At 41.5% G+C, this 288,358-nt stretch overlaps 1 protein-coding gene across 1 annotated transcript; it reads left to right on the top strand.

Annotated features, from left to right (window-relative positions):
• The first annotated feature begins 74,633 nt into the window (after window positions 1-74,633).
• Window positions 74,634-277,946, top strand: LOC132383503 (runt-related transcription factor 3-like). Its single transcript, XM_059954537.1, has 7 exons — window positions 74,634-74,739; window positions 74,958-75,082; window positions 191,784-192,037; window positions 193,607-193,763; window positions 200,124-200,228; window positions 251,218-251,391; window positions 272,380-277,946. Exons 2-7 carry the CDS (start codon window positions 75,025-75,027, stop codon window positions 272,898-272,900), a joined length of 1,269 nt encoding a protein of 422 aa, XP_059810520.1. The 5' UTR covers window positions 74,634-74,739; window positions 74,958-75,024; the 3' UTR covers window positions 272,901-277,946.
• Window positions 277,947-288,358: the final 10,412 nt, after the last annotated feature.

The raw sequence follows: 288,358 nt of genomic DNA, 5'->3' as shown, positions 1-288,358 counted from the left end.
AGTACAGGTGACTGGGTTTAGTTCACACGGTTGACTGCAAGAAGTTTGTTTGTTCTCCTTTTGGCCGCATTGACTTCCTTTGGGCGCTCCAATTTCCTCCCACGGTCCAAAGACGTACCTGTTGGTAGGTTAATTCATCAGTGTAAGTTGTCTCATGATTAGGCTAGGATTAAATCGGGGGGTTGCTGGGCGGTGTGGCTCGAAAGACCAGAGGAGCCTATTCCGTGCTGTATCTCAATTTTAAAGAATTGATACACATGATACATATTTCATATGTGACTTTAACCAGACCTGTTTGAAGAAAACCCTGCCCAACTATCATTAGCATGTAACCGGTTGCACTACAGGCTCCAACACATTGCCACACTGGGATAAGGAATGCCTATCGTTCCTTCCCGAGAACGCGTTTTGGCAGGTCGAATCATTCGGCTGTACTCCAGCTTCCTGCATACAGACAGAGCCTAAAGAGCAAGTCTCCCGAGGTCAAGACAACCAAGAGGTGGGCACGGGAAGCTTAGGTCACCGTTACAGGATTGTCTTGAATCAGTGCACTTGGACGCTTTCAACAACTCACCTGAGGGCCTGAATGACTGCACCAGGGTCGTTACAGACTTTATTAAAACAGCTGTGGATGAGTGTGTCCCCACAAAATCGTTCGTTGTCTTCCCCAGTCAGAAGCCCTGGATGAACACTGAAATCTGGGACCTGCTGAGAGCCAGACCAGACGTATTCAAGTCTGCAAATCAAGAATCCTGCAAGAAGTATGGGGGTGATCTTCTGATAGCCGTCTTTTGGGCGGAAGTGGAGATTCCAGACTAGACTGGAATCAATGAGGGATGCTCGACGGCCGTGGGCAGGGCTTGAATGCCATAACCTCCTACAAACCGAAAACTTACGATATAGGGGACAGCAGAGCTTTGCTTCCAGATGAGCTCAGTGCTTTCTATGCTCACTTTAATGGCCAGAATAGAGCCAGAGAGGAAGGAATCTGATAAGAGAGGAGAGTGGACCATAGGAGAAAGGGAAAGACGAGGGAACCCAGGGGGAGGTAATCGGCAGGTGAGAAGAGGTAAGAGGCCAGAGTGGGGAATAGAAGAGAGGGGAGAGGGAGGGGAAAATATTGTGATGTGAATTCTTTGACAATACTGGGGAAGTTCATCCTGCCTCGTCAATGGGGAGAGCTTCAAAATAACTTAATTTGCCTTTGCAAGCTTTGCACGACTGCATCAAGCCAGACTTCCTTCAAAGAAAATTTAAAAAAATGCAGGTGGTGGAAATCTGAAATTGAAACGAAAAACGCAAGAAACAATCAGCATCTCAGGCAGCATCGGTGGAAAGTGAAATCAAAGCCCAAAGGTCGAAGCCCCTGGGTTAGTGTGTCTGGAGCTTGGAGGGCTTGATGTCTCTCCGTAGATGAGTTCGGTTGCAGTCCTGATGATGGTGAGTCTGTGAGTCCAGTCCAGGGACTGGAGGTTGGAGGGCTAATGTCAGCAAATCTGAAAGGCTTGGTCCAAGGACTGGAGGTCGGACACTCTCTGTGCAAAAAACCTGCCCCTCACATCTCCTTCGAACTTATCCTTCACGCCATAAATACATGCCCTCTGGTATTAGATATTTCAACCCTGTGATAAATATTCTGTCTGCCTACTCTTTCTATGCCTCTCATAATTTTATAAGCCTCAATTTGATCTCCCCTCAGCCTCTGGTGCAGAGAAAACAACCCACGCTTGCCCAAACTCTTGTTATAGCACATGTCCTCTCATTGGTAGCATCTTGGTAAAACTCTTCTGCATGATTTCCAGAGCCCTGACATTCCTCCCATAATGGGGCAACCAGAACTCTATGCATACCCCAAGTGTGGCCAAACTAGAGCTTTATAAAGTACTACTTCCTGACTTTTGTCCTTAATGCCTGAGCTAATAAAGACAAGCATGCCACACGCCTTCTTAACCACCCTGTCAACCTGTGTATCCACTTTTAGGGAATTATGAACTTGGACTCCAAGACCTCTCTGCTAATGAACATTTTTAAGGGTAGTGCTCTTAACGTTGCATTGCCTTTACATTTCACTTACTAAGATGCAACACTTTCTATCTGGCTGCATTAAACTCTGCCTTTTCTCTGCCCATGTCTGCAACTGATCCACAGCACTGCGCAGAAGTCTTAGGCACATATATGTATGTAGCTAGGGAGTCTGACTTTATTGCTTTGCACTGTACTGTTGCTGTTTCTGCAAAAAAAGCAAGCAAATTCATGACATATGTGAGTGATGATAAACCCGATTCTGATATGGGTCTCTGTTGTGGACTGAGAGTGGGAAGGGGGCAGGGAGAGGGGTATCATGGTTGGGGAAAAGAGGAAGGGAGAGGGGAGGGAGCAGGAAACACCAGAGAGACATTCTGTAATGATCAATAACCCAATTGTTTAGAACCAAATGACCTTGCCTGGTATCTCAGGCCTGGGTGTGCTTGCACCTGTGCCAAACCCTGCCCTGGCACTCCTTCTCTGCCACCTGTCCCGTTCCCCTTATGCAGCACTCCATCCTCACCATTCCCAATATCTTTTGCTCCCAACAGATTCACAAACCTGCTCTCTGCACCGTGTTGACAAATACCTTACCGTGTATTTATTGTGTAGAAGTCTCAGGCTTTTTGTATATTTATATATCCATAATCTATCTGTGTATCTAAGATTTTTGCATAGTACTGTATATCCCGTTGTATTCTTTGCTAGTCTTCTAGACTATCCACAACACCACTAGTCTTCGTATCTTCTGCAAATTTACTAATCCTCCCATCTGCATTTTCATCCATGTTATTTACATAAATCGCAAGCTGCAGAGGTTCTAGTACAGATCCCTGTGGAATACCACTAATCACAGACCTCCAGCGAGAATAAGTTCGTTCGACCACTACTCTCTGTCTTCTGCTGGCAAGCCAGTTCTGAATCGAATGGCCAATTTACTCTAGATCCTAAACATCTTGATCTTCTGATAAGCCTCCCATAAGGGACCTTGTCAATCGGTTTACTAAAATACACATCAACACAGGGCCACTTTCATCAAACATCTTCATCACCTCATCAGAAATCTCAATCAAGCTAGTAAGACACATCTTGCCCTGCACAAAACCATACTGGTTCTCCCTAACTAAACAATGGCTTTCCAAATGCTCATAAATCCTATGGCTAAGAATACTTTCCAGTAACTTCCCTTCCACTGATGTGAGATTCACTCATCTATAGTTTCCAGGATTAACCCTGGTTCCATTATTGAATAATGGAACAACATTAACTACTCGGCAGTCTTCGGGGACCTCACCAGTGGCTAGAGAGGATGCGAAGGTATTGATCAGGGCCCCAGCAATCTCATCTTTTGGGTCCTTCAATAACCTGGACTATATCCTATCAGGCCCTGGAGATTATCCACCTTAATGTTCTTTAAGAGACCCAAAACTACCTCCTCCTTTATCTTGAAATGCCCTGGGGTATTAGTACACAGCATTGATCTCACTATCTTCCATGTCAACACCTAAGCTTCTGAGATTAGGACAAGAAAGAGGTGACCACGGGAGGCTACGTGATTGCTTCAAGTCAGTGGACTGGGCTGTGTTCAGGGACTCATCTATGGGTCTAAGTGAATACACCATGGTTGTAATGGACTTTATAAAAACAGTTGTGGATGAGTGTGTCCTCACAAAATTGGTCAGGGTCTTCCCCATCCAGAAGCCCTGGATGAGCCATGTGATTCACAATCTGCTGAGGGCCAGATCAGAGGCATTCCGGTCTGGTGACCAAGAAAGGTACAAGAGGTCCAGGCAGTTATGATCTCCAGAAAGCCATCTCATGGGCAAAGTGGCAATTCCGAAGGACGCTGGGCAGTAATGCAGGGCTTGGATACTATTACCTCCTATAAAGTCAAACGAAACGACATAGGTGACCATCGGGCTTCACTTCCCGATGAGCTCAATGCCTTCTATGCTTGCTTTGACCAGAAAAACATGGAAGAACCATCACAAATTCCCACAGCCTCCAATGATCCTGTGATTTCAGTCTCTGAGAACAGTCTTCAGAAGGGTGAACCCTCAAAAAGCATCTGGCTCAGATGGGATACCTGGCAAAGTACTAAAGACTTGTGCTGATCGACTGGCTAGAGTGTTCACTGAGATCTTTAACCTCGCACTTTGGCAGTAGGTACCCACCTGCTTCAATTAGGCTTCAATTATATTGATACCCAAGAAGTATGCCTTAAGGTAACCTGCCTTAATGACTATCGTTATTAAGTAACACTTACGTCCACAATGATAAAGAGTTTTGAGAGGTTGGTGGTGAAACACTTGCCACCATCCCCTCAAAACTAATCAGAAGCTTCAAAGCTTTGGTCTCAATACCTCCCTGCACAATTGGATCCTAACTTCCTCACTTGCACACTCCCAATTAGTTCAGATTGGCAACAATATCTCCTCCACAAACTCCACCCATACAGGTGCACTACAAGGCTGTGTGCTTAGGCCCCTGTTCTACTTGCTTGACACCTCGGACTCAGTGGCTAAGCACAGCTCCAAAGCAATATTCAAGTTTGCTGGTGACACCACTGTTGTAGGCTGAATCAAAGCTGGTGATAATTCAGCATATAGGAGGGAGATTCTGGCTGAGTGGTGCCACAACAACACCCTCTCACTCAATGTCAGCAAGACCAAGGAGCTGATTGTAGACTTCAGGAGAAGGAAACCAGAGGTCCATGAGCCAGTCCTCATCAGAGGATCAGAGGTGGAGAGGGTCAGCAACTTTAACTTCCTTGGATTTACCATTTCAGAGGGTATATCCTGGGCCCAGGATATAAGTGCAATTACAAAGAAAGCAGGGCAGCACCTCTACTTTCTTAGGAGTTTGTGAAGTTTCAACGTGACATCTAAAACTTTGACAAAGTTTTCCACTGACTGAAGCATCATGGGAGACTTAATCATTGAGACTTGAGCACCGAGGCAGCAGGCAGCGTGTTTGCTAATCGCTGACTGCTGTCGGGGTAGGCCCCTCTATTCAAACGATCTCTCTCTCTCTCTCTCTCCCCCCCCCCTCCCCAGGGGTCAGGGGTGCCTGGGGAAGCGACACAGAAGATTGCAGCATCAGAACAGTGAGCTGTTGGTCTCCGCTCTCGTTATTGCAGGAGCAGCCTCCCTCTCCCTCGCTGGTGAGTGACAGCCTGTCTGAGATACTGAAGTTTATAGACTGTAGTTTTGTTGGATTCTGGATCAAAGTCCCTTTGGGAGACTTCTGCAGTTGCTTACATGGTAGAGGGGTGTGTGGTGTTTCTGCTGGCGCGAGCATGGAGGGGAAGGGGCGGTCGATGCCTTTGATGCTGCTTGTGGGGGGACGGGAGGGGGCTTTGGGGCTTGCTTGTTTCTATCATTCATTCTAAGAGGATTCTTGTTTCAAGAATGTCTGTGAAGAGTTTGAATTTCAGGTTGTATACTGCTTACATTCTTTGATGTACATATAGTGGAGAGAGTATATTGACTGGCTGCATCACAGCCTCGTATGGAAACACCAATGAACTTCAGCGGAAAATTCTACAAAGAGTAGTGGATATGGCCCAGTCTATCACAGGTAAAATCCTCCCCACCATTGAGCACATCTGCAAGGAGCTTTGTCGGAGGAAAGCAGCATCCATCATCAGTACTGCCACCACACAGGCCATGCTTGCTTCTCACAGACGCCATCAGGAAGAAGATACAGGAACATCAGGACTCACACGATGAGATTCAGGAACAGTTCCTACCCCTCAACTATCAGGCTCTCGAACCAGTGGGGATAACTTCATTCAACTTTACTTGTCCCATCACTGAAACGTTCCTACAACCTACGGACTCACTTTCAAGGACTCTGAATCTTATATTCTCGATAGTATTACTTATTTATTTATCATTATTAGTTCTTCCTTTTTGTATTTGCAGTTTGTTGTCTTTTGCACACTGGTTGAATACCCAAGCTGGTGAGGTCTTTCATTGTTACTATTACGGTTATTAATTCTACTCTGGATTTATTGAGAATGCCTGTAAGAAAATGAATCTTAGGGTTGTATATGATGTCATATATGTACTTTGATAATAAATTTCCTGTAAACTTTGAACTCTTTTGTTAATACAAATGTAAGGTACCCATGAATGACCTGACCCACATCCTGCACATTCAAGAAAATGTTTCTCGCCTTATCTTTGAGCGGCTGCTCCCTTGTTAACATCTCGCTCCTGATGTATTTATAGAATGCCTTGGGATTCTCTTTAATCCTACTTGCCAAGGGCATTTTATGACCCTCCTGGCTTTCCTTTTTCCTTTTTAAATCTTTTTATTAATTTTTAAACAAACATAAATGAAACATGAATACAGAGAGTTTGAGAGTACATAGTTAATAGTTTAAATAAACATTCAAATAGATGATAATCAATATATAATAACCTCCCAAACTCATGGTAATTACGAACAAAAGAAGTTTAAAAAAAACCAAAAGAAAGAGGGAAAAAAACTAACCAACATGGGCCATTGCATTATGTCAAATATATACAGTGGTGCCAATAACTCCGAACCTCCATCCAAATAATTAAGGATAATAAAAGTGAAGTTTAGGAAAAGACAATTTAACTCATATGAAAAAGTTGAATAAATGGTCTCCAAGTTTCTTCAAATTTAACTGAAGGATCAAAGACAACACTTCTAATTTTTTCTAAGCTCAAACAAGAGATAGTTTGAGAAAACCACTGACATATAGTTGGAGGATTAATTTCTTTCCAATTCAATAGAATAGATCTTCTAGCCATTAATGTAACAAATGCAATCATCCGTTGAGCTGAGAGGGATAAATGACTATTATCCGCCATTGGTATTGGCTTTCCTAATTCCCTTCTTCAGTTCTTTTCTGGCTTCTTTATAACCCCCACTTGCACTGGTTCCCATCCCCTTGCCAAACTAGTTCAAGCCTTCCTGAGCAGCCCTAGCGAACCTCCCGGCCAGGATACTGATCTCCCTCCAATACCAGGCGCAACCTGGCCCTCTTCTACAGGTCATCCCAACCTCGACAGAGGTTGCGACAATCCAAGAACCTGAAAGGCTGCCCGCTACACCAGGTCGTCAGCCACTCGTTCAACTGTACCTTCGTCCTACACCCGCCCTGACTAGCACTTGGAACTGGGAATAATCTAGACATCACCACCTTGCAGGTCACATTCTTCAGCCAAATTTTTAATTCCCTAATGCTCACTGCACTGAACCTCTTCCCCTTTTCTGCCTATATCATTGGTGCCAATGTGTACCACGACCTCTGGCTGCTCACCCTCCCCACCCCCCGAGAATATTCTGCAGCCACTAAGACATCCTGGACCTTGATAATGAATTTACTTTGAATCCGAAACTTGAACTATTCCCACTGCCATGTTCAAAGGAGACCACGTAAGTGATGCTTGCTATCAATCAGAGAGCAAGCTGAAGGAAATCCAGAGTAAAGCCCTAAAAAAAGAGTAAACTAGAATAGTCTAGTTTCTTGTAAGATAAGGTTCACCCATAAACAGGAAACTGTATTGACATCAATTATTGTGTAGGTTGTTCTACAAGATATCAATCAGTCTCACATAAATCAAACTGCGAAGCTTCACTGCCACTCTGCCGCAGACTGGGCTGCTTCAGCAATAATCCGATGCAACATGCATATTTTCCTTGTTAATAATGTTGTTTTATAAGAAAGTCATAGGTAAAGTACAATTTAGTGGCTAGCCAGAAAACTTGAGGAAACCACGTGCTTAAACCATGTAGAACAGAGCTGGGATTGAAGCTGTGTCAGACACCTCATCGTGGTTCTGAATATGGTTTTCTGTAATGACAGAGGATTGAGGTTGAAGATTTAGTGGCTTGGACACTGGTACTGAGATATTAGGGTTACAAACCAAATGAAAAGCATATTCCCACAAAAAACACTCACCTCTGCCCATCAAAGGCAGCAAATTATGCAGTCAGGACTTAAATTCTGCAGACTGGTTCATTTCGAGATACTAACTTTAAAGGTAGCAATGAAAGGAAGTCAGTGAAATGTATAGGCAACAAATTTTGTGTTAATTACAGTAATATTACAGGATAAACACAGAAGGTTCTGGAGATGCTGATAATCTAGAGTGGCACACACAAAAAGCTTGAAGAACTCAGCAGGTCAGGCAGCAGCTATGGAGAGGAATAAGCAGTTGACATTTCAAGCCAAGACCCTTCATCAGGATTGGAAAGGAAGGGGGAAGCAGACAGAAGAAGGCGGAGTGATGGAATACGTACAGGCTGGCAGCTGTTCTATAGGATTCCTATATATTTTATAGGAATACTACAGGGTTCCTATATAATAAACATGACAAAATCTGCAGGTGCTGGAATTCCAAAGCAATGCACACAAAATGCTGGAGGAACTCAGCAGGTCAGGCAACATCTATGGAAGTGAATAAACAGTCAAGGTTTCAGGCCGAGATCCTTCCTCTGGACTGAGAAAGAAGGGGGAAGATGCCAGAATTAAAAGATGAGGGGAGGGGGAAGGACGCTTGCTGGAAGATGATAGGTAAAGGTGGTAAAGGTCAAGGGCTGGAGGAGAAAGAATCTGGTAGGAGGAGAGTGGACCAAAGGTAAAAGGGAACAAGGAGAGGACCCATGAGGAAGTAATAGGTTGGTGAGAAGTGGTAAAAGGTCAGAGTGGGAAATAGAGGAAGGATGGGGAATTAGCTTACCAGAAGGAGAAATTGATATTCGTGCCATCCGGTTCCCAGACGGAGAGTGGCCTTATCTGGCACATATATTTTTTGAGCATTTGTTAACATTTAATAAATGGTTAATTTTTAAAATTTAAATTTTTGTTCTCATTTGTCTTACAACAGAAGTATTCCTACCAGCTAATATGCTGACAAATTTCTGCATGGGAGATGTGGGTCAGACTGAAAATTATATCAAAGGACAGCAGTGACATAACAAATTCCATTCTTGTTTTTGATGATCTCCTCCAAGCAGACCCCAACCTTGTAGTAGGGTTTGGAGGCTTGCATACCTCATTGACCCAGAGGGCTATTGTAGGCTGGAGTCAGGGCTTTGTGCTTTGGCTCTTGGTGGGGTCACCCATGCCAAACAGGTCAAAGGGTAGAGGCTAGTTTGAGAGCGGTCGGCTGGTCCTCCAGGGTCTGGGGTTCAGCTCAGGGCGAACAACCCCGACTGGTCAAAAAAAAATTCGTTATGCAAACAGCGCTGCGCTGAAGGCCTGTGGTGTAACAGGCATTAAGTAAGTAAGTTGCAATGATTTCACTGGAGCACTCTTAATAAAGTAAAGGCAGGGTTCTCAATTATTCTTATTTCTTGTGATTTAAAAGCAGCACTGAAGCAGGTTAGACTAAAAGAGCAGTGGGAAAGTGGATATGTGAAGTGAGAGAGCAGAAAGGGTCAGTGAGCTTTTGTTTTGTGCATTGGAAATGATTCAAAGTGCGAGGCGGGAAGATAAGGAACTGGTATTCATTCATTGGACATGGAGATTACTGATAACGGCAGCATTTATTTTCTGTCATTAACTGACTCTGAGCTGAGGTAAGCAAAGTTTAAATTCAGTAATGCTCCAAAGGGCTGTAAATGGGGGTGGGGGTGTCAGAGATAGTAATGGGATGGGGAGTCTGCAAGGGAAAACAGATCAGAAGTGTGCCCCCATTGTGATCACAGGGGTCATGGAGGAAGAAGAAGTCCTAGAGTGGGATGGGAGGGAGTCAGGACATCAGCCAATGAAGATCATGACGTGGTGCGTTAATCCTGTTCAAGTTATATGCGACAGTAAATTATAAGCGCAGGAGATTCTGCAGATGCTGGAAATCCAGAGCAACACACACAAAATGCTGGAGGAGCTCAGCAGGTCGGGCAACAATTATGGAGGGCAATAAAGAGTCGACGTTTTAGGCTGAGCCCCTTCATCTGGGACAGAATCGGTGAGTGGCTGCTGAAGGATGGCGAAGGTTAACCTTCAGATCGCTGGAACACTGGCAGGGAGTGACCTGGAGGTTTGATGACAGAGGAGGAGACGGCAAGCCTCATCACGGGAAGGCGGGGTGCCTGAGGGACGATCATAGTAAGTGGCATGGGTTTTACCTGAAAAAGCCTGACCTGAGATCAGTTCCCCACAATGGATTTCACACGTAGGGATCAGTTCATTCCAATATCCTTGAACTAATGACAAAGTAGGATTCACAGTCAAGAAAGTCATTTTCTGCATGGGTGATCCACAGTGTCCACACAGCTCACCTGAATGGACTCTCTGAGCACATCTGAAGCAATGAGCTTGCCTCTCTCTGCAGCGGTGTGCCTAATGTGCTATGTTTTCCCAGTTCTTTGTATTTTGCTTTCAGTTTTCAACAATCTGCAGAGTTATAATTTTCACATGCACCTTGCCCTCTATTGGATGTGTATGTGTATGCCTGTCTCCTTTCCATATTAGTGAAGGGCAAAGAATCTGAAGGGAAAATCTCTGACTTTGGTTCTAAGTCTATAACTTTCTTTCATCATCGACTCTTTCTTAAGAACAAAATCCACAGTACATAAAAACATTAGGTACCTTACAGTCTTAGAACACACTACAAGGATTTACAGAATTTCAACAAAAACAGCAAAAACCTCAACCTTCCTAACTGCTAGTTGCTGCCAAGGACTGACTGCTGCCTTGTCCCAGTCTTGTACCTGAGACAATGAGTGAGTTTGTCAACAGCCAAAAGATTATACAATATAGACTGTTTGCTCAAGTGCTGTTAATGTTTACATTAGAAAAAACTACTTAACTTCTTTAAATTATTTATTTATTTTTATTCATTTAACAGCTCTGCTGGTTCTGCTCACTGCTCCTCAACGTTTACTCGGCTCTGCACCGAACTGAGGCTGTGGCCTGCTCCAGCTGCTCCGGGTTTTGTGTCTGTGGACTCACTTTTGTTCTCAATGCAACTTGCTTACTTTTATTGTTTCCATGATTTGTTTTTTTTTTCCTCTCTGCACATTGGGTATTTGACTGTCTTTTTTTAAATTATGGATTCTATTCTGTTTCTTTATTTTGTGGCTGTCTGTAAGGAGATGAATCTCAAGACTGTATAACGTATACATACTTTGAACTTTGAACTTTGATATAGTGGGACCACATTGCCCCAGCAACCTCTGACAAACCCAATTAACCCTTACCTAATCACGGGACAATTTATAATGACCAATTAACCTACCCAGTACGTCTTTGGACTGTGGGAGGAAACTGGGAAAATCCACACACTCCATGGGGAGAAATTTCTGAAACTCCTTACGGACAGCGCCAGAATTGAACTCCAAACTCCGCCATCCCAAGCCGTAATGGCACCGTGCTAACCACCACACCACCATGGCGCAAAGGAAGGAAACAGTATTTTTTAAATATTTAGCATATTTTGCATTTTTCAAAGTATTTTGTTTTTTGTCATTTATATTGGCACAATTGCTATAGGTGTAAGAATATGTTTAAAGTTGGAGCCTTCATGATTTCAATGCTTGAGTAAGGACAGATAGACATTAATTAAATTTTCTTCAACTTAGCAAGAACATAAGCTCTGTAATTACAGATGAGCTCTTTTGTTGAACCAAACCCATCATCTTGGTTTGTAGCCATGGTGAGGTGCACTGCTTCTATATGTCTCGGTTGTTCTGGAATAAAATATGTGCCAACAGGTCTTAGCAAACAGTCCTAACTGTTACACAGCCAAACCTGCCTCTGAAAACAGACTCTTTAGGCCCTTACCACTTAACAGTCCGATTCTAGAGCTCTGTCGCTGGTTCCTTGCAAGTCAAATTGGGCTATTGGGGCAGAGATTGGCTCCTTCCACCTCAAAAGTTCAACATGCTTTAATTCCAGGCTCCTGTTGTTTTCAACTGTGTTTTCCCAATCTGGAGTGAATGATTGTTTTAGACCGCTGACCTTATTTTTTTAAACAGGCTGTTCTCTACCTCAGTTCTCGATGAGGAGTTGAAGAAATGGAAGATCGATTTAGGGACGTCAAAGAGATGATTAGAAAGGCATATGGATGATAGGATAAGTGGAGAGCTATGCAGGAGGGAAGGCCTAGGTTGATATAACATGGTGGCCCGTCAGGCCTGTACTGTGCTACAATGTTCCATGTCTTATGAAAAAGCTCCCAATGAATCACTACAAACAGCTTCATTCAATGATGTAGCTTAGGCATCTTCCTTCACCTTGTGTTTCCACATTTTGAAATTTAAGGTTTGCTTTACGGTTTTTCATCACCAGTTGTTCTCTCTGAAGCCCTTACATCTGTAGAATTCCTCACTCACCGTCCTAAGCCTTACTGCAGCTCCTCATCCATGGAGTTTGAATGCCAAACTTGAATCAATCTGCACACTCTTAATAACTTTGTCATCTCTCCTTTTCAATCCAAATGTGGCAGTGCCTTAGCCTTTCATACAAATTTGTGAATATGGGAGTTTACATGGTAGCAAAACTAGAAGTGTAATCTTGATAGACAATGCTAAATTTAAAATTATAAATGAAAATCCAAAAAAATGGACTACATGCTTTCTTTATTTCTCAGTTTTGATGGTTAACTGCTTCTCTTATCTACGTGCAGACCAGCTTGGTGTTTATTTCCACTATTTTTTACTTTTATTTAAAATGTTCAAAAGTTCAAAGTAGTTTGTTATCAAGGTCACCACATACAACCCTGAGATTAATTTTCTTGGAGGTATAGTCGATAAATCCATAGTAAAATAATTATAATCATTATAGAAGCAATGGACGATCACACCAATTTAGATGTTCATCCTGTGTGCAAAAGACAAAAAAATTGTTCAAAGGCAAAAATAAATAAACAATAATAATAATAAATAAGCAATATATATCAAGAACGTAAAAACATAAGAGTTCTTGAAATTAGTCCATAGGTTGTGAGAGTATTCCAATGGTAAGGCGAGTGAAGTTACCCCTTTGGTTCAAGGGCCTGATGGTTAAGAGGTAATAACCGTTCCTAAACCTGGTGGTGCAAGTCCTGAGACTCCTGTACCTTCTTCTAGATGGTCACAGTGAAAGAGAGCATGTCCTGGTTAGGTAGGTGGATGGGTATCCCAGCTGATGGATGTTGCTTTCCTGCAACAATGTTTTGTGTAGATGTACCTATGACAGTATAAAATTGGAATTTTTAAAATGAAGTGACCTGCAAAAAGGGCCATTTTTTAAAAAAATCAATGCAGCATGTGAATAAGAGTGCTGTTCACGGGAATTGTCAACGCTCACCTCAGTAAATGGCACCTCAATATTGACATAGCTCCAGTGAAATCCTATTTGTGTATTAATGAGAGTTAGGGTTGCAAAGGTCAACTAAGCCCCAACAAGAATGTGTTGTTGCACCTCAGTTTAACATCAGAAGTTTCAGTGCCACTGTGAGTTACTATATCAGTAACACTGCAGCACCTGTATATTGTTAACAGTCCACATTACAGATTATCATCTCCAGGAAACGTCAAGAGTGAACATCTTCTTGCTTTAGGGTTAAACAACACTGCTACTTAAATTTACTAAACTCCAACTCACAAAGATTATAGAATCTTTCCTTACAAAAGAAAATGGGTCCCTGTGTAGTTAGTGGAACCTGGGAATGATTGGAAACTAAACGAGGAGATTGAGGCCCAATTCCTGAAGTAAATAGCCAGGTAGGGAATTGCCAGAAGGGACCATGACATTGATTTCATGTGAGACTGGTGGAAACCTTAAGGAGATGTCAGTCAGCAATGGACAATGGTTGGCTTAATGTCAGAGGGGAGCTCAGCTGGAGGACCAAAGCAGGTCTGATATTAACCATTGCATGTCCTTGTCACAATATGTTTTTATGAATATCTAAAACTACCATAACCTTGGCAATGGTGGGTGTTGATAACCTCATTATTGAATTTACCGCAAAATCCATTTTAGCATCTCTCTGTAAATTAGAAGGCTAATTTACAGATCTGAGTTCACTCCTGCCCCTAGTATTGAAGTTACTTTTTATTTAAGTATTGCTCATTTATAGTTACAATTGTTTAAATCAGTGAGAAGCTGGTTCATGCGAAGCGAGTCTCAACTTGCCTTGCCCTTAGCACTACCAAATAAGGGAGAGAAAAATGACTGGAGAAACAGACTCAAACTACTAGGAGAACTCAGCAGGCCAGGCAGCATCTGTGGAGAGAATCGAACAACCCGTGTTTCCGGCCGAAGCTCTTCATCAGGACTGGAAAGGAAGGAGGCAGAGGTCAGACCAACAAGACGGGAGGAGCACAAGCTGGAAAGAAATAGGTGAATCGAGCTGAAGGGGCATGTCGGTGGGTGGGGATGAAAGAGGACGACGTGAGAAGCTCGGTGATGATAGGTGGAGGAGGCAAAGAGCTGAAGAAGAAGAAGAAATCTGATAGGAAAGGACAAAGACAATGAAAGAAAGGAAGGAGGTGGGGAACCTGAAGGAGATGATGAACAGGTTATGAGGGCAAAGAAGGGGAAGAGAAGAGGTAAGGAGGCCAACAGAATGAGGGGAAAATAGGCTAGAATTAATTGGCTGATTACTTACCAGTATCTTCTGGTGGAAGTCAATGTGAAGGAACATTGTGGAGACAGGCTTGTACTTGAAAGAAGGACCCTCAAAATAAGATTTGCTAAGCTTGTCACTTCAAGAGCTGTAAGCGTAAGAAAAGACCTTTCTCCAAAGCATTGAAGTTACTCTATTTACTAGTCAGTGACATTTTGTTTCTCAAATCATTCAACTCAGGTTAGAGAAGTTCATTTCCATTTGGAGACAAAAGAAAATATTGAATGAATAGAATGGAATAGGATGGAATAGACCTTTATTGTCATTGCCCAAGGCAACAAAATTGCAAAAACAGATATTTACAAAGCACCATATGGCCTAATTTAAAACAATAATAATTCCAATATTTAAGTGACCTTTATAGTCAATAACACTAAAAGGCCATTGGCAAGCTGGGGTGTAGCATTATTCAGCTGCACAACAGCCCACCTGCCCTTGGGAAGAAACTTGGTCATTCTTACTGTCTTGGCTAAGAAGTTTCTGTACCTCCTACCAGATGGCAGGAGATTGAACAGTCAGTGTCTGGGAAGGGATGGGTCTTTAATGATGTTACAAGAGCGCCGTAGGCATCGAGAGTTGTAGATTGTCTCCAGGTCCTCTAGTTGAGTCTGAATGATGTGCTGATCCATTCTAATCACCCCCGGAGTGCTTTGTGATCGGTCTTGCTGCAGCTGGAGTCCCACACTGTCATTCCGTATGTCAGTATGCTCTCTAGCGCACATCAGTAAAAGTGCCTTAAATTTTTGAGGCACATTAGCTTTCCTTAGCACATCCAGTTACAGGCATTGTTGTGTCTTCCCTACTATTTGAGAATATGGGCCTGTTAAATTTGTTCCTTTCAAAGTGTTCAATCTGTTTTAACAGGGAGAAAAGAAAATCCTAATATCACACAGCTTTTATCGCAGGGACTGGGAATTGTACCTGCTTCGGGCTTTGGCTCACAGTTAAGTTTACTAGGTTCAATGTTGCTTGTTTGAGGTAGTCAGCCAAATTAAGATTTAGGTCCCCTACATATGCCAGTGATGGGCCTCGTGTTTGCACAATGGAAACCTGTGAATTTGGTTCGGGTAATCTTAAGAGCAGAGAAGATTATCCTGCTCAGAATTCTTTTAATGGTCCCGGTGGTGATAAGAGACACTGCCACCAACAGCTTAGTTTTAAAAACAAAATGACTTTTAATTGTGCTGTGGAACCTTCACCTCACTGAGATAAACTTAATGACTCAGACTTCCTGATTCAGATGCATTATAGCCTTTACATCGAAACTAACCGTGACAAATATCTTCCCCCCCCCCCCCCACTAATTTAACCACCTCTGCAATAGTTCTCACACACCTCTGAAGGCAAACCTAGAAAACCCCAGAACCGTGTTTCAGTTACAATGACAGTACTAATGCTTTGCTTCTTCTTTGAAAATCACAGCCTCGAGGTGCTGGGACAAAGGAACCTTCATATTTAACAGAACATACAGTTATCTTGATCTGTGCTTATCCATAAAACCTAAGGTCCGTACTGAACCAAGCTCTTTTAAAAGGCGATTATCTCTAAGGAATTTAATAAAATGTAATGGATGAAAGAACAGAGACACACAGAACTGACAAATCATCAGCAGCCACCATCTGTTTTGCAATGCCAAGGAAGCACTGGGGCTGAGAATTTAGCCTTTGATTGGATGAAAGAGGCGCAGTCACAACATACAGTGTAAATTATGGACGTGGAATCAATAAAGACATGTTAGGGGGAAATGACAACCCTATGGGAAACTCGTGCGAAAGCAGAGAAGGGGTGTGTTATGCACAGAATTGCCTAAATGTCTTAAACACAAGAGATTCTGCAGATGCTGGAAATCCTGAATAATGTACACAAAATTCTGGATAATCTCAGCAAGTCAGGGATCATCTATGGAGAGAAATAAACAATTGACACTGTGGGTTGAGATCCTGAACGTTGACTGTTTATTCCCCTCCATAGATGCTGCCTGATTTGCTGATTTTCTGCCAGTACTTTGTGTGTGCTGCCCGTGTGGCCAAGGATGACTTGTTTCCATTTTAACCTAGCGTGACTGATGAGATCAGTGTAGGACCTACAGGCAGTGCCGTAGGTGAGGTGAGGGGGTGGGTTTGCTCTCTGACCTTGGTGGGTGGGATGCTGGGTGGTTTGAACGGATAGTTCTCTTATTTGGTGTGTCCATTGGACTTCTGTGCACTCCATGTGCATTGAGTTAAGATTCTCAGTTCCACCCAAAACACCTTCTCCGTTTTTAGTGGTTACAGGTTGGACTTCCCACTAGTCAACTATACTTCATCAAGGATGTTTTGAGAACATCCTTAAATGATTTTCTGTGCCAAACTGGTAATCGCTTTCCATGACAGAGTTAACAATGGAACAACTGTTTCTGGAGCCTTGGGTTGGGCATTTGAACGATGTGGTCCGCTGATTGGAGACAACTGAGAGTGGCTGGAGTCGCAATGCAGGAGACATTGATTTGGGAGAGGATGCTGAAGATGGTTTGTGTACCCTGATAGGGAACTCAAGTGAAACCGCCTGGTTTCCTTGGCTGCAGTCCTGCTAAACCCATGAGCTTGAGATGGCTCTCCCACCCAGACCCTGGTTTGTGTGGATGCTTAGTAATTTGCAACCCTTTTACAACTCCGTGCCAAGAAATAACAGACAACGCACTGCATACAATTAAATGAATTATATTTATGAATCTTACTTAACTATAAAGGTTTAGTAAAAAGAAGAAAAAAAACAAAAAGGGCCCAATTATAGTTAAACAGTCAAATGTGCACAAGTTGGAACTCTTCTTGAACTCCTCTGTCACGTCTGTGATGGGCCCTCAGTTAACACTCGTAATCCACCTTGCACAAACGTGCCTCATACCAGTCGTATCCTACGACCGGTTCTGCCCAGTGTCTTCTCTCTTTATCTCCTGCCAAACCCAGGGCCCAGCTCACACTGGTGTCAGGCACACTACACAAAAGCACACTCTCCTCATTGGACAGATCACATTCCAAAGCATCTGTAATCTCTAACTATAACCCAAACACTGCTTCTATAGAAAGACCATTACGTTAGCAGTGAAATCTTTCCGAGGGTGTTACATAAGAAGCTTGCAGAGACACGTTTTCAGTGTTTTCAAGTGATGGCTGTAAGTGGTCCTTGTTGAACCTCTTGCATGCTTCCAAGGATGAACAGATGATGATTTTGAGCAAGGAGACTGCATCAAAGATACACCATACTGGGTCCTGTAATAGGAGGAGTAGGTTAGGCCTCTGTTTTCATGTTTAGATGAATCAGAGGTGGCCTCTGTAAAACATACAAAACTTTAGGGTATTCTGCAAGGATGTTTTCCTTGACTGAGGAGTATTGAATAAGGAGCACAGTCTCAAAACAGAATGGTAGGCCACAGAACTGAAATGAGGAAAACTTCTTCACTCAGTGATAACGCATTGGAGTTCTCTACGATGAGGTACATGGAAGCTCTACCATCGATTCTGCTCAGATCAGAGATCAATAGATTACTGGATATTGGAGAGGTCAAGAACGTGTGGTTAGGGCAGGAAAAAGGTGTTGGAGATAGAGGTGGATGGAGGGCCCAAGAGACCTACCCCTGTTCCTAGATTTCGTGCTCTTATTTTATGATAGCTTAGCTGATTTAAGACTCAGGCAAATTTGTGCTGCCAAATTTCAGAAGGACGTTCCTATTAATTTACAGATTCAAGAACATTTATAAAATCAAATAAAGGTTCACATGGCAGTTCATGCTGTTGCTGAATTTCTCTTGGGTTGACTTGAGATTCAGATCATGTGCATTATGTCTACAAACTATGATTGCGGGAAGAGCTTTCTGCTCATTGAGATAAAATTCTGGGATGATGACCTACCCATGGTAGATAGCAAGGAGATCACTTTTTAGGCCTCTCTTTCAGATTGGTCTCCTTTCTTGAAGATACCATAAAAATGACAACTCTAATTCACTTGACCTGTCCTCCTCTCCAGACACAGTGTTGAACTTTACATTGAAGTTCCACTCCACTGTTATTTTTCAGTTGATTCATGGCCTTTCCACCATCTTGTTAGTTGGAGGAAGTGAAGAAATTGGATTAGATCATAGAGTCAAGGAAAATGATTTCAAGGATAAGGATCACAGCTGAGGTCTTCAATGTTTTCCTTTCAGTGGTGCTCTCTGCTTTTGATTCTGGTCAAATATGTGGTGGAGATTTTGGTGTTTGAGCGCTATACTAAAGTGGTGAAAAATAAAACATAACATGATTATTTGTGACCTTCTGGACCTTCAGAATTCCTTCCATCATTTTTTAAATCCATGAGCTTCTACTGACTTTGGCCTTCGAGTGTCTGTAGAACTTTGGCCTTTGGGCGTCTGTTGGACTTTGGCATCATTTTATCTGTGAAATAAGGGAGAGTTTTCAGTGAAAGGATGCCTTCTATTTGTGGATAATTACCTCATGGATCTTCTGATATTCCTTATGATGTGTGGTGTAATGGTTAGCGCATTCATTTTACAGCACCAGTGATCATCGATTGGGGTTTGATCCCCGCTACTCTCTGTAACACGTTTGTCTATTTTTCCCATGACCTTGTGGATTGATTCTGGGTGCTCCAGTTTCCTCCTACATTCCAAAGACATACAGTTAGTGTTAGTAAGCTGTGGGCATGCTATGTTGGCAGCAGAAGCATTGCAACACTTGCGGGCTGCCTACAGTGCAATCCTCAGACTATGTTGGTCGTTAATGCGACAATGATACTTCTCACTGTATGCTTCAATGCACTTGTGACAGATCTAATAAAGGTAATCATAGTGTTTGTGATAGAGAAGGCAAGAGTTCTTTTCACAGTTTCTGATGGTGATTATTTCAGGGTGTATGGTGAGGACTCACAACAGCTCCAGTCGTTTGGGGATTGTCGACTTGCTTCCGAGAAGAACTTCCTTAGACTGGCCTTTGAAACTCTCAGCATTGATGGAAAGATATTGTGGTTGCTGAAAACAAGCTGAAATTGTTTCTCAACAAACTAATTGTTCTAGCATTGCCACATGGTAGTCATGAGTCAACACTGGCACCCAAGTGGATCTTGGTGTGATGTGGTTAGTCTGAACAATGCAAATAATTTAAGGATCTTCCTTCAGTTTTCAAACCTAGTGTTTCCAACACGGTCGTCTGAGTAATCCAACGGATGATTTTATTTTATTTGATTCTATAACCTACAGACTTTCAAGGACTTTACAACTCATGTTCTCAATATTCTTTTTATGTACAGTTTTGTTTTGTAAATTTTATTGAACACGTATTTCTTTATGTTCTGTGAATGTCTACAAGAAAATTAATTTCAAAGTAGTATATAGCAACATATACATATGTTGATAATAGATTTTACTTTGCTCTCAATAGAGCTGGGTAGGCATATAAATGCAGAATGATATGGATAATTAAGATGGTCTTAAACTATTAAACTATTAAACCTTAAACTATTTTCTCACATTACACATTGAATTGAGCTGATTTGGTTTATTATTTAATTTTGTGTCACTTTCACAGGTATTAACATGGCTGGAAAATCTTCAATAAGTCAATTGTAGTGTGATAATTATAGCTTTACATACCTTTCTCTCACCTCCCTGAACAGTCCCACCAATTTATAATTTGTTTAACCACAGACGAGACAAATAATTAAGTGAACTATTCATTTGAAATGCTGGCACATCAATGTTATTATTTTGTTTTGACACCCAGTCAAATGACAGATGATGATCTCTTCAGGACATATCATCGCCTCTAAATGCTGCCAAACATTCCAACGACAAAAAGAACTACATACTTGGATATTGCCAAACATGTAAAGTCTACAAATTTTAATCTCTTGCATTTGATAATCAGTACAGATCAGATATCAAATAAGTTTCAAAACCCCCTGTTGCATTCAATACACATCTGCTGTGCCTGTACTCTCACTGGTAAAAATAATATTCACACTTGCAATAAACATATTCCACATTGGTTATGACTTCACATTTCTTCAGAAGCTTTTCGCTACTTTATTTCACAACCTTAGTTCCGGCCAGTTGTTACCACTTTTTTCCCCAGTCTTAACAAATAAAGAAAGAGAACATTGATCAATTGAATCTAGGAAAACAGTCCATCAGTTTTGTTGCCCCTCTCCTCATTTTCCTGTACCCCTTCAATGTATTTACACTCATACCTGTTTGTGAATACGCCCACAAGCTCCCCTCTGGTTAACTTTTGTCATCAGTCTAAGGGCTAGTTTACAGCAGTCAATTGACCTCTAGTTTATTCTAAACAGGGAGAAAATTCAGATATCAGAGGTGCAAAGGGACATGGGAGTGCCCATGAAGGATTCCCTAAAGGTTAACTTGCAGGTTGAGTCGGCGGTGAGGAAGGCAAATTCAACGTTAGCATTCATTTTGACAAGACTGGAATAGAAATACAAGGATGTAATGCTGAGGCTTTGTAAGGCATCGGTCAGACTGTATTTGATGTATAGTCAGCTGTTTTGAGCCCTTAATCTAAGAAAGGAAGTGGTGGCACTGGAGATGATTCAGAGGAGATTCAGAAGAATGATTCTGGAAATGAAAAGGGTTAAGGTATGAGGAGCTCTGGGCCTGTACTGACTGGAGTTTAGAAGAATGAGGAGCGATCTTATTGAAACTATCGGATATGGAAAGGACTAGATAGAATGGATGTGGACAGGATGTTTCCTGTAGTGAGGGAGTCTAGGACCAGAGGGCACAGCTTCAGAATGAAAGCACATCCCTTTCAAACAGAGATGACCAGGAGTATCTTTAACTAGAGGTTGGGGAATCTATGACATTCATTGGCACAGACAGCTGTGGAAGCCAAGCTATTTGGTATATTTAAAGTGGAGATTGATAGGTTCTTGATTAGTAAGGGGGGGGGGTCAAAGGTTATGGGAAGAAGACAGGAGAATGAGCTGAGAGGGATAAAGAAAACCAGAGGACACAGCTTCAGAATAGAGGACACCCCTTTAGAACAGAGATGAGGAGGAATTTCTTTAGCCAGAGAGTGTTGAATCTGTGGAATTCTTTGCCACAGGCAGCTGTGGAGGTCATTGGGTCATTGGGTATATTTAAGGCAGAGGTTGACAGATTGTTGAATAGCTTGGGCATGAAGGAAATTGGGGAGAAGGCAGAAAATTGGGGCTTAGAAGGAAGTTAATCAGACTTGATGAAATGATGGAGCAGACTCAATGGGCCAAATAGTCTAATTCTGCTCATGTAACTTCTGGCCTTATGATCTAAATCTGCCATAATGCCATAGTGAAACAGACAAGATGAACCAATTAGGAATTTTTACATACTTTGCTTCCAAATTATCCCTTCGCTTATCCATCTAATATAATGGATACCCTCTTCCAGGTTAAACCACTCCTAAAAGGATTAATAGCTACAATTTATAAATGGTTATTGAATATACGAATGATATCTAATGATAAAATTAAAGCTGCCTGGGAATTGGAATTACTTTCAGATAATCAACGGAGTAAAATTTTTCATCTGGTAAATACTTCATCTCTGTGCGCCTGTCATTCCTTGATACAGTTCAGGGTAGTGCATCGGGCACATATGTTGAAGGATAAATTAGCCCGTATTTTTCTCAATATTAATCCCATTTGTGATAGACGTAATACGCAGGCGGCCACTTTAACTCACATGTTTTGGTCTTGCATAAAGTTGGAGAACTTTTGGAAAGGTGTTTTTAAAACCTTATCTAAAGTGCTGGATCTGGATTTACAACCAAATTTATTTACAGCTATTTTTGGGATTATTCCATCGGAAGCAGGATTATATTCCTGCTTCCGCTCAGCGGATGATAGCCTTTTCAACCTTATTGGCTAGGAAAGCCATTTTACTTAAATGGGAGGACCCTAACCCTCCTACCGCCTTTTATTGGCTTTATCATGTCCTGTTTCAGTCTAGAGAAAATAAGAAATCAGAAATTGGATACATCCTTTAAATTTGAAGAAATCCGATGACCTTTTATTCAATATTTTCATATGATCTGATTTTTGTACTGATTTTCTTCCAGCTATTTTTTCAAAACCTTGGATTTGATCAGAGAGTCTCCCTTCTCTTGGTTTTCCTCTCAGGATGGACCGCCCAGTCCTTTTATTTTCCTGTATAGAGTGGTGTTTGTTTTTCGCTTTTCTTTTATATAAAAATTTCTTTTTTTTGTAATTTATTTTTTATTGTTCATCATCAAACAAACATTTCCATAAGATGTATTTCATTGTACATATATATCATATAATCAGATATATCACAAATCTCCACAAAGTAATTATCTGAGGTATACACTTATAGAAAAGAGTGGAGAGGAAAAACAATCAAAAGGAAAGAACTATGGACAAGTAGGGAGTGATCTTTTTTTTAACAACAGATTCATTGATTTGTGAGAATAAAATCAGGTCTATGAGGCATTCTGTAATTAAACCATTTTACCCAGTATGAATCAAATTGTTCCAGCTTATGATTAACAGATGCTGTTATCTTCTCCATTTTGTAAATGTCCATTGTAATTTCCATCCATGTATTGAAAGTTGGGCTCTCATGTGATATCCATTTCCTAGTAAGAGTCTTTTTACCAGCCACCAACAGTATATTCATTAAATATTTATCTCTTTTCAACCATTCTTGAGGTATATATCCAAAATATATTTCTAATGGTACTTCCTTTCTTCGTAAATTAATTGGAGGAGAATTATACATTCTATCTCAAATTTATACCAGTACTTTGTAGATCAACATTATGTGTGATTTTGATATTGTTTATGTTATGTACTGCTATTGACATATGTACCAGAGATATTCTCCTCAGGTTTATATACACACTTTTTTAATTAATAAAAAGATTGAAAAAGGAAGACAAGATGAACCAAATGACCTATTTCTGCTATGTCATATGCTCTCATGGTTGTACATTTTTTGGATATGGGAGAAAACTGGAGCACCCAGAAGGGATATCAACCGGGATCCCAGAGGGAATATTCTAACTCTGAGCAGATAACAGTTGAGATCAGGATGAAACTCAGATCCCCTAAAGCCATGAGGCAGCGGCAATATCATCCATACCTTCCCATTTATACTTCGAGTCTGTGGACTTCCTTTCATTCTCAATGCCATTTGCTCACTTATATTGTTTGCATAATTTGTTTTTTTTAATCTGCACATTATGTCTTTTTTTGTGTCCTTCTGGGTTTCTTTGTTTTGCTGCTGCCCGTATGGAGACATATCTCAAGGTTGTACAATGTATGCACACTTTGATAATGAATATACTGTGAACTTCAAAATACACATTCAAGTCAGCTAGAGAATTGCTTAAATGTGTGACATTCACCACATACAGGGGTTAGGACATATGTATATGAATGCATATGTGATAACCACTGGGATTTATGGTTATAATTCTATATAATTTCAAGTAGAAGTTATTACTTGAACTTTCAGTAGTTCATTGATTATATCGAACTTTTGTTTCCTTTATTTCTGTTCATTTTTCAGATATTTTTGGTTAAGCACTCAGTAACATTAAATAAATTGCAGAGATCTACACAATCATAACAAACCTTTTTTTTTAAAGCATGAAATCACAGTCTTAATGTGTTCCCCATAAAATAAACATTTAATTGTAAGCTATGGAACAAATCAGCTCAGGGCCAACAAGCTTGACTAGTCAAACTGTTACGGAAATGGCAATGAAGAATCCTTCTAGATCTACGTGCGACGTTGTGTGCGGGAGACTGAAGACAATGTGATGCTGTACCATAGAGGCAGAAGTGGGGACTCTGAACCACACCTGGGGCATAATAGAGAAGATGGCCGAGGACAGACAGAGACGGAGACCTTTATTGCTGCCGTAAATGCCAGCAGGTGTAACAGGCTGTAAGTAAGTGTGGAACAGATCATTGTGTGATGATCTTTATCTTTTTACTAATAGATGACTCATTTTGCCGACGAACAGTAATGGTTTTCTTATGCTTTACATTTCATTAGAAATTTATCTCCTTTAACGTAGAAAGGTCAGTACACACCCATCGTCCCCCATCCTGCCCCCTCCCGCCAATCCCCCTGGCCTTGCTCAATAATCTAAAAAAGATCATGGTTAACAAGTATAGAAAGAATTGAGAACACAAAGGCAAACAAAAATTGTGAATCTGTGTTTCAGTATTTGTGTGTACGTTTGTCCGTGCGTACAGGTCAGTGTGCGTGTTTTTCACAAGACTTGCTTGATAACGTAAGCAGCCACCATCATGCTAATGATTATATTCCAGATTGCAAGTAGCACAAAACCACAGCCTAGAGCAACTAATACGTAGAGTATTAGAAAAGTACACCACAGAAACAGGCCCTTTCACTCATCTAGTGTATGCCACACCGTTTAAGCTGCTTAGGGCATCACTGCTCAGTACAAGAGGCCGTGGCTTTAATGTAAGGGGTGGGAAGTTCAAGAGGGATATTAGTGGAAAGTTTTTTACTCAGAGAGTGGTTGATGCGTGGAATGCACTGCCTGAGTCAGTGGTGGAGGCAGATGCACTAATGAAATTTAAGAGACTACTAGACAGCTATATGGAGGAATTTAAGGTGGTGGGGGGGGGGTTATATGGGAGGCAGGGTTTAAGGGTCAGCAAAACATTGTAGGCCGAAGGGCCTGTACTGTTCTATGTTCTATGTACTCCCATTGACCTGCACCGGGACCATCGCCCTCCATTCCCCTATCATCCATGTACCAATCCAAACTTCTCTTAAATGTTGAAATCAAGCTTGTATGCACAACCTGTGCTAGCAACTCGTTCCACACTCTCAAGACTCTCTGAGAGAAGTTTCACCTCATGTTCCCCTAAAACTTTTCACTTTTCACCCTTAACCCATGACCTCTAGTTATAGTCCACCCAACCTCAGTGGAAAAAGCCTGCTTGTGTTTACTCTATCTATACCCATCATAACTTTGTGTCTTCTACATTCCAAAGATTAAAGTCCTTAATCTATTCAATCATTCCATGTAACTCAGGTCTTCCAGACCCGGCAACATCCTTGGATATTTTCTCTGTAGCCTTTCTACCTTATTTACATCTTTCCTGAAGGTTGGTGACCAAAACTGCACACAATACTCCAAATTAGGCCTCAAAAATGTCTTAGACAACTTCAACATAACGTCCCATCTTCTTCACTCAATGATTTGATTCATGAAGGCCTTTGTGCCAAAAGCTTTCTTTACGATCCTATCAACCTGTGATGCCACTTTCAATATGGGAGAAGGATTTGAGTAAGACCAGGGGTTCTTATGTGGAAAGCCTTGACCCAAAAGTCTTCTGGTAAGGTGCAGTCTGCTTAACAGTGTACTACAGTGCATTTCCTGGATCTCAGAGAGTGATTGTTTACAACACTAAGTCAAATGTGAACGTACATTTGAACCCGCTGAATTACAGAGAAAATGAGAGATCTAAAGCTAAAATAGAAAGGAGTGTGTGATTTGCTGCTTGTGCTAAGCAAGCAAGAACAACAACTAGGATCAATTTAGCGCAACAAGCTTGAATAGGGCACAATTTTTAAAGGACAGCTTTTTGAGCCAGCATGTAGATGGCTCTATTAGAGAAAGGTCTAATTTTTGGGAATGTTAGGAGTCATAGTTCCCTGAAAATGGCTGCTCAGGTTGAGAAGGCATATGGCATGCTTTCCTTTATTAGTAAATGCATTGAGTTCAAAAGTCATATAAAACTCTATAAAACTATACAACTCCAGTTAGGTCACATCTGAGGCATTACATACAGTTCTGGTTGCCCCATCATAGAGCAGATGTCGAGGCTTTAGAGAGGGGGCAGAAGAGATTTACCAGGATGCTGCCTGGTTTAGAGGGCATGTGCTATAGTGAGAGGCTGGATTCTGTCTGGAGTGGCGGAGCCTGAGGGAAGATCTGAAAGAGGTTCATAAGGTTATGAGAGGCATAGGCAGACCAACAGCATCTTCCCCCCCCCCCCACCTCCCGGTTGAAATGTCTAAAACCAGAGGGCACGCAGTTAAGGTGAGAGGGGGTAACTTCAAATGAGACGTGAGGGGCAAGTGTTTTTATACAGACTGTGGTGGGTTCCTGGAGTGTGGTGTCTAGGGTGGTGGTAGGAGCAGATACATTGGAGACCTTTAAGCAATGTTTAGATAAATGGATGGACATGGTGTAGAAGAGGAGATTAGATTAGTTAGTCATTTGTTTACTAATTCATTTAGTTCAGCACAACATTGTGGGCCGAAGGGCCTGTCTATGTACTGTACTTTTCCAGGTTCTATGTAATTGAGCAAATGAAGAGAGGGCAAAGTGAGAGAATATTTTGGAGGCAATAATAAAGTGTTAAGGTTCTTATGGAGAAGAATGAGGAAAAATGGAAGCTAACATTCTGAACTGGGAGAAAGCCAATTCCAATATAAGAGACAATTTTGCAAAAGTGGTAAGGGAGTAAATACTCACAAGTAGGGTGATGAATTGAGTCAGTCAAAAGTAAAATAGGGTGAGAGAACAAGGTCAGTTTGTTCCTGTCATAGTGAAGATTATTGTCAATAAATCGACAAAACTTGATATCAAGAGACATCAGGTGTTAGATAAAGAATCAAAGACGGTTTACCACAAATTGCAAACAGGTGATGATGGTAGCATATATGGGGGCACAAAACAGCAATGGTGGGCAAAAGGAAGAAAAGCTCCCCAAACTAATTTGTAGGTATCTTAAAGAGGAGGTAGTAAAGAGTGAAAGAAAAGGGCCTTTCAGGGTAACCTTCTTCTGAAATTCAGCTATCTTAAAGCCCTGTTACAAACATTTCGAGGTGCTACTACATTATGCCTTTGGTGCAAAGAACAAAGGACAAATGCATTCAAGTTAATTTCAGCTGATTCCAACTGTAAACAGAATGTGAGGCAGAACAATTAAGGGAAGAAAGCGTGGGAGAACATCTAGTGAATAGTGATCACAATATTTTGATAAATGTCTCCAAGCATCTATAGGCATGGTGCCAAACAAGTTGCAGCAAAGAATGAGTTTCAGCTGCACAGATTATTCCAATAGATCCCCAAAGAACTTCTACTTTCAAAGTCTCTTCGTTTTTCCCCAAACCTATAGATCAAGCTGCACGTTATGATTCTCAAAGTATGGTAGGTGTTAGAAAATCTGAACTGGGTGCCAAAAGCTTTATTAAAATTTATGTTAACAGGTTAATTGGTATTTGGTGGCCTAGTCATGGGAAATTGCAAGGGAACCTGGGAGGGGTAATTTTATGGAGGAACTCAAGCTTCTTTCCAAGCTTTTACCCTGAGAAAAAAATCAACACTATGCAATGCTAATACACCTAAGTGAAAAATAAAATTCACTCCCTATGCCTTGTTTGATAACTTATTTTTCAAGAAACATATATACCCTGCGTATATCACAGCAAGGATTAGTAAATCTATGAATGTGATTGCATTGATTCATTTAAATATTATTGTATTTTAATGTTATTTTAGGAGACACACATTCGTGGCATTTTCAAAATAAGGGTTAGTTTAGAGCATTGGAACATTTTCTTATTTCCTTATTGTAGCGGTTACTTTGAAACAAGCAAAATCGCTCAGTGACTAAGGGTGAGGATCGACTCTATATGACACACTTCTAAAATAACCAAGTTCCAAAGTCGATAAAGGTACATTTGATCCTTTGTTATGGAAGCAGCAAAGACAAATGATCTTTTAGTGAAAAAAACTGACAAAACTAAATTAGTGATATAGCATTCAAATTAGCAAAATAACGAAGTTAGCAGCCAAACTAACATATTCAAGCAATCAGATAATATTCTAATTAATGCCTCTACTAGCAGTCCCAACTAGTGTAGTAAGTGATCAAACTAAATTAGTGGTCAATAAAAAAATATTATCCTGTGGTTTACCCTCTCTCAACTAGACTAAACTAAATGACTAACTAATCACAAGCATGACTATATAACAATGCTCATTTGCTTGTACCATGCCCCAATCTACATGACAGATTACAGTAACAAATGTGCCACAAAATACAATACAGGCTGAACATTGATACATGGCTCCTACACTTATGTTCTTATGACCAAATCTGTTATGTTCTGTATTCCTAAAGAACATTAATAATCCTGCTGCCTCGTATTGTATTTATTAAAGTTTAAGCAAAAATTTGCAGATCAATACAATAAAATAGGGAAAGAACATCTAGACTGGATTATATATGGTCACAGGAGAAGATTGGGGATATCTAATCCTAAGAAAAAGTCAAAAGATGCTGGATACACTGATGAAGTTTGTAAATATCCTTGCGTAGACATCATACTCTGGATGTTGGGAATCTTCTATGAGGAGAGAAACATGGCTAACATATTAGTCAAAAACCTCTCCCTTTTCTTTCCACTGATGCTGCCTGACTTGCAAAATAATGTTGTGTTCTTTATACGTACCGTGGGTTACTCATAAAGTAACTTATTCTGGAAGAACGTAACTAAAACTTTTACTTAACAGTGAACAGCAACCATGTTTAATACTGCAATGCTTCTAGATCATTCTTTCATTTCTGCACATGCTCCGAAATCTGTCCAATCACGCTCTGACATGTGATATCACCACAAGTAATTCCAGCAGCTTCAGTTTTCCGAAAGGTAGAATATTTTTATTCTGAGTACTTATGGTCCTTTGGTTACGATACCTTTCCCAGATGATAGAAAACACATTTTCACTTTATTGTTATAAAGCATATCGTGAACTGCCCAAAACGCCTGTTGTACTTTGCATCAAAGCAAATCAATATGTACATAGAACTTTCAAATGTTCTTAAAAGGCTAGACTACATATAGAAAGACAAACCAGATTCTCATGTACTCTACTCACCTTCTCACCATAAAATTTTTGGTCATGGGTAATTAGTTTGCTGCTACAAATTACTGGGAAAGGTTTCCAGTTCTGGTTTCCTATTTGCTCTCTGTGGGCTGAAACTGTGGGATGCCTTTTCCATAGAGTGGGCAAAAGATTGAGCAGGAAGCTGATTTGGTTAAGCAAAGAGTGTAGCTGGAAGTCCAAGGAAGGTGTCGAGAATTACAACCCATTTCATGAGTTCTTTCTGCATTGCTGATCACAGTTAGTTCCTCTATGGGGATTGAGTAATTTTCAAGATGGCACGACAGCGTAGAAGTTATCACAACCCTTTACAGTACCAGCCACTGTAGGCAAGGAGTTTTTACGTTCTCCCCGTGTCCACATGAATTTCCTCTTCATGCTCCAGTTTCGTCTCACATTCCAAATACGTGCTGGTTAGTAGGTTAAATGCTTCTGGTAAATTGTTCCGTGATTAGGCTGGGATTAAATTAGGGGTTTGCTGGGTGGTGCAACTCAAAGGGGCCATTCTGTACTGTATCTAAACAAACAAATAAATAAATAAGTGGGTGAATGAATGAATATGTATATAAGTAATTAAATAGATAAATGAGAATTATGGAAGGTCTTATGCATATTGGCACTAAAGGACTGAGTTAGACATTCAGTCACTGTTCCATTATTTGATCTGATCATGACTGATGTAAACATTAAGTCAATTTATGACCTGCAGTGCACTACATTTCCACTGCATTTTGTTTTTGTTTTACTCCCTCAATGTACTTATGATCAAAACAAAAGCTTTTTATTGTATCTCAGAAAACATGACAATGACAAAACAACTCTTACAAACACCTGTCAGTCCATCCTTTTGCCGAAAAGGGCAATTGCTTCTCTTATGTTTTATATTGAATTTATTTAGTATAGTGATACATCAATAAGTAATCATTTACAAGAAAATAATTTGCAGTAATGCATCTTCACTAAGCTTAAAGAGATCGGAAAGCTTTAGTTCCTTTGTCAGCTGTTGCAGCAGTTGGCACTGCATGCCTGCCTCTCAGATTTTTAAATGCATTGAGGTGCATTGAGAGGAAGCTGTGTTGGCCGGAGGATCTGTCTTGGATGCTGCTCTCTTCCTTGATTGATGAGAAAGCTCCATTACTAATCGCAGAGGACGTTGAAGGAATGGGTTCATTGGAAACAGTATCCTGTGTAAGGTGGTAGCTAATCAGTGTTGGCATGTGGCCAAGTGGTTAAGGCGTCGGTCTCGTGATCTGAAGGTCGCTAGTTCGAGCGTGTTGTGTCCTTGAGCAAGGCACTTCACCACACATTGCTCTGCGATGACACCGGTGCCAAGCCGTATCGGCCCTTGCCCTTCCCTTGGACAACATCGGTGGCGTGGAGAGGAGAGACTTGCAGCTTGGTCAACTGCCGGTCTCCCATACAACCCTGCCCAGGCCTGCGCCCTGGAAACCTTCCAAGGTGCAAATCCATGGTCTGTCGAGACTAATGGATGCCTATATAATTCTTGATATGTTTTCTGGACCTGGCGGAAACATCCTCCCCCTCGACATCTGAGTGACTTGAGATCAGGTAACCTCAGAGGCAGTAAATGCAAAAAAGCAACAATCAGCACCTTGACAACACCAAAGAATGGCGTTGTCACCTCAACAAGATCCAAGGGGGAGGAGGACACCTTTCCCCGAATCAGAATCACAAGCTCATGGCTTCCTCAACCAAAGGGGAGAGTTACTTCAGAAGGAGGGAGACACGGGGAGTCAGAAAGAGAGACAGAGAGAGGAAAGACAGAGACAGAGTGCCAGAGGCAGAGACAGAGGAATTTTTCCCAGATTCAGGATGTCACTAAGAACATTTGCAAAAAAAAAATGGCCACTGATGTAATATTTGTAACTCAGTCAAGCTGAAAAGAATGAGACTGACAATCAGACCATCTGATGCTACAGGATATTAACAAAAGAAAATATCCGGCACCCACTACTCTGACCCAAAACTTGAGTCATAATAAATAAATCACTAAATCTAAACCCTGTCCCTCAGCCAAGCCTCAACCTGTAACCATCACTCCAAGCCCTAAGCACTAACTCTGTCTCTGTACAGAGGTGTAACTTGGTAAGATGACCCTAATCCCTAAATCTATGTACCATTCCTGCCCCGTTGCTGATCTGTGCAATGAACTCCTCCCCAACATTAAATACTCATACCTCTATTTGTAACACTAAGTCTCAATCACTAACCCAAGCCCAGTCTCCGAACCCAGTGCTCAACTCCCGACCCTGACCCAGTCCATAACCTTACTTGTTTTACTTGGAGTTTTAGAAGGCCTTAGGCAATATACCACCCATGAGGCACCTTGGTAAGAGCCCATGCTATTACAGGAAAGCTCCTCACACGGATGGAAGATTCACTGACTGGCAGGAGGCAAAGAGTAGTAATAAAGTGGGCCTTTTCTGGTTGGCTCCTGGTTACTAATGGTGTTCTACAGGGGTTGATGTTGGGACCACATCTTTTCATGCTATATCACAATGATTTAGATGACAGAATTGATGACTTTGTGGCTAAGCCTGTGGTCGATACAAAGGTAAGTGGAAAAGAAAGTAGTTTTGAGGAAGCAGGGAGACATCAGAGGGATTTAGACAGATTAGGAGAATGGGCTAAAAAGTAGCAGATGGAAAATAGTGTAGGGAAGTATACAGTTTTGCACTTTTGAAGGAGCGTTAAAGGCAATGAATATTTTCTAAATGGGGAGAAGATTCAGAAATCGGAGGTGTAAAAGAATTTGAGAGTCTTGGTGCAGGATTACCTAAAGGTTAACTTGCAGGTTGAGTCAGTAGTGAGGTAGGCAAATAAAATGTTAGCAGTCATTTCGAGAGGACTAGAGTATAAGAACAAATATATAGTGCTGAGGCTTTAGAAGGCATTGGTCAGACTGCACTTGAAATATTGTGAACAGTCTTGGGCCTCTTATTTAAGGAAGATGTGTTGGCATTGGAGAGGGGCCCAGAGGAGGTTCACTAGAATGATTCTGGGAATGAAAGGGTTAGTGTATGAGGATCCTTTGACGGCTCTAAGCCTGTACTTGCTGGAGTTTAGAAAAATGAAGGGGAATCTCACTGAAACCTATAGAATATTGAAAGACCTGGACAGGGTGGACTTGGGAGAGTGGGGAAGTCTAGGATTACGGGGCACAATCTCGGCATAGAGGAGCATCCCTTTGGAACAGAGATGAGGAGGAAATTATTTAGCCAGAGGGTGGTGAATGTGGAATTCGTTACCACATTCAGCTGTGGAAGCAAAGTCATTGGGCATATTTAAAGTGAAAGTTGATAGAAGGCTGTCAAAGGTTACAGGGAGAAGGCAGAAGAATGGTGTTGGGAGGGAGAATAAATTAGTTGCAATGGAATAATGGAGCAGATGCAATGGGCCTAATAGCCTAATTCTACTCCTATGTCTTATATTCTTATGGTCTTAATCTGCCTTTAATCTATTGGGCTTTATGACTTGACCAAACTCAATGTTAGTATTGAAAGCAATACACACAAAATGCTGGCGGAACTCAGCAGGCCAGGTAGCATCCATGGAAAAGATTAAGCAGTCGATGTTTCAGGCCAAGACCCTTCATCAGGACTCAATTAGTATTGAAAATTTATACTGACCACCCATCTCAAGCTTTATGGGAAGAGAGATTTTTACAATCCTTTGTTCCTTCAGTCTGCAAGATCTTAACTTTTCCTTACTTGTGTGTGTGTGGCTTTCCTCTGAGTTTGCAAGATAACACGGAGGAGCATGTAGGAGTTCAGCACATAGGGGCAGGGGCAGTTCTGCAAATACTATTGCTGTTCAGCAATGTATAACTCAATGCTTGACAATAAACCTGTTAACAGTAATACACCAACGAAGAGCGTTGCCACAAGAAAGCAGAATCCATCATTAAGGACCCCCACCATCCAGGCCATGCTATGTTCTTGCTACCAACATCAGGAAGAAGTTACAAAGCCTGAGATCCCACACCACCTGGGGCAGTTATTACCCATCAAGCTCCTAACTGGCATTGATAACTTCAATCGCCTGAAATTTGAACTGATTCCATAACCTACAGACTTCCCTTCAAGGAGTTTACAACTCAGGTTCTCAGTATTATTTTTTTATTTGCATAATTATTCTTTTTTGCATGTTGGTTGTTTGTCAGTCTTTGTGCATAGCTTTACATAAATTCTATTGTATTTCTGTATTTCCCTGTAAATGCCTACAAGGAAAATAAACACAAGGTAGTATATTGTGACATATGTGTACTTTGATAATAAATTTAGTTAGACTTTGACATATATTTTGTTTGTGCTGTGCTTCCTAGCTCTGATGGTATTGGGTTTGCTGACCACATAGTTCTAAACTCAAGCGAAGACCTTAAGCACCATCAGATATAAATAGCCAAGAGTACTCTCACTAAAATGAGATTATACTGTAACTACCTAATCCTCAAAAATAAGTTCACTATCCTGTTTATTTCTCACGGTGAGGTTAGCTGCCATTACACACTATTTAAGCAGTGGGTCTCCTCCCACTACCAAGAAGAAGATACTTCTATCTAACAAAGTAGTTTAAAACAAAGTTCATTTATTTTCAGTGATATACATTTAAATCCAAAAATAACATTCTTAAAACATATTATGACCTTTCAAAAGATTTCTGTCTTAAATATTTCCAAGTTACAACAAACCATTTCTAAAACACAAAGGGCAAAGGGCTTCTGAAACGGAGGTACAATTCCTATCAACAAAAATGATATACCAATGATGCAGACATACAAATCATCAGTTGCAGAATTCAAAGCTAGAGGAACAGATTCTAGTTCACCCCATGATACTTCCATGCTTCTTACCTCATGGCCAATAAACCTGAACTGTTGTCTACATTTATACCTTTATTCTTCCACTTAGGTGACTTCATAAGCATGTGATATTGCCTTGGGTGCCCTTTTTTACATAAATAACCAAAAAGACTTTTGAAGACATAGTTACCAGATACCTCCCATTAATTCTTTAAAGCTAACTTCACTGAGTACATAAAACTCCCAACATTAGTAGATCAGATATGGTATGCCAAATGATATTATCCACGTGGTCTGCAAGCTTCATTCAACTAAGCAATTTAGTCTGTTTTTTCTGTTTTGAAACAAGCCAAATTAAATTACCCATTGTCTTATACAGCACCTTTTGAGCAGCAAACAACAGGCGCAGTGGGCTACATCTTACTTTCTGCAGACAGAGCATCTGCTTTTTGCAGGTCTTGTTTGCAAAACTGTTCTAGAGATAATACCTTTTTAACTTCAAACTGATTACTGCTTGACATTACATTTTAAGAACTGAAGACTGACTTCCATTTACAACCAGAACCTTAACAAAAGAATATTAGTTGAAAGTTTATTACATCTGCTTAGTCATACAAGTGGCAGCTGGAGTGTTTAGAAAGAAAGCTTAGCAAACATTAGACTCACTGGACCAAGAGGCTAATATCCATCATATCGCTTAGGTGATTAAAACATGGCATTATAATTATATGTTTGGGCCACTTCATTTTTCTTCAAAAAGATTGGTGTCAATATTTGTCTCAAAAATAAAGACACCAAGGAATATTTTGAGGAAAAGGGCATATGATTATCTATAGCAGAACCTACAGAAAACTGGAAGAACTCAGCTAGTGCAAAGAGGGGAGAGGCCAGACAGGGGAATAAAAGAATAGGGTAGGAGGAGGGAAAACACTTTTAGTGGAAGGAGAAATTGATATTCATGCCATAAGGTTGGAGGATACCCAGACAGAATATAAAGTTTCGCCCCCCACCATGGCGCAAAAGGAGGCCATGGAATGACATGTCAGAAAGCGAATGGGAATTGGAATTAAAATGCTTAGCCACCGGAAAGTTCTATTTTTGGCGGATGGAGCAGAGATGCTTGATGAAGCAGTTCCCCAATTCGTAATGGGTCTCACGGATGTAGACGAGGCCGCATCGGGAGCACCAGGTGACCCAAGACAATTTGCAGGTGAAGTGTTATCTCACCTGGAAGGACTGTTTGGGGCCCTGAATGGAGGTGAAAAGACATGTGTAGGATTTAGTCCACTTGCAGTGAAAATTTCCAGGAAGGAGATAGGGCTAACATATATGAGTATTTAGAAACCCATGGCCTAATTAGGAAAAGCCTTGCTTTGTGGAGGACAGGTCATGTCTTACCAACTTGATTGAGTTTTTTAACAAGGCAATGAGAGAGATTGATGAGAATAGGGCAGTGGTTGGTGTCTCAATGGATTTTAATAAGGTGTTTGACCAAGTCCCAGAAGATTAAGATGCATGGAGTCTGTAACAAATTGATTGTTTGGATTCAGAAACGTAGGTCAGTGGGTTAGGAAGTTTGCAGATGATACCGAGATTGGTGGAGTTGTGGATAGTGTGTAAGGTTGGCAAGGAATACACTTCAATATAGATCAGTTGCAGATAAGGGCAGACAAATGGCAGATGGAGTTTAACCCAGGTAAGTGTGAACTGTTGCACCTTGGTGGGGCAATTGACAGGAGAAAGTCTTGGAATCCAAGTTCGTAGCTCCTGAAAGTGGTTCCTCAGGTCAATAAGATGGTTAGAAGGCTTATGGAATGTTTGCTTTTATTAGTCACAGCATTAATCTTAGAAGTCTAGAGGTTAGATTGCAACTTTATTAAAACTTTGGTTAGGCCACATCTGGAGTGTACTGTTCTGGTTGTCCCACCATAGGAAGGGTTCTGAGGCTATCAAGAGGGTGCAGAAAATGTTTACCAGGATTCTTCAGGTTTAGATGTGCAGTATTTCCAATCAACCTCATTTTGGAGATGAAACATTGAAAACCGTTTCAGAGTCAGTCATAATATTCTCCTAGCTTAATATGTTAATCACATATGGAAATCGATCAGAATATTCCAGATGCTGCAGCTAAAATGAACACAGCTTTCTGACTGAGGCATGTTAAAAATGTAAATGTTTACCATCATTTTACGTTAGACCTGAAATTGCTGCCAATATCGTAGCTTTGATTCCAAGAAAGGAAATAGTTCATTCAAGTGTAAGTTTGTATGTCAGAGGATAAGAAATCAATTATTTAAAGAGAAATCTTGATGCTATGCAGACATCAAAGTAAAATATCGATGAATGAGAAAGAAAAAACTGAAAACACATTTCCTTTGCCTTTCTAAGCTGAGACTGCATTGTCTGAAACACGTGTCTCCACACTTCCTAAATGATTCCTGACACACTACAATCATGCCATCCTTTGTTTCAGATGGAGACAATAGTGTAAGCAGAATCAGAATCAGGTTTATTATCACCAACATGTGTCATGAAATTTGCTAACTTAGCAGCAGCAGTTCAATGCAATACATAATATAGAAGAAAAAAAATTAATAATAAGTAAACCAATTACAGTATATGTACAGTATATTGGAGAATAGAAATTGTGTGAAAACAGAAGTCGTCAAGTATATAGTATATTTTGAAAAATTGGCATAGTGTTCACAGGTTCAATGTCCATTTAGGAATCTGATGGCAAAGGGGAAGAAGCTGTTCCTGATTCACTGAGTGTGTGTCTTCAGGCTTCTGTACCTCCTACCTGATGGTAGAAATGAGAAAAGGGCATACACTGGGTGATAGGTTCTATAGAAACATAAGAATTAGTCATCACAAGATTCTACAGCTATCAGTAAGATCATAGGTGATTAATCTTCAGCTACAGCCCCACCTCTCCTTTGGATCCCCATGATGCTTGATTCCTCTTCAATCCAAAAAAAAAATTAACGCAACCTCGCCCGGAGTAACTCAGCATTGACAGCTATTTGAAGCAAGGATTCTTAAAATTCACCAGCCTCTCATGGGGGAAAAATTGTTCATTTTAAGACCATAAGATTTAGGAACAGAAGTAGGCCTTTCGGCCCATCGAGTCTGCTCTGCCATTCGATCGTGGGCTGATCCACTTCATCCAGTCATCCCCACTCCCCTGCTTTCACCCCCTACCCTTTGACACCCTGGCTAGTCAAGAACCTATCTATCTCTGCCCTAAAGACACCCAATGACTTGGCCTCCACAGCCGCTCGTGACAACAACTTCCACGGATTTACCACCCTCTGACTGAAGTAATTTCTCCGCACCTCAGTTCTAAAAGGACGTCCTTCCATCCTGAAATCCTGCCCTCTTGTCCTGGAATCCCCTACCATGGGAAATAACTTTGGGGGGACGGTGTTTAAAGGGGGTCAAGCACAGTTTAATTGAAACTTCCATTTTCCTGTGGTGCCCCTGTTGCTTAATGTAATCACTCTATCACGTGTGTTCACAGCCATGGATATACATTCGATGAGAAATGGCACGAGGCTCAAACGAGGTATGAAAGACAAAAGCTGAGCATTTGAAATTGTGTCTTTGGTATTTTGCTGACTGTTGTCCAACTTAAAACGGATGGATAGTTCACCACCTGTGACCAATGGCTGTTTGGCGTTAAAAGGGTGCTGTTGCTGAACTGATATTAACATGGGATCAGAAACAGATGAAAATCTTGGCTCAAAGTCTGTATAATGACATCAGGACAGTCCCTATTCTTGCTTTGACAAAAGAAACTTAGAGATATCAATAGGCCTTCACACAACTTCCAAAGGAGAAGTATACTATTTCACAGGATTAAGGAATTAGTAAAAGAAACATATCTGAATGCCACATGGTTCTTTGTATATTATCATTCCACATTAATCTGAGTGTCCATTTTCAAGGGTACAATTATACTTTGGTATCTGGATTAAAGGAGTTGCCTGATTCAACTTTTTCCAAATTGCATACTTCTTAAAACTTTCATCTGTGCTTGATGGCTACCTGAGTTGAGAAACAGATGGTGCTCTAAAACATCCCAGATCACCCATCCAGTCTTTCATTTGGAATTACCAAATTGAAGAACTTAAATGATACATTACTAATCTAAACAATCCCTGGTCAATGAACCTGCAATACTCATGCATTACTGAGTATGTGATATCATTACTTTTTTATGCGGGTGTGAAGATGAAATTCCTTCGGGAGAGCCTGTTGAAAGCAAATGATAATGTAGAGTTCTGTAGAGAATAATATGAAATGTTTCAGTGACTCCCAGCGGATCACAGATATTTCATAATAATGAATGCTTGATGACTAATGTGAACAATTATTTTAATGCCTATCAATGTTTCATGACTGACACTGCAAACAGCAGTGAAAAAATGGCTAATATGTCCTCGTATCTTGATTATAATGAATGAGTGATGGGGTCAGTTGTTCTCAATTTTAATCTGAAGTAATAATGAATGTTATTACAATTTTAAAAGACTTTTTACAACTTTGCTCAAAAAATGGCACTCAAAAACAGGATAAAGTGTGACGCAAGAGGGCAAGATTAAAGGCACAATGGAGACCCTCTGCTTCATGTACCATCTTTCATGTCACATGCCGGTGATAATAAACTTGATTCTGATTCTGCTCTTGGCTTTGGAATGTATCATCATTACTTCAAAATCCTAAAGCAGCCTTCTTCATAGTACAATTTAAGTGACTCCAACAGACTGAGGGAATTCACAAAGCTGATCTCCAACCACTCTATCCTATTGCTTCAGCCGATTTTAACTATGGCCTCACAGAATCAGAATCAGGTTTAATATTACAAGTATATAACATGTTGTGAAATTTGTTGTTATGCAGAAGCAGTAAATTGCAATACATAATAATAAAAACTGTAAATTACAGTAAGTACATGCTTACTTAACTTTGTTGAATATTCCATGGAGAGCATTCTGATTGGCTGTATCACCGTCTGGTATGTGGAGGGGTGGGGGATCTGCAAAAGATTAAAGTAAGTTGCAGAAACTTGGTAAAATTAGTCAGCATCATCATGGGTGCTAGCCTCTGTAGTATCAGGACATCTTTAAGGCGCACTGCCTTAGGAAGACGACATCCATCATTAAGGATCCCCACCACCCAGAACATGCCCCCTTCTTTTTGTTGCCATCGGAAAGGAGGTACAGGGGCCTGGAGGCACAAACTCATTGATTCAGGAACAGCTTCCCCCCCCCCCCCCAACCCCTGCTGCCATCTGATTTCTAATTGAACATTGAATTCATGAACACTACCTCACTATTTATTTACTTCTCTTTTTTTACTTTTGCACTACTTAATTTAGCTTAATTATTTAATATATATGTGGTGAACTACATTGTACCTGTCTGGACACGCCCCCCCCCGCCCCCACCGCTAACTGCTCCTGTGACTCCTTCCACGGACCCCGGTATAAAGGCGATTGGAGACACAGCCCCGGCCTCAGTCTCCAGGATGTACTGTGGTGGTCAATTGCTGCTAGTTCTTTCTTCCAGCCAATAAAAGCCTATATCTCACCTCACGTCTCTGAGAGTTAATGATGGTGCATCAATATACACACATTGTAATTCATTTTTTCTCTAGTCTATTTGTCACTTGTTTCATTGCATTGTTGCTGTAAAGTTAACAAATTTCATGACATGTGCCAATAATATTAAACCTGATTCTGATTCTGATATATAAAAGTTACATTAAATAAGTAGTGCAAGAAGAAGAGAGTAGTGAGGTAGTGTTCATAGGTTTGATGTGTATTCAGAAATATGATGGCAGAGGGGAAGAAGCTGTTCCTGAATCGCTGAGTGTGTGCCTTCAGGCTCCTATACCTCCTCCCTGATGGCAGAGGGGAAGAAGCTGTTCCTGAATCGCTGAGTGTGTGCCTTCAGGCTCCTGTACCTCCTCCCTGATGGTAGCAATGAGAAGAGGGCATGTCCTGGGTGATGGGGGTTCTTAATGATGAATGCTGCTTTTCTGAGACATTGCTCGAAGATGTCCTAGATGCTGTGGAGGCTAGTGCCCATGATGTTCACAATTTTCTGCAGCTTATTTCAATACTGTTCAGTGCAAATACCATACATACATAAGTACATCCTTCTCCAGATGAGATAACTGGAATAATATGATTCACACTTCTACCAGGAAGAGAGCTTGCAGGAGCTTTTTCAGGAAAGTTTTCGCAATGCTGCCTGTAAATGTCTTTTGACTAAACCTGAATCAAGTATTAAAGAATGTGCAGAAAGATAAAAGCTACATTCCAAGAACTGCTCCATGGAAATAGTCGACTGGACAATTACTCTCCATCACATTTTTTCTGTGCATTTATTAGTCATTAAGGAAGTTAATTGTCAGTTTTCAAAGGTCTTGTAACTGAAGAATTTTACACATCAGTACAATGGCAAGGTGGAGATTGTAGGACCCATGGTTTCATCAACAGATCTACAGGTTGAATGTGATTAACAACAAATGCTTGAAATATTCATTAAAGTCTTTGAAGCAAATGTTATCCTATTTATTTTGAACAGATCAATGTCTTTGCTGAAATACAAGTAGAGTACCCTGGAATATTATGTAAATTCCACCTCATCTTGGGTTTACGAAGAGGGTGTGAAGAAAGATGCAAGGGTTTGTGCATGGTTCATCTTGAGCAGTTTCACAACAGATGACCTTCTGGTCTCTGGACAGTACCTAGGGTCACACACTGAGATGGACATCAAATTCTGCCGGTAGGAAATCAACTCGGTAAAGGACACCCTTTGGCATTTGCCTGAAACTCTTAAGTCTTCCAGAGCAGTGAGATATCTGCTACAGACCGGTCCATTCCAAATTGCAGGAGTGCGTGCTAAGGGACGCCCTGAAGCTCAGTGCAAAGGCTCTGTGAAGATGGACCACAGTATAGGCTCCTTCTGCCACTGTACAGAAAAGGGTGGAGTCGGGCGGAGAATCCACTCAAAAAATGAAATGGTTATCACCTCTGGGAGCCACATGAGGGGCAAGGGTGCTATGTTTGCATTTTTCTTTCAAGTTTACACTACTAAGTGGAACAAACATTAACGTTAAGTTTTGTTTGCACTGCTTCTTCCTTTGTATATATTCTTTATCATGAGTAAAGACCACCATTTGAAAGAAACTTGCAGAAGATGCACAGGTGTGTTTTCTCTAACATACATAAATATTCCCCCTCATTATATCTCATATACGTATATCAAAATTGATGTCTCGGTAAAAGCAATATATCACAGGATCAAACCTAACACATTATAGTGCGATACCGATGCGAATCTCCACAACATCTGGAGATTTTATTCCGGCCTTGGAGGCTGACGCCAGAACACCTTTCAAGAGGGTGAACCCTCCTCACAAGCCCCGATGGTGTACTGAAAACCTGAGCAGTTGCCTAGTGTGTTCTAGGACATCATTAACCCTTTACTGCTGCAGATGGAGATTTTCAACCACATCAAAAGATAATGATATGGAATCATAGAACACAACTGCATGGAAAACAGGCCCTTTGGACAATCTAGTCTGTACCAAACCATTAATCTGCCTCGTCCCATTGACCTGAGCCCAGACCATAGTCCTCCATACCCCTGACATCCACGTACCTATCCAAACTTCTCTTAAATATTGAAATTGAACCTGCATCCACCATATTCACTGGCAGCTTGTTCCACTCTCTCACCACCCTCCAAGTGAGGAAGTTCTTCCCCTTAAACATTTCACCTTTCACCCTTAACCAACGACCTCTAGTTATAGTCTCGCCCAACCTCAGTGGAAAAACTCCTGTCTTCATTTGCCCTATATATACACCCCACATAATTTTGTATATCTCTACCAAATCTCACCTCCGTCTTGTATGTTCTAGGAAATAAAGTCCTAACTTATGCAACTTTTTCCTATTACTCAGGTCCTCAACATCCTTGTAAATTTTCTCTGTAGTCTTTCAGTCTCATTTACATCTTTCCTGTAGGTAGGTGACCAAAACTGGACACAATACTCCAAATTAGGCCTCACCAATGTCTTATTACAATTTCAACATAACATCCCCACTCCTGTACTCAATATATTGATTTATGAAAGCCAATGTGCCAAAAGCTTTCTTTATGACCTTACCTACCGGTGATACTACTTCCAAGGATTAATGGATCTGCATTCCCAGATCCTGCTGTTCTACTGCACTCCTCAGTGCTCTACCACTCACTGTTTAAGTTCTACCCTAGTTGGTCCTTCCAAAATGCCACACTTACCCTTGGCTGCATTAAACTCCAGCTGCCATTTTTAGATCGTTTTTCCAGCTGGTTCAGATCCCACTGCAAGCTTTGATAGACTTCCTCGCTGTCTACTTCATCGCCAATCTTAGTGTCATCTGCAAGTTTGCTGATCCATTTCATAACGTTATCATCCAAATCATTGATGTAGGTGACAAGCAGCAACTGACCCTGCACCGATCCCTGTGGCATACCGATGTTCCGTGTAGCCCATGTCTAATCCGATTTACTTCCTCCTTTAATGCCAAGCGACTGAGCTTTCTTGACCAGTTGTCCTTGCGGGACCTTGCCAAAGGACTTCCCAAGGTCCTTGTAGATAACATCCACTGCCTTGCCTTCATCAGCCTTCCTGGTAACTTCCTCAAAAAACTCTGTAGGATTGGTTAGACATAACTTACCATGCGCACAGCTATGTTTACTCCAGACTTGTTTCCCACAAGGTCCAAGGGAACACATTTTCAGGCCATGGGGATCAATCTGCCATAATTTGCTTCAAGACAGCCAATACCTCCTCCTCTGTAATCTGTATAGTTACCATGACCTCACTGCTGCATCCCATCACATCTATAGACTCTGTATTTGTCTCCTGAGTACAGATGCAAAAAGTCCATTTTAGATCATCCCCACTGCTTTTGGCTCCATGCATAGACTACCATTCTGATCTTCCAGGGGACCAATTTTATCCTTTACCATCCTTTTGGTCTTAATATAGCTGTCAAAACCTCTAGAATTCTCCTTCACCTTGTCTGCCAGAGCAACGTCATGACTTCTTTTAGCCGTCCGGATTTCTTTCTTAAGTGTTCTTTTACTTTTTTTATATTCTTCAAGTAACTCATTTGTTCCTGCTTCTCTGCCTGCTATGCACCTCTTTCTTTTTCTAAACCAGGGCCTCAGTACCTCTTGAAAACCAAGGTTTCCTAAACTTGTTATCCTTGCCTTTTATTCTGACAATAACATACAAACTCTGTACTCTCAAAATTTCACTGTGAAGGTCTCCCACTTACCAAGTTCACCTTTTCCAAAAAGCAATATGTTCCAATCCAGACTTGCGAGACCCTTTCTGATACTATCAAACTCGGCCTTTCCCCAATTTAGAATCTCAACCCAAGGATCAGACCTCTCCTTTTCCATTATTAGCTTGAAACTAATGATCACTAGATGCAGAATATTCCTTTACATGAAGTTTTGTCACATGCCCTGTCCCACTCTCTAACTGAGTATCTTGTGTTGCCCTCTCTTTCTGTTGGGACTTTATGTCCTGATTAAGGAAACATTCCTGAACATATTCAGCCCTTTTATAATAAGAGAGTCCCAGTTGATACACAGGAAATTAAAAATCACCTACTATGACAACCTCAAGGAAATCTGCAGATGCTGGAAATTCAAGCAACCCACACAAAATGCTGGTGGAACGCAGCAGGCCAGGCAGCATCTATCAGTCCTGACGAAGGGTCTCAGCCAGAAACGTTGACAGCGCTTTTCCCTATAGATGCTGCCTGGCCTGCTGCGTTCCACCAGCATTTTGTGTGTGTTACTATGGCAACCTTATGATTCTTGCGACAGTCTGCAATCTCTCTAAAATATTTTGCTCCTCTAAATCCCACAGATTGTTGAGTGATCTATAATATAATCCCATTATTATGGTCATACCTTTCTTATTCCTCAGTTCTACCCATAAAGCCTCATCAGACAAATTCTCCAGTCCGTCCTTACTGAGCACTACTTTGACATTTTCCCTGACTAGTAATACCACTCCTCCCCTTTAATCTGTCCCGCATTATCATGTATAAAACAACAGAATCCTGGAACACTGAGCTGCCAATCCTGCCCCTCTTACAGCCAAGTCTCATTAGTGGCTACGATGTCATAGTTCTATGTGCTGATCTGTGCGCTAAGCTCATCTGCTTTTCCTTCAATACCTTGCATTGAAATATACGCAATCAGAACATTATCCCCACCGTGCTCAACCTTCAGGTGTCTGACTTCGTCTGTAGGCTCAACAGCTTCTTTCTCACAAGCACTCCACTGTCTGTTCTGCTGCTCTGTTTTCCATTTCCCTACCATTCCAGTTTAAACATCACACCTCCACTCCCCCACCCCCGACGTCTGGGCAGCATGAGCAAACCTTCCCACTAAGTATATCAATTTCTCTCCAATTCAAGTGCATCTTCCGAGGAAGAGAGTCCAGTAATCCAGAAATATGAAGCCCTTCCTCCTGCACCAACCCCTTAGCCACATGTTAAACTATATGCTCTTCCTGTTTCTGGCCTATCACATGGCATGGGGAGCAATCCTGAGGTCACAACCCTAGAGGTCCTGTCCTTTAACCTAACACCTAACTCCCTGAACTCACATAGCAGGACCTTGTCCCCCATCCAACCATGTCATTAGTATCAATGTGGAGGATGACCTCCAGATGCTCAACCTTCCATTTGATTGTGGACTTAATCTAATATGTCTCTTGACCTTGCCACCCAGGAGGCAACAAACTATCCGGGGATCTTGTTCCTGTTCACAGATCCTCCTTTTTGTTCCCTTAACCAATGAATCCTCTATCACTCAGCTCATATCTTCTCCCCCTTTCCCTTCTGAGTCACAGAGCCAGACTCAACACCAGAGACCTGACTGCTGTGTCTTTCCACTGCTAGGTCACCCCCTCCCCCCCAAACAGCACCCAAAATAGTATACCTGTTACTGAGGAGAATGGCCACAGGGGTACTCTGCCTATCCCCTTTCCCCCTCCTAATGGTCACCAAGTTATCCATGACCTGTACCTTGGGTGAATCTTCCTTCCTGGATGTCCTGTCCTGTCTATCTTAATATGGTCAACTAGAAGCTGCCGCTGGATGCACTTCTTGCAGGTGCTGTTGTCAGGGACCCCTGGGGGTCTCCTTACTTACCAACATCCTGAAGAGGAGCATTCCAGTACCTTGGCTGGCATCTCCACTGTTCTAATAGTCCAATTAAAAAGAATAAATAATGAAAAGGAAATCTAGCCACGGCCGTGTAGGCCTTGCTAAAGGTCTCCTTGCTAAAGCCTTGATGAGCCAAAGCCTCAACTCCCCACTCCAACACTGGCCCTCTCACACAACGACCGTTCCCACAATAGCTACTCCACTTAAACCTACCTCTTTTTTTAATTGGTCCTTGCCAAGTGTCTGATTTTGCGTAATCTGGTGTCTCTTCAGAAACTGGTGTGCAGAATATGTTGACTGTCCCTGCTCTCTTCTTTTAAACTCTCTGTCTCTCTCTCTCTCTCTTTGTGTCTTGTCAGGACTGTGGTGCCCTAGATCAACAATCATACCAATGCGCAAGACGAACAGAGTGAAATGCCTCAACGACTATTGGCCACTAGCATTCATACCTACTGTGATGGAATGCTTTGGAGGTTGGTCATAGCTAAAATTAACTCCAGCTTGAGCAATGACCTGGGTCCACTGCAGTTTGCCTACCACCATAACAGAGCTACCGTGGATAAAATCTCGCTGGCTCTCCACTAGGCCTTGAACAACATTGATAACAGCAATGTCTATGCCAGGATACTTTTTATTGATTACAGTTCAGCATTCAACACCACTGCCCCCTCAGTACTAATCAAAAAGTATCAATATGTGCCCTCTATACTTCCCTCTGCAAGTGGATCCTTGACTTCTTTATCAGAGACCATATTCAATGCAGATGGGAAATCATATCTGCTTCTCATGGACAATCAGAATAGGTGTCCCTCAAGAATGGATGCTTAGCCCACTGCACTACTCCCTCTCCATTCTTGACTGTGTGTCTTGGCACAACTCGTGCCATCTATAAATTTGCTGATGACACAATTGCAGAATCTCAGATGACGATGAGGAGGCGTAGAGGAGTGAGAGAGATCAGCTGGTTGAGCAGTGTCGCAACCATAGTCTCGCACTAGGAATTGACTGTGGACTTCAGAAAGAGGAAGTCAGAAGATCACACACCAGCCCATATCAAGGACTCAGCAGTGGAAAGGGTGAGCAGCTTCCAAGTCCCTGGGTGTCAACATCTCAGAGGATCTATCCTAGACCCAACATATTGATACAATCATGAAGAAGCCACACCAGTGGCTATACTTCATCAAGAGTTTGAGGACATTTGGTATGTCCCTGAACACACCAGCAAATTTCTACAAATATACAACGGAGAACATTTTGACTGGTTGCATCACCATCTGATACAGAGACTCCAGCGCATAGGATCAAAAAAACTATGGAAGAGTACAGCCAGCCCCAACATGGGCACTAACCTCCTCACCATTAAGGACATAAAGTACATGCAAGGCACTGCCTCAAGTATCCATCATTATGGACCGCCACTATCCACAATATCCCCTCTTCTCATTATTACCATTAGGGAGGAACTACGGGAGCCTAAAGACACACACTCAAAATTTTAAGAACAACTTCTTCCACTCTGCCTTCGGATTTCTGAATGGTCGATATGAATACTACCTGACTGTCCTACTGAAGGGTTTCGGCCCGAAACATTGGCTGTATGCTTTTCCTGGCCCGCTGAATTCCTCCAGCATTATATGTGTATTGCTCAGACGTCCACCCTCTGCAGATATTCTCTTGTTTGTCACTAGTTTGATCTCTTTTTGTACTAATTGTTTGTTTGCTTACTTGTTTATTTATTATTTATTTATATTTCTTATTATGTCTGCAAGGTGGAAATGCATCTCTACCAAAGGAGGTGTAAGGCGCTTCTTCCCTCTGTTAGTCTGCAGGTCACCCTTGGGCAAGGTGTAGCCCCTGTTTAGCCTCCCAATTGGGGTCACATGAAGCCAAGGGAGCAGGTGGTGGATGGTCGTACGAGCAGCTGGTGCACATCACAAGTCCTGGTCATGTGACCACTGAAGTCAAGCAGACAATCTCTGAAGAGTATTGATAATGGCTGGAGTCACCCGTCTTGTAAAGATACTGCCCCAAAGAAGGCAATTTCAAACTGCTTTTGTAAAAAATTTGCCAAGAACAATCATGGTCACAGACCATGATCGCCTACGTCATATAACACGGCACATAATGATGACAATGATGATAGTATTTTTTATTGTAACCTATAGTAATTTTGATACATTGTACTGTACTGCTGCTGCAAATCAACAAACCTCACCACACACATCATGAGAATAAACCTGATTTTGATTCTGATTTTGAAATTATGAACATAATGTTTCAGGCTGAAATTTTGTAATCTTTGAAATTAAGGAGAAGAAAACCTAAAGATCAATGACATTTTCATGTGTTTGAGTTTGAAATGTACCAGATACTAAAGGGAGGTTCCAAATTCATTCTGAAAAAAAAGTTGAGAGTTTCATGTATTCCCCTGTGATCTGCATGCCCGGAAGCAAAGGGCTTACGCATGGTTGGGTTGAGTTGTTCTCTGATTTTGGCAATTGATTTGCAACCGTTTCAACACCACAAGAGGAGACATTGTCAGTGTGCTGTTGATTGTGGTATGTCCTCCAAATGCTTGGTCTTTTCAATCAGCTGATTGGTGGTCATTTTGGAAACTCAATTATGATGTGGGGAGGAAAAAGCAGAAAGCCCTGCAGAGAACTGACAACACGGATAAGGTAGGAAATAACTCTGCACGGATCCAGTAGACCATTATTAAGTACAGAACTAAAAGTCCTCATGAGAGGTCTCAATTTACTTTGAATGGGTTTGAGTAAATTTAAGATGAAGACAAAGAACAATACAGCACAGTACAGGCCATTCGGCCCACAATGTTGTGCTGACCCTGCCTCCCATATAACCCTCCACCTTAAATTCCTCCATGTACCTGTCTAGTAGTCTCTTAAACTTCACTAGTGTATCTGCCTCCACCACTGACTCAGGGAGTGCATTCCACGCACCAACCACTCTCTGAGTGAAAAACTTTCCTCTAATATCCCCCTTGAACTTTCCTCCCCTTTTACAGGGGAAGTTATTTACAGGCAGATGTTGAACAGAAAGTAAGGATCAATTATAATCTGATGGAACAATAAGAAAGATGGATGAAGCAGGAATGTGTTTAGGAAACAAAAGGGAGCGTTTGATGAAAATCTTTTTGTTAGCTTTCAGATTTTCAGATGAAAGGGAACGTTATTCATCCCTTCAAATCTCTGCTAGCTCAGAAGTCTCCCAGCAGACGAATTCTCCCACTTACTCCCCTGCAATCCTTTCTCTTTCGCATTCCTGCCAACTCTGCTGCTTCTCCTGCTGACAGTAGCCAATTAGCTTTCTTTGGGATGTGGGAGGAAATCAGAGCCGCTGGGGGAAGCCAACGGTCACAGGGAAAAAGTGCAAACTCCACGTGATCAGCAACCAAAGTTAGGATGAAACCTGAGTTCCCAGAGCTGGGCAATCACAGAAGTTCCATCTTTGCCACAGTGCTGCCAATGCAAATCCAGTTCCTCATAACAAGCCAAATTACCATTTTGCAATGATGTAATCATTGCTCCTTGGTAAACAGCGGATAAACAACAGTAATGAGAAAACAAAGGAAATGTTTCACAATGCACTTTGCTGGTATGTGCAAGGCAAAGTTTCAATGCTCGGTTTGTAGCAAAGATCCAGCTGCAGTCTGATAATCGTGCAATCAATTTAGTCAGTTTCTAATTTAATCCCACAATTGATGAGATGGTGGGTGGAAGATGTGTTCATTTTTGTGTCGCTAATGTAGAATGATATTGTTGGAGGTGAGCATTCCGACCCAGGCCAATTATCCAAAATCATTTACATACATCCCGGCCTGTTGAGATTTTAAGAATTCAGTTCCTTCATGTCAACATGTTTTCCTGTTTAGAAGCATCGCTGAAGAAACTTAAAGTGAGCACACCCTTTGCGCATATACTCAGTGGCCATTTTATTAGGTACCTCCTGTCCCTAATAAAGCAGCCACTAAGTGCATGTTCATGGTCTTCTGCTGCTGTAGCTCATCCACTCAAGGTTCAATGTTCAGAGATGCTCTTCTGCACACTACTTTTGCAATGTGAGGTTATTTGAGTTATTGCCGCCTTCTTGTCAGCATGAACCAGTCTGGCTGCTTTCCTCTGAACTCTCTCATTAACAAGATATTTCCTCCCACAGAATTTCTGCCCACTGGATGATTTTTGTTTCTCGCACCAACCTCTGTAAACTCTAGAGACTGCAGTGTGTGGAAGTCCCAGGGGATCGGTAGTTCCTGAGATACTCAAATCACCCCATCTGGCACCAACATTTTTTCCACGGTTAAAGTGTCTTAAATCACATTTCTTCCCCATTTTCATGTTTGGGCTGAGCAACACCTGAACTTCTTGACCATGTCTATGCATTGCATTGCAGCCACAAGATTGTCTGATTAAATATTTGCATTATTGTGCAGGTGTACTTAATAAAGTGGCCACTGAGTGAACTGCTTAAAGTTTCGAAGATAGCATCCATTAAATATTCTTTCATGTTGCAGTTCTGTTGCCTTTACTGTGCAAAGATTGGTGAAGCGGTATGCTTGGGAAAAATCTTCATTTTCATTTTTCAGATAGAAAATCAATGAAAATATTCACAAATAAAATGCTATGGGCTCTTCTGTTAAAGCTCTGCATGGTAACAGCAGTCAGGGTTATCTAACACTAACCTCAGGAGACCAGGCATGCAGTTTGGGATCTTAGCGTCTTGTTCAATAATCAACTGAACTGTTGATGTCTCGTTCACTTCGCTATGGGTACAAATACAAATTTAGTTTTCTGTGTAAATGAGAAAGGCAATTTGTGCATCCCAGAATTCTTTTAAGTATGGGGATCGGACCTCAGTTGCATCGTTTGGGCCCCTCTGCCACCATGGGTCTACTCTAAGAAGTCACTGTGCCTCCATACCAGGTCAGAAGAAAGGGAAGTTGGATGTAAACGTGAACCTGACCCAGAACTAGAAGGGTCTTGTAACATCAATTATTTTTTACTATTGTTTTGGTTATTGTTATGCTGAGCTCAGGGAAAATCTAGACCAATAGATCCCATTCATAATGAAATCAAATCTTCCTAAATATTATGATGTATAAGGAAACACATATTTAACCTTTAGATTGCTGCCAGACCCAGGGAAATTATTATACAGTGAGGTATTTGCTTACTCACTCTTCCAGTGGGCAGTCTGATGGTTAAATTACATAGATGAGCCTCCTGGGTAGAAGTCTGCTTGGAAATAAAGTTGAAAGCCTAATCTAATCCAACCCAGGCACAGCCATTCTACATCCCAAGGATTTAACGACTTTTTTTCCCCTAACTTCTCTCATCCAGTTCCACATGGCGTTCATATTAAATGTAACAAACTCAAACATGACTTAGTGGTGCTTGCAAATGGAACACCACATACTGATCAACCGCAAAGGACAATTCCCAATTGCTATAGCTTGGGCAAAGTACTGAGACCGGATGCCATGTATAACGTAATCTTGAATCAAAGCCAGAATCTGAACCCGAGTGAATTTAAATCTAAGGTCCGGCTGCCGGGACGTGGACGTTTGGACAATTGATGCATAGGCATGAGTCAAAATCCCACCGGAGCAAATGGGAAATTTCAGTGCAAGCAATGATTTGGTAGAAAGAGCTCTCGTGGTATAGTGGGTGACTGGGTGGAGGTACATTTCTATCAAAAGAGGTGTAAGGTGCTTGTGCAACATGGCACACAATGAATGAGTGGTAATCGTGGAATTACCAAATCCATCTGGTTCACGGATCTCCTGTGAAGGAATCCTACTGTCCCGGTATGCTCTGGTATATGCTTGACTCAATACAGTTACTGCCAAATAGCCTAATGCCACTTAGTTTAGTGGCAATAAGGAGGGGTATAATTGCTAGACTCGGCAGTGAATTCCACAACACACAAAATCATTACAAAGCAATGATATTGAAACACCGTTGTAATACTAAATTAAACTTCTAAAATAATGCAGGCAGAATGTTAAGATAGAGCTAAGAAAGTCTCTCAATGTGCCTCTTTGTTGTATTTTATACTGGTATTAATTTTGGACTTCTTCTAATTATATCTCACCCTCTTCAAAAATTTGCATTATTTTATGAGTTAAAATCATTACTTTTCCAAGTCCCTTCCAAGTCTCTAGTTATCACAGTCCAGAGATTGTTAATGTCTTTTAACCATTGGAATGGTTAGAACATGCGGATTGTTCTGACTCCTGCATTAATATCAATGTCAACTTATTGCATTTACATAGCACCTTTCATGTGGTAAACTTCCTTAATTCGAGTGAAAGAACCCGGAAAACATTGTAATCTTGTAAAGAGAGAGAAGGAAAGAGGATAATATTTCCTATTCTTTTCTGTCACTAATACTGTAGATTTCTTTCTGTTGTGTTTTTGATATTTCAATAATGTTTGAGTGATCTTGTATTGTTTGATTCAGCAATCTTGTTTGTTTAAATAATTAATTACGGGTTATATGCAAAGATGCGAATTGCATATGTCATCACGCTACCAGGTGATACATGCACGCTCCCTTAAAGTAAAGACCAAGTTACACCTGTGTTTCAGACCCCGTGTCCTCCTTCAAATTAACTTAATGCTTTGAGGTTACAAAACACAATAGTTTCCTTTGAAGAAAATATCATCCTAGCAGCAACCTCACCAAGACTCATGAGCTTGAGTCTCCCTCATGTCTTTACTGCTTGATGATGCTTGTTACTGATAATTGCTTCCACATGTATTAAATCACAATTCAACTCACCACAACAAGCATCAGAACTTCAGCTTCCCTGGGATAATGATTCAGAGCCATTGACCCTGGGGTACAACACTATCTGGCACCGACTGCATGCATCACATTGGAAAGAGCTGCTTGCATTTATCCTGTCTATACCCCTCATAATTTTGTATGCCTCTATCAAATCTCCTCTCAATTTTCTACATACCGATTGTTATGTTCATCCAAAACAGAAGCCAGAGGATTAAAAAAAAACAAAAAATATGGGGTAAGAACTTTAAAAAGGCACTGAGAAAGAAGATCAAGATGATTGAGCAGGCTTGAAAGACTATATAGCCTAGGCCTGGTCCCATTCTCGTTCTCACAGATTCTTAAAGACTGGTTGATTATTGTTAAATCTATGGCCAATTGTCATCTGGGAACTGAAAAGAATTTACATACTTTCATAGTAGAGTTTAATGTAGTGAAGTAAGTCTGGACAGAAATGTGACATTCAGAGAAGTGATTAAACTTGCAGAATCTGCCAAAGGTTAACAATGTGTTTGTGGCTACAGCAGGGAATGAATGTGCAGCTTTGTAAGAACCAAATGGCTACTGGGATATGAAGTCTAGAATGATACGCTGTACTTGGGAAAGAACAGCAGGTCCTTGGTTTTGGCGCATGTGTTTTTAATGGAGTTGTAATTTCCTATCCATTACTTTGCAAAACACCCTCCTCTCAATTGCACAACATGTCCCTGATTTATGTGCATCACAATCTGCGTAAACCATCAATTTTGATCCTATATTTGCCACATAAAATTTTTTCTGAATGTTTCACTGCACTACCACATGTGGAGCTTGAGCCACACCCTGGGTAGAGAAGGATGAAGGGCTATTAAACTACTGAAGAGAAGAAACAAGTTTCTTTTGCAACAGGGATTATGAAGAGCATTTGAAACAGAGAGCATAAGCAAACACAATTCGGCATGAAGAGACTCAGATTAACCCTTAAAAAGACATCAGATATAGCCATGCTCCTTTCCACATTTACGTTTAATTCATGAGACCTTGATGGATTAACATATACCTGCTCCACAGCCTCAAGCATCTATGAAGAAGCAAATTTCATCTCTCAGGTTATATTTGCTGTCATTCTTATAATACAGGATTGGAGAAATCCCATCCTCCAGGACGTGCCTCTGTGTATGTGGTCCTCCGCGGTGGCGCAGGAGTGCAGTGGTTAGCACAACGCTTTGCGGTACCAGAGACCCGGTTTCAGTTCGCGCTGCCGGTTGGTAGGTTAATTGTCCATTGCAAATTGCCCCGTGATTAGGCTAGGGTTAAATCGGGGGTTACTGGGCGACATAGCTCGAAGGGCCAGAAGGACATATTCCAATAAATAAATAAAAAATTGATAAAAATTAATACTCCGGATGACTATTTTAACATTATGAATCTGACTTGGCACGCTTCTATTCTTTATTTTCGGCTTATTTCTGCATTTTTTAATTGCCGGCTTTTTCTACCCATCTCTCACTGGTATTTTTTGCGCTTAAAGCAATTCTCATTCTTTGGACAACATTTACTGGTCATCAGTTGAATCACAGTGTTTATGCGCTTTCTTGCCAATCCCCAGTTACAATTATATAGGCATTAGTGCATATATTTTTCAATTTATGGTAGTTTCCAATATAATGCTCATTCCTTTCAATATTTGATTCTTGGTATTGTTAGATCTCTCATTCTTTTAAGCTCACTTGGACTTTTAAATTATATTTCTATAAATCTCTCCAATTTCTGAAAAATGTATTTTATCTCATTTACCAACAACAGCAGCTGCAAAGCTCTGAAGTGCTCTGCTTCTTATTCAGCAAGGTTCCTGTTCTTTGAATGTGGTTTCTACAATACCTTGGTTTTTTAGGTAATTTTCCTGCATTTATCGGTACAAATAAAGCCACAATCAGAAGCAAAGTTTGCTGGCTTTTTGCTGCCTGCAAGGCTCTAGTGTGTGCATTAGTAGAAGACATCTACTACTTGGAGGCTATTTATTTGGCCGAGTTTGAAAAGTGGCATCCTTATAATTTAATGCACCAAGGCACACATACAGAGTTACACTAGAGCAGGAGTTCCCAACCCAAATTCCACAGACTGCTTGCTTAATGGTTTTGGTCCATGGTTGGGAACCCATGCTTTAAAGGTTCTTTGAACATGTGCACAAGATGCCATGCAGTCCAATGAAAGTGCATGATACGTTGGAAGTGCAGTCTCAGTGGAGCCTACGCAAGTGTTGGCAACGCATGGACTTGATCTGGCAGACCCAGAGGAGATGCATGCGTATGATCCTGGGAAAGAAAGAGTTAATAGATGAGGCCTGTTTAATGTCCCCAGGCCTGTACTCCCTGGAGTTTAGAAGAACAGTGGGTGGAGAGCGGGTCTCATTGAAACCAATTGAATATCAAAAGGCCTAGGTGGAGCGGACGTGGAGAGGATGTTCTCTATAGTGAGAGAATCTAGGAGCAGAGGGCACAAGCTCAAAATAGAAGGACATCCCCTGAGAACAGAGATGAGAAGGAACTGCTTTAACCAGCAGGTGGTGAATCTGTGGGATTAATTGCTACAAATGGCTGTAGAAGTCAAATATTTGGATATATTTAAAGTGAAGGTTTATAAATTCTTATTTCATAATGGTGTAAGAAGTTACAGGAAGAAGGCAGGAGAATGGGGTTGAGAGGGATAATAAATCAGCCGTGATGGAATGGCAAAGCAAACTTGATAAGCCAAGTGACTTAATCCTACTCCTATGTCTCACGGTATTATGGTCTTGCATTGGCATATTTATTTATTTCTTGAAATACAGCACAGAATAGGCCCTTCCAGCCCTTTGAGCCATGCCACCCAGCAACCCCAAATTTAACCCTAGCCTAATCACAGGACAATTTACACTAACCAATTAACCTGATCTCCAACCAACCTTTAAACTGTGGGAGGAAACTGGAGCACCTGGAGAAAACCCATGCGGTCAAGGGAAGAAGATACAAATTCTTCACAGGGTCGGCGGCGGGAATTGAAACTAGGTCACCTGCATTGTAAAGCGCTGTGCTAACCACGACGCTACCTTGCTGCCCAAAGAATTTCTGAGATACACGGCAAAAGATTTGAAACCAAGGAGTCCTCCTGCCATCTGAATCACTGTTGGGCCATTAACACATCAGCACATGCTGAATGATGTGAACAAACTGCTTAAAATGCTGTTTCTAGCATGCCTAGAGCATAATATTTTCTTGCGTTGTGACATGCTGCTAGCTAAGTGGCAATTTGCATTTGTTGATAATTATACCCTTCTTCTGTAGGTCAGACAGTGAAACATTAACAGAAAACAACCACATTCCAGGTTCTGTGAGTGCGCTGCAGAAGCAGAAGGTATCTTATGTTTCAGTGGGAAGAAGAAACCTCTAGAAAAGGGGAAGGGCAGCTTTATTCTGTTCTTTCTCACAGTCTGCTTCCTCCTTAAATGCAAGTGTAAATGTTACGTATCACTTATATTGGCTACACACACAAAAAGCTGGAGGAACTCAGCAGGTCTGGCAGCATTTATGGAAGTGAATAAACAGTCGATGTTTCAGGCCAAGGCTCGTCTTCGCGATTGGAAAGGAAGGGGGAAGATGCTGGATTAGACAGTTTGGTGGGGGGTGGGTGGAAGGAGGGTAGCTGGGAGGCGATAGGTGAAACCAGGTGGGTAGGAAAGGGCTGGAGGGGAAGGAATCTGATTGGAGAGGAGAGTGGACCATAGGAGAAAGGAAAGGAGGTGGGGAACCCGGCCCAGGCGAGAAGAGGTAAGAGGACAGAGTGGGAAATGGAAGAAGAGGGGAGGGGGAAGGTTTTTTTAACCAAAGGGAGAAATGCATATTCATGCCATCTGTTTGCAAGCTACCCAGATGAAATATAAGGCGTTGATCCTCCACCCCGGTGGTGGCCTCATCTTGGTATAGGAGGAGGCCATGGAGTGACATGTTGGAAGGGGAATGGGAATCCAGATTAAAGTATTTGGCCAGTGGGAAGGTCCGCTTTTGGCAGATAGACAAAGTAGTCCCCTGATTTATGACAGGTCCCACCAATGTAGAGAAGGCTGCATTGGCTGTAGTCTTCATTTAAGGGCTCAACCTTCAAAGGAAATAATTGTAAGTAGAAGAAAGCAAAAATAAAGTTTATTATATTTGTTAAATAGTCGTTTCTATTTTTGTGTTTCATTTCAATGCAGTAACGAAGGCATCCTGCTCTGTTGGAGCTGTCTTCATTCAAAAGAAGCACAAATCGAAGTCCCATCACCTGCTCAGGTGCTCATAAATAGATCCAATGTTGCTATTCCAAGAATGAGGGGTGTATGAGGAGAGTGCCTCCCTGCAGTTCTGTTGAAAGTTTGTTCCCAGCCAATATAAGCATACGTAACACGCAATCACCACGCAGTTTGTGTTACTTTACTCTGAGCATACAGTACTGTGCAAAAGTCTTTGGCAAATTTCATGGTGTCTGTAAGTGATGATGAACCTGATTCTAATATGGGATGAGAGTGGGAAGGGAGCAGGGAGGGGGGACCAAGGCTGGGAGAAGGGGAAGGGAGAAGAAAGGGAAGAGAGAGTGGGAAGCACCAGAGAGACATACTGTAATGATTAATAAGCCAATTGTTTGGAACTAAGTGACCTTGCCTGCAATGTTCCCTCTAACTTGTAATGACTGTGTGCATAAAAATCTTGTGCCGTGTATTTTTTTGCCCAGTGACAACTGATATGTGCACACTGAATAATTTCTTCAATGAAAACTGTATCAAGAAGCCAGTTCTAAAATCTGCAGACATATCATCATAAACTCCACGTTTTCAACAACAGCCGCATCAGAAAACAGTAAAGGAAATGTAGTTGTGTACAATCTTGAAATATACTTAAAGTGCCAACGAGGTAGAGAGTGCAACTTTCCTTGTGCAGTTTAAGTTCCTTTGTGCGCTCGTCGCTAGCAGCAAAAGATGTGTGCACATGCACACGTGTAAACCTTAGAGGGAACTTTGCTGGCCTGGTGTCTCAGGCTGGGTGTGTCTTCACTTGTGCCAGCAAACCCCCCCCACCCCAGCACTCCTTCTCTACCACCTATCCCAAACCCCTCCCGAGGTGCTCCACCCTCGCCATACCTAATATCCTTTGCTTCAACCAGATTTACAAACTTACCCTCTGCTCCACATTGACAAATACAGACCTGTGCAAAAGTCTTAGGCATCAGAGCTATATATATACACACACTGTGTGTGTGTGTGTGTGTGTGTGTGTGTGTGTGTGTGTGTGTGTGTGTGTGTGTGTGTGTGTGTGTATGTTCCTAAGACTTTTGCTCAGTCGTTGTTGTCGTGGTTATCCCTTGAGGTTGAAGATGATGGTCTTTGTTCCGTTTCCACAGCGAAGATGCCTGTGCATGTATTTGTTTAACGTGTACTTGATGTCGCACTCCAAGAAGCACACAATACTTCACAAATCAACTAAATGATTCCAATGGCATGGAAACCTCGACGATTGGAGCTGATGGATTTGTTGCAGCCTTCATCCACCTTCACAGCCATTGAGTTTGAAGTAACTTCATCCATTTGTTCCACCGTTGAGGTCTTGGTTGGATTGTTCTTTGTCAAGGACCTCACCCTCGACCTTACTGCCACGGGTGACCCTACCAGGGGTGTAGCTCCAGACGGCATCTCTCTCAGGATCTCAGGACCACACAAGCTTCTCCACCATGACAAGGTGACAATCCAGTACTGCGTTAATGTAAGAAATACCACAGACATTGCCCCACACTAGTTGTTACTTCTGTTGTAAGAACATACTCTGTAAATACAAGATTAACTATTTACTTATTTTTTCACCAATTGACATACAGTGCAGAGTAGGCCTTTCCAGTCCTTCGGGTTGTGCCACGCATCAATCTCCCAATTTAATCTGAGCCCAATCATGGGACAGCCTCTATGGAAAAGTGTACATGATACTGTTCAGGGTCTCGAACTGAAACATTGACTGCACTCTTTTCTATAGATGCTGCCTGGCCAACACTCGGACACCCTCCATTTTCTCTGTCTCCCTCTGTGCTACAAACTGGACCATACATTTACCCAGAGTCACTCGGCTGTCAGTCCACTGATGGTGTTAGTCATGTATAACTTCTGGTGCAAGAGCACATCTCCCTTTCCATTGTAACTTGGAGATCTTATTTCAAAGGTGGAAGTCCATTTACCATAAACTTCGGAAATTGCAGCTCCCCCAAATTCCCTCCCTGGCATGAGCATTTTTTTAAATCTCTTTTCCTCCTTTTCCTTTCTGATATCTGTGTCCATTGTCTGGTATAAATTATTTAAAATGTTGCAAACTTATAACTCTGAATTACAATTCAGGTAACCAGCTCATATTGTTAAACAAAGGCTTTCTTTTAGTTCGGTAGAACTTCAGCAATGAAGCCAACTTTAATGAAATTATCTTTTCATAATAGGTTAAGGCTTTAGATGAAAGTACAGACTTTGAAAACATTACAGTATCTGCTTTCTCTCCAACTGAAGCAGATTGAACATTGACACTACATGCCATTCATTTTTCTAAAATTTCAGAGGTGGTGCTCAAGAAACTGGGATGATTGAACACACGAGATGGGCCAGTGTTGTAAATTTCATAATCAATTCAAAATCAAAAACTTGAGAGTCTGAGAAGAAAAATGTGGTGAAATCATCTCTTTCTTTCTCTCTCGCTCTCTCTCACTCACTCTCTCTCACACACACACACACACACACTCACTCTCACACACACACACACACAGACACACACACACACACACACACACACACACACACACACACACACATACATTCTTTCAGAGCATGTTGGGATATTAAACTTATTAATGATTAATGCCTGGATTAAATATCAACTAAATTAAAATATCAAATTCAAAAAATTAAATATAATGCAAAATATATTTGGATTTCTTGGCTCCCAACTATCTCCTCCCCAAGATGCCCAAAAGGCATTTTTCCTAACCTTTCAAGTTCACAAAATTTTGTTTAACTAAAGCTTTTCCAAGAGATATTCCATGTTTGCTGGTCACACTGTGACCTCTTCTAAATTACAGAGGCCTTTTCATGGAAATCCCCTTTCATTTCATCATTTCTTAAGCTTGTAGAAGGCCCTTCAGTTTAACTTTCGGGCCTGGTTTTACTCAGCGCCTCTGTCTTTGGTCTCCTTTATTGTCCCAATGGAGCCCAAAGTAAGCTTGAGGAAATGGAGCCTGTCATCTTTTGCACAGATACATCTGAACTCCTTGGACTCAACAGTTAATTCAATGACTCAATAATTCAGAAGAAGCATAGCTCGGATGGTTGATGGTTAGATTGAATTGTTCTCCGACCTCGGCAATTTACTTGCAAACATTTCATTGCCATGAGTGAAGACATTAGCAGCGTGCAGACGATGTCTCCTCAGGCGGTGATGAAACGTTTGCAAGTAAATTGCCATGGTCGGAGCACAACTCAGTCTAACCAATGAATTGAATACTGTCAGATAATTAGCACATTCAGGAACTTTTTTTTCCTGAGTTCTATAATTTACCAGATTGATAATTTCAAAAGACGCGGCGAATAATGCCATCGAAATCCAAGCCTTTGTGCCTCCAGATAACCCTATAGCTTCCTTAAGAGTAGGCTACAGTATTTTTTTCCTCCAATGAGTGCAATGGAACTGTGGTTAACAATTTCATTCAGGGGGTTTTCAAGCATCATTGGCCCCTGAATAGTCTTAAGGGATATTATTAAAATCTTTCCAAAAGCCATATAATTTGCATGCATTGTCATATACATCATGCTGGTGAACATTTGAAGACATTCAAATAGATGAGTCAGACATGATCTACTTCGCAAGTATTTGCTGACTCTTGTTCAAGCATTCAGTCTCTGAGGAGGAAATCCAAGCACATTCCCACAACCGATATTACACTGACAGATCTGTAATTGCCTGGTTTCTCCCTGCTTCCAATCATAGTATTTGGAATTTCCTGATGTAAAAGATTAATTCTTTAATCTAGAAAGCTTTGGGATACCACGTATCAAGGCTCCACAATTAAAGTAAAATACCATTAATCTGGCCCACCTGGAACATAATTGCTGAATAATTGCCAGATTTTCTGGTCTATTGGATGTTATTATTTCCCCAACGTGCCTTTAATGAATAGAAACACAGGAGATGGCAGACACTGGAATCTGGAGCAAAAAAAAATTGGTGGAAGAACTCAGCAGGTATGCTATATCTGTGGAGGGAAATGAGCAGTTGATGTTTCAGATTAAGACCCATTTTCTTAAATGCTATTGAATAAGCTGATTCTTACATACTACACAGCAGTATAATGTCTTCTCCAGTGAACCCAGTGGGTTTTATGGGAACTGGGGAATTTCAAGGAAGGCTAGGAAACATGATCCAATTAAATTCCAAAGGGGTGACATTCCCTGTCTTCCATGACTGATCTCCTCCATGGAATATTTCCCATTTAATTTTCTTTCTCTGTGAATTCAAATTTCTCCATAACCCTGCTCTGATATGCATCACTGTAACCTAAATGTCCCAGTTGTTGATTTTGGACCAAAGATTCTGTTTAAATCCATTCTGCATGTCAATGCTCAGATGCCTAGGCCCCAGGAGCAGGATTCCGTCTCAAAACCTTATTGATTCTTTTTTTTAACTTTTTAAGTTGCCTGTTGAAACCTACCTCTTTGATGAGTTTTGGGTTGCTTGTGTCAATGTTTTGGTGGCAGGGTGGAGATATCTCTACTGACATATCTGTCCATGGCCTCGTCTCCTGCCACAATGAGGCCACACTCAATATGGAGGAGCAATACCTTATATTCTGTCTGGGTAGCCTCTAACTTGATGGCATGAGCATCCATTTCTCAAGTTTCCAGTAATGCCCCCCTCCCTCAGACCTTATCTCTTTACCTACCCACCACCTTCCTCTGGTGCTCCTCTCCCTTCCCTTTCTTCCATGGCCTTCTGTCCTCTCCCATCAGATTCCACCTTCTCCAGCCCTTTATCTCTTTCACCAATTGACTTCCTAACTCTTTACTTCACTTTTTATGTTCTTTTCTCTTGAAAGGTTCATTAAGCACCTACTATCCAAATTCACTCGGCAGGGTATACGATCTTCTAAAGCTTTGGACAAATACCTGTATGGCTGGCAAAGTATAAGGCTAAATGAGAGTGCCCGCTCTCAAATAGAGAGTCAGATGTTTTTATTGCTCTTAAGAGTGAAAACTGATAATGTGCTGACAGTCCTGGAATTATTTCATCTCCACCAGCATCAGTGGTTTTATTGAACTTTGAACATGAGAGAGAAGGGGCAAATGATAGGGAGTAGGGTAATCATTTTTTATGGTATCTCTCCATGCCACCTTTTTCTGCTAATTTCTTTAACCATCTATCATCTTTTTGTCTCAAATGTACTTAGTGGCTGAGCCTCCACAGCTCTCTTATATTCAACGATACCATGGGAATTCAAAGATTCAAAGTACGTTATCAAAGTATGTGTGCGGTATAGAACCCTGAGATTCGTCTTCCCACGGACAGCCACGCAACTAAGTAACACTGAAACTTGTCTAAAGAGAAGCGTCAACCGCCCCGCCCCCCCACCCCAGCAATGAGCAAAAAAAACAAATTTTGCAAATGGCAAAAAAAAGAGAGCGAAAAACACAGAATGTAAAACACAAAATTGAGAGAGTCCATGAATATTCAGTGCAACTCAGTTCATTTTCATCCACCTCTGTGTCATTCATTTTCTGCAGACCACTCCAATCTAAATCACACAAAATGGCAACAAAAAATAGGAGCAACCAAGAAACTGGAAACCCATCATAATGTGAACTACGTCACAAATTCCACCAACTACGTCACGATTCCACAAACTACGTCAATTAACCTTGCCCAAGACCCATGGGCTCCGGCACCATTCTCTGTCATTTATTATCAAAGTATGTTTGCAATATGCAACCCTGAGATTTGTCTTCCCTCAGACAGCCGCAAAACCAAATAAAACCCTGGACCAATTCAAAGAAAAGCGTTAACACCCCCACCCGACCAACATGCAAAAAACTGGGAGCATCAGGTGACAGGGAGAGTGAAACCTTTCTCACCCATTTGGAACTATAGTAAATAAACTAAGGAAGTTTTCAGTGTGGCAATACCAACTTCTAAACATTTTTCAACTACTTTAAACCTGCGTTCTGTACTCAGCTCTGAAATTAGTCAGATGGCGTGATCTCCTCGCGATTCAAAGGGAAAAATGATCAAGCTACAAATTCATTGAAGGTTTAGCCTTGAATAATTTGTGTTATTTCCTGCCCTTAACGGCTTGTCTGCTTTCAAAATTAATGACATCCTCCAAGGATGTTCAAAACACTTACAAAAACAGCTAAACACCTGGTATGAGATCGAACTGTTGCCTTGTGCCAGTAAAGCAAAGGGCAAAGTTGCACTGAATTTTGCAATTTGAGTCTCTCTCACTAATTTGAATAGGCTACTTAAAGACTGGAAGTTGTGAACAAAGGGGAAGTTGTGTTGGTGTTAGAAAAGTGGGTGAACTTCTCTCCAAGGCAATCTCAACAAACAATTGAATGGAATGATATTGACTTTACTCACATCCCTTAACTTTTTTTAATTTTTATCGAACACAACCAAAAACAGAAACACTGACCATATGCTAACAAAGCCAGGGAATCACACATAAGCAGCAATAATTATATAACTATTAACTTTAAATATGCAAATAAACAAGAAAATCCACTCTGAATACTGTTGGACAGAAGGAACTATATCTAAAGGGAGTCACAAAATGGAAACATTTAAGGGATAACCCAAAACGTTGACAGATTTGTGCAATGTGCAATTTATAGTGACTCATAATAAATAGTATATACAACAATATAACATAGAAATACAGTTGTGTCAGAATGAATTAATCTGTTTGATGGCCTAGTGGAAGAAGCTGTTCTGGAGCCTGCTGTTCCTGGCTTTTATGCTGCGGTACCATTTCCTGGATGATAGCAGCTGGAACAGTTTGTGGCTGGGGTGACTCGGGTCCCCAGTGAGCCTTTGGGCCCTTTTGACACGCTTGTCTTTTTACACCACCCTTTGCTTCTCCAGCAGGTACCGCAAGGAAGGGATTGCATATGAGGAACATGCTGCTGTAAACAGATAAAAGAGAGCTCAAATATTTCTATCTAACTTAGTCTGGCTTAAAATGAAAATTTTAGTTGGGAATAAGACTCAGGGAATGGTAAGTGCAGACCCATTCAAAATTGGCACTAACTTGAAGCTGGAGAGGTTCCTTGTAAAGCTGTAAGATGTCATGTAAAGTTCTGTGCACAATATATCCTTTGCAGACACCTTGCATGATAAGAATGCAGGATTCTTCCCCACACCTCCTGGAGTTGGAGGAGGCAGCTGAGGCTTAACAGGCATATACAAACAGAAGATGCTGTGACTTTTCAGTGGGTCAGGCTGCGGAGGGTAAAAAAAGACTTAATACTTCATACCAAAGATCTTTCGAAAGAACAGATGACAAGCCTGTCTCAGAGGTTAATATTTCATGTCAGTGAATATAAATTCTGTCTTTCCTCCTACTGATTCTGCGTAAACAGCCCAACAAATGTGGATCATTTTGGTACAGGGTATCTCGCAAAGACCTGGTTACATAAAATTTTCAATTGCCCTGTTGTCAAAATATACTTCACTCAGAAAGCTTACAAACATAGCCCAGCACATTGGTCTGTCACTTTTCATAGGGCACTCCATCTACAAACAAGATCAGGATCGGAATCAGAATCAGGTTTAATATCACCTGCATACGTTGAGAAATTTGTTAACTGGCAGCAGTACAATGAAATACATGATAAATTACTTTCCAGAAAAATACCGAATTACAGTAAGTACACATGTATAGCTATTAAATAGTTAAGTTAAAATAAATAGTGCAAAAACCAGAAATAAAAAGTAGTGAGGTAGTGTTCACGGGTTCATTGTCAGCTTAGGAATCGAATGGCAGAGGGGAAGAAGCTGTTCCCGAGTCACTGGGTGTGTGCCTTCAGGCCTCTGTATCTCCTTTCCCTCATGTTGTACCACTATGACGTCTAGTTCTCCCTTGCATGCAATTCTGACGATGAATTCTTGATCTGAAATGTGAACTCCGTTTCTCTATCCATGGATGCTGCTTGGCCCTTTGTCCGTTTCCATTATTTTCTGGTTTTCTTTTAGACTTCTGCAGTGGTGCTTACGCTTACAACCCTTTTCAGGCTTTCCTGCAAATTCGGATTCTTAAAAGAGATGAATGGTGCTTCGCATCATTGTCATAATTATGTGCCATGTCGTTTGGCGCAGGTGATCATGCAAAATTGCTCTTGGCGAATTTTTCTACTGAAAGACACAAACACATAAAAATGTCACTCATCTTTAGGCTTTCCTCTCCTTCAAAGATTCCAAAATTTAAGCCTGATACATTATGTTCACAATTTCAAAATCAGAATCAAAATCAGGTTTATTCTCATGATGTGTGTGGTGAGGTTTGTTGATTTGCAGCAGCAACACAGTGCAATGTATCAAAATGACTATAGGTTACAGTAAGAAATATCATCGTCATCATCATTATGTGCCTTGTTGTATGATATAAGTGATCATGGCCATGGTCATGTTCTTGGCAAACTTTTCTACAGAAATCGTTTGCCTTTGCCTTCTTCTGGGTGGTGTCTTTACAAGTTGGGTGACCCCAGCCATTATCCATACCCTTCAGAGATTGTCTGCCTGGCGTCAGTGGTCGCATAACCAGGACTTGTGATCTGCACCAGCTGCTCGTATGACCATCCACCATCTGCTCCCATGGCTTCACGTGACCCTGATTCGGGGTAAGGGAGGGGGGAGGGGCTCAGCAGATGCTACATGTTGCCCAAGGATGACTAGTGAACTAGCGGAGCGATGGAGTGCATTACACTCCTTGAGGCAGAGACGTATTTTCACTCTGCCACCCAATACAGCTGCTCAACACTGAATCTCCAGCTGTGCATGAAAGATATGACAGGGAGGGATTTTCCTCCAACCAGGCTTGTTTGAACATTCAGCTGATGATTCATTTTGCCAAATGGCAACCCCAATAGACTAGTGATAAATGTTGTTATTCTTAACTACTTTCCCATTAAGAGTAAGCAATGAAGATAAGCTAAGGCCATCTTCTTTGGTTCACGATCAGGGTCGATAGCTAAAGTTGCTGTGAATAGGGGATGGGGCAGGGGGGAAACAAGGATGTGATTCAGACATGGTAAAAACCGTTAGAAATACAGAGATGGGGGGTAATAACTCAATTGTGGAAAAGCATTTCATCGTCAGGTAAAAGGAGCTCATCTATTGCTGTAGATGGCATAGGTTGGCATGTAGCCAGATTCTGCACTACAGTCGTCATCCAAGCCTCCTGCAGAACCCATTCTTTTTGAAAAAATTTACCTGTGAAGACATGTCCAAATAATTCCCCTTGTTCAATTTAGGTTGGCAGATTGAATTATGAGGGAGATCTCTCAATTAACCTTGGCGTATTCAACACTTGATCAGATTGAAAAATTGAGTCCACTTGGCACAAGCATATGTGCATGAATTAATGAGACTCTTAGAAGTAAGCTTACTTCTTTGAAAAGATGAGAACCTGTGTTGGTTCTAGATCAGTAAGTGCAATATTAAGGTATCACAATGGAAAATAAAAATAACTAATGGAAATATCTGTGAGATGGAGACGTAAAAGACTGCAGATGCAAGAACCCAAAGCATCAAACAAGATGACGAGAGACCTCACTGAGTCACTCTAGCATTTTGCTTATGAGATATTGTGGTTATTGGTGACCCCATGACCTAAAGTAGCCATTTTTTCCTGCCATTCACTACACCACCATTGTCCCCCAGCTCGCTACTATCTAACTTATGAATTATCCAACAGCATTTCCCAAACCTATGGCCCCCTAGCACGAAGACAGACAAGAAAGACACCAAGTGGGTGCATGGGATAACCACCATCTCTAACTTTCTGCCTCAATCACACACTCTCCTGAATTGGAAACACACAGCCGTCATTGTTCTAAATCTTGGAGCTTCTTATAAGAGAACATTGTGGGAAGAGTTTCACTAGATAGACTACACTGACTCAAGCAGCTGGCATGCCATCTGCTCCTCATGGAAAGCTAGTGATGGGCTTGTTAGAAACTCACAGATGCCAAAAGGATGAATGAACAAGAGACATGTTTTCACTTTACTTCTGTGTTTCATTTATCCTGCAGGATGGCCTATATACAATGTCTTCCAATAGTCTCCAAAAGACATAACAACACATATGGAATACTTTCATACATGGTCTGGTATCATTTTTGTTCTTCTGCTCAACTTATTTGAAACTGGGAGCTGATTGTGTGAGGAATGTAGGAAGAGTGGTGGATAAAGGGACCAGTTCAAATATTTTGTGGTGAATTGACAATGTTATTTGGCTAGCAATGGTGCTTTTTTGTTGTCATTCTCCTGTGATGGATTTGTTGATTCCAAAACCCAGGCTAAGTGCTGCTGTTGCTTTCCAAGTCACTGTTATTGTCCATTGGCTCACTGAGAGGATCTTGCGACTTACTGGGAAATGGGAGAATTTAAATAATCTGCAGCTGTTTGCTAAAATCATTACCTCAGTAGATAGAATAATCCAAACCCAAGAGACAGGATGGAATTTATGAAATCTGATTACAGATAAGTAGCAAATCAAAGGTCATTATTTATCTTGAATTTTAGTTGTTGACACCACCTTCATTTTTGTGCAGCTAGGTAAATGACATGAAGGTTGTACATTCAAAATTTGGAAAGTACATCTGTGGAATTCAAAACTGTTTGTTCTTGAAATCCTTCCACAAGTTTAAATGCTTCTGACTTTATCTGATACCAAGCTGAAGGAAAAGGAAGGCTCGTTCAGCAGTAATTTGTTACTGGAATACCTTTAACAGAAAATAATTTAGATGAGTGCGTGGATGGAAAAGTGAGGCAGGAGGGAGGGATTCAGATACTTCGGCAAAATGGAAAAGTGGCATGAGAACTGGGAGATTAACCAGCGCTTTTGGAATGAGAGGGGGACCAGAAAGTGGCAGAGCAGAGAAGAAATGAGAGGAGAGGGAAAAGGTTAAAAGTTGTTGCAGTATCTGAAATTTCCTAATGTGTGCTGGATCAACTCACACAAAATGCTGAAGGTCAGACAATATCCATGGGGGGAAATGAACAGTTGATGCTTGAGGGTGCAACCCTTCATCAGAGCAATATGCTTCAGACCAGGATGGATGAAAATAATAAATTAACTAAGGAAGTATTTAATAGTATGCATGCCATTGCTCTTTCCTTATTGATAAGGAAGGTGAGTTTGGTGAGAAAGTATTAGTGTCAATTTTACCTGGTACTTGACTTGACCATCTGTTCACTTATCAACAACATTCTTCCACATCCCTCCTACAACCAATTTCCTATCTCACTTCAGTTGAACAGATAACGCAAACAAGTGATATTTTCCATTAGACTGATGGATCACAGGTACCTGCAAGATGCTTCATATGATATATGAAAAGAAAACTGTCGACATTTTGGGCTGAAACCTTTCAGCAGGGTTTCGGCCTGAAACGTTGACTGTACTCTTTCTTTTCCATCGATGCTGCCTGGCCTACTGAGTTCCTCCAGCACTTTGTGTGTGTTGCTCGGATTTCCAGCATCAGCAGACTTTCTCTTGCTCGTCATAGTATTTTGATTTTGATTGAATAAATGAACAATGCCATTATATTTGTCCCTACACAAGGAAGTATCAGTTATGAAATCACAGGTCAGTCAGCTTATCATGAAAGGTGCTAAGGTTTAGGATGGTGGTTAGTTTAATGTTGAAGTGTTCGCTGAGCTTGGCGATTGGTTTGCAGAAGTTTCATCACCAGTCGAGGTGACATCTTCGGTGTGCAGTCATTGGGATTTCTCTCTGGGAGTGCTTGCATTTATATCGGCAAGAGAACAGGGGTCTGTATAAATGCAAGAGCTTGCAGAGAGAAACACCAACAACTGCGCACCGAAGGTGTTACTTGACTGGTGATGAAACGTCTGCACGTTAATTAGGAAGCTCGGTGAACATTGCAATATCGGCATTAGAGAAATATCAGGACTGGGTCAACTTTCAGTGAAAAATGCATGGCTGAGACCCAGGCTAGACAGTTTCTAACTGTGGTCTACAATCATTTCTATATTTTTGGCATATATGATCTCTCTTCCACTTCCACACTAATAAAAAAAAATCCTGAAATCAGCAAAATTGCTGTCTACCCCCATGGAACCCAGGAGGATTCAAACAAAAACAGTTAGCTCTGTTCAAATCAGGCTCTGTTATTCAATTTTTAATACAAAAAGGTGAAGTTTGGTGTCAAGTCTGATTATTATTGCCATTCAACATCCATGAAAAATAAAATTAGCTTCTCCTCATCAAGGCCACATATTGTTAGTCACTCCTACAGAAATGTACCAGTAAGAGTACAAACAAAAGCCATTGATGGCACCAAGATGCCAAGAGCAAATGCATATTTATGCAAATGCCTCACCAATGTGCATCCACCTATACTAAGAGAGGGAATGAGCAGGTCTCCAGGGACAGGAAGGAATGGGCAGAGAAAGAGTAATAAGGATTCTGGAGAGGCTTTCTTCCTCATTAGTTCTTTCAACCTCCAAGGGGACCACAACCTTGTCACTGGGTTTGGAGGCTTGTGTGCCTCAATAACCCAGAGAGCTATGTTGGATGGAGTTAGGGCTTCATGACTTGGTTCTTTGTAGCGTCACCCATGCTAAACAGGTCAAAGGGTAGAGGCCAAACCAAGCATGGTCCACCGCTCCTCCAGTTTCGGGGGTTCAGCTCAGGGCTAACAACCCTGACTGGTCACATAAAACGTTTACAGAAACAACAGTGAAGAATCCTTCTGCACCTGTGTGCGAAGTAAGGACCCCAAACCCTGAAAATGGCCAAGGACAGACAGCGACAGAAGACCCTCATTGCTGTCCTAAATGCTAGCAGTGTAACAGGCAGTCAGGTAAGTAAGTACATTCAAATTGAAAACATAAAATATAGAAGCATAGAAAATAGGTGCAGGAGTTGGTCACTCGGCCCTTCAAGCCTGCACCGCCATTCAGTGTGATCATGGCTGATCATCCAACTCAAAACCCTGTACCCGCTTTCTCTCCATACCCCCTGATCCCTTTAGCCACAAGGGTCATATCTAACTTCCTCTTAAATATAGCCAATGAACCGGCCTCAACTGTTTCCTGTGGCAGAGAATTCCACAGATTCACCGCTCTCTGTGTGAAGGAGTTTTTCCTCATCTCGGTCCTAAAAGGCTTCCCCTTTATCCTTAAACTGTGACCCCTCATTCTGGACTTCCCCTACATCGGAAACAATCTTCCTGCATCTAGCCTGTCCAATCCCTTTAGAATTTTATAGGTTTCAATAAGATCCCCCCCTCAATCTTCTAAATTCCACTGAGTTACTTTCTACTTCTAAATGTGTCGTAGAAAATAAGGTCCCCAGATACAAATCATCTAAGGGAAGGACTTCACTCATAAAACGTTTCGCATTTATCTAATCCAATTTCTGTGGAACTTCTCAGAAAACAAAGTATTACTCAAGATGTATTTATTGCTATAATGTAGAAACTCCAAATTAACTAATATTCAATAAGCAAAGCCGCATCAGAGTTTGGGGGTCTGGACATTGGCCTTTTGATATATGCATGTTACTTATGATTCTGAAATCTGGTTCCTTCTATGTAAGTCAATGTTATTTTTTGTATTTTTTGCATGCAACAGAGGACAAATTTATACCATCAATTCTTCCTAAACAGCACACTCATTGCAATTGGACTTCTGTGGATATTTAGGTTAAATTCACGGCTAAAAATTTATTAGCTGTTACAGAAATCCTGTGAATTTCCTAGTCCCTTAATATCACCTTCCTGAACAAGAAGACACAGCAGCATCTCCACTTCCTAAGGAGACCGAGGAAATTGAAGTCCCCCCCTTCCCCCGATCTTAACTGTATTTTATAGCAGCACAACTGGAACTTCCTGCTAGTTCCATCTCCATCTGGAATGAGACCAGTCGAGCATCAGACCAGACACTCTACAAGGAACTATGAGGATCGTAGGGGTCTCCCCACCATCTGATGGGGATACGTATCACGAGCGGTGCATACCCACCATCCTTCCAGCATCCTCTTTGACTTGCTACCATCAGGCAGGAGACTCCGATGCATAAAAGCAAAAACGGTCAGGACGGGAAACAGTATCTTCCCTCAGGCCACCACAGTCAAATTGTCACTGGTTAATCTGTTCTGTACCTGACAATATTTAATTTATACAGATGTTTATTTATGTATAATCCATCTGTAGCTTTCATCCTGACTCTCATCGGTTATAATGTGTTATGTATACTACTGTGCTTTGCACCCTGGTTTGGAGAAATGTTGCCTCGTATCTACAATTTGAGAGGGATAAGGGCAGATCAGAGGTGTCAGTGTTGCAATTAAATAAAGGAGACTACGGAGCCATGAGGGAAGAGCTGGCCAAAGTTAAATGGGCGGATGCCCTGGCAGGAAAGACAGTGGATCAGCAGTGGCAGATATTCTTGGGGATAATACAAAAGATGCAAAAGCAGTTCATTCCAATGAGAAGGAAGGATTCAAAGAGGGGGAAGGGGCCACAGTGTTTGACAAAGGAAGTCAGTGATTGTATATCATTAAAGAAAAAGAAGTACGACAGGGCTAAGATGAGTGGGAATACAGATGATTGGGAAAGTTTTAAGGAACAGCAGATCTTAACTAAAAAAGCAATACGGAGAGAAAAAATCAGGTATGAGCTCAGTTTAGCCAGGAATATAAAAGGGGATAGCAAAAGCTTTTTTAGCTATGTGAAGAGAAAGAAGATAGTTAAGAACAATGTTGGCCCCTTAAAGAATGAATTGGGAGAAATTGTTATGGGAAACAGGGAAATGGCAGCAGAATTTAATGTGTACTTTAGATCTGTCTTCACCAGGGAGGACACAAGCAATCTCCCAGATGTTTGGATGGGCCAGGGTCATAAGATATCAGAGGAATTGAGACAGATTGACATTAGGAAAGAAACTGTGATGAGTAGACTGGTAGGACTGAAGGCTAATAAATCCCCGGGTCCAGATGGTCTGCATCCGAGGGTTCTAAAAGAGGTGGCTCAGGAAATTGCGGATGCATTGGTAATCATTTTCCAATGTTCCTTAGATTCAGGATCAGTTCCTGAAGATTGGAGAGTGGCTAATGTTGTCCCACTTTTCAAGAAGGGAGGGAAGGAGAAAACGGAGAACTATCGCCCTGTTAGCCTAACGTCAGTCGTGGGGAAGATGCTTGAGTCCATTATTAAGGACGAAATAGTGGCACATCTTGATGGCAGAAATAGAATTAGGCTGAGCCAGCATGGATTTACCAAGGGCAAATCATGCTTGGTTAATCTGTTGGAGTTTTCTGAGGGTGTAAGAAAGGATGTTAGACGAGGGTAAGCCAGTGGATGTTGTGTACCTAGATTTTCAGAAGGCATTCGATAAGGTGCCACATGGGAGATTGGTGAGTAAAATCAGAGCTCATGGCATTGGGGTCAGGGTTTCAACATGGATAGAAAACTGGTTGGCAGATAGAAAGCAAAGGGTAGCAGTGAATGGATGTTTCTCAGACTGGCTGGAGGTGACTAGTGGGGTACCACAGGGCTCTGTATTGGGACCACAGCTCTTTACGATTTATGTCAACGATTTAGATGAGGAAAACTATATCAGCAAGTTTGCTGACGATACTAAACTGGGTGGCAGTGTGACATACGAAGAGGACGTTAGGAGAATACAGGGAGACTTGGATAGGCTGGGTGAGTGGGCAGATACTTGGCAGATGTCATTCAATGTGAATAAATGTGAAGTTATCCACTTTGGAAGCAGGAACAAGAGGGCAGAGTATTGTCTGAATGGTGTAGAGTTAGGTAAGGGAGAAATGCAAAGAGACCTAGGAGTCCTAGTTCACCAGTCAATGAAGGTGAATGAGCAAGTGCAACAGGCCATGAAGAGGGCAAATGGAATGTTGGCCTTTGTTACAAGAGGAATTGAGTACAAGAGCAAGGATGTCCTTTTGCATTTGTACAGGGCCCTGGTGAGACCACACCTGGAATATTGTGTACAGTTTTGGTCTCCAGGTTTAAGGAAGGACATTCTGGCAATTGAGGAAGTGCAGCGTAGATTCACTAGGTTGATTCCTGGGATGGCAGGGCTGTCTTACGCAGAGAGATTGGAGAGATTGGGCTTGTACACGCTGGAATTGAGGAGATTGAGAGGGGATCTGATTGAAACGTTTATGATAATTAAAGGATTTGATAGGATTGAGGCAGGAAATATGTTCCAGATGTTGGGAGAGTCCAGTACCAGAGGGCATGGATTGAGAATAAGAGGTCAGTTATTTAAAACAGAGTTGAGGAAGAGCTTCTTCTCCCAGAGAGTTGTGGAGGTGTGGAATGCACTGCCTTGGAAGACGGTGGAGGCCAATTCTCTGGATGCTTTCAAGAAGGAGCTAGATAGATATCTGATGGATAGGGGAATCAAGGGATATGGGGACAAGGCAGGGACTGGGTATTGATAGTGAATGATCAGCCATGATCTCAGAATGGCGGTGCAGACTCGAGGGGCCGAATGGTCTACTTCTGCACCTATTGTCTATTGTATATAGTTAAGTGACAATAAAGTTGGCTTGACTTTGCTTGAAGAGAACACTAGCTGCTGTAAAAAAGGAATAGAGCATTTTGGAAGATACTCTGAAACCCCCACTCAACTCCAATTACTCCATTCCACCGAGATGCAACACTGAGCATCATAGGAAGTCATTCCTGCCTGTGGCCATCAAACTTTACAACTCCTCCCTCGGAGTGTCAGACACCCTGAGCCAATAGGCTGGTCCTGGACTTATTTCCACTTGGCATAATTTACTTATTATTTAATTATTTCTGGTTTTATATTGCTATATTTCTACACTGTTCTTGGTTGGTGCGACTGTAACGAAACCCAATTTCCCCCGGGATCAATAAAGTGTGTTTGTCTGTCTGTCAATTAAGAAGTTCACAAAACCAGAAAAAAATGGGTTTTTAACTTTACATTTATCCACTAGAGAAATTAGCATCCAGAGGCAACTATTTGCCCCACTCAGCCACAAATTACAATGAAGAGATAGAGAGCAGAGTGGTAGATTCGCAGTCTCACAGGGCCGGACACCTAGGTTTAATTCTGACCTTGGGCTGCTTTCTCTGTGGAGCTTGCACGCTCTTCCTGTGACCTCACGGGCTTCCTCTGGGCGCTCTGGTTTCCCCCTGCATCACAAAGACATGCGGATTGGTGGTTGACTTGGCCGCTGCAAGTTGCCCCGGGTGTGCAGTCGAGTGGTAGACTTGGGGGTGAGGTGGAAAACAATACGAGGGAGAATAAAAGCAATGAGGATGACTGTAGGCTGAGTGTAAAGCTGTGGTCGGTGATCTGTGTGGATGTGTCGGATCAAAGGGCCTGTGTTTCAGCTGCATGTGTCTGTGGCTCTAAAACAGAGACACCATGCTGCGAAGTAGACACATATTTAGTGGAACTCAAACATATGAATTGCAAACTCAGGCTATGCACGGTTGAATTCTGAGAACATCAACTGTTTCTCTGGGGTATGGACTGAAACCACGACTGTTCAGTGCTACACCAATTCCCAGCCACAAAGTCAGAAGAGCTCACACACAGAGTGAAACTAAACAGCTCGGAGTATAAGTCTGTGATCAGAACGGAGGATCGTTATTGTCTGATAGTATCATAGCAGCTACAGTATTGAATGCATGTGTGTCTTTGACAACTCGCTAGCCCACAAGAAATTCCCAGTGATTCAACCAAATTTGAAGAGCTTAACCACGGGTTTACCAATCTCCAGCTCGGAGCCAATAGCGAGGGCCGCACGCTTGCAAAGATGTTTGATGACCTCACGCACCATGTGAGACGTTTTCCAATGAGCAAGTGACTAGCTGGAGATTCTTTAGGCACTGAGCTCTGGTTGAACTGACACTCTCTCGGGCCTCACTTTGAACCACAGAACCACAAGTGCGGTGCAGCCTACATCTCAAGACTGCACCTGAACTTCAACAGGGTTTTTTTTTTCTTTTGTAACCAGGATACCCCTCAGCTGGACCTCTGTGCGCTTACGGTAAGCAGTACCACCCTCGTTGAAGGGTTTCTTAGAGTTGTCACATTTCCAGTGTTGGCTGCTTCTTCATTGTCGTTCCCTATATTGAATGCCTGTGCACACAGCTCTTGCTAAGCCTGTGGCTAAGCATTCCTGTGGCGGTATAAACCCAGACTCTTGGTTACAAACAGACACTCAATTTCCTTTGGGATTTTTCTGCTCTCTCTTGGTTGTTCCAGCACGACGCTCTGCAAAGTGACAATAAAAAATCTCCGCAAGGACTGAGAGTACCATCTGGAACGAACCATGGCATCCAACAGCATATTTGATTCATTTACAACCTACTCACAGAGCTTCTTGCGGGGTAAGTCCAAACCTCTTTTGTCTTTCAAGGCAGGAAACCTCAGTGCATGAGAGTATTCTTTTTGAAGGTGTATCACTAGTTCTGGTGCAGTTAGTGCAATGTGGCTTTCCAATAAATGACTGACTACAAGTTATATGATAATGAAATGAGGTGGAGCAGATACTGCACCTATTTCTTTCTGGTTTGGCAAGTGATTGATTTCAACACCTTTGGTCATCTTAATATATATTTGAAACTAACAAGGCAGAAGGTTGACACTTGCGATCAACTGCAAAGCAAGGACACCATAACCTTTGGAACTTTTTTTCGAAGTAGACATGTGATTCATCAGGCACGGTATCATATCAGCAGGAACTATGAAAACTAAACGCTTTTGTGAATTTTTCCTATGACCAAATTTTATTTCTTCGCAGGAAGGGGTCAGGATTTTCCAAGACAACCAGACCCCTACCACATTCGTTCCCACCTCATTGCTCCATTCAGTCAACTGGTTCACTAGAAAGCTTAAGGACAGATTGATCCCAAATATTAAATATCGAATAGGTCAGCTTGAATTTTGCCCATGTTGTCTAGAACACATAGGGTCCCCAACCTGGGGTCCACAGACCCCTTGGTTAATGGTAGGGGTCCTTGACATAAAAAAAAGTTTGGGAGCCCCTGCTGTGGACTGAATGCATTAAATAACAAATTTTCTTCAAATTGTACTGGAGACAGTACCTGAATTTTTTGAGACAGTACTTGAAATTAATTTCAGGGATGCAATTGGTCAGGTTACAATACTTTTAGGTATTAATAGAAGCACCAAATCTTGATAAACTGCTTATGGACCAAATATTTATTTGTATTTCTTATTTGGTACGTTTGATGCACTTTTCAAAATTTATGTGCAGTTTTGTTCCTGTTCAATACATTAAAGTTTGCTTTTGTTGGTATATTTATGAAAAAAATACCTTACTTCATCAATGACCAAAATGAAAGTTACTTTGTAAAAGCTAGATAATTCAAGAGTAATCCAAATGCAAACTTCAGTCCAGTTACAGTAAAGGCAGATAATACCTGAATACTTGATCTTGTTTAGCTGAGTACATCACTTGTAGTACTAACTTCTTTTTCAGCCATTAACAATCTTACAAAGAATTCTAACTAAAGTGTCTGTCTGGGAGGGCTGAGTTAACCGTCAATTCCTTATGTTACTCATGAAATCCTAGCTGTGACCCTTATGAAATTAGCTTTAGCGAGTATCTTGTTGGTGGATGCAGAGTAAGAAATCTGTTCCACCCATTTTTTTTTAATTTTGAATTCCTCCCTTCACAACTTGTGCATTTCAGCATGAAGTATTTTACTCAGTAGGCCGTTTGGATCATCATCAGGCACATTTCGCTCAGCAAGCAGCGCAGGAACCATTTCATTGCTGTACGGGATTGCAGTCCTCAACTTTCTCTGTGTGGATGTTTTTTCAATTGACAATTTCTGCACCATTAAAGTAACATGCAAAGAGCTCAGAGCTATGAATTAGCAAAACATTATGAAACCCCGTCAATGGCCAAGCATTGAAGGTGGGAGGGGATAGGATCAAATGGGATGTGAGGGGTAAGTATTTTTTACTCAGAGAGTGGTGAATGCCTGGTATGTTCTGGCTGGTATGGTGGCAGTGGCAAATGCATTAGAGGCTTTTAAGAGATGTTTGGATAGACACATGCATATAACGAGGATGAAGGGATATGGATATGATGTAGGTAGGGGGGGATTAGAATTTTGGCATTTTTGATTTGCTTTTAGCTAGGTCAGCACAGTGTTGTGGGCTGAATGGCCTGTTCCTATTCTGTACTCTTTTATTACAGCAGGTTTAGAATTTGTTTTGCTATTAATATAATATATTTTGTATAAATTTGATAGTATTTTACCTGAATAGTAATCTCTTCAGAGGTATTTGAAAACCGATCTCTCTCTCTGTTATTTCAGCCTCAAGTGAACAATTTTATGTATAAAATTATTTGTGCATATTTTTTTCACAATATGACACCTTACTTTCCTTGCTCTCTCTCTCTCTCTCACACACACACACACACACACACACACACACACTCTTGAATTACAAAGATAAGGTTGTGCCAATGCTGGCTGGCAGAGACCAGGGAGAAGTTTAATGCCTCAGTAACCCAAACCTCCTGGCCAAAAGAGGAAGCAATGCAGTGGTAGGCAGCACTGCTAAACTCTGAAAAGGGAAACAGGGAAAAACAATGTGAAGTTAATGAGGAATTTCACTAAAATCTAAATATCATTTTATGTTACAAAAAGAAAATGCTGTTATTGCTTACTGGATCGGTGCTGATCTTTGTGATATGGAATATTAATGTAAAAGGTATAAGTAATAGTTCTATAATGAAGTGAAAACTGGTGGTGTTGTGGATTGCAAGGAAGATTGTCTTAGGGTATAACAGAATAAAATCAAAACGAAGATTGGGCAAGGCATTGGCAGAACTTAATCCTGGCAAATGTGAGGTGAGATGTTTTGTTAATTCAGATAGAGGTAGGACATAGAGGTAGGGTACCATGAACACGGATGAGCAGAGTGAATTAGAGAATATTGTCCATAGTTCCTGGAAGCTGGTAAAACAGGCCAGTTGTGTCACCATCAGATTTCTTTTGAAACTCCTTTCTCTCACCCTAAACCTATCTCATCTTGTTTTTGTTAGCCCTCTCATGGGGCAAAAGTTTTGACCATTGTGGTTGGCATACTTCCTTCATAAGTTGGGGTGTATTCTATTCCAAGCGTTGGGGTGTTATGTTGCAACTTTACCAAGCATTGGTGAGACCACACTTAGTTCACCACACTGGAGGGATATGATTGTACAGGAGAGAATGCAGAGCAGATTCTCTAGAACTTTTGGGGAGAAATTGAATCGGCTGGGCCTGCTTCCTCTGGAATAAAGGGGGCTGAGAGGTGACTGACAGAATTATTCTGGCAGGCAAAAATATGGTAGATGGTCAAAACATTTTCCCCTTGGCAGGTCTGTCAAAAAGCAAAACAACATAGGTTTAACGTGAGAAGGCGGAGTTTTAAAGGGGATCTGATGAGTAAGTTTTTACTGAGCGTGATTGATACCTGAAAAAAGCTGCCAGAGTAGACAACGGAATTAGTTATAAATCAACACTTAAACCAACACTTAGCTAGACAACTCATAGAAGAATATATCCCAAATGTGGAGAAGTGGGATTTGTGTAGGCAAAATGCTCAACATGGCCAAATAGCCCATTTCTCTGCTGTAAACTCTGACTCTATTGTTAAGCATTTGAATCACAAAGGATTTATTAGCAATCCAGGCATAAAAGGAATTCAATGGTTTTGTAGGGTTACAGGAGTTTAATTACTAATAGCTTGTACAACTGTTCCTGATCAGTTTCCAGATACCTGCTGTCTTGTATATTATTCAGTTTCTATTAGTAACAGAGCACAGCTTGCCTGCTAATGGATACCCTATAAAAAGGACAATTCCTTTAAATCAAGACCTTTGGCCACCACCAGGGAGTTCTGAACGAACAACAAAACTCGTGTATGCTTCTGTTCCAATCAAAAGTGATTGACAACTCATTCCTTAAAAAAAAACGGTGTACCGTACAATTTAAAGAAAGCCGTTAACATGGGAAGGTTAACCAAGTTTTAGATGACACTTTTTAAAAACCGGCCCGATGCAGTTCAGCAGAAATTGTAACTAAATATCACAGAACAGCTCATAAACATCTTCTTGGATGTAAGCATTTTAAAGCCGGGGTGGGGGGGCATCTGCTCAATGATGAACAGTTGAGCTCTAAATGTGGTCTGCAGACCTACTATTCTTAATTAAAGGCAATCTTTGCCAAAATAAGTTACAGACTATTTAAGACAAGAAGTATAATCAATTTCAAAACCTCCTACTTTTCCTCTGATCCAGATGTGTGTTTTGAAGAAGGTTCTAGAATATTAATTTAATTCCAATTGGCAAAAAGACTACAATTTTCCTAAACATTTGGATTATTTATCACAGCTGTTGAGCAATTTGAAAGGCAGAAAGAACGTCCATTTTAATGTTGTACATAAAATTTTTAATCCATATAAACAAAGGTAAATGACTTTGGAAATGAGATAATTCTTTGGGATATACATTCCGGATATGAGGATTTTGTTTTACCTTTTTTTTAAGGAGAAAAATAAATCTGTAACATATGAATTTGCAACAGAGGTCGGATGCAGCCAAAGCAGGCAATCCCCCTTTGGTGTCCCTGGCACTCAACTACACTAAACAATTGAATCAGTTCTTTTTAAGGGTCTTGGCACTGATGTGAGGCACAGTGGCAGATTGTATCAAATAAATCATGAAAGCAGGAATCACAAAAAAACTTCAAATGCGATGTGACACACACAAAGCGCTGGAGGAACTCAGCAGGCCAGGAATCGTCTATGGAAAAGAGTAAACAGTTGACATTTCGGGCCGGGACCCTTCACCAGGACTGGAAAGGAAGGGGAGAATTCACAGTAAGAAGCTGGGAGGAGGGGAGGAAGAAGCACAAGTTTGTTAGGTGAAACCAGGAGAGGGAAAAAGGGTGAAGAAAAGAGCTGGGAAGTTGATTGGTGAAAGAGATAAAGGGCTGGAGAAGAGGGTATCTGTTAGGAGAGAACAGAAGACAATGGAAGAAGGTGGGGGAGAACACCAGAAGAAGGTATATTCAATGCACTATTTGGAGGTGCTGAGCCCTCTGTCAACTATTACACTGTTGGGTCTGTGTCTGGGTTATCAGTAGCAAAAGCTTACTGACTAGATTCTGTTCAAGATATATGAGAAGATGGTGAAACCCTTCTTGAAGAAACAGGAATCAGACCTTCCCAATTTCAAGGGGAAGAACTTTAGTATGATGTGTAATCACAATCTCAAAACAGGGCATGGACAACACTGCCTGTGGCTGTCAAAGCCATAGAGATTCGAAGGCCACAAGCGCCATTTTTGACACAGTTATTACATCTTTGGAAATGTGCCAGTAACCAGCTTCTCTCCTCCAGAAGAAAAAATCTCATTTATTCTCCAATGAAGCATGTGACATATCCAGATCCTTTCCATGATCCTAAGCATTGTAAGAAGCAAAGTTTTACTGAACACAATTCCATCACATCACATATCTCATGCAAAAAAAAAGCCTGCACTTCAAGGGAAGGAGACGTGTGACAATAGGTGATACATTTCCTGGTAACTATTACGAAATTCACAAAACTGTAGATTTGCAGCCAGATCACAGCAAATGAAATGTGTCAATTAGAGTAGTGGTTAGAGTTTATACTTTCTCTCAGGAATATGAGCATACTATGCACTTCAGTGGATATTTCCTCAAGAGCTCTAAAGCTCCTCCAGTCTTTGCAGGCTAACTGAGATGTTTTTAACACTCAAGGGGAGGTGTCTAGTACAGGGTTTGCTGAACAAGGATTCAAACCTTGGAGTTCACAGTTGACTGCTACTCCATACCTCTGCCCTCCGAATGAGCTATTCCTATGATTCTATCTTCAAAAGAAACAGGATTTCCTGATGGCTAACTACTTCGGTTCCATTCCCCATTCCCATCATGACATGGTGGCCCATGGCCTCCTGTTCTGCCACGATGAGGCCACTCTCTCAGGTTGGAGGAGCAACATCTTATGTTCGGTCAGAGAGGCCACCAGCCTAATGGAATGACTATTGATTTCTCAAATTTCTGGTAATTTTTGCCCCTCCCCCTCTTCATTTCACCTCTCTGGACCCCTTTTACACTTTCTCCTCACCTAACTATCACTTGCCCCTGTGCCCCTCCTCCTTCCCTTTCTCCCATGGTCTACCCTCCTCTCCTTTCAGATTCCTTTTTCTCTAGCCCTTTACATTTTCCACCTATCACCTCCCAGTTTCTTATTTCATCCCCCCTCCCCCAGACAACTGGCTTCACCTATCGCATTCTAGCATGTACTCTTTCCTTTCCCCCATTTTCTTATTCTGTCATCTACCCTCTTTGTCTCCAGTCCTGATGAAGGGTCTTATCTCAATACTTAGACTCCTTATTGCCTCCAAACTTGCTGCCTGATGGGCTGAGTCCTTCCAGGGGTGTGTGTGTGTGTGTGTGTGTGTGTGTGTGTGTGTGTGTGCGTGTGTGTGCGTGTGTGTGCGTGTGTGTGCGTGTGTGTGTGTGCGTGCGTGTGTGTGTGTGTGTGTGTGTGTGTGTGTGTGTGTGTGTGCGTGTGTGTGTGTGTGTGTGTGTGTGTGTGTGTGTGTGTGTGTGTGTGTGTGTGTGCGTGTGTGTGTGTGTGTGGTTTGCTCCATAACCTTTGGTAGGTCATGAAAAATTTGAGGTTCATGAAGAATTTAAGGGTTGGGCTGTCAAGAAACTCATAGCCTGCCAAACAGTACTTCAGCAGAAGTTCTTCGGGAAAAGCTCTGCTTTTCTGAAAAGATCAGGATTACCATGCAGAGGTGAAGAGATTTCTTGCAGATTTGAGGTTTGCTTTCATCAGATCTTACCTGGGCATTTGCCTTTGACTCAATAGACAATAGACAAGATGCAGGAGTAGGCCATTCAGCTCTTCGAGCCGGCACCGTCATTCAATGTGATCATGGCTGATCATCCACAATCAGTACCCCATTCCTGCCTTCTCCCCATATCCCTTGACTCCGCTATTTTTAAGAGCTCTATCTAACTTTTTTTTTTGAAAGCATCCAGAGAATTGGCTTCCACTGCCTTCTGAGGTAGAGCATTTCATAGATCCACAACTCTCTGGGTGAAAAACTTTTTCCTGAACTCCATTCTAAATGGCCTACCCCTTACTCTTAAACTGTGGCCTCTGGCTCTAGACTCCCCCAACAACGGGAACATGTTTCCTGCCTCTAGCGTGTCCAATCCCTTAATAATCTTATATGTTTCAATCAGATCCCTTCTCATCCTTCTAAATTCCAGTGTATACAAGCCCAGTCGTTCCAATCTTTCAACATATGACAGTCCCGCCATCCCGGGAATTAACCTCGTGAACCTACGCCGCACTCCCTCAATTGCAAGAATGTCCTTCCTCCTTTGTCACTTCTCTCCAATTGGCAGAAGGAGTACTTACCCTCCACGCCCATTAGGAGACCTCATTCCCATTTGGGCTTGATTCCCTTTCACTTTATGTTTTATAACAATGACTCGGATGACAGAATTGATGGCTTTGTTGCAAAGATGTAGACGATACAAAGGCAGGTAATTTTGAGGAAGTAGAGAGGCTACAGAAGGACTTAGACAGATTAGGGGAATGGGCAAAGAAGTGGCAGATAGAATACAGTATTAGGAAGTGTGTGGTCATGCACTTTAATAGAAGAAATAAAAGTTTTTCATAAATTCACCCACGTCCATCTTTGCTGGTTTCCCATCCGGCTACCTGCGTAACCAGATTCAAGTTTTGGACTACAAGCCCGATTCACTGGCCTCCCAATTTGGTGTCAGATCCCGGACGAGAAACCCCAAGTTGTTACGTATCTCTATTTTCTAAATGGAGAGAAAATTCAAGAATCTGAGGCAAAAAGGGACTTGGGAGTCCTTGTGCAGGATTCCCTGAAGTTTAATTTGCAAGTTGAGTCTGTGGTGAGGAAGGCAAATGTGATATTAGTATTCATTTCAAGAGGACTGGAATATAAAGGCAAGGATGTAATGCTGAGGCTTTATTAAGCACTGGCGAGGCCTCACTTGAAGTATTGTGAGGAGTTTGGTCCCCTTATCTTGGTGCTGAGACCAGAGAGGGTTCAAAGGAGGTTCACAAAAATGATTTCAGGATTGAACAGTATGTCATATGAAGAGCATTTGATGGCTGTGGGTCTGTATTCACTAGAATTCAGAAGAATGAGGAGAGGCCTCATTGAAACCAGTTGAATGTTGAAAGGCCTTAATAGCGTGGATGTGGAGAGGCTGTTTCCTGTGATTGGAGAGAATAGGACCACAGCCTCAGAATAGAGGGGCGGCCTTTTAGAATGGAGATGAGGAGGAACTTCTTTAACCAGGGAGTGGTGAATGTGGGCATTTTGTTGCCACGGGCAGCTGTGGAGGCCAAGTGTTTACGTATATTTAAGGCAGAGGTTGATAGATTCTTAATTAGTCAGGGCATGAAGGGATACGGGGAGAATGCAGAAGACTGGTGCATGGGGGGAAAATGGATCAGCCATAATGGAGTAGGCCAAATGGACCAGTTTTGCTCCTATATATTATGGTCTTATGATCTTAATTAGACACTGAAAATGTTGAGTTTGTATCACAGTCGTTTCAGCACATTGGAATTGCGTACTGGAGAATGCAATGTCCAAAGCCAAGGTCTATCATCACTCTTCCACTCCCCATGCCCCAGGATGTCTCTAAATGCTAACTTGTTGCTTAGTAATTTCAAAACATTAAAGTAATTCAAAGAAGACACGGGGGTCTGAAATGCAGGTCCAACTTCCAGCTTACTTTAAACGAGAAGCACAAGTATCACGTGGTAGCGTGATGACGTATGCATTTCACGTATTTATACATATACCCCATAATGAACGAGCAAGAATGCTTAATCAACAATATATTTACAAGATTACTCAAATAGACTTGAAATATTAAATACACAACACATGTAGCTTGTCATCTCCAAATGCCTGACAGGGTAACACTGAATATCTGCCTGTTCAAAACTGATGATGGTGGGAAGTAATTATAATTTAATTATATCATCTGTACATTGACAGGATGAGTGAACCAACTCAAATCTAAGCCCTAAGATAAGTGCGGCCAGCAATTACCAAAGGAATCCACCAGGCCACTGATTCACAAAGAGAAAACCAGCTTTGCTTTTACAGGAACAGCCCAGTTGTGGTAACTGAGTCCTGCATCTCTGCATACTCTTCCTTAAATTAAATGACTCACTGAATTCATCCCGTAGACTGGATCCAGTGCAATCATTTGAATAGGATTGAGACTCGTTAATTTAGTATGAGCCGAAGATTGAAACTGGGATCTTTCTAATTTGCATCACGAGGCAACTGTGAGTTGCTGAGCCACAAGCACCAGAAAGCGTCTGAGAGAAAACCCTTGTCTCACAGGAAGATGTCAATTTCCCTTTCGCATGAAATTTGGTCAAGAAAAAAAAGAGCAAAAAATTAACTTTACAATAAGAACCATCCATTAGTAGTCTGATTGACTAGTAACTTATAATATCCTCTCCCATATAAATTAAAACGACTTGGACGACAAGTTTCTTAAGCTGACCAAATTATCTTTTCTCCTTCTGAAATCCATAGTTTGACCTTAACCCTTGTTGTAAAATAACTAGTAGGTTTGGTAGGGATATGCTATAACAAAATCTAATGGAGTAATGGGATAGGCATTGAAGGAAGGTATAACACAAACCAAAAGACAATCTGGTAAATTGATTAGTTGTTTGTCTCCCTTCAACGAAAATATCCGAGGACAGCTGAAGAGTGAAAATTTTCTACTAGAAATTAAAGAGATCACTTCATTTTTTCACCAAATGTTGAAATTGATTCTTGAGCTCATAATCTCTTGTTATGGCCTTACACCTTATTGTCTACCAGCACTGCATCATCATCATTATTATGTGCCTTGTTGTAGGATGACAGCAATACGGTCTTATGACTATGATTGCTCTTGGCAAATTTTTCCACAGAAGTGGTTTGCCATTGACTTCTTCTGGGCAGTGTCTTTACAAGACGGGTGTCCCCAGCCATTATCAATACTCTTTAGAGATTGTCAGCCTGGCGTCAGTGGTCACATAACCAGGACTTGTGATCTGCACCAGCTGCTCATACGACCATCCACCACCTGCTCCCATGGCTTTACCTGACCCTGATCGGGGAGGGCTAGGCAGGTACTACACCTTGCCCAGGGGTGACCTGCAGACCAGTGGATAGATACAGCACTTTAGATCTCCTTTGGTAGAGATGTATCTCCACCGCAGCATTGCACTTTCTTTAAAACTGAAACACTTTATTCTTAATACTATTATTGTTTCTCCTTGTACTACCTCAATATCGTTGTTGTAATGAAATCCTGGTTGTAGATGGTTGCCTCTCTAACTGGAGGCCGATAATTAGTAGTGTGCCACTGTAATTGGTGCTGGGTCCATTGTTGTTTGTCATCTATACTGATAGTCTGGATGATGATGTAGTAAACTGGATCAGCAAATTGACGTGTAACCCTCTCACTGCGCTTGTAAAAAAAGACCTGGCTCATTAGCATACTCTGAAACCGCCACATGACTCAGTTGTGAGAAGGCCATTTTTTATAAGAAATATAAGTCTAGGGTCAGTACGATTCGGGGTTCAACCAAACTGGAACGTCAAGATGTTCCGATTAAAGGAAACTCAATTTGAGCAAATGCTATGTAAATATTGCCCATACACAGTTCTCAGTAGCCAGAAATGAGAGATCATACACCTGCATAAAATGATAAAGGAAGTATATTCACCAGGTTTTAATTTTATTAAGCAGTTACAAACAGAGAGAAAAAAAGATGAAAGGCCCATTAAGTTAAGCCAGTCCAATGTGCTCATAAACATTGGAGCTCATTTCTCTAGTAGTCGGATGTTTGCTTTACTCACCTGCTGAACACACATTCTGCACGAAGGATGCCAGCCATTGGTTGATCCTCCTTCGAAGAACATGTAGAATGAATTTTGCTTTCTCAGGAGTATTGGCAGTCCTCCTTGGAGCCATTCACCTGCACAAAGCACTTCTTGCCACGGGGTCTCCCCTTCGAACGACATTCTGTGGCACCTTTCCTTGTGCCCCGCTAACCAGCTCCCGCCAAAAGACCCCAAGCCAGACTACTCTCCTTCAGAACTTTGGCTCTCCCAAATTTTCCAATGGGCAGAAGGTTGCAATTGGCTGACACAACATTCCTAAATTGGACATCATGGCTCCTTATCTTTCGAAAAAACCAAAACACTATTACTAATAGGATGCACTGCTTTTGCAGAAAGCTGTTAAAATTTTAAAAAAACCCTCACAGTGTAGCAGCAAAAGTCTTAACCTGGACATTGAATACAGATGACCCCAAGACTGAGGCCACAGTGGATAACGAGGAAGGCTATCAAAGCTGGCAGCAGGATCTGGAGCAACTGGAAAAATGGGCTGAAAAATGACAGATGGAACTTAATGTAGTCAAGTGTGAGGTGTTGAACTTTAGGAGGACAAACCAGCGTAGGAGTTACATAGTGCGTGGTAGGGCGCTGAAGAATGTGGTGATCTGGGATTACATATTTGTAATTCCTTGAAAGTGGTATCACAGGTAGTTAGGGTCGTAAAGAAAGCTTTTCGTACATTGGCCTTCATAAATCAAAGTATTGAGTACAGGAGTTGGGATGTTATGATGAAGTTGTGTAAGATGTTGGTGAGGCCTAATTCTGATTATTGTGTGCAGTCTTGGTTACCTATCTACAGGACCGATGTCAACGAGTTTGAAAGAATGCAGAGAAAATTTTCAAGGATGCTGCCAGGACTTGAGGATCTGAGTTATAGGGAAAGGTTGAATAGGTTAAGACTTTGTTTATTTATTTAACAATACAATGTGGATTAGGCCCTTCCGGGCCTTTGAGCCAGCCCTGACAAACCCGATTAACCTTAACCTAATCACAGCACAATTTACAATGAACAATTAACCTGCCCGGTTCATCTATGGACGACAACGGACCCAGCACCAAACCTATCGCACTCCACTAGTAACAGGCCTCCAGTCAGAGGGGCAGCCATCTGCTACTACTCCCTGGCTTCTCCCAACAAAACCGAAATCTAAACCAACTTACTACCTCATCTTGAATGCCAAGTGACTGAACCTTCCTGACAAACCTCGCATGCGGGACTTTGTCAAATGCCTTGCAATCTCCATGCAGAAAACACCCATTGCCTTGCCTTCATCAACTTCCCTGATAACTTCCTCAAAAAATGCTACGCGGTTGGCGAGATACAACCTATCGCTCACAAAGCCATGAAGACAATCCCTTATCAGTCCCTGTCTATACAAATAATTATTCTGATCCCTTAGAAAACCTTACAACAACTTTCCCACAGGTGATATCAGGCTCACTGGCTGATAATTTTCTGGCTTATTTTTAGAACCTTCCTTAATTAGTGGAATTAACATTGGTTATTCCTCGAATCTCCAGTACCTCACCTGTCGTTAGGATGATTAAAATATGTCAGCTAGGCCCCTGCATCGACTGCACTTGTCTCCCACAAGTTGCAAGGGAATACCTTGTCAGGCCTTGGGGATTCATCCACCCTAATTTGCCTCAAGACAGCAAACACCTCCTCATCTGTAATCTGTATAAGATCCATGACCTCACTGCTGCTTTGCCCGACTTCTATAGACTCTGTGTTCATCTCCCGAGTAAATATAGATACAAAAAATCCAGGTAGGATCTCTCCCATCTCTTTTGGCTTCAGACAAAGATTATCACTTGGATCTTCCAGAGAACTAGTTGTGTCCTTTGCAATCCTCTTGCTCTTATCGTATCTATAGAATTTCTTAGAATTCTCCTTTATCTTGTCTGCTATGGCAACCTGATGCCTTCTTTTAGACCTCCTGATTTCTTTAAGTGTCCTCTTGCATTTCTTATACTCCATAAGTACCTCATTTTCTCCTACCTGCTATGCACCTAATTTTTTCTTAACCAGGGCCTCAATATTGCTTGAAAATCAAGTTCCTTAAACCTGTAATCTTTATCTTTTATTCTGACAGGCACATACAAGCTTTTTACACTCAAACTTTTACTTTTGATGTCCTCCCACTTCCCAAGTACACCTTTGCCAAAAAGCAGCCTGTCCCAGTCCACACTTGCCAGATCCTTTCTGATACCATTAAAATTGGCCCTTCTCCAAATTAGAATCTCCACCCACTGACCAGACCTTTCCATATTGATTTTGAAACTAATGATATTATGATCACTAGATGCTATGTCTTACCATAACACAAACTTCTGTCAGCTGCCCTGTCTCATTCAGGTAGAGTTTGATAGATTCTTGACTGGTCAGGGCAGGAAGGGATATGGGAGAAAAGGCAGGAGATTGAGGCTGAAAAGGAATACTGGAGCAGACTTGATAGGCCACATAGCCTAATTCTGCTGACTATGTCTGTATAGTCTTACTCCCTAATAGCAGATCAAGTATCACACTCTCTCTAGTTGGGGCTTCTACGTACTGATCAAGGAAACTTCCCTGAACACATTTGACAAACTCAATCCCAACTAGTCCTTTTTCAGTAAGCGAGTCCCAGTCAATATGTGGAAAGTTAAAATCACCAGCCATAACAATCTTAAGTTTTTTGCAACAGTATCTGTGATCGTGCTACAAATTTGCTCCTCTAAATCCCGCAAACTGTTGAGTGGTCCATAATATAGCCCATTTAATGTGGTCGTACCTTGCTTATTCCTCAGTTCCACTCATAAAGCCTCACGAGACGAGTTCTTCAGTCTTCCCCAACTAGTAACACCATCCCTTTCACTCTATCGTGTCTAAAACAATGGAACCCTGGAATATTGAGCTATGTAACCAAGCAACTACTGTGAAACTTGAGTTGATATTAATAGTTGCAGAAGGATCTGAGAAGTGTATGGTGGTACTGAATTTTCCACTGAACTCCATCAGCTGGCCTCTACTTCCTCATGAAGTGTCATTAATTACAGTGTTTAATAAGGTGACAGGACACCTTGCCCTGCCAGGTGGGTGTAGAGTGAAAAATGTAAAGGTACAAGTGAACATTTAAGGCTGGAATGGCAAAAATGTGGTGTGTGGTATATGACAATCATAGCTTTAGGGTGCTTATTTTAGAGATGTGAGAAAGCACATCTCTTTATACCACATGCCAAAATAATTTCTGTGAGACATTTTCCTCACACACAGAAACTTAGTTACTCTCTTTTAACCCTTTGCTTCCTACTTAGCAATTGCTCACTCTAACCAAGACACAAGCAATCCTATGATGACAATTAAAACAAATTAGGAATTAAATATCCAACTGAAATTTTCTAATGCCACTGGTTTAAAGCAATTATATAAGCTGGGTACAAGTACACTGTTGTTAATTTCCTTATGTTCTCTGCACTGAGCTGAGGCTGTGGCCTGCAACTAATAGGCTCCTGGATTGGCTGTGTCTGGCTTTGTGACTGTGGGCTCAGTTTCGTGAACTTCCATCCTGAACATAGGGGAGGGCTGTTGTTTAGCTGCTGCCTGTGTGTGGGAGAGGGGTGAGAGGGCTTTAGAGTTCTAATGCTTTTCTGTCATTCATCCTTTGGGGTTTTTCTACTGTTTCGTGGACGTCTGTAAGAATTTCAGGTTGTATATTGTATACATTCTCTGATATTCCTGGGTTCTGAAGAGTAAGAATTTAAGGTTGTTTACTGTATACATTTTGTGATATTAACTGGAATCATTGAATCTTACTTGCTTACTTTTATTTTTTGCACAATTTGGGTTTTTTCTGCATGTTGGGTGTTAGACGGTTTTTCTTTTTTAAACGGGTCTGATTGTGCATCTTTGTTCTGTGGCTGCCTGTAAGGAGGCAAATCTCAAGATTATACATAGCATACATACTTTGATAATAAATGTACTTTGAACTTTGAAATTAAATTGAAATCAATTTATTAGAGTTAAGATATCTCTGCTCTATCTATAGTGGATTGATTCTTCTATTTAGGTGATTTTTATGGCTTGGAAGTAATATGATCTGCAAGTGAATCACACAATATTAGTCACATGCTTCATCACAGAAGTCTTTGATTCAGAATACTAATGCAAACAATGATATCAAATCACATCTTCACTGGTGGATATTCTGTAAAATGAAAATTGAATCATTATCTGATACTAACTTCCTGAATGTAAAATAATCCTTACTTGTTAAATGCTAGATATACCCCAGTTAAAATATTTTTTGTAACTTCGTGTAAATGTCGTTATAAGATTATTGTTCCTTCTGGACTCCTGGTTTGATTCGATGTGCTGTTTGCTCGCTTTTTGTCTTTTGCCATATTCTGTTCTGTTTTTGGGCGCTGGGTGTTTGATGTTTTCTTGAACTGGTTCCATGGTGTTTCTTTGTTTTGTGGCTGCCCGTGGGTGGATGAATCTCAGAACTGTATTCTGCATGCATAGCCACGCACACAAAGTGCTGAAGGAGCTCAGCAGGCCAGGCTGCACCTACAGAAATGAGTAAACAGTCAACGGGTTGGGCTGAGACCCCTCAGCAGGACCAGGTCTCGACCCGAAACTTCAACTGTTTGCTCTTTTCTGTAGATGCTGCCTGGCCTGCTGAGTCCTCCAGCATTTTGTGTGTGCTCCAGTATCTGCAGATTGTCTTGTGTTCTGACTGCATACTTTGATAACAAATGTACTTTGAAGTTTTGAAGCGAGAAGTGCCTTGAAAAATTTAAATCCAAAGTTGGTGATTCCTTATGTCCTGCTCAGACTGCAATCTCTCATGAAGATGATATTGGACTGATAGATAAATTGCAGTATTTACATTATAAATTCACATTTTATCAATAGTTAAAGGCTGTTAGATTATCATGGGTGTAATACAGTATAACTTGATTGTTTATATCAGTAGCAACAAGTGTATAATGCAATGGTAGGGAAACAAAAGGCCTGATTCAAATTAGTATGAATCTGTCAGAAATTGGCTCACAGAGTCAGATGAGTTGAATATACCAAGATAAGACAGATGAATGAATGTTAAAAAAATGCTGGGGATATTTTAAACAATGAGGAAATTAACATCAATGTATTTGTAACTAGATTATATAATTGCTTTAAATCAGTGGCAAGGGAGAATTTCCTTTTGACATTTGATTCTAAGTACCCAGGAGACAATTTGTTGTCCTGCAATCTTTATGCTACTTACAACGTGAAATGGATATACTCTGCCTTTAAAATTTACATGGGGGCCAGTGGAGCCAAATTTGGGAAGTAATGCAAAGCCTCTACTCTATTGCCTGATCAGCTGAAGTGGCCAAGGGCAAATGGGCTCAGCTAGTTCAATCACTTTTCAAGGCCAAGCTCAGGTTTAATTGACATTCAACCATTCATGAATGCAGTCAAACAAAACTGAATTACTCCAGGTCAAAGGTGCAAAACTGTGTTCAGTTCAAGTCATCTCACTACAGGAAGGATGTGAATACTATAGAGAGAGTGCAGAGGAGATTTACAGGGATGTTGCCTGGATAGGAGGGTGTAGCTTATGAGAATAGGTTGAGTGAACTTGGCCTTTTCTCCTTGGAGCGATGGAGGATGAGAGGTGATCAGATAGAGGTGTACAAGATAATGAGAGGCATTGATCATGTGGATAGTCAGAGGCTTTTTCCCAGGGCTGCAATAGCTAACACAAGGGGGCATAGTTTTAAGGTGCTTGGGAGTAGGTACAGAGGAGATGTCAGTGGTAAATTTTTTACACGGAGAGTGGCGAGTGCATGGAATGGGCTGCCGGCGATGGTGGTGGAGGTGAATACAATAGAGTCTTTTAAGAAACTTTTAGATAGGTACATGGAGCTTAGAAAGATAAAGGGTGGTGCTGTAGGGAAATTCTAGGCAGTTTCTAGAGCAGGTTACATGGTCAGCTCTACACTGTGGGCTGAAGAGCCTGTAATGTGCTGTAGATTTCTACGTTTCTGTGTTTCTAAAACACAGTACCAACAGCCATACATAGCACAAGGCACATTTAGCACATATAAGATAGTAGTAAACGTACAGTCACACACACAAAATATATATATATATAATTTAGCCCAAGTCCTTGAGTGACATGTCCTGCAGATTGATGGTGCAAGGATGATTGTCGACAAGTACCGAGCAAACACTGGAGAGCAGCACATACAGGAGGGGACTCAATCCAGCATGGATTCTGAATGTTTTTTTAATTAATGTATTTTCTTATCAACTTGCTCTTAAAAGATACCTCTAGTACAGAAAGATACTTCAATGGCTTTCACAGATGACATGAGAGATCTGGTGAAAGATATCTCAAGGAGTGGGAGGAAAGTGAAGATAACATGCTAAGTAGTTGAAGGATGACTCACAGTAGTGAGGCAAGGAGACAATCTTAGGCACATATATATTGCTAGGGTGTCTAAGATGTTGGACTGTATTTGCCAACATGGAATCGAGAGCAGGTTTGCAAATCTGGCAGGGTCAAAGGATGTTGGGAATGGGGAAGGTGGAGCACCATGGGAGGAGTGTGGAGCAAGCATCAGAGAAGCTGTGTCCAGGAGTGGGGAGACAGACATACCCAGCTCTAAGATACCAGGCAAGGTCATTTGATTCCAAACAATAGGTTTATTGATCATTGCAGAAGGTCTTTCTGGTGCTTCCCGTTGACTCCCCTCTCCCCTCCTCTTTTCCCAACCACGGTTCCCCTCACTCCACCCCTTTCCCACTCTCAGTCCACAATAGAGACCCATATCAGAATCAGGTTTATCATCACTCACATACGTCAAGAGATCTGTTTATTTCAGTACAGTGCAATACATAAACTTAATACAATACTGTGCAAAAGTCTTAGGCACTCTAGTTACATATATATAATCAGCTGTAGGGGCTTGAGCATGCAATTGAGACTGCATCTTGGTATAGGAGTACTGTACTGCTATTCTCCCATCAAGATGTTAAACTGAGTCCCTGTCTATTTGCAAATAGAAAATTATTAGAAAACATTCTAGGGATCGGGATTAATCTACATTGGAGAAGCAGGGATTGAGTGATTTAATTGAATCTTTTTGAGGAGGTAATTAGTTATCTTAATAAGGACAGTGCTGTTGGAGAGGTTTACATTGTTTTTAACAAGGTCTCACGTAACAAGCAGGTCCTAAAGGTTGGATTTCATGGGAACCAAGGCACTTCAGTAAACTGGATCCAAAAATGGTTCAGTAACAGAAGAGAGCAATGGTGGAGGATATGTTTTTGTGATTGGAAGCATATCGTTAGCAATGTGCTACAGGGACCCTCTACTGTTTGTTATGAGAGTTAGTAGTTACATATAAATAAAGAGGTATTTGTTCTTTCATTAAGTACCATGTTGCTTGATATGGGCGATCATTGTCTTGCCACGATCACAATTGTTCTTGGCAAATTTTTCTACAGGAGTGATTTGCTGTTGCCTTCTTCTGGGCAGTCTTTACAAAATGGGTGACCTCACCCATTATCAACATTCTTCAGAGATTGTCTGCCTGGCGTCACTGAGTGCATCACCAGGACTTGTGATGTGCACCAGCTGCTCGTACAACTGTCCACCACCTGCTCCCGTGCCTTTATGTGACCCTGATCAGGGAATAAGGCAGGTACCTTGCCCAGGAGTAACCTTGAGGCTCATGGAGGGAAGGAGCCCCTTACAACTCCTTTGGTAGAGATGTACCTCCAACTTGCTACCCAATGCACACCTTAAACTCCCTTTAAACCACCTTCTCTCGTCAAACCTGCAGTACTGTGTAAAAGTGTTAGGCACCCTAGATTGTTTATACAGTTTCAGATGGTATGGCTTCCGCAGAGCCCTGATCTCAGCATCATTGAGGGTATCTGGGATTACCTGGAGAGACAGAAGCAAAACAGCCAGGGTCTGCAGAAGAACAGTAGGACAGTGGCAAGTTCTCCAAGATGCTTGGAACTACCTACCAAGTGAAATTCTTAGAAAACCACATGACAATGTATCTAAGAGAATTGATACGGTTTTAAAGGCAAAGGGTGGTCACACCAAACACTGATTTGATTTAGCTTATTACTGCTCTTTATGGTAATCTTTTTCGATACTTAGAAACTTCTCATTTCATAATTTTTGAAAGCAGCCTCGTTTTACAGAATTTTTACATGTGCCTAACATTTTCACACGGATATATCCCCAAATATCAACTACTCATGTAAAGTACTTTCTCCTCAGATCCCCACTGAAACTCCTTTTCACCATAAACTCATGCTCTCTTGTTTTTGATAATCCTACTATGGGAGAAAAAAGAAATTCTGACTTTCTTCCCTATCTATACTTCTCATACTTTTACTTAACAGTGCAGGAGGGTTTGAATTATATGGAGGGATTGGATAGTCCGGGTTTGTTTTCCCACGAGTGCAGGAGTTTAGGAGATGACATAATAGAGACATGTAAATTTATGAGCGGCTTGGATAGGATCGATACCCTGTGTCTGTTTCCCATACTGTAATAAGATGGTGTAGAATAAAAGTATACTGTGAGAGGAAGGAATTTTAACAGTGACCTGTGGGGAAAGTTTTCTGCACAGCAAGTACTGAAATTTGAAATGTGCTGTGAGAGAAGGTGGTAGATTCAGATACAACCACTGTGCGTAACAGGCGTTTCGATGGGCACTTAACCAGATACACCATACAAGAACTGTGAGCATATCGAATTATTGTAGATGGACTTGAAGTTCACCATGTATCTTCTATGCTGAAAGCCCCATTTCTGTGCTGCATGTCTCTAGGACTATAAGATTTGGATGGAGATCGTGAAAGAAATGATTGAATTTACTCTCTAGATAAACTACAACTACTTTGAGATGATGAATTCTTCAAATCACCATAATGCTAGTAGTTTATTCATGGAACCACAGTCAGTTTGCAATTAAATTAAAGTAAATCAATTATCAAAGTACATCTATGTCACCATACACAACTTTGAGATTCATTTTTTGTGGGCATACTCAATAAATATATAGAATAATATCCATAATAAAGTCAATGAAAGACCTTGTCAACGGGCATCCAACAGATGTGCAAAGGACAACATGCTGTGCAAATGCAAAAAGAAAGAAATAATAATAATAAATAAGCAATGAATATTGAGACATGATGTGAAGAGTCTTTGAAAGTGAATCCATAGGTTGTGGGAACAGTTCAGTGATGGGGCACATGAAGTCAAGTGAAGTTAACCCCTTTTTGTTGAAGAGCTTGATGGTTGACGAGTAATAACCTGTTCCTGAACCTGGTAGTGTTGGTGCTGAGGCTCCTGTACCTGCTTCCTGGTTGCAGAATTGAGAAGAGAGCTTGTCCTGGGTAGTGGGGGTCTCCGACGATGGACGCTGCTTCTCTGAGACAGCATTTCATGTAGATGTGCTTTCCCCCTGATGGACTGGGGCATACCCACTACTTATTGTAAGATTTTCCATACAAGATCAGTGTTCTTTCTTACCACTCTAAATTCCAATTGCACTTTCATAAGTGCGTAAATTAAATCCAACTTCTACATAATACCTATAAATGTCCCCATACACACCATTTACAGAAAACAACAACACACACAAAATGCTGGTGGAACACATCATTTACAGATTTAGTTGAAAAGGGGTATTCAGGGTTACCACAGTCATTACCATGTCTCAGTACGAGTTAATACCTTCAGGAATAAAGGAGGGATGTGGGCACAACTGGACTGATCTTAATTAGGCCATTTGACTCAGTTCAAACAGTTTTGAAATAATTGATGTTAGATGTTAGATCCCAAAATATGTATTAGTGTAGAACTCTGGAGTCCTGTAGCTCATAATGTAATTGATACCACTATTATTTTATTGCACAGTGTTTAAGCATCCCTTTCACATGACTCTTAATGCAGATTAACTATGTGTTGCAGAGTAGATTTAATCAAACTGTATGAAACTGCTCCAGAACACGGAGAAAATTAGAAATGGTGTCACAATTTGCCCTTACTTGATCTCAAGAATGTCCAAAGAATTTGTAAACTTTGTTATAGATGATGTCAAGGGAACTCCTGATAGGCATTTTTTTGTATAAAATGTAAAATCAAATTGAAGTGACTGTCAGGTAGTGGTTAGATGTCAGTCCCCAGCCAAGTCCTTATCAATTATTGACAAGCGTGTGGTAAATTTTAATAGCAAGAGTTTTAACCAAGGTGTTAAACCAGTAACCTATTTAAAGCATAATGAAGTCATTATCTGATTATCCTCATGTTCAAAAAGAGTAATCTCAATACATTCTCAAAAAATGGTGTTCATAAATTGAATCCTTGTCAAGAATTTCAGTCCATCAAAAATAATATAATCTGCAATCCCATAGGATTCCCGCACCTACAAAACATAGCAAAAATCAATAGCGTTTTACAATATTTTGAGAATTTCTTCCAAGAAGTACTCTGCAGTGGCATTAAATTTAAAAGGGCAATGGCCCATGATAGAACTTACGTCCATAAACGATGTAAAGGACTCTTCGGGACAGACAATAAATCTCAACAACTGTGTCCTTTCTGTTGTCAGGTCAGTCCACTTGAACAGTCAACTGTGTTTTTCTTCCCACTGATGAGGCCTGAGCTGCTGAATATTTCCAGCATTTTCTGTCTTTGATTTAGATTTCCAACGTCTGCATTTTAAATTTATTTCTACTTCTCTGTTATATCTTTCAATTCCTTTCCAGAGAATAGCCTTCTTTGTCTGCTGTGATGGTTTCTTTTTCTGTTAATGTATTCTATAATTATTTTACCCTTCAGAAAGAAAAGCTTCATAAAAATTCCTGTTTACTCCTGTTCTTGGGTCTGCTGGTACTCAAGCAAATTAGTAACTTACTTGGTTCTTTTGAAAATTTTGATAATTTCATTTGGATTACCTTTCAGTTTGCAAAGAGAACAAATCCAATGTCCATTCCTTAAAATACAAACTCTTTTTAACTAAAAATACACTAAAATTGTTAGATACTTCTCAACGTTCTTGAGAGCACTATCAACTTTCTTGTTACCTAATCAACAGTGTTTTAAATATGCAAGTGGTTGTATAACTAATCATTTATTAAGCAACAATACAGTGTAATTTAATTAATAGCTTGGTCCTCTTACATTTTTCTTTCTTTTTGAGTCCTTCCTATTCTCTGGGCCCTCCTGACCTCACTGGTCAGATCAATGACCACATTCTAACATTGCCAAGATCAAGGTTAGTTTTAAACATGATAAAGTCTGCAGATGCTGGTAATCCAGAGCGGTGCACACACAAAATGCTGGAGGAACTCGTTAAGGTCAGGCAGCATCTGTGGAAACGGTACAGACAGTTGACATTTTGTGCTGTGACTCTCCTTCAGGACTGAGAAAGATGAGCAAAAGATGCCAGAATGAAAAGGTGGTGCAAGGGAAAGGAGGCTAGCTGGAAGGTTGGCTGGCTGGGAAAGCCAGTTGGCGGGAAGGTCAAGGGCTGGAGAAGAAGAAATATGATAGGGGTGGAGAATGGACCATAGGAGAAAGGGAATGTGAAGAGGAAATGGGGATAGTGAGTCAGGTGAAAAGAGGTAAGAAGTAAAAAGCCAAGCTCCTTTCTGACTCCCTGAAATCTCTCCAAGTGGTTGAAGTAAGTCATTATTGAGAAAACTAAGGCATGAATCTGTTTGTGAATAGCCAAACAATTCAGTTCAAGTCTAACTGCCATTCAATCATAGATGACTACAGCCAAACGAGACAGCATTACTCCAGGGTCAAGGTGCTAAACACAATACTGACAGTCATTCACACCACAAAATATACATGGCACGCATGAGATGAAAAGGTGCAGCCACTAGAAAAGAATCCAAACTCAAACTATCCAACGCCTCCGAAATATTTGCAGGTGACCACAACAGAGTTTATTGTCTGCCGAGCAAACACTTGGGGCGGGCGGTGGGGGGGGGGGTGCATGTTAGATGAAAAGCAAATTGACGGATTGCATCACCCGCCTGGTTCAGAGGCCCTCATGCACAGGATTCTATATCTGCTCCTATATCTTATGATCTTATAAATATCTTGTCTAAGTATTCTTTCTAACCTATTTCATTTTTCTGTAAGAGTCACGATCAATGCTCCGAATGGAAGGCCTTTATGACTGACTATTTATATTTAAAATATTATTTACTGAGTCTGAGCTAGGTGTTAGTTAACAACTTAATGATAGGTTGATTGGAGTACCGAAGAAGAAATGTACGAATCAGAAACAGTTCTAATTATTGTGCTACAGTATTATTAAAAATTAAGTCTCTGATCAACTCAAGATAAATAATCTTGAGTAAAGCAATAAATCATGAGGTATAATTGGACGTAGGGTGCCTTCTGGTATTTGGTTTCGTGACCAAGGATTAGAAGAAGATTAAGGTTTAATAACATCAGTCATACGTCATGAAATTTGTTGACTTTGCGGCAGCAGTACAATGCCATGCATAACAATAGAGGAAAAAAACTGTGAACTACAGTGTGTGATTAAATAAGTAGCGCAAAAATAGAAATCAAGAAGATAGTGTCCTAGAGTTCGTGGGTTGAATGTCCATTCAGAAATTGGATGGCAGAGGGGAAGAACCTGGGACCACAGACCTCTTGCTTAATGGTATTGGTCCATGGCATAAAAAAGGTTGGGACCCCTTGGGGTTGGAGGATTTTGTAGAGATTGCCAGTTTTTTCCACAATGCTTTCAGGTGCATTCTGAGGTACTGCAAGCCCCAGATGTATACATAAGAACATGGAACAGTTCTGCTCAGGAGACCATGAGTTTTGTACCACATTAATCTTCAGATATCCCCTTTTATAATCGGCCAAAAGCTGTGGGGCATCAACCGTTTCAATGTGCCTCAACGTTTAAGCATTCAGTGCCATGCATGCAAATGGGTAGATTGATAAAACCAGGCAGAACGAAGCCCAAGCTCAGCAGTAGTTGATGCCTTCAGAAGAGGGAACAATAAATGTGGAAGTCAAATAACAAAGGAAAGATTAGGTCTTTAGGCTCCTGTAACTCCTCTTCAAGGATAGTAATGAGGAGAGGACAAGATCATGCCCATGAGGGCCCCTGTACCAGGCCGTGATGTGATCCTTCAGTTTGCTTTCCATCTAACATACATCTTCAGAGGCTTGCAAGAGCCTTTGGTGGCAATCCAAATCTCCTCAAACTCTTGATGAAATATAACCACTGGAATGCCTTCTACATGACCAACACCATCAACGTGTTGGTTCCAAGACATATCCCTAAGGTGTTGACTCCCAGTACCCTGAATCTCCTCACCCTTTGCACCACTGACTCCTCAATGAGGACAGACAGGTGTGCGTTCACTCAACTTCCCCTCCCTGAAGTCCACAATTGAGTATCATTTCCACATTACAACGGTTTCCTTCCTAGCTAGTTCTCAGGAACAGGGATCGCTTGTGTCCAGACAGGTTTTGTGGGCTCTGAGTTGACTAAAGTGACCACTGTGGAAACTGTAGACTCTTCCACAAATAGGGCAGGGTGGAGGAAATATGATAGAGGGGAGGAATCCATTTCTAAAATGTAGAGTGGAGGTCTTAAAGATCCTGTACCTCCTTCTTGATAGCAGTAATGAGAAGAGGCATAACACAGATGGTGTAGGTCCTTAATGATGGGTGTTCCCTTCTTGTGGCATCGCCTCTTGAGGACGTCCTTGATGGTGGGGAGAGTTGTACCCATTACAGATGCATGTCTTTCCTTTTATTTTAAATGTACTATTTAGGAATGTAAACAACACCATGTAAATTGGGGGATAGCTTCATCCAGCACCTCTGCTCCATCCACCAAAAGCAGGACTTCCCAGTGGAAACATTTTAATTCCCATTCCAGCATGTCGGTCCATGGCCTCCACTTGTGCCAAGATGAGGCACCTCCCTCGTAGTGGAGGAGCAACACCTTATATTTGGTCTGGGTAGTCTTCAACCTGATCACATGAATGTTGATTTGTCCTTCCAGTAATTTTTCCCTCCCCCTCTTCTTCTACTCCCCACTCTGGTCTATCACATCGGCCTGGGTCCCCTCCTCTTTCCCTCTCTCCTATGGTCCACTGTCCTCTCCTGTCAGATTCCTTCCTCTCCAGCCCTTACCTTTCCCACCCACTTGGGTTCACCTATCACCTTCAAGTTAGCCTCCCTCCCCTCCCTCTCCTTTTTATTCTGGAAGAAGGGTCTCGGCCCAAAGCATCAGCTGTTTGTTCATTACCAAAGATGCTGACCTGCTGAGTTCCTCCATCATTTTATGTGTGTTGCTTTGGATTTCCAGCGTCTACAGACTTTTTCTTGTTTACCATGTATTAAGGCCAGATCACGCTGGAAGAGCTGTCAAAGTGGTCAAGCAACGTTGTTTGAAGACACCACTCAGAATTTGGATCAACCTGATGGTATAGATTTTGAAGTACTACACTCATTCTGCTACTAACACGGGACCTGACGCATGGATTCAAAGTCCTCAAAAGCACCTCTTAGCCCTTCTCAACTTCATGGGATGATAGGCCAGCGGTTCCCAAGAAACGGCAGGGAATTTGATTACAATAGCTTTAATTGTTTGTAAACCTCTTTTCTGAGATAGCTTCAGCTACTAATGGATGCCTCCCTTTTCTTATATTACAACCAGTACTTAAGAACGTAAATTACACCGTATATTAAGGCAGAAGCATACTATCAGCAATTAACAGGCCCTCAAAGTGGTCAAGTGTCGTTATTTCAAACACCGCTCAAAATTAGATCAATCTGAGGACATGTGGCAAAAGCAATTAGTGAAAGAAGCTAGTAATAAACATAATGTCAAAGATGCAAGAAAACAACATAATATCAAGGCTGTTCTCATCTCCGCAAAGTATACACATCTTTTACCGTTTCAATAATAAGCTGTAAAAACAGGGGTGTGACTTGAATGCCGGATTTTGCAGCTACCCAGCTGCCAACCACCAAAATGAAAGTTTCAGTTACTGTCTTTCCTGGGTGTGTCACAGAGCAAAAAAACTGCCATTCTCGAGACCCCAGTGTTCACTCTTATTCACAAAGTGCAAAACAAACATCAAAATGCACCATTCTTGAACTGCAGCTTTATCGGAAAATAAGATCAGAGTTCATAGAAGTACGTCTGTCTGCACAGAGAAGAAAGATTAACATCCTTTTATTCAGAGGATGAGAATATAGCTAGCTGGAGAAACCATTTGTTCTATTTTGCTGTATCTTGTAACATTTAACATTTAAAATGAATTGGAATCCTCTTTGTAAATAGTAAAGAAATCAAAGCTCTCTGGAATATAGAGTCCAATTTGATTGGAAGCAGTGATTTCTCAAGCTCACTGCCAAAGTACCGGAGAATGAAAGTTCTCTCTCTCTCTCTCTCTCTCTCTCTTCTTCGATGGCAATGTTACATTTGCTCCCTTCCAATCTGTTGGAAACATTTCAGAATCCAGAAAAAAAGCTAAGACATCCGCTGTATTTGTAGTTATCACTTTCAGGATGTTAGTCCAGGCTAGGGGATTTGTTGACCTCTAAGAACTATTGCTCTTTTAAACTTATGATAACTTTGCTAGCGAAATTAACCCTAACATAGTTTGGCTTGCATTGCTGTCAACTGAAATAGTTTTATTATTGTGGTAGAGCGTACGGGGTTGTGGGTGGATGTGGGTTAAACTGCAAGCTAAATTTTCAAGGTAAGAAGGTCAAGTGTAATTTATGTTTTTGCTTTTTATTGGTTTAATTTCAAACTAACCGCAACTAAGGCACTATAGAGAATATTCCACAACCATTCCCAACATATTCTGTATCCTTTAGCTGCATATTACACACAGTGACATTTCCATTGCCACAACCCGATGTCCTGCTCTCCCATTACATAAACCTATACTTTGGCACAATTATAAGCCATGCACTTTGGAGCAGGGTTAGTAGTAACAGATGCAGGTAAAAAATGAGTACCAGAATGAATCCACAAGTTTTGTCCCATGATATCAGAAATTAATGTCCAATTTCACAACAGACATTATTACAGATTTGAATATTTCTATAAGCAAAACTTGATAGTGATCAGGTTAAAAGGAAATGTACTTTACATTGAATTCTGATTTCTGGACTATTATACGTTGGTCAGATTATAGTTTTGAAATAAAATTCATCACAGATGTGCCCATATAAATGAAATATAATAGAAGGAAATCTGTTTTGCATCATATTTAGAAGGATTAGGTGTGAGCAATAATTTTAATTTAAAACATGATCCTTTATAGAAAAACCTCAGAATTTCAATTTAGATTCCTCATAGATCATTGGAAATATGAAAGTGAGAGGCAGCACTTTTGCCTCTGAGCTTGCTCTGCCATTCCATGAGATTGTCCTACAGTCCATCTCCTTAAACCTATCTTTTTTCTAATAAGTTACAAAACAGAACAGAAACAAACAAAAAAAAATGAGCTCAGGTTTAAATTAACAATTAGCTGATTATCAGCTGCCATTTGTGGAAGTGAATTCCAAACTCCTGTTGCCATTTATGGATAAAAACCAGTCCTAACTTCATTCTAATATACGTAACTAGTGAACAAAAGTTTATTTAATTTTTCTCTTAATTTCTTGTCAAATATGTCAACTCAATCCTTTGACCCCTGTGTTCCTGGAAATACAACTATAAGTAATAATATATGTTTAGATACAAGAACAATTGCACAGAAAACATGGATCTAACCTGGCTTTTTCAATTGAAATATTTGCAGTATTACTTACAAAAGAAAGCAACAGCTAAAAAGTTTCTATTTAAATCAAACAACAGGCAAAAGGATGATAGAAACAATGAGTCATCGGTATATTAACTCATGAATCGTCAGAAGGCACTCATCTATGTCCAGCACCATTTCTGACACAATATAGTGGAAAATATTTTATTAACTGAAATGAAAAGTATCCTTATGACCAGAACGATAAGGGGCACGTAGTGCTTCTGAACAGTCTGGCCAGAGAACAATTCTAAGTTATAGATAAAGAAGAAAACCAGAACCGATCTATTTTTATTTATTCAAATACAGCAAAGAATAAGCCCTTATGGCCTATCAAGCTGTGCCACCTAGCAATCCCTCTAGCCTAATCACAGGACAATTTACAATGACCAGTTAACCTACTAACCAGTACGTCTTTGAACTGTGGGCACCTGGAGGAAACCCACAGAGTCACGGAAAGAACGTATGAGCTCCTTACAGGCTGTGGTGGGAATTGGACCCCAGTCGCCTATACCGTAAAGCATTGTCCTGACCATTATGTGACTGTACTGCCCCACAGAATCCTGGAGGTCTGAATTAAAATTGTAGTGCCTGTATGTGGATGACTGATCAATGAGCATCAGCGGAAATGGAAAAGGTTCAAATCTCAAGTTATACAGATAGCTTTAAGTAATCAAATCAAAAAGCTTCCAGATTGGAAATCTGAATTAAAATGCTGGAAACACTCAGCAAGTCAGGCAGCATCTGTGGAAGAAAAAATAGAGTTAAGGTGAAAGAATTTCAACTTCAAACATTAACTTTGTTACCCTTCCCACAGAGATCTCCCAGTATTCTCTGTTTTCATTTTTACACAATTAGGTTTGGATGCCTGGTCCATCAAATTCATCGTTCTGCTTCTTTTTCAGAGGCAAACTGGCCTGGTAGTAATTTGCAATGTCTCTGTTTTAATATGCATGTTATATTGGTTTATTGAACAATACCATCTTAAAGTGCAGAAGGCGGATATTTGGCCTATAGAGTTTGTGCCAGCTCTTTGAAATGGTGATCACTTAATTCCACTCCCCTTCTTTGCTTCCTTTGCAATTACATGTTCAAATTCTCCTTTGAAAGTTCTCGTGGAACTTGCCTTTCAATTAGTCATTCCAGATCAGGACAATTTCTCACCTCTACACAAACTGTTTATTTTTCAGGGCTGATAGCCAGGGTAACAAACATTCCCTAGAAATTCATCTGAATGTTAAATGCCCTGTATAATCACCTTCTTGTGCTGTGCTTGGCCTCTGAAATTCATTCCACTGAAGTTAGTAAAGTGGACAGCAGAGTTCTATGATCTGATGTAATGACATAGCACATTTAGAGCTCTTCAACTGTGGAGAATTTCTAAGCAATTCTTTTATTTGAGTCTGAATGTATTGCTTCATTAATAGCAGATTTTAATTAGAAATAATTGAGCTGAATAAACACTGTAGATAACATTATTTAGATGTGTTCAACATGATTCAAATTCACTGATGGGAGTACATTTTGTTTCTGTGAATATATCATTCAAAATCGAACATTTTCAACGTGCAGTATTACGTTTATAGAATAGCACATCACCAATCTTAATCTTGTTTATTTTGATTTTCTAAAATTTAACTTTATAGTTTTCTGTCTTAATCAGAGAAACATTCCTCAAGGCCACATGTGACTGGCCGAGAAACAATTTTTTATCATGTAACAGTGCTCTGGCAAAACAATGTAGTCCAAATTTAAACAGTCCTGATGAAGGGTCTCAGCCCAAAATGTCAACTGTTTATTCATTTCCACAGATGCTGCCTGACCTGCTAAATTCCTCCAACATTTTGTGTCTGTTGCTTTGGATTTCCATCAACGTCAGACTTTCTGCTGTTTGCAAATTTAAACATGTTCCTTACCATTGCTTCTTGAAGTTTCCAAGGGCTTCTTGCTTATTATTGTTTCTATCATACCTTTTATTAATTAAAGTTTATATCATGGAAGACTTAGTTAGAAATCCTTTTGGAGATAAATTAAGAACGTGCTGAAAAAAGGACTAGGAGATTTTGACCTCTGAGTTTAAAGCAACAGAAGAAATTAGCCACCTGACTCAAACCCATCTGGGTGAAATATCTAAAGGCTCTAGAAACGTTAATGTCATCATCACCTTTTTTTTTACAAAACTATAAAAGTTTATTTACATCACAGATGCACAAGGTACAGACTTCCAATATTTACAAGACAGTAAGTTTACTCAGATTAAAATATGGTTACTATTGTCTATAAAACAGTCAATACCCTGGGGGGGTGTACTGCTCCTGGAACTCTCCCACTGTACCCATTGCAATCGCGTGCTCCCTCTCCCTTGGAAAACAGGCAGGCAGTGCCCGTCGCTTTTTGCCAGCTAGACCTGTGACTAGCCATCTTGGCCAGGCCCAGCACCAAGCCCACCAGGAGATCCTGCTCAGAACCCACCCCCTTCTGAACTGGATGCCCATATATGAGGAGCACCGGACTAAAGTGCAGTTGTTATGCGCCACGTTGTATGGGTGCTCATGGTCTGTCCACGACCATGATTGTTCTTGGCAACATTTTCTACAGAAGTGGTTTCTTCTACTAGTCAGAGTCTTTACAAGACGGGTGACCCCAGTGCATTATCAATACACTTCAGAGATTGTCTGCCTGGCGTCAGTGGTCGCATAACCAGGATTTACTGTTCATGTGACCATCCACCACCTGTTCCAATGGCTTCACGTGACCCCGTACGGGGTACTAAGCAAGTGCTACACCTTGCCCAAGGGTGAGCTGCAGGCTAGGGGAAGGAAAGTATGCCTTACACCTCCTTTGGCAAAGCCATATCCCCATCCCACGTGATAGCTGTAAAGGCAGCTGGAGGAGATGGCACTGGATGTTATAGTACCTGAGTATCACTTTCACACAGCACTGGACAAGAGGCTTAGTCACATGTCTGTATCGAGGGTCCCTAAGATGTTTGTACAGTACTGTAGTAATTTAATGTATTTAATGCCGCAAAAAAAAAATTCATGACAGAGGTGAGCGAAACCTGATTCTGATATGGGTCTCTATTGTGGACTGAGAGTGGGAAAGGGACAGGGAGAGGGGAATCATGGTTGAGAAATGGGGAAGGGAGCAGCAAGCACATGAGACACTTCCTGCAATGATCAGTAGACCAATTGTTTGGAATCAAATGACCTTGCCTGGTGTCTCAGGGCTGGTGTTTGTCTGCACCCATGCCACCCCTCCCGCACCTGGCACTCCTTCTCTGCCACCTGCCCCACACCCCTCCCATGGTGCTCTCCCCTCACCATTCCCAACATCCTTTTCTCCCGCCGGATATACAAACTCACTCTCCACTCCACATATACAAATACAGTACTGTGCAGAAGTCTTAGGTACCCTAGCTGTATATTTGTGCCTAAGTGTTTTGTATAGTACTGTATATTGCTGCATCAGCAAGAAAATAAACAGAAACAGAGCAATAAAGAGTGAGTTTGATGAACATAGACATACTGTAAAATCGGAGGGTTTTCAAACAATAGGAAGCATCTCTGAATTGTAGTGCAGGCCTCTCCTAAAGCATTGAGCTCTCTCCGACCTCGATACGGTTCATTCAACACATCTGTAAGTCACAAGATAAGTTCAGTTATGTCAACAGTCTGTGAGTCTGAAAGGCATGTGACCTGCCCCAGAATTGTCCCAGTCTTTACATCTGTTGTACTGGCTTCAGCAGACCTGCTTGACACCACCTCAGTGCAGAATCTCATAATGATCCTTATCTGTGAGTTCTTGTAGTAATAGAGCCACTCTTTTGCAGCTCTTCTGAACTGAGGTCAAATTCAAAGAAAGGCCATTGTCTCTGGTTCCTCATAATGTCCCTAAGTTCGGAATGTTTTTTTCCTCAATACGGTCCAATTCTCAGACCAGTTTGTAAGTTTGCTGTACAAGACTAATCCCCAACCATCTCCTTGCCTTCCCAAAGACTCCTTTGTCTTTTCATCATCGTTTTCTTCTGTTATGACACAATACCTGCTTCACTTGCTGACCACTGAGAAAAGAACACACACCCAGTGGATTTCTACAGAGCCTGTAGCCCAACCTTTCCAAGGTGGAAATAATAAGATGATAAGTTATAGGAGCGGAATTAGGCCCAACCAGCCTGCTCTGCCATCTCATCTTAGATGATCCATTTTACTCTCTCAGCCCCAATTTCCTACCTTCTCCCCATAACCTTTCATGCCTTGACTAACCAAGAATATATACACCTCAGCCTTAAATATACCCAATGACTTGACCTCCACAGCCACCTTTGAATATGAATTCCACAGATTCACTACTCTCTGGCTAAAGAAATTCCTCCTCATCTCCTTACTAAATACACTTCTCTCTATTCTGAGGCTGTGCCCTCTGATCCTAGACTCCCCCACCATATGAAACATCCTCTCTACATCTAGTCTATCAAGGCCTTTCAGCATTCAATAGGTTCCAATAAGATCCCCTCTCATTCTTCTGAATTCCAGTGAGTACAGGCCCAGAGCCATTAATCAGTCTTCATATGTTAACTCTTTCATTCCCTGAATCGTTCTCGTCAACCTCCTCTGAACCCTCTCCAATGTCAGCACACCCCTTCTTAGATAAGGGGCCCAAAACTGATCCCAGTACTCCAAGTGAGGCCTACCAGTGCCTTATAAAGCCTCAACATTACATCCTTGCTTTTATATTCTAATCGTCTTGTAATGAATGCTAACAGTGCTGTTAAAGGATGGGGACTCTGATCGTGGAACCAAATGCACTGCACTGTTGCAACTTCAACCGCAGGGCAGGCTGAGAGCTGCAGCGGAAACTCACGCAGTTGTTTAGATTAGTCTTGGCGGAGCGTGGTTTTCAGTGGAGCTTGAGGACTCTGACAGCAGGCTGACCGTCTGTCCATTCGCAGAGGCCTAGGATTACTGAAGTCCTGTCCCGAGGAAGAGATGGACATCCATCGGAGCAGAAGCACGTCCACACCTCACGGGAGAACAGCATTTGTGCTCTCACCTCCTCCGCTTTATAGTGACCTGGGGTCATCCATATTGCCAAAGAATTATCAGTAACCAGGGGTTATATAGGCCGACAGCGGCTTGACTTTATGCTCCCTCGCTACCTCTGCTGCAAGTGAGCAGACATCCAGTGGCCTGTGGTGTAGCTAAGAGTCTTTGGGAGCAAAGTCCCAGGAATTCCACACACTGAGGGAGTGAAAGACGTAATCAAATGCAAGGCGTCAATTCTTCTGCACGTTACCGTTTGGAATTGATGGTGACAAAGCCTAAGTGTCAGGTTCTGTTGCAGCGAGAAGACAAAGTGTGACCCAGTTGCAGAATGAGGAACTGGGTTGTGGATACTGGCACCTTTCTCACACACATTTCTTCAGTGCGGGACAATGCTGATTTGATGTCCTGCTCTTCCTCTTCCTCCTCCTTCATGCAGATTAATCTGCGTGCTGCTCTCCTTCTCTCCTTCTCCCTGTAGCGCTGTGCTCTACGGGAGCGACGCCTGGGGTCAACTCTGAGAAGGCTGCTAAAGAAGTTCGGCCCTCAGTATGCCACTTCCCTTCAACGTTAAGTAGCAATGCTAAACACCAAACATTTGTAGAATTATACTAACAAGACAAAGAAGATTCAACCTTTCAGTATTTGATAATCCTTCCAAATAACACAAACTGGTCACTTAGTGGGCTGGAAGAACAGTCTTTCACTTAATGTTTATTCCTACGTGTGATTAAGCAAATACTCGGATGGACCTTGTTCGTTTGTTATGTGCCATGTCATATGACGTGGGCGATCATGATCTTTACATAACCATGATTGTTCTTAGAAAATTTTTCTACAGGAGTAGTTTGTTATTGCCTTCTTCTGAGCAGCGTCTTTAGAAGACGGGTGACCTTGACCATTATCAATACTCTTCAGAGATTGTCTGCTTGGAGTCAGTGGTCGCATAACCAGGACTTGTGACGTGCACTGGCTCTCATACGACCATCCACCACCTGCTCCCATGGCTCCACGTGACCCTCATTGAGGGGCTAAGCAGCTGCTACACCTTGCCCATGTGTAACCTGCAGGGTAGCGGAAGGAAGGAGTGCCATATACCTGCTGTGGTAGAGCTGTATCTGCACCCCACCACCCATCTACTGGGTTCTAAAGCAATGAGTTTGGCCTCAGATCAGAGTTGCATTCTGAATGGCATCTTAATCTGCCATCTCTGCATGCTTCCTACTGGCCTAGCCTGATTTTTAACGGGACACTTGGTGCATCAGACAGCAATTTTGATCTCCAAATAGCAATGATAGCATCCAAATGAAGCTACCAGTGCTGATTTTGTGCCCCAAAAGTCCCGAGTGGACTTGAAGAACAAGGTTGCCATGGAAATCTTATGAAATGATTCATAGTTAAGCAAAGAAGAAACAGAACTTTCAAAAAAATTTATTCACCTATTATAAAGAGAAAGAAAAAAAGAATAATTGAATAATTTAAGAAAAGTAAAACTAATTCTAGGATGGAACTAGGAAAATCTGTAACAGAGCAAGCAGAAACATATCACTTACTTTACACAAAGTCTGCTGAAACAGTAGCTTCTTTGAAAGGCTGCAAAACCTCGATTTTAAAACTGCAATAAATCGCAATGAAAGTTCTATCATTACCCAACCTTGGGTGAAAATGTTATAGCCAGTTTATTTAGGTAGAAAGCGAGCAGTTGTACCTGAAAACTGTTCATAAAACATATTTGATTATGGTATTAAACTAGACTCAAAAATGAAGACATTTTATTATGTAGCCTTGAATATAAGAATTCAAACTAAAACCGAGCAAGGTAAACACAAATTGTATTAAGTCACACCCTAATGATGAATATACACTACATTGTAAACAAGATAGAGGTTTTGATCAATGAAGCTTTAAAAATTATTTTTTATTTTACATCCAACAGGCACAAATTAATGTAAAATTAATTACAGTAATTTGTCATTTTTTAATTATCACTTATTACAAGAGGAATGTATTCCTCTTCTCTTTTGCATGTTGTCTATATCAAAGTTAATGCAGTATTTCTCTTCTGCTGTAAACAATATTCTGGTCAATTTTTTAACAAGCACTTTTTCATTTCTCCCTGATCTGCACCTGAAATAACATCTGTAGAATTTTTTAATTAAATGATTTATTTTTCTAACATTAACCATGATTGGCCAATCTAAATCTTTATTTACTGTCTTCTGTGGCATGAAAGAAAAATACCATCCAACGTGTGAAATTACTCTCAGCTCCAAATTGTTGCTCCCCCTTCAGTTCCACGTGCGTGGGGCAAGAGTTGGCAGGCAGTATATCGCCTTAGCTATTTAGCATTTGGCTCACCGTGAGCTACATAGTAAACAGATACGGTAAATGTATTGAGAGTAATAGCTTTCAGCACATTTCAGAATTCCACTTGGCTCTGGAATCATCAAAGCAGGTTGGAAAAAAGGAGCTGGGATAGACCCAAACAGGTTTGAGACCGACCGAGGCGTTCTGTGTGCCAAGTTCATTCTAGGACCTGCCACAGCCGACATAAACAAACATTCATGCATTCATACCTATTAAAATACAACCATGTGGCAGATTGTACAAGGAACTAGGCTACTAAATGTTTACCGACTGCAAACACAAAGAATATCAGAAAATATGGTGTGTTCATCTTAATTAGAGCATGTCTAGCCGTTCGTATTGTGTCAAGTTCTACTCGGGTAGAGCAACTGGCTGTCAGACTGAACACTGAGACTCTGAAGCACGAGTTCAAGGCACTGAGCTGTTCTTCTATTGGACCCAGTGCAATTGCGAAGAAAGCTGGGCAGCTCCTCTATTTCCTAAAGAGCCCCCGAAGGTTCGGTATGATGTCTAAAACTTCGACAAACTTCTATTAAGTGGAGAGCATACTAACTGTCCGCATCACGGCCTGGTGTGGAAGCAGCAATGCCCTCGAATGGAAAATCCTACAAAAGATAAAGGATTTGACCCAGTACATCACGGGTAAAGCCCTCCCAGCCGCTGCGAGCAGCTGCATGAAACACCATTGTAGGAAAGAAGCATCCACCATCAGAGATCCCCACCAGACAGGCCATGCTCTTTGCTGCCATCAGGAAGAAGGTGCAAGAGTCACACAACCAGGTTCAAGAACAGCTCCTACCCCTCAACCACCAGGCTCTCGAATAAAAGGGGATAACTACATTCATTTGCCCCCTCTTTGTAATGTTCCCACAACCAATGATCTCACTTTTAAGGACTCTTTATCTCATGTTCTTGTTATTTGTTGTTTTTTTTATATTTACATTTACACCATTTGTTGTCTTCTGCACTCTGGTTGATCTTTCATTGCTCCTGTTACAGTTAGTATTCTATGGATTTGTTATGCCCACAAGAAATATAGACATATATGTACTTTGACAATATAATTTACTTTGAACGTTTGAATATTTGAAGTCTACTAATGCTTGTTTAGGATCAGTATTCTGAGGTGCATTGAATTCTGATTAGCAGGAAAGACTGGATATCTGGGGATGATTGTGCAGGGCATAAGGAAAACTTCAGATATTTGACAGAAAGCTGCATTGCATGCAATGATAGGAAAACTCTTGTTAGAATGAAGGATATTGAATGCCTGGCAGGATGATGTGCATGAGGTTTCATGTTAGGTGTTTCTCAAGGAATTGAATTTAACTTATCAGTATCTATAATACAATCAGTTGATACGGCATCCAATTAATTCCACATTTATTCCACCGCCATTTTTATATGAAAAATGATTAACACTTATTCTAACTCATTCTCGATGTTGGTGTCACAGTTGTAGGAGACATTGTTCCTGAAGATTATTTTCTTCCTGGACCTAGTTTTAGCCACTGCAATTCTTGCTTCCATTCAGCTTTTATAGTATCTCTCTTCTCCCCCAACAAAACCTGTGCTCAGGCTTAACTTAGGATCGCACTGTTGGGTGACCCAGAATCAGGCAAATTGCATCCAGATCTTTGCGTGGCTTCTGCTTCTTAAAGATTGGGGTGTCGGGGCCAGAGGAGAGGGATGGGAGGCTTCAGCTCACTGCTCCATGAGGTGGACTCATCTCTGCACTAAACTAAGGCTGCGGCCTGCTACAACCGGGCTCCTGAATTGGCCATGGCGACAACTGGCTTCGTGGCTGCGGACTCACATTCATGAACTTCAGTTCTGAAAGTTACTGCTTCCTTTTATTGTTTGCAAAATTTGTTTTTTTTTTCTCTGCACATTGGGTGTTTTTTTAAAATCTGTTCCATTGGGGTTCTTTGTTTTGCGACTGCCTGTAAGGAGAGGAATCTCCTTACTTTGAAATGAGGCTGGGGGCACACGTTGGCTCTAATTGTGGGCCATTGGTTGCTGCATTGCATTGCTTAGCTTGTGAAAGTTTAACATGAACATCATTCAGACCATTGGATGTAGACAATAATAGATACCCAAATGGATTACTGGAAAGTGAGATATCTGAAATAATTGCACAGAGTCGTGAATGCACAGAGAATAATGAATACATGAAGCAAATAAGTTAAGAAGAAATGGTTTACTGGAATGAATGCACAGCAAGTAGTGGTTACCTGGAGTAATTACACAGTGAGTAATAGTTACCTGTGGTAATTACATAGTTAGTAATGCCTACCCGGAGTAATTATACAGAGAACATTGGTAATCTGTTTGTTATATAGAGAGTTGAGTTTGGCAGGAGTAATTATATATGGTATAATGGATGCCCAGACTGGTTATGTTGAGAGTATGCGCATAGACTATTTGACGTCCCACTGCATTTCTATAAACACGTTAAGGAAATAGATTTAGGTTTTGAAACAATCTTCAAACAGTTGAACTCCATTGAAATGTAAACTGTGTATTTAGTAGGAATAACCAAGGATTTCCTGGCAGCCAACCATTTCAATTCCAATCCCTATTCCCATTCCAACATGGCTTCCTCTTCGGCCATGATGAGGCCATTCACAGACTGGAGCAGCAACATCTCATATTCCATCTAACCTCCAAGCTGATGGCATGAACATCGATTTCTCCAATTTTTGGTCATTTCCCCCTTTCCTTCTCTCTTCTTCAATTCGCCAATCTAGCCTTTTACCTCTTTTCCTCACCTCCTCCTAGTGCCGTCCTCCTTCCCTTTCTCCCATGGTTCACTCTCCTCGCCGGGTCAGATTCCTTCTTCTCCAGCCCTTTACCCTTTCCACCTATCACCACTCTCGGCTTTTTACTTCATCCCACTTACCCTACCCACCTGGCTTCACTTATCACTTTCCAGCTATCCTCCTTCCTTTACTTCACCTTCTTATTCTGGCATCGTCCCCCTTCTTTTCCAGTCCTGATCGAGGCCCAGAACGTCGAATGTGTATTAACTTGCCTATGTGCTGCCTGAGCTGCAGAGTTCCTCCAGCATTTAGCTGAGGTCAGTTGAGGCTGGGGGAAGCTTTGAGTGTGAGGAGATCAGATGAGAGCAAAAAAAATGAAAGAGTTTTGTTGAGAGCTATGGGAGGGTGAAGTCACAGTTAAGGAAAAAAGAATTGAATTGAATTGAATTGAATGATCTTTATTGTCATTATACATAGGTACAATGAAACTCTGTTTGGCTTCCTCTCAGGCAATCAAACAAAGTAGTAGATAAAAACAAGACACTAATAGAAAAACAGTATTAAACAGATAAGTAGTAGAAAATAAGTTGCAGCCGCACCAGAATATCACAGTAGTGCACAAAGTGCCATTAATGCAAGTATTTGAGTCCTTGTGTGTGCATGTGTGTGCTCACAGTTTCAGTCATTGTTCTGTGGGATGGAGGCCACAGAAGGTAACTTGAAAGAACTGAAGGCACACACTCAGCGATTCAGCAACAGCTTCTTCTCCTCTGCCATCTGATTCCTAAATGGACATTGAACATGTGAACACAACCTCACTTTTTAATATATATTATTACTGCTTTTGTGTGACTTTTAGTCTATTTAATATACATACCATAAGTGGTTTACTTATTATTTTTCTTCTAAGTTATGTATTCCATCAAGCTGCTGCCGCTGTTAACAAATTTCCCAATACATGCCAGTGATGCTAAATTTGATTCTGATTAACTTGGAATGTGTCATCATCAGGAGGATGTGATAGAGATGAAGAAATTGAGAGAATAGAATGGGGAATTTTGCACGAAACAGAGGGGGAGGATATCTAGTCAAGGAAGTGAGGCACTTTTGGAATGGAATGGATTTTGGTTGCTAACCTAGCCCCTGAAATCGAGTAATCAAAGTGAAAAAAAAGGGATGGAAAGGAAAGAGTTAGACATGGTTCATGTGATAATGGAACAGGATGAAAACAGACAGCAAGGATAAAGAGACTTTTCATGCTCTGCATGAGAGCAGAAAGCAGTGCTGACATATCATCAACACACCAGGAATACAAATAAAGAAAAGGTCCTGAGTAGGTCTAAAACAGTGATTCCAACAAGATTTGCATAACTTACAACCTAGAGGTTCCCATGATTACATCTTTTATTTGGAGGGGGGGTGGTTTGTGTGTGTGTGTGTGTGTGTGTGTGTGTGTGTATACGTACACGTGCATAAGCAGTTAAATCAGCTGTCCAGGTGAAGGAAAGTTAAGATGGAGCAGACTAGTAAAACCTCTTTTCCTGAAGGAAGCAAAAGATCCTCAAGTCATCCTGTGACTATGTAGGCAAGTTGGCTATCCCTCACTTGGGACAGGAATGTGTCAAAGTGGTGGACAATAGCAGTGTCACAAATGTATGTGGAGAGAGAATGGGCAACGAGAGAAAGGACAGAGTCAAGGCAGGAAGAAGTATTTTCTATATGGCAAGAACTAACCAATCAGGAGGGATAAACTGTGGGGGTGTGGATGCCACTGGGCTGGATGTGCCCGGGCATCATCCCTGGTGAGGATGGCAGAGTTTGTAATCAAAATGCCAGTTATATTCCATACTTGTATCTAGCTGGAAGCCTGAGAAGTTTATTGGAGGACCTGAATGATAAGGAAAGATTGAACGGGTTAGAGCTAGAATGTAGAAGACTGGGGGGAGATTTGAGAGGTATACAAAATTAGGAGGGGTATAGGGTATATGCAACCAGGTTTTTCCATTGAGGTTGGGTAAGACTACAATTAGAGGTCATGGTTTAAGGGTGAAAGGTGAAATGTTTAAGGAGAACCTGAAGGGATACTTCACTCAGGGTGTTGAGTGTATGGAGCAAGCTGCCAGAAGAGGTGGTGGATGCGATTTTCATTTGAATGTTTAAGAAGTTTGGATAGATACATGATGGGAGGGGTATAGAGGACTATAGTAGAGGAGCAGATCAATAGGACTAGGAGGTTTAAATGGTTTGGGATGGACTAGATGGGCCAAAGGGCCTGTTTCTGTGCTGTAGTTTTCTATGACCTAACAAGTTAAATCAACTACGAGAACAAAGCAGATTGTGGATCCTCAGAAGAAGGTAGAGCGGGCTGTGTGTGGTGGAGCTCGTGGTTGTGAAGAAAGAACCTCAACAAAATAGTGGGATTGTAGGAGGAGTTAGACACCAGGTCTAACCAGGTCTCCACAAGGAAGAGCTTAGGTGTCCAAACAACAGTTCCAGTCTCAACAACTGGTTTAATGATCATGTTGAAGATAGTCTTTAGTGAATGAAGTGTAATGGGAAAAAAAGGTGTATGTCATTTTCTGTATATTGATGATTCTACGAAGCTGCTTCCAACTCTTGAACAGAATTCAATCATTTCACCATTAAGACCTCTCCGAAGTTAATATTGAATTTAACACATTCAAAAAACCAGCAGTCATTTCTAATGAAAGTTTATCAACCAATAACTTTAACTCAGTTTCTCTTTCTTCATAGTTGCTGTCCAACCTGCAGAGTAATTTCGGCATTCTCCCTCCTATTTTAGATTTCCAGCATGCTTGTCTTACTTGACAGTCTCTGGGTTGTTTCTTGTATCTGTTCTCATTCATGCCCTCCTATTTAAACTCCCTCTGCGCAGATCAACAATGATCATGTGGGCAGCATCACAGTTATTCAGCCATTGCCATCCCCACTTGCCACTTGTTCTCCTCCCATCCACCCTCACCTCCACATTGCTTCTATAACTCCTCTCATTTCTGATAAAAGATTATCAACCTGAAATGTTCCCTCCTCCCTGCACTGGAGTCATTTGATTGTTGAGTATCTCTAGCAGTTTCTCCTTTTATTTCAGATTTCTACAATCCGCTGTTCTTTTCTTATCAGCAATTAAGTTTAATCTCATTTTGTTTCTCATGCTATCACTGATGGTGAAGAAGCCTCATACATTAGCGCTGCACGGAAGGATTATTTTTATTGTGTTTATGCTGCTAGCTGCACATTGATCATCTGAATTGATTATCAAACCACAGCCTTGTAGATGAAGTGCAATCTGTCGAGTCTATCGGGTGTTTTATTTAGCGCTGAACTTTGCTATGATAGTACAATGTAAAATTTAGACTCAGCTTCAGAGAAAAGTCTTTCAGCACCAGAAAGAGCTAAAGAAAAATACACTAGGAGACCCTTTACAGCATGGGGTTGACCAAGCAGATGAGCAGAGTTACAATGTACAAAGTAAATCTTATTATCAAAGTTCATATGTGCCACCATATACTTACTACCATGAGATTCATTTTCCTGCGGGCATACTCAGCACATCTATAGACCGGTAACTTTAACCAGATCAATGAAAGTTCATCTAGAGCACAGAAGGCAACAAGCTGTGCAAATATAAATAAATAGCAATAATTAATGAGAACATGAAATAACAAGATAAAGAGTCCTTAGAGTGAGATCTTTGGTTGTGGGAACATCTCAGTGGATGGACAATTGAGTGTAGTTGTCCACTTTTGTTCATGAGCCTGATGGTTGAGGGTTAGGAACTGTTCTTGAACCTGGCGGTGCAGTTCCTGAGGCTCTTGTACCTTCAACCTGATGGAAGTAGCAAAGAGAGAGCATGGCCTGGTTGGTGAGGATCAGCATTTCATGTAGATTTGCTCAATGGATGAGGGATTTACCCATGGTTATTTGAGTTACTGTCACCTTGAGCAGCTCTGGCCATTGCTCACTAACCTCTCTCATTAACAAGGCACTTACACCACCATAACTACTGTTCACCAGATGGATTTTGCTTCTCACACTATTCTGTATAAGCTTTATAGAGAGTTGTGCATGAAAATCCCAAGAGATCAGCAGTTTCTGAGATACTCAAACCACCCCATCTGACACCAACAATCACTCCTCAGTGAAAGTCACTTAGATCACATTTCCTCACCACTCCAAAGTTTGGACTGAACAACAATTAAACTTCTTGATCTTGTTGGCAAGCTTTTCTGCATTGAGTTGCTGCCACATGATTGGCTGATTAGATATTTGCTTTAGTGAGCAGGTGTATCTAATAATATGGCCCCTAAGTATATAAGTAGTTAAAAAAAAAGTTAAATGATAATTAACAGTTCATTAAGGTGATCTGTGTTCCATTTGAAATGTAAATCACCCTTTTATATTTCTTAAGAATTTATTTAGAATATAACAAAATACTTAAAGTGAAAGTATTTTCATAAAATGTTACAAAACTATTGTAAGAAGTAAAATATTGAATTTACATTATTTCTGATTTTTGCTCATTTTTAAAATTAATTTAACATAATACTAGAGGGTAAAAAGCAAATAAATTACAAATTGCTGCGTAGTCCAGTAGTGTAGCAGTTAGTGTAACTTTATTACAGATCAGTAACTCAATTCCACCAATGACTTTAAGGAATTTGTACATTCGCCTCGTGACCATGTGGGTTTCCTCCAGGTGCTCTGGTTTCCTCCCACATTCCAAAGTAGTATGAGTTAGTTGGTTAATTGATCACATGGGTGTAACTGGGCGGCACAGGCTCATTGGATGAAAGAGGTCTGTACCCATACTGAATCGCTAAATAAATAAATATATAATTAAATACATTATTCATGACTTGAGATATTTAAAAGCCTGCAGCAACAACTTCCTTTGAATGCTTAACACACTATTACTATTGTGAGGGATATTAATCTTACAATACAGCTTTGCAAGCTGAAATACAACTGTCACCATTTTACATGCAACCTTTTTATTCTAGTCATTTTTAGAGATCATTTAGACTCATTAGCCTTGGAAGTCACACTCTGTCTTTTTTTTCAGGAATTAACCCTTACATACTGTTCGGGTTAAATTTGACAGCAGTAAAAAACACCCTAAATGCCATTTTTTTAGCCAAAATTTGCTTACTTTTTCTAAAGTAACCCAAAATGCACAAAAATTAAAATATTTAAAAATTTAATACTTTTGTGCAGGTGCTACAAATTTTTGTACATTAAGGCTGTTCCGGGTCAAATTTAACCCGTATCTATTGAAATAGATTTTAGATCTCTGAAACATTAATTAAGGATTAATCACCCATTTAATAATATTAGATCGGCTATTTATACATTCTAAATAGATCTGTGGTTAAAAATTTGGTATAGACACTTGTTATGAGGCGGTTCTTGGGCAGGGTCAAAATTCTTGACCCGGACGATATGGTGAAGGTATAGAATATGAACAGGTTGCCTGGGTTAAACTGTTAAGATGAGGGTGTTTAGCCAGAGCGTGGTGAATCTTTGGATTCATTGCCACAGATTGCTGTGGAGGCCAAATCGCTGGGTATATCTAAAACGAAAGTCGATAGGTTCTTGATTAGTAAAGGAGTTCAAGGTTACGGGGAGAAGGCAAGAGAATATGACTGAGAGAAGTAATAAATCAGCCATGATGGACTCGATGCAGTGCAGAGAACTTGATGGGCCAAATCACCTAGTTCTGCTCCTATTTCTTACGGTCTTAATGAGAATATTGTTAATGAGACATGCTATCAAAAATACCTTGGACATGCTATTAAATTGTTTCATGGTTTGGATTAGAAACATTATTCATTTATTAGTTTATTTGTTATTAGTTTTTGTCCTTCAACAGTTTGCCTCGATTGTTTGCCAGTCTTTGCTTGTGTGCGGTTTTCCCTTGATTCTATTGTATTTCTTTGTTCTACTGTGAATGCCTGCAAGATAATGAATCTCAGGGTGATATCCACTGTATGTAATTTGATAACAAATTTATTTTTTAACTGAACTTTGAAAACATAATATACATTATCAGTCAAAATTGCTGTAGTTCATCTTTACATAATGTTTCCTCAGGGGTAAGTGTGATTTTGGAAGTCTTAAATTAAAGATATAAATCTGCCATTGCTTTCTTTCTGAATTTCAGATCTATTTCACTAACAATTCAGCAACACCTAGTTATTATCTTTTTCTCTTGGCTGTGTAACTCCTTATTGTTTATCTACAGTTTCCACGCAGAACCTGACATAATTAAGGTCAGCATTAACATTTTTAATGCTGAATTTATGATTAAGTAACTTAGCAGTTTTGCATAGTGCACCAATTTATAGTGTGTGATTGACAAATTCAAACGACCTCGTATTTCGACAAAAAAGGCAGCCAAAATCAAATCAAAGTTGCGACTAGAACTTTGTCAAATAGGTAAGTTTTAAGGGAGGTTAAATAGATAAACAGTTACGTGTACCAATGAAGAATTTTTGGTGTAGTATTGCAGAGTTTGATACCGTGACCACCAAAGGTATCATCTGTTGATTGTATTAGGGGATCACTTTCTTGCCTTTAATAAGTCACCATCTAAAGCATGAAGCTATGTGAAGTTTACGTAGAGTTTCGTGTAACAGAAAATAGGTAATTGGTCCACCAAACCTGTAACAATGTCTATGAGGAACATCTTCCAACCAACTTGCCTTTAAGTGCATCTATATTAATCACCCCAACAACTCCACATGATGCCACATGTGATGTTATCACCTCAGTGAGGAAATATGTCTCTTCTACTCCATGTGAGGGCGATTCCATCTCCTTAAGTTTTGTACTTTTTATGTTTTCATTTACAACTCCCAGTTTTCCCTAAATTGGTTAGTTGAAACAAGCTCTCAGCTGAAGTAAAATCTCCTCCTTTCATAAACCACAATCTTATCGCTCATCAATCTTTCCTTCTTCAAAGTGTAGAGGTTCAGTTCTACTGGTCCATTTTAGCAACTGAATTAATTGATTTTAAATGATTGCCATAGTTTGCCTCTACACTTTACCACCACCAGCCACATAACTAACTGTCTTATCCAGCATTTATTTCACTCAAGGTTTTGTTGCATTAGTTTCTCTCCCATCTTCTGCAAACATTGCGGCAACCAATACTAACTTGGGGGAAGACAGCTATTCATGTGGTCTTACACTGAATTCAGTAGATCTCAATGAGCAGAGTGAGTGCAGGCAATAACCGACCAATGTTCTCGACATTTAATGCTTGAACAAAATGGCAGTCAGGTCACAGAGGTGTTAATTTATAATGAATCATCTTTAATGTGCATGAATTATAATTGCATTATTTCCGTAATTAAGACCAAGGTGCATCTAAAAGTTGGTTTTCTCATATCCTTTTTTACCTATGCGAATGAATGGTTTGCCAATGAAGCCTGGCTGAATTGGATATATATCTGCATAATATGCATTGTTCCTCGCTGATACAGTGAAAAACAAAAGCAACATTGCAATCTGCTTCTGCAAGTCTAATAACCTGCAAAGCTGTGCTCACAGATAAGCTTCAGACTTTACCACAAGAACTACAGCCCTCACGCTATGCTGAGCACACAGCGGCCATTTTGTCTGGCAAGTTCTGCATTTCTAGCAGGTTTCCAGTCGAAAAACCCCATTTTCCTGCCTGTAAATGAGACACTTTTTTTTCTCTCTCTCTTTCCTATGTCTGAAGTTTAAGTTTCAGTCCTGTCCACAGACTAACAGCTGACCAAGTCAGACAGACATCCTCTCTGTGGTCACAAACTCCAAACAAGGAACTGCAGCAGACATCTCAAGAGCAGAAAAGATTATGGCAGCAATTGTTACTCAACCATCTGCTTCGAATCAGCTCATAGAAATGCTTAAATCATTATAATAGAAATTATAAAGAAGCAAAATATAGCTTTTGTGGGGACGAGGATGATGATCTTTACATATTTAATTCCCAACGGACATTGAAATTCATGAGAGTTTTGAAGACTCGGTGCTTTCAATTTGAAATATTTTAAATGTAATTACATTTTATGTTTTGTACAAACATGCTTTAAATGTACCATTCTAATGCTGCTAAAGGCAATTTTTCATGATTTTAATTCCATTTGTATTCATACCCTGTTTTTCTGTGCCCAATAAATTGAACTTGAAGAATTTGCTTTACTTGAACAGAAATGGTCTTGTTCATGAATCCCAAAGCTAAAAGAACTCTCCAAAGTTAGTGTCATCAACCTGGAAGAGACAGTCTAACTCCAGTTATGAAAAGGGACAGTACATTGGCTCGACAGCAGCCAGCGAACCCAGCCAAACATTTTGTACTGAGTCCCCGCTGATCTCATAGCATTTTGGACAGAACCCAGCCAGAGTCAACCCCTGGACGTAATCAGGATTGGGAAATTTAGATGCAGGAAGTCTCACCTGAGATCGCCTGTGGGCTGTCCCTGTCAGTCCATGGGAGGGAAAGGTGCAATTCCAATTTCACGACTATTAGATGGTAAACCATTCCCAAAGAAAATAACTGTCATAAGCAATTATGCTTTTAGTTGGCCTGCACTCAACAGGGAGGACAGGTCCGAAGATTCCTTCTCCCCCTTGCCCACAGGATTTCAATGAGATCATTCTGAAACCAGTCTTGGTCTCTTCTGGCCAAAGACTCCTTTCACCTTGCTGGCAGCTGGACAACAGACAGCACCTGGCTCCTCCTGATAGGCTGTTAATATTAGACTGATGGTACAAGGTTATCATTGGGCATCAACAACGGCTTTTTAACAGGAATCTCTTCAATGGACTGACTTGGTATGATTAGTGTCACAGTCATCAGGAAGCAGTGCAGTGTAGGAGGAGTCAATATCAGAAGCAAGGTGGAGTTAGTATCGAGCTTTGCTATTTCTATCTATACAGGCCCCGACCAAAATGACCCTGTGCAATTCACAAATTGTCATGCAAACTTCCATAGTTAACAAGTAATTAAATCAGTTTAATGATTCAAAGAATATTTATTGTCAAAGTATGCAGTACACAACCCTAAATTCACCTTCTCCCCAGACAGCCCAAAATAAAGAAAACCATAGAACCCCGTAAAGAAAAATATCAAAACCCCATCTGCAAAGAACAAATCAGACAAACAGCAACAAGAATATCAACACCCCCATTTATTAGAAAGAATATAATTCTTTATATTTTATAGAATTCAGTTCTCTAAAATATAAATAGCAGTCAGAAAAAATATCTTCAGTAACAACAATGAAAAGAATTTGATTCAAGTAGGATTTAATTTATCCACTAGTGAACCAGGAAATTAGATTAATAATTTGCAGTTGTTTTCCACTCGAATAAACATATAGTTTAGGAAAAATGTTCAAATTACAAAATTAATCTTGATCTCCTTGGAGTTTATGTGCTTGTTGACCATCGTCTGGTGTACGTCCAATGACACTGCCTCATTTTCTCTCCGGGGTAGAAAATTCTGACGAGTCACCAACTTCTGATAGAAGAAATTCTTCTTCACCTCCATTTGAAATGATGAGCACTTATTGAGAAATGTTGTCCCCTAGTTCTGGATATCTCAGTACTGAAATATCTACTGAAAATTGATCACGTCAATCCCTTGAGAGCATTATACATTTCAATAAGATTACAATCCCAATTCTTCTATTTTCCCATTAATATACAGTACCGTGCTAGGATGCCCAAGACTTTTGCACAGTACTGTAGTAATTTTATGTATTGTGCTGCACTACTGTGGAAAAAAAAACAAATTTCATGACATATGTGAGTGATGATAAATGTGATTCTGATATGGGTCTCTGTTGTGGACTGTGAATGGGAAGGGGGCCGGAAGAGGGGTATCCTGGCTGGGAATAGGGGAAGGCAGAAGGGAGGGAATGGAATCAAATGATCTTGCCTGGTGTCTTGGAGCTGGGTGTGTCTACAACCACGCCACCCCCTCCCTGACCCAGCACTCCTTCTCTGCCGCAAATCCTATATCTCTCCTGGTGCTCTACCCTCGCGTTCCCAACTTCCTTTGCCCCTGCCAGATTTCCAAACTCACTCTCCTCTCCACGATGACAAATAGAGTATTGTGCAATAGTTTTAGGCACCTTACCTTTATATAGACTGTATGTGCATAAGATCTTTGCAGAGTACTATGCCTGCTCAAGTTCACTTCATAAAGCATTTCATTCAACTGGGAAATCCACCTAATTAACTTATGCTACGCAGTCTCCATGCATTCACTTAAAAATGGAAACTTGAACTGTACATTCTAACAACCATTCAGCATCTGTCTGTTTTACACAATTATTTACACTGAGATTCAGTAGTGTATCAAGATAAATATAATGCAGTATGGTCTACATTCAAATAACCAGAATTATTTGGTTATTAATAAAATTAATTTAACCAGAATAATATTTCAACAGTGGTATTCAGCCATTCATTGCAGCAGTTAAGTTCTATCAAGATTCAAGTACATTTATTGTCAAAGAATGTATAAATGATACAACTTGAGATTTCTTGCTTAAGGAAGCCACAAAGCAAGAAAGCCAAAAGAACCCAATTGAAAGGGAAAAATAATTAAAAGACCAACACTCGGTGTGCAAGAGAAAGAAAAAAAAATACAAGTCATGCAAATAATGGGATCGAACAACAGCATTCCGAATCAAAAATGAGTCCTCAGGCCCAAAGCCCAGAATACAAAAGTCTCGGGCAGACATACAGATAGCTCAGGGGCCGAGGAAATTTTCAAGAGTACTGTATTTGTCAACGGGGAGCGAAGAGTGAGTTTGTAAATCTGGTGGGAGCGAAGGATTTTGGGAATGGTGAGAGAAGTGTGCTGTGGGAGGGATGTGGGACAGGTGGCAGAAAGGGAGTGCCGGGTTGGGGGGTGAGGCGAGTGGTGCTGTGGGTGCTGACACACCCAGCCCCGAGACATCAGACAAGGTCATTTAACTCCAGACAATTAGTTTATTGATCATTACAGAATGTCTCTCCAGTGCTTCCCATTCCCTCCTTTTTCCTTTTCCTTTTTCTCCTTTTCCAACTATCATTCCCTTCTCCTTCCCATTCACAGTCCACAATAGAAACCCATATCAGAATCAGGTTTATCAAGCACAGTACTATGTAGATATATAATCTTCATAATGTGTCCCTTTCACACCCTGTTATATCTTAACATGTGTTTCATGCACATTGATATAAAATTTTTTCATTCACTTTTATTTCATAAGGGCTGGTGTTTTATCATCACACCTGTGCTTTGTGTACATTTTGAGTCCTACACAGGTTTGGATCTCCAGACAGGTCAACTAACGGAATCAGAATGAATTGCTGCACCACACTGTTGCCAGGTGCTCCTTTGTATCATTAGATGGATTCACAGGGTCTCGTCATTAAAGCAGGATTTCCTCTTTTCTAAATACTTTACAAAATCTGTAGGCTTCACACATGGAGCAATGGATCTTTATCAGAATCAGGTTTAATATCGCCAACATATGTTATGAAATTTGTTACTTTGTGGCAGCAGTACAATGCATAAGAATAGAGGGAAAAATGTGAATTATAATAAGTATATACAGTATATATTAAATATTTAAATTAAATAACAAGTGCCAAAATTAGGAAATAAGAAAATAGTGAGGTAGTATTCATGGGTTCAATGTCCATTCAGAAATCAGGTATCAAAGGGGAAGAAGCTGTTCCTGAATCATTGAGTGTGTCTTCAGGCTCCTGTACCCCCTCCCTGATGACAGGAATGTGAAAAGGGCAAGTCCTGGGTGATGGGGGTCCTTAATAATGGATGCCGCTTTTTTTTATCCACAGTAATGCTGATTGAATAGTGTAAAGTAACAAGACTACTAGTAGTTTTTGATTACTAGTTTTCATTAGCTTATTACTTATGCTAAAAATGCATTTCTCCTCATTTATTCAAAAGTAGTTTTGAAGATCATGTTTGCTAGCTTGTCAGACACGACAAGTCCTTGGGAAGTACATCAATAACACTGTTGTGTAAGTTGAATTTTTTTTTGAAAGAGATCAATATGTTCCTCATGGGGCTAATTTTCATTATTACTTATATTTGGTCACAATTACTTCTGCTGATTATAAGCAATGTAGGATTTTTCCACAAGTCTGGCTGCTATTCATGAGCTTGACAGCAAACTGTCAGGATTTATGACTCAATCAGTCATTTTTTGAGACCAAGAAGCAGGCCAAATACTTAGTCAGATCCAAGTCAAAATCCTGTTGTATCTTCATCCTGCCTACTGGTCTGCCCTCTACAGCTCACTTCGATGTTTCAACACGAGATTCCAGATCACAGGTCTCACCAAAGATACAAATATTTCGGATGATTGTTAATCCAGCTCATAGAATCATATTTTATCCTCATGACAATTCTATATCTGATCTATTGCAAATATATAATAATTATTATTCTAAAACAGAATTGGGATAAATTAAAGATTCAGTTATTACTAATTCACATGGTCTTTATCAAAACAAAAATAATGATTCAATATATTTTACTTGATTGATTGCATCCAAAAACTTGTAGGCTTAGTAGAGGTACTGGCAGGGGAAAGAGGGGGGAGGATGGCGGTTGATACAGTAAGAGACAAAAGATCAGGATTACTGAGTCTACAAAGAAGCAATGGTATCTCTTGTTCATGAACAACAGGGTCAGAATGAGAGGACTTGTCTGTGTGTAGAAGCTGCTGTAGAGAAATGCTGCTTATATCAAACGGTTTTATAAATGGTACAATGTCTAAAGTAGTACGGAATAATAATAGACATGTCACATGGATTTCCTTCCTGCTTTAATAATATAATGCAAAATAAATAACAAATCATACAACATTAACAATCTTCATTTTAGTGCAAAGTTTCTCGGTTACTAGGGTTGATTGATTGTCAGTTCTAATCTAGTCCTTAGTCTCTTATGATATGGGAGAGTTTACTCCTTGATATCTCATGCGGAGTGAGGTGCTTTTCACCGCCACTATCTTCTGTCACATTTGCGAATGGTCTAATATGAGCTTTCAACCTCTCTCTTTCCTCAACTCTTAGTGTAATGGGGGAGAGCCTGTCTTAGCAACTCTAGTTGTCTTCGTGCTTCGTTTTGCTCTTTTGAATTCCCTGTATGTGAAGGACATCAGCATATTCATCTGCTAGCTGTGTGACTAACGTGATCCAGCTGCATCAGTCCCATGCGGCGTACAGTACTACTCCATATGACATATTTCTGGTTAACTACAATGAAGTCGTAGTTCTCTTGATTCTTTGCATTCAAAGAGTATCTCCCATCTGTGTCCAAGGTGGCGCCCAGGGAAATGATCTCCTTCAATCTATCCACCACCCACCTCCTTTTTACCCCTGCAGCTTATTGCAACATCTCTGTCATCACGCCTGATTTTTCCAGCATCAGTGTTTATTTCATGCCTCACCAAATGCACATCCTACAGTTTATACCATCCATAATTTTTACTCTGGCTTTGGACAGCTCTGAAGCTATGCACCTCTTTTTGAGCTGCCTGAGAGCTAATCCTGTTTCATATCATAGTTCAAAGTTCAAAGTTAAATTTTCTTATCAAGGTACATATATGTCACCATATACAACCCAGAGATTAATTTTCCTGCAGGCATACTCATTAAATCTATAGGATAATAACTATAACATGATCATTGAAAGATGAGCCAGAGTGCAGAAGACAACAAACTGTGCAAATACTAATGAATAACAAGAACAAAAGCCAACAAGAAAATCTGCAGATGCTGGAAATCAAAGTAATTGATGAAGAACATTGGCCCTAAACGTTGACTGTTCACTCTTTTCCAATAGATGCTGCCTGGCCTGCTGAGTTGCTCCACATTTTGTGTCTGTTACAATGAGATAACAAGATATAAAGCCCTTAAAGTGAGACCATTGCTTGTGCAAGTGGATGGGGCAAATGAGTGTCGCTATCCCCTATGTTCAAGAGCCTGATGATTGTGGGGTAATAACTGCTCTTGAAACTGGTGGTGCAAGTCCTGAGGCTCTTGTACCTTCTACCTGATGGCAGCAGCGAGAAAGGTGCATTGCCTCGGAGCGCATGGCTTATCCTCAGAGATCTTACAAGCAACTCTGACCTCTGATTATTCGGTGCTTCAGATTCATGAAACAACAGCATCAAAAAAGATTTCTTCTTGAATCAAAAAATACAGACTATATAGCGGAAGTGGTGCGCGCAATCTCGATTTCAACGGTTAGGAGAGGTTTGGGTAGATACATGGATGGCAAGGGTATGGAGGGGGTATGGTCCAGGTGCAGGTCAGAGGGACAAGGCAGGCTAAATGCTTTGGCAAAAACTAGCTTGGGCAAAGGGCCTGTTCTTGTGTTGTACTTTTCTAAGACTCAGTAAGCCTGAGAATGAATGCAAGAGCTAGGTTAGCTAGAACCCAGAAGAGTTAAGCTCTCAGCCAGCTGTATGTTGTGGAGATCTGTAAATGTAGTTCTTCCTGATTCCAAATATGGAATCATGCATGTTTCTCACATGTTGTGTCAGTTGTTAGAGTGGGTCAACCTTGCACATTATACAAGATGAAGCACAGAACCCATAATTAGTTATTTTCATCTATATAGTAATGTACTTTCATTGCATGTGCCCCTATTGCTTGCTGGGGTTCTTAGGCTATTAACACAGGTGACTGAGCTTTGATGCTGAAAGCGAGCCAGTACCCTCTAGCCTTATAGAGCAGCAGGTCAAGCACATCTCACCTTTGAAAGAAATGCTGAACAAATAATTTCTAGGCCGCTGAATCACTAGTAAGCTCCCAATCTTCAATCACATCAAGGAGCGTTACTTAACTAATATTCTAGGCAGCCACAAAAAAATGCAAGACTTTACAATAAAAACAACACACCCCAAAAACTGCCCTGAAACTAATCTCCACCCCAAAAACTGCCCTATAAACAAAGCCCCACCCATACAACAGCCGAAAAGCAAAGCCTGATCCCTGCAGATGCCATGACTATGAAGTTCTATCACAGTTCTTGCTCGTTGCAAAAGCTGAGGAGATTTACTGCAGTTTTAAATGATTGAGGATTTTACAGATAAAGAAAGGCTGTTAAAGCTGAATTAAAAGATAAAAGGAAATCAGAGATCATTCAATAGTTTTATCCAATAAATACAATGAATTTAATAAAAACCAAAAATCATACATTATAGAAATATTAAGCCATAAAAACATAATGTCACAAGTAAGTGACTGCCATAGTCATGGTCACAGAGACAACAGGCCCTTGGGCCTATTGAGGCAATGCCAACAATCAATTACTGATTTACATTAAACCTATTCTAATCCCAATTTGTTTATCTAACAATCCCTTCCAATCCCCCGTAAATTACCACTCACCTACGCACTAGGGGCAATTTACAGTGGTCAGTCAATCCACATGGTTATGTTAGGGGCAACACACATATAATGCTGGAGGAATTCAGCAAGCCAGGCAAAATCTATTTTACTTTTGTTTCTCTTTGTGCCTTGTGGTACATTGGGCGGCAACCTTGCCATTTCTTTACCGTTTCTCAGTTTCTCTTTGTAGAGGCCGAATTGTTAACTCGATGCTCAACCCAGCATGGTTGGAAAGTGTGCAAGGAAGCGACTGGATTTGAACCCAGGACCACTCTCCTCGAAGTTCGGTGCAGACACCACTAGGCCACCAACCGGCCAAGGCCGCATCTATGCAAAAGAGTAAACAGTTGACATTTCGGGCCAAGAACTTTGATCGGTCCTGATGAAGGGTCTCGGCCCAAAACGTTGTCTGTTTACTCTTTTCCATAGATGCAGCTCGTGCTGCTGAGTTCCGCCAGCATTTTGTGTGTGTTGCTTTGAACCTCCAACATCTGCAGATTTTGAACACTTGGGTTGTGTTCTCAATCTTATTCCATAAAAACGATGACAACTTATTGTAAGTAAAATCCCTTAATGAGTAAAAGGTATACAAAATTAATAATATTGGCGAGGTTACCACAAAGCACTCCTGATACCAGAAGTGGATGCTTAGAACAGGACAGGTATCTCCACCCTGCCACCCCAAAGTCTAGGTGTACTTCTTAAGCAAAAAATGTTACAGTAGTTAATTTAAAATGATGAAGAGGAAACTGCAGAATTCCTGAGCAAAGGTCTCCGACACTGCTCTAATACAGGCAGCATTAAGCTTGAGGAACCTCATCTCATTCTCCGGAGGAACTTTGCAGGCTTTGAGAGTTGATAATTCAACAATTTAAGATAACTTGTTCTTCCTGTTTGTATCAGAAGCAGTGTGTTCTGCTATGGGGTTATCCATCTGTGACATAAATATGTTTACTTATTAAATCATGTTGTTCATGTTTTTTATTAAAAAATAGACAACAGTGTAATATGTAATGAGGAAGCACAAGGGTGACACGAGATGGACAGGTGTAGCTAAATGCGGTGAAAGGTGATGCTGCCTATTTTAAGTAAAAAGAAAGAATGGAAATATACTACGTAATCCATGAATAAAGCACATCTCACCAGAATGGAGAGTAAGTCCGTCTCAGGGTGCAGACATATAAATCTCCAACAGAGCAAATGCAGGCAGAAAATTGTATAAAGACAGAAATAACAAAAATGATATCAAGGAAGTCGGAATGTGGGGTGTGTGCTCACTGTGGGATACAATACATTGGTTAGGCCACATTTGGGGTACTGATTAGGATGATTTCTAGAACTGCAGTAATTGGTGCAATTGGTCAGTGAACTAGTTTCTCCTGAACAAAAATGTATCTCCATGAACTGATACAGACAAATTCTCCTATGCATGTTTGAGTTTACTGTAAATTAATTTGCTCTAAGTTCTGTGCTCAAGTGGCATAATCATGGTAAGAATATGCTTTCTCATAAACTTATTAAAAACTTCCTAGATTTTTTTTTACAAACATGAGAAATTCTGCAGATGCTGGAATTCCAAAGCAACACACTCAAAATGCTGGAGGAGTTCAGCAGGTCAGGCAGCATCTATGGAAAAGAGTAAACAGTCGACATTTTGAACTGAAACCCTTCATCAAGATTTTCTTTTTGATTTGCTACTGATGACATGGTGGGGACACATCGCAATCTGGGAGGCACCTCCTTCCCTCTGCAGGTCGTCCTTGGGCAAGGTGTAGCATCTGCTCAGCCGCTGATCAGGGTTATGTGAAGCCATGGCAGTGGAAGGCATGAGTAGCTGGTGCACATCACATCCTGCAACCACTGACATCAGGCAGACAATCCCTGAAGAGTATTGATAATGGCTGGGGTCACCCCTCTTGTAAAGACACTGCCCAGAAGAAGGCAATGCCAAACCACATCTGTAGAAAAATTTGTCAAGAACAATCATGATCATGAGAGCATGATCACCCACATCATATGAGTCATGCAAGATAAACGCTAAATGCTCTTGCATCGCAACATGTTTTCCTAGATTCAAAGATTCAAAGTACATTTATTATCAAAGTGTACTTGCAGTATACAACTCTGAAATTCGTCTTCCTCACAGGCAGTCACGAAACAAAGAAGAACCATGGACAAACCATTTGTGGCCTTCCTACCCGCTTACTACGAGTCCCTTTTCAGACGTTACCTCTTAGTTCATGAATTGAGGTATTCATGCCTTTGTTTGCCATTTAGGAACAGTCTCACCAGTCACTAGAGCCTCTCACATCGCCAAAATTGTCTTCAAAGTTTTCTTTTTCATACAATTATGTAGTACATGACTCATTTCTACCAGGAGCAGCATTGCGATAACAGACCTCAAAGCATAATTCATAATTTTTTTAACAACACACAATCAATGCCAGGGGAACTCTACAGGTCAGGCAGCATCATTGGAAATGAATATACAGTTGACATTTTGAACATTGAACCTATAAATCTACAGCGCATTACAGGCTTTTCAGCCCACAATGTTGAGCCAATCACATAACCTACTCCGGAAACTGCCTAGAATTTCCCACCGCATAGCCCTCTATTTTACTAAGCTTCATATGCCAATCTGAGAATCTTTTACTGTATCCATTGAGACTGTTCATAAGGACTGGAAAGGAAGGGTGAAGAAGCCAGAATAAAGAGGTGGAGGAGGGGAGAGAGTACAAGCTAGAAGGTGACAGGTGAGGCCAGATGGGTGGGGGAGTGGGACTGAAGGAAGAAGCTGAGATGGAAAATGTAAAGGGCTGGAGAAGAAATGTGATAGGAGATGAGAAAGGACCATGAGAGAAAGGAAAGGAAGAGGGTCACCACAGGGCAGTGATAGGCCAATGAGGAGAAGAGATGAGAAGGGGTCAGAGTGGGGAATGGAAGAAGAGGGGGGAAAATTACCAGAGGTTAGAGAAATTGATGTTCATGCCATCAGGTTGGAAGCTACACAGACCTGATGGTGGTCTCATTGTGGTAGTAGAGGAGGCCCTGAACCAAAATGTTAGAATGGGAATTAAAATAATTGGCTACTGGGAATCTGCAGATGGTACAAAGGTGCTCGACAAAGCAATCCCTCATTCTACATCAGGTCTCAAAACATCAAGTTTACCAGAGAGAGTAGAAAACCCCGTCAGATTGTCAGGTGAATTTTTGCCACACGTGGAAGGATTATTTGGGACCCCGAATGGAAGTGAGAAGGTGAATGGGCAAGTGTAGCATTTCTTCCACTTGCAGGTTGAAGTGCCAGGAGGAGGGATTAGCAGGGAGGGACAAATAGACAAGGGAAATATGGGGAGAGCAAACCCTGCAGAAAGCAGAGAGTGGGTTTGGGGGCAGATAAAAATCTGTTTCATGGTAGGTTTCCATGGAAGATAGCAGAATTTGCAGAGAATGGTGTGCCAGATGCGGAGGCTCATGGGGTGGTAGGTAAGAACAAGGGGAACTCTATCCCCGTGAAGGTGACAGGAAGATGGCGTGAGGGCTGATCTTCGGGAAATGGAAGAGATGCGAGTGTGAATCGCATCTAAGGTTGTGGAAGGGATACTCTGTTCTTTGGAGTCCTCTAATGTCCTGGAAATGAGATCCTCATCCTAGGAACAGATGTAGCAGAGATGAATGAACTGAGAAAAGGGAATGATATTTTTATTAAATGGCATTTCCATAAAGAGTTGATCTCATTACCTGCATGATGCAGTTCTGCAAGGTAATAGTGATTGCATCAATTTCATAGCAGCATTTCCACATTACATCTCCATTTCTACTGATGATTACCCAAAAATAAAACAACTAACATCTTTAATATGTAATATATCATATCTGAGTGAACACGCTCCAAAGGGACTTTTAGAAGATATTTGCCTTGAGATCTTGACTATATCATCTCCTTTGAGACATTTTGAAATGTGTTCTAAGAATTCTTTTATTACTCGCCTTGGCACTGAACTGGCTCTGCAACTGTGGCCTGCAGCCACTGGGCTCCTGGACCGGCTACAGAGCTGAATGAGTACTGTGGCTGTGGCCTCACTTTCACGGAATCTGCCGTTCATGTTCCCTGTATTACTTCGTTACTTCTTTTCATCATTTTCACGATTTGGCATTTTATTCGCACATTGGATGTGTGACGCTCTTTGTTACGTGTTTTTTTTTTTGTGCGGCTGCCTGCAAGAAGACAAATCCCGAGGTTGTATATGGTGTACGTACGTTGATAATAAATGCACTTTGAACTTTGAACTTTATTGAGCATATCATTTATTCTTTTAAAGCAGATAATCAAATCAGCATAATCTGAGTTTTATACATTCATTATAACGTTTGGATTTGCCTGTACCTTTTGTGGAATTCACAAGTTTCACTCCATCTGTCAAATCTACAAGTTGTCAATAACTCAGTGGCTTGTGATTGGATTATAGTAAAAATCAACTCTTTTGGTTTGTGGTAACCACCATGGATCACAATCTGAATGGAACTTTTGGTGACCCATAATAGAGGAAGATTTACAGTAATCGATATTATGTCTTGCTTTTATATGAATCCCCATAATAATAAAAATAGTGTTGTTCTCAGCGTTGGCTCCTTCCTCTTGAAGAGCACAAAGATGACTATAATATTTCTTGATCAGGAACTGTGTGAAGACTGAAATAATCTCTTTTAAATCTACATTGCTGCAATCTCTTCTGCTCAAACAGTGAGTTTATTTATTTTATGAAACTGAAATTCTGGGATTTCCATCACCTTTAAGTCAAATTCCAACTTTCTTCAGATCAGCTCAATCATGCTAATCTTAAAATTTCAGCAAAGGAATGGGAAAACATTTCATTTTCATCAATATTACCGGTTTTCTTTACCTTTAAATAAGCATGGAATTTTGACCATTTTTTTACATTTGAAAGAGGAGATGTTGTTCAGGAATGAGTTCAGGTGAAGTCACTCTCCATATAAAAACTCAAAATGTTGGACGTACCCAACAGAGGGAAAGAGGTTAGCTACAAACACAAAACACTGGAGGAACTCAGCAGGCCAGGCAGCGTCCATGGAAAAGAGTACAGTCGACATTTCGGGCCAAGACCCTACATCACAACTGGAAAGGAAGGAGAGAAGTCAGAGTAAGGAGGTGGGGGGGGGGGGGAGGGAAGGAAGAAGTACAAAGTTAGTATTTAACAGGTGAATGTTCAGTTCAGTCTTCCAGAAGATTGCACTTTTGACAACAATAATAAGTTTTGGCAGTAATCAGTGTTGTGTCTAATATGCAGGAACAGACATCGGCCAGTCAGCCATTGTACTTTGCCGAAACTTCAGGCCTGGCAATTTTAAGGGGACCCATGATTGGATGTCCAAAAAGTCTGCTTATTTCGGGTCACTGTCCATTCTAAGGTTCAATAAGATACAGTACATAGGGTGGTGAATGCTATTTTAGGCCACAATTGAATGGAGTACACAAGACTGGACAAGCTAACTTTGTTTCCTTTGGAGTTCAGAAATAATAAACCCATATTAGATCAAATCCTGGCCCTCTGATAGTTTACTCAAGTCAGATTTGATATGACATCTCAATTTGTGCTCTGAGCTCCATTTTTCCTTCCTCCTCTAGAAACGGTGCTGTTCAGATTCTATAGATGCTACTTTGAAAAGAACAATCCTTATTAGATTACTCAGAACAGCACTTAATATCGTGACAAAGAAGCTCCTCCTTTAAATATGCTTGTGTGCTGACATCAACCCAACTCCTGCTGCTAATGGTGGTGTGACCTTTCCTACCACCTGGCTTCACCTGTCACCTCAGCTTTTTATTCTGGAATCTTCTCCCTTCCTTCTCAGTCCTGAAGGAGGGTCTCGGCCTGAAACGTTGATTGTCCATTCATTTCCAGAGATGCTGCCTGACCTGTTGAGTTTCTCCAGCATTTTGTGTGTGTAGCTTTATATTTATCATGTGCATGTTTTTTTCTAAATTATTGTTATTTCTGTTCTTTATCTTTTGTGCTTTTTTTTGTTGCATCAGATCCAGAGTAACAATTATTTTGCTCTCCTTACACTCTGTACAGGAATTGCCATTAAACAATTTTGAATCTTGAAATCCAAATTATTCCGACTCAAAGACAACAGTGTCATCAAATGGCAGCATGAAGCTGACATCAAGTTTGCCATGTATTTAATATGCACTGTTTTCTTTTGTGTATCTCAGTCTCTTAGTCTATTTCTTTCCAAAAAAAAAAGTATTACATTAACTGAAACTTGCTTGTTTGTAATGTAATTTCCAGCTTTAGCAGAGACTGAACCGCAACCCCCAACATAAAGTGATGTCAATCTTAACTGGGTGGGAAGTTATCTGTCACAGTCAGGATTAACATTCCTTGATTTTATCTTTAAAGAGAAGGCTTGGATCAATATGAGACTGTAATGGGTTTTCCCCTAACCAGCAAATTAAACAAAGTAGAACATATCACAATTCTCTGTTACACTCATTTCAGTTTCAATGACCTTTACTAATCTGAGCAGTCACAAACTTTCTCATGGTTGTTGAATTCAACGAGTTTGGATACCTGTTGGGCATAGAAAGCCACAATATAAATGGTGCAGGATTAAAGAAGAGATAAATGTTATAGCAAAACACAAACCATAAAACAGAAGTGACTCTCTCTTTTGTATGTCCTCATGTATACAAAATGACATATTTCCTGAATTGTTCTTTATGAAATAAACTCTGATTTCTTGCTATACAAATCTTTTGCTCTTCTAATACTGTATTTCTCAGATTGTTCAATAGACCCTCATAAGACATAACTATTATTTTAGAAATGAGACGTTAAGGTATTTCTAAAAAAACCCCTCTAAAACAAGGTTTCCCAATCTTTTTTATGCCATGGAGCAATAACATTAAGCAAGGGGTCCTGGTTGGGAACCCCTGAACTAAAATGTCCCCCAGGCTGGAATCTTCTTCTTGGGCCTTTAGCTAGCAGAAAAGCATAGACCATCATTGACCACCCATCTCGATCGTCTCAAAGTTGATGGTATCGGTGGAGTTGATCAATTTTTCCGCAATCCATTGTATCCACTGCACGGGAGATTGGCCTGCACAGTTTCACCAGGTCCCTATTGGCCAGCCTTTTCCATTTCTACCTCTCTCAGCGGGGACGTAGGATCGGACTCTGAGAGGCATGCTGGAATCTACCTACATTGAGCCACAGACCATTACAGTACAGAAACAGGCCCTTCGGCCCTTTTTGGCTGTGTTGAAGCATTTTTCTGCCTAGTCCCACTGACCTGCACCTGGACCATATCCCTCCACACACCTCTCATCCATGTACCTGTCCAAGTTTTTCTTAAATGTTAAAAGTGAGCCCACATTTACCACTTCATCTGGCAGCCCATTCCGCACTCCCACCACTCTCTGTGTGAAGAAGCACTCCTAATGTTCCCTTTAAACTTTTTCCCCTTCACCCTTAACCTATGTCCTCTAGCCTAGCCTCAGTAGAAAAAGCCTGCTTGCATTCACTCTATCTATACCCATCATAATTTTATACACCTCTATCAAATCACCCCTCATTCTCCCACGCTCCAGGGAATAAAGTCCTAACCTATTCAACCTTTCTCTGTAACTCAGTTTCTCAAGTCCTGGCAACATCCTTGTAAGACTTCTCTGCACTCTTTCAACCTTATTAATATCCTTCCTGTAATTTGGTGACCAAAACTGCACACAATACTCCAAATTCAACCCCATCAATGTCTTATACAACCTCACCATAACATAGTATGCTCACTACTTCGATTTATAAAGGCCAATGTACCAAAAGCTCTCTTTACGACCCTATCTACCTTTATATTCTGTCCACAGTACTAAAGAGCTTTTATACATGTGAATATAATGTTATGCTCATGAAGGTGCTTTGCTCTCTGCATGTCTTCATTATTTTACCATGTACCTCAACCAATCAATTGCAGGGAACTTCAGCCTATCAAGTTCCATAGATCACTGCCTTTAAATGTACTATTACCTTTAACTATTAACAGAAATAGGTCTGGAGATAAGCTGACCTCAGGATAATTCTTATGAATTGCATGTAAAATCATAAACCAAGAGACATGGGCTACTTGAATTCAAAGCATTAAAATAGTATCTGTACTAGCATTGTGACATTCCTGTCTTCAAAGAACACTCTTGAATCAGAGAATGATATAGTATGGAAACAAGCCCTTTGGCGTATCAATTCTACACCAACCATCAAAATACATTTACACTAATTTTACATTATTCCCATTTATTTTTATTCTCCCCACATTCCCATCAATTGCCCCCTCGATCACTCACTTACACATTGGTGGCAATTTACAATAGCGAGCTAGCCCGCAGGTTTGGAATGTGGCAGGAAACCGGCCCACGTGAAGGAAGCACAAGCAATCACAGAGTAGGAGCAAAGTCCACACTAACAGTGGCTGAGGTCAGGATTGAACCTGGGGCCCTGGCACTGTGAGACAACGGCTCTACCAGCAGTGCCACTGTGCCACCCAATGACAAAGCTTGTAAGTGTAGTCACTGGTATAATGTTGAAAAATCAGCTATAAATCGCACATGAAAAAGAGGCCGCTGTAAATGTGATAATGACCAGTAAATAAAACTAGGAAAGTACAAAATTTGAGAAACCGTTTCCACTGCACCAACTTCTAGCATGTTGTGGACTTTCTCAGTGTTTACATACGTGAAGAAATGGAACTGAGTTTGTCCAGTGTACTGCTCCAACAATAAGCACCTTCTATACTTCTGTTTAGACACTTTAAATTGCTTTTGGTTCTCAAATTAATAAGGAAAACATATACAAAACCTCTCTCTACGCCCTTTAACGTTACTTCATATGGCTCCCAAAGGGAGTGTTATAGAGACAGGCTGCTGTAATTTGCAACATTAGAAATTTATAGAAAATCCAATACAGTTGACCCTAATGATAATGAAGTTCTCAGGAGCCAGACGTTTACTGTGTTACAATGAGGTGCATGCATAAAACAAGAGGCGCTGAAATTCTGCTCTTGAAGTTGCTTTGCTCTCTGCATGTCTCCATTACTTAACGGAAGATTGCAGACTGGCCAGTCTGAGTGTCTCACCCAGAATAATTGCTTTGGGCTACTAATGTTGCTCTGTATCTCTTCCAAACCCAGACTGGGCCAGGGAAAAAAAATTAAAGACTGTGTGAAATTCTCATTTGTATTATTAGACTATAATTAAGAATGGGGTCAGCAATAAATGTCCCTTCTTAATGTAATCCAATATCCTGTGTCCATTTGATACTACATATTTGATAGTTATTTCAATTAGTTAGTTATGGGCAGAAAGGACTTGTTGAATATACTGATTCCTGTTACCAGCTGGACTTTTGAAGCCCCACTGACGTGTACTGCCCCTTTTCAATATTGGACCAAATAACTTAACTCTTAGAGAACACAGTAACTATAATATAGGAAAATGAGTCTTATATTATTCTATAGAGTTCTGTTTTGTGAGATCCTCTTTCAAAATGATGCAATATTAATCCCATTTTCAGACCCGGCTGTCATCAACTGCTCCCAAAATCTATCACCTGCCGAGTGAAATTCGATTTTGCTGGCATCAGCTCACTAAATATTATTTTTTAAAATCTTAATGCTTTCTCTCTGTTGGTGACCAACTCTGACTTTTCCCTTTACTGTCCTTCATCTACTGGGAGGAGTAGGTCAAATTCCAATCTTCTCACAAGGTAATGTCCTGGTCATCGAACAGGAGGCCTTGTCCTTTTCTGTCAACTGTTCAGAGCTGCTAAACTGAGTTAAAATGAAAGTTGAACTTGGGGCTACAGAACAGGAGCGGTGGTGCTGGTCTGCTAAAGTAGTCCCAAGGCAAAGCTTAAAAAAAAGTTTGTATGTTTTCCCCACAGCCAGCAAAGGTAGAAATGATTGGATAATTCCCCTGTCAATCATGATCAGTGACTATGATTGATCTTATTTTATTTATTTATCTTATGACACGGTTTAACAGACCTTTCCAGCCCAATTAGCCCACACCGTCCAGCTACACCCTTGTGAATAATTAACCTACTAGCCCTTACACCTTTAGGACGTGGGAGGGAACCGGAGCATCTGGAGGAAACCCAAGTGAGTACAGGGAGAATGTACAAACAACTACAGACAGCGGAGGGAAGTGAACCCAGCTCGCTCCCGCTGTGCTAGTACTGTGCCTACAGCTACACTACCATCCCACCTCTGCTTATTACGCACATCATTGCAAGTTGCTATAAACTTTCTGGAGAAGTTTCTCCTATTTTGTTGGGAAATACACTCTACCTCCTCTAATCTTTTGTTCTATAATGAAGAAAACTGAAGAACTAGAAGTAAGAGCACTTTCACTGAGGCAAAAGTTGAAATGTACAATTTTTTTCTGTATGGAATGTTTAGACATACATAGGAAGCATTGAATGCTAATAATTTGGTTCATTAGGAAAATGTTTATAAATCGAAGGTGTTTGAATTACTATTCCTGATGGGAGTATTAGAACACCAACACTATATTGATAAAGCCTGATACTGTGAGAGATGTCTCCCTCACTGTTTACTAATGGCATCACTTATGAGAAAATGTGATACAATGCAACACACACATGCACATTCCCAAAAGAAATCTGATACAAAAATGTCCTTTATGCAGTACTGTGCAAATATCTTAGGTACATGTATATATTGCTAGGGTGCCTGAGACTTTTGCACAGTACTGTAGTAATTTCATGCATTGCACTGTATTGCTGCCAGAAAAAAAACTTCATGAGAGGGTTGAGTGATGATAAACCCGGCTGAAAGGAGTTTGTACGTTCTCCCCGTGACCATGTGGTTTTCCTCGGGGTGCTCCGGTTTCCTCCCTCAGTCCAAAGACGTACCGGTTAGTAGGTTAATTTGTCATTGTAAGTTGTTCCATGATTAGGCTAGGATTAAAATGGGGAATTGTTGGGTGAAGGGGCTCGAAAGGCTGGAAGAGCCAGAATGGCCTACTCCACACTGTAGTTCAACAAATAAATGAATGCAGTTTCTCTTGTGTGAACTTAACTAAGTTTTGTTCAACTTATCAGGATCCTCCAACACCTGAATTAGTTGTCACCTCAATAACTAAAAGCATACCTAGCTAGATCTATTAGGAGCACACTGCATGGTAGTGTTAAAGCAAATGCCTCTGAATGCAGTACAGGGCAGGGAGACGTGGTAGTGTAGCGGTTAGCACAACACTACTACAGCTCAAGACATTCTAGGGAATGGAGTTCAATTCCAGCACCATTCTGTAAGGAGTCTCTGTACATCCTTCCCCTGGAATCCAAGGGTTTTCCCCGGGTGCTGTTGATTCCTCCTCCCACTCCCTAAAGACTTACCGGGTAGGTTAAGTGGCCATTGTAAATTGTCCCATGATTAAGTTAGGGATAATCGAGTCGGTTGGGTTTGCTGGGGCAGTGTGGCTCGAAGGTTCTGAAGGGTGTATTCCCTAAAGACTTACCGGGTAGGTTAAGTGGCCATTGTAAATTGTCCCGTGATTAAGTTAGGGATAATCGAGTCTGTTGGGTTTGCTGGGGCAGTGTGGCTCGAAGGTTCTGAAGGGTGTATTCCCTAAAGACTTACCGGGTAGGTTAAGTGGCCATTGTAAATTGTCCCGTGATTAAGTTAGGGATAATCGAGTCTGTTGGGTTTGCTGGGGCAGTGTGGCTCGAAGGTTCTGAAGGGTGTACCCCCTCCCCCTGCTGTATCGCTAAACAAATAACAAATAAAACTCAAGATTTTCCCCACTGTTAACTGAAATAAAATCTTCTCATCGCTCTGCCATTGACCAGGGAGAAAAACAGGCTTCTGAGCAAACACTAGACCTTCCTCTGAAAATAGGCAATGGTTGAAATAATTGTTGCAATATGTGCATCACATTCAACATGATTATTCTGTTTCTATCAGATTAAATACTATCCTATGCCTAATTTTTATGCAACAGTTTTGGCATCAAACTAGAAATCCTGCAAGGTTTAACATTAAATTCCTTGGTACGGGACACGTCTTAATACCATCGTTAACATGCTAATATTTAAATATAGGTACATACTCCTTCTCCATTTCTAGCTTTATGATTAATTACCCTGCTCTTCTCATGAAAGCACTCATTCCTCACTGGAATTCTGTCGCAAAAGCTCTCTTCAGAACTTTGAAGGTTATTCTGAATTTTGACAGCACCGCAGACAAGCCTGTCCCACCAAACTGGTTCCATTGGATTCTAATCGTGCCTGACCTTCACTCAGATGTAGTCTCGCCAAGAATGCACACAGGATTAGATAACCCTACTGTTTTCCTTGCCAAATGGAGGATCATTAACAGAACCAATGCACAGCTGGAATCAGTTTACTCACAACAGACTGGGGAACAAATCAAGGACCATCCTGATGCGCGTGGCTCACCCACTCACTGAATAATTAGCTGATCCAATAGATTCACTTGCAACATTGTAAATCGTTAGATCAGACGTCCCCTATCTTTTTTGTGCTGTGAAGCTCTACCACTGTCCGAGGGATCCATAGTGCCCAGGTTGGGAATCCCTGCAGTTTAGACTCTCCATTCTCGAAGCACCACTGACAGTTTCCCATTCTAATTTTCACTCCTTTGTTAAAGCATTGTGGTGTTACAGAAGCCATTCATCCTGGTTCCTCCACTACTCCTGCTATCAACCAAAGTCTATTTATCAATCATGATTATATCTCAGTGAGACTATATTTCAATAGTGGCCTGGCTTGTTACCTTCAGTTGCACAATCTGAGTGCAGCCATTCTCTATTATTTCAGAATCCCAACATAAGGCTCTAGTTTCAAGTTGACCAGCAGCTCTTCAGTAAGGAGTGTAATGTGGATGATTCCACCCCTTACTTGAGTACAAGGCAGGCTGGCCAATTGGATCCAAATGGAGACAGCAAGCAGATGTTTATCCAATTGTAAACCACTGGTATACAGTAGAGATAGGTGTTGGGAAACTTTGTTTATATATCATCATCACAATCATTACTGCTGGAAATCCAAAGCAACACACACAAAATTCTGAAAGAACTGAGCAGGTCAGGCAGCATCTGATGAAAAGAGTAAACCGTCGATGTTTCGGGCCGAGACCCGTCTTCAGGATACCGTATTATGTGCCGTGTTGTATGACAAGGGCAATCAAGGTCTATCTTTAACCAAGATCTTCTTGGCACATTTTTCTACAGAAGTGGTTTGCCATTGTCTTCTACGCAGTGCCTTTGAAGACGGGTGACCCCAGTCATTATTAATACTCTTCAGAGATTGTCCCCCTGGTGTCAATGGTTGCAAACCCAAGTCTTATGATCTTCACCAGCTGCTCATACGACCATCCATCACCTGCTCCTGTGGGTTCACTCGGCCCTGATCGAGGGCTAAGGAGACACTACACATTGCCCAATGGTCACCTGCAGGCTTGCAGAAGGAAGGAGTGCCTCACCCCTCCTTTGGGAGAGACATCTCTCCACCCCAACACTCAGTTTTTTATATATGTATATATAACTCGGATGTGAATGTAGGAGGTGTGATTAGTAAGTCTGCTGGACACAGAACTTCTGAACAGTGAGGAAGGTCTAAGCCTACATCAGCATTGCTCAGATGGAAAATTAAGCTGAGCACAGGCAGATAGAATTTAATCCTGACAAGTGTGAGGTGATGGCATTTTTGGAAGTCAAGTAAGGTTAGGACATATACAGTATATGGTAGGGTTATAATGAACCTAAATGAACAGAAGGACCTAGGGATCCATGTCCATTGTTCCTTGAATATGACATCACAGATAAATGAAAAAGGCAAAAGACATACTTACCTTTATAGGCCAGGGCATAAATTGGATCGAGATCCGTTACAACTTTATAAAGGATTAGTCAGACTGCTGTTGAAGAATTGTGTGGAATGCTGGTCACCACACCACAGGAAGGATGTGATTGTGCTGGTGGGAATGCATGAGAGGTCCACCAGGACATTGCTTGGATTGGGAGATTTTAGATGTGAAGTTGAGAGGAAAGTTTTTTTTGTTACACAGTCTATGTGCTATCTGGAACGTGCAACTAGAGGAAATGGTGAGGTCAGACATAATTGTATTGTTTATTTAGACACAAACTTAAATAAGCAAGGCATTGCCAGTGTGGGAAAATGGGAATAATGTGGAAGGACAAAAAATAATCTGTATGAACATGGTGAGCAGAAGGAGTGAATCCTGTACTCTATAAATACGGTAAATGTAAGTTTGTTTGAGTTATCAAATGTTTGTTCCTTGAGTTATCAGGATTAAACTGATTGTGGTAGCTCTAAGCTTCTGTGTTAGTCTGACGCTGTCCCTTATTTAACTTGGTATTTCCAAATCTAGTTGCAGTCTTATCAACGCTACCCAACAAATCTGAACCCTGAACCAAAGTTCCTTCTGTTTTCATTCTAATGCAATGTATTGAATATTGTATTCATTGCAGAGTTATTTTGAGGGTGGAAGGGGGGAGGTTAATGTGAGAAAGAAACAGTAGTTCTAATATTGCTAACACAACATAATTGCAAACTCTTATAGGTGAATGCTGCTTATGAATGTGCACTGATGCAAAATATTTTGACTTCTCATCAATCCACATGCAAGCTTTAGGTGTGAGGTCAACTGAAGTGCAGTTAAGCAAGGGGAGCGAGACAATCGTAGTAACATGACTTCATCCAGCTCGAACACATACCAGCTGAGGTATAGTAGCGGCCAAGTTTAAAAAGTTCATGAAACCAATTTCACCATCTGGGAATTATTGTAACTTCTTTTTCCAATTTTGCATGAGAGTAATGAACCAGCAAGTCAGGCAACTCTGTGCTAACATTAAAATTTAACTAGTGGTTATTTGGCAGAAAATAGAGATCTGTGCATGTTGCACAGATCTTTCATCACTGGAGGAAGACTGACATATGACATGCAGTTGAAGACTGACTATGCAAAATTGCATAAATATGGTCTGAAAACCCTAGAGCATGATTGTGCATTCAGCAAGCAACAGAATAATAAATTTGCACAGGATAACCTTCTGATTACTTCTGCAAGTGCGTATCAGCTAGTACTTTTGCAGCGGGAGTATCACTAGAGACTACTACCATCTGCCAGAATGTAATGCCTGCTGATGAAAATCGAGAATGGATTTATTGCTACACAGAAAGCATCAAGACCTGAGATGAGATATCCAGATTAAAAATGGAACTGCGATGTGATTGTGTGGCTATTTCACAAGCAATGTTCCCCCGAAGCTGCACAGGTACACAACTGCACAATAACTGAAATGTTCTTGCACACACAGCCTTCCTTGCTTTGCAGCTGGGATTTTCTTTTATATCATGTTAATATATTTTTCAAATTATGGCAGTATAATTTTGAAATCTATGTTCATATAATTATGAAATACTTTCTGTTAATGAATATACAGTCATCCTTAATTTCTTAAAGCAATAAATGTACCACAACCTTTACTTTAAAACATTTTAGAGCTTCAACCTATTTATATTGTCAGCGTTTCATGTTACAACACTTAGAAATTGTAACAATAAACACAGAATGGAAGTCAGTAACTCATTGTTAGTAAACTGCTGGCCGGCTGAGCGCCAACACCGTCTAGCCAAAACATTTTATTTTTGTCATTCTGCCTGTCTGTTGATTTGACTGCTTGACATTGTTTACTTGTGTTGTGGGTTGTGATTTGTGTTTGTTTGATGTGCATATTACAAAAATAAAACATTTGAAGTGCTGCATAGTTTTCTCAGGCCATGTAAAAATTTCCTGCTCAGAGCAATGATCGGTCTGCTCAACAGTAAAAGAAATTAAAGGGAACGTTAGACAAGGTATCAGGTGAAGCCTGGAAAGGCTAATAATACAGCCTCCAACCTGTGTTTTAGCGCTTCTTAACACAGTGCTGACAACTGTAGATTAAAGTTAAAGTTTAATCTGCTTGGGGCACTCAGGTCAGGATTGTTACCTGTAATGTCCAATCATAAAATACATTCTGCTCCATCATTACACAGATCCATAAATGAAGTTATGCAAACTGAGGAAGTGAATTTGCAATTTCTTTGCAAAGAAAGTGGTTCACACTCTACTCTATCTCAGACCCACGTACACACAGCACACTCATACATGTACATACTGAAACTCCAGAGTTTCTCAACACTTGTGGTGATGCAAGTTGGAGATAGGACCATGATGGTCAATGCTTACCTTCCTACAGACTGTCTGGACATTACTGAATCAGTCTTTGACTAGGAAAGGCCTTTTCATCACTTGGTGTTCCAGTGTTAAAAGTGTAAATTCTGTCAGGTAATAAGGCTTTCAGAGGTAGCTTCAGGAGTTACCAGGTGAGAGGAGGAAGGTCTACAGACCAATTTTGGGGGGGTGGAGTGGGTGTGATGGTTGTTGAGATTCACAAAGTGGAGAATGACAAGGGTTGATCAGTGGCAGCAAGTCATATTGGGGCCTAAAGCCACCAATTAGAAGTTAGGCTACTGGTGTGTCGGGACATTGCAAACAGATATCAGTGTTGCAGTGGACCATGTTGTGTGATTATGAGAGATTACAGATCTCAGATGGCTGATAATAATTGAGTTGGGTGGCCTGTTATAAATACGGGTAGGACTATTGACTTGAGGCATCTAGTACGTCTGGTGGAATGACAGATACTTGGATAGGGGTTGGGGTCTTCAAAGTTCAAAGTAAATCTATTATCAAAGTACGTACAGTATATATCACTATATACCACCCTCAGATTCATATTCTTGCTGGCATTCACAGTAAATACAAAGAAGAACAGTAGAATTAAAGAAAAACTACATACAACAAAGATGAGCCAACAACCAACATGCAAAAGACAAAGATTTGTATAAATATAAAAAAAAACTTAAAAAGCAAAATAATAATAAAAATAAATATTAAACATTGATAACATGAGTTGTAGAGTCCTCAAAAGTGAGTCCATAGTGTGTGAAATCGGCTCAGTGTTGGGGTGAGTGAAGTTATTCTCAATAGTTCAGGAGCCTGATGGTTGAGGGGTAACAACTGTTCGTAAATCTGGTGGTGTGGGACTTACGGTTCCTGCGCCTCCTTCCTGATGGCAGCAGCAAGAAGAGAGCATGACTTGGGTGATGGGACTCCTTGATGATGGATACTGCTTTCCTACGGCAACACTGCAGGTTGATGTGCTCAGTGGTGGGGAGGGCTTCACCAGTGATGGACTGGGCCATATTCACTACTTTTTGCATACTTTTCCATTCAAGGGCATTGGTGCTTCTATACTAGGCCATGATGTAACCAGTCAGTACACTCTCCACCACATATCTCTGACAAGGTCTGAAGGAAAGTTGCAGGTAAATATTTGAACAGGATCTACCCAAGTCTCACCCTTTGTGCCGAGGTGGCATCTAGTCGCAGAGACACCCTTTAAACCTGCAGAGCCGGTTTGAAAATGTGGTTGGGATGTGATCTCATTGCTCCCAATGGCCCACTGCACAAAGGCAGAGTCTGAAAGGGACATCTTGAAGTACCAACCAGATGAACCTGAACCCAATTCTAAATGAGAACTCTTGAAAAGAGTACACATTGGACATCAAAAATAGGACGTTTGCACAAGCAATATTTGTGACAAAAGCACCAAGTGGAACTTCCAGTGTGGCAAGAATTCAGAGTGAAAATTATGTAACTACATTGTGCTTCAGGGAACATTGATCTTCATACACATGGCGCCAGGAAAGACAACACCAAGTGACAGAATTCTTTGGCAGCAAACACGCACACATGCAAACACACTATCACTCTCTCATGCTGCTCTCAGTTCTCACACACAGTGCTTTCATTCAGTATTTCCTCACGTCCAATGTTCCCGTATGCTCCTGCACTCCCTCACACACAAAAAGACTAACATTGAAGGAGTCCGAAGTAAACACAAGGTTCTCGTCACTCAGTGGCACACTTACTCTATATCCATCCCCTGCCATTCACTCACTAGCTCTCTCTCTCACACACACACACACACACACACACACACACACACACACACACACACACACACACACACACACACACACACACACACACACACACACACACACACCACTTCTCTGACCCCAATCAAAGATAGAAGTAACTGAAAGAAAGTGAGGCACTTTACAATAACTGCTCCATTCAAGATCTAAAATCTGTCACGTTCATCTCTTGGATTCTGCTCTAAGGCACTTAAAAAGATCTGAGAATGAATGCTGGCATTTAGTCCATCTCACAACCCAACAGAGGGTTGGGTTAGAAAGGCAGACACTGGAAATGGACCCTCCACAGTGCCACAAGCCTGAACAAAGTGTCTGCTGTGCATGTTCCAGCAGCACTTTGACTGCCAAACTTTTGATCGATTGCACAGCCTTCAGATTATTTTAATTCATCTGCGATAGAAGGGGGCAGCGTGAAAAAGGAACACAACTAGGAATCAAAGTAAAGCATTTGACAGCAATCCCGTTTTGACATAAAACCTTCCAGCTTTAATAATGGTGGTTTCCATTTCAACATCAAAGATAGTCTTATCCCTTTGAGATGTAGGGTAAGCATCGAATATTCAATAAAACTGAAAATGCTGGAAATACTCTGCAAGTCAAGCAGCATCCCTGGAGAGAGAAGCAGAGTTAATATACTGGACCAATGGCTCTTTAGCATGGGATTTGCCTTGGTAATAATCACAGCCATGACTTCCAGATACTGCCTAGTTGACAGTGATATTCTCACCCAAATAATCCACTTGCAGCATTTTCACATCCTGACATTTCTGACTTCACTTCATTTCCTTAATAATGATGAATTTGAATTGGATGTTTTTATTTCTTTATCTTAATTTTTGGCTGTTAACCTTTACAATAGTAAAACTCCAATACTCTAGCACACTTAGGGCTTTGGCAGAGCTGAATGAGTAGATTTTCCAAAATACTGGATGTTCATTATCATCATCATCACGAGGGGGTTTGGGGTTTTGATGTTGTTGTCACTGTTTTTTTTTCCCTGTGGGTGATACGTCAGGTTTTTTATGCGAGGGAGGGGCTTGGGGTTTGGTCTTCTAGCTATCGTTTTCCAGGTGGGTGATCTGTTCAGTTTTTGTGCAAGGGAGGAGCTTCCTTTTCGTTCTGTGCAGAGGGGCCTTGATGTCTTTTCTTTCAATGACATCCACGTTTTTTTTTTCTGTATTTCATGGCTATCTGGAGAAGACAAATCTCAGAGTTGCATTCTGCATACCTGCATTGATAATAAGTGAAACTTTGAACCTTTGATCATTATTATCATTATGTACCGTGTCGACACGCATGATGTGGGTGATCATGGTCTTCCATCTGTCTTTAATCTGAAAAGTTCCAAAGTAAAGTCAAAGTAAAATTTATTATCAGAGTGCATTCATATCACCAAATACAACCCTGAGATTCTTTTTTCCGCGGGCATACTTAGCAAGTCTATAGAACAGTAGATGTAAACAGGATCAATGGACAACAAACTATGCAAATACAGAAACAATTAAATAGCAATAAATAACGAGCATAAAATAACAAGATGAATGAGTGTAGTTATCCCCTTTTGTTCAAGAGTCTGATGGTTGAGAGGTTGTACGTGTTCTTGAACCTGGTGGTGCGAGTCCTGGGGCTCTTGTACCTTCGTTTTGATGGCAGCAGAGAGAAATGAGCATGGCCTGTGTGATGAGGATCTTTGATGATGGATGCTGCTTTTCTACGGCAATGTTTCATTTAGATGTGCTCAGTGGTCGGGAGGATTTTACCTGTGATGTAATGGCCAGATCAATGAGGATTTCCAGCTCAAAGGTATTGGTGTTCCCATACCAGGCCAAAATGCAGCCAGTCAGCACACTTTCCACCACACATCTATAGAAGTTTGCCAAGTTTTTTGATATACGGTGTTTCTGTTTTTGCACTTTTTTTTAGAAATATACATAATGATTTACTTGTTTATTTATTATGTTATATTTTATTTATTATTTTTTTTCTCTCTCAGCTAGTGTATGTATCGCATTGAACTGCTGCTGCTAAGCTAACAAATTTCACGTCACATGCCGGTGATAATAAACCTGATTCTGATTCTGATTCTAACATGCCAAATCTCTGCATACTCATAAGGTCTTCAAAACCTTTGCCTGTCCATCCCTTGAAGTAACTCATGAATATCATGCATTGTTGACTGTGACTTTCCCTTCCATCAGTTTTTCCCATCGCCAAAAGGTGTTCAAGCTTCTCGTTCCTCAGAACATGTCCCAGAAATTTCCAGCTGCCATTTTCTGATTGATAATATCAGCTCTCTTCTTCTTCTGGTTTTTTGTAACACTTCTTCAATTGATACTCTGTCTTTCCATCATTCTTCTCAAAAACCACATTTCTGCAGCTTCAAGTCTTCCCTCATTTTGCTTTGATATTGTCCACCATTCGCTTCCGTGTGTTAGTGTGGAATGAACATAACACCACAACACTCTGAGTTTTGTAGCCAGAGAAATCATGCTGTTCTTTAGTATCTTGGTCAAATGCTCAAACATGCATTTAACAATCCCATTCCTTCTAATTTCAACATCAGCCCTACCGTTAGATGTTATCATGCTCCTAAGTAATTGAACAATGTTTGTCTAACTGTTTCATTGCCCACTTTCAGTATTCCTTTCTTCTTTGTGACAACCATACATTTAGTCTTCTTGCAGTTGTTGGTTAATCCTCTGTTTGCACTTTCTTTAACAACTTTATCGACAACAGGGTGTTACATCTAATAATACCCAAGCACATTTTTATTTCACTTTATTTTACATGTTACGTATTCGTATAATGATTTTTTTTAGTGAATCCAGTGATTTTCAAGGAACAAAAATTATACAAGAGTACCAAATCCCAGCTCCAGTTACGAACACCATTTCCCGACCTATGGTGCTACTGAGCATAACCATGGCTATGGCCCAGCAGATCCTAGCCCCTACCACACTCAGGAGCCTCAACTCTGACCACATAGTCTGCTTATTCTCTGGATGTCCAACTCACAATCCAGACCAACAAGTGAGTTAAATGCTGGACTACAATCCGTTGCAAATTGCTGGAGCTTCAGTCATCACGTTTTACCTGCTGGAATGCTTGAGTTGTTGTCCAAATCCCCGTTGCATCAACTGAAGTAATTTTCATGACTTGACATTGATTGTAAACAATATCTGTTCAAAAGTAGTGTTGTTGCAAATAAATAAAGTGGCCTTATTGGAACCTAGAGAACTGGAGAGGAAACATGTCTTCCCCAATCAACAGGAAGGCAGAACAAAAACTACAATTGGTGTCCACTTATTGAATTTATAAACCTGTTCCTATAGAGCAGAAACATGACAATACATGCATTTTGTCCCTGCAGTTACAACAGAAATTCATCAGTGCTTAAACACATTAAACTCAGTGTTTTTCAAAAACTGTATCATATGAAAAGTTATGTATGGGAGTCCATATTAAATGAGTGTTTAAAGAGTTTCAATATTTAAGAAAAACTTGGACAGGTATATGGATGAGAGGGGTTTGGAGGGATATGGCCCAGGAGCAGGTCAGTGGGACTAGGCAGAAAAATGGTTCGGCTCAGCCAAGGAGGGCCAAAAGGCCTGTTTCTGTGCTGTAATGTTCTATGGTTCTATGGTCCTATTACTAGAATTTTGTATATAATCATAACTGATAGAGTAACTTGGAGCAAACGTTTCTGTTCTGCAGATGACAGACTGAATGCTTTAAATTAAATTTTGTGTCAGTTGAGATGGGGAACCGGACTATCATACTGCTATCCTGTGGGAATCTCTGACTAAAACTAAGGGGTATACTTCTGTCTTCACTACCAGCTGTATTCTGTAGTATTATTGAGACTCAAGTATGTTGAATGAACGGCTGAAATTAATCAATCTTTGACCAGTGCCGGAGATAAAATTCTGCCATCCTGTTGTAACCAAGATGCGTGGGATGATGAGTCAATCGGGACCCTGAGGACTTGTGGAAACTGTGTGGTGGTTTCTTTTGAACTTATAGTCTTTTAACATTTTTGGGCTATTTTTACTGTACCCATGGTCTGTTTTTTTTATATCAACTAGGCTATTGCTTGCACTATTGTAACTATATGTTGTAACTATGTGGTTTTGTGCAGGTCTTGTAGCTTTAGTTTTTGTCTGGTGGATTTGGGGCTCCTTTCTAGGGAACGCGCTAAGACGGTAGTGCGATATTAATACACAGCAGCCTCTCCAGACTCTGGATCGGGGATTGCCAAACGTTATGTGGATTTTCTGGTGTAGTCTGTTTTGTCATGTGCTTTTGTGATATCATTCTGGAGGAACATTGTCTCATTTTTTAATTGCATTGCATTTGTGGTTTCTAAATGACAATAAACTGAATCTGAATCCAGTAGAAGTGGTAGAGGCAGGTTCGATTTTGTCATTTAAAAAAAAAATTTGGATAGGTATATGGACAGGAAAGGAATGGAGGGGTATGGGCTGAGTGCAGGTAGGTAGGACTAGGTGAGAGTAAGGGTTTGGCACGGACGAGATGGCCTGTTTCCATGCTGTAATTTTATATGGTCATATGGTTATAAGAATCATCTTCATTATTTGATTTCAAGGAAATTGAAGAATGTAAGATTTAGCTTGTTGAACAAAATATCACTTGTTTAACTGAACTCTATTCAAGATTGTTGCTGTCATTCATCAGTACACAAGTGTAAAGGAGAACGAAATTGTTTTATAGGAATCAAAGCAGTTTCGATGCAGAGAATCACATGAATCTACACCCCAATGGGTGGAGTACAATCTAAGATTTCTCTGTTTCAATCTGAAGGTTTCATTAACACCTAATTAAATTGTCTCCAGAAAAAGACACAGTCCAGATTATCAGGAATATGAGGTCTGTCCACAGTCAGGGCCAATAATTCTGAATTTGGGAAAGGATTTAACAGAAACCTCCCATAATAATTTGGAGCTTACATACTTTGTCACCAGATTCAAGGATACACAGAGAACTCTTCTGTAAACAATTATTTTTAACAACCTTCTCTGTAAAAACTGGAATAGTTGGCATTTAAAGCTAAACAAAGCGTTTCCAAATACAGATTTCCTACACTTTTTACCTAACTCAAGAATGAAAGACATTACTGGTAGTTACATAATGTTAGCAGGTTTGAGTACATTAAAAACATGGCTAACAACTTAATCAGACAGTTGACCATCACAAACACGAGAAAATCTGCAGATTCTGGAAATCCAAACTAACACACACACCCAAAATGCTGGAGGAACTCAGCCAATCAGGCAGCATCTACGGAAAAGAGTAAACAGTCTATGTTTTGGGCCGAGACCCTATTTAGGACTGAGAGGGAAGGGGGTAGATGTCTGAATTAAAGGATGGAGAGAGGGAAAAGAGGCTAACTGGAAGGTGATTGGTGAAGCCAGGGGGATGGGAAAGGTCAAGGGCCAGAGAAGAAAGAATCTGATAGGAGAGGAGAGTGGTTAACAGGAGAAGGGAAGGGGTGGGGGCAGCCAATAAGAAAAAGTTAAAGGTCAGAGTGGGGAATGGGGGGAGGGGGGAGATTTGTTCACCAGAAGAAGAAATCGATATCCATACCATCAGGTTGAGGGGTACCCAGATGGAATGTAAGGTGTGGGTCCACCACCCTCAGGAGGAACCACAGCTGAGGAGCATCACCTTGGCACAAGAGGAGGCTATGGATCAACAAGTCAGAACGGGAACGGGAATCAGAATTAAAATGTCTGTCCACCAGGATGTCCTGCTTGTGACGGAAGTTGCGGAGGTGCTCGCCCATCAATTGTACGTTAACAGCAGTGCACTTTGGAGAAAATATATTACTAAATAACGTTGTGTGACCTTGCTGATACCTTCAACAAAACTGGAGTAAAAATGAACATCAATACACAATCAAGGTGCTATGACTGAATTAAAACCATATGTCTAGATTTATAGCATTAGATTTTAGGTGAAAAGTGGGGTTTTTTTTGCTGCTTTATAAACATGTGTAAATTCTAGAGTTACTGTTCAGTCACAGAATTGTCAGCTTCCAGGAGATTCATAACAAACTGTAAAATTGTTTAGTTTTGGTCTTTAGCAACCCAAGATTTTCAATTCAGTAGCAGAGCGCTATGTGAGGAAAGGTTAGGCCAAGGGAGTAGGTGTGGGGCGGGGAATGCTGAGGTTTGTCTCAGTTAAGATGTTATTCTATGGTTGGACTCAACATAAACATTTGTTTTAATTCCTTAGGGCACAGGCAATATAAATAGTATAAAAAGCAAATAGTTACTGGTCTACGTTGAGAATTAAAATACTACCCTTACAATAGCATCATTCTCAACAGAGGCAACAAACACTATTAGTAACAAGACAACTTCTTCAACAAATCAACACGCACACAGCAAATCTGCCAACCCTGATTCTTCAGCAAATGTCCGCGTTTTTGTTGAAAATTATAACTTATCACACTGGAAGCTTGTGACAACCAGAGTGCTGACAGGATTGGTGCTGAGTCCACTCAAGTTCATCATGAGAATGTAGTTGGTATGGTTAGTGGCACCTCAATTGATGATGTAGTGGAGAGTGAAGCAAGTTATCTAAGCTCACAACAGGATGGTGGTCAACTGAGAAAGTGGGCCAAGGGAGGGCAGATGGAATTTAACTCATTAAAGTACATTCTTGTGAGTTTATTTATTTATATATTTATAAATAAATAAATTTGCATCACGCCATGCAGCAATCCCCGAATTAATCCTAGCCTAATCATGGGACCAATGAACTTAGCACCCTGTACATCTTGGGAATGCGGTGGGGGGGGGGGGGGGGATCTGGAGCACCAACTGAATCCCACGGGGGAGAAAGCTCAGGCTTCTTACAGGCAGTGGCAGGAGTGGAACCCAGGTCATCTGTACTCCAAAGCATTGTGCTAACCACAATGCCCTTAAGCCAAGGCAGAACTTACGCAGTAAATGTCAGAGCCCTGGAGAGTGAAGGGAGACCTTTTTTTCTCTCTCTCTTTTGAGACGCCCACGGCTAGAGTACATAATTCCCTGGAAGTGGCAACATAGGATGAATCAGTTCGGCCACTGACTACAAGCATGTCATGTTACAGCTGTCCAAGATATTGATTAGACCACACACTCAGAGTATTGTGTGTAGTTCAGGTCACCCAGCTAAATGAAGTATCTCTTAATCTGGAAAGGGTGCAGGAAAAGTTCACGAGGATGCTACAAGGACTGGAGGGCTTCACTTATAAGGAGAGACTAGATAGATTGGGCCATGTTTACTCTGGAAGATAGGAGCCTGAGGTTACCTCATAGAGGTTTATAAACTCATGAAGGGGCACAGGTGAGATAAATAGTTGCTATCTTTTTTTTCCCAGAGCAAAGGGGTCTAAAATAGAGGGCATTAGAGGGTGCGTTTGTGTGTGTGTGTGTGTGTGTGTGTGTGTGTGTGTGTGTGTGTGTGTGTGTGTGTGTGTGTGTGTGTGTGTGTGTGTGTGTATAGATATACACACCCTCTAAGGTGAGAGGGGGAAAATTTAAAGGGGACATGGGGAAGATTTAAAAGGGACTAAAGGGAAAGGTTTAAAAAGGACAGAGCAGAAAGAATTGAAGGGGACAGAGGGGAGAGATTTAAAGGAGACATGGGGAGAGATTTAAAGGAGACATGGGGAGAGATTTAAAGGAGACATGGGGAGAGATTTAAAGGGAACAGAGGGGAAACATTTTCACACAAACAAGGGGCACGTAGAACCAGCTGCCAGAGACGTGGCAGATGCAGCTACAAGTACAAAGTTTACAGGATATTTGGACAGGCAACACACACAAAATGCCAGAGGAACTCAGCAAGTCTGGCAACATCTTTCTCTGGAAATGAATAAACAGTTGACGTTTTGGGCCAAGGCCTTTCTTCAGGACTGAGAAGGAAGGGGAAAGATACCAGAATAAAAAGATGGAGGGGAGGGGAAGGAGGCTTGCTAGAAGGTGACAGGTGAAGCCAGGAAGGTGCGGATAGGTCAGGGGGCTGCAGAAGAAGGAATATGACAGGAGAGGAGAGAGGACCATAGGAGAAAAGGAAGGAGGAGGGACACTGGGGGATGCAGGTAAATACAGGTAAAGGTCATAAAAGGTCAGAATGGAGAATTGTGTTAGCGGGGGGGGGGTGGGTGGGAGACAGAATTCTTTTTACCAGGAGGGCCAAATTCAGGTAAATGGGATTAGTTCTGGTAGGCAACTTGGTCAGCATGGACAGGGTGGGCTACAGAGCCTATTTCTATGCAATATAACTCTAAGGTTCTATTGTGGCGGCTCTTTTCCTAGCGTATGCGAACCGACTCACAATTAGATAGCCTACGGGGGTTTGCGAGCACAGAGCTTTGGAGCCTCTTCGCCATGGGGGGCCGGTTGACAGAGGCTTAAAAGTGAGGCTGAAGTTTTCGAATAAAGTTTTTCCTTCGACTGCAGTTACCGACTCCGTGTCGTAATTTTAGCGCTGTTTGTAGCACACCGCTACAATTGGTGACCCCGACGGTCCAAACGATTTTTGGACCAGAAATGACCGACGCCGCCTCTGTTCATGCGGTTTCGTTGAAACTGCCGGGTTTCTGGACACAGCGACCGAACCTATGGTTCCAGCAAGCCGAAGCCCAATTCCACGTTCGCCGGATCACCTCAGAAGACACCCGCTACTACTACGTGGTGAGCTCCCTCGACCAGGACACAGCGGCCCAGGTCGCGGAGTTCGTACAGTCGCCCCCGGCAGACGGCAAGTACACGGAATTCAAAGCCCTGCTCCTCAGGACTTTCGGACTCTCACGGCGCGAGCGGGCTGCCCGTTTACTGCACCTGGATGGCTTGGGCGACAGACCTCCATCGGCTTTAATGAACGAGATGTTGTCTCTGGCCGAGGGACACACAGGCCTCATGTTTGAGCAGGCATTCCTGGAGCAGCTGCCCGAGGACATACGCCTGCTGCTGTCCGACGCGGATTTCAGTGACCCCCGGAAGGTGGCAGCCCGGGCGGACTTGCTGTGGAACGCCAAAAAGGTGAGCGGGGCGTCCATCGCACAGATCTCCCAGCCACGCTCCCGGCAGCAAACCAGTCCAGGCCCGGCCGCAGAGCCCACTAACCCCCGGCCCAATGACCACTGGTGCTTCTACCACCAGCGGTGGGGCGCAGAAGCCCGCCGTTGCCGCCCGCCCTGCCAGTTCCCGGGAAACGCCAGGGCCAGCCGCCGCTGATGGCTACGGCGGCTGGCCATCGGGATAGCCTCCTGTATGTGTGGGATAGCAGGTCGGGACGCCGCTTTTTGGTCGATACTGGGGCTGAGGTCAGCGTTTTACCTCCGACAAGTTACGACACTCGCAGCAGGGCACCGGGTCCCCCCCTGAGGGCCGTGAATGGCAGCACAGTAAGGACCTATGGCACCCGTCAGGTGCAGCTACAGTTCGGCCCCAGCCAGTTCACGTGGGACTTCACACTGGCCGCCGTAGCCCAACCGCTTCTGGGTGCGGATTTTTTGCGAGCTCACAGCCTGCTGGTTGACCTGCCCAGGAAGAGACTGGTACACGCCGAGACCTTTCAGACGTTCTCCCTGGGCGCGGCCCAGTTGCCAGCCCCTCACCTCGGCTCCATCACGCTGTCCGACAACGTCTTCACCAGGGTCCTGGCGGAGTTCCCATCGGTTCTGGCACCGCAGTTCACAGCAGCCATGCCCAGGCACGGCGTACAGCACCACATCCCGACACAGGGACCACCCCTCCATGCCCGTGCTCGGCGGCTTCCCCCGGACAAGCTCCGACTGGCGAAGGAGGAGTTCCAGAGAATGGAGGAATTGGGGATCATCCGGCGGTCCGACAGCCCCTGGGCTTCCCCCCTGCACATGGTGCCCAAAGCGACGGGGGGCTGGAGACCGTGCGGCGACTACCGCAGGCTGAACGAGGCTACCACACCGGACCGCTACCCTGTGCCGCACATTCAGGACTTTGCGGCAAACCTGCACGGCGCCCGGATCTTCTCCAAGGTCGACCTTGTCCGAGGGTACCATCAAATCCCGATGCATCCTGACGACGTCCCCAAGACGGCTCTCATCACCCCGTTTGGCCTCTTCGAGTTCCTCCGCATGCCGTTCGGCCTGAAGAATGCCGCACAGACGTTCCAGCGGTTAATGGACGCGGTGGGACGGGACCTGGACTTCGCGTTCATCTATTTGGATGACATCCTCATAGCCAGCGGCAGTCGTCAGGAGCATCTGTCCCACCTCCGTCAACTCTGCGCCCGACTGAGTGAGTACGGTCTTACAATTAACCCTGCCAAATGCCAGTTCGGACTTGATACCATTGACTTCCTGGGCCACAGGATTACTAAAGACGGGGCAACCCCTCTGCCCGCTAAGGTAGATGCGGTCCGCCACTTCCCCCGACCCACCACGGTCAAAGGCCTTCAGGAATTCGTAGGTATGGTCAATTTCTACCGCCGCTTCCTCCCTTCAGCTGCCCGGATCATGCGCCCCCTGTTCGCCCTGATGTCGGGTCCGAGCAGGGACATTACCTGGGACGAGGAGTCCGCCGCCGCTTTCGTTCAAACGAAGGAAGCTTTGGCTGACGCCGCAATGCTAGTACATCCCAGAATGGACACCCCTACCGCCCTCACAGTGGACGCATCAAACACGGCAGTCGGTGGGGTGCTGGAGCAGCTCATCGCAGGTCGCTGGCAACCCCTGGCGTTTTTCAGCAAACACCTGCGGCCACCCGAGCTCAAGTACAGTGCTTTTGACCGGGAACTGTTGGCGCTCTACCTGGCAATCCGGCATTTCAGGTACTTCCTAGAAGGTCGGCCCTTCACCGCGTTCACGGACCACAAACCGCTTACCTTTGCGTTTACGAAAGCATCCGACCCCTGGTCATCCCGCCAGCAACGCCACCTGTCCTACATCTCTGAATACACAACGGATGTCCGGCACGTCTCGGGTAAGGACAATGTCGTGGCGGATGCGCTCTCTCGCCCTACCGTTCATGCCCTTTCCCAAGGGGTAGACTTTGAGGCACTGGCAGAGGCACAGCAGGTAGATGAGGAGATCCCGAGTTACAGGACTGCAGTCTCTGGTTTGCAGCTCCAGGACTTCCCCGTGGGCCCAGGTGAGAGGACCCTACTCTGTGACGTCGCCACCAACCAGCCCCGTCCGGTCGTCCCCGCAGCCTGGCGGCGACGTGTTTTCGACTCCATCCATAACTTGGCGCATCCCTCCATCCGGACAACTGTCCGGATGGTTTCCAGCAGGTTCGTTTGGCACGGACTCCGCAAACAGGTCAGTGAATGGGCCAGGACGTGCATGCACTGCCAGACGGCCAAGGTTCAGCGGCACACCAAAGCCCCACCGCAGCAGTTCCATCCCGCCCACCGGCGTTTCGACCACATTCATGTGGATATCGTGGGCCCCCTGCCAGTGTCGCGCGGAGCGCGTTACCTCCTGACTATCGTGGACCGGTTCACAAGATGGCCAGAGGCGGTCCCGCTCACCGACACCACCTCCGAATCTTGCGCCCGAGCCCTGATCGCCACCTGGATATCCCGCTTTGGTGTACCAGCCCACATTACCTCCGACAGAGGCGCCCAGTTCACCTCCAGCCTGTGGTCAGCTATGGCCAGCCTTTTGGGGACTCAGCTGCACCACACCACTGCCTACCACCCACAGTCGAACGGGCTAGTGGAGCGTTTCCACCGTCACCTGAAGTCGGCCCTCATGGCCCGCCTGCGAGGGGCCAACTGGGCGGACGAGCTTCCCTGGGTCCTTCTCGGCATCCGCACAGCGCCCAAGGACGACCTGCACGCCTCGTCGGCCGAGTTGGTATACGGCGCGCCCCTGGCCGTCCCCGGGGAGTTCCTACCAGCCCCGAGGGGGCAAGAGGAAGAACCCGCTGCAGTCCTGGGCAGACTTCGCGAGAAGCTCGGTAACCTGGCCCCCATACCCACTTCACAGCATGGGCGGCACCCGACCTGCGTACCCAAAGACCTACGGAACTGTAAGTTTGTGTTTGTACGAAGGGGCGGGCATCGGCCACCGCTGCAGCGGCCATACGAGGGGCCGTTTACGGTGCTCCGGAACAACGGGTCCACGTTCGTGCTGGACGTTGGGGGGAAGGAGGAGGTTTTCACGGTGGACCGCCTCAAGCCGGCCCATGTGGACCTGGCGCAACCGGCCGAGTTTCCGGCGCCTCGGCGCAGAGGCCGACCTCCCAAGCAGGTTCTGGCCCAGGCTGTGGACATTGGGGGGTGTATCGCCGGTTCTGGGGGGGGGTTATGTGGCGGCTCTTTTCCTAGCGTATGCGAACCGACTCACAATTAGATAGCCTACGGGGGTTTGCGAGCACAGAGCTTTGGAGCCTCTTCGCCATGGGGGGCCGGTTGACAGAGGCTTAAAAGTGAGGCTGAAGTTTTCGAATAAAGTTTTTCCTTCGACTGCAGTTACCGACTCCGTGTCGTAATTTTAGCGCTGTTTGTAGCACACCGCTACACTATCACACCATCATTGCTATGTTTTGTAACCTCAGATGTGATAGGTGCAAATATAAAAAAAGGTAACCCAGGTCAAAGGAAAGGGACACTAACTCTTGCTAATTGCTGAGAAAAAAATCTGCACATGAATGTTAGGTGGTTACTAAAGGATTAGGTTTAGTTGTGATGCCTCCAAAGTCAAGTAGCCTACAAAACAATGCATGAAACACACACAAAAAAATTGTGACTAGGACTGGAGAAGAGCCTTGGTCTGAAATGCAAATGGTTTCCCTTTGCAGATACTGCCTGACTTGCTGAGTTCCTCCAGCATTTTGTGCCTGTTCCACAGGTTTTCAAAGTGTTTCGTGGCCCCTGAAATGTGGTTATCAAAGTCTCCCTCGCTCTTCACTTGAAGAATTCATATAAGCAAAAATCCAGAGGAAGTGAATTCCATGAAGTTATTCACAGCAGGAGACAGTGATTGAGTGAGGGGATATAGGATTGAATGTATTCCGAGGTAGGAAATTATTCTGAGAAAGAGACAGAAATGGACAACCTCACACCATTGTTCAAGGACTACATTCTCAAATGTCCTAAATTAAAAACTTTGAAACCTTCATTCCAGTACTATCCAGATCAAATTATTCAAAGTGAACCAGCTGACCTACCCTATTTCAATGACAAAATGAGAACAATCATGGCCACAAACAGGAGAAAATCTGCAGATGCTGGAAATCCAAAGTTACGCACACACAGTGCTGTAGGAACTCAGCAGGTCAGGCAGCATCGATGGAAAAGAGCAAACTGTTGATGTTTTGCGCCGAGATCCTTCACTGGGACTAGAAAAGAAGAAGATAAGCCAGAGTGAGAAGATGGGGGTCAAGGAGGAAGAAGGGCAGGGTGGTAGGTGATGGGTGAAACCGGGAGAGGGGGAGAGGTGAAATAAAGAGATGGAGGTGAAGGAATTTGATAGGAGAGGACAGAAGACCATGGAAGAAAGGGAAAGGGAAGGTGATGGACAGGTAAGGAGATAAGATGAAAGTAGGAAACAGGAATGGGGAATGATGAAAGAGAGTGGAGGCAATTATGGAAGAAATCATGCCCATACTTACAATAGACATACAATGGTTGGATTTATCATTTTGTGAAGTACAAAAAGATACTTAAAATGACATTGCAAGTTCTTGGCAGAGTCAGGAATCGCGTCAATTCTCACACCAACAAATGGCTATTTGACCCAGTGTGGCTATGTTGACTCTTTAAGAAGATATTCTATTACTTCCACGCCCTCTCGCTGGAACCTTTTTCCTACTCAAATATACATCCAAAAGACAAAAAATTCCACTGCACTCCCCCCTCAGCTGAACTCATTTTAATTTACACTGAGATAAAATTTGGTCGCAATAATTGAAAGATACAGCTTCCGTATTGTGCTCTGATGCTGAACACCACTCTCTTTGTTTTAAGGTTTCTCACCTACCAATGACTGTCCTGTGGAAATTTTTAACTGCTAATAAAGCAATCAATACTAATTCCCGAACTTTGGTGACCAGAATTTTTAAGTACTTTCCTTCTGATCAGAGTCAGAAATCCATGAATTATATTTCTAGCATGCATTGTTTTGCAATTTCCATTTTTGATTCACCATCATGATCTGGAATATAATTAATAACCATTGAGAAAATTATGTTATTAGACTTATTTGGACACTTGAATGTGGTAAAGATAGGGAAAGTAACAAATTGGGGAAGTTTGATGTTTGTCTTTTACTTCGTGAGTTGAGGATTCTGAATCATTTTAACAATTTCAGTGTTCCTTCCTATCTAACCCCTTTACCAAGTCACTGCTGAGATTATACGGAGAACATTGTTATATTTTTTAATTCACCAGAGCTGGACCCTCACCTGATGTCCAAATAAGTTCATTTTCTGAAGCTGTCACTGGACATTGATCAGGATGTCATTTAATATTTACTTCTTCCTTTTGGTACTGCCAAGGTCAAATTTAGTACCCTGACAGTCAAAAAATGGTAGCAGGTAAATCTGTAATCAGTTAGGAGCCTGCTGAATTGATCTCTGTGCCCCAAGATGGAATGTTATAGAAAAACTACTTTCTTTCTTGATGGGCTGCAAGATAGAAGCTTTTATAGAAGGACCACTGACATTCCAAATGGATTTCTCAACGTGTGATTACAGAGGTTTGCAATACAACTTCTTCAGAATTTGCGGAAAGCAGCAAAATTCTTGTCTTGCTGCCAAAATCAATACACCTTGTTCCAAAGAAATCCAAATAGAGCTCTCCAGCACAGAACTCCTGCTTCACTGAAATTCCATTTATTAGGAATTCACCTTTCCATTCACTGCTCCAAAGCAGTAGGGGAAATTGCTCTTAAATCACTTGCTGTCAGACCAGCCCATAGAAACAGTGCACTGAACTTCAAAAATAAAGTACTTGTTTGATAGTTGGCAATAGCATCTCTACCGGGAAATCCCTTGGCTCTTACTGACTGATGTATCCTAATGTGTCATCTTTTGAACCTTTTGAAATGAGCACTTGACATCATTTGTCGTGGGTTATAATAACAAAGACTATAATCAAATAATATATTTCACATAGCTTTCAGGACATCCCAATATTTTTCCTAGAGCTAATTAAGTACCTCTGAGGTTCAGCCATTGTTTCAATGCAAAAAAAATATGACAACCAATCATCAGACCACAGGCTCCCACAAGAAATAATAGCATTAGGACTTAAAAAATCTGTTTGCCAAAGTTGATTAAAAGATTAATACCGATAAACCACTAGAGTAACTTCCCTGCTCTTCTTCAAAATACCACAATGACATCTTTATTGTTCAATCAAGAGAGCTGACAAAGACGCACAGGAACACACTGTTTGAAAGATGACACCTCCAAAGCTAGTACTGCATTCTTTAGACTGATACACTTAAATCTAAAGCCTTTGACTCCCTGGCAGGAGTACCAACATCATAGCCACAAAGATGGCCCAAGATAAGCAACTACTCAACACATTCTTTCTGAACCAATCCATAAAATACTGTGTTCTGGCAATTATGGCCTTATTTTCTTGACAGTATGATTACTACTTAATTAACACAAGAGATGCTGGAAATCCAGATAACACACACGAAATGCTGGAGGAATTCAGCAGATCAGGCAGTATCTGTGGAGAGCAGCAAAGAGTTGAAGTTTTGGACCGAGACCCTTCTCCAGGACTCGGCCTGAAACGTCAACTCTTTATTCCTCTCCACAGATATGACCTGACCTGCAGAGTTCCTCCAACAACTTGTATGTGTTACTGTTTTAATTCCTGACTTTATTATTCTGTGGATTTGGATGTTCCCAATCGGCAACATTTCGAGACTACATTGTGGCATTTGAAGCAAAAAGATAATGAGTTGCTCAGGTCAATCATCGAGATCCTCCAGTGGCTTGTTGTTTGTTCTAAATTCCAGCATCACAATCTCTCGTGTCCCTATTTCTAGCACTTCCTGTTTTCTAACTGAAATATCTACCTGTAACTGGATATGCTCAAAAATATAGTGTTAGCAGTTATGTCTGGGTGGTGGGGTGGAGATACATCTCTACCAAAGGAGGTGTAAGGTGCTTCTTCCCTCCGCTAGCCTGCAGGTCACCTTTGGGAAAGGTGTAGCACCTGCTTAGCACTCCCAGCCCCGAATCAGGGTCATGTGAAGCCATGAGAATGAGTGGAGGATGGTTGCATCAGCAGCTGGTGCATATCACAAGTCCTGGTTATGCAACCACTGACACCGGGTTGACAATCTCTGAAGAGTATTGATAATGGCTGAGGTCACCCGTCTAGTAAAGACACTACCCAGAAGAAGGCAATGGCAAACTATTTCTGTAGAATAATTTGTCAAGAACAATCATGGTCATGGAAAGACCATAATCGCCCATGTCATACGACAGGCACATAACAAACTAACGAATGATAGCAAATATGTATTTCCATGAATTTGCACTATTATTGCCCTACAGTGGCAAATAGACATCACGCTTAAATTCAACTTGGAAACTTGGCCTCCATGCACAACAAACTCCTTTAAAAGGGCACTTCAAAATTGCAGCAGACTGCAGAAGGAGGCAATAGTCAGTCAATCCAAAGCTTCCTACAAAGACACAGTTTAAGGTCAGTCTTTATGGAGAAGAGAAACAAATTCCAAAGCTTAGATCCTAAATATGAATTCCAAACCTTAGACTTCACTGGGAGTGAGAGCCTGCCTCAGATTCCGAAGTGCTGGCTTGTGGACGGTAGTTTTGGTGGACTCTGTATCAATGGTTCTTCTGCTGTTGCTTGCATGGTGGGAGGCAGGGGAGGTCAATGCTTTAGCTGCTGCTTTTGTGAAGGGGTTTGTGGGGGCTTCAGGGCTTCAATGTTTCTATGTTTTTTTTGTTTCGTGGATGTCTGTGAAGAGTACGGATTTCACATTGTACGCTGTACACATACACTGATAGTAAGTGAACCTTTGAACCTTTTGAATCTTCAAAATAGAAGAAAGATGCCAATGATGAAACAAAGGATTCAGAACATCCAAGAGACCAGAAATAACCGAAGGCAGAATATATGGAGCAACGCACACAAAATGCCAGAGGAACTCAGCAAGTCAGGCGACATCCATGGAAATGAATAAAAGGTTTCGGGTCTTCTTCCCTTTCTCCTATGGTCCACTCTCTTGTCCCATCTGATTCCTTCTTCACCTGCCCCTGACCTTTCCCACCCACCTGACTTCACCTATCATCATCCAGCTACCCTCCTTCCCCTCTGCCACCACCTTTTTATTCTGGCGTCTCCCCTCTTCCTTTCCATTTCTGAGGAAGGGTCTCATCCTGAAGCATGACCGTTCATTCACCTCCGCAGATGCTGCCTGGCCTGCTGGGATCCTCCAGCATTTTGTGTGTGTTGCTCTGGAGTTATAGCATCTGCAGAAGTTCTTGTGTTTTTAGTGGTGTAAACAGGAGGATGCCCCGATCTGATCAGAATGCAGCCATCTTCCCTGATAAAATAACCTCCAAGAGCTTCACTTGAGGATAGCGATGAAACATACGCCAATAAATGTGTCAGCAGCTGTTCAGATAAAAACAGAAATATTGTTCTTAAGTAATTCAAACATTTTATGCTGTAACATGAAGAACAGTCAACTTCATAGACTGCTCCAAACATAACTCAAAGCATAAAATTCCACTGTACCATCCATCTGCAATTCTTCCACTGGTACAGAATGTCGATCCAAGCATAATATTTGAATACAAAATCCTACATTGGGCATAAAGTTTATCCAGTCAATTGATTCATACTCCTTAGTGGTTGGAGGGGCTTGATCTGTGCAATAGTCTTGGGCACGTACATATATATACATAGCCAGGGTGTCTAAGATGTTTGCACTGTACTGTAGTAATTTAATGTATTGCACTGTACTTCTGCCACAAAAATAAAATAAAATCGGATTTGATGATGTATGCGAGTGATGATAAACCCTATTCTGATATGGGTCTCTGTTGTGAACTGAGAGTGGGAAGGAGGGCAGAGCAAGGGAAATCATGGTTGGGAAAAGGGGGAGAGAGATTGGAGAGAGCGGGAAGCACCAGAGGGACAGTCTGTAATGATCAATAAACTAATTGGTTGGAATTGAAGTTGAAGTAGAATTAACTATCACAGTACATACATGTCAACCCTGAAATCCTTCTTCTGCGGGCATACTTAGCAAACCTATAAAACAGAAACTATAAGTAGGATCAATAAACAACAAAGTGTGCAAATGCAATATAAATAAATAGCAATACATAGTGAGTATGAAGTAACAAGCTAGATCCTTAAAGTGAGACCATCGGTTGTGGGAACACCAGAAAATAGAATGAGTGTAGTTAACCTCTTTTGTTCAAGAGCCTGATGGTTGAGGGGTAGTAACTGTTCTTGAACCTGGTGGTGCGAGTCCTGAAACACCTGTACCTGCTAACTGATGGCAGCAGTGAGAAAGGAACGTGGCCTGGGTGGTGAGGATCTTTGGTGATGGATGCTGCTTTTCTGTGGCGACGTTTCACATAGATGTGCTCAGTGGTTGGAAGGGCTTTATCTGTGATGTACTGGGCTGAATCCACTACCTTACCTTATCAAGTGGCCTTACCTGGTGTCTCAAGACTGGGTGTGTCTGCACCCGTGCTACCCCGCGCCCCTGGCATTCCTGCTCTGCTACCCGTCCCACACCACTCCCACGGCGCTCCGCCTTCGCCATTCCCAACATCCTTTACTCCTGCAGATGTACAACCTCACTCTCTGCTCCACGTTAAGAGTATAGTACTGTGCAAAAGTCTTAAGCACCCAAGCTTAAGATATATATATATACCCAAGATATATACCCAAGCTTTTTATATATATATATATATAAAACTGTCTATATATGTGTGTGTGTGTGTGTGTGTGTGTGTGCGCGCCAAATACTACACAATACAGTATATCTTCAGGCAAAACATGAAGCACTATTAAGTAACATTTTATAGAAACCTATTGGCGTCTAACTAAATCTTGCTTTGTCCTATATTTCCACCCCCTTTTGACTTGAAACATACAAAAATGGAATTTATTGTAACACTGAGTCGAGCATAACACGAGAATTATTTGTTATTATCTGGAGATTATAAAAGACACAATCTAGCCATTGCAAATAGCAATAAAGTCGTTCTGCTTTCATAAGGATTAATTTGTAATGCAAATTGATTTATCTGAATTTGTGAAATATAAATTAGGATTGGCAGAGTTAGGACCTTACCCTGCCTCTCCTCACCCCCATTCCGCTCCCCCAAAATTTCCCTTTGCATTCCTGCGTTAGTAACAGTGGCCTCCATAAAAGGAAACAAGCTTTGTCTATTCTGTTAAGTTTTGTAAGGTCTCGATCATCACAGATAGAGCAATTTGATCAATCAGAATGTCTACAATGTTTGCAAAAATAGACGCTGAAAAAAGCTCTCATGAGAAGGAAACCATTATCTCAAGAAGTAAATTATAAAGTTAAAGGTATTCATTCAGAATCTAAGGTAGCAGTGAAACAGCTTCTCTGACATATGAAGATCAGCCCATTCGGCTAACACTCCCACTCTTCATGGGGGGAGGGGGGAGGTAACAGGCTGTTAACTCATAACTATTAAGCAAAAGGCCAAAGGAAACTTCATGATTCAGAGAAGATGTAACAAAGAAACTGAATGTGACATTGCTTACTCATACTATTTTTCTTCTCAACATTTTTTCCTGTAAGATTAGTTTAGAGTTTTCTCAACCAACTTCAACCTTAGCTTGGTTTTGGACTCCATTTCATCTCCACATCTGAAGCTGCTTATGTACTCATTCTTCAGTCCTGAAGAAGGGCCTCGGGCCGAAACATTGACAGTTTGTTCATTTCCACAAATGCTGCCTGACCCGCTGAGTCCCTCTAACATTCTGTGTGTGTTGCTTTGGACTTCCAGCATCTGCTGTAGGGACAGTTGTGCATGAAAATCCCAGGAGATGAAGAGCTTCTGAGATACTCAAACAACCCCATCCTGTGAGGGTTACCAACAATCAGTCCATAATCAAAGTCACTGAGATCACATTGTTGGCCAAACATGTTTTTATACTGTACGTTGAGTTGCTGTCACAGGATTAGATATTGGAATTAACAAGCAAGTGTACTTAATAAAGTTAATACTAAATACTTAATAACGTGGCCACTGATTGTATAGTGAAACTGCATGAAACGTGGCCCTTTAGCCTAATGGGTGAGTGCAGACCTTAGGCCATCCATTTACTCTAATCCTATCTCAATCCTATGTTGTTCTCATATCAATCCTCCAGGTTCTACAATCAGCTGCTCGTGTGGGACAACATTAATCCACCAGCCTGCATGTCCTTGGGACATGGGAGGGAACTAGAGTCCACTGGGGAAACCCACACTGAGAACATGGTGGTTGGAAGTCAATTACCTCAGCAACAGGGCCTTTCTGCAGGAGTTCCTCGGGGTTGGGTCAGAGGCCAAACTCTCTTCAGCTCCCTTATCAATCACTGATGACCTTCCTTCAGTGGGAAAGTCAGAAGCAGAGAGCTGACTGAGCATTGTCCAGCACCAGGCATGACTTCTCAAATCATGACGTGGTCCTGGACAACATTGTGACGTTGGCCGACACTTGCACCACATGGGAGTAAGGAAATGATGATCCCTAGTAAGAGAAAATCCAGCTATCAACCTTTTGACATTCGGTATCAATACCCAGGGGTGACGATTCACAAGAAATTGAAACAGAGTAGATGTATACACAGAGTGTATACAGCTATAAGGGATCCCGGTCAGACCCCATTTGGAGTACTGTGCTCAGTTCTGGTCACCTCACTACAGGAAGGATGTGGAAGCCATAGAAAGGGTGCAGAAGAGATTTACAAAGGTGGTGCTTGGACTGGGGAGCATGTCTTATGAGAATAGGTTGACTGAACTCAGCCTTTTCTCCTTGGAGTGGTGGAGGATGAGAGGTGACCTGATAGAGGTGCATAAGATGATGAGAGGCATTGATCATGTGGATAGTCAGAGACTTTTTCCCAGGGCTGAAATGGCTAGCATGAGAGGGCACAGTTTTAAGGTGCTTGGAATTAGGTACAGAGGAAATGTCGGGGCTAAGTTTTTTACACAGAGTGGTGAGTGCTTGGAATGGGCTGCCAGGGATTGTGGTGGAGGTGGATACGGTAGGGTCTCTTAAGAGATCCTGGATAAGCACATGGAGCTTAGAAAAATAGTGGGATATTGGTAACCTTAGGTAATTTCTAAGTAAGCGCATGTTCGGCACAGATTTGTGGGTCGAAGGGCCTGTATTGTGCTGTAGGTTTGCTTTGTCTCTGTGTTTCTATGTTTCTAAGGTGACTATAATAACTCATCAGAGGCTTGGGATCCTGCAGAAATAATTCACCTCCTGGCTCCCCAAAGCCTATCCAGCATCTACAAATCAGGACTATACTCTATATCACCTGCATGAATCAGAATCAGAACCAGGTTTAATATCACCAGCACAGGTCATGAAATTTGTTGTCCTCGCAGCAGCAGTTCAATGTAATAGGTAATAATAGGGAACAAAACGAGAATTACAGAAAGTATATATAATTATATATATAAATAAGTAGCAGGAAAATAAAAATAAGTAGTGATGTAGTATTCATGGGTTCAATGTCATAAGAACATAAGAAACAGGGGCAAAACTAGGCTATGTGGCCTGTCGAGCCAGCTGTGGTATTCATTAAGATCATGGCTGATCTGGCCATGGACTTATCTCCACCTATCTGCCTTTTCCCCAGACGTCCATTCAGAAACTGGATGGCAGATGGGAAGTTGCTGTTCCTGAATCGTTCAGTGTATGTCTTAAGGCTCCTATACCTCCTTCCTGATGCTAGCAATAAGAACAGAACATGTCTTGGGTGATGGGGGCCCTTAATGACAGATGTTACCTTTTTGAGGCATCACTCTTTGATGATGCCCTGGATACTACAAAGGCTAGTGCACGTGATGGAAGTGACAGAGTTTACATCTTACTGCAGCTTATTTTGATCCTGCACAGTGGTCCCCCCTTCCCCGACTCACACCGGGCTGTAATCATGCTGCTGCTGATGAGTGCAGCCTTACATCATTCAGGAAGTTTAACACCGTACAGGACAGAGCAGCCCATTCGCTCACTCTACCACCAACGCACACCAGCACTAATTTGAACCATTTACAGGAGGCATTGCAGCAACTCATGAAGAATCATTAAACAGCACCTTCCAAAGTGACGACCTCTGCCAGTTCGAAGGGCAAGGACAGCAAACAAGGGGGAAGCACTACCACTTCAAGTTGCCCCCCAAACCACAGTCCATCCTGAGTTGGGGGTATGTCACTAATGGCATTGTGGGTATATCTACACTAGGACTGCAACCATTCAGAGAGGCTGTTCGTCAGCACCTTTCCAAGAGCAATTGCGGACATGCATTGAAATGCTAGCTCCATTTGTGAGTCCTGCATCACTTGAATGAATTTAAACTAAAGTCCACACAGACAGCACTGGCAGTCAGGATTGAATCCAAGCCTGCTGGATTGCTCTGCTTATGGTATTGCTGTGCTTTTCTTTCCTACCACTATCTTCAGGCAAACCACCTTCACAATCTCTTAAAAACTCTACTTTAAAACATTTTCCTTTGAAGTTAAACCCTTGAACAATACCGCTTCCAATACCGTCCACTTTACCTCACCATTCATGGCATTTTTTTAAGATTCCTTGGTCCTATTCTGTAGGCAGGGGCAAATAAGTCTTTCCCTAGCCTTGGCTGTCCTTCGTCTATGTTTCCTCTTTTCAAAATCCTCTTCTGAGCTTTACTCAACTTTCTTTTGGCTTGAATCCACTTTCTGTGATGTTAGTGGAAGATCTTTAAAGGTGTTAAGGGACAAGTCACAGAACAAAATGTTTAGTCTATGAAGCTTTTATTTGGAAATATAACATGAAAAATAATATATCCTTTGATATGAAGAGTTTGGGAGGGGCTGTGCTGGAGTATTTATTGAATATTTATAATATAGATCAAGCCTCATGGATATAGCTGAGTTGAGTTGCTTTTTTTAAACCAATATTTGCTGCTTTATGCTGTGATGTGGAATATAATGATTTGAATGTGACTCTAAAGTCCAGTGAAACACTAACATAATACAAGTAAAAAGATAGGATTTCCAATACTAGTTAGAGTGAAACAGTTTACTGGTTTGAAACACGGACAGGAAGGCTAACTGGAATAAACAAGAATAAAAAATTCATGAGTAAATTGTGGTCAGTCACACCAGTGGAAATAAAAAAATTCACAGTTAAGTGATATTTCATTTAACTGTGCTTGCAGTGCTGTAACAGATTTCAAGATCAGCTCACATTTTAAGACACAGAATGTGTCATGAATCATAGGGCGTTAGTACTAAGCAATTGAAATATAGCAACTTGGGAAATGAATGAGGTATTTTCACGACCTGCTAAGCCATGAGTGTCATAATTCAAAATAAAACAAAAGACAACGAGCTTTAAAGTTATTTACGGGACCATTTGGTTTTGATAATGGGAAACTGTAGAAGGCATCTAATCAGAAAATGGATGTACAACCAACTGAGTGTAAAAACCATTGAAAGTGATGTCTCTGAGGGGTAGATCTTAGAACACAGAGCTGTCATGATACATGTCTGTGGTGAACTACATATACCTGTCTTTCTCCCATGTTATCTTTTGCCTCTCTCTCATGTGTGCTACAGTGTCATTTAACGGGATCTACAGATCACGTGGATAGGATATGACTAATTTTTAAAATTATGTCAGTTAAATATTTAGATGTCATCAGAATATTTTGAATTTATGCTGGAATTTCATACAATTTAACATTGTTAATAAACAGCTATTATTATAATTTGGGAAAGGTGATGTGATTGTACAAGTTCAGTGCTTGTAGGCATGTGTAGACTTTATCATGTGCAGTACTGTGCAAAAGTCTTCGGCAGAAATACACAGCTAGGACGCCTAAGACTTTTACACAATACTGAATTTGTCAACATGGAGTGGGGAGCGAGTGGTGGGATCACAGGATGTTGGGAATGGCAAGAGTGGATCGTCACAGGAGGGGTGTAGGACAGGTGGCAGAGGAGTGCCAACCGTGAGGGTTGGTGCGGGTGCAGACACCTGGCCCTGAGACATCAGGCAAGGTCATCTGATCCTAAACAATTGGGTTATTGTCATTACAGAACGTGTGTCTGGTGCTTTCTGCTCCCTTTGCTCTCCCGGCCCCCTTCCCACTCTCAGTCCACAATAGAGACCCATATCAGAATCAGGTTTATCAGCACTCACATGAAATTCGTTTTTTTTGGTGGCAGCAGTATAAGGCAAAAGTTACTTAAAATTACTACAATACTGTGAAAATGTCTTAGGCACCTTAGCTATATATCAAGTCAAGTCAAGTCACTTTTACTGTCATTTTGACCATAACTGCTGGAACAGTACACAGTAAAAATGAGACAATGTTTTTCAGGACCATGGTGTTACATGACACAGTACAAAAACTAGACTGAACTATGTAAAAAAACAACACGGAGAAAGCTACACTAGACTACAGACCGACACAGGACTGCGTAAAGTGCACAAAACAGTGCAGGCATTACAATAAATAATAAACAGGACAATAGGGCGAGGTGTCAGTCCAGGCTCTGGGTATTGAGGAGTCTGATAGCTTGGTCAGTCTTCACTGTGGAAGACACTAGCAGTGTGCCAGATGTTGTAGTGTGTGAAGGAAGAGACGTGGGTGCAATTACTATTAGAAGGGGGAAGTTGGTCAAAAAGCTGAAAGACCTAAGGGTACATATGTCACCCGGACCAGATGAACTGCACCCTAGGGTTCTGAAAGAGGTAGTGTTAGAGATCGTAGAGGCATTAGCAATGATCTTTCAAAAATCATTGGACTCTGGCATGGTGCCAGAAGACTGGAAAATTGCAAATGTAACTCCACTCTTTAAGAAAGGAGAAAGGCAGCAGAAAGGAAATTATAGACCAGTTAGCCTGACCTCAGTGGATGGGAAGATATTAAGGATGAGGTTATGGTGTACTTGGTGACACAGGACAAAGTAAGACAAAGTCAGCCTGGTTTTCTTTAGGGAAAATCTTGCCTGATGAATCTGTTGAAATCCTTTGAGGAGAATATAAGTAGGATAGATAAAGGGGATGTACTGGGTGTTGTATATTTGGACTTTCAGTAGGCCTTTGACAAGCTGTTACATATGAGGCTGCTTACCAAGTTAAGAGCCCATGGAATTACAGGAAAGTTACTGACATGATTAGAGCATTGGCTGAATGGTAGGAGGCAGCGAGTGGGAATAACAGGATCCTTATCTGGTTGACTGCCAGTGACTAGTGGTGTTCTGCAGAGGTCGGTGTTGGGACCACTTCTTTTTATGCTGTATATAAATTATTTAGATGATGAAATAGATGGCTTTATTGCCAACTTTGCAGATGATACGAAGATTGGTGGAGGGGCAGGCAGTGTTGAGAAAACAGGCAGGATGCAGAAGGTTTCTACAGAGGAACACCTTTGGCCACGAGTCAATCAGGCAGCAGTCTGCAAGGGTTGTTCTGGAGGCTCTGCAGGAGAAGGAGAGCATGGATCTTGTGGTGTAGCTTCCCAGGCAGATTGTCAAATATATTTGTCAGAATATTTCATCACTATAAATCTCAAACAAGATCGCTCGGCACGTGGCGAGGTGTGCCCATCCCAGTATATTCTTCATTCACCATCAGAATCCCACCCACAGGCTACCATGGACAAACTCTGTGGACCGAGCGTTTGCCAAGAGAGTCTGAAATAGGATGATCATCCTAAGGAGCAACATTGGACAGCACTCTGTTCCCTTCTGGCCACTTGCACGGCCACACACTGAAACAAACATGGACCGTTACTAGAAGGCCATCAGCTCAGTGAGAAGTGTACTTTGGTCTGCCTGAAATTTGCTGGTTTATCACGGTAGGGAGATGCCAGCTGTTGACTGGCACCTTCCAGGGTGAAGAGGCACATACTGAGAGATGCCCTATAGCTCAGTGCAGCCAATAATGAGGCTTTGTGTGGAAATGCTACAGACTTGGGTCCTACCGCCATTAGATCAGAGTCAGAATCAGGCATGTGACGTGAAATTTGTTAACTTAGCAGCAGCAGTTCAATGCAATACATAATCTAGCAAAGAGAGAAAAATAATAATAATAATAAATAAAATAAAACATAATAATAAATAAACACGTAAATCAATTACATGCATTGAATAGATTTTTTTAGTGTACAAAAACAGAAATACTGTATATTAAAATTAAGTGAGGTAATGTCCAAAGCTTCAATGTCCATTTAGGAATCATATGGCAGAGGGAAAGAAGCTGTCCCTGAATCACTGAGTGTGTGCCTTCAGGCTTCTGTATCTCCTGCTTGATGGTAACAGTGAAAAAGGGGCATGTCCTGGATGCTGGAGGTCCTTAATAATGGATGCTGCCCTTCGGAGACACAGCTTTCTAAAGATGTCCTGGGTACTTTGTAGTCTAGTGCTCAAGATGGAGCTGACTAGATTTGTAACCTTCTGCAGCTTCTTTCGGTCCTGTGGAGTAGCCCCTCCATACCAGACAGTGATTCAGCCTGTCAGAATGCTCTCAACGGTACAACTATAGAAGTTTTTGAGTGTATTTGTTGACATGCCAAATCTCTTCAAACTCCTAATGAAGTTTAGCCGCTGTCTTGCCTTCTTTATAACTACATCGATATATTGGGACCAGGTTAGATTCTCAGAGATCTTGACACCCAGAAACTTGAAGCTGCTCATTCTCTCCACTTCTGATCCCTCTATGAGGATTGGTACGTGTTCCTTGGTTTTATCCTTCCTGAAGCCCACAATCAGCTCTTTCGTCTTACTGACATCCGTTGAGTGCCAGGTTGTTGCTGTGGCACCATTCCACTAGTTGGCATATCTCACTCTTGTATGCCCCCTTGTCACCACCTGAAATTCTACCAACAGTGATTGTATTGTCAGCAACTTTGTAGATGGTATTTGAGCTATGCCTGGCCACACTGTCATGTGTATATAGAGAGTAGAGCAGTGGGCTAAGCACGCACCCCTGAGGTGCGCGAGTGTTGATCGTCAGCGAGCAGGATATGTTATCACCAATCCACACAGACTGTGGTCTTCCGGTTAGGAAGTCAAGGATCTAATTGCAGAAGGAGGTACAGAGGCCCAGGTCCTGCAATTTCTCAAGCAGGATTATGGGAATGATGCTATTAAATGCTGAGCTAGAGTCGATGAACAGCATCCTGACGTAGGTGTTTGTGTTGTCTAGGTGGTCTAAAGCCATATGGAGAACCATTGAGATTGCATCTGCTGTTTACCCTTTGTGGTGATAGGCAAATTGCAATGGGTCCAGGTCCTTGCTGAGGCAGGAGTTCAGTCTAGTCATAACCAACCTCTCAAAGCATTTCATCACTGTTGATGTGAGTGCTACCAGGCAATAGCCATTAAGGCACCCCACATTATTCTTCTTGGGCACTGGTATAATTGTTGTCTTTTGGGAGCAAGTGGGAACTTCTGCCCATAGCAGTGAGAAGTTGAAAATGTCCTTGAATACTCCCGCTAGCTGGTTGGCACAGGTCTTCAGAGCATTACCAGCTACTCCATCAGGATCTTTTGCCTTGCGAGGGTTCACTCTCTTTAAGACAGCCTAACATCTGCCTCTGAGTCAGAGATCACAGGGTTATCAGGTACAGCAGGGATCTTCACAGCTGTAGTTGTGTTCTCCCTTTCAAAGTGTGCATAGAAAATATTGAGTTCATCTGGTAGTGAAACATCGCTGCCATTCATACTATTTGCTTTGTAGGAAGTTGCCAGAGTTGCCATGCATCTGATATCGCCTCCAACCTCATTTGAAATGGTCTCTTTCCCCTTGAAATAGCCCTCCGCAAATCATACCTGCTTTTCTGGTACAGGCCTGGGTTGCCAGTCTTAAATGCCACAGCTCTAACCTTCAGCAGGTGACGTACCTCCTGATTCAATCACGGCTTTTGGTTTGGGAATGTACAGTAAGTCTTTGTAGGATACTGAGGGACAGGGCCCTGTGTGATGGTGTCTCAAATATTTCACTGTTGCACTGTTTAAGGATGAAGTAATGGTAACATTGATTTATTGTAAATAAATGTATTGAATTACTTGGTATAGTGAATGAAGATAATGGCATGTGCTAATAGTAGGTGATAAGAACAATATAGTATGAGGAATAGTGTGATTTCTCAAGCCAACTATGACACCTCTGAAGGAGTTTTCTATTGGTGAGTCCTCAAGTGGCTGCAGAGGCCATTCCAGGTGCTCATAATCTGGGATGTTTGAGTAGATTCTTTTAATGTTGAACGCCTGTGTGTGAATTTATTTAGCATGAGGAGACTACTTCATGGGCAGCAACTACAGGGTCCTTGAGAGATCAGGTTCAAAGCCCAGTGGCATGAGGACCCTTGGCTCTGCCCTCACCGCCATCGTGATGTGTCAACATCTTCTGCCAGCTCCTCCAATGAGGTTTTGGTTGGGTCGGTCTTTGGTGACATGGGTGACATTACCAGCAACTGAGCGCCAGATGGCTAAACTCCAAATGGCATCGCTCTCAGGAACTTAGAAGCCTCTCCACTACAATAAGGCGATGATCCTTGGAGAAGAGATTAAGATAAAGAAATCTGGAGAACATTTTCAACTTCATACTGAGCTACCCAGTACATTTATCTCTTTATTAAGAGAATGCATGATATTAGTTATAATTTGCAGAATATTTTCACCTCTGAATACATACATATATTTTGGCTTTACCAATTGCTTCCAACCCTTAGATTGTGAAATCAGTCAGCTCGTGTTACAGGCCCACCTAGGAAGTCAGATGATTGGCACCACTTATGCAGCAAATAAAGAACAGCTGAAGGATCTTAGCTGTGAAATATGATTTTCTTTCACTGTCAGAAGCAGAATGCTAGCAAAATCTGACTTCAGAACTTTCTCAACTGGGTCCAACTTCATTCCTGACTGAGCCCTAGTCATCCCCGTAAGTTAGAATTCAAACTATAAACTTCTTCTCCTTATAAGCCAAAACTTCTTGTGTTTTATGGGATTCTCTCAAACTACCACCTGGAACTTGGGCAGAGTACTTCAATAGGAACTACTTCAGATAGCGGTCAACATAGGGAGCAATGATCTGTAATGCAGGACTTTTTTTTGCATGAAATGTTTCAGAGAAAAATGATCTCTGTAGCATGTGGTTTGTGCTTGAGATGGAATGTCTCAAGCAGCGTTCCTTTCTAACCACAGTAAAAGACAGATCGAGGTCTGGCTGTGTGTAAGGGCAGCCGATCAGCTCCTTTCTCATGGAAACTAATTGTGTCTGAAAAAGGCATTAGGCAATTCTTGATGTTTCATAAAGCCCCGTTGGTCTTTCTAAAACACACAAATATAATCGGGGGGGGGGGGGGGGGGCAAAGGCTTTGGTTCTGCGTGTGTTTGACATACTTTAGTAAGCTCACTGCCTGCTGCTTGAAATTAGAGATGTTTATGATATGTAGCAAGGAGCTATAGTCTGCAGATTATGGTAAAATTGAAGCCTATTCTTTTAAGTGACACAGGACTGAGAAGCCCTCAATCAAGTGTGTGATGTTTTAAACCTTAGCTGTTTACTTTGTATTCTCTGTACACCAAAACTACACAAAACACTGTGTGGCTTCATTATGTCCAGATCAGAAAGGTTATGAAGTTTTTGGGGAATTACAGAATAAGCTTACAAGGATGGTTCTAAGATGACAAATTATATTCACATGAATTAAAAAAAAAGATTGTTCACATTAAAGCAAAGAAAACTCAGAGAAGGTCTGAAGGAAGTGCTTAAAATCATGAAGGGTGGGTTCCCAACCTTTTTTATGCCATGGGCTCCTACGGTTAATTGAGGGGTCCGTGGATCCCAGGTTGGGAAGTTCTGGTATAGATAAAGTAAATGAAAAGAAATGGTTTCCAGTGACAGAGTTGGTTACCAAAGTAAATGGAATTTAGGTGGATACACAAGAGATCTCAGATGCTGGAATCTGGAACTGGAGGAGATCAGTATGTCAAGCAGCGCCAGTGAGGGAATGCAATTGTCAGTGTTTTAAATCGAAACCCTTTATCAGGGCTAAGAGTTTAAGGATTTAAGGTGCTCCGATCACAAACGAGAGAAAATCTGCCGAGGCTGGAAATCCAAGCAACACACACAAAATGCCGGAGGAACTCAGCAGGCCAGGCAACATCTACGGAAAAGAGTACAGTCAACGTCTCGGGCCGAGACTGTGCAGTGAGATTGGAGAGAAAAGAAGACGAGGGTTAGAGTTGAAAGGTGGGGGAGGGGAGGGAGAAACACAAGGTGAAACTTGTTTCATTAGGAGCTTGAGGAGGTTTCTCCCTCACCCCCCCCCCCCACTTTTAACTCCACTCCTCACCTTTTTCTTCCTCCAGCTCTGCTGAAGGGTCTCGGCCCAGAACGTCGACAGTACCCTTTCCATAGATGCCACCTGGCCTGCTGAGTTCCTCCAACATTTTATGTGTGTTGTAAGGACTTAAAGTGAATAGTTAAGGATTAAGAAGGGACATGGAGAGAAATGTTTTTATTCAAATGATTAGGATATAGAATACACTGCTGAAGAGGATTACAGATTATAGATGTAAGTGTAGCCTTTAAAAAGGAAAGTAGGTTACAGGGATGTAGGGAAAAAGTGAGGAAGTGAAGCTAATTGGAAAGGCTGGCATGAACTCAGTGGACAAAGTATCTTCCTTGTGAGCTGTATAATTTCATAATTCCATAATATGATCAGAAGTTTTGTCACCAAGCGTACATCATTCAGAAACCAAATGATAAAAAGTCACTTTTTCCTATAGAAGCAAGATCATTTTAATTGATAAGTGAAAATAAATCCTTAACTATTAGTTTTTCAGAAGTGTGAAACTTGCAAGCTTTCCCAGTTTTTTCGAATTAGTCTCAGACCCTGAATATCTGTTAAACTTGCAACCCTAACCACCCCATCCCCGCCCTCTGTGCATGGAGGCAATGAACGCAACACTACTCAGCAGTGTGACACTCACAATCTCCAAACCACACTCCATTCATACAGCTCATTTAAGGACAACACTTAGCTTGACAAGTGATGGTTTCATTGGGATGCAATGGCCAAGGTTTGATCATTTAATTTTAACACTGTGATTCTTATTTGAGAATTGTGTTGGATCAGGAGTTCTCCTCCCAGGGCCACATTGATCCAAGGGCCCTTTGGACTTCACTTTCTTTACCTTTTCTTGTCTTTGATTCATGTACCTAAATAATTTTTTTGGTTTATTGATCATTACAGAATGTCTCTCTGGTGCTTCCCACTCCCTCCCCTCTCCTTTCCCCTTCTCCCAACCATGACTCCCCTCTCCATGACCCCTTCCCACTCTCAGTCCACAGCAGAGACCCTATCAGAGTTAAGTTTATCATCAACAGAAGTCTTGAAATTTTGTTTTATTCGGCAGTAGTACAGTCCAATGCATAAAATTACTTCAGTACTTGCTAACGTCTTCAGCACTCTAGCTATAGATAAGTACCTAGGACTTTTCTAGAGTACTATATTAGAGACAACCATATCTCTCCTACAGTAACCTTTCTTTGTACTGATTTTGATATCGCTTGAAAACTACTTTCCATAATTCCTTTCAAGAACTAGACTAATTAAGTAATAAGTATTCATCTATCTAACCCAGTTTTCCATCCCTCTTTCTGCTGTTTCTTGGTTACAGCTCATTTTTTGATACAATCATAACCTCAGTTATAATCAAAAACTCCAGAAGCTGAGCCTCTGTACCTCCCTCTGCCACAGTCTAGGTAGATTGGAAATACCATCACCTTCTCGTTGACAATCAACGTTGGTGCATCTGAAGGATGTGTACTTGGCCAACTGCTCTGTTCTGTACAACCGTGACTGTGTGGCTAGGCACAGCTCAAACACCATCTATAAATTTGCCAACAATAGTTGTCGGCATGCTTCAGATGCTGACAAGGAGGCACACAGGAGTGAGGTAGATCAGCTGATCCAGTGGTGTCACTGCAACATCCTTGCACTCAACGTCAGTAAGACCAAGGAATTGATTGTGGACTGCAAGAAGGGAAATCAAGGGAGCACACACCAGTCCTCGTAGAGGGATTAGTGGTGGAAAGGGTGAACAGTTTCAAGTTTCTGGGTGTCAACGTCTTTAAGGATCTATCCTAGGCTGAACAAATTAATACAATTCAAGAAGGTATGTCAGCACCTATATTTCATTAGGAATTTGAGGAGAATTGGTATGACACCAAAGACATTCGCAAATTTCTACCAATGTAGCATGGACACCATTCTAACTGGTTGCCTCACCATCTGGTGTGGGGGGAAGGGGGCCACTGCGTTGGATCGGGAAAAGCTGCAGAGAGTTGTAAACTCAGTCAGCTCCAACATGGGCACTAGCCCCCCCCCCCCCCAACATCCAGGACATCTTCAAGGAGCAAAGCCTCAAAAGGGCGGCCTCCATCAGGAAGGATGCCCATCACCCAGGATATGCACTGTTCTCATCGCTATCATCAGGGTGACACACACTCATCATTTCACGATCAGCTTCTTCCCACCTCCATCAGATTTCTGAATGGACAATAAATCCAACAACACTTTCTCAGTTATTTTCCTCTCTTTTTGCACTACCTACTTACTTTATTTTTAATATTTATTTCTTATTGTAATTAATAGTTGTTATTACTACTAATTGCAATGTACTGGTGCCTCAAAACAAATCTCACATCATACGTCATAATACTAAAACTGATTCTTTTTCCCTCTCTCTGTTGGTATGACCTGGTCCTAATTACCTTTGAGAGGAGTTATCTTCTTGAGGTCAGCTTCCTTCTTGCAAAGCAGTAGTCCTTCTGAAGAAGTGGCTCCAGCAACACCGTTCCAGGATTTAAACCCCACGATGGTGTCACAAACTCCCGCTTGGTCACAGCACTCGAAAAGCGACTAGGCCACAAGCGCACATTGTACTCTGTTTCCAAAGTTCAGTTCTGTTGCAATTGATGCATCTGAGATTCAGATGTGCCCTACAATAAGCACCTACTAATATACTACAACTAATGAACTTCTACTCCACCTTAGTATCCGATTGTGTAAAGATCTTTATCATCGGTAAAGCAGATACCTCGCATTAACTCAAGTAATGCTTGTACAAGTGAAATATATTCATTGATATGTGTTGAGCTGAATGATTTAATGCAAGTGCCAATTATACTACTTCTATTTACCTATAGTTACGTTGTTGTTTAGGGTCAGGTTGGGAGTAGTAAGAACTTCAATAAGATATTAAAAGAATATGGTAAAAGGGAACATCCAGTCTGCATTCCTAAATTAATAATTGCACAACTTTAATAACTAATCCATATTTTGATGATATTACAACAGATCTTACCTTATTGCCCATAATATTATCCTGCAATTCATGTTTTGAAATTAATCTATTAAATAATATGCTATCAGTCACATATGCAAAAAAGTACTTTGTTATTACGGAAAGAGTTGTTTGGGTCTTTAATGTTCAGAGGCTAACACATGCATTAAATGTATTTAATTCACAAACACAAAACCTTTCCAACTTCAATTAATTTGTTTTTTTTCCACCCAAATCCTGCTTAAACCAAACCAGTTAACCAAATATATTTAAAGAAATCCATTTGCAATGCTTTCATTGATTATTTAGTGTGAACCGTGGGAAGAAAAATGCCATGCAATGCATTTTTACTGTTCAGGTAAAATATCTCATTAAAGATCACACCTAGATATCACGCCTACATTGCAACCGTTGAGCCAGGCTAATAAAATCTTGGGTGCAGTATAACCAGTTCTGACATGGAGCTCTGACTGTTTTACTGAGGAATGGTCCAGATGTCTGTAGGTTAAAAAAAAATTCAAGGCAATGAAATGAGATGTGATACTCACACACAAGGATGCACACAGGTGGCATGGTTATCCCTGCAGTGTGGAAGTGAAGTTGTTTTGGTTCTGTTGTCACGAATATTGGGGCTGTCTTTTTGCAGAACTGAGGAGTAGTTGCTTGCTCAGGTGAAAGGAAAGTGTCCGAAGAGGGATGGAAGCTATGGCTGGAATGTGCCGCTGGGAGAGCAGCATGAGTTTTCCGTCCAGAGCGCATTTTAACTTTCTTAGCTGGAAGCTCAGTTGGTCTCCTGCACCTTAAAATCGTACATTGTTTGTACTTCATTTGGCATTCAGTGAAGGAAACTCCAGGCCAAAGTAATACACTATGCATCATACTTCAGCTCAGAGCATACCAATGCTGTAATTTGAAACAGGATTTGCTCAACTGGCTCTTACTTTTGTGATGCACAGCACCCTGGAAGTATCCTTCTCTCTATATCAGAGACCCTGCTAAGAACCACACTACCAGAATGAACATTAGGAGGCAAATACCTGATGGTTTACACCACACCATTGGGGCCTTGACTAAAGTCGGCAGGGGAAGCTGGTCTTCCACTAGTTCTGATTGAAGAAGAAGGGAAAAAAAAATGAGTACTTGGGTTATAAAAGGATTATTTCAGAAGATGGTATTGAGAATTAAAATCCAAATTAAAGGGAATTTGGCAATCTAAGATCTGTTAAGAAATATATATAAGCCAGCCCTACCATGGGCTGACATCAAGCTTACAATGACTAAATTGCTATTAAATAATTTGTATGACAGAGAAAAATTTCAAAATTTGCTACATTATCCTATGAGGTATGTGACAAAGAGAAGATATTTGGTGTGTTTTACCTAAGTAAGCTGAACGTTTACTTAATAAACCTTGATCTTAGTGGATCATATTAGAGAATATATTGAGGGAGTGAAGGACCCCTATTGTTCTACTGTGGAATCTGCACTGTTGAAAACTTTCCTTTAGACTATAGTGTAACTTGCGTTTGTAAAATTCAGGATATTTTCCTGCCCTGTGAGTCAGCTGTACGGTATGTTTTAATTTCAATTTTTGATTATATTGTGGACTATGATATTTGGGGAAATACTATGATCCCAGTGCTGAATGTCTAATACTTAACATAGGTAACACACACAAAATGCTGGAGGACTCCTGATCAAGGGTCTCAGCCTGAAACATCGACTGTTTACCCATTTCAATTGATGCTCCCTGACCTATTGAGTTCCTCCAGCATTTTGTGTGTGCTGTCCTGATTTCCAGCATCTGCAGATCTTCTCTTGCTTGAAATACTTAACATATTCCTTCACACTCTACCAACTGTGTACTAATTTGTACAACTATTCCTCTGCCACGCTTTGAGCCTAATGTTAATTTATTGCAGTTATGCTCCTTATGAATAATGATCAATATAAGAACAGGGATAATGATCAATAGAAGAACAGGCTACCCGGTCAGACTTGGCAGTCTTATCATCGCTCACAAGTTTTGCCCTGCCCTATTTCATTATATTTTTGTCTTTCCCCTTCCATCACTTATCAAGCAAGCCTTTAACTGCATCCATCCACATAAATTACTTCATGAGCTGGACAGTTCCACACATTATGAGTAAGGAATATTCAAATTAATATTTCATTAGACTTATAAATGACCAGCACAGATCTATGGCCCTACTTGTGAAAACATTTTCTCTCTTTGTAATTTCACAAACCTCAGTAAGACAATCCATTGGCTTCTTTTTGCCTGTGACCCTGCGGAATTCTTCTGACGCCTGCTCCCTTGCACAGCCCTGAATGTGGATCGGCCACTGCAAAAATGCCTCCAGAGTGTAGGTGGGTGGTAGAATCCGGGGGAATCGATGGAAATGTAATGAGAATAAAATGGGGTAGGTATAGGATGAGGACAAGGGTGGTTGATGGCCAGCACAGATCAGATGGGCTGAAAGGCCTGCTTTTGTGATGTATGACTCTGTGACCAGGACAGTCCCCACTTGGAGTACGGTGTTCATTTCTGGTCACCTCATTACAGGAAGGATGTGGATACCATAGAAAGAGTGCAGAGGAGACTTACAAGGATGTTGCCTGATTTGGAGTGCATACCTCATGAGAATAGGTTGAGTGAACCTGGCCTTTTCTCCTTGGAGTGACAGAGGTTGAGAGGTGACCCAATAGAGGTGTAAAAGCGGATGATAGCCAGAAGCTTTTTTCCCAGGGCTGAAATGGCTAACATGAGGGGGCATAGTTGTACGGTGCTTGGAAGTAGGCACAGAGGAGATGTCAGAGGTAAGTTTATCACACACAGTGTGCTGGGTGCGTGGAAAGCACTGCCAGTGACGGTGGTGGAGGTGGAAACAATAGGGCTTTTTAAGAGACTTTTAGATAGGTACATTGAGCTTAGAAAAATAGAGGGCTATGCGGTAGGGAAATTCTAGGCAGTTTTTGGAGTGGGTTACATGGTCGGCACAACATTGTGGGCCGAAGGGCCTGTAATGTGCTGTAGATCTCTATGTTCTATGTGACACTATTCCAACCTCTCAGTCCTGGTAGAGCATGTACCTTTCCCAATCTTCTAGAACTTTCTAGGAAGGCAAAACTGTACACAACATTCTGTGCCAACTAACCAAGATTTTATGAAAGCTTGCCCATAAACTTCATGCTTCTCAATTCCGCAAAGCTTTGTTTGTATTACTTGCGGCCCTGTTAACTTAATTTTTAACTTGTGATCAGTTGTGGATGTGAACTCCTCCTATTGCCCCTCTATTTCCTTTCGCTTCTTGTATTTCATATTACTATCCCCAAAACATACCACTGTGCACTTAACCTTAAAACATATCAATTCTACAAGAATATTTCTTTGTCTTCCTTGGCTTTGACACCAATTTGAAAAATTTTTAACAACCCAAGTTAAAATTACGTACAGAATTGCAGACGCAGTGAACCCATGGCAACATTTTTTTTCCAGCCCAAACTTGCTCTCTGTTTTACTACTTGGCCCAATCCATGTACCCTGACCTCAGCACAGCAGCATACCAAATGCATATTTCAGTTTCAACCACTTTCCTTTATTCTCTGTTATCTGCATGAGTACCTTGGTTGGCATTCATATGAAACTTCTTCAACTTAAGCAAGGCTGTCAGGAGTGCAATGATTTGAAGAATCTCAATTGCTACTCTTTGGAGACTGAGAGCTGCCTTTGGATGCCACATTACATCAAAATGGAAAGCATGGAACTGAAGTTCTACTCTGAAGTACAAATTTGTTGTTCAATACTGCTTCCCTGACATCCAGCATCAGATGAGCAGAAAGTTCATTCAATTAAATATTGGGAAGTCAGAAGCCATTATCTCTGGCCCATTACAGATTCAGTTCCCTAACCACCAACTGCATTATTTGCCGCAACTATTGTCTGCAGCTGGATCATATAGTTCACAATTTTGGTGTCCATTTGTTCAGAAGATAACCTTCTAACCTCACATCCTCTTCATTATCAAGACCATGTTCCTTTACATGTCCACATTTTTGCCTATTGCTGCCTCTGTGTCAGTACCTCCAATTGAACTCTGTCTTTTTGTGTGTTTCCCCTTCACTGTCAGTCTGTGGTTTTGTATTGCCATGTGCTCCTGTCCCCACTCCTGCTCGACTCTGGCCCCTGTATCACTGAGTATTCCGTCTCTCATCTGTTTCTCATTATTACCTGTATTGCTGCTGCTTGTGTCTCATTGTGCTGCACCTATCATCTGCCTAGCTGTATATTGCTCAGTGTATTTCAGTCCTGCGTTTTCACCTGTTTGTTGCCAGATTGTGCCAGTGAATTTTCCTGAGCCTTTCCAGCATTTGTATCTGTCTGTTTGTATACCAACTTTGCCTGTTTCCCTTGGATTTCTCTGGATGTTTTAATCTCTGCCTGAACTTTGACGCTGACTTGGTTTGCACTTTGGGATTTGTTACTCGATTAATATCACTGTGTGCACAGTACTGGGTCTGTGACTGGATCCCTGCTCCAGCTTCCTGACACTCTGCTATTGAAATACTTTCCTCTTTGCCTTTCGTAGTTCATTTATAACACTTCTGTGTGTGTGCTACAGCACTATGTCTTAATCACTCATCACCTTTACAATTACTGACCTACACTTGCTCCAGATTTAATAATACTCAAATTTGAAAAGCTTTATTTTGGCTTTCAAAGCTCTTGAAGCCAATCCCTCCATGTCACCCCCCCCCCCCACCACCCAGGACATTTCTTCTTCCCATTAAGACCGTCAAAGAGGATTCTGAAGGTGCACACTCAGCTTCTTCTCCTCCACCATCAGAATTCTGAGCGAACACTGCCTCACTATTTTTGCTTCCCTTTTGCACTGCTTTTTATATATTTAATATATATTTCTTCTTATAATTTATAGTATATTTTATGCATTGCTCTGTACTGCTGCAAAAAAAAATCATGCCATGTTACTGTTAACAAACCTGATTATAAATATGAATATTCTGATCTCTACAGTTACCCAATTACAAAATCATGTTTTATCAGTTTTCAACTGATTTGACATTTATGACATAGAAAGAGGCCACTCAGCCCATAAGTCTATGCCAATGACTTGGCTGCTTCGTTTGAACTGTTATTAGCAGCCTTATCTTCCTCTGTTGCAATTCTTTCTGACAGGTTCTCCCTAAATATCCCCACATTTCTGTCTTAGACTTTAGCTCTAATAAAGCTGGTAGTTACTTGCTCTAATATCTTTCATCTGTCCAGGCAAATATTTTATTGATAAATTCATGTAAGTCAATTTTTTATTGGGTAGTGCCTACTTATTCGTTGGAATGAAAGTGGGCAACACCACAGGAATGTAAAGATTTGGATCAGTTAAGCAACTCAATGCTCATAAAGCTTATCTTTTATACAAATTTAACTGGTACTCTTTCCACTTTTCGCAAACATGTTTACACTCTGTGGCCACTTTATTAAGTACACCTGTATACCTATCCATCAATGCAAGTATCCAATCAGCCAATTATGTGACAGCAACTCGATGCATAAAAGCATGCGTGGTCAAGAGGTTCAGCGGTTGTTCAGGTCAAACATCAGAATGGGGAAGAAATGTGATTTAAGTTATTTTGATCGTTCAATTATTGTTGGCGTCAGACAGGGTGGTTGGAGATTCTCAAGAACTGTCGATCTCCTGGGATTTTCATGCACAAAAATCTCTAGAGTTTACAGCGAGTAGTGCAAAAAACACACATCCAATAAGAGCAAACACGAGGAAATCTGCAGGTGCTGGAAATTCAAACAACAACATCCAATAAGAGGCAGTTCTGTGTGCGAACGCACCTTGTTAATGAGAGAGATCGGAGAAAGGCCAGACTGATTCAAGGTGAGAGGATTATACCTGATAATAGTGGGGTGCAGAACAGCATCCCGAAACGCACAACACATGGAACCTTGAAGTGGATGGGCTACAGCAGCGGAAAGCCACGAGCATACACTCAGTGGCCACTTTATTAGGTATAGGAGGTTTCTAATAAAGTGGCCAATGAGTATATCTTCCAGTGTGGCAGCTCTTCTTGAACGGGCACTTGGAAGAGATATATAATCGGAAAAATGATAAGCCTAGAGATCTTGTTGAGCGTTTCAATACACTCCATCACTCATTTTGTTTTCATCTACTAAACGGACTGGTCTAGAGTTTCGATGAGCATACTTTATTTAAGGTACTAAACACGGAACGCGTTCCTTAAGCACTATCACTGGTCCTGTATCGGTTTAATTTCTCTGGGGAGAATTGATGGATTCCGTTTGCAAGCTTTGCAGTTTTCCTATCTATGCCCAGGCCAATTAATCTAATTCGCGTGCTGCCCTGATGATGTCCGACGACAGTCAGTACAAGGAGAATGAGTCTACGCTAAGACCGCTTTCTAATGCTCCCAAACTCCCACCAAGGTGCGGCGAGGAATAGAGAGTTTAAGTGGGAAAACAATCCCATATCCCACTATCCGTTTGACGTGGGATTGGATGGTGGATTACGGGATTTGCCGCCCGGGTGCGGAGTTTGCTTGGGCGGTTTTGCTAAATCTCTGCTGTCGGCTGGAGAGCCACGCCGCACGGCAGCAAGGTACTCGTCCTGCTGTGTCTATGCAGATCATCAACGAACCCTGTGCACTAACCCTTTGGAACTGTGGTGGGTTCCAGGGTGCATGACAACCCTTTCATCTAAACGAATACATTCAGGAAGAAGGAACGGGAGCCTCAGGACTCACGCAACCAGGTTCGGGAACATTAATTACCTCACGACCATCAGGCTCTTGAAACAAAGGGAGATAACTTCACTCAACTTCACTTGCCCCATCATTGAAATTTTTCCACAACCAATGGACTCACTTCTGCGCTCTTCATCACATACCTTCGAATGTTATTGTTAATTTATTTGTTATTAGTATTTCTCCTTCTTGTATTTGCAATTTGTTGTCCTCTCCTCCCTAGCTGAACGCCCTAGTTAGCCTGCCTTTCATCGATTCTGTAATGGTTATTAATCTATAGATTTATTGAGTATGCCCACAAGAAAATTAATCTCAGGGTTGTATATGGTGACATGTATGTACTTTGATAAATTTTAGTTTGGCCTTGGCTACATTTAATGTGCTGCATTTAAGACAAGAAACCATCAATTGGGTGATGACGAAACACACATAACTGCACTATTCTGTACAGTTAACAGCATTTCCTTATCACTCACGCGAAGAAATTTAACCACCAATCAATTTCCACGAAATGAAGTTCAGAAATGAATAGCGTAGGTAAGTGCGTGATTTGTGTTCATTGGCCCAGCAAGGACAGAGATTCACAAACACGAGAAAATCTGCAGATGCTGGAAATCCAAAGCAACACACACACACAAAATGCTGGAGAAACTCAGCAGGCCCGGCAGCATCTATGGAAAAGAGTAGACAGTCGTCCTTTCGGGCCGAGACCCTTCATAGATATTTTTTCGATGTTTTCGCACTGCTAGTGAAATCTGCATATGTCACTTACATAGCATATGAGATTTATAGTGTCGATGTGTATTTCACGCACAGCAGGTTAAAAAAAACTGAAATTCAAGTACGTGTGTGAATCTCACCTACAGGTATATTTTTCGACTACATTAACTCCAAACAGTAGGTGCTAAAACGGCCGTTTAAAACTGTTTTACACTGAATATCGACAAAGGCACTAATTTCACTCTCTGAGTGGTGGCAGAAGCGTCTACTTTCAGCCTCAAGTCCTCAATCCTCCGCAGGTCAACTGGGTATCAATCTATACAACGAAGGCGCCAACTAGCGCCCGCACTGTGCCATTGGACGCGAACGATTGAACACCAAAGGACCTTGTCTCATTTAGGAAATGCGCTCTTGCACACGGCCGCGTCGTTCTCATGCCGGCTGTCATTCTGTCGAAAGCAACTTCTCATAGAATTACTTCAAGTGTAAATCTGCTTAAAATATAATTACCGACTGCACAGAGATCTCCTTTTCGGACTAACACTTTTTTTTTGGTAAATTTGCAACATTTCCAAGGAGGTGTTATCTAATTAAAACGGTAAAATATGTTGAAATCTAATCTCTAAATTAAAAAGCTTAAAATCCAAAGGGGTTTGTTGCTGTTATTGCTGGTGCGAACTGTTTTGGATCGGCACCGGCTCCGGTAAAATGAGCTGATGCTGGAAGGGATTGTGATATAAATTGCAGATCCGTCCCAAGCACTGGGGAACGTCGGAAAGATTTCAGATGCCGATCTTGACGGCGGCGAACTAATTCTAAGCTTCTAGTAATTGTCCAGTCTAAATCACATATACGTTATACAGTAAAAGGGAATATTTTTTTTCCACAAAGTGTGATATGTGTGAATTGTTTAGAAAAGGGAGAGGGAGAGAGAGCTGGGGATTTGGAAATCGAAAGGGTTGAACGGCGCGGAATTACTCGATCAATCCAGTGAAGCGATTTCATTGTTCTTAATTTGAAATCCAAACACTTCTTAGATCAATTTTAAGTAAGTTGGAAATCCTGATCGCATTCCGAGACAGGAAGATATTTGTAAGCAAGCTACATTATCTGATACGTTGCGGGATGGTCATAAATCCACATCTAATCCGACCACTTCAGAATCAAAAACAAAAATGGGCGGGAAATCGGATTTTCAGGGATCTTTAGAGGAAGTTGCAGGAGGCTGCTTTGAGGTGTTAGTTTCACAACACTGAAATAATGACATCTATCGGTGTGTGTGATTTCTAGCAGGGAAACTTGCTTTCGTTAAATACACTTATACAGTACTGAAAAACACGAGGCGTGTTGTGGCTATGTAGTGGTCCCACGAAAACCCAACATGGTATACCATGCATTGAAGCTCTAAATCATGAAGGAACTCCTGTCCCACCGCCTCAACCTAGTTTATATTATCAATAAAACGTCCCCTGAGACATTTCGTTGGCGGTCTTGCACTAGAATTCTCCAAAAAGAAACAGAGGTATTGCTTTTAGGTGAAATATGGACTCTTCTGCTTCTCTTAGAAAACCGGTGTAGAGCGCCCTGGCTGAGCGAGGAAAGAGAGGGGGGGGGGGGGGATTCGCCTTGTGACTGGGGAATAAAAGCCAGGAGCGGATTTGTTAGAGTGTAGAATATCACTGGAGGAAACGGGGCACACGAGAGGTCTGTTATTTCATATATTGTCATCTATGGAGATGCGCCATTAAAACAAAAGTCGCCGTGAAGTTTAACGCAGTGCAGTAATTTTCAGGTGAAAACATGATCAAAACCGGTCAGTGTATGAAAGTGACCAGTAGCTTCTGAATTCAGCGCCTCTCTGCAGGTATCGCAGCAGTGCCCTATACAGCTGAGAACAAACACCGTCAACACGCGGCTTATGGCAAATTCTTGTGGGTATTTTATGGTGGAGGTTATTGACAGGTCTTACACCGCACTTAACAAACAATCTGTCACCATTTTCTATCCCTACCTGTCATTTGAAACAAGGAGCTATATATTTTGTAAACCCTGTATCGGTTAAAAGGGTCAGGGCGGACTGAGCGGAATTTACAGAAAGAAATCACAGTGGATATTCACCGCAAAACAAAACATTAGTTTTAGTTGAGCATAATAAAACGTGTTGCATTTAAGGGCTGATTTTGATTTGATGAACTATCACCCCCTTTATGAAACTCACCTTCCCCGTTCAGTGAAAATAGGGAGACGGCAATTTGTTTTTTTATTAAGATTAGCTCCAACGTTTATATAACTACTATTTGTTTAGAGTTTCTATATGAAGATTTCTGCAATTTTGATGGAATATTTCAATACCCGGACTTTCATAATATTGTGTAACTGGGGCGTGGAAGAGTTGTGTAAAAGCAAGCCGGTTGTTTTTTTTTGGTCGAATTTATGATGACAGTTTTATTATTTTGAGCATCTATCTTGAGTATAGCAATGATATTTATTCTTTATGGAAGTTGATCAGGCGATTTGGAACAAGCAATGCGTTGTGATTTTTGTAAGGAGAATCGCCATGCCGACCAACTGATAACCAAATAAAAGCAATCCTTTTGTTTGAAGGGGAGGAATATCTGATTCCAGCCTTTCTAATAAAGCAAGATACGAAATTCTATTTTACGTGGTTTCAAACTATGTTGAGATGAATGAATCATATTTAATTAGTAATCACGCGCCCGGTGAGTCTGTATAAAACTGAAGAAATCACAAAAGAGTCGAATGTGGTGTGCCTGTCAGTTCAAGGCGCCATGGACTGTGGTGAATGCTTGCTTTCTGAACGAACAATAAATAACTCCTCTTGCCCCATTCCTGAGAGGATGCTAATAATTATCTAACTTCTATACTCGTCCCAACTACCCCCTCTCCATCACGTATAAAATCCATTAGTTTTTTTTTTAATTTGTAGTCTCCTGGTTGCAATGACGACACTTTAATGATCCCCCTTCTGATGGAGAAGGGCGGCCAGTCAATTATTAAAGGTACGCCCACAATCATTTCATTGTACTAAAAAATACAATACCCTGTATTAAAATGCACTGACTTTCATATACATGTTTATAATATTTATACTTAGTTTATTTACAGCTGAGTGGCACTTCGAACCATTGCCGTAACATTTATGTAAAGGAGGTATGATCATATTCAAACGTGATCTGCTACTTATAAGAATATACAAAACTATATGCAAGCTTTCAATGTATTCAGGTCACTGAAATGCACACATAGATAATTCTACCCATATATCCCATAGCATTACCGACCACCACCCCCCCCCCCCATCCGCCTGACCAATTCCTCTATTTATTGTTTCCCCAAAGTTGTAGTGGTCTTATTGATATTAGTAAAAATATAAAATATCCCAAAGTAAACAGCTTTTCGATATATACCCCAGGAAAGTACTCTTTGTATTTTTATTAAGCTTTGTCAGCTATGTAAACATATTAATAAAATGCAAAAATGCATTAAGGTTCTGAATAGGGCGGGGCTTAAAGGCCGAACAACCTTCTGCAGGGCGAGACCCGCTCTCATTGGCAGCCAGAATTTCGAGCACAAGGCTGCGGGACGCGAGTGGCTGAAAGCGTTGTCAATCAGTGGCAGCGCCTCTCAGGTTAGGTGACGGAGACCGTATATTGGCAGTTCAGCGCACTTCCTTGCTTTAATCAGCAAGCGAGCAAACTTTCTGAAAGAGACCCAAGGATTTGAGCAATTAACGCGGATGTTCCTCTAGCAGACTGCAGCCCTTGAGAGAAATAGAGAGAGAGAAAAAACTTTCGTTTCGGTATTTTACTTTGAAACGCGGCACCGCCAGCTTTTTTTTAGCGCGCGTTTGGAGGTGCCCATATCTGTCCAACGATAGACTTTGACGGAGCCTGCAGTGATACTGAAAGTGATCGTCGCCTCTTGGGGTTGGCTCAGCGCGTGGACTTAGATGTGAAGACTTCACGATATGATCACCACGAGCTACATGAAGAGAGATTGTGTTGAGCTGCTTTGAAGTTGAAGAACTCCTGGCTTGAAAAGCCCACAAACTGAGATCGTCTGCAGAAAGTCTTGGCACCAAGTGCGGATATCCATATACTTCCGAGTGATCTATGAGCTGGAGAAATGGACTATTCAGTGTATCAATAAAAAGGAAGGAGGCAAATTCTGGGTATTCGGACTGAAGGGACATTTCGATAGGCGATCTGATTACTTCTGTGTTTGACCGGCTCAGATACAAGGTTGTTCGTAGGAGTTGAATTTTTTTTTAAGTTTGAGAGAAAAGACTTCCTCCAAATTAAGACAGATCTTCAGGGTTACTTAGCCGCAGCACCGTTTGAAGCGGTTGACCGCCGTTGTCTGAAACCTCCTTGTTGCTATCCTCTAACCCGAGTGTTGTGATGCGTATTCCCGTAGATCCCAGCACTAGCAGGCGCTTCACTCCTCCCTCCACAACGCTGACGTCCAGCTCGGGGAAGATGAGCGAACCAGTGTCACTGACTCAGCCCAACCCGACAGGGTTGTCCCGAATCCGGCCTGAGAACCGCACGGTGGTAGATGTCCTGCAGGATCACGCTGGCGAATTAGTCCGGACTGACAGCCCCAACTTCCTCTGCTCGGTGCTGCCTTCCCACTGGAGGTGTAACAAGACACTGCCTGTGGCATTTAAGGTCAGTATCTTTGAAACTTTTTTTTTGTGTGTGTTGTCAAATTGGGAAAGTTCCTGCCGCACAACCACAACCGCCGCAGGTCGGTGTAACTGTGTGTAGGATACAATATTGAAAAGAGTATTATCATCCACAGAGGTCACTTAAAACTTCGCAATGGCGCTATAAACATCAAAATAAGGATTTTGCTTATGTTCCACAGCCCGTGCTAATTAAGCTTCAACTAATCTGAGCTTCTGAGGCGAAAATGTGTTTTGTAAACATTACACAACTTTCGTCTCTAATACATTAATAATTTGGCAATGCAACAAAATATAATTTGTCTACACCGCATATGCATAACACTGGAATATAACGTGCCCATTGTCTGTCTGGGGTGATGTTAATTTATACACCGGCATTAGAACGCCGCCAGTCCTCGTATTGCTCCTTAACATAAAAATAATGTCCCTAAGGGTCTTAGAAAAGGGTTTTCAAACAAAATTTGACCCTCTTACATAACAGGGAATAACGTGGGGTTCATATTCACTCTTGTCCATGATGTATTGCTGAAGGCACCCAATCTACTTAACAAGACGGGCAAGACCATCGCCGATTCTAACAGTTTTGTTAGACATTTTAAGATTTAAATAAATCTTGCAAAGGATTAAATTATTATAATTCATCATCTCACTATTATTCAATGGCCCCTACACTAAGCTGAACACCCCAACAGATCTTATAATCGGAAAAAGTCGCCTTGAGCGGTGTAAAAATATCACCGCGAATGCAATACTCAAACCACGGCGTGAGAGGGGGGTAAAAAAGGTTGAAATTTGCCCGTGAACATCTTATCTTCGGCACAGTCAGAACAAAAAAAAGGTCACGTAAATTCAGCACTTTCGAATTTTGCATATCTGCCAATTTGAGAAACGAAAAGATAAAACAACTAATTGTGTTTAGCGCGGGGACATTCCAGACACTGAGGTGGATCAAGTTAGCCTTTATATTTAGGAACCGTTCAAAGGGTTTAGGTAGATTTTCAGCAATATTCCCCCATGCAATAACCAGTCAGTCGAAAGAGACAAGTTAACGATTCTAAGGAGAGGTCGTTTAATATAACAGCAATGCTTTTTGAAAAACTAATCTGAGCCCTCCGTCCAATGTCACAGAATAACGATGTTAGCGTTTCCATAAAACTCAAAACTAGATACAATGCATTCAAACCATCAATAGTGCTCAAGTGGATGCACTAATTGAATCTGAAATTCTTATTCAAACATCTAAAATCACATAGTTGTGTTTAATAAGCAAACAGGAGGAAATCTGCAGATGCTGGAAATTCAAGCAACACACTCATAAGTGTTTAATCCCAGTGCAACTGTGCATATAGAAAAATGCATAGGTTCGTCAGTATGCCTGAAATATCAACGTGCAATTTGCCGCCTGTGCCGTTAGGATTAAATTGTCTGCTCTAGTTTGTAATTGGCGTTAATTTTATTTCGTTGTAGCTGTCTGAGTGTCAGAGTTTAGTTGTGTGGGCAGAGTTTCCTTCTTTCCGAAGTGCCTCACCCCCGTGCTTCGGTCTTGCAGGTTGTGGCTCTCGGGGACGTTCCGGACGGAACCCTGGTCACTGTGATGGCCGGGAACGATGAAAATTATTCTGCGGAGCTCCGGAACGCTTCGGCTGTGATGAAGAACACGGTTGCCCGATTTAACGACCTCAGATTTGTGGGAAGAAGCGGACGAGGTATTTACACCAGTAACACCAAGTGCTTTTTGCGGTTTCTGGGTGTTCGGGGTTAAAGTAACCTCGTTTTCCTCAACACTAGATCACCGCAACAGGGAATTATTTTCAGTTGTTTCTGTTTTCACATCAGTGGATAGCTATTCTACGCACTTTCTTCCCCAGATTAGAATATTTAAAATTGTCTAGCGTTATTTCATATCATCATTTGATCTTACGGTATATATTCTCTGATTCGAAGATCTGTGACGACACAAAGTTCTGACAAATCTCTCCTAACCATCCTCACATTGTTCATTTGGTATTTTAAATATAATTAAATCTTTTCATTTATCTGCTTACAATAAAAAGACGTTAAAATAAATGATCGCTTTTGCACGAATTATGTGCCTTTCAGCAATTCTATTTGTTCCGATTCCTATGTGGGGGGAAAAGAATCCACTGTAAACAAAACGAAACATCCGATCTGAAATTGATCTTTATTTGACCGTTTTGTCGATCTTTGTGTGTGTGTTTTGTTGGTCAGTTGAATTGATCAGAATCCGAGAGGTTGGCTTTCCTGAGCGTTACTAGGGACCCGGACTATTCGCACTTTTTGTAGCGAATTCTGATCACTTGCTTGGACCCCCAGCACTTCAGTCTTCTCCTCCTGTTCCGAGGGTTTTCTGAAAACTCCCAACTGCTGAATGAATGAGGAAGGTGACGGTAGTAGCTTATCCAGCTGAACCACATCGTAATTATAGATAAACCCAATAGGTATTGTTTTTTTTAGTGAAACGGAAGGGACAATAATTGCGGGTGATATTAAATACCGCGCTTTCATCTTTGAACAAAGCCCGTGTAACCCTGGGGCTGGTTAGATGGTTTCTATTCAAACATTCTGCACGACGTTCGATGCGAAGAGTTATATTAACGGACTGCGTCATCACCTATAAATCGTCCCTTTTCATTATGAATGGAAAATATTGAAATTATTTAAATAGTCTCAGCCTGTAAAATTATTATAGTAGTCGAACCAATTTTAATCTGATCGAAAATCATGCACGTGAAGGCTATCACCGTTCTCTTTCAGAAAGAAAGCTTCGCTTATCTTTAACGGTTACCAGTTGATACAACTAATTGTTCATTCAGAAATTGACCTGTTCACATTTTTGCACCAAATGTTAACGTTTGCCTTCAAAAAGAGCTAAGGCCCGTCACTCACAGTAACTCATTTGCAGGGCTTCCTAAATAATATTAATGGATTGCGGCTCGAACCTAGCTGCACAATTATATCAGTCCGAAGTGAGAGCCTCGATGCCCTTAAAGGTGCATAAACTTTAAAGACGCCTTTAATTGCCTTTACTCTGCTGTCCTTGTGCATTTCTTCTCGTGCAAGATTTGATTTTCAGCAGGGGGGGATTTCAAAATGCAAGAAGAATTAAGGTTGGTTGCCAGAAGTAAATTGGTACTGCGTCTGAATCGTAAACACCGCGCAGAAAGCAATTAAACTGGAAAGGCAATGTTTTATTAACTGCAAGAACACATTGTTGTGAAACATTAGAAAAAATCTGTAGGTAGTACCCTTTCACTAACCAATTGTTCCAGGGAAGATATTTTTATATCACACCCTGGCGAATGTGAAGTTGAAAATGAGGCTGCTTTAACTTCTTAACAACTGGTACACACATTCTTGTTCCGCCTCTGCTGTTTATCAGCTTTTCATTCAAAGAAACACTTGGGTTTAAAAAGTGACTGATGGCACCAGTATCTAATTTTTCCATTCACATAATGAGAAACACCTGTCTATATTTTTTTCATAAATTGGACTTTTCAGTTTTGACAATTACAATTTAATTCTGGGATAATGTTTAAAAAGCTATTTATTGCGTAATATTTTAAGGCTATCACTGATATAAAAATGTATTTATATTTTGCAGACAAATATATAATAAAATCACAGCCTTCCCATCTATGGAAGGTACAATAAAATTAAACTGTAAGAATAATTTTGGACAAACAGAATGCAAATCTGTTCAAGGCTGCAGTCTGTGGACGTTCATTGATGCACATTAAACAGTTGATAATTTTAAACAGTATTTTTCACAACTCACAATTGTCTCAGAAGATGGCATATCTTCCCCCAAAAGAACACAATATCCCATGGATATGCAAAAGAGATTAATTTTTAATGAGTTGGTAATATTCAGCAGGTGTTACTCATTAAAGAGTACTTTATTCCAAAGGGGAAAATAAATTTAGATGAAAGCATATTTCAAATAATTTATTTAGTTATATAATTGTACCATTTGAACATGACAATTACCAACTTATCAAAAAACAAGCCCCAGGCAAAGACCATACTCCTAACTTGCCGTTGTGTAATATACACAATAGCAAAACAAAGTTTAAATAGTCAGTTAAATCTGCATATTAAAGTTTTTCGTAATGGTTCATAATTTATTGGCTTGAGAATGGGTTTCATTTTGCAAAATCAAAGTTGATTCAAAACGGTCTTTTACATAGAAAACAAGAATAATTATTTGTGCAGTCTTCAGCTTTGACAATTAAAACAAATCTTTAATTTCCTAAGTTTACTGATTCTTTTAATTTCATTCCAAATGAAGATCCAGTTGCACATAACATAAACAATTAAAATTGCACTGGAATCTGACTCACTCTAATATATTCCATCAGTAAGTATCTTGGTCCTGTTTTAAATTTTGGCAGTATTACTGTTGGCACAAACTAATACTATTCTCTTATTACTTGAGTAAGCCAATATTCATGGAGACCTTATGAGAAACACCATTCTGTTAGAATATATCTGTCTCCAGGAAATATTCCACTCCTAGCTCCACAGAAATCTGCTACATTAGCACCCACCTTATAGTACAGACTAAAATGTTATATTAAAAACAATGAGAACTGCAATCTTACAGCCTATCTTATTCATTGGGTAATAAACATAGCTACTGCAAAATATTTTATTTAAATGAATTCTAAGATAATTACTTGAATACATTAATGAATCATATTTGATGGGTGATGATTATATGACATATTTTGTATTGTGACAAAAATAGTAACCAAATTCTATTGAGTGTAGTCCTTTTTTTGACCACAACTTAACAAATGCATAACTGCAGATGAGATTAAGTGAACTGTTGAGTGAATCACTGTAGCACTGAAAATATTATTAGTCCATAAAATTTGCTAATTAATTAATTTTGATTGCACACGGTTTAACTGTATTTTCTCTGAAAAGTTTGCCTCCCTCCTCTCCGTCCCATGTTGGATTAGGAATCCATGTTGCATGCACTTACTTTGGAAGAAGCTATCACAGCACCAACTCAAAACAAATTCACAGTGAGACTAGCTGTTATGTTAAACAGGGGGAAGTCTACAGATGTTGCAAATCCAAAGTAGCATACACACTCACACAAACTCCAATCTCCTCTCCAATCAGATTCCTCCTTCTCCAGCCCCTTACCTTTCCTACTCAACCTGGTTTCACCTATTACCTTCTAGTTAGCCTCCTTCCCCCAACTTTTTATTCTGGCATCTCCCATCTTTCCTTCCAGTCCCAAAGAAGTGTCTCAGCATGAAACCTCAACTGTCTCCATCTCCATAGAAGCTGCCCAATGTGTTGAGTTCCTACTGCATTTTGTGTATGCATTGCTCTTGATGTTATGCTGTTAAGCTAGGCACAATTCAGGAATGATAGCTGAAACATCATTTCATTGTTAATGAACAATATAAAAGCTCAATTTCACTTTGGTCAAGTTGAATTGCACCAAGTCATCTAGAGATCTACTCGGGGTTATTCACTGTCGTGTTGTGGGTTCCATCCATTCTAACATCCGGTGCTATTAATACTTATGTAAAAATACTGAAGAGGAAGCCAATAATGTAGTTAAAAGTTACGGCCCCTGGCTTATGATAGCTGATGCCCAATAAATGTTTCTCTGCTGAACTAGCTATGTGCATGTTTCTGTTTGCGAGTAGGCACTGATGTGATAAATCTAACTATAGAGATTTAGAGTGGAATAATATTATTAATAAGGTGAATGCTAGTTTGATTCCACTTCTCACAATGAACCACAAGGGTGTCCCAAAACAATAATACGTAGTGAACCACATCACAGGACAGGGTTGAGCACTGTGCCACGTCGAACAGAATTGAGTGCCCACATCAAAATTTAAATTTGACTCTTTTAAGACATGGTGCTGTTAAATATGAAAAAGGGAGCTGTTGTTTTTTTCTATGTGTCGCCTGTAATCAGGTAGAAAACCAGCCAATTGGCTTGTGTATTTCTGTGAATGGTTGAGTGATAATTCAACTTGAACTTGAACCTGAAAGTCTAAAAAAAAGCATCTGAAATGTCATTTAAAAAGTATACCAGCTGGGCCATTGAAATGCTGTAATATTGCTGTGTAAATTCTGCAGCCTTGGATTAAATGAATGATTCCATCCTCACTGTCCACTCCCTTTATTAATTGCAAAGGTTTTTATAGGTTATGCCAGCCTGAAATATCACTGAGTCAGTAAAACTGATTTTACCCTGGTGTTTCTTGGTTGTAAAAGCCAGGTAGGGCTGATATTCACCTACTCACTCCCAAATGCCCCATTTGAGAAAGGTCACCTGATTATTCCTTGCTCCATAGCACAGTAGTTTGTAGTATAAAGGCTTATTCTCCACCCTTATCTGTTAGCTTATTTCTTTCTTTCTTTACTTATTGAGATTCAGTACAGAACAGGCCCTTCCGGCCCTTCAAGCTGTGTTGCCCAGCAACCCACATTTTAACCCTATCCTAACCAGAGGGCAATTTACAATGACAGATTAACCAACCAACTGGTACCTCTTTGGACTGTGGGAGGAAACCGGAGCACCTGGGGGAACCCACATGGTCATGGGGAGAACGTACAAACTCCTCACAGGCAGCGGCGGGAATTGAACCTGGGCCACTAGTACTGTAAAGCGTTGTGCTAACCCAACACTACCTGCTTTCAAAGAATGGTTTTCTAAATGACAAAAAAGAAAGACTCCCGATCAATAATCGGACAATATTTGATGAACTATTCCTCCTTCATTTGAAAATTCCCTTCACATTTTTTTAGGAGTCTATATTCAGTAAAAATGAGATGTAGAGTTAAATAAAGGAATAGAATGAAATGCTTGACATGCTCATACTGTAATCTTAGTTCATGTGAATTTTTGGATAATTTATTTGTGCAAAAGTAATTCCCACACTTGGTTTTAATATTGTTGATGAAAGGGTATCACCTCATTAACTGTGCATTCTTCTGCACAGTATTTTACAGTGCTATTAATCTAGTATGAAATCATCTTCAAATTCTCTCATGGGATGAGGCCACGATTCATAGTCATCCCTAACTGACCCCGAGAAGGTGGCAGTGAGACGCCTATATTCCTTCAGGTGAATATGCACCCTCAGAGCAGTTAGGCAGAGGTTTTGACCCGGAGAAGATGACAGGTGAGAAATGCGGGAAAACGAGGAATTACTTCAAGACACTCCCAAAAGGCATGTACAATTAGTGTTGACACTTGTGGTTCGAACCACAATACCAACAACTTTATGAACCTGACCAGAAGATTTATTTTTTTTTGCTCTCAAGGTTGCAGGTGCTTCTTAGTTTTTGCTCGTTACTGGGCAACATATCGATTCTTAGGGCTGAGGCTTGATTCCCCTGTGTTTATAGGTATGCCCTTATGGCAAAAGGACACACTGAGCCAACATTCCTGCGTTTACATCTGACCTCAATGTAACAGACTGCGAAGAGTTGGTAACGACAGCTACAGAATAAGCGGCCAGGCATATCTCACATTACTGATTGTGGTATGAATGACAGGTGTGCTGGGTTAAAGTGGAGAAAATAGACTTGATTTTTTAAAAAAAGCCTCAGAATTAATCATTTTATTTCACTGATACCCATTCCATTTAAAACAAAAAAAAAAGTTTAACACAATTATTCAATGCACCAGCCACCACATTTGGAAATGCTTTGGAAGCTATAGAGATCTTTTGCTGGCGCCATGGGGCATTTTGGAAGCAAGGAGTTGTAGGGCAAGTTCACTGCTCCCTATCTCAGAAGATGTGGTTCCATAGAAGTGAAACCTTACTATCAGAAGCAAATCAAATGCAGCAAGAACGTTTTTTCCTCATAATAAGATTTATTTTGCTTTCAAAAGGTAAAGTCAGCAGTGGATGGTTAAGCCCCTCTGCATCAGGAAGGTTTCTCCCCCCCCCCCACCCCCTCTCCCCCTCCTCCTGTTCCCTTTCCTCTCCAGTCTGCAATGTTTGACATGTCTGGCAGAAACACGGTAAAATAAACAATATTTTCTATTTCTTCCCTTGTAGGTAAAAGCTTCACACTGACAATCACTGTATTCACCAGTCCTCCTCAAGTTGCCACCTACCACAGAGCCATTAAAGTCACTGTTGACGGACCCAGAGAGCCACGCAGTAAGTCAAAACTCATATTACAAATATCAAACATAGAATACATTCATTCAGCATTAATTATCATCTGAGATTGGTGCTTTAATCAGCAGCAATTACTGCTCATGAATAGGTTTATTCATTGCTTTCAATGTAATTGCAGAGCTGCGCTGCGTAGAGATATCAATTAGTATGTATTTACTCGGAAAACTTAAATACGATAACATGGAGAGCATTCATGGCAGGATTAACAGCCATTTCAAAGCAGTATTAATTAATTGCAGCAGTTAACTTACAAGTGGGCAAACACAGTGCTAAAAAATGCAACTGATGCTGAAGATATGGAACTATAAGAATTTAATAGCTAAAGAGAGTCTACATCTGGAAAAACAGTACTTCGCCCAATGCGCTGAGCGACTTGTATTCTCGGCTACTGTACCTTGCTGCAGAGAGATACTGATGCTCAGTCTTGTGTGTAATCAGACATGGCATGTGCATCCCACGAGCATTTGCATTCAAAAATATTTAGTCCTTATGTGGAGTCATTTACGTACTATCAGTAAATAAATAGAAGGAAATGAAATAGAAGATTTTATGGGGGTTGTTTTGCCAGCTTGGAACTTTGCAAACTACAGTCTTGGAAGAGGCATATGTGCTATGTCTCCCCCATATGTTCAGGGTTTAGAAACGGTTGTGCTTTTCAAACAAGGCTTCTGATCCAAGGATGAAATGGAAACAGGTTTTCAAATCTCATTGCAGTTATGGTAGGCCACAGAAATGTTCTGCCTCCTCTGTAAGGATCTGAACTGTGGAATCTCGTAGTGTATTTACTAACTGGGCAGTACTCTTTTTATTGGTAGTTCCTAGTAATCAAAGAACCAGGAACTGATATCAAAGAATTAGGCATCATGAACAGCCAAATAGGGAGTACGACCTACACTGGAAAAGATACAGGATCACATCTAAAGTATAATTTTGTTAGAATTTTTTTTAGAAAAGGAAACATGAACGTAAGAGATTCTGCAGATGCTGTAAATCCAGAGCACCTACTGCCCATTACACCACTGGTGTTTAGGGCAGCAATGAAGGACCATCTCTGGTGGAGTTCAGGGCTTCCTTCATTGTGTCAGTAGCTCAGTTTTCACTACTGTCAGTCATGCACATCCAGGGTGGAGACAAGACCATCGTCACACTCAGATGTTGAAGGTTTCTCCATTGCTGTTTCCCTAACAGTTTTGTTTGACCAGTCATGGTTGTTAGCCCTGAGCCAAACCCCCAAACCTGGAGGACTGGTGGGCCACGTAGTCTGGCCTCTACCCTTTGACCTGTTTGGCATGGGTGAGTCTACCAAGAGTCAAAGCGTAAAGCCCTGACTCCAGCCAACATAGCTCTCTGGGTCATTAAGGCACGCTAGCCTCTAAACCCTACGATGAGGTTGGAGGGAAATCCAGAGCAACCCACACAAAATGCTGGAGGAACTCAGCAGGTCAGACAGCATCTATGGAAATTGAATAAACAGTTGGCATTTTGGGCCAAGACCCTTCTTCAGGAAAAAGTGTTTAGCCATTCTGCTCTGTGTATGCTCTAGTAACGTAGAGCCCAGTAGCAAACATTTGGAAAGAGTTCCGTTTTATGGTGCCAGCTATATATAGATTAACTTTAAATCAAATTAGTATTGGTAATATACCTCAGAGGACCATGGATATGACACACAGCCCAATCTTTGGTTGCATCACTCATGAAGATTTGAAAATATTAAATAAAAGATTGAGTCCATTGTTTTTAAAAATCAAGTCTGAATATAACACAATTTGGGAAGGAATAAGAAAATAACTTTGAAAGTCACCTTGTCAGCACAAAGGAAGCTCTGAAGAAGATTTGTTTTGGTAGTCCCACTATTGTGTGGGACTGTAGGGTGCTGCAGTAGCATAGCAGTTAGCGCAACGCAGTTACAGCGCAGGGGGTCAGAGTTCGGAGTTCAATTCCGGCACAAACTGTAACGAGTTTGTACGTTCTCCAGGTCCTCTGGTTTCACCCCTCAGTCCAAAGGGTTGTATACGATGGCATAGACTGTATGTACTTTGATAATAAATTTATTTTGAACTTTAGTGGCTTAAAAGGCCATAGTAAATTATCTTGTGATTAGGCTGGTGTTAAATAGGTGAGTTGCTGGGCAACACGACTCGAGGGGCCGGGAGGGACTGTTCCACGTGGTATCTCTAAATAAACTTATGAAAGAACTTGATTTTTGTGCAAAAGGACGATCGGCGTGTGTGGGCATAGATGAGAAAATTTCATTCATTAATGTTCCTCAGTTATGACAGAATTATAACTGAGGAGATAATCTGGAAAGTTCTCTACAGCTTCACTCACTGGGGTGTAAAGACTCCAATAAAGGCATCTGATTTCACCAATCTGAATTATCACTGGGCTGGCCATGCAAAATAACACTCAATCCCTCAAGATTTTCTTTTAAAAAGTGAAATTTCCTCTGTTCTATTGTGGAAGAGAAATACTGAGTGATTTGTTAGATTTGAAGGCAGTACAACGCTTTTCCACATATAATCAAACATAAATGACATTGTGACTATTGGACAGGTGTTCATTCCTGACTAATTGCCACTGAAGATCAATTCTACAATTAGCATTAATTATTTAACTCAAGCTTTCTATGAATGGGTATATTCAAGTAACAAGGTCCACTCTGCGTGACTAAGTTCCAGCTATGGAAAAGGAACTAGCAGACTGTCAGATGCGTTTTCAGTGTCTTATGAGACGGTAAGGAAGTTTCAAAGGGACCCTGGCTACATCTGAGAGTAGCACCTTTAAAAATGATCACCGTGATCAAGAAGAGTTGTGTCTATAAGATGAAGAGATAGATTCGTAACTCGAAGATTGGAGTTATGTGATGTAGAAAGAGGCCCTTTGGCTAACTAGTTGATTCCAACCAAGATACATTCCCATGCTAGTCTCATTTGGCCCAGATTTGTCTGAACCACGGATTCCTAACATTTCTTAATCCATAGACCAATAAGATTTAGCAAGGGATCCATGGACCCCAGGTTGGAAATCCCTGTTCAAAAAAGATCATTACATAGACTACCTCACAGTCCCAGTTTTTGTTTTCATAACACAAAGTCTCCCACCCAGCAACAACATTGCAAATCTTATCTTGGCTTCCCCAACAACCAGAAACAATAGGGCGGCATGCCAGCCTAGAGGTTAGTACCGGCGACTCAGGTTCAAATCCCACCGCAGACCATAAGGAGTTTGTACATTCTCCCGCTGACCGCGTGGGTTTCCTTTAGGTGCTCTGGTTTCCTCCCACAGTCCGAAGACGCGCTGGTTGGTAGGTTAATCGGTTATTGTAAAATTGTCCCATGATTTGGCTAGGGTTAAGTCTGGGGATTGCTGAGTGTCGCGACTTGAAGTGCTGTAAGGGCCTACTCCACGCCATATCTCAATAAACAAATAAATAAATGCATAAATACCATTTAATTTATCATTATAAATACATTACCTCTTATCTAATGTTTCAGCATACATTAATTATAGATTTTGATAAAGTGCAGTTATTACAGCAGAAGGCCTGTCTATTTACTTTAATTGAGAAGCCTCAGGTGAAAGACCTGGGCTAGCAGCTCAGACATCAAACGGGCAGTAAAGAAGATGAAAGGTATTGATTCAGTAACACTAAGTTTGGCTTTCAGTGCCTGCAGATTGTTAGCATAGGGGATGAACAAGAAGGTAAGGCATCTTGCAGATGCGGCCCTGAGATTGGAGGTAGAGCAGGAGGTGTTGAAGTAGAACACAGAATATAGAACCTGGCAGCACAGCTCAGGCCCTTCGGCCCACAACATTATGCTGACCTTTTAGCCTACTCCTAGATCAATCTAACCCTTCCCTCCTGCGTAGCCCTCCATTTTTCTGTCATTCATATGCCTATCTAAAAGTTTCTTAAATGCCCCTAATGTATCTGCCTCTGCCACCACCTCTGGCAGGGCACTGCATGCACCCACCACTCTGTAAAGCGTTCACCTCTGACATTCATCCTATACTTTTTTACAATAACCTTAAAACTATGCCCCTTTCTATTAACCACTTCCACCCAGGAAAATGCCTCAGGCTACCTGCTTGCTCTAGATCTCTTATTAACTTGGACACCTCTGTAAAGTCACCTCCCAACTTCCTTCACTTCTCAGAGGAAAAACCCAAGCTTGTCAACCTATCTTCAAAAGTAATGCCCTCTAGTCCAGGCAATATCCTAGTATATTTCCTCCGCACCCTTTCTAAAGCTTCCATGTCCTTTCTATGATGAGGCAACAAGAACTGAATGCAATATTATTTAAGAGCACAGACACACTGCAGCACCAGCAAACTTCAGGCCAGGGGAAAAGAAACATTTACTGAGTGCTCCAGAACAGCGGCTATCCTTGGAATTTCATCCAGAGATGCCAAGGAGAGGAAGTCGCGCAGACCTTACTTAACGTGCACTGAAACGTGTGGCCTTGCCCTGCGTGAAGAAAATCTCAAAATAACAGCTCGACTGCTCGAACCTCATGCTGTCGCAATCACTCACAAGCTAACAATGACTTTAAGGAGACTTGTCTCAAAAAACCAAGGTTCCAGTAAATTCAACCGGCAAAAGCAATATGGTGTGCAGATCATCTGTGGAGATGGCAACAGAAACTATGGCAGCCAGGCAGGATGTTCTCAACTTGTTTACATAGAAACATAGAAAACCTACAGCACAATACAGGCCCTTCGGCCCACAAAGCTGTGCCAAACAAGTCCTTACCTTAGAAATTACCTCGGGTTACCCATTGCCCTCTATTTTTCTGAGCTCCATGTGCCTGTCCAGGAGTCTCTTAAAAGACCCTATCGTATCTACCTCCACCACCATCACCGGCAGCCCATTCCACGCACTCACCACTCTCTGCGTAAAAAACTTACCTCTGACATCTCCTCTGTACCTACTTCCAAGCACCTTAAAACTGTGCCCTCTCATGTTAGCCATTTCAGCCCTGGGAAAAAGCCTCTGACTGTCTGCACGATCAATGCCTCTCATCATCTTATATACCACAGAGTCACCTCTCATCCTCTGTCGCTCCAAGGAGAAAAGGCCGAGTTCACTCAACCTATTCTCATAAGGCATGCTCCTCAATCCAGACAACATCATTGTAAATCTCCTCCGCACCCTTTCTGTGGTTTCCACAGAGGCAACCAGAAATGAGCGCAGTACTCCAAGTGGGGTCTTCTTCACACGGAGAATGGTGAATCTGTGGAATTCTCTGCCACAGGAAACAGTTGAGGCCGGTTCATTGGCTATATTTAAGAAGTTAGATATGGCCCTTGTGGCTAAAGGGATCAGGGGGTATGGAGAGAAAGCAGGTACAGGGTTCTGAGTTGGATGATCAGCCATGATCATACTGAATGGCGGTGCAGGCTCAAAGGGCCAAATGGCCTACTCCTGCACCTATTTTCTATGTTTCTATGAACAGGGTCCTATATAGCTGCAACATTACCTCTCAGCTTCTAAACTCAATCCCACGATTGATGAAGGCCAATGCACCGTATGCCTTCTTAACCACAGAGTCAACCTGCACAGCAGCTTTGAATGTCCTATGGACTCAGACCCCACTATTCCTCTGATCCTCCAAACTGCCAAGAGTCTTACCATTAATACTGTATTCTGCTGTCATATTTGACCTACCAAAATGAACCACTTCACACTTATCTGGGTTGAACTCCATCTGCCACTTCTCAGCCCAATTTTGCATCCTATCAATGTCCCGCTGTAACCTCTGACAGCCCTCTACACTATCCACAACATCCCCAACCTTTGTGTCATCAGCAAATTTACTAACCCATCCCTCCACTTACTCATCCAGGTCATTTATAAAAATCACAAAGAGTAGGGGTTCCAGAACAGATCCCTGAGGCACATCACTGGTCTCCGAGCTCCTTGCGGAATATGACCTGTCTACAACCACTCTTTGCCTTCTGTGGGCAAGCCGGTTCTGCATCCACAAAGCAATTTTCCCTTGGATCCCATGCATCCTTACTTTCTCAATAAGCCTTGTATGAGGTAACTTGTCAAATGCCTTGCTGAAATCCATATACACTACATCTAGTGCTCTTCCTTCATCAATGTGTTTAGTCACATCCTCAAATTCAATCAGGCTCGTAAGGCACGACCTGCCTTTCACTGACTATTTCTAATCATATTATGCCTCTCCAAATGTTCATAAATCCTGCCTCTCAGGATCTTCTCCATCAACTTACTAATCACTGAATTAAGACTCACTCGTCTATAATTTCCTGGGCTATCTCTACTCCCTTTCTTGAATAACGGAACAGCGACTGCAACCCTCCAATCTTCCAGAACCTCTCCCGTCCCAATTGATGATGCAAAGATCATCACCAGAGGCTCAGCAATCTCCTCCCTCACCTCCCACAGTAGCCTGGGGTACATCTCATCCGGTTCTGGTGACTTGCACATCCTCTTTCTTAATATCTACATGCTCAAGCTTTTCGGTCCGCTAACACAAACAGTACGGTGACATGATCCACTGTCACCGATCTTGAAGACCGAGAAGGACACCACTTTAATTGGGACCATGCGGTAGGTTCTGGCACAACCAAACATGAAGCAAGGTCCAAGAAATTTTGGAAGCATGGTTCTCTTCTGATAACTCCACAAACAAATGTATTGAAATAGTTGCCATCTACAAGCCCTAAAGGACCAAAGAAACACAGGCCAATGTAACTCAAAGGTTAACTGAAGGGGTAGCCAATCAGGACTGAAGCAAGTAAACTGGGGCCTATAGAAACATGAGCATTCCCAGAGAGAAACTGCACACTGAAGATGTGTCTGCAAACTCAGCAAATTCCGCAGCATCAAACAGTCTTCCAAGTGTGGTCAAACCTGATATTGTAAGGTTGCCTGCAATTAGCAATGTTCCAACAGTCGGGATTGGCCTGGCAGGCAGCCTTCCCCAAAATCTGCTCACTTTGGACTATTTCAATAGGTAGACAGAGGTCCTCGAACGAACATCAGATCTGGACTGCTGTTTTAGGATTCGAGTCAAAGAATATGTGCTGTGCAGACTATACACAGTTTCAGTTAGTGTTCTACAGTGGTGGAGGAGTTGAACAGGTAAGGCACTAGTTTATTATTGTGTGGGAGCTAGAGGAGCAGAAATCTCTCAGGAGCTCCTCAAAACAGCTTGAGACATTGCAATGATGAAGTCCCTCTCCACCTTACCTGCAATCAGTTTTGTTTCATTAAGACCCAGGCATGCCCTCAAAATCTACACAGTATATTGAGCTGCAGAGCATAAAATACAAGGGGAAAGGTCTACAGTAACACACACAAAATGCAGGAAGAACTCAGCATCTACAGAAGCCAGCAGTCAACATTTCGGGCTGAGATCCATCATCAAGATGGCTGAGGAAAGATCTACCCACAGATTTCAAGACCTAAAATGTCCGGGGGGGGGGGGGGGGGGGTAGGGGGGGTGGGGAAGGAGAGCACTCGAATTTACAGAACAAAATGAACAAGGGCCTGTTTTGTCCAGATGGTCTGTCCTAATGTTCTAATGCCCAGTGCAAGCCTCCTCCACCAAACCTCATTTAATGTTATTTAGGATATGGTGCTTAGAAGCGAGGATTTAGAGGGGAACAATAACTACTTCAGTCGCAATAAAATGGAAAAATAAATGTAATCTAAATCTAGATCTAAATTGCATTTTTTTCACTCCTTTTGGAATCTATGATTAAAAGGCAATGCCTCAGCACAAAATCCCTACAAACCTAGTTATACAGAAACACTTTTCATTAAACACAACTATGATTTTTTTGCCAGAATTTAACGGTCAATCACTATTCATCTTTCAATCCTGTTTGTGAATCTCAGAAGCCTGTGTCCTCAGCGGACACCACTTTTATTTACTTGTACGTTTGGCTGATAATTCCCACCTACTGGGTCATCTGAAATGTACAGCAGAGGTTAAACAAAGCTGAGACTCCTGTTAAAGGTAATCCTAAAATGTGGACAATGATGAAAAGCTGATTTTTCTATGGCAAAAATTTTTGCAGTGATGTATTCCCACAATGGTATTTGGTAAGGAATTCTGGGAGTGTGAAATATTGCGGAATATCAGCAGCTTGGGTTGGCTCTTTGGAGGTTTGGTTGATCGCCAAGCTCAGCAAAATGTTTGTAGATGTTTCGGCTCCAATCGGAAAGGCATCATCAGTGCGCAGTTGAGGGTATTATCTCTTCAGAATGCCGGCTTTTATACTCCTCTGAGGTCTGAATGGATTTTGATCGTAATGTCTAAGTTCAAAGTCAGTTTATTATCAAAGTACATATATGTCACCGTATACAACCATGGGTTTCATTTTCTGTCAGGTATGCTCAAAACATCCAATAACCATGACAGAACCAATGAAAGACTGCACCAACAGAGTGGACAACGATTGTGCAAAAGAGAGCAATCTGGACAATTACAAAAAGAAAGAACAAAAAAGAAATAATAAGAATAAATTAACCTGAGCAGAGTAGATAGTGACAAGGACTAATCAAATGCCCGGCTCAAATTTGGACACCTCTTCCCGAAATCAAATCAAGCTTGTGGCAGTGCAGGGCCAGTTGGTTTACACAAAACGTTATCAAAAAATACATAAGAACAGACCGACAAATTCAAGATGATAAATGCGGAAAATCCCAAGAGAAACCAGAAACTATCCAACACGTTACAGGATCCTGCAGCAGTTTAACTCAATCTGATTACTTACTTAGGCACGATCAAGTGCAAGCATCAGTCATTAAAATCTTGCTTTAAAGTCGAAACCCATAAAACATACCATAGCTTAAATATAAGCCTGATTCAGTTTTAGAGTCAGACTCCTGCAAATTATATTACAACCGATCCACTATTACAGATAGAACAATCCATAATATCCAGCTGGATATAATATTACAGGATAAACAAGCAAGGACAACTTATTTGATAGATACAGCCACTCCAAGCACATGTAACACACAGAAATCAGTAAGTGAAAAATAGCAGAAATAAGCTGAATTAAAAGAGGAGATTGAAAGACTATGGAACACGAACAGTGTATACACTGTCCCGATAGTAATATTTGTAACTGGTATTATCCCAATGTCACTACATAATAGCATCAAACAATTAGGCCTACACTGCAATGTTTATGTAAATCTCTAGAAAGCTACAATACTAAACACCGCTAGAATAGTCCGAAAGTTCCTAACAATTGGGAAATGAGTGTGCTTGGCTCTGCCCATACCTCAGGTTTTACCGGCTTGAGCTGAGAAAAGAATAAAAATAAATAAATAAACAATAAATATCGAGAACATGAGATGAAGAGTCCTTGAAAGTGAGTTGTGAGAGCAGTTCTGTGATGGGGTCAGTGAAGTTATCTGCTCTGATTCAAAAACCTGATGGTTGAGGGGTAATAACTATTCCTGAACCTGGTGGTGTGAGTCCTGAGGAACCTATGCCTTCTTCCTGATGGCAGTAGTGAGAAGAGAGCATATCCTGGGTGGTAGGGGTCCCTGATGGTGAATGCTGCTTTCTTGCAACAGCATTCCATGTAGATGTACTCAGTGGTGGAGAGGTTTTTGCCATATCCACTGCTTTTTGCAAGATTTTCCATTGAAGACCAATGGTGTTTCCATACCAGGCTGTGATGCAGCCAGTCAATATACTCTCCACCACACATCCATATAAGTTAGTCAGAGTTATAGATGCCATGCTGACTTACACAAACTCCTGAGGAACCATTCACATCACTCTCTGCAAACTCCGGAGACTGTTGTGCAGAAAAATCCCAGAAGGTCAGTAGTTTCTGGGATACCCAAACCACCCTGTCTGGCACCAGTGATCATTCCACAGCCAAAGTCACGTAGATCATATTTCTTCCCCATTCTAATGTTTGCACAAAGCAACAACTGAACCTCTTGACCATGCCCACATGCTTTCATGCATTGAGTTGTTGCCATATGTTTGGCTGATTAGGTATTTGTATTAACGAGTAGGTGTATAGATGTACCTCATAAATTGGCTGCTAAATGCAAGTCTTTCCTTTTAGATCCAAACAAATGGGGACATTCCTGATTTACTACTCGGCATGTTACAGATTTTAAAGTGAGTTGTTTGTTAGAGATTTAGAAAAAATGAAATGGTTCGTCTGACTAAGAGAGCAATCATATACAACGTCATTGCACGTTGCTGAGTTGAGGTGAGATGCCTTGATATGAATTGCATTTAGAGATGGTTAGAAAATGAGCTGTTTGTACATGTGCACAGTCTCTGTAAAATTAATTAAAAATGATACTATTTCAAGTATTCAAATTGATAATGCCTCCTGCTTCCACTGTTAAGGTTTCTCTACAACTTAGTAGAAGGACGTTGCCGGGGCTGAGTTTTGGGAAGAGTTTCGCCAGGAATGTAGGACAATGAGGGATGATCTTATAGTAATGTTTAACATTATCAGACGCATAGACTGGAGCAGCACAGCATCAAAGTGGTTAGTACAATGCTTTTACTGTGCCAGCGACCCGGGTTTAATCACGCCACTGTCTGTAAGGAATTAGTATGTTCTCCCATGATCAGGGTTTCCTCTGGGTTCAGTTTCATCCCACAGTCCAAAGATACACCGGCTGGTAGGTTAATCGGTCATTGTAAATTGTCCCGTGATTAGGCTGGGATTAAATCGGTGGATTACTGGGTGGTGTGGCTTGTCAGGCCAAAGAGTTGCTCTGTCAATAAATAACATAACTTTAAAAATAAACACGGCGAATGATAGCAGTCTTTTCCCTAGGGTAGGGGAGTCCAAAGCTAAGGGCGGGGGGAAATAAGGTGAAAAGGAAATAAGGTGAGGGGAAACTTTTTCACACAGAGGGTGGAATGACCTGTCAGAATGATTGGATGAGGCAGGTACTACAGTATCATTTAAAAACCACTTAGTTACATAGAGGGGTGGGGCAGAAAGAGATATGGGTTGAATGCAGGAAATTGGGATCAGCTCTGCAGATTAGACTTATTGGGTTGAATCAGAATCAGGTTTAATATCACTGGCATACGTTGTGAAATTTAAAACGCGAATTACAGTAAGTATATTTATAAAATAGTTAAATAAGTGGTGCAAAAATAGAAATATAAAAATGCAGTGAGGTAGTGTTCATGGGTTCAAAGTCCATTCAGAAATCAGAGGGCAGAGGGGAAGAAGCTGTTACTGCATCGCTGAATGTGCGCCTTCAGGCTTCTGATGGTAACAAGAACAAGGGATGCCCTAGCTGATGGGGGTCCTCAATGATCCGCACTGTCTTTTTGAGACATTTCTCCTTAAAGATGTCCTGGATACTATGGAGGCTGGTGCCCATGATGGCAGTGACTAAGTTTACAACTCCCTGCAGCTTATTTTGATCCTGTGTAGTAGCGCCATCCCCCACCCCCATAACAGGATAGTGATGCAGCCAGTTAAAATATGCTCTGTGGTTGATTTATAGAAACTTGTGAGTATCTTTTGTGACCTACCAACTATCCTCGAACTCCTAGTGAAGTATAGCCGCTGTCTTGCCTTCTTTGTAGCTGCATCGATGTGTTGGGTCCAGGCTAGATCCACAGAGATATTGACATCCAGGAACTTGATATCGCTCACCCTTTCCACTTCTGATCCCTCTACGAAGACTGGAGTGTGTTTCTTCATCTTACCCTTTCTGAAGTCTGCAGTCAGTTCTTTGACCTGTAATGCTCTCTGCCTCAATGACATTGCTCCAATTAGGGTGGCTTTGAAGTTCACTTTGCTGCAGTTGTTTTTATCCATTTTATATCTGTGGTCTTGTGCCAGCAAATTTGGAAGCAAGGTACTCAAGGGAAAACAAAAAATTACTAACAGAGGAACAGCTTGAAAATCCCACATTGTTAGACTATAAAGTAACAGTAGTCTTAGGTTTGGCCTTGCTGGTGACTGAGAGGCTGAACGATTCATTTCGGGACTTCTCATAATTAGATTGCTGCAGATTCTGTTATGGGTATCTTCTGAGCAGAGTTCACTGGTGGAAGGCTCCCTTTGAAATATCCTTCTTTCAGAATGGCTTTTGGTCAGAGTGTTGTTCAGGAGCTGATTTTGTGGCAAGAATATATTTAGTGAATCTAGTGCATGGAACATTGAAGGACAAATTATTCCTCATCCATCAAACCAGAAGCTGGATGTGCAAGCTTCATATTTATTCAAGTGTTCTTGCATTCGGTTTATTTTATTGAGATACAGTGCAGAAAAGGGCCTTCCAGCCTTTTGAGTTGCAACGCCCAGCAAACCCTGATTTAAAATTTGCCTAATCACGGGACTATTTACGATCACCAATTCACCTACCAGCCAGTGCATCTTTGGACTGTGGGAGGAAACCAGAGCTCCAGAACGAAACCCACGCAATCACGGGAAGACCGTCCTTACAGGCAGTGGCGGGTTGATTGGTATTAGATGAATGAGTGGAGTTTGAATGAGTAGCAAATGACAAGTTTAAAGATTGGTAGGGGAAGAAGTGTGAATTAAGAGTATTTTCCTTAACTGCAGTTTGGGTCAGTAATGACCACCTAAGAGTCAAAAATGGCAACGTGCTCGAGCAAGTTGATGTTTTTGCCGCATTGTGTCTATTTTAGTTATTTGTTGAGGTACAACACGTTGTGTTGGTGCGTGGCTAAGTGACTAAGGCGTCGGTCTCGTGATCTGAAGGTCGCTAGTTCGAGCCTCAGCTGAGGCAGTGTGTTCTGTCCTTGAGCAAGGCACTTAACCACACATTGCTCTGCGATGACACCGGTGCCAAGCCGTATCGGCCCTTGCCCTTCCCTTGGACAACATCGGTGGCATGGAGAGGGGAGACTTGCTGCTTGGGCAACTGCCGGTCTCCCATACAACCCTGTCCAGGCCTACCTCCGTCAACAACGAAATCGATGGACAGCTGAAGAGAGAAAAGAGGTACAGCAGGGAACAGGCCCTCTGGCCGCACTGCCGTACAATCCCTGGTTTAACCCGAGCCTAATTACAGGACAACATATAATGACCAATTAACCCACCAGCCGGTACGTTTTTGGACTGTGGGAGGAAACCGGAGCACCTGGAGAAAACCCTCAAGGTCATGGGGAGAGTGTACAAACTCCTCGCAGGCGAGGTTACTGTTACTGTAAAGCATTATGCTAACCACTATGCTACCGTGTCATTTAGCAGAACCACAATGACCAGTCTTTCTCCCATGGGTCATGAATTAAAGTTATTGAACCATATGTACTGTCGACTGCACTACCTTACATACTGATATAACTAATCCTTTCTAAAACCGGGATCCGTAAAGGACTCCATACTGGTAGGCCACATATATAATGCAAAATAATATTTTGCTGGAGTCTTAAGAAGTGCCTAAAAATAGCAGAGGGATTAAGCAAGCAGATGCATAATATAAACCAATAAAATGACTTATTCTTTGATGGTGAAAAAGTGAACCTTTTTGTAAACTTTTTTTTTGTTGGGCAAAAAAAAGTACTTTTTTAACGTGAACGTTTACTTGATGGCAAAAAAAGTGACCTTTTTATTGTTTTTTCCAGTTTGCTAATTATTAAAAGTGAACATTTAAAAGTAGAACTCAGTATGTGACAGTGCAAAGCGTGAGAATATTTTTGAAAGTTGCCAATCACACCTCATAGTAATGGAGTTAAGCATGTTCACACAGATAAAAAGAAATGTGACTGTGAATGTGATATATCAGTTTGGAGAGATGCTTATCAGCTATGTTTTTCCGTTAAGAAACAGTAGCAGTTTTTTTAGAACACTGAAGTACAAAACTGCGGTGAAATACTTAACCCTTTGAGTACTGCAGAATCGTTTGCACACTAAATACACGACACATCATATAATTGTGATCTGTTAATGTTAAAAAGGATAACATTCTCCACTTGAAAGCGTATCTGATTTCTAAGTATTATATTCAGTGTTACACTGGGAGAATGTCAACGATTGCGCACTGCACAAGGTTTTGCGTGAGCAATGGTCTGAAGTCATTCTTGGAGACCGAGTGCTATTAGCAAGCTCACACTATTACAGCATTAAGGAAGCTGGATGAAAACCAAAATGTAAAAATAGCCATTAAAGCAAAATGAAAATTAATCCTTTGAGGCCATGCCTGAGCAGATGACGATTGCTGGTTGTAGACCGACTGGTGCAGCTCAAGACCAAAGGCAAACTGCTGCAAATGCATGTAGGCAAACAGAAAATAATCGAGGCTTAAGCAGCACATGTGGAGAGAGAAGCAGTACAGGCTACCAGGTTCTGGCAAAAGATCTCCGACAAAACATTTAACAAAGAACAGTGCAGCACAGGAACAGCCTCCTCAGCCCACAATGTTGAGCAGAAACAGCTTAAAAAAAACCCAAAAACAACCCAACAGTAATCCCTCCTACCTACACCATGTCCATATCCCTCCATCTTCCTTACATCCATGTGCCTATCCAAACGTATCTTAAAAGCCTCTAATGTGTTTGCCTCTACCACCTTACCAGGCAGCCACCACTCTCTGAGTGAAGAACCTACCCCCTCTCACCTTCAATGCATGCCCTCTGGTATCAGAATTTCAACACAGGGATACAGATACTCCCTGTCCACTCTATCTATGTTTCTTATTATCTTATAAACCTCTATCAGATCTCTCCTGAGCCTCCGCCACTCCAGAGAAAACAACCCGTTTATCCAACTTCTCATTAATTATGTTTCTCTCTCTGCAGATACATTATGATTTTTTTGACCATTCCCTGTAGTTCCTCTTTTTTTAAATTTCTGGTGCATTGCAAGAATAGCTACTCCATTTCTCGGTCCAGAGCATTGAGAATTCAGGGGTGGCTAATTGAAGATTAAAATGATAGATGAGAAATACAGTTAAAGCTTCAGATCTGGGGGGGTTTTATTAGAATTGTGAAAATTTTGAGATTGATAAAGAAACATTTTAAGTGGCAAACAGATGGGGAGGGACAGTGAGAAAAAAAGGGGAAGATTTGTGATTGCCGGCGAAATAATGTAACACTATTGGCGATAGTGCTGGTCAAGACAAGTTGGAGAAATTGTTGAGTAACAGATACTCCCTGTCTACTCTATTTATGTTTCTCATTATTCATTTATTTATTCATTCACCTCCTTTCTCTTTCTCTGCTTCTTGAAACATTTTTAAAATCATTTTTAAATCAGACCCTGCATAATCTGGTGTGTAGTTGCAGTATTGTCAGTTCTAATTTCCTTTTTCCAGTGACCACAATGTTTTGCTGTTTGTTTAAGATGATTTAAGGACCAAATAGGTTAGAGAACCATAATGTCTTCTGGCAGTAGACTTCAGAAACATAGGGGTGTGTGCTTAGAACAGATACATAAAACAATACTGAAAATATGAATATCTCTCCTCAAAAGCTGTTGAAACTAGTTGTTGATAAGTTTTTAGAGAGTCAGATCATTAATGATAGATAGAAGGAATTTAAATCAAGATAGCCCCTGATTGAAATAACTTGTAGATTTAATTTATGGGCTGAATGATCAATTCCTGGAGCAAATTGTAACTTATGACTTAACAAAAAATGTCTTTATTTATTGAGTTTATACATAATTCATCTACAAAAATATCTTGACACATGGAATAGGAGTTCAGTCAACTTGGAAGTCCCTATATCCAGGCTTGCTTGCTTGCTTGCTTTCTTTCTTTCTTTCTTTCTTTCTTTCTTTCTTTCTTTCTTTCTTTCTTTCTTTCTTTCTTTCTTTCTTTCTTTCTTTCTTTCTTTCTTTCTTTCTTTCTTTCTTTCTTTCTTTCTTTCTTTCTTTCTTTCTTTCTTTCTTTCTTTCTTTCTTTCTTTCTTTCTTTCTTTCTTCTTTTTTTCTATAGGGATATGTTAGGGGGAAGGAGTTAAGGGGAGGGGGGAAGAGTTGATAATTTTTTTCCTTCTGTAACCTATTTGAAAATTCAATAAAAGAAATTAAGAAAAAAACTTGGAAGTCTCTGCAAAACTGAAAATAATCACCTGATTATTAAAGATGATATAGAAATGTGGGAGGACAAGATAATAAAACCCAACCTAGCACCATACCTCTCTGACTGCGTCTAGTAGAGTCTAATTCGGAAAAAAACACTATCTGATTAATGCACAAACAAGCATACAGTGTTTGCTCATCTCTAACACAAATTCCTGACTTTCATTTTAAAAAGAAATCTCACCTGCATGTATTACTTTGAAACATTTTTCCCCCTGATTCATAATGCATAAATGCTTGGAAATTCATTTGCAGGACTATTTTTTCTTCCTTTTGTGCAATTGTTTTTCCTTCTTTGCAATGAAAGTGTATATTAATCATTTCTGAGTCATTTTGCATTGGTTTTGAAATTATTCTGGGCACCTCCAGGCATGAGCGAACCCTGCAGCCTAATGCAATTTATCCATTAGGGCTACAAGGAATGATGATATTTTTGTGCAGTGTTTCGATTGGATCTGCAAAATGCAGATTAATATCCTGAGAGTGCCAGTTGCCCATTTCAGCAAAACTTAAATTTATTTTTTCCCCTGTATGGCCCTTCCACAACCCCTCATCTCCACCAGGCACTGCGCAGGTCCCCCACTTACGTCTGGCATTCACCCTTCCAATAGTGACCTCACAGTCCCCAGAGCTGAGGTCCCAAAATACCATAGGCCACCCTTTCCCCGTTACACCTTTTAACCAACTCCAAGGTCAAGCCTGTTTAAGAATCTGTAAGATGTCCCTAATATATCTGCTCTACCACCACATTCCAGGGACGCCCCTTTTTGCATTGTTTTTGCATCAAGTATGCGTCACTCGACCGGTTGTACCTCAGGGCCACGTGGACTTTTGCACGTGGATTGTTGTGAACAGTGTGGGAGGCAAACATGCATAGTTGAGAAAGGCCACACTGCACTTGCCAGCTCACGTTCGACACTGTCCCCTCAGACGTTTGGGTTAAACTCCAACCCAGATGGGATGGAGAACTGAAGACGAGGTAATAGAGCCTTGAAGGAGTGAGTTTTCCGTGTCACTCCAAAACGTAAATGTGACTCGTTGCAGTATCCTTCCTTCCAAGGGTTCCCAAACTTCTTTCTGCCATGGAGCCCCGACCATGAACTGGGGGGGGGGGGGGGGGTCCTTGTTCTGCAACCAGCAACATGGTTCTCTTTCCACAGATGCTGTCTGATCTACTGAGAGATGGCAACACTGTCTGTTCTTATTTTATTTCGGATTTTCAGCATCTGCAATATTTTTTGTTTATTTTCATTATTCTCTAGATTTCATAGATCGCAGAATTAATCATCATTTTAATGTGTATCTACATTCTGAAACATAAGCGTATTTTCATACCGTTGCAGAGGCAGTGTTTGCAATTTGGTTAATCTTTCTCCTGAGTTTTGCTCTCATAAGTGGATAACTCATATTTTTTGAATGTTAGAGGGAGAATAAAAGCCAGGGTTAGACTAATTCTGTGGTCCTCTTGATCATAGAGGTAAGGTTGCCATGGTAGACATGAATATTGACAACACTCTCCATAATCTTTAAATGTTTCTAGATATCAGAGACACATAAAAACTAGTTTTAAAAACCCCTTGCATTAGGCAAGACTCTGTTCTCTACTCCACCTCCTGTCAACGGCTCTAACAGGGCCAGCACTGCACTCTGCACTTGCCAGTGAGCACACAGCATCCATATTCCTGCGCAGATTTGGGCAGGTGGGGCTTGTAATTCCACTCAGCAGATTGTATAGAGGGTAACAATTTATTTTCAAATGACTTAGTCGGCCATTCCCCATCCCCCTTTTTCTCTCTCTCACCTTATCTCCTTGCCTGCCCAGTGCCTCCCTCTGGTGCCCGTCCCCACTTTTCTTTTTTCCATGGCCTTCTGTCCTCTTCTATCAGACACCCCCTGTATCTCTTTCACGAACCAACTTCCCAGCTCTTCACTTCACCCCTCCCCCCTCCCGGTTTCACCTATCGTCTTCTGTTTCTCCCTCCTCGCCCCCCCCCCCCCACCTTTTAACTCTGACTCCCCATCTCTTTTTTTCCAGTCCTGCCAAAGTGTCTCGGCCCCGAAACTTCGACTGTTTAATCTTTTCCATAGATGCTGCCTGGCCTGCTGAGTCCTCCAGCATTTTGTGTGTGCTGCTTGGATTTCCAGCATCTGCAGATCTTCTCTTGTAGTTGGCTATAAGACCATTTTCAATATAATGTAATAGGGTTTTTGCACTGAAAAGAATTTTCCTGCAAAAAAAAACAAACACACATTAAAAAGTACAGTAGTTACATGAATGGGAAGGGGTTGGATGCAAGCAGACCAGGCTGGGCTGAAAACCAGCTGCAACTAGATGGGCTGATGGCCTGTTTCTATGCTGTAGTACTGTACGACTCGAAGTGTCTAAGTTTATTTTTATTTACTCCAAAGCTACAAAATCTAACTTGTTATCACTTGATCTGCAAGAGATGTAAGGGAGTGTGTCACATGCCTCTGCTCTGCTCTGACTGTAAAAACACACTTGATTAACAAATTAGTGAGAAATTTAGTCTTACCAGTAATAGCGATACAAAATTAGCCCAGATTCGTGAGATATTGCAAATACAATATTGCTGCATTGCATGAATTCAAACAAAAATATTGTTGCTCATCCTGTTTTATTATTTAATCCAGATTTTTTAACATTTGCATTCCACAATCAATTTGGCACAAAGAAGAAGAAATAAATTGGGAAATTGTGTTGTTGTGGACTATATATAGAGTTTGGATTGTGGAATGTTTCCCTTCTTCCATCCCATTTGACCTTGTGGTTTGGAGGCAGATGCTCCGATTCTTTGGAACGACATTATAGAAACTGAAAGACTTTGCTGGGGCTGACTGAAGTTCATAATGTCTCCTTTTTGTACGCTGGCTAGTGTATATCCATCACGCTCCAGCTGTCACACTTTGATCCGGATGCAAACTGACCCTGGAAAGCGAGGGGCAGAAAGCCCACTCAGTTCACGCTGACTTCTTCAAACTGAGAGCCAGACGTGTATGGGATCTGGCAGCCTCCCTCCAACTGCTCACAGTAGTATAGCAAATATTCTCTCTTGATAGCTTCGCCTTTTCATCAGAATCAGGTTTAATATCACCGGCATATGTCGTGAAATTTGTTGACTGTGTGGCAGTTGTACAATGCAATACATAATAATAGAAAAAAAAACACTGTGTTTTACATTAAGTGTATACTAAATATTAAATTAAGTAAGTAGTGCAAGAATAGAAATAAAAAAAGGTAGTGATCTTCATTTGAATAACAACTTTAATGAGACAAACTGGATTAGACACCAGACAATCATCATGGCCTCAGACAACACTCGCCACAAGCAGTATCGAGGCAAATCCGCCACGATGAAATTAGACTCACCGTCCAATTTGGTTAAAATTGGGACGGATCATCCTGTGCCTATCTGCTGCCCAAATTAGTTCCAGATGAGCCTGTCCACACTAACCTGTTACAGACGTGGAAGACCTGCCAACCAATCATCTGCAGGCTTCAGGTAGCACATCCTGAGGCCCTGGCTCGAAGCCCACTGTCTGGATCATCGAGTCATACAGCAGGGAAATGGATCATGTGGTCCAGTGAGTCTGTGCCAAGCATTTGCATTATCGCTGCACTAATCTTATTGAATATTCCCCACAGTTTCGGCAACTCACCCAGAATCTCCCACTCATTTGGGACAGTGTACAGTGGCCAACTAACCTACCAACCCACATCCGGCCTTTTCCCTCTCCAGCTGGGAGAGGTGAGAGCTAGAGATCATACGGTGAAATATTTTAGGGGATTCTCAGAGGGTGGTGTGAGTGCAGAATGAGCTGCCAGCGGAAGTGGTAGATAGATGCTCAATTGTAACATTTAAGGGAAGTTTGGATAGGTACATGGAAAGGAGGGGTTTGGTGGGATATGGTCTGAGGGAGGTAGATGGGACTAGGCAGAAAATAAGGTTGGCATAAACAGATGGACTGAAGGACCTGTTTCTGTATGGTAGTACTCTATGCCTATGTCTTTGGGATATATTAAGAGAGGACTCGAACATAAAAACAGGAATGTAATGCTGAGGCTTTATAAGGCACGGGTCAGACCGCGTTTGGAGTATTGTGAGCAGTTTAGGGCCTCAGATCATAAGAAAGGATATGCTGGCGTCGGAGAGGCTTCATACGACATTTCCGAGAATCATCCTGGCAATGAAAGGGTTAACATATAAAGTGCTCTTGACCTGTACTCGCTGAAGCTTAGAAGAACGAAGGGGGATCTCATTGAAAATGGCTGAGCATTGAAAGGCCTAGACAGAGTGGATGTAGAGAGGATGTTTCCAGGACTAGAGGGCACAACCTCAGGGTACAAGGACATCCCTTTACTACAGAGCAGAGGAGGAATTTCTGTGGTGAATCTGTTGAATTCATTGTCTCAGACGGTCGTGGAGGCGAAGTCATTGGGTATATTTAAAGCGGAGGTCAGTCGGTTCTTGATTAACAAGGGCAACAATGTTGACAGGGAGAAGACAGGAGAATGGGGTTGAGAAGGAAAACAAATCAGCCATGATCAAATAGTGGAACAGTGTTAATGGGCCAAATGGCCTAATCCTGCTCCATTGTCTTATGGTTTTGTGGAGTACCTGGTGGAAGCTGCCAACTCCACACAGACAGTGCTTGAGGCAGGTGTAAACCCAGGTGAAACTCCCCACTTCCCCACCTCTCTAACAAGCTGTAAGTACCTTTGATAATCAGAGACATTTAAGAACTGTTCAATAGTTGTAACTTCTATTGGAAATGAATGATAAAGAAAATAATAAAGCACCAGAATTTAGTTTAAAACATTAAGAAAGAAGTACAATAAGTTGAATGAACATCAGGGGTAGGCTTTCCTATTCAACCTTAATTCGTCCCATCCCGGGTGTAAAGTTGAGGGTGTGAGTGCATTTTTCATCTGGAATGTGTTCTCACTAAAGAGAAACTTTCTGTGGGACTCAGTGGTGAGCTCGTGAGGCCAAGAGGTCCAAAGTATTGGCATCTGGCGTGCTGCTTCCCTCTGACTTTAACATTTCAATGCATAGGGCAATGTTGGAGGGGCAGCTAAACAGGTGATGGGCAATGGTCAGTGGTACTCACTGGAACCATTGACAAAAGGCAGGACAATCCAACATACAATCTTATTTTTTACATTCTTTTTCCCTGTTTCTATAGAACTTAAAAAAGAAACAAAATGAGAAACAATTTCTTTCCAGCACACAAAATGCTGGAGAACTCAGCGGGTCAGGCAGTATCCATGGAAACGAACAAACAGTCAACGTTTCCAGATGAGACCCTTCTTCAGGCATCAAGAAGAAAGGTCTTGGCCCGAAACGTTGACCATTTATTCACTTCCACAGATGCTACCTGACCTGCTGAATATCTCCAGCTTCTTGTGTGCATTGCTCTGGATTGCCAGCATCTAGAGACTTTCTCGTGTTTAGCCGTCCCTCCTGACCTAGTTTTCTGTTTGCATCGTACTTACAGTACGTGCGGTTCAAAGAAGCACATTTGCAGCTGTTGGTTAGTGGAAATGAGAGTGGAGGTACGTGAGGCTTCTGATTTAACCTGGCAAGCTCCACCTTAATTGGATGACATCAACAGTAGCCATGTGCCACTGTGGGCATGAACGGATCTTGGTGGTTTCAAGATAGAATACACAATGAAGTGGCTTTGGGGTAAAAAAAACAAATGAGTAATCCCCATTCACACTGTGGCCTAGAACTCTGCTTCCCTCTCAGTGATTTTGCATCACTCTGAAATTTACCTTTGCACCTAGTGCAATTTCTGTCTTATTCATGCATGGGATAAATTTCATTTCCTGGGTAATGCCTGTTTTGAATTCCCTGGACAACAAATTTTTCCGAAGGTGTTGGCGCCGCAGAATTTGTGTTTGTTTATGATAGACCACTTGAAACTGAACACAAATATAATTTCAAACTACTTGTATCATGTCGGAATTTGGAGAAGCAAGAAATTTTATTGAATATAATGTGTTTAACTGCATAACTTTGTTGACGCCCTGCAAAAGTTTAACTAAACTAAAAATGTTTTGTTGATAATATTCATCTATACTCAGTGTCTGAGGCTTCTTGCTTAAGTGTCCAACAATAATCAGCCAGCATTGATGGATTCCAGCTGCCCTGATACATTTCTCCATGACCGCACTGTCCTGAAACCTCTCATCATGCTTGTCACTGACAGCACCAAGGTTTGCAGAGAAGAAGTCTAAATGGGAATGCAGAAAATTAATCTTTAGTGACATGTTGCACTTGGTGGTTTGTATGCTCGAAGCGTGTTGTCAACCAGCTAGACATAGTTTGGTGTTCTGTAGCTGCCTAGAAAATTTTCAACAACAACTTCCAATGCCTTCCATGTGATTTTTTCCAGACCCACTGGAAGTTCTTCGAATTGCCTGTCGTTAATGACCTGTTTGATTTGTGAAGCAACAAAAATGCCTTCCTTAATCTTGCCATCAGTTATTCTGACTTGAATTATAAACTGAAATATAGGCAATATAAAAAAATGGTGTGTGATATGGAAATTTCATGATGAATTCCGATCAGCAGTCCAAAATCAATAAGATACAACCCAAAGTACTCAGGAAGCAAAATCTTTGTGTCCAGTGATATTAATGAGAAAACTGGACTGGTAACTAAATTCAAGCAATTCTCTATCTTTTTAATATTCTGGACAACTCAGAATCACTCCTTACTGAACCAACCATTGGCATTTTCTCTGATTGCTGGACTCCCCCCAAAATCATCCCTTTATTTTGCAAGTCCAAGTCCTTTTATCTCCCACCCTCTCTGGTATTCCACATTTACAATCCTAACAAAACCCTCCAAATCCAAGTCCCAAGCTCCAGCTCAGATTTTCCCTCCATCGCTTGCCAGCGCTAACCTGACCCAGTCTGCATCTGAAGGAACACTCGACAAACACCCCACAGATTCCCCACACACACTCTCTGGCTTGGTTGGCCTGTCTCTAACTGAGGGAGGCATGGTTCCCTTGTCGATCATCTGTAAGGTCTTAGTCTGGTTTTGGAGGCAACTGAGAATCTTTGTCCCTGGTCCATAACCAGGAAGATCATGAGCCTGTGCCTGTCGTACTAATCTAGTGCACCTATTTGTCTGTAATAGAACTTCTACTGGTAGGACTTCATACTGAGTGATATGCACTAATTATCTGTGAAAGCACTGGGAGCAGACTCTACCCCCTTCTCAAATTTGCTTCCATTCATTCTAATGGACAGCATACATTGCAGTCCAGCTGCTCTGTGATACTCTGGGTGAGTATCCACTCCAGGTCTGAGAGAGAGATTGACTCGTTTAATGAGGTACTTGATCTTCCTTTGCTATTCCATTATTGTAAAGTACATGGGAAAAAAGACTTACAAAAACAATACAAATTTTAATATGAATTACTGAAGTGGTTTACCACAAAATCCACCTGTGGATTTTCAGTCAAATAGTACTAATGGTGCATTCCATAGTTTGTACTATGGAGTCCTATAGAAGATTGAAAAACTGGATAGCAGTAAGCTATCAAGATAAGCTCCAAGAACTTGGCTTCAATATCACCTTGTGCAATTGGATCACTTGCAGGCCCCCAGTTAATTTGTATTGGCAACAACATCTCCTCCACAATCTCCATCCGCACAGGAGCACCACAAGGCTGTGTGCTTAGCCCCCTGCCCTGTTCACTTTATACTTATGATTGTGTGGCTAAACACAGCCCCAATGCAATACTTAAATTCGCTGATGGCACCACTGTCGTCAAAGGTGGTGACGAATGTGGTATAATGTGGCTGTGAAGCAGAGAGCTCTCAGAGCGCGAATCAAACAAAGCTTGCACTATAAATCATAGTGCAGATGAGAAATTACACTCCCGCACAACAACCTTACTGTTGGTGTGTGCCCGTACTGAAAGTGCCCAGAAGTCAGAAAATCAACTGTGTGGCTGTTCCTCGGAAACCTTTGCACGATGAGACGTGTTTTATACCAATTGCATTATGAGCTGCGTTCCTGCGCTACGGCAACAGAGGGGTGACAGTCATAAGCATCAAGACTTCAGCACATTGGTAAACAGGGCTAAGACTTGAAGAGACTATTTCCTGAAGATGCTGCCAGCATTGAGTGACACAAGATGCATCTAATTACATGTACAGTACAGACTCACCTTATTCATGATGTGCTGGAACTGACTTCTGTCCAAAGTCATACCGGTCCAGAATGGCAGCTGAACTTGCTTGACGTTATGGAGTCAGGTGGGTGGATCAGTGTAGCTCCTGCCCTGGCAAAATGGCTCAACTATTCAAACCACTGACTCCCAGCTCCCACAGTCTGCGTTCAGTCCCCTCCTCCAGTGCTGTCTGTGTGGAGTTTGCATGTCCTGACTGTGACGGCATGTGTTCCCCACTTCCCCTGCCCCCCCCCCCCCACAGAGTATTCCTTTTTCCCTCATACGTCTCACAGGCATGAAATTTGGTAGGTTAATTGATGCTAATGTGCAGGTGAGTGGTAGGATATGAGAGGCTGATGGGAATATGGAGAATAAAAATAGGATTATTGTAATGGATACTAGTTGGTTTGGATTTAATAGCTCAGAGGGTCAGTCCCTGTCCTCCATGCATTTATAAATGCTGAGCAAACCTTAAACAACTGGAAAATCATTCCCCTAGGCTTTGCTGACTAGTCATGCCTGTCAAGGTTCTGAAAGCTTCATACATATTAATTAACCAATTTCCAGAATGAAAGATATAATTTTAATAATATTATATATTTGAAGTAAACTTCCAACAACTACATGATCTTCATGGCATGCTGCACCAAAGCATTAAATGGAATAACCGGACAGGGGTTCCCAACCTTTTTTTATGCCATTGACTCCCCCACCATTAACTGAGAGGCCTGTGGACCCTGGTCTAGGAACCCCTGGTCTGCCAGATGTTACTTTTCAAAGAAAAATGATTGAACATTTCAGACAAGTAAAATTTTGTTTTGGTAGGCTGCATATTCAAAGATTCAAAGTACATTTATTCTTGAAGTGTATATGCAGATTTCAGCTCTGAGATTCACCTTCCCCGCCGACAGCCACAAAACAAAGAAAACCCTGGAATCTGTTCAAAGAAAAACATCGAACCCCTCATGTGCAAAATGTAACAAGTCATGGAAAATGTCGAACAAAAAAAAACAGAGTATAAAAACTCAAAACCAAAAGGGCCCAGGCGTATTCCTTTCAGCTCAGTGTTTGTTATCTGCAGGCAGAATATTCCAGCATATTCCAAAACTTGTTCGGCACATGGATGAATTCTGTAGAGTAACAGCTGAGGAAGCTTGTACTTTGTCCAACTGTGTTTGAGGAATTCAGTGTATGAATGCAGGCATAGGAACAGCCAGCAATCTTGGGTCCTGTAATGATCATGATGGGGTTGTGGCTTTGGCACTCCCTAAACTATGAAATACAGGTTGTTTCCAATGAAGCTTCTGGGGATCTCCCAGCAGTTTTTATCCCCAATAACATTCCAGATTATAATTCTCAAGAAGATACAGGCTACTGCAATACAGGGAAGATGGATATCAGAGTATAAGTCGCTGTCTTATACTGGAGATATCATGCATCATCTGTCATAACTGTTACAGTAGATAGCTTGAGATTTGTGCAAGACAAGACTTATTCACACCGGCATAGTAGCTGCTTTTCTCTGGAGATATCACAGATTCAAAGTATTATATTTACATAATAGCTCATCGTATCTTCAGAAAGCAGCTTTCCAAGCAACAGAATTTTTTTTCAGAGTGGGACGGCTGCATGGACAGAAAATGTGGCCAACTTTTGGCCAGCAAGTTCTACGTGAAGAAGACAGAATCTGTTTCAAAAGCAAAATGAGAACATCATGAAATTACTCAGCAGGTCTGGCAACAGCTGTGGATTCAGAAACAGAGATGTTGCTTCAAGTTACTGACTTTTCATTTGAATTGGAAGGGTGAGAAAATAGCAGGTTACAAGTCCCATGGAGGAGGAGGAGCGGAGACAACAGTGGCAAAATGCAGACCAGAGTTGTTGAGGAAACTAATACTTTAAATTCTAGTATTTATTTATTTTATTGCGAGATACAGTGCAGAAACGGGCCTTTCCGGCCCAACGAGATGCACCACCAGGTAGCCCATCGACTTAACCCTAGTCTAATCACAGGACAATTTACAATGACCAATTAACTTTCTAACTAGTAGGTAGAGACTAAGAGGAAGAAGAAACAGAACAGAATTTTAAAAAGGAAACAAAAAAGCTGGTCATCCACACTTCACGGTGGTGCAGTGGGTTGTGCTGTCTTAGAGACCTGTGTTCAGTCCTGTTCTTGGAGGGAGGGAGGGAGGGAGGGAGGGAGAGAGAGAGAGAGAGAGGGTAAGAGAGAGAGAGAGAGAGAGAGAGAGAGAGAGAGAGAGAGAGAGAGAGAGAGAGAGTATATTCTCCTTGTCAATGCATGGGTTTCCTCCAGCAGCTCCAGCATTTTCCCACGTATCAAAGGCATTGAGTATTCGGGTAATTCATTATTATAGTTGCTGCTAGTATAGAGGAATGGCAAGAGAGTCAGGGTGGAGTTGATGGACATGTGATAGAGGATAGATTGGAGGGAAAGTGTGAGAGAATGGAATTTTTCTTAAGCCAGCCTTGATTCAACAGAATCAATGGCTCGTGTATACATCTGTAAGAATGAGGAGAAGATGCCCATTCAGTCCCAAGTGTCTAAGCTCCAATATTCCAGGTGGAGGATGAGATAATATTATCTCATCAGTTTACGTTAGGCATTATTGAAGCCAAATGCAAAGAGGTCAGCTTGGGAGTGGTGGAGCGTTAAACCGAATGGTAACTTGAAGCTCCGAGACACCCGCTTGGAGATGTTCTGCAAAGCGATCACCCAGTCTACATTTGGATTCTATAGTGGAGAGAGCAATTAATCCTGGGGCCAAGTATTGGAAGAACAGTAGGGTGAATTGTTGCTTCATATAGAAAAATTGTGTTCCTAGATTGTTGGAAGGGAGGAAGGAAAAGGGCAGGTTATGTATCTCTCCAGGGTACATGGCAAAGCATAACGAGAAGAGCAATGGTTGGTGAAGACAGAAGAGCAAACCAGGGTGTCATTGAGCAAATAATCCTTCAAACAGATGGAATGGGAGGGAAGCACAAATTAATGAATTTGGGTGGGTGCCGAAGAAGACATATTTTTGTGCCCTTCAGGTTGCAAACTAGCTTTTGGTTGAACCTCGCAGCTACCAGCAACGCATCATTGCTTTGGTAATGTACTAGCCTGTTGGCCCAGGTTATCTATGTACTTAAGTTTCTAAGTGGCATTTGAACATACAAGATTCAGGCTCAGAGCCAAGCAGACCAGGCTAATTAAAACATTCACTGAAATGTGTATTAAAACACCTCCTTTGTGCCTAGCTGTGCAAATTCTAGCATCTGCATGCTTACAAGTTGAAGAGCTAATCAGGTTGTTCAACCTCTAACCCAAATTCCCTAGAGAAAACCAACTTTTACTGGTAAAGTTGAAAGATGTGCCTGGAGGCAACAGTCATGCTGGTAAAGCTTGTTTTTCCCAGCAAAACAGATGATGTCACTGCGAAGGGAAGTTGTTTTGCTGAACAATTCCCTCACTCATGCATCGTAGCTGAGGAAAATCTTGAAAATAATGGGATATATGGTGGTTTTTCAAACTGCTGTCAAAAAATACAAACGAATAAATCAAATTACAGAAAAAAAAGTTCGTTCTTTCAAAAGTTAACTTTTGAAATAATTTAGTAGCACCTACTTTTTTGCCAAAGCAGCTTGAGTGAATTTGAGAAGATCATTTGTAATCTGAAAGGCCCTTCAGCCTCCAGTGAATTAATAAACCATAACAAATAATTTTGCAAAAAAAACTGTTTTGAAACATTTTCTCTTGCGTGGTCTAACATAAATCATTCCAGATTGCACAGCTTTCTGATACTAAAACAGGACGCATTTGGCTCATACAGTAACAGAGATACACTGTGTAACATAACTGCACTCAGTACTTACTGAAAGCCAGTCATCTTTCATATAGGGAGAGTTGCACATAGATTTCTGACTACTTCCCAAGAGCTGTGTGTACTTAATGTGCATGTGTGTGGGACAGCTCAGTAATACATATGTTTAGAAATCTCCATGCACACTTGCCTGAAAACTCTATCTGGACTTATTGGACTTCTTGTATGTACACCCAAGAAGAGTTCTTTATCTGCAATAATTGAGAGTTCTATATGGTCCTCTGTAAGTGCAGGTACTGATAATTCTCTACAAGTACATGAAGAACATTAAAGCTAGCAACTATGTCAGTTATTGGTCTGACTGTCCACCCCCCTCTAACCTCACCTTCAGGGACGCGAGGAAGTCTGCAGATGCTGGAAATCTAAAGCAAAATGCTGGAGGAACTCAGCAGGTCAGGCAGCACCTATGGAAATGAATAAACAGCCGATGTTTCGGGCTGAGGCCCGTCATCAGGACAGGAAAGTTGGGGGGGGGGTGGTGGGGGGAAGTTAACCTATGAATAGCTGGCACCAGAAAATGGAATTTTTTTCCCCAAATGTTTGCAACTGGGCTCTGTGTTAGAAAGCATATGATTACACAGCGCAGAGTAGCAAAACTTTGTTTTCCTGATGAAGGGTCTCGGCCCGAAGCATTGACTGTTTATTCATTTCCAACTTCTACTATTGGGTGAACCTGACCTGCATTTTGTCCCTCCAGCATTTTGTGTTTGTTGATTACCGTCAGGGGACTCTTTACCACTGAGTTGTGTTATCTAGTAGTGGGAAGCCTTACCCATCTGTTCAACCAATCAATCCAATGAGCACCAATAATCGCAACTTATATTTGCATAGCAGCACGACATCCCTCAGTGCTATACAAGAAAGCGACTTGTCAGGCAATAAATGGCAATATAATAAGGTACTGGGCAAAGAGGTTGGTTATAAAGGAATAAGGAGGTGTTGAGTTCAGGTAAAGAGTTCCAGCACTCAGGAGCTTTGTGATTGGCTACAATTGATAGAGGAATTAAAATCAAGTGTCATCAATGACGAGAATTTGTGGAGTGCAGATGTCTTGTGAGGTTTTAACACAGGATGAACTCACAGAGAGTGACAAGACCATGGAGGAGAATTAGAATCTTAACATTGCAGTTGACATGAGATGGGAATAGGGTTACTAGAAGTGGGCACTTGCTGGTTGGTGTGGACGTGAAATGTCAAAGGGGCCAGTTTCCTTGCTGTTTGATTCTGTGACTCTTCATTGCTTATAATGGAGCCTGTGAAGATCTACAACCATAAGCTGATGGATGGACTATACTTAAGGCGAGATAAAACCTGGGCAACAGATGTTGGAAGTCCTGATTTAAGGACATTAGAGCAGGAGGGGCTGGCAGTAAAAGGCTAAAGAGACCAAAGGAATAGATCGGAGTTTTCAGTGGCAAATGAGGTGAAACAGATCTCTGGTTAAATTCAGACAGTTGCCAGGGAGATAGGTGGAACTGTTACACTGAAGGGTGTAACAGGAAATATGTAAATAAGGTTAAGAGAGTACAGAGAAAATTGACAAGGATGTTACTGGGACTGGAGGACCTGAGTTATAAGGAAAGATTGTATAGGTTAGGACTTTATTCCTTGGGATGTAGAAGATTGCAGGAGATTTAATTGAGGTATACAAAATTATGAGGGGTATAGATAGGGTAACTACAAGCAGGCTTTTTCCACTGAAGTTGGGTGGGACTAAAAGGTCATGGGTTAAGGGTGAAAGGTGAAATCTTTAAGGGGAACATAAGGAGAAACTTCTTCGCTTGGAGGGTCATGAGAGTGTGGAATGAGCTGCCTACATAAGTGGTGTGTGTGAGTGTGATTTCAGCTTTTAAGAGATAGGAGAGGATGGGAGGGGAATGGAGGGGTATGGTCCTGGTGCAGGGCAATGGGATTAAGCAGTTGAAATGGTCCGGCATGGACTAGATGGGCTGAAGGGCCTGTTTCTGTGTGCAATTCATACTCTTACAGTTCACTTAAGTCAACCAGAGGAAGATTAAAGGTCAGTGAAAGTTGCAGCAAAGTTTTCTTGAAATTTTATATTCAGGGCATTTATTTATCTTAGGTAATAGTGTCAAAGCCTGCAATATGAAGTAGGGAACTTTAAGGTGAGTCAAACTCTTATTTTGAAAATAGTTCCACACTGACGTTCCACTTTTATTCAAAATGCTACTTTGGGCCAATAGTTTCTTCTTTGAATTCAGGGTATGTTTTCAACTTTGACACTCCTATTTAATTCAAAGGACACCCAACCCCCTGTATTCGCTGGTCAGTGCATGCTTTATTTTCTTTGCATGCTTCTGTGCCCTGCATGTCAGCAAAGTAAACAGTTAACAGGCATGGGGAATCAGGGTAATTGTTGCACTTTATTTTAATGCAAATACCAGGATAGCTAGTGAACTTGGGGAATCTTCATTACAAGAGACTTGATGCAAGTAAATAATGTCTAGACTGCAGGCGTCAAGTAAAATTCTATTTACAGCCAGAAGTACGTTGGGTAGTAATACCGGTCTTTTGGCCAGTATCTATATGTTCTTAACTGTGGTTAAAAGTCAAGCTTTGACATTACTGCCTATTTGTTACTGAATGCTTTAGAGGCATGTAACTGGTTAGTCACACAACAGAATCATTTCTTGGTCCGGGGTAAAAAAAATTCTTTTGGTGCTAATTCATTTGATTAACAGGATTCCACAGTTCTTTAACACTGGTGAGATGATAATCAAGGCTCCTTGGCATTAACTTCTTAGTTAGTGAATGCTTTGGAAAATACACTCAACCAGCTTTATCAGGTACACCTGTACACCTGCTCGTTAATGCAAATATCTAACCAGCCAATCACATGGCAGCAACTCAACACATAAAAGCCTGCAGGCATGGTCAAGAGGTTCAGAACAAACATCAGAATGGGGAAGATTTGGGACCTGAGCGACTTTGACTGTGGGATGATCGTTGGTGCCAGGCGGGGTGGTTTGAGTATCTTGGAAATCGCTGACCTCCTGGGATTTGCACACTCCAGAGTTCACCGAGAATGGAGCGAGAAAGAAAAGCATTCAGTGGGTGGAAGTAGCTTGTTAATGAGAGAACCAGAGAAGAACGGCCAGACAGCTTCAAGCTGACAGGAAGACACCAGGAGTTCAGATAACCGTGCATCACAACAGTGGGGTGCAGCAGTGTGTGGCTGAACACACAACACATCAAACCGTGAAGTGGATGGGCTGCAGCCGCAGAAGACCACGAGCATAGGCTCAGTGGCCACTTCATAAGCTGCAGGAGGTACCTAATAAATTGGCCACTAAGTGTACATCTGCTTGTTGTGTGAGCATATTAAATTTGGAGAAACACTCAATGAATATTCTTTCACTGGTATTTAGAATAATTCCACTCCTTCCTTTCTGTGCTGAGACGGGTATTTGGTGTAAATCCTTCATGTCAGACAGCCAGTATTAGTTATTGCCAGGATACAACATAATGCTCCCAGTTACTGCCAGAGCACCCTCTACAGCACCAGTGTGGTTCTTTCTGCACTTTGCACACCCATCATCTTTATGCCTCTTTGAGTGATACATCCTGTCTATTGCAAGCTGCTTTAGTGGCGTTGACTTGTGCACACTGAGAATCCAAGGCTGCCCACACTCATTTCCCCAGTGGATGCTGTAGCTAACAGTCAAAAGAAACCATTGTTCCCCACGTTTCTGGGCTTAATTTGAACTCAGGTCTCAGAAAGGAAAATCTATTATCACCATCCATTTCTCTTATTTTTTAATTTTCTTTCAATGCAGTAATTCCACCAACGTTCTGAAAGGTAGGTCGTGAATTTAAAAACAGCCTCGTGGGATTGGATGTCCACAATAGCTCATGTGTTCCTCAAATGACCTGAGGAAAAGTGAATTTCATTATTTTGATAGTTTCCAGTACTTATCAAGTAGTTAGTTGAGCTCACATAGATATTTCTACAATGAGAGACTGGGGGTGAAGGCTGGAGTGGAAGGAGAGGAAAAAGAGTGATTAGTTTTCCGTTCTCATTAGTTTTACTTCAGAAGCCCTTTCATTCCAGACCAAGAAAATTGTGAGTAAGATAATAGAAGATAACCTCAACCACTGCATTATAAGACCTTAAGACCATAAAATATAGCAGCAGAATTAGGTCATTTGGCCCATTCAAGTCTGCTGCACCACATCATCATGACTGATCCATTTTCCCTCTCAGTCCCAATCTCCTGCCTTCTCCCCGTATGCTTTCATGCCCTGACTAATCAAGAATTTACCAACCCTTGCTTTAAATACACCCAATGACTTGGCCTCCACAGCCACCTGTGGCAACAAATTCCACAGATTCATCAGTCCATGGCTAAAGAAATTCCTCCTCATCTCCATTCTCAGTTATGCTTATGTCCTAGGTCAAAGCAGACCACACTTTATGTGGCTCACGGGCAGTGTCCATAATTATACTGGATAATTTTGCTATCGATATATAGTTGCCTCCCAAAAACAGTAGCAGTGATTTTGGAAATTATTATCTCTTGTGGCTTTTGCCGGTTATCCTCCCTGCTGAAAAGTGTTTGCAAAGGGTGAACTTTTCACTGCAGTTAACGTTTCTACACAAACATGAAATCACCAAAGAGACTTTATCAGCCAATAAATCAGAAAGTATTGCAAATAATCCACCTGTTGGATAATGAGTCTAAGTGATTCTCAGTGGAACCAGTGTAAATCCCTCAACTGCACATGAGGTAGACTGCAGCTCCTTTGTAGCAGGCTTGATCAAACGGAGGGAAAATGGACATATAGTCTTGAAGAGAACTTTCTTCTACGCATTTTTAGTCACTAACGAGGCCAGCACTTGTAGCCCATCTCTAATTGTTCCTAACAAGTTGAGCAGTAGGGTCAGGGTAAATAAGTAAATGTAACACGCACAACGTGCTGGTGGACCCCAGCAGGTTGGGCAGCATCTATGGAAAGGAATAAGCCGTCAACACTTCAGGCCGGGACTCTTTGTCAAAAGTGGTTCATTTGGTGGATGCCATACACTCTCCAGTGCCAATGTGCTGAAGGAAATGAAATATTTGCATTACAGGGTGGAGACCCAGCCAAAGTGGTTGATCTTTTGGGGTTGGTATCCTTGTGCGTTGTTGGAGTTGTGTTTATCTCAACGAGTTGAGAGTATTGTGGCGGCACAGTAGTGGTTAGCAACAACACTTTACAATTCCTGTGACCCAGGTTCAATTCATGCAGCAGTCTGTAAGGAGTTTGTACATTCTTCCTGCGGCTGTAAGGACTTCCTCTGGGTGCGATGATTCCTTGGGCCAAGTGCCTGATTCTCAGTTTTAAATTCCACACAGGCTGCAAGATGTTGTGGATTAAAGTCATTTTAACCATTTTCCAGTGCAGTTATGCTTTGTTACCTCTACAACTAAATCTGCACTGTTTACCAGCCAAACCAGTCTGCTGTGGCATGTCCATTGGCCACAGGCCAGATCCTAGTTGACAAAGAAACCTCATTCTTGGATTCTGCTAGCAGACAAACAACAGGAAGAAATCCAGCAGCCGTAACTTTATTTTACAGGTGCGTCCTCGTTGAACTTTATTTACTTTGCAGTTCCATAGTGTCTCTGGGTACACAGTACTGAATCTAAAGCAAAGAGATTTGTGTCACAGGAGATTATACCTAGAGAACTGTCACTCTCTCAGCATGACTAAATGTGCTGTTCTTCACATAAGCTAAAGACAAACTGTCAAATGAAAACCCTGAAGCAATTAAGTTGTGGGAGGTGCAATTAAATTTTTCTTATTTTCATTTTCACCTGCGTTTTCCCCCTTTTATGACACCCTCTACTGCTGTCTTCTACCTCTCCAATCAGTAGGTCTTTGGACTGTGGGAGGAAACCAGAGCACCCAGAGGAAACCCACACGGTCACGGGGAGAACGTACAAACTCTTTACAGGCAGCAGTGGGAATTGAACCCAGGTTGCTGGCGTTGTGCTAGCCACTGCGTTACTGTGCCTTCCCTACACTTACCCAATCTCCCAACACATATGTACAAATGAGTGGGAGGAAGTCTTGTTTTTATTCATGTGCCGGAGCTGAATTTTCATGCTATTATAAGTGTATAAATGTTAAGCAATTTGTGGAGTGAAATTGCTCCCTACAACCCTTGCGACACAAAATTCTGTTGCTGTTTCTGTGGCTCCACCATTAGCTTCATGTTAATGGCAGCTGACCATCAGTGTGTCCGTGAGTTACAAGAAATAGCTGCATTTGTCCATTAATTCTCCATTAAGCTCACCCAGAATTTTAGGGCTGATGCATAACTAGATGCATTTAATCAGAATGACATTTCTGCAATGTTGCTTGGCCTCTTGCCTTAACTGGGAACAATTGAATCATGGGATCTCAATCTAGAAGGCAGCAAATGAATAGAATTTATTGAGTAAAAAAAAGATTTTCCTATTATTCTTCTGTCATTTAATCCAATTTTTAATTTTTTGGTAGATGTTTAGTACTTAATTTCTGCTACTTCCTCACCATTCTTTTGTTTCTTTCTCAGCCTTTCAATTTCCTTCATGATGGAAATGCGCAGTGCTCCTGGAAGCTACCAGGATCCCAAAATGCCACATTGTCCTCATATTTCCAACAAGTCACAATGCTTTAGCTTTTCATTTGTATGAGGGAGAACACTCTAAAAAGTGGGGTATGCTACGTAACTCCAGCATATTTTGCCCTTGTGTACGTTCAGATTTATAATACTATACAGACGTATATAGCTAGGGTACCTAAGGCTTGGTCGCAGTACTGATTTTATGTATTGCACTGTAAGCAAAACCCAAATTTCATGACACATGTGAGTGATGATAAACCTGTTTCTGACACCTGTCCCCACACCCCTCCCATGATGCTCCACCCTCACCAATCCAGCATTCTTTGATCCTGCCAGGTTTACAAGCTCACTCTCCAGGTTGACAAATACAGAACTGTACCGAAGTCTTAGGCACCCTAGTTATTTATGTGTGCCTAAGACTTTTGCACAGTACTGTAGTAATTTTATATATTGCACTGTACTGCTGCTGAAAAAAAAAATGATGGCATATGTGAATGATGATAAACCCAATCTGATCTGTGAGCTGAGAGTGGGAAGGGGTTAGGGAGAAGGGAATCATGATTGGAAAGAGCGGCGGGGGCGTGAAGCACCAGAGAGACACTCTGTAATGATCAATAAACCAGTTGTTTGGAATCAAATGACCTTGCCTGGTGTCTCAGGGCTGGTTGTGTCTGCACCCGACTCACCCCTCCCTGGCCCTGACACTCCTTCTCTGCCAGCTCCTTCCGCGGTGCTCCACCATCACCATTCCCAACGTCCTTAGCTCCCACCAGATTTACAAATTTGTTCTCTGCCCTGCATTGACAAATACATCACTGTGCAAAATTCTTAGGCACCCTAGCAATATATAAGTGCCTAAGACTTTTGCACAATACTTCTACATAGACCTTATGATATTGGAGCAGAATTAGGCCATTTGGCCCATCAAGTCTGCTCTGTAAAGACACATGTAATCATAAGTACATGAAACCAAGTTTGACTTTTAAGCCAAGTTTGCTTGCTCCTCCCTTTGCCATCTTCCTGCTTCATACTCATATTTTCCTCATTGCTCCTGCCAACCTTTGGAATTGCCGATGGAATTTATCGAAATTCAGCCCTGATCTCTATCAGCGTTTTTTTTTTCCCGTGAGCATCGGTGTCAAGATCAGCACGAGGCTGGGTTCATTCCCTTTGCTGTGTCAGTCTGGTTAGGCTAGTATGTGCGTAACTTTTGGCCCTTTTTTAGAGAGAGGGCAACGTGCATGTAGCTGATAGCCATCAGTGAGTCATGCGGCATTGAAACAGACCCTTTGCCCTTTGAGAAGGCACAAACAGTCGTCTGCCGTAACCCTACATGTTATCCCACCCACATTCCTATTAGCTCCCTTCGGATCACGTACACACTTAGGGCGATTCACAGTGGCTAATTTACCCACCAACCCACGTGCCTTTGGGTTGCTGAGGGGAACTGAGTTAACTGAAAGTTACAGGGAGAACATGCAAATTCCACTCAAGCATCTGTGGAGGTCAGGAACAAACTGCCTCGCTCCAGATGGAGAGGAGCTCCTGCCTACTAACTGTGACAGTCTGCCCACTCATCATGGCCTTCCCAGAATGGCATACACACGAGGGTAGAGTAAGTTTGGTGTGATGCCTCAGAGGCCCGATCAACGGTTGATCGGCATAAAAGGCCATTCGGGGAAGTTGCTGGGCATCCTGTACATTGAGCAAGGAGTTAAATGCTGCCAGGTGCTGTGAGAGGAACTGGAGGGCTGGGAAATGGGTTGTGAGGTGGAGATACGTCTCTACCAAAGGAGATGTAAGACACTCTTTCCCTCTGCTAGCCTGCAGGTTACCCTTGGGCAAGGTGTAGCACCTGCTTAGCCACCCCCCACCGATCAGGGTCAAGTGAAGCTGGGGGAGTAGGTGGTGGATGGTTGTAAGAGCAGCTGGTGTCTATCACAAGTCCTGGGTTTGTGACCACTGAGGCCAGGCAGACAATCTCTGAAGAGTACCGATAATGGCTGGGGCCACCTGTCTTGTAAAGACACTGCCCGGAACAAGGCAATGACAAACCACTTCTGGAGAGAAAATAATTGCCAAGAGCAATCATGGTCATGGAAAGACCATGATCGCCCACATCAGGCGTTCCCAAATTGGAGTCCATGGACCCTTTGGTTAATGGTAAGGGTCCATGGCATAGAAAAGGTTGGGAAACTCTGGCCCACATCATATGGCACAGCACATGAGGATGATGCTGACAGCAGGAAAATGCATCTGCTGAAGTTAGAAGAGGGGGAAAAGGAAAGTGGAGAGCAACTTTATGCCCAGGGATAAGGAATGCAGGAAAAGCAAGAAGAACTAGTCTGAGTTAAAGCGATGAGTTGTCTATTCACAGAAATGATGTGGAATAGCTCTGGGCCAGTGCACTGTCAAAACTGAACAGAGTTAACCCAGACACCAGCCAAATGCGAAGAGAGTCCCAGAACTGTGGCCCTCAAAGTAGCATTTTCACCTGCAGTGCCACAGAGCTTTTGAAATCTAAAATTAACTTTCTGTAATGCAGTAACTATTTCCATAAAAGGAACTTTGCACTAGTGGGATTCTTTGATGCTTTTGCGGAAATGCTTATTCAATTTAAATCTCAGGTGTTTGTTTCCCTTAGTTAAAGGGGCACATGTGAGAGTCACATGCCAAAGAGTAGGAAATATCTGTCATCTAAGGGGAAGAACCTACTGCCTGTGCATCACTCCAATGTAAAACACTGAACAAAAGACTGAATTCCAGATATGTTTCAATCGTACACATTAGCTTTACTCAAAGCTGAAGACAAAATGCTGAGTGTCATAATGGATCTCAGTACTCAGCACTTCCTCCTGTTATCACAAAAACACAGTTCATGACAGGGAACAACTCTCTTTTTTTGCTTTGGCCTTGCCCCACTCACACATTTCACGGTATTGTGGCCTCTTCCTTTAACTCACCTTCAAATGCAAATCGATTTGAATACAAAGGTAATACTTAAAGACCCAAAACAAAGCCTGCTGAATACGTACCTATATCAACTATTGGGATGTTAGAGTGGAAATCTGTCCCTTACAGGCTCAAAAGATTGTGATCAACTAGAAAATTAGCTTAAAATATAATCGGCTGCTACATTGAAAATTTGGTTTTCGATCTCCACTTTCCCACATGCAAACAGAGCCCAAGAGTTCCCTTCAGAAATGCAGAAGTGACTTGGGCCCATCGGTTTAAAGTTTATGCAATTGCGTCAGGAAGATTTTCAGGAAACTTGCTGGGAGGGGATTCTTTGCAACCAGAAGCTGGCCTGTTCTCTATTGTGATAAGATATTTGCCTGATTTCTGAGACATGGCCTCACATAAAGTTCAAAGTAATTTTTTATATATCAGATTATATACCCATTACCTCGTACAACCCTGAGTTTCTTTTTCCCGCAGACATACTAAGCGAAACTATAGAACAGTAACTGTAATCAGGATCAATGAACAACAAACTGTGGAAATGTAAATAAATAATAATAAATAACGAGTATGAAATATCAAGATTAAGTGTCCTTACAGTAAGACAATAGACAATAGGTGCAGAAGTAGACCATTCGGCCCTTCGAGCCTGCACCGCCATTTTGAGATCATGGCTGATCAACTACTATCAATACCCAGTTCCTGCCTTATCCCCATATCCCTTGATTCCCCTATCCATAAGATACCTATCTAGCTCCTTCTTGAAAGCATCCAGAGAATTGGCCTCCACTACCTTCCGAGGCAGTGCATTCCAGATCCCCACAACTCTCTGGGAGAAGAAGTTTTTCCTTAAATCTGTCCTAAATTCTCCCCTTATTCACCCCTTATTCTCAAACCATGCCCTCTGGTACTGGACTCTCTCAGCATCTGGAACATATTTCCTGCCTCTATCTTGTCTAATCCCTTAATAATCTTATATGTTGCAATCAGATCCCCTCTCAATCTCCTTAATTCCAGCGTGTACAAGCCCAGTCTCTCTAACCTCTCTGCGTAAGACAGTCCAGACATCCCAGGAATTAACCTCGTGAATCTACGCTGCACTTCCTCTACAGCCAGGATGTCCTTCCTTAACCCTGGAGACCAAAACTGTACACAATACTCCAGGTGTGGTCTCACCAGGGCTCTGTACAATTGCAAGAGGATTTCCTTGCTCTTGTACTCAATTCCCTTTGTAATAAAGGCCAACTTTCCATTAGCCTTCTTCACTGCCTGCTGCACTTGCTCATTCACCTTCAGTAACTGATGAACAAGGACTCTTAGATCTCTTTGTATTTCTCCCTTACCGAACTCTACACCATTCAGATAATAATCTGCCTTCCTGTTCTTACTCCCAAAGTGGATAACCTCACACGTATTCACATTAAATGTCATCTGCCAAGTATCTGTCCACTCACTCAGCCTATCCAAGTCACCCTGAATTCTCCTAACATCCTCATCACATGTCACACTGCCACCCAGCTTAGTATCATCAGCAAACTTGCTGATGTTATTTTCAATGCCTTCATCCAAATCGTTGACGTAAATTGTGAAGACCATTGATTGTGGTCTTAATATCATATATATAATTAAATAAATATGCTTAATATCTTAGAATAGCGGAGATTTCTTTCATACTGTTGTTGGGCAGGAGTTAGTCTTGGAGAGATATCAGCTTTGCCCTGTGTCCCAGCTACACTCCAACATGTTTAGATGCTCAGGGTGATAATATCATCATCATCATTATCATTATCTGCCATGTCGTATGACATAGATGATATTGGTCGATGACCATGATTGTTCTTGGCAAATTTTCCTACAGAAGTGGTTTGCCATTGTCTTCTTCTGGGCAGTGTCTTTACAAGATGGGTGACCCCAGCCATTATCAATACACATCGGAGATTGTCTGCCTGGCATCAGTGGTTGCATAACAAGGGCTTGTGATGTGCTCCATTTGACCATCTACCACCTGCTCATATGGCTTCACATGACCCTGATCAGGGGGGTAGGCAGGTGCTACCCCTTGCCCAGGGTGACCTGCAGGCTAGCGGAAGGAAGAAGTGCCTTATACCTCCTTAGGTAGAAACAGATATCCATCCCATCATCTTAATATTAATATTATAGCCCTTAATCATCAAGCTAAATAATAAAGCACAGCTTAAGTGAAGGCCCTTCATCCCAGAATGTCTGTGCTGACCATGACGCCAAATTAAATGAGTCTCATTTGACTGCAGATGGCCCACACCTATCTCTTCTCTGCCCATTCACGTGTCTGTCCAACTACTACTTAAACATTGCTATTGTATCCGCTTCTGTCATCTCCCATGATAGTGTCGTGCGTGCATCTCCCTTGCCTCACAGTTCTATTAAACTTCCTCAGATTCAATACCTCTTGGCATTTCCACCTCAAGATAAAGGTTCTTTATATCCTGTATATCAGTCGGCCAATTTGATATATTTCCATTAAGTCACTCCTCAGTGGTGACCACATAAACATACATAAAATTATCTGGAGAAAGCAATTTGTATTCTCCATCCCAAGAAACGTCCTCTTCTATACACTCTCTAATGCAGGGACTCCTAACCTTTTTTTATGCCATGGACCCCTACCATTAACCAAGGGGGGGTCAATGGACCCCAGATTGGGAACCCGCACTCCAAAGCCTCCACGTACATCAGATCCGCACTATCTACTGACGCAGGAGACTATCTGGACTATACCTGTTCCCACTCTGTCACTTGTAAAAGTGCCATCCCCTTCTTTCAGTTCTTCTGTCTCTACCTTGTCTTTATCCTTGCAAGCAGAACAAGTGCCACACCTGCCCATACACCACCTCCCCCACCACCGTTCAGGGCTTCAAACAGTCCTTCCAGGTGAGGCAACACTTTATCCGGTGCTCCCAGTATGGCCCCCTGTAATCAGTGAGACCCGACAGAAATTTGGAGACTGCTTCATTGAGCACCTTAATTCTGCCCACCACAAGAAGTGGGATCTCCTGGTGGTCACCATTTCCACTCTACTTCCCATTCCCATTCCCATTCCGGCACGTCAGTTCATGGCCTCCTCTACTGCCACAATGAGGCTATACTCAGGTTGGAGGAGCAACACCGCATATTCCGTCTTGGTAGCCTCCAACCTGATAGCATGAACATCGATTTCTCACATTCCAGTAATTGCACCCCTCCTCTCTTTCACCACTCCCCATTCTTGTTTTCCCCCTCACCTTATCTCCTTACCTGCCCAACAGCTCCCTCTGGTGCCCCTTCCCCTTCCCTTTCTTCCATGGTCTTCTGAAGTCAAGTCAAGTCAAGTCAACTTTTATTGTCATTTTGACCATAACTGTTGGTACAGTGTATAGTAAAAATGAGATGTTTTTCAGGACCACGGTTTACATGACACAGAACAAAAAACTAGACTGAACTACGTAATAAAAAAAAACACAGAGAAAGCTACACTAGACTACAGACCTACCCAGGACTGCATGAAGTGCACAAAAACAGTGCAGGCATTACAATAAATAATAAACAGGACAGTAGTCAATCCAGGTGACAGTAGACAGCAAGGTGTCAGTCCAGGCTTCGGGTATTGAGGAGTCTGATATCTTGGGGGAAGAAACTGTTACATAGTCTGGTCATGAGAGCCCGAATGCTTCGGAGCCCTTTCCCAGACAGCAGGAGGGAGAAGAGATTGTATGAGGGGTGCATGGGCTCCTTCATAATGCTGTTTCCTTTGCGGATGCAGCGTGTAGTGTAAGTGTCCGTGATGGCGGGAAGAGAGACCCTGATGATCTTCTCAGCTGACCTCACTATCCGCTGCAGGGTCTTGTGATCCAAGATGGTACATTTTCCGAACCAGGCAGTGATGCAGTTCTGTCCTCTCCTATCAGATTCCCCCTTCTCCGGCCCTTTATCTCTTTCACCAATCAACTTCACCCCTCCTTCTCTCCTAGTTTCACCCATCACCTACCGCCATGTACTTCTTCCTCCCCACCCCTTGCCGCTTTCTTATGAATTTACCCCTTCCTTTCAAGTCCTGATGAAGGGATTTCAAACTGAAGCATCGACTCTACTTTTTTCCATAGATGCTGTCTGGCCTGCTGAGTTTCATCAGCATTTTGTGTATGTTCCTCTAGAATTTACTTGGTCCATGTATTAATGCATTTCCAGAAAGAAGATAAAGTATTTTACACAGAAGTGCAAAGCTCAGCTCATTGTTTTATTGCTGTGCATAAGAAATTGTCACAGAGATCGTGCTGTAAGATATATATTACATTTAATAATTGTTCAACAGCAGTGAGGATGATTCACATTGCTATGGCAGCAGAAAAAAATAGAGTGTACTAATTATAAATGTTTCCCTGGTCAGCATTTAGTCCTTTTTCAAAGTTTAGAATTCAATAGGCATGACGAAATAGATGTTGCTGGGTCTGGAGATCCTGAATTATATAGACATATTGAATAGGTTAGGACTTTATTCCTTGAAACATATAAGACTGAGAGGCGATTTGATTGAGGTATACAAAATTATGAGGGGGATACCTAGGGTAAGTGCAAGCAGGCATTTTCCACTGAAGCGGGGTTAGATCACAACTAAAGGTCATGGGTTAAGGGTGGAACATAAAAAGTTTAAGGGGAACACGAGGCTGAAACTTCTTCACCCAGAGGGTCATGAGAGCGTGGAATTTTTCTATGACTCTATGGGTCTGTATGCAGAATGGTGATTTTCCATGGTGGGGTGCCTAGAACCAAAGGATCACAATCTTATACATCAGGAGATAGTTGGGAAGAATTTCTTTTCCAGAGGGTAATGAGGATTTAGAACTCCAAGAGGCCTGTAGAGGCTCAGTCACTGAGTATGCTCAAAAAACATTATTACTCTTCAGCTATCAGTCTCCTGAACCGGCGTGGATAATTTCACTCTGACTCCGCAACCTACGGACTCACTTCCAAGGACTCAACTACTCTCAGTATTTACTCATTTACCCATCTATCTGTCAATCTATTTATCTTTTGTGTTTTTTTTCTGTATTTGTACAATAATGTCTTACTTTTTGCATTGGTTGTTTGTCATTCTTTTTCTGTAGTATTACATTGATTCCTTTGTTCTACTGTGAATGCCTGCAAGGAAATGAATGGTGACATATATGTACTTTAATAATAAATTTACTCTGAACTTTGATAAAAGGGACAAATATGTTTTTAAATTCAGGAAATCAAGGCATAATGGATTGGTACGGAAAAGTAACTTGGAGGTAAAGAAACAGCCATGTTGTTTCTATATGTAATACAGATCTCATGGTCTACTGCTACTTTTAATTCTGAAGTTTTACGCTTGCCTGATCTGTTGAATGTTATTAGAAATTTGTAGGTTTCCAGCATCTGCAATATTTTACATTTGTGTGCAGTCTATATCCTTCACGCTTGCTAAGAGACGACACTATTACAGGCCGGCTACAGAACTGCAACATGTGGTTTAGAAACAGTTAAGCAGCTCTCTGCACATTCTTGGTGACTATTTAAGAGGAAGCATGTAATGGCTAGGTTATAGGAACATAGCAGTGTGTTATTAGCCTTTCAGCTGCTTGAAGCAGGTTCCTTTTTCCTCAGCATAAGAAAAACCATTACAGCTATGATATAAATAGTTCATCTGGCTGTTACAGACTTTCAACAGGACAGAATGTAATCGGTGTGTTATAAAACTGACTATTATGCTTCCGCCTTTGCCTTCTGTGTAGTTCTGGATTTCTGGAAACTTTACCTTCACATAATCAACATCAGGCCTTTAATGAACATTTCTTCCACTGTTCTGACTAAAGGGAGTCCAAATCTCTCAGACTTCAGCAGCTGACATCCTTCTGCCAATTGGATGCCAGCCAGCCTATTTCCCTTTAAATGGATATTTTCTTTGCGCCTTTAGAGGCAGCCAATTTATCACAAGTGTAATATAACCTTAAGCAATATGAATTATTGTAGTGTTGGAATGATTCTTTTTTTTCTTACCCCATATTTGTTAAAGCTGGTAAAAAATTTCTTTCTAAAGTGCAGACACTTTGGCTTTGGGCGGGTTGCTTTTTAAAAGTTGATATTTGGAACATTGTGGGGAGTAGACAGTAGCTGCAGTGTTTCAGCAGTGCAGAGTGCAGCCAAGGCAAAGACTTGGCGTGACTGGATCCCTTTCCAAATGGCGCAAGCAGGCCAACTTCAAACATGTGAATAATAATCTATCTGTGACTGCCTCTGTTAGTCGCTGGAAGAGTCTGTTCCCTCCTAAATATTTCTCTGCCTGTTTATGCTAGGTCTTGTGGCTTTTGCGTGTGTTCAATTATGAGCTGGGCATCTGTGTTTGCAGTTTTTTTTTCAAAAACTGAACATTAACTGAAAAATTTCCTGAATAAAAACTAAAAAAAAATAACAATGCACTATTGGTGCAGTGATATGAAAATTGCCAAATGGAGGGTTGTTACTGTTAAACATATTGGCTAATTTTTGGCAAAAGGAGTCAGAAAACTTTATCTTCTTTTTCTAACCGCCACATGTATACAGCTTTTTGTTGCTGTGCAAATATTACTTCATCCCTATTTTAGATGAAGCTGCTCCTCCTCAATGCTGGAAGTACAGACATGTGTCAGAAGCAAGTTCCCTTCTATTTTAGGTTTGTGGAACCAGAACTTTTTCCTTTACTCTTGGGGAGGTATTATCTTCACTGGAAAGCGAGTTTTCAGCCACAAATTCCTGATACTCTGTCAGGAAGTCAAGTGCAAAAAAAAAAGGCAGTTTGTAATAATGGTGGATCAAAGAGCGACTCTTGGATAAAGCCGTGCACCGCACCTTATGGTGAGTCATGATGCCAATACAGTGGGCACTTGACTGAAGTTGGCATATCTTGCCAACTGGAGACCTGCAGCTTTCCAACCATGGTTCCTCCCTTTCAACTAGACCTTGGGTGGAAGGATTTAATGGAAACAAGGCACTTTTCACCAGAGTGATCTCTCTATTTCACTCCACCTGCGAGAGCAGCAAGAATGCCAGGTACCCCTCAGCCATTAGGCTCCTGAACCAATGTCATTCACATCAACACTGAACTGATTCCACAATTATAGACTCGCTTTCAAGGCTTCTAAAACTCATTTTCTCAATATTATTGATTTATCTATCTACGTATCTATATATCGATCTATTTTTGGTGTAAAATTTACTTATTATATTTACACAGCTTGGTTTCTTCTGCCCGTTATTTGCCAGTCTTTGTGTGTAGTTTTTCACTGATCCTGTTTTATTGCTTTGTTCTACTCTGAAGGCCCACAGGGAAATGAATCTCAGGGTTAAATACGGTGACATATATATGCACTTTGATAATAAATTAACTTTGAAATTTGGACTTTGAGAAGGAATTATTTCTTACGCTTACATGTTAAATGTCCCTCCACTTGTGTTCCATTGTTCTTCCCCACCTCCACTCTGAAGAGCTCGTAGAGAACTTCTGTGAATCATTGAGTCGACTGGGCCTGCAGGAACTGCTCTTTGTAGGGGTCTATCTTCATTAGAATGCCTTATCCTGTTTGTGGTATTTTCTTTAGTTCTCTGCTGAAGAGTCTGTGATTATTGCCTAATGAAGCCAATCATGGCCTGGAGATTCACACCACTGTCCGTAAGGAGTTTGTACATTCTCCCCGTGATCTCTCCCGGTGCTCCAGTTTTCTCCCACAGTCCAAGTATGTACCAGTTGGTAGGTTAATTGGTCTGTGAATTGTCCCATGATTAGGCTGGGGTTAAATCAGGGACTGCTGGATTTGAAGAGCCAGAAGGGCCTATTCTGCACTGTACCTCAATAAATAAAAATAAACTAAATATCATGGCTGCACTTTTGACTTTAGTCCAACGCAATTACATTGCAGGCTTCAGTGTGCATTTACTATGATTGCTGTTGTTTTTAGTTGTTTTGAAGAACATCGTCATCATCGTTACGTGCCGTGTTGCATGACATGGGCTATCATGGTCTTCCCATGACCTTGATTGTTCTTGGCAAATTTTTCGACAGAAGAGGTTGGCCATCGCCTTCTTCTGGGCAGAGCCTTCACAAGGCGGGTGACCCCAGCCATTATCATTATTCTTCAGAGATTGTCTGGCTGGTGTCAGTGGTTGCATAACCAGGATTTGTGATCTGCACCAGCTGCTGATATGACCATCCACCACCTGCTCCCATGGTTTCACGTGACCCTGATTGGGGCAGCAACACCTTGCCCATGGGTGACCTGCAGGTTAGCGGAGGGAAGTACTGACCTACACCTCTTTTGGTAGAGACCTATCTCCACCCTTTTGGCTAAATTTTGAAGATCATTAAATATGAATGCTATTGTTACTTAACCTGTGGAATCACAGTCTAAGAGAAGTAGTAAATATCTGAACTCAACTATGAGATTTTTTACTTTATGATAAAAGAGTGATACATGGAGTTAATTGAAAGATCAAACTAATTCCCTGAATTTTCCATTGCTTTTCCGAAGGCAAAGTAACTCCTGTCAAAGAAATGATTGATTCATGTCAATTGTGCACATTTGTATTCAGTTTAGAACAGACCCGAGCACCAGTCCACTGCCTGCTTAAAGCAAGCTGGGAAATCGTACCTCTGGCTTCCCAGATCTTGTTGCTAGATGATAAGAAGTTTAATACAGTTTACATTTCTCAGATAAGATTCAAGCTAAAGAGAAAGGTGCATGCTGGGATGTTAGGAGACAAATAAAAACAAAGGACTCTATTCAGAAAGCTGCCAAACATACAGCATATGAGCATAAAAAATATTTTCAGTTGTGTTGTATCTTGTCACATTAGGAATTTTCAAAACATGCCACAAAATTTATTATTTACTTTATAAAGTACAGAGACTGTTGGAGAGAAAGTTGCTGTCACCAACTAACAGTGTGACTAAGAGTTGGTCTACATAATTTATGGATTTAGGCAACATACTTCTAAACTCCTATTATTGGAGCTTTACCGTCCCCCTTCAAGAAACATTTATTCTTAAATTGCTAAGTGATGTTTCAAACCACTGTTGGCAGAGCTATTTCAAATTAAACTATGTTGTGATCATCATAGGTATTAAGGTTTGCAAGTTAGGATTAGTTGTAAGTACTTAATTTCATCTCATGCCCAGACAGATTCTTCTGCACATTAATTCTCAATTAACACGTTCCTCAGGTTGTTACCTCACTTAATCTCATAACTTTAAGGATGGGCAGGAAAGTACAACAACTTTTAAGTTGATCATTTAAAGGCTGTCAGTGAAACATTTTATGGCAGACGCTGGGCACATTTACAGCACAAGAACTTTAAAAGAGATTTTTGTCGCTTTTCATCTTTCAGCTGCATAAAGATAAGACGTAGCTTTTGCCAGCTCTGATCCTGGTGTAACTGCTTCACAACTGCCAAATATGTTCAAAAGTAGACATGGCCGCGCTCTGCATCCCCAGAATGTGCTGTAGTGTGGCAAAGTGTAGCTCCTTCTTGATCCAGTTTGGCTCTGAACAATTCAGCATGATTGCAGCCGTAGTTGTTCAGAAGATATTGCTTTAAGAGTTATACCTGCATTGTGCTACTCCAAGTGAGCCCAGAAAGTGGCTTACTCAATCTGTGAGCTTTGTTAATTAAAGACTCGGAAATTCAGAGCAAAAAAATGGACATTTCTTTTGGCTGAAAGGATTTCCTGGTCAAAGTAGACCTGTCGGGAAATTCAGTCAGGTACTCCCAGATATGAATCACATTTGTGTCGGTGACATCTTTCCTGCAGTAGATAGATACCTAAAGCTCTCCGTCTCAGACAGTGCTTGCTTGGTGCATCATGGGGGAAGGGGGTGTGAAATTCAAACTCAGGGTTCGATGCTCATATCAGAATCAGGTTTAAAATCATTGGCATATGTCATGAAATTTATTGTTAAGTGGCAGCAGTACATCGCAATACATAACAATAAAAACTGTAAATTATCTACACTATATATATAGTCGGGTTTTGGAAAGCACTGCTTTCTTGGCTGAACTGTGACTTAAAGAGGCCTTTTGAGTTCACTTCAGCCTGGTGCTAGGAAACTGATTTGGATGGGTCCCTATTCATTCATGCACTTTCCCATTCTCCTTGTTGCTCCCGTTGCTCACTTCGCTTCTGTTCATCAATCATCCACAAGCTTATACTTCTAAGGCATTCACTTTCCCCTCATTCTCCACATCACTCTCCCCCCCCCCAATTTTCAATCATCCAATGGAATCTCCTCTTTCCAGCCTCTGATCATCCAACTCCCAACAACCAAGCCTCTAATAAAGATCATCACACCTCCCACCTCACTGTAGACACTTTTCTTCAAATCCAAACATCTAGGCTTCTTTCTCTTGCTCAAACTTCCTTGCATTCAGCTGTGGTCTTGTCTTACCTTTGTTATAGGGTTCATTCAACAGTTCTCGAGACCTCTATGAGGCAATAAAGGCTTGGATTTTTCAGTCCTGCCTTACAGGCCTGAAGAGAGGTATCTGGCCACTGACAATTTTCCAGCATGCACATTCAGAAGCTACCCCACTGCTCCCAACATGACCTCTGCTCATTTGGATAGCACAATATCACTATTTTGAAATTGCCTTTAATAAATATTTTAATTTGTGAGAGTGAAGACTTCCCAAATGTCACTGTAATCCAGCTGTCTCTTTCTGTAGCAGAAATAACCCACCTGTTCTGAGCGCTTGTGATTCTAGATTCCCATTGCACGATTGACTTCAAAATGGAATTGGAAGCATGCCAGTTAAAGTCATAGAGTCATAGAAAATTACAGCACAGAAACCGGCCCTTCAGCCCATCTTGTCAATGCTGAATCATTAAGCTGTCTAGCCCCATCAACCTGCACCGGGTTCGTAGCCCTCCATACCCCCTACCATCCGTGTACCTATCCAAACGTCTCTTAAACATTGAAATAGAGCTCACATGCTCCATTTGCACTGTCAGCTCGTTCCACACTCACACCACCCTCCGAGTGAAGAAATTTCCCTTCATGTTCTCCTTAAACCTTTCAACTTTCACCCTTAACCCATGACTTCCAGTTATAGTCCCACCCAAGCTCAGTGGAAAAAGCCTGCTTGTTAAAAATAATTGGTATAACATAAAATTACCATACTCTTAATAGTAAGTTTTCACAAGGCAAAATCCTTGAAGGAACTTAGCAGTGGGAGTGGATATCAATGCATTTTCATTGTTCAACAACTAAAATCTAAACATCAACAATAAATTGCTAGCTGTGGATGGTATTCTATTGCTTGTAGTCCTGTGTTAAGGAAAAAAGTAATGTCCTTGTCTGATTCAAATGGACAGTGGTTGATGTTATAGTGTTAACTTACTCTTGGGCCTAACAGTGAAGGTTTTATGAGAAGCTCTCAAAACTGGTGAATCTATGCATAGTTTTGGGAAATGGGACACTGTACTGTTCTCGGGTGCTGTGACTTCTGCAGAAGTTTTATGGGAAAAAGGGACAAAAATATTTAGAGTAGAATGACTCGCGAAATTAGTTTACTAAAATCTTTAACAATAGATTGTAACAACTGCTGCTCTTTAGAAGCAGACGCTTTCTGTGTGCAGATAGGTATCGCAGAATGCTTTTGTCAGGAATAGACTAGAATAAAAATCAGCTTTGCCAACCCCCTTCCAGAGTCCACATGTTGTGCATTTTAACATCTGTACAGATGGTGATCATTTGAGTCATTAATGGTTCAAAATTAGAAGTATAAAAGATGTTCATTACAATGCTTTTAAGAAATTGAATACAATTTTCATTTCATTTAGAAATAAAGCCGATAAGGCAATATAGTATTCAAATTGGAATAAATGGCTTTATTTAGAGAAAGAGCAGAGAATACAGTCTTCGGGCACTTTGAGCCTCACCACCTCTGACCAATTAACCTACCCGGTACATATTTGGATTGTGGGAGGAAACAGAAGGACCCGGAGAAAATCCACTCATCCCAGGGGAGAACATACAGAGACTTCTTACAGAAGAAGTCGGGATTGAGCGTGAACTCCAATGCCCCGAGCTGTAATAACATCGTGCTAACCGCTACGGTACCGTGACGCTCTTGCTGGAGAATCTCAGTTACCTTGACTGAATCTTACAGGTTCAGTTGATCATTCTTTAAGGCAGTCAGTGATAAAGCTATAGTTTTGGCGGAATAATCAATGCATTCCCAAAGTGCTCATGGTCAACTGTGAGTTAGTTCAAACAGTGTTGGGAAGCTAATTGTTTTACACGGATGGCCTTTGTCCACCTTTGTTGTATAGTTTCTTTGGTTCCCTGGTGAACCAGCAGAGGGAGTTGTTTGTTAATGTTACACCAGGCCCGTTTTGCACCCTACCACCCAGTGCTGTCAAAAAGGCCATTTTGAATGACAGAAATATCACGTCAGATTCAGATTCAGAACCAGGTTTAATGCTGGCATATGTCGTGAAGTTTGTTGTTATGCGGCAGCAGAACATAATAGTAAAAACTGTGAAGTACAGTACGAGGTGTATCTATATTGTAAAAGTTAAATAAGAAGTGCAAAATGAGGAAAAAATGTAGTGAGTTAGTGCTCATGGTTCAGTGGCCATTCAGAAATCGGACGGCGGAGGGGAAGAAGCTGTTCCTGAATCACGGAGTGTGTGCCTGCAGGCTTCTGTACTTCCTCCCTGATGGTAGCATTGAGAAGAGGGCATGTTCTGGGTGATCAGGGTCCTAAATGATGGATGCCATCTTTTTGAGGCATCGCTCCTTGAAGATGTCCCGGATGTTGGGGAGGCTGGTGCCCGTGATGGAGCTGACTGAGTCTACAACTTTCTGCAGCTTATTTCAGCGGAACCCCCGCAGCCCCATACCAGGCAGTGATGCAGCCAGTTAGAATGCTGTCCGCAGTACATCTGTAGATCATTGAGAAGCCAGTTCAGATGCATGTTGTTCAACTGAAGGCAACAAAACCTCTTTAATGTTTGCATCTCTAATTATTAGTACACCACCAAGTGATGGTGCACTAATTGACCCTTACCAACCCCATTCTTTTGCCTCTTGTGAAGAAAAGTTCCTCCTTTTACAAAGATTTATTTATTAACTAGTAAAGGAAGATTAACTGGTTAAGGCAAAGAGTTGGAAAACCATGAAGGAAAAACTGAAGAAGTGGAATCAGTTTTAATTGATTACTTTTGCTTCTATTGCAGGGCACAGGCAAAAGCTTGAAGACCAGACGAAACCCAGCACCATTTTCTCGGACCGTTTGAGTGAGCTGGAGCGATACCGGCAGACGGCAATGAGGGTCGGTCCGTCAGCTCCGAGCCCAAGACCGTTGAATGTGCCTAGCCATTTCAGCCCACCAACCCAAACGCAGATCCAGGGTGAGTGGAATATGAAAACCAGGAAACAACTCCAGAAAATCCACAAAGCTGTAAAATATATATACGATTCCTGTTCTGTATTTCACAAAATCAGTCATAGTGGAGAGAGCACAGGGGAGATTCACCCAGATGTTGCCTGGAGGATGTACTGTTAAAGCTTTAGAAAACACTGGTGAGGCTTCACTTGGAGTGTTGTTAGTAGTTTTGGGCCCCTTATCTTGGAAAAGATGTGCTGACATTGGAGAGGGTTCACGGAAATTATTCCAGGATTGAAAGGCTTATCATAAGAAGGGCGTTTGATGGCTCAGGGCCTGTACTCACTGGAATTCAGAAGAATGAGGGGAGAGCTCTTTTGAAACCTATCAAACATTGAAAGGCCTCAATTTGGATAGGATGGTTCCTATGGTAGGAGAATCTAAGACCAGAGGACACAGTGCCAGATAAAGGGACGTCCATTTAGAGTGGAGATGAGGAAGAAGTTCTTTAGCCAGAGAGTGATAAATCTGTGAATTTTTATTGCCAAAGGCAACTGCAGAGGCCTAGTCTTTGACTATACTTAGGGCAGAGGTTGATAGATTCTTGATTAGTCAGGGCGTGAAGGGATATGGGAAGGAGGCAGGAGACTGGGGCTGAGAGGGAAAATGAATCAGCCATGATGAAATGTCGGATCAGACTACATGGGCTGAATGGTGTAACTCTGCTCCAATATCTTATGGAATTGAAAGGTTTCAGTTATGGGGAGTTACAGACTTGGTCTTTCCTGGAGTGAAAAAGATTAAGACCTGATAGGGTATACAAAATAATGGAAGAGAGACCGTCACAAACGATTTTCCCGGTATCAGATACAACAGGAGAAAGGTTTATGGCAAGTGGAAGGAAATTTAAAGGGGATCAGAAGGGACTATTTTTAAAAATTGAGTGGTTGAGATCAGGAACCGGCTACTAGAGGGAATTGTGGAATTAGATGCAGTAGAGTCCAAGTAGAGTCAAGTTCAAGTTGAATTGTCCAGACATGCGTACCCATGAATACAGCAAACGAAATGCATTCCTCAGGGGCCAAAGTGCAAAATACAGTGCCAGCAGTCGTACACAGCGCAAAGCACATATCAGACAGCAGTAAGTCCCACAAAACTATAATAAAGCCCAAGTCCCTGAGTGTCAGGTCCTGTAGATAATAGATGGACGGACATTGTCAAGCCCACAGTAGGCCAGAAAGCTTGTCCTCCACCTTGTAAACACTGGAGGGCAGCACTCTTGGGAAGGGCCAGAACATGGTCACACCACTTCCAGCATCTCTTCCGCTGGGAGGCTGCAACAAGAAGCCCAGTCCATGCTGCACCCGAGGCTACGCAGCTCCCTCTGCCGTCAGACCGGACTTGCCGCATCCTACATGACCGACGCCCACCAGGGCCTCGCATCACAACACAATCACCTGCTGTGAAGGCCGCATGCCGCCTTCGAGCACCGACCCCGACGTCACTCCGTAGCAACCAAGTCCTGCACCTTTGCTATCGAGGAACTTGCTTATGGGATATACCTGCAGCACCTGAAGTTCTCAATATCCAGCAGTGTCTTGTGATCATAAGAAAAAGATGTTCAAAAAAGAAAGTAGGAATGTGGATAGGCACTTAAATAGGCCAGGTATAGAAGGATATAGACCTAACATGGGCCAATGGGATTAGTGCAGACAGGCAAAGAGATTGGCATGGATGTAGAGAGCAAAGGCCCTGATTTTTATTCTGTACCTCTTCATGTTTTCAGGTCATTAGTTCACGTCTCTTGCTCAACCATTGGATAATGTGATCTTAATGACAATTTTTCTCCATAAACAAAGACACGGTGTACAAAAGCGTGGAGTTGTGTTGAATTTTTATTGAACTATGATTAGGTTGCAGCTGAAGCACTGGGCCCCATCCTGGGCCCCTGCAAAGGCACTGGAGAGGCTGCAGGAAAGATGTGCAAAAAATGGTTGCGGGGTTGAGGGGTTGCCGCAGCTGATCAGTCTGGCAAAGTTGGGGTGTAAAGCAGGCTAGGAGGAGCTTTGCTGGAGGTGAAGCATTCTGAAATGTAAATTAAACCACGAGTGGTTGTTCCCATTAGTCAATGGTTTAAGGGTCAAGGGTCACAAATTTAAAGTAGAGGCATTGTAGGCCAAAGGGCCTATGCCTGTGTTGTAATAGTTTATGATACAGGGAACAGTTACACTGTGAGTAATGATGGGAAGGGTAGTGGAAACACAATTACTTGGGACTTTAAAAAGGAAGTGCATTGGCTATCTATCTATTTATTGCGATACAGCACAGAATAGGCCTTTTATTGCACATCTAGCTACACCGCTCAACAAATTCCAATTTAATCCAAGTCTGATCACAGGACGGATTACAATGACCAATCAATGGGGCAACTGAGGGGCAGTCCAGCATGTCTTGGGACTGTGGGAGCACCCGGAGAAAACTCACCCATTCCACAGGGAGGTAATATGGACTAATCTCAGATGATGTCAGAATTGAACTCTGAACTCCAATGAGACTTAACATCAGCATGCTAACCATTACACTACCATGGTGCACTTGGGAAGAAGTCATTTACTAGGCGTAGAGCAAGACAAGGCAATATGACTGACTAAGTTGTTCTACTGACAGCTGGCTTGAGCTCAATGAGTGAAACTGTTCTATAATTCCATGATAAAAACTGTTTATTCTAGTCAGAACTTTTGACATACCCCAAATGGCATGCCTGATCTTTAACCCTTTACCCCAATGCACGGCCGTCTCTGCAACTCGGCCTATGTTTAGATTCCTATTGGCGTCTTGTGATGGCATTTGATCCAGTTTTGTTGAGCTGGTGTAACAAAAACGTATCAGGTCCAGCTGAATTGGAAAATCACTCCTGTTAGGTAGAACAGGAGCTGAAAGCAGGTCAGAGCCCCCAACCATGCCTTCTTGAGATTTTTTAGACCAGTGCTTATGAAACAATGTCAGACTGTATCTCAGAAGTAATGCATAATACACTCATTGTTCTAGCTCCTCCTGATAGACATCAACAATAGATCACCATTATTGATGACTCCCAGACATCCTTAGTAAACCCAGCTGGGTTATCAGCTCTGGAACAATATACTGTATATCATTTATGGCTCTCTGACGATTAAAGACACAAAATGAGTTCATTATAATGGGCCATCTATTTAACCTGCATTCATGTTAAGTGCAATTCAGTGACACGGCACTTGACCGTTTATGTAGCCAGTACCTCTGGGGGGGGGGGTGGGGTGGAGATACGTCTCTACCAAAGGAGGTGCAAGGCACTCCTTCCCTCCGCTTGCCTGCAGGTCATTCTTGGGTAAGGTGCAACACCTCCTTAGCCCCCCACCCCACTGATCAGGGTCAGGTTAATCCATGGGAGCAGGTGGTGGATGGTCGTATGAGCAGCCGGTGCAGATCACAAGTCCTGGTTACACGACCATTGACACCAGGCGGAGAATCTCTGAAGAGTATTGGTAATGGCTGGGATCACCCGTCTTGTTAAAACACTGTCCAGAAGAAGGCAATGGCAGACCACTTCTGTAAAAAAAAAAGTTGCCAAGAATAATCATGGTCAAAACCATAATCAACCACATCATATGACATGGCACATAATGATGATCCCTGTAGTACCTTGGATCAGAAATCTTCTGCAGCTTAATTGTTAGAATGCAACATATTATTGATTATTTGTGTAGTTAGTCATAGGAAAAAGTCATTGAAAACTACAGAATAGGAACAGGCCCTTTGGCCCATCTAGTCTGTGCCGAACCATTTACTCCCATCGACCTACATCAGGACCACAGCCCTCCATACCCCTACCATCCACGTACCTATCCAAACTTCTCTTAACATTTAAATCAAACTCATGTTCAGCACTTGCACTGGAAGATCTTTCCACACTCTCACAATCCTCTGAGTGGAGGTTTCCCCTCATGTTCCCCTTAAACTTCTCACCTTTCACCCTTAACCCATGACCTCTGGTTGTCATCGCACCCAACCTTGGTGGAAGTGGAGAAAGCCTGCTTGCATTTACTCTATTTATACCCACCATATATTACTCATGCACTTTGCAGAAAGCTGAATATTATTCAATAAAAAATGACAAATCATAGAATATCTTAATCCTTTTTTTAACCTGTGTGGGTTTGCATTATGAATTAAATTAAGTAAAACATGAAAATTATCAACCTTTATTTAACTTAGAAGTTCCATCCAGAAACTAACAAAGAAGTTTCAGGAATGTCTTTCAAAATAATATAAGGGATAATGTCAAAAATGAAGCTAATGCCTAATCTTTGTTGATAAACGCATTTCCAATCTAAATGCAAAATGGCAGTAAAAGAATGCCCGGTACTTAGTTGGCTAATCCTGAATTCAAAGCAGAAGTGTGTTCAAGAATGCAAGCCAGGATCAAGAGTTCTCAAATGATAGACCACTCACAATCTCAGAGTATCTTTACGACCAGCAAACGCAGCCTCATTATGCATAGTGAGGATGTTTCATCATTCTAAACTGGAGGGTATCTTTCCCTTCCTGTGTTCTTGACCAAATTATCACATCTAGAAAATATTTAAAGTTCTGCTTGAAAACAGTTTGAGACTTTAATGATATCAGAGTACAAGGCTTGTTCTAAACAATATTTTAAAAAGGCCTTGATGTAAGAGGTTGAAAAGGGGTGGCAGCTGACTAATTTGTGATCTCCATTTTAACCTGCATTCTAGTATTGCTGGATCTTATGAAAACTTATTATTCATGATACAAATCCTCTCTTGCAATTAAATAAAATACACAAACACAGATAAGCAGCATTAATGCACTGTGCAAGAGTGTGATTGTTGATTCGGTGATATATTCGTAATGGAAAGCATATTTAACAACTCGAACCCTCGTTACTATTCTCATCCATCCAGTAATAGACTCCCACACAAGCATTTTTACTTCACGGCGAGTACACCTCCCTTGTTATTTCTCCAGTCAAAACAATTAAGCAGAAGGTGGAGATCAGGCCAATTTATTTTTGCATTACAAAACAAACTCAGACTTTCCTTTTATGAAGCAATCCAAAAAGGAAAAGGAAAAATGATTTCACAAGATAAGCCATTTACCACCCACCTTCATGATGAAGCAGAGCTGCCACATTCATCCCAATGAGCCTTCCTTCTGTGGCATTATGAAAACGTAAATTATATGGTGTGACAATGTGGCTTCCCATTTCATGGAAGTACAACAATCAAGTCGATGACACTCAGTGAGGCCCTTTACACAGAATGCCTGTTTAGGTACTTGAGTCTAGTGGCGACTGTGTTCCTTCATACTGCAGATAAACGAGCGGGCGGCAAGGTTAGTGCTTATTGATAAAAACAGGGTGTCGGGAATATCCAAAAGGTCAGGTACCATCTTCATAGAGAGAAGCAGGGTTCATCTGTCAGGTCAGTGATCTTTCTTCAGATGGGTCAGCAGCTCTCTGTGGATGCTCTCAATCTTTCTGCCTTTGCCTAACTACCATTGATAGCCGTGATGGAGAAACAAAGAGTCACAAAAAAATTACAGCACAGGAACAGGCCCTTCGAGCTATCCAGTCCCTGCTGAGCCATTTAGTCTGTCTTGTCCCATCGGCCTGCTTCCAGACAAGAGCCCTCCATAACCACTACCAACCAAGTACCCATCCAAAACTCCTCTTAAACATTGAAATCAAAACCACATCCACCACTAGCTCATTCCATGCTCTCACCACCCTCTGAGTGAAGAAGCTCCCCCCATGTTCCCCTTAAACAGTTCACCTTTCACCCTTAACCCATGACCTCTGATTGTAGTCTGACCCATTCTCAGTGGAAAGAGGCTGCTTGCATTTACCCTGTCTATACCCCTCATAATCTTGTATATCAAATTTCCCTTCAATCTAATACATTCTCGGGAATAAAGTTCTAACCCATTCAATCTTTATTTATAACTCAGGTCCTCCAGTCCCAGCAACATCCTTGTAAATTTTTTCTGTACACTTTCAATCTTCTTTACATTACTTATATCTTTGCTGTAGATATATATATGTGTGTGTGTGCGTGTGTGTGCTTGTGTGTGTGTGTTTATGTATGCATATATACATACATATCTATACCTATATCTATATATCATCTATATGTGTATACATATATACATTAGTTATATATATTGACATCTCTCTCTCTCTATTTTATATATATATATATAGATATAGATAGAGAGAGAGAGAGAGAGAGAGAGAGAGAGAGAGAGAAATCGATAAATATATATATAGAAATATAATTAATCTATATATTACATACTGTATATATACATCTGATCAATGGTGGTGAACACAGTTCCGGTCTAAACTCAGAACACAGGATAGCAACAGAAAGACAGAACTTCCAGCGCCAAGATTTTTAGCCCTGAAATTTATATATCCACACATTCTTTTACCAACCATTGTCCTTCCATCAAGTGGCCACAGCAGGAAGTGAAGCAGACAAGATGTGAGGGAATGGGGAAGGACACAGATTAGAAAGACTGAACACGATACTTTCGATGCAAGAAACACAAAGCATTACATTAATGCTGGAAATAATTGGCAGATTATGTAGCAATGGAAGAGAAAGTCTCCAGAGGTTGAAATTGGGGGGGGGGAGGGGGGGGGAGACTGCAAATGGTGGCTTACACCAGTTGCTGGTCAGCGCGTCAGGCAATGCCTGTAGAGAAAGAGCAGAATTAATGTTTCAGAGTGAAGGCCATTTGTCAGAATCAGGAGAAAGAGGAGAAATAAGTTAGTTTTCAGTTGCCGAGAGGGTGGAGAAGAGTATACATCAGATGGATAATGTTACTATGGTGATGAAGTTATCTGTTTATTTACTTAAAAGATGGAGGTGACATCTGACCTATTATGTTCCTCCAACATTTTCTGTCTTAACTTTATGATAGATAGTAAGGTTCTCCAAAAGGAGAACCTTGGATGGAATGTTTTTCCTGTAGTCCTAACCTCATGTATTATCAACAATACCATAATTGGCTGAAACTGTATAGTGTTCTGTTCAAGTCACATCTTTGACTGGCAAGTAGAGTAGTGCAGTGGCGGTGTCACTGCCTGACTGTGCCAGAGACCAGGGTTCAGTGTGGATACTGCCTGTGTGGAGTTTTCACTTTCCTCTTGTGTGGGTTTCCTCCAAGTGCCTAGGTTTCCACCCACAGCCCAAAGCCATTTGTGTTGGTAGTTTAATTGGCCGCTGGAGTGAAAGTGAGGCCGGGAGGAGCAGATGAAAATGAGGGAAGGAAAATAAACAAGGGGGATTACTTCAGGAATAGTGTAAATGGGCAGTGATGGTTGGCAAGGACTGGGTGGGTTAAAGTTTTGTTTCTATGCTTTATTTCTCTATGACTGTGTTCTGCACATTAAGACACTCAGTTAAGAGCTTGTTCAGCAAAAATGATTTCTAATATAACAGGCAACGATAACTAAAATCTGTGCAAATTAGGTTTAAAAGGAAGGGATTGAGTAGTGATCTCATGGCGTAAATATATAGATACAGATAAATAAACAAAGTTAACGGATCTGAATGAAAAAGCCTTTCAGAACCTTGGAAGACTCAAAAGCACTTTGCATCCAGTTAGGTGATTTGAAGTCTAGTTATTGCAATGAATAAGAGACTAATTTGCAACACCATGCTCTCAAAATCCCCAAGGATGTGCTGACCAGACATTTAATCTGAGACGCCCAGGACACTCCTCCTTAAAGAATTGTCAAGAGATGGTTTATGCTCACCAAAGAGAGTGGATAGATTTTTCTCAGTTGAGGAACAAATCCATATGTGAAGACAATTGTAATACTGGAAGGCCGGCCTAGATTAGGTGCTGTTATACAAGATCTGAACCCGCAGCTCTCTGACTCAACACTGTGGTAAGCGGGGTGATGGTTGAGGATGGGACCAGGAAGTGACATTTATATCAATTGAGTGTGGCAAAACTCACTGTATAATGGTTTTCGACCACAGACTGGGAAGTTGTTCTAGATAGTCCCAGATTTATAGCATTGCAGAAAATCATTGCTCTAATGGTTACTGTGTGATCCCACAACTTCGTGTTGAATATAAAATCTTGCCTGGAGCATAAACAAATAAGACAAACCCTATGGAAAATTGGTGTGGGCCGTAAGGTGGGGTTAGCTCCTGCCCACATACGTTAATTGTGCAGTTATTCAGAGTAATGACTGTAGATGCTGCTAATAATAATTTACGGCTCCATAGATTAATAACTTTCCAAAATAAACCCTTATATCATCTACTAACTGAATAAGCAGAGAAAGCTTCTTTGCAAAATATCTACAGTGCCTGTGCTCTTTTGTGTTCTAATATAAAAATGTTATATATAAAATGTTCTGAGTTAAATTTAGGAAACACAACAAAGTCTACTTTTACAGGCTCACAATGTACATACGTTTCATTGCAGCATACAGTAACATTCTACTTATTGGTAACTATTATAACCTGCTCCGGGCTTTGTTTCTGCGAGCTCCGTGTAATGACTGATGCTGAGGCTGTGTGTCTACGGACAGCGTTCGTTCTGAAGGCCATCGCTTGCTTTTATTGTTTGCACAATTTGTGTTTTCTTTTCTCTCTCTGTGCACTGGGTCTTATATAGGTCCTTTCAGGTTTCTTGTTTTGTGGATACTTGTAAGGAGCCGAACCTCAAGGTTGTATAAGTTGTACAAACTTTAATAATAAATGTAGTTTGAACTTCGGACTTATTCTTGTATAGAAATCTGTTTTGGCAATAACCATCTATCTAGGGTAGAGCATCGTCATCATGAAAAGCCTGCTATGTTGGTAACATTTAGGGCAGCAATGATGGTCCTCCATCTCCCTCTGTCCTTGGCCATCTTCCTCTATTGTGCCCCAGGTGTGGCGCAGGCTCCTCTTTCTGCCTCTACAGTACGACGTCAAGTTGTCTTTGGTCTCCCGCGTTTCCTCCGCCCTCTAGGGGTCAGATGAAGCGCTGTCTTGATGATGGAGTTGGCCTGTCTTCTCATCTCGTGCCCAATCCATCTCCGTCGCTTCCTCATGGTGATTGTGGCCATGTCCTCTTGATGACAATGAAGGAGTGGGGCAGGGCTGGAGTTCTTTCTTGGTGAGAAAGTATGGAGGATCTTCAAGAGGCTCATGGTGTGCAATGACGACGGCTTGGCAAAGTTGTTCTCTGTCATCCAGCATTCTGACACGTACAGGAACGTGGACAGATCTCAGCTCTGGTCCAGTTCACGTGGGTGTGGACGCTGTACTTGGTTGATCCCCATATGCTGCTCATTGATCTGTTTTGGCAATATCAATTGATCTAGCCAGGCAGCCAACATACACAAAACACTGGAGGAACTGTACACATCAGGCAGCATCTATGTAAGAGTCAATGTTTCAGGCCAAGACCCTTCATCAGGAGAAAGGGTAGTGTTTAGCTTACTTAAGGGGTGGAGGTAAGGACTGTGATGTAGATTATAGCAACATAGAGAAAGTATCTGTTTGAGGGCAAGCTGCAGTATGTGTAAGTTAAAAACCGATGGGTCAAACAGATGTTAAAGTGAATGATGACATCCGGTTGCTGACTTCAGCTGCAAAAACGCAGATCGTAAATTCCAGAGATGAAGGCCAGGCTACCTTGTTAATGCATTGCTTTCCACTGTGTGGGCAAACAGGAAGGAATCCCATATTTCCTTAGAGTAAGCACAGAAACACGCCCTTTTGCCCATCTAAACTGACGAGCCACTTGTGTTGTAGAAAAGCCCATTCAACACAGCAAGTCTATGGCAGCTCACAGAGCAGTCCCATTCCCCACTAAATTGCCTGTTAAATTATTCCCATATTTTACCACTAACCAACATGCTAGAGCATATTCATAGCAGCTAACTAATCTGCCAGTCTGCATGCCTTTGGGATGTGGCAGCATTTGGGGAAGTGAGGAATCAGCTTGGAATTCAGATAGGGTTTAAAGTTGAGATCAGGGGTTCCAAACTTTTTATATGCAAGGGTCCCTACCATTAACTGAGGGATCCATGGACCCCAGGTTGGGAACCCCTGGTTTATATCCTTCCATTTTACAGGACAGATGAGAATCCTCCAATAGAGTTCAAAGTGTGCGATGTTAGTCAAAGAAAACAGGTTGAGTAAGTGACGCTGGTGGAACTAATTGTGATTTCCAGAATTTTCCATTCTTGGAATGCCTGCCCCAGATTCTCAGAGCAACAGCTGAGTTTGTTTTAAGTAGTAGCCAATAGTACAGTCACAGGTACATGTAGATCCCACCTCTGCGGAGACCACCCACACTAGCTTGTGTATGGAATAAACAGTAAAGTGCTTATGTCTGCTGTGCACATGTAGTGTTTGATGCACGCAGGCTCAGTCTCCAAGCAGGCATCGTTTAGTAAATAGATGAGGAATTTAACCCTCTACTCGTGCAAGCTCTGGGAATAGCTGAACTTGAATGGAAAGAGTCAGTTTCCGAAAGCAGACGATCTTGAGGCAGCTTTAACTCCATTGTTACTGCAAAGGACAAGGCAATGAGCTGAACAAAATGGCTTCAGTTCCAGTTTCGAAGTAGCATGAGGCTGCTTCGAAACATTTCTTCCAATTAATTAATTAATTAGTTTTTTGTTTGCTTTCTTGCTTGTTTATTTATTCACTTACTTACTTACTTATATATTTATTGAAATACAACACATCGATTTAATCCTAGCATAATCACGAGACAATTTACAAATGACCAATTAACCTACCAACAGGTACATCTTTGGACTATGGTAGGAAACCAGAGCACCCAGACGAAAACCAAGCAGTCAAGGGGAGAATGTTCAAACTGCCTGCAGTCAGCAGCGGGAAATGAACCCCAGTCTCCTGTATTGTTAACTGTTGCACTAATTCCTACGCTACCATGCCGCCCTACGTGGGACAAGAGGATCAGGATCACACTTCTCTAAACCCAGCAAAGAAAGTTCTGGAGCTCTGCAGCCAGGATCCGTCCCTTCCCACTCAAGAGATCCCACCAAATCCTGCCCAAGCCACACGACCAACCAGTCGGCAAGTTTCCAACAGATGTCAAGCAGCAGATTTCTAACAATGTAAATCAGGTGTAACTGTGCAACTGAAATAGGTCTTCATCTATCTGTCTCACATTTCTTCTCTACATTTTGCCACACCCTGCATTTTCATATCCAGCTTCACTTTTGACTCCACCCTGTTACCCAGGACAACTATTTCCCCTTATATTTTTTTTGCCATTCCTCTCATCCTAACCGTGAATGCAATTAAGTTTTGTTTTGCTGAATAAGCTATGAAGAGAGATTAGAACAATGACTGGTGCAGTAAAGGAGCATCCTCTTTATTTGGGAAGAGGATGGTATCTTCTTTGGAATCCAACTCAAATCAGCTATTGTTTCCATACTGCCTGAAGATGACGCTGACTCTTTATAATGCTGGCGTTGTATTGGATTCAGCGATAAACTTCCATCTACTCCTGAACCAGTACTGCCTAATTCTACATCTAGAATACTGACTGACCATAGCCCTTTCCTTGGTTCCTCTGCAATCGAATCCCTTATCCATGCCTTTGTTAATAGTCTGGACGTGACTATTATAATGCTTACCTAGCCATCTTCCTGCCATGTCATCTCTGGGTTATGAACCATCTGACTTGTAGACACTCTCTGCATATGAACAAGCTCCCAAAATATTAAATTGAAAAGTTTGACATAGTGTATGTCTATAAGTTGATTCTTATAAAGATCACTATCCTCTTTCCCCATGCTTCCATATCAGTTTTATGTGCTTTTGATGCCATTCCTTGCAATATTGTGGAGGTGTGGTTACTGAGTTATATTGAGTTATTTTTATCGGTTTTCCAACTTATGGACAAAATGGACACCTATAAAATCATAATCTGTTCATTCCTCAGAAACAGTCTTGTGCTGTTGAACTTCTTTTTTCCAAACCCTTCGAGAGCTTCACACCCTCTTCATCAAACTCTATAATCTTTTGCAATCACTTTGCTTTACAATTCTGGCCTCTTTATTTGAATCACTCCATTATTATTCTCTGTGTTTTCGGCTGTCTTGACCTTAATCATTGCAATTCTTTCCCTAAATCTTCCCAAAAACTCAAAGTTCAAAGTAAAATTATTACCAAAGTACATTTATGTCACCATATCCAACCCTGAGAACCAAATACAGAATCAATGAAAGGCCACCCAACTAGGGTATTCAACCAGAGTGCAGAAGACATTAATATGCAAATACAAAAAGAAGAAATAATAATATAAATAAATAAGCAATAAATATTGAGAACATGAGATGAAGAGTCCTTAAAAGTGGTTGTGAGAACATTTCAGTGATGGGGCAAGTGGAGCTGAGTCAAGTTATCCCCTTTGTCCTTGGTGTTGGCACTTGTCTGTGATGTTTCCTCCATGAAACCCAGTAACACTTTATAAAACAACTTGGTTTTTTTTGGAGTTAAGTTTGAGAAGGATTTGTTAAATTGGTGATCAAGAAAATAGGCAAATTGAATTAATTGTGGATTGTACATTAAATGAGATGGCCCAGTCTTTGGGGGGGGGGGCATTTTTGATCCTCTTTTACTAGAGATTGTTCTGCCTTGTCTGCAAATTTCTCATTTTTGATTACTTACGTAATCAATGTAAATAACGATTCAGCAAACTATATTGCAAAAATAAAATTAACAGACCTTATAATATTAAAGGGCTCTTTTTGCACAAATCATGATCATACTTTGACATATGTTATAAGAAATTCTACTGTTTCATTCTGACATACTTGATGATTGATGAGTCTGTGTGGCACTCCCTGCTGCAGGCAGGCAGCCAGGTTTAATGTTTGTTCATCCTAATAAAAAGTCAAAGTAGGGAAGTTCAGTCAATTCCTTGATGAAGGAGCTAGACCTTTCATAGTCAGGGCATCTTGGAAATCTAACTATGACACTTTATATTCTGGCTGGGTAGCCTCCAACCTGATGGCATGAATATCAATTTCCCCTTCTGGTAAATTATTTTCTCTCCCCCCTCCCCTCTTCTTCTATTCCCCACTCTGGCTTTTTACCTCTCTCTACTGTGTGCCACCTCCTCGGGAACCTCTTCTTCTTCCCTTTCTCCCATGTCCATTCTCCTCTCCTTCTTCTCCAGCCCTTTACCTTTCCCACCCACCTGGCTTCACCCATCACCTTCTAGCTTGTCCTCCTTCCCCTCCCCTCCTCTTTTCAGTCTGCCACCTTCCCTCTCCCGTTACAGTCCCGAAGAAGGCTCTCAGCCAGAAATGTCGACTTTTTATTCCTCTCTATAGATGTTGCCTGACCTGCTGAGTTCCTCCAGCATTTTGTGTGTGTTACTCTGGATTTCCAGCAGCTGCAGCTTCTCTTAGGTTTATAAAAGTTTCATATTTTTCTTCAAAGAAGACCGCTGGAAGGAGTGTTCTCCAATCCTTCCATACTCAAAAGTTTTCACTCACCTGCCCAAATGTTTATTGCGTTATATTACTTGGGAGTAGAATGCAAATGCAAGTGAATCCCTCTCTCTTTGTAAGTGTTTCCTTTCTCTAGAAGCACAATGCATTGAAACCAGTGCAAGCTCCTTGGTGTGAGCTGAACCCAAAACAGAAAGTATAATGCTTCATCTACTTGGCACGGTTGGCAGTGCCATCTCACTCTGTTCATTCATTATGTGCCGTGCTTTATGACGTGGGTGATTATGATCTTTCCATGATTGTTCTTGCAAATTTTTCTATGGAAGTGATTTGCCTTCTTCTGAGCAGTGTTTTAAAAGTTGGGTGACCCCAGCTATTATTAATACTCTTCAGAGATTGTCTGCCTGGCATCCGTGTTTAAATAACCAGGACTTGTGATATGCACCAGCTGCTCATATGACCATCCACCACCTGCTCCCATGACTTCATGTGACCCTGATTCGAGCAGGCATGCCTAAGCAGGTGCTACACCTTGCCCAAGGGTGACCTGCAGCTAGCCGGGGGGTGGGGGGGGGAAGTGCCTTGCACCTCCTTTGGTAGAGATGTACCTCCACCCCGTCACCCAGAATGAGAGAAAAGGGAAGGCAATAAGCATCACCTGCTGAGTCAGCAGGAATTCCAAACAGCTGGAGGGGCAAACAACTTCTATAATAAATGGGAAAAATATACTTTTCCACATACTTTTCTTTAGATCAACAAGAATCATCATGATGTAACATGTGCCATTATCTGGGGGTCAAGTCTTTGAAACGTGCACGGAGAAGGAATTAGCCAAAATGGCAAAACATTGGCCACAAAAAAGTAGAAAATTCTTGTATACAACTACATTGTTCTTTGTGTAAGGCTTAGGCTGCCTTTGCATGCTGGTCCATTTGTTCTGCCTTTGATGACCATTTCACACTGAACTCCCAATACTAAGTATATTTGATAAAATGCTCTAATGTCTGGTGAGTAGTCTAGGAGAAATGCAGGTGTCTATGAACTACAAGTGTAAACAAAAATAATTTTCATTGTCTCTGTACAGATCTTCCTCAAGTGTTTGACTGGATGAGTTCCAAGAGAGTAGAATTAGGTATCTGACTGAAACAACTCAGAATGGTGATTTCCCTTACATAGTCTGCTGACCAGTGTGGTTAGGCACAGTCACCTCCATGTCAGAAAGCCCAAATGAAGTATTTATCTGGGTTGTGGCCACTCATGTGTGTGTGTGTGTGTGTGTGTGTGTGTGTGTGTGTGTGTGTGTGTGTGTGTGTGTGTGTGTGTGTGTGTGTGTGTGTGTGTGTGTGTGTGTGTGTGTGGTGTTTTCTATTCACATATACTCTACCGATGTTAGAATTTGACTCATTATGTGATCCTGCCAGAAGGTCATCTCATATAATCTCTGATAATTTCATATTAATCCCAGTTCATTCACATATTTCGATTTGTTGTTCAATGCAAAGTCTTTGGGGATAAAGGCAACCTTTGCTTCATATTCCTATTTTTCAGCAGAGTTGTCTATTGTATAAGCACAGAAGGTCCATGCACTTATAGTAGATGGCATTTCATTTTTTTTCCATTTTCAGAAGCTGGTAAACCAGTTGGTCAAAGTGCAGTATTGTTCAGTGAAATGCCATGTGTTGATGACGTGATTTACTTGCGTTCTCGCTAGTGCCGGTGGTTAACGCAGTTGCTTCCAGTGGAATGAATAGCTCCCGTCAAAATGACCATGGGTGTGTATAGACCATTGCTTCTCTAAAAGTCTGGAACTGCATTGCCTCTTCATGATTTCCACAAGAACTGTGTTATAAACACAGTGAAAACTGAAAATGGCAGCTGGCACTGTGAGATGAAGGGTTATTAATTCAATGCCACTTTACCTAATGCAACAAATCAGTTTGGATTTTCCACCAACCCATTACTCAATGTGAGAAATCCGTTTGGATTGTCCACCAAGTCAGAATCAGAATCAGATTTATTATCACCGGCATTTGACATGAAATTTGTTAACTTTGTGGCAGCTGTACAATGCAATACATGATAAATATTTTTTAAAACACCTGAATTACAGTAAGTAATGATATATAGTAAGTAACATACAGTAAGTTTACATATATGTATATTAAATAGTTAAATTAAAAATAGTGCCAAAAACAGAAATAATAAAAATGAGATAGTGTTTATGAGTTCAGGAATCGGATGGCAGAGAGGAAGAAGCTGTTCCTGAGTCATTGAGTGTGTGCCTTCAGGTTTCTGTACCTCCTCCCTGAAGGTAGCAATGAGAAGAGGACATGTCCTGGGCGATGGGGGTCTTTAATGATGGACACCGCCTTTCTGAGGCATTGCTCCTTCAAGATGTTTTGGACACTATGCAGGCTAGTACCCAAAATGGAGCTGACTAATTTTACAACTTTCTTTTGCTTCTTTTGATCCTGTGCAGTCGCAGCCCCCCAAGCCCCAACCCCCCATACCAGACAGTGATGCAGCCTGTCAGAATGCTCTCCACGGTACATCTGGAGAAGTCTTCGAGTCTTCTAGGTAACAAACCAAATCTCCTCAAACCCCTCCTGAAGCATAGCCGTGGTCTTGCCTTCTTAATAGCTGCATCGATATGTTGGGACCACTGATTAACAAAGTAAAGAATTTAAGCTTTTATGTATAGCCGACCTTCTTCAGTACTTAAAAGTCATGTCATATCTTCTGGAAACTGACAACTCCATTGTATGAAGTCGGACTACTCCCATTTCAATAATCAATTTAAGATGTATTACATACTGCTAATGACCCTGCTGCTTCTGTCCTGATGTTTCAATTATAATTAAGTATGAAATTTAGCAGAGTCTGCCCTTTGCCTGCAGAGCTAGTCACAGTGACTATGCAAGAATAGTAGTGAACAAGTCAATGTTTAAGTAATTAATCCTGCACGTGACGAAGGAACCTAATAGGTAGTTTGCATCTCCATTGCCTGAGGAATTTGTGAACATGCCATAGCAGGCTCTTTTGTACACACACCATACACTCAGCCAGGGGATGTCTCGTTCTACATTGGGAGCTGAAAATACTTGTGATATTGGGACAGGGTGTACATTTACTTAAAAATAAGCAATCCTGCTGGCTTTGTAAAGCACATTGCCTGCATGTGGTTGTTTAACTAAAGATGAAAGGGTTCACTTTAATTCATTGTTTCTGGCAATAATTTCCTTTAATTATTGCCTCACGCCTACAGTCCACCCTAAAATGCAGGCTTAATATCACCATTTAATTATAATGGTTATAACTCATCTCAAATGCACTGATTAACAGGCCGCCCCTGCGGAGGCTTGCTTGTGTCCCTGAAGGGTCAGACTAAGGTTTTTCTACAAATGACAAGGATCCTAGCTCCGTCTCTAAACACTCCTCTGGAGTTCTGTCTCGTTCCTTACAATGCACAGTCAGCTGATTCCTTCTTAACTCATCAAGATGACGTGCAGCCCTTCTTCCCTAAAGTGCTTAAAGGGGTCAGCTTTATTTGTCACGTGTGCGTTGAAACATTGCAACACACACGGAAGTGCATCCTTTGCACTAAGTCAGCGTGGATTGTGCTGGGGGCAGCCCACAAGTGTCACCACGCCTGCGGTGCTGACTACTTACTAGCCCAACCTTTATGCCTTTAGAATGTGAGAGGAAACCAGAGCTAACGGTACAATCAAAAGTTTGTGACCGCGTATTTTTTGAACTTTTTCAAAGTTCCCAACACCTGTCATCTCATCAATGTGCATTTTTCTTCCGTGGATCTGGAGTTGAGAGAATTCAGAAGAAAACATTTTGGACATCATTTTAACCTCCCACAGTGAGCATGAAACCAATGGAATGGCAGCTTCACACCCTATCCATTGACTTGAGGGACATACGGACGTAGGCTATGAAAACCAGTATTATTTCTTGAGTGTAAGAGGATCCCTTAGGAGAACGTATACTCAATTCCAGTGATTATACCACTACTACTACACCTATACCCAGGATCATCAGCTTCCCTTGCGTACTCAGGTTAAAACTGTCCTCTTCATCTCCCCTCAATTCCACATTGATTTCAGGGGGCGCTTACCTTTTTGGCATCCATACACCTGGATTTTAACTGCAGTATCTAGTCAAGTCAAGCCACTTTTTGTTGTCACTTTGACCATAACTGGTGGTACAGTACACAGTAAAAACGAGACAATGCTTTTCAGGACCATGGTGCTACATGAAACTGTACAAAAACTACACTGAGCTACGTAAAAACAACACAGATAAAAGCTACACTAGACTACAGACCTACCCAGGACTGCATAAAATGCACAGAACAGTGCAGGCATTACAATTGCACAATGTTTGCACCACGGTAGTGTAGCATCTAGTGTGATACTATTACTGCTCGGGGCATTCTGGAGCTAGGAGTTGAACTCCAAAACCCTCTGTAAAGATTCTCTGAAAGTCCTCCCCATGGAATGAGAGGGTTTTTCCCGGGTGGTCCAGTTCCCTCCCACAGTCCAAAGATCTACCAGGTAGGTTATTGTAAATTGATTAGGTCAGGGTTAATTGAGTTTGTTGGGGGTTGCTCGATGGCTAGACCCAAAGGGCTGGAAGGGCTTTCTCTGCGCTCTATCACTCTAAAAAAAATAAACAATAAAATGTTTTCAGTTTGGTGGAACTTGTCACAAACTCAGTTTTGCCACTCTGTTGCAGCAGCTCCTCTTCATCCTAAAGCAAGAGAGCACGGTTGCGTCCCAGTTAGCACAATGCTTTTACAGTGCCAATTGTAAGGTCAGTGTCCAATTCCTGCCGGGGTGTGTACGTTCTCCTTGTGACTGTGTGTGTTTCCTCCTGGTGCTCCAGTTTCCTCCCACATTCCAAAGATGAAATGTTAGGTTTGTTTGCTTATCTATCTATTGATTGATTGATTGAGATACAGCATAGAATAGCCCTTCTAGCCATTTGAGCCATGGTGCCCAATAACCCCTGATTTAACCCTAGCTATGGGGCAATTGACAATGACCAATTAACCTATCGGTGGGTACGTCTTTAGACTGTGGGAGGAAACCAGAGCACCCGGAGGAAACCCATGCGATCATACAAACTCCTTACAGTTAGCAGTTGGAAAATTAACTGTGGGCACGCTTTGTTGGCACTGGAAGCATGGCAACACTTACGGCCTGCCCCGGAACAATCTTCACTGATTTGATTCGGCGCAAAGGGGATTCTTTTCACTGTCTGTTTCGATGTACATGAGATAAAGAAAGCTGATCTCTTTTTAAAATCATTATGGACTGCTTCCCTTAATCCCACTCACCAAGGTCTTCTCACATCCCTCTCTAGCTCTCCAGAGTCCCTTCTTTAATTTTTATTTAGTGATACTGAGTGGAGTAGTCCCTTCTGGCCCTTTTTTGGATCACTTCACTATCAGGGGGCTGTGATAGAGGCTAGTACTTCATGGGCATTTAACGGACTCCTAGTTAGGTATGTGGATGAAGTCACAACACAGGACTATGGGATATGTAGGAGAGAAGGTTTAAATTGATCATGGAGTAGGTTAAAAGATCAGCACAACATTGAGGGATTTGCACCATTCAAAGTTCTACATCATTGGCTCTGTAATAGGATAAACAGCCTGCTAAAGGGTGCAAAAAGTTATCTTTCTAAAGGCAATCAAGGTCTGCAAAGGTTGGCCTTTAGAGACCATTTGGCATACTTAACATGCCCTACTGCCTGAAACAGCCAAGCCCGACCCCCAACCCACTCCCCACCAGCCTGCTGTGGCTCATTGCTCTCGGATTGGCACGAGGTATGAAGTGGTCATTTTCCCTGGGCAGATATCCAGGTTCAACAGCGCCACTCCAGCTCATGGGAACTCTCACTATCGGTCAGATCTCCAATGCATAGACGATGCTCGAAATAGATTGTGAATCAATGGCAAAGCTAACGGAAGTGAAGCCTCTTCTGGAAATCAACAGGGAGCAAATGAATTTGTAACAAAAATGAGACTAAGGCAGAAATGTTTCTGCCTCTTAGAAAAATATAGAGTTAAGTAAATTCAATATGAAAATGTATTAATGACTAATTAATTTTTTTAAAAAGCTGGTGTGCAATGGTTCATTATTATGACCTGTTTGTTGATTGGCTGAACAAAGGAGGACTTTTAGTAATAGACTAAGACAACTGCACTGCTCCAAAGAGCGCCATATGAGGTCATGTTTACCCTTGGCTATTTGGCTCTATAATGAGTCAACCTATAGCCAGGGAAGAGATGACCCCCACCCCCCCCCTTCTGTTTGACTCTTTGAGGTAACATTTCTTTTATTTTTTTCTTACTTCTCTTCTTAAGTTTGTATATCTGTGCACTTGTAATGCTCCTGTGACATTGTAATTTCTTTTGGAATCAACAAAGTATCTATCTACCTGATTCAGATCATTTTAGAGCCATTGCATGTAGACATCGTGTAGACTGACAGGTCTGTTGCAGTTGTATAAACTACACCGCATGGAAAATTGCTGTAGTCATGGAGTTTCCGGCAGTACACAGTCTCTTGCCCGGCTTTGTGACTCAGTGTATTGGCTGAGTACTTTCCTGTTTGGGTTTTGCAGTCCTTCATTGACCAGTGGTGTTGCTCAATACTGAAGCAGTTCCTGATTACTTATGCAGAGTTCTGTATGCACAAGGCTCTTATTCAGCAGCAGTTTAAAATATGAACATGTTTATATTTTTTTTTACAATGATGCAGCTGGATTTCACAATTACTTCCAAATGATGCTGCTCTGAACACAAACAGTTCCAGTTTTTTAAAAAAACAAGAACTCACAGCACATTCCCAGTTCATTGAGTTGATCTTCTAACAGATCCTTCTTTGATTTCATAAAGTTCTCATTTAACCCTTTACTGGTTTGATATTAGTTATAACTCCCTTAGTAATACTGTCAAATTTATAAATCTGTTGTAAGGAGATGCAATAACCACAATAGAAACAGCAAAGCTCCCTGGACTGGAATGCGATCGGTTAATGCTTATGATGGTCAAGAAGCAGTGACGTGAACTTACCCTGAATAATAGCACCATGGGATCTCTTAAATGGAAGAGACTTCATTTAAACTACATCAGTGTAGAGCGCAGAATCAGAATCAGGTTTACTATCACTGGCATGTGTCATGAAAGTTGTTGTCTTTGCGGCAGCAGTACAATGCAATTCATAATTATAGAGAAAAACATGAATTGCTGTAAGTACATTTATAATAAATAGTTAAAAAAGTAGTGCAAAATTATAAATTAAAAGTAGTGAGGAGTTCTTCGTGGGTTCGTTGTCCATTCAGAAATTCGGTGGCAGAGGGGAAGAAGCTGTTGCTGAAATTTTCAGATTCTTTAACAAAGTTGGCTCCATACTTAAGCCAAAGCATTGACCAGCAGCCCATCAAATATTAACCTTAATTTTTCTCTCTCTCTCTCTCTGTCCCTAGGCAACTCTGAGATCAGCCCATTCACAGACCCTCGTCAGTTTGAGCGCCAGTTTCCTGGACTGTCTTCACTCACAGAGTCGCGTTTCTCAGATCCGCGTATGCACTATCCTGGAGCAATGTCTGCTGCCGCCTTCACCTACTCCTCTACACCATCCACAGGGGGCATTGGTGGCATCAGTATGACAGGTATGGCAGCCACCGCTCGCTATCATACCTACTTGCCACCACCTTACCCTGGATCGGCCCAGAACCAAAGTGGACCCTTTCAGACCACCTCCTCGCCATATCATCTGTACTACGGTACCTCTGCTGGATCATACCAATTCTCCATGGTTGCTGGAGAACGCTCACCCACCAGAATGTTGCCTTCCTGCACCAGTGTATCTACTGGAAGCACACTTATGAATCCCAATTTGGCCAATCAGAATGATGTCGTGGATGCTGACGGCAGCCAAAGCAATTCTCCAACAGCTATGACAGCCACGGGGCGCATCGACGAATCAGTCTGGAGGCCTTATTAGACAACCAAAGATGTATGAGCAGCAGTAATTGTTCAAAAGTCCATGATATCTTCTCTCTATGCACTGTAATGAATTCGAGCTGTAGTAGGGAGAATAGGTGGAGAGAAAAAATATCCAAAAATGTCCATGTATTAAGTATGATATTTGGCTAAAGGCACGTATTGTATATACTTTCAGTTAATAGATAAGCCATCATGGAAAACAATCAGCCCACCTTACAGTGGCGAAATGGCCACCAAATCAAAAAGACTTCCAACCAAAGGTGATTACCATCACATTTCATAAGTAACAGGTGGCTTGGCGTAGGTTGGATGTGATTAGTGTTTTGGCCTCTTACAATGATCAGCTGCTGATCATTTGTGGTTATATAGTTGGCAGTGCCTATATGGATACAGGATTATTTTCTGCTATGGTGTGACCATAGTATTTCTGCACTTGTGTTTTTTTATTAACTTTATCAAAAAGATAGTACATGGACAGAATTTCTGCAACGATCACATTCAAGGTTGGCATTCAGTAGACAACAGAAAATCTTGCAGTCCACACATTACTTGCCTATTTCACCAGAGGTTCAGAGAAGCCATGTTAATTTTTTCATAAACACCAATAACAGAAAATAAAGGCCACAAGACATTATCTGATGACTGTTGAGCAAACATTGGAAAATTGTGTTTGGTTGTTTTTTTATCCCCCACGTGAGACAGTAATGCAAGAGCTAGATGATTTATCAAAGCATTAGATGTTCATATTCTGAAATTATCCAGGCAATTCAGTCTGCAGTCTCCTCATGAATCACAAGGACCAAATCACTATCTTAGATTCCCTACATAGGGCACACTTCGAAATGTTCCAGAAATCTCAATTGTTTTACACTATTACTGCACAAATTATTTTTGGAATCAGAATTTGACGTACTTAAAGATCGATACTAGTTTCCTTGGTGGGTAGGACTGCGTTCATACTGCAGGTTTTAGTTTTACTGAAACCCTAGTGCCAATCCGTAGCAGTAGATTTAGAATGTTGTCCACTTTGCACAAGGTACTTGAAGTAACAGTGACTTTAACAAGCTGCAAATGCCTTGATGTCCACACCACATCTGTGAGATATCGGCATTCATCTTCATGCTTACCACTCAATCAGCAAAAAAACTAGGTACGTGGTCAGATGGAACAGGCTGCAATTATTGTGCTCGCTGCGGACTGCAATGTAAAACGCACTGAGATACAGTGGTACTGATCAGCTGGTGACATTCTTTAAATGCTTCATGGATTTGTGATAAGTATGTGTTCCTATGGATGTAGCTGGATGATAAATCAATGGCACATTAGTAGAGATTGCCTCTGCCCTTCCTACATGAGCCTTCGCATGGCTGATACGCATGCATAGTATTTATTCTAAAAGCAATGCTTTATTCAAGCTTTCAGTTGGTCATCCATATTTTACACTTGATTGCCTGTGAGTTGCTGCACTTATCTACAAAACCATAAATTGACCAAAATGCAACTACTTTTTTTTTCAAATAATATAATGGCATGGCATTGTGGTAATTTTGTTGGATTTTTATTAAAATATGGATGATGAATTAATAACTTAAGTAACAGAAATATTTCTGATTAAGATGATTGGAAAATTGGGTAATTGCTGTCTTGGTTATCCAAAATTATCCTTATTGAGCAGACTAGTAAATGGCCAATATATAGATGAAAGAAATCTTGAAGGTTATCTTCAAATGTTTTCCTTTCATAGTGGGCTTTATCCTAGTTATACTTCCATCTTCATTTTGCACTCAAATTCCCTCATGAGCCAATGATCTTATTCCTGCACCATTCCCATATCCCAGAAAGAAACGTTCTAGTTCCTTCAATCTCAGGAGAATTTTCTTTCAGCACTGTGAAGCTTTGGATGCACTTGCAATGGTGAAAATAGGGGATTAAAGATGAGTTTTATTAAATTACTAACTTCGTGTGCAGTGCGTATTCTGTTACAGCCTGTTACGTCACTGGCATTTCGGGCAGCAGTGAGGCTCCTCCATCTCTGGCGGTGTTCAGGGCTTTTGTCATCATGTCAGTAGCTTCCTCTCAGTTTTCACTACTGTCAGTCATGCAAGTCCTGGGCAGATACTCAGGAATACCGTCACACTCAGATGTAGAGTGATTCTTCATTGCTGTTTCCATAACAATATAGTTTGACCGGTAAGGGTTGTTAGCCCTGAGCTGAACCCCCGAACCTGGAGGACTGCTAGACCACTCTTAGTCTGGAACTCTACCCTTTGACCTCAGTGACCTTACCAAAAGCCAAAGCACAAAGCCCTGAATTCAGCCGACATAGATCGCCGGATCATTCAGACACAGAAGCCTCCAAATCACAACAAAGTTAAGGTCCTCTTGGAGGTTCATATGCAGTGGCTCCCCAAAAATTCCCTTGTAAAACACTCATACATATTCTTAATTTGGAAATTATTTATAACTAACCATTGACAGTCTACAAAATGTCATTAATTTAACTCTGGGATGGTCCCCAGTTCTTTGTCATCAGTACATTATTTGTAGGTCTGCTCTATCAGGGATTAGATGGATAATTCACTTGTAAAATTCGAAGGCCTGTTGCGCCTCAATTTTTTGAAACTGCTCAGTCACAGTAAAGAAGTTAAAATTTAACAAGAAAATTAAAAAGTAATACCTAGATTCCAACATTATGATCAATTTGTTTCACAGTGAGGCTGTACACTAACTACAAGTTAATTTTTTTATGAATGTCCAACTTAAATCCAAGTTGATTGAATAAATATTTCTGTACCTTTGTAAACAGTTTTGAAGATTATTTATGATCTGCTAAACTTCTTCTTTCAATCTTAGCACAAATTCTTATAAAGAGACCTTTGTGTCTTATTTTTTTAAATCTACAGACGGTTTTGATTTAATGTAACCAAGTATAAAACCTATAACTTTCATAATGGCATTATTTCCCAGGACGGTCAAAGATTATGTCTTAGCAATTCAATAAAATACAGTTCATATTGAGCATTTAATGGTAGGACACAGATGCTGTGACGGAGTCTTTCTCCATGCTATGGATATTGCTGCTTTATGTCAAAATACCATAGGCTGGGGTATTTGGTCAAGTATTAAGGAAGAGGAAGGTTTTCACTTCAGTGTCCTCACATAATACAAGGTGTCCCATCATTTTCAGTAGATACAGATCTAGACTAGGAATACCTTTTCCAAGAGGTACATTTTAGTAAATTAAACTATTTAGGCATCCAAGATATTATTTTAAGTAGGATGTTCACCCCACTTTCTATATGGTTGACATAAAGCAACGCATTTAACCAGTGGCTTACATTTCACACCTTTGGTATAAATATATTTATTTTCCAAAAGAGAAGCAGAATATAATCTTGGTGATTACAATCTTGTAGCTTTAATATGGCTTTAGAAGGCCTATGTCTTTAAAACAAAAAGTGTCAGCTTCACTTTTTTTCCAGCTTATCTAGTCTGAGCGTTATGTCTCCTTTGTAATTTATTTATTAAGAGTGGGAGCTGGAAGCTGTCCACATGCAAACGTTTATATTTCTGTACAAATGTATCTGGATTAAGCAGTAGCACTTATAGAAAGGTGTCAGGTTACACACTTTTTTAAGTTTGTTTCAGTGCAAAATTCCATCCTATTTAATAATTGAATATATTTGTTCTTCAAAAGATTAATTATTTGCCAAGCTGGGCTTTTTAAAAGATTGGAGTATTATTTCATTTTTTTTCTTATTTGAGAAATGACAGTTCTATTGTAAGCTGTGAGTTCGGGCTGCAGGCAGCATTCTGGAAAGCAAAATATGTTCCCACAATGTTCAGATTCATCCACGGTGTAAACTTTGTCTTCACAAGGGCTTTCCAGTTAGCACAGTACAAGAAGTCACAGTGGAGGCATGGGACAGGAAATCTCTTAGATTTGCCACAACCAATAAACAACTGAGCCAAAATGGAACCTGGTAGCCAAAGACACTTCATCAATCAAAAGCAATGACTCTTTTGGCCACTTTCTATTATCCTTAATTGGTAATCAGAACTTAAGGGTTGCTATATGCTGTGTAGTTTTGCCCTCTTCCTCCTCCCTCCTCTGCAACAGAATGTTAAATTGAACCAGTCACAGATCTGCAGAATTATTTAGATGAGAACCTACAAATTAGGTGTTCCGATAGCACCACTTGGCACCTCTGCTGACCATTACAGTATGAAATGGGGTGGGGCTGAGACTGAGGTGGGGTTGACATTTTCTTTGGTGGCCACACTCCGCCTGATCAAGATGGACTATCTCACAGGACCCTGCACCAAAACTAAGCCAGTAGGCAGTATCAGTGTTACATCCAATGGACAATGTCTTGCGCAATAACCAATCCAAAGTTGCAACTGATTGTGATACCCTACGTACTTGCTTAGAACTTGAGAGCCAACAGCAGAGGTTTCACCCAAAGCATCCATATGGGTTGGCTTGTTTCTGGTTTCCATGCACAGCCCTACCAAGTATCAGCTCATTGACTTATAGGTACCTTGTTTTCTAGGGGAGGAGAGGTAATAATGTGTAATTTTGAGACATTTTGTTTGTAAAAAAAAACCTGTATTTCTAGCCTATGCTTTCATGCTGAAGATAACAGCCTAAAATATTAAAATTGAGGAGAATTCAATTTTGTAAGATAAACATTTTCCATGCATAAATGTACATAATATAAACATAGTTCAATGCTTGCCATATATTTACCATATGCATCCAAACTACTGCCTATTTTGTTTTAAAATATGCTTTTTCCAAGCCATTTCTGTCACTGCTGAATGCTTTGGCTGTGTCAAATAGTTGCTTCTAACATTAACAAAATTCTGCCTTTAAAACCACTTTTGATGGTTTGAAATTGTAAAACAACAAAAATATCATTAAAATGGAATTACTGTACTTCAGACTCCTGTAAAGCATAGATTATATTCTATCGTTGAGATTTTTTTTTCACTTTGTGCTCTTGATTAATCACTGGAATTGTGCTTCAATAAAAATGGCCTTTTTTCTGATGTAATATTGCCAGCACAAGTGTTTGTATTTGAACTTTTATCTTTACAACAATGTGTGATTTCCATTGTTTTGCTCCAGTGCTGCTTTTCCCAGGTTACTCCAGTTATTCAGTGGTTCTGGTATCAAACCTGAAATTCTTATTCTTCACGGACATCCAGAAATCAGTAGCAAACCCCAAAGAATGAATGATAGAATAATGTTAGAACCTCAAAGCTCCCCCCCCAGTCTCCCACAGACAAGCAGCAGCAATACATCAGCCCTCCCCTCTCCCCACTTGTACCAGCTGGGAGCATCAGAACACCCCATGCAAACAACAGCCAACAGCAGAGCCCCCCAGAGAGACCTTGATCTAAGGTCCATCAAAGACTACAGTATATAACCCAGCACTTCAACATGTCACAGGCTTTCTCTCTCAATAACGAGGGAGAGAGAGAGAGGTATCAACCCTTCCACAGCGAGAAGGGAGACAAGCAACTTGCTGTTTCAATGTTCATACGTAGAACGTGGGCACTGGTAAGCCCTGTATTTGTCATCCATCCTTAGCTGTCCTCAGAATGATGGACTTGCTTTTCATTGCAGTCAGCCTTAACCATCCAGAATCTTATCCTTAAACAGTAATGCAAAACTGCAATAAAATTCAGAAGCAGATGACAATGTGCTGCTGCTATTGAGTTTATCATTACCAATGGGGAGGAATTTTTAGGCAAACCACTTCATGGTTGTTCAGGATAGAGGATTTTTTCCCCCTAAGGGTATCCATGAGTTACCTGGGTTTTCCGTAATAATCTGACAGTTTCTTGATTACCAACAATGATCTACATTAACCATGTAAATTCCCCTGCTGCTGGAGTTCAGGCTGAATTCATGCCTTATTTGTGAAGCTCGTGTAACTACAATATTAACTTTTACGAAACGGCATGGACCTTGGTACAAATATAATGGTCTGAATGGCTTTTCTCTCAATGAATCTGGGTAACTTCTCTGCAGACACCATCAAAATATTTCACTATCATTTTGGCAGGAGGTCGGTTCCATCAGATGGCTGTGGAAATACCATAGCCTTCTCTTTTCCAAATGAAAGAGGCCAACAGAATTCCTGATACATACGTCCTCTCAGTTCTGAAATAATCCTGGTAACTCTGGGTTGTACTGTACCCCCAAACCTATATCCTCTCTTATATGGAGCCAGTCAGGTTTAATATCACCTGATTCCGGCATACATCATGAAATTTATTGTCCTTGTGGCAGCAGTACAATGTAATACATAATAATAAGGGGAAAAAGCTGTGAATTGCAAGGGTGACAAAGGGCAGTCTTAATCCTATCATTACTCCATATTCACACAAGTACTTTCTCAGTTTAGATTATTGGATAACAAGTTGAAAAACTGATCAGAATCAGAATCAGGTTTAATATCACCGGCACATGTCGTGAAATTCGTTGTCTTTGCAACAGCAGTGTAGGGAAGTATATAATAAAGAGAAAAACTGAATTACAGTAACATTAAATTGTTAAATTAAACAAGTGGTGCAAAAATATATATATTTTTTAAAAGTAGCGAGGTAGTGTCCATGGGTTCACTGTCCATTCAGAAATCAGATGGCAGAGAGAAAGAAAAATTGTTTGTGAATTGTTGAGTGTGTTCCTTCATGCTTCTGTACCTCCCTCCTGATAGTAGCATTGAGGACAAGGCATGTCCTGGGTGATGGGGGTCCTTAATGATGGATGATGCCTTTTTGGGGCATCACTGCTTGAAGATGTCCTGGATACTATGGAGGTTAGTGCCCATGTTGGAGCTGACTGTGTTTACAACTCTCTGCCGCTTATATAGATCCTGTGCAGTAGCCACCACCCCCACCCCCCAACCATACCAGATGGTGATGCAGCCAGTTAGAATGGTCTCTATGGTACATCTGTCGAATTGTACAGTTCAAGTGCAGTGTAGGGAAAGATAGAGTGAAAGAAGACATCTGAATGGAAGAGTGTGTTAGAACTGAGCACCTGGACCAAGATGCAGAAAGGACACAGCATTCAAAAGGTCACATTTTGAACTTCAGATTAAACATGAGTTGTACAGTAGTGAACTTTCCAATGAAGTAACATGTAAATTCATTCAGCAGATTGCTTGTCTATTGTATGTTCTGTTCTGCTATACTATAAGAACATGAGAAATGGGAGCAGGAATAATCTATCTGGTACCTTGAGTCTGTATTGAAATTCATCAAGGTCACAGCAAAACCTCGATCTCAACATCATTTTCTGTGTTACTGATTTTTATTTAGAGATGCAGCACAGTAATGGGTTCTTCAGGCCAAATTACACTCATGTGGCCAATTAACCCACTAACATACACGTCTCTGGAATGTGGAAGGAAACCAGAGCACCCAGAGGAAACCCACATGGTTTAAGCTCGTGTGCCATTAGCCACTATGCTACCTTGAAACCCCAAATTATCTTATATACAGTATATTCTGGTTAAATGGACACTAGGGGACCAATACATTTTGGCTCAATTAGCCCAAGTTTCATGGAAATAGTTATTAAAAACAAACGACAGTTTAACTGAGTAACAAATTACGTATTTAAATAAATAGATAACAAAGTGGAACACTACCAGTACTCCAACAGTACTATAAAACTACGCATTAGTTCCTACTAATTATGGATGGAGGAATTCACCCAGTGTACCTGTACACTGCTGTGTTCTTTTGATTGACTGTGACTGAACAAAATCAGCCCAAGGCACCCAGTGTAGATATTGGACTGCCTTCCAGCAATCCTTTTGACAATTGCATCCTCCAAATCTTCATTTTCATTGTAGCATTCAAGATCATTGTCGATGCCTTTAATTCCTTTGCAGTTCCTAAGAACTACAAAGTACTAAAATTGTTTCATTTTCACACCCTGCTGTTTCTGGCGATGTCAAACCTGCATGCTTGAAACCACAGTGAGCAAAACAGTTCTGAATTGTCTGACTGCTTATTTCTTGACAACTATTTATGACAAAAATCACATTTTGAACACAAGCACACACAACTGATGCTATTTAAAGCTGTTCGCTCTAAGCATATCTAACAGTTACACAAGTACATGTATCTGACGCTAGTTAGAAACTGTTTGGCAACAGTCTCCAGCCCCAAGTGTCCCAAGAAAACTGAAAGAATCCTGGCTATTTTCTCAATAAGATTTTATTCTTTAAGAGTTGTCCCAATTAACCAGAATCATTCTCTTTCAGGGTTCATTATCAAATACTCCAACAGTAACTCACTTTTTCCTCTCTCCTTGGTTCAGAACTGCCCATTTCTACATATTTTCATCTTAGCTCAGTTTTCCTTTCTCTAATTTTTGGTCTAGCATGCTAGGTATGTCCTATGATGTTATTATTTGTAACGCATTACACAGACTGCAACTCTTACTAACACAACTACTTACTTAGTCTTACCAAATCAGAGGTATCCCCTTCATTCTACCAATCTCATCCCACCTATTCTGCCACTGAAACCTAACTTTCTCTTTTTCCCTGTTCTCATGAAGAGTCCCAAACCATGGATGTTGCCCTGATGAGTGCTCACAACATTTTTTTGTTTTTATTTCTGATTTCTGGAACTTGGAACTTGTTTACCTTTCATCTACTGAACTCTGGTTTGAATGAACATTGAAGACTGAACTGCTATAATCCTTTAGGATAGAAAATATGAAAGATACACTGTCTGTTGCGTATAGAAACATCTCCTATTTGTAGTCCTAAATTCCTAGCCCTTATTATGAGACAATGATTCCCAGTTCTAGACTCATAAGATGGGAAAACATCTCACTGTATCCTGTCTTTTGGGTTCTGAAATAAATTATTACTTTTCAAAGCAACACCCACTTAATGTTGGAAGAACTCAGTAGGTCCGGCAGCATCTATGGAAATGAATAAGGAGTTAACTCTTCTAGCCAAGGCTCTACTTCAGGACTGGAAATAAAGGGGGAAGACACCAGAATTCAAAGGTGGGAAAGGAGAAAGAGGCTAACTAGGAGGTGATTGGTGAAGCCAGGTGGGTGGTGGGTGAAGGGGGTGGGTTGGAGAAAAAGGAATCTCATAGGAGAGGAAAATGGACAATGAGAGAAAGGGAGGAAGAAGGGACTCCAGGGGAGGTGATGGGCAGTTGAGGAGAAAAGGTAAGAGGCCACAGGGGGAGCAGAAGACGAAGGAAAAAAATACTGGAATGAGAAATCAATGTTCATGCCATCAGGTTGGAGCCTATGCTGAAGGAAACATGAGGTGTTGCTCCTCCAGCCTGAGAGTGGCCTCATCTTGGCAAAAGAGGAAGCCATGGACCGTTTTGGAACAGGAATGGGGATAGTTATCTTCTCAGTTGTCTAAACTCCAGGTCTAAACTGCAGAGAAATACCGTAAGGCCATAAGATACAGGAGCAAAATTAGGCTATTTGGCCTGTCTAGTCTGCTCTGTCATTTCATCAGGGCTGATCCATTTTCCTTCTCAACCCCAATCTTCTGCCTTCTCCCCGTATCCCTTCATGCCCAGACCAATCAAGAATCTATCAACTTCTGCTTTAAATATATCCAATGACTTGACCCCCACAGATGTCTGTGGCAACGAATTCCATTGATTCACTACCCTCTGACTGAAGAAATTCCTCCTCATCTCTGTTCTGAGAGAATGTCCTTCTATTCTGAGGCTGTGCCTTCTGGTCTTAGACTGTCTCACCATAGGAAACATCCTCTCCACGTCCACTCTGTTGAAGCCTTTCAACATTTGATAGGTTACAATGAGGATACCCCTCATTCTTCTGAGTTCATATGAATACAGGCCCAGAGCCATCAAACACTTTTCACATGACACACCCCTCCAACTATCTTTGTATCGTCCACAAATTTTGCTACAAAGCAATCAATTAAAAAGAAGTGGCCCCAACACAGACCCCTATGGAACACTACTTGTCACCAGCAGGCAACCGGAAAAAGCTCCCTTTTTGCCCACTCCTTGATCCCTGACAATCGAACACTGCTTTATCAGTGCTGGTATCTTTCCTGTAATACCATGCGCTCTTAACTTGTTAACTAGCCTCACGTGTGGCACCTTGTCAAAGGCCTTCTGAAAATCCAAGGTTACCCCATCCGCCTATTCTCCCTTGTCTTTCTTGTTGGTTATTTCTTCAAAGAATTCCAACAGATTTGTCAGGCAAGATTTTCCCTTGAGGAAACCATTCTGACTATGACCTATTTTGTCATGTGCCTCCAAGTACCTTGAAACCCGATCCTTAAAAATAAACTCAAACACCTTCCCAACCACTGAGGTCAGACCAACCAGCCTATAATTTCCTTTTTTTTCCTGCCCCTCTCCCTTCTTTAAGAGTGGAGTGACATTTCCTATTTTCCAATCTTCCGGAATCATTCCAGAATCTAGTGATTCTTGTAAGATCATTACTAGCACCTCCAGAATCTCTTCAGCCACCTCTTTCAGAACCCTTAGGGTGTACACCATCTGGTCCAGGTGACTTATCTGCCTTCAGGTCTTTCAGTTTCCCAAGAACCTTTGCCCTAGCAACGGCATCTTCTCGCACTTCTACCCCCCTCACACTCTTGACCTTCCACCATGCTGCTAGTGTCCTCCACAGAAAATAAATATGAAATGCTGCTGCAGTTCTACACTGCAGTCATTGAGTCTGTCCTGTGCACCTCCATCACTGTGTGGTTTGGAGCCGCCACCAAGCAGGATAGAACCAGACTACTGCGCACAGTGAGGACTGCCGAGTGCATCATTGGAGCCTCCCTGCCCTCTATTGTGGACCTGTACTCTTCCAGGTTGAAGAAGAGGGCGGGGAACATCATAAAGGACTCCTTCCATCCTGCGCACGGACTGTTTGAACTGCTTCCATCTGGTAGGCGCTTCAGATCCCTCCAGACCAAGACTAATAGGCACTGGAGAAGTTTTTTCCCTACTGCGGTCACTTTGCTGAACAGTTAACTGCCGGTTAACTGTCGGCTAACTATTACTTGGATTGCACTACTTGTATGTATAATCTATATTTTCATCTATATTTATCATTATTATTGTTATGAGCAGAGAGACAACATCTGCCGGAAGTAAATTCCTTGTATGTGTACAGGTACTTGGCGATTAAATTCTGATTCTGATTCTGATTTGTTTGTCCTCCATTACTGCCTCTACAACATCATATTCCAGTGGTTCAGTATCCACTCTCACCTCTGTTTTACACTTTATGTATCTGAAGAAACTTCTGGTATCCACTTTAATATTATTTTGTAGCTTACTTTCATATTCCATCTTTCCTACTTAATGATTTTTTTTGGTTGCTTTCTGTTGGCTTTTAAAAGCTTCCCAATCCTCTAACTTCCCACTAATTTTTGCTCTATTATATGTCCTGTCTTTGGCTTTTAGGTTGGCGTTGACTCCTCTTGTTAGTCACAGTTGTGTCATCTAGCTTAAGTATACTTCTTCCACTTTGGGATGTATATATCCTGTGCCTTCTGAATTGCTTCCAACAATTCCAGCCATCGCTGCTCTGCCTGGTTTATTCAATCTCTCCTCTTCCAGTGAAACCTCCCTGCCTGGAATGACTGAGCCTTTACTGCATTCCCTCCATGAAACCATATCCTTTCATTAGGTGAGTAGATTAATGCTGTAGACAGGTGCAGTCTCTCTATGAAGGCAATTGAACTGTAGTCAATGACACTTAGAATAAAGGCCACTGTACCATTTCAATTGTTAATGGACTGCAGTGCCTCGGTCACTCTGAACATCAACATTATCCAATATCTCATGGTTGAGAAATATTGTTTTTTAATATTTGGTGCACTACAGTGGATAACCATATTTTTTCCCTCTTTGCCTTCTATCTGCTGTGTTCCTGCCCACACAAGTACCTTGTTCATATACCATCAAAAGTCCTTTAAATCCTCCTCTCACTCACATTTCCTATGAGTTTCGTAACATCAGTGAACCTGGCAATGAGTCTGCTCAGCCAAACCATTGCTGTAGGCCATGAATATCTGGGATCCAAGAACTGATCCCAAACATACCCTTCTAGTCATAGCTTGCTAGCTTGAAAAGATCATTTTCTTCTCATCTTTGCTTTCGGAACAATAAACAAATCTTCACTGATATCAATATAAGACCATAGGATATAGGAGCAGAATTAGGCTACTTGACCACTGAGGCTGCTCTGCTATTCTATCATGGCTGATCTACTTCCCCTCTCAGCCCCAATCTCCTTCCTTCTTCCCATATCTTTACATGCCCTGACTAATCAAGAATCTATCAACCTCTGCCTTAAATATAACCAATGACTTGGCCTCCACAGCCACTTGTGGCAACAAATTCCTCAGATTCACCACTCTCTGGCTAAAGAACTTCTTCCTCATCTCCATTCTAAACAAATGGTCCTCTATTTTGAGGCTGCATCCTCTGGTCTTAGACTCCCCCACCGTACCCAACAATATATTTCCCTATGTGCTCTACCTTTGTTGACCTTTGTGGAAACTTATCAAATCTCTCTTGAAAAAATCAAACTACATCATAGCCACTGTGAATGGTAGGGCCTTGAGAGAGTTATGGAACTGAGGAATCTTGAAATTCAAGTTCATGATTCTCTGAAATTGGGATCACAGATCAACAGTGAAGTGAAAAATGTTTTTGGCTTGCTGTTCCTCATCAATCAAGGCACTGACTGTAAAAGCTGAGAGGTCATGGTGTGGTTGTAGAACATGTTGGTGAGGCTTTACTTGGAGCATTATTTTCATCCAAGAGGAAGCTACTAACTCGATGAAGGAAGCCCTGACCACCAGAGGACCTTCATTTCTGCCCGAAACACCAGCAGCATAATGGGCAGTAAATTAGTAGGTACAACAACAACTTTTAAAAGACAGTTGGGTGGGTGCATGGATTGGAAAAGTTTAGAAGGTCATGGACCAAATGCTGGCAAGTCAGACTAACTTGCATGGGACATCTTTGACCAGATGGACTAAATGGCCTGTTTCCATTCTCTATGAATCTATGACTCTGACACCGTTTCCATTCTGAGTCTGTGCTGTACAAATCTTCTTTCCAATGTGTTTTGGTATTACATCCATCATTGTACAGAGTAGATTCCACCATCTCCCTACCCGCTGACATCAGGCTATGTTAAGTGGAGCAGATGCGGGTTATTTTCTGGGGTGTCCAGGGAGAGGTAGCATGTATGGTGAAAGGGCTTGTCATGTCCATTCCGGGTCGCCTCACTCACCTTTGGTCCCCACCAGATACTCTGCTCTCACCTGTGGCTTCAAGTAGCTGTTTGCATGCGACAGTGGCCACTCCCTGATACACCGCTTCTGCAAGCAGGCTAAATCAGGTGAGGGCAGCCAGCAGCCTCTACTCTGGTGAGATGGGGGCGTGCTTGTCCTAGCGTGCAAAGTCAGCTCCTGCGGACTGTATGAATGAGATCTACAGTGTGATCCGATGGCCAGGAAGGCAGTACAGCAATGTTCTGTGAAGAGGGAGAGGTATGATTGTCATGGTCATCCACTGCAGCCAATGAAGACCCCAGTTTGTGCCATCTGATCCAATCACTGGACCTGGATTTTTGAGGTCGAGAGAGAGGAACTGCCCCAGTGCAACAGCTTTTCTACTTTAAAAACTCTCCCACACATGTTTCCTGTCATCTTTGGACACAATGGACAACCACCGCCATGTGGAGTAGAGTAAGACTTAACACAAAGATGACTTTGAAAAGTAGCAGTTTATTTGCTTGCAATTCATTAGGATGACATCTAAAAGACGAAGCTCAGCCTGTTGCAGCTTAGTGCCACATCTCCCCGTTCAACAATATAGAGCACAGTCAGCTTGTGTGCTACACATCTACCACAAAGTAGCCTGTTTGTGTTTTGGAGTATTAATCTGTGACAGCACTCTTAAAAAATTCTATTCCAAATGTCACGCATCAACTTCAATCCTATGTAGCCACCACAAAAATATTTTCTTAAAAATAATAACATGACACTGTAAAATTAAATCTTTAGCAAATCAAGAATTTTCCACAGATTCTCAAAAAAAAAGAATGAGCTCAGTGAAGTCAATTCTGCATCCAGTAAATAACAACCAATTTGGTCGAACTTTAATAAGCACCAACAAAGCTTTACTTAACAATAATGTGGAGTTGAAATGGAAGATAATTGCGCATTAAAATTTGAACCTATAATTTCACATTGTGTGCCTACTTTGAGGAATTGGTAATTACTTTGATTATTCTGGACCAGGGTTGCTTAGGAAATTGAGAAACATCATTGTAAGAACGTACCGCAAGTCAAGCTTCTGAAAGATCAATGGGCACAGGAGCATTGAATTGACTTGTGAGTACATACTCCAATGAACAGTAATTAGCCAGGCTTTAGGTGGCCTGATCAGTCTCACTGAGGACATCGTGAGAGACTCAGGTCCACTTTCCTCGCATTCTAAAATCTTCCATTGCAGAAATCCAGAATCCAGCTTTGTTGGAGCTCATTTGCAGCTAGTTTCCATCTAAAGAAGGCAGTAGATGATAATTTCTCACCCCATGTCAGCAGCTAAGTGAAGGTCCTTGCTGCCTGTACTTTGCTGGAACTTTGCCCAACTTTCTGTCTCAGTTCTAGATGGCAACATCTGAGCTGCCTTGTTTCTGCCTGATAGCACGATTGTGGTTGCCCGCGGCAAATGGGCACCTATAGAAGTGGTCCAGCGTCACTCATCGTTTCACAGGTTGCAACTCTGAACACAGGATTGGAAAAAAAAAGTTTAAGAGGGATCCAGCATTCAAACAAAAAAATACGTAAATACGTGCCCATATTCAAAATGAAATCAAATCATCCCCTCAACACACACAAAATGCTGGTGGAACGCAGCAGGCTTGGCAGTATCTATAGGAAGGACAGTCGATGTGCCCGAAGGGTCTTGGCCCGAAACGTCGACAGTGCTTCTTCCTATAGATGCTGCCCAGTCCGCTGCATTCCACCAGCATTTTGTGTGTGTTGTTGAATTTCCAGCATCTGCAGATTTCCTTGTGTTTGCATTTTCAAATCATCCCCTTCTAGCTTCCAAATTCAATTTCTTAGTTCTTTTGTGCTATGTCATTTGACATGGGTGATTATTGTCTCTCCAGTGACCATGATTATTATTAGAAAATTTTTCTATGGAAATAGTTTTCCAATGCCTTCTTCTGGGCAGCATCTTTGCAAGTAGGGTGACCTAAACTATTATCAATACTCTTCAGTGATTGTCTGCCTCATGTCAGGGTTCACATAACTGGGTCTTGTGATATGCACCAAGCACTAGCGACTCATCCAACCATTCACTACCTGCTCCCATGGCTTCATATGACCCTTATCTGGGGGGAGGAGGGTGTAAGCAGGTGCTACACCT

Source organism: Hypanus sabinus, chromosome 30, assembly GCF_030144855.1.
Source record: "Hypanus sabinus isolate sHypSab1 chromosome 30, sHypSab1.hap1, whole genome shotgun sequence".
NCBI classification, from domain to species: domain Eukaryota; kingdom Metazoa; phylum Chordata; class Chondrichthyes; order Myliobatiformes; family Dasyatidae; genus Hypanus; species Hypanus sabinus.
This window is presented reverse-complemented; position numbering and strand designations above follow the sequence as displayed.

Excerpts from the sequence above, each read along its gene's own strand:
- LOC132383503 (XM_059954537.1), top strand. The coding sequence starts at position 75,025 with ATGGCATCCAACAGCATATTTGATTCATTTACAACCTACTCACAGAGC. Across the intron at positions 192,038-193,606 it reads CACTGCCTGTGGCATTTAAG|GTTGTGGCTCTCGGGGACGT; the intron begins GTCAGTATCTTT and ends TCGGTCTTGCAG. Across the intron at positions 251,392-272,379 it reads AACCCAAACGCAGATCCAGG|GCAACTCTGAGATCAGCCCA; the intron begins GTGAGTGGAATA and ends CTCTGTCCCTAG.